At 45.0% G+C, this 288,358-nt stretch overlaps 1 protein-coding gene across 2 annotated transcripts; it reads right to left on the bottom strand.

Moving 5' to 3' along the window:
• Positions 1 to 20,417: 20,417 nt before the first annotated feature.
• Positions 20,418 to 236,274, bottom strand: PJA2 (praja ring finger ubiquitin ligase 2). 2 transcript variants are annotated; one of them, XM_069226383.1, is made up of 9 exons: positions 236,172 to 236,274; positions 170,221 to 170,421; positions 144,083 to 145,178; positions 127,140 to 127,319; positions 111,057 to 111,242; positions 110,498 to 110,609; positions 79,035 to 79,149; positions 39,870 to 39,991; positions 20,418 to 21,084 (listed from the first exon to the last, which is right to left on the bottom strand). In XM_069226383.1, exons 2-9 carry the CDS (start codon positions 170,417 to 170,419, stop codon positions 20,959 to 20,961), a joined length of 2,136 nt encoding a protein of 711 aa, XP_069082484.1. In that variant the 5' UTR covers positions 170,420 to 170,421; positions 236,172 to 236,274; the 3' UTR covers positions 20,418 to 20,958. The 2 variants fall into 2 exon arrangements, with proteins under 2 accessions (XP_069082484.1, XP_069082494.1); XM_069226393.1 differs by lacking the exon at positions 236,172 to 236,274 and adding an exon at positions 236,043 to 236,159.
• Between the last annotated feature and the right edge of the window lie 52,084 nt (positions 236,275 to 288,358).

Below are 288,358 nucleotides of genomic sequence, written 5' to 3' on the forward strand. Positions count from 1 at the left end.
TCTGCAAAAGGAATGCCTTTGCACTACTTTTCCTTCCTTTGTTCCCGGGAACCTGAAAAAGAACAGATTATCCACTCAATGATCTTTGGCACAATCTATGAAGAAGCTGAACGCTCTCTTGGGTTCCAAGTGATGCAGTCCATCCTCCTCTTTAGAGGGATGAGGTGCGGCAAAGATCATCAGAAGAATTATCACCCAACATGGAAAGCTGCTACAACCTTAGGCAGAAAGGTTGCCTTGGTCCTTACTACAGCTTGTCCAGAAGGAAAGTGGTGTGAGGTGGCTGAACAGACAAAGGTAGACGCTCACTCATGTGACAAGCTGGTGCTACCTGTGAGAAAGTGCCACTGTTGGCATGGTTACCCCCCCTACACTTTTTGCCTGATGTTGATGCCAACTTTAATTGAAAAGTGTGCTGGGATCCTGCTAACCAGGCCCTGCATCAGTGTTCTTTCCCAAAAACTGTACCTTTGTTTCTGCAATTGGCACACAGTTAAATCCCTTGTAAAAGGTACCCTTAGTACCAAGAGCCCTGTGGCCAGGGAAGGTCCCCAAGGGCTGCACCATGTATTATGCCACCCTGGGGGACTCCTTGCACAGGACATGTACACTGCCTTTGCAGCTTGTGTGTGCTGGTGGGGCGAAAAAAAGAAAAGTCCACATGACACCCTTCTCTGGGTGGCATGTCCATGAACCACTGCCTGTGGCATAGGTAAGTCACCCCTCTAGCAGGTCCTACAGCCCTAAGGCAGGGTGCACTATTCCGCAGGTGAGGGCATAGCTGCATGAGCAATATTGCCCCTACAAAGTTTAAGTCCATTCTTAGACATTTTAAGTGCAGTATACCCATATGGAGTATATGGTCTAGGAGTTTGTCATTACGAACTCCACAGCTCCATAACGGCTTCACTGAATACTGGGAAGTTTGGCATATCACTTCTCAGCACAATAAAACAACACTATTGCCAGTGTGGGATTCATTTAAAAATGCACCCAGAGGTCATCTTAGAGAAACCCTCTGTATGTTAGCCAAGCTGCTAGTGCAGGACTGACTGTTGTGTGCCAGCCTGCCACTTTGAGACAAGTTTCTGACCACATCAGGTGAGAGCCTTTGTGCACTCTGTGGTCAGAAACAAAACCTGTCCTGGGTGGAGGTGCTTCACACCTTCCCCCTGCAGAAACTGTAACACCTGGCGGTGAGACTCAAAGGCTCAAGCCTTGCATTACAGTGCCCCAGGGCACTCCAGCTAGTGGAGTTGCCCACCCCCCGGACAAAGCCCCACTTTTGGTGGCAAGTCTGGTGGGAAAATTAGGGAAAACAGGGAGGAGTGACCACCCCAGCTAAGACCCCCCCTAAGGTGTCCAGAGCTGAGGTGACCCCCTCCCTGCAGAATCCTCCATCTTAGTTCGGAGGACAGGGTCGAATAGGGGAAGGTTTGTTCCCTCCAGCCCTTCTGCCCCCCTCCCAACAGGGAGTGGACACACGAATGGAGTAGCCACCCTCAGTGACAGTAGCCATTGGCTACTGCCCTCTGACCCCTGAAACACCCCTAAAACTAGGATTTAAGGGCCTCCCTGAACCCAGCTCACCAGATTCCTGGCAACCTGACAAGAAAGCAGAAGGACTGCTTAGCTGAACTCCCAGCAGAGAAGAGGGAAGACGACAACTGACTTGGCCCCACTGGCCTGTCTCCTGCTTCAAAGAACCTGCACAAGAACAGCGACTCATCCCGCAGGACCAGCGACCTCTGCCAAGCTCCAGAGGACTGCCCTGCACCCAAAAGGACCAAGAAATCCAGTGGACAGCGTCCCTGTCCAAGAAGAAACAACACCCAAGGACTCTAGCACCACTCAAAATGCGTGAGTCCTGACCACTCTGCACCAGATGCCCATGGGCCGTGTCCAGGTGGGCCAACCAACTAGAGAAGATTCCCAGGGGATTGCGAGCAAGAGCCCACCCTGAGTTAACCTCTCCACCCTTCCACGACGCCACCTGCAGAGGGAATCTAAAAGATCCCCCGACTGTGAAAGCATCAGACGAAGACATCCAACGCCTAAAAGACCACTGCACCTGCAGCCCCCAGGCCTTGGAGAACTAGACCTCCAGTGCAGCTAGGTTCAGAAGGTGGCCCTCCTCCCTGTCCAGCCTGTGGTTTGCCTGAGTTGACCCCCTAGACCTCACCTGCAGCATATGAGTGAACCCTGGTGTCCCCTCATAGAGAATCATTAGAGACCTGATGCCTTTTTTTGCACCCTGCACCCGGCCACACCAGTGCCGCTAAGAGTATGTTTGGCGCCTAAGTGTGCCACCCCCCAGGTCCCTCCCCACCGAAGTTGCGGTTACTTACCTGCAGGCAAGCCTGATTCCGAGTGCCCCCAGTCTCCAAAGGAACCCATGTAAATTTTGCCTCATCCTTGACCTCTGCACCCAGCTGGCCCCTTGTTGTTGGTGGTGGGTGTTTGGGGTTAATTTGAACCCCAACCTGTGGACTTCCTAATCCCAGGAGATTGGAACAGTAAGTCAAGTACCTACCTGTAAATCATACTAACTCACTGACCCCCGCCCTCCCCACCCCCCGGAACTGTTTCTGAAAATTATACTGTTAACTTTTAAAACAGATAATTGCCATAAATTCAAAAACTGTATAACTTATCGATTTCAAACAAAGTACTATTGATATATGTGTGAAATACAAATCTTTTGAAGTACTTGCCTGCAACTTAAATCTTGTGGTACTAGAAATAAATTAAGAAAATATATTTTTGCTATATAAAAAATATTGGTCTGGAGTGAAGTCATTAAGTGCATGCTTCTTCTATTGTCTGTGCGTGTACAACAAATGCTTTGCACTACCCTCCGATAAGCCTAACTGCTCGACCACACTACCACAAAAGACAGCATTAGTATTATCTATTTTAGCTTATATTAAGCCCCTGGGGAACCCCTGGACTGTGTACACACCATATCTCAGTTTGATGTAGTACATACAGAGCCAGCTTCCTACATTGGTGGATCAGCTGCGGGGCCTACGACTTTGCATTTGCTGGACTACTCAGCCAATACCTGATCACATGACTCAATTCCAAAATTGCCTTTAGAAACACATTATTTTAAATTTCTAAAGTACTGCTAGGGCCTTGGATAGGTCCCCATATCATTTCTTTTTAGATTTAAAAGTTATTTTAAGTTAGGGGTTAGTTACTAGAAGTAGTTTAGTTTCTTAAAAAGTAATCCCAACTTTTGTAACATAATGAGCAGCTCAGAGGAAATGGTTGTGGAATTCAACCTCATCCCTTACCCCCATCTAGGGATGGCAGAGTTAAGGTCCCTTTAAGCTGAAAAAGATTTGAACAGGTTCCAACCCTATAAAGGTCAAGCTCCAGGAGCTCTTGGCAGAGTATACAAGAGACTACCCTGCTTAGGAGGAAGACCTCCACTCGGACAGGGAAGATGTTAGAGAAGAGGAGGATGACTTCCCACCCTACTCACCTAACAAGGGAGATCAGGGTCCTAAGACCCTCATCTCCAAGGATAGTATTCACAGGATCTGGATCTTCCACAGGAAAGTCCTGCTCCTCTGGGAACATTGAGGCCTGCCTCAATGAAGAGGACCTCCTTTTAGCAAGGATGGACAAAATATTAGTTTTGGAGCAACAACTCCTAGCTATAGAAAGGGAGAGAATAGAAACGGGCTTAGCACCCATTAATGGTGGCAGCAATATAAATAGGGTCAGAGAGAATACTGATAACCTAAGAATCCCCAAAGGGATTGTCTCAAAATATGAAGGTGATGATATCATAAAGTGGTTCACAGCTTTTGAGAGGGATTGTGCAACCAGAAAGTTAAACAGATTTCACTGGGGAACTGTTTACTGGTGTGAGGGATAGACTCCTCACACTTACTGGTGTAGTTGCTGACTCCTATGACCACATGAAGGCTACCCTGATTGAGGGCTTTGGATTCGCCACTGAAGTATTGAATTAGGTTGTGGGGGGCTCACAAAACCTCGAGCCAGTCCTGGGTTGATTTTGTAGACTACTCAGTGAAAACACTAGATGGTTGGATAACTGGCAGTGGAGTGCTTGACTATGATGGGCTTTATAACCTGTTTATGAAGGAACACCTGCTAAGTAACTGCTTCAATGACAAGTTGCATTAACATCGGGTAGACCTAGGTCCAATTTCTCCCCAAGAATTCAGAAAGAAGGCAGACCATTGGGTCAAGAAAAGGGTGACCAAGACTTCCACAGGGGGTGACCAAACGAAAGGGATCACAAAGCCTCCCCAAGGGAAGGATGGTTAAACACCTAAGGACAAAAACACAAGTGCCCCAAAAACCTGCACAGGAGGGTGGGCCTCGATCCTCTTCACAGTCCACAAGTGGCCACAAGGGAAAGAACTTTGATCCCAAGAAGGCCAGGTGTCACACCTGTAAACAGCATGGACACCAAACTGGAGATATGGCCTGTCCCAAACCTCATCCCCCTAGCACTACTCCAGTTAGTACAGGAATATCCAGCCTCTAGGTGGGATCAACAGTGTGCCCAGAGTAAATCAGGATTCACACTGAAGCTACTCTAGTCTCAGAGGGTGGGGTAGATATAGCCATACTGGCTGCCTGGCCGCCTAACATGCAAAAATACAGACAGCAGCTCTTAATTAATGTGACAACGGTAGAAGCCCCGAGGTATATTGGTGACAGTGCCATCATGGTGACAGACAAACTGGTATCCCCATGACAGCATGTGGCTGGACAAACCTATCCAGTTACCAATGCTCACAATGTGACTAAAGTCCATCCCATGGCTATGGTGACTTTGAAATGGGGAGGGTAGTGGTCTCTTCTGCATTCCCAGTGAAATGCTTGCTAGGGTATGATCTGGAGTCCTCAGCTTGAGCTGAGATAGAGCTCAAAACCCATGCAGCCATGCTGGGAATCCCTGAACTATTGTGTGTGAAAACTAGAGCACAAAGCAGAGTACAGGGTGAAAAAGATGTGCTGGACTGTGTGCTTGGCCTCCGCTCTAGGATGGCTGAGTACAAGGAAAAGACATCCAAAAACCTTGAAGCCAGCCAACAACTCCATAGGTTGTGGTATGACCAAAAGGCTGCTATGGTTGAGTTCCAACCAGGGCAGAAAGTCTGGGGTCTGGAGCCTGTGGTTCCCAGGGCACTTCAGGACAACTGGAGTGGCCCTTACCCAGTACTAGAAAAGAAGAGTCAGGTCACCTACGTGGTGGACCTGGGCACTAGCAGGACACCCAAGAGGGTGATCCATGTTAATCACCTAAACCTCTACAATGATAGGGCAGACATAACCATGCTGATGGTTACTGGTGAGTATCAGGAAGCAGAGAGTGAACCTCTCCCTGACCTCCTCTTAACTGACCCCAAGGGTGATTCAGTAGATGGAACTGTCTATTCACACACCCTCTCTGCCCAACAGCAAGTTGACTACAGGCAAGTCCTACAGCAGTATGCGGAGCTCTTCTCTTTGACCCCTGGTCAGATATACCTGTGTACCCATGATGTGGACACTGGAGACAGTTTACCTGTCAAAACCAACATTTATACACAGTCTGACCAAGTCAAAGAGAGCATCACAGTGGAAGTCTACAAGATGCTGGAGGTAGGGGTAATTGAGCACTTTGATAGTCCCTGGGCTAGCCCTGTGGTCTTAGGGCCAGATGTATCAAACAGTTTTACCCATTTTGTGTCTATGGGAAAATGTGTTCATACATATGGCCCTTAGTCCCCAAACCTCATACCAAAGACGGCAAGAGAGAAATTAGGACTATAGAGGTCTGAACTCTGTCAGTAAGACGGATGCACATCCTATACCCAGAGCAGATGAACTGATTGACAAGTTAAGCACAGCTTAACTCTTAAGTACCATTGACTTAAATGCAGGGTACTGGCAAATTAGGATGGCACCTGGAGCAAAAGAAAAGACAACATTCTCTACACCTGATGGGCATTCTCAGTTTACTGTTATGCCCTTTGGCTTAAAGAATGAGCCTGAACACCTTCCTAAGGTTGGTGAATCAAGTCCTTGCTGGCTTGGAGTCCTTCAGTGCTGCATATCTAGATGATATTGTCTTTAGCTCCACCTGGCAGGATAACCTGGGGAAGGTTTTACAGGCCTTGCAATTAGCAGGCCTCACTATTAAAGCATCAAGTGCCAAATAGGGCAGGGCACAGTTGTATATCTGGGCTACCTGGTAGGTGGAGGCCAAGTGCAACCCTTGCAGCCCAAGATCCAGACAATTCTGGACTGCGAAGCTCCAAAAACCCAGACTCAAGTCAGGGCATTCCTTGGCTTGACTGGTTACTACAGGACGTTTGTGAAGGGGGTATGGATCCAATGTGACTCCCCTCACAGAACTGACCTCCAAAAAGATGCCCAAAAAGGTCAACAGGACTCTTGACTGTCAAAAGGCCTTTGACACCCTTAAGGAGACAATGTGCTCAGCACCAGTTCTCAAAGCTCCAGATTATTATAGGCAGTTCAATGTGCAGACAAATGCCTCTGAACAAGGGATAGAAGTCCTGTCCCAAACCAATGATGATGGCCTTGACTAGCCTATTGCTTTCATTAGTAGGAGGTTACTCCCCAGGGAGCAGTGTTGGAGTGCCATTGAGAGGGAGGCCTTTGCTGTGGTTTGGTCCCTAAAAAATCTGAGCATACTTATTTGGTACTCTTTAGTGTTCAAACTGACCACAGAACTCTCAGATGGCTAATGCAATTGAAAGGTGAGAACCCTAAAATTTTAAGATGGTCTATATCCCTACAGGCAATGGACTTGTCAGTGAACACAGACCTGGGACTGCCCATGCCAATGCAGATGGCCTTTCCATGTTCTTCCACTTAGATAATGAAGACTCTCTTGGGAAAGGTTAGTCTCCTCCTCTTTGTTTTTTTTTTTGGGGGGGGAGGGGGTGTGTGCAGGAAAGTGCCACTGTTGGCAAGGTTACCCCCCCCCCCCCAGTTTTTGCCAGATGATGATGATGCCAACTTTGATTAAAAGTGTGCTGTGATCCTGCTAATCAGGCCCCAGCCCCAGTGTTCCTTCCCAAAATCTGTACCTGATTCTGCAATTGGCACATCCATGGCACACAGTTAAGTACCTTGTAAAAGGTACCCATGGTACCAAGGGCCAGGGAAGGTCTCCAAGGGCTGCAGCATGTATTATGCCACCCCGGGGAACCACTCACTCAGCACATGTACACTGCTTTTGCAGCTTGGGTGTGCTGGTGGGGAGAAAATGACCCCCTCAGAGTGCCATGCCCACAGCCCTCTGTCTGTGGCGTAGGTAAGTCACCCCTCAAGGAGGCCTTACAGCCCTATGGCAGGGTACGCTATACCACAGGTGAGGGCATAGCTGCATGAGCAAAACGCCCCTACAGTGTCTAAGTGTATTCTTAGACATTGTAAGTGCAGTGTAGCCATATTAAGTATATGGTCTAAGAGTTTGTCATTACGAACTCCACAGCTCCATAATAGCTTCACTGAATACTGGGAAGTTTCTTATCACACTTCTCAGCACAATAAACCCACACTGATGGCCCCTGGGTGTTAGCAAAACTGCTAGTGCAGGACTGACTGGTCTGTGCCAACCTGACAGTCAAGTTTCTGACCTCATGGGCTGAGAGCCTTTGTGCTCTCTGTGATCAGAAACCAAGCCTGTCCTGGGTGGAGGTGCTTCACACCTACCCCCTTCAGGAACTGTAAGACCTGGCGGTGAGCCTCAAAGTCTCAAGCCTCGGGTAACAGTCCTCTAGGGCACTCCAGCTAGTGGAGATGCCCACCCCCCAGACAAAGCCCCACTTTTGGTGGCAAGTCCAGTGGGAAAATTAAGGAAAATAGGGAGGAGTGACCACCCCAGTTAGGACCACCCCTAAGGTGTCCAGAGATGAGGTGAGCCCCTCCCTGCAGAATCCTCCATCTTGGTTTGGAGGGCAGGGACCAATAAGGTTAGGTTTGCCCCCCCCGAAGGGTGTGGACAAAAGAAGGGTGTAGCCCCCTTCAAGGACAGTAGCCATTGTCTACTGCCCTCTGACACACCCCTAAATCTAGGATTTAAGGGCCTCCCTGAACCCAGCTCACCAGATTCCTGGTGACCGGACAAGAAGGACTGCTTAGCTGAACCCCCAGCACAGAAGAATGAAGATAACTGACTTGGCCCCAGCCCCACCGGCCGGTCTCCTACTTCAAAAAACGTGCATAAGAACAGCGACGCATCAAGCGGGACCAGCAACCTCTGCCAAGCTCCAGAGGACTGCCCTGTACCCAAAAGAACTCCTGTGGACAGCAGCCTTGCCCAAGAAGAAACACACTGCTCCCAACACCCATGGCTCGTGTCCAAGTGGCCCAACCAACTAGAGAGGATCCCCAGGCGATTGTGAGCAAGTGCCCAACCTGGGTTGACCTCTCCACGACGTCGCCTGCAGAGGGAATCCCGAGGACCCCCTGACCGCAAAAGCTCCGAAGATATCCAACCCCTAAAAGACCACTGCACCTGCAGCCCCCAGGCCTTGGAGAACCAGACCTCCAGTGCAGCTACGTTCAAGCAGGCGTGCCTCCTCCCTTTCCAGCCTGTGGTTTACCAGAGTCGACCCCCTGGACCTCGCCTGCAGCATCGGAGTGACCCCGGGATCCCCTCATAGAGAATCGCCTTGTTTGCACCCTACATTCAGCCGCCCCAGTGCTGCTGAGGGTGTATGTTTGGTGCCTACGTGTGCCCTCCTCCCCCACCCCCCCCAGTGCTTCTCTAAACCTCCCAGGTCTGCCCTCCAAAGTTGCGGGTACTTACGTGCAGGCAGGCCTGATTACGAGTGCCTCCAGTCTCAATAGGAGCCCATGTTAATTTTGCCTCAAGTTTGACCTCTGCACCCAGCTGGCCCCGTGATGCTGGTGGTGGGTGTTTGGGGTTAACTTGATCCCAACCTGAGGACTTTCTAACCCCGGAGACTGGAACTGTAAGTCAAGTACTTACCTGTAAATCATACTAACTTTTCTTCCCCCAGGAAGTGTTTCTGAAAACTGCAGTGACAACTTTTAAAATAGATAATTGCCAATGTTTCAAAAACTGTATAACATCGATTTCAAAGTAGTATTGATATATGTGTGAAATATGAATCTATTGAAGTACTTACCTGCAACTTGAATCTTCTGGTTCTAGAAATAAATTAAGAAAATATAGTTTTGCTATATAAAAACCATTGGTCTGGAGTTCAGTCATTGAGTGTGTGCTGCTTCTATTGCCTGTGTGAGTACAACAAATGCTTTGTACTACCCTGTGATAAGCCTAACACCTCGACCACACTACCACAAAAGAGAGCATTAGTATTATCTACTTTAGCCTTTGTTAAACCTCTGGGGAACCCCTGGACTCTGTGCACACTATATCTCATTTTGTTAGTACACACAGAGCCAGCTCCCTACACTATTGTAACAAGAAAGACAATTTCAGGTACAGCAAGTGATGGAGACAACTGTGCATTGGCTCAAAAGGGGTGCACCTCAGAAAAGTAAGTACCAAGTAAAGGTCCCACTGTGGCAAAAGCTTTCAGGAAAAACAAGTGGATAAAACTTTTAAGGAAATGCATCACAACAGGTGATTTGAAGAGGAACGAATGGTCCTGGAAAAACAAGACAGCACACAGGGCTGCCAAATAACCTTTAATAGTACCCTTGGCAAGTCCTTGCTGGGTGAAAGACAAAACAAAAAGTAGCACATTCAACAGTTTGGCCTTGAATGAGTCTGTACGATGGTACCACACTAAGCCGCAAACTTGTCCCAAGATTCAGCATAAACAGATTTTGTGGAAGGACGCCTGGCTGCCAGCATAACATTCATTAAGGAGGAAGATGAAAAACAGTCAACTGTGGCTGAGGTGTAGCTTCAGCATGTCTTTAACCACTTACCAATATCCAAACTATAAGTCAAAGGTAATCTTACATTGTCACCTAAGAGCTTGTTTGATCTTTCAGCAAGTCTGTTTCCTTGAGAGGGATACAGACTTGTTGCTTTCTGTGTGTTACCAGGTTTGGTGAGAAACCTTTATAAACCAAAAAATTGCACACACGGTTCCAAAGAACGTTTTTTTTTCTTTACACCTACAGGTTCTGCATATCAAGGAAAACCAAAAGGTTCAAAGCACGAGCCCTCACTCACCTTCCGGTGACATGCTTCATCATAGGGCTGTGCTCCTCGTCAGGCCGGCGCTGCAATGCCTGACGGGCCCCACACGGGGGCTCTTTGCCGGAGATCTTTTCGAGAAAAATGCACACCGGTCGAAAGTAGGGATCGAGGATTGGTATAGAAAGGGTTAAAAATGTCTAGAGGTAAAAAACATCCATATCTTTAATTAGATGTTAATACCTCTGGCAAGATTAAAAAATAATACATAGGGATATAGTAAAATAATGTCTACACTCCCCATAAAAAAGAAGAATTTCTAATTACAGTCACTAACTCTCACACTGGGGAGTAGTAAGAATGAAAAAAAGGTAAACACAGGATCCCCTGCGTTACTCTACATCATAGGTCAACATGTTTCTCGCTGATTTCTAGTCAATAAATGATCTTATGCGATTCGTCAGGACCTCAAAGACGTACCTAATCCTTTAAACACTTGGGAATCCCATACTAGGGAGAGCAGAGCCCTCCAAATACTAAATGTAGGGCCTCATCGGGGAAAACATTGAGTTGAGAAAAATCTTCTGTGGTTTTTCTCTAGTTCTGAGAATGCCAGACGACCTACGCTCGTTGTAGTTCCCCAGATTTTGTGGAAGGACACCTGGCTGCCAGCATAACATCCATTAAGGAGGAAGATGAAAAACAGTCAACTGTGGCTGAGGTGTGGCTTCAGCATGTCTTTAACCATTTACCAATATCCAAACTATAAGTCAAAGGTAATCTTACATTGTCACCTAAGAGCTTGTTTGATCTTTCAGCAAGTCTGTTTCCTTGAGAGGGATACAGACTTGTTGCTTTCTGTGTGTTACCAGGTTTGGTGAGAAACCTACCATCGCAAGTGAAATAAAGGGCACCCAGTTATCTGTAATCAAAACCCTTTGCAGACCTTAACAGGCAAAAACCTGATTACCTCAATAGTATTTGGTTGTTTGTGCAATCAACCATAGCATTGCTACTTTCTTTCCATGGTTTTCAAAAGGATCCAGAAAATATAAAGCTGGTTTGTCCCAAACCACCCGTGGTAACTCCACTGGCACCTCTGGAGGAGATATGGTTACCAAATACTTAACACCCTTCTGACTGTTCGTAACTTCTAACTTTCAACTCTACATCCGTACCTATTCTGGGCCACCAATATGTGTCTTGTAATCTCCTTTTGTCAGTATCATACCTCAATTACCTGTATTCCCAAGATTGAGATGTTTGTTCGCGAGTGAGAACTGAGGAACACTATTTCCAACTCTGAAAAATATTCTATACTGTTTGACCTGCCATCCTTAGGGTGGTCTTACCCCAGACTTTTTGCCTTTCCCTCCTGATTTGTTGCTGTATCTTTTTGTTGACCCAAGGACTCAGCACTTCACCACTGCTAATTAGTGCCAAAGTAACATTGGTATACTCACAACTGGTCTATTTAATTTACCTGTAAATCCCTTGTAGAGTGGCAAGTCAAATCCCCAGGGCCTGTTAATTAGATGCTACTAGTGGGCCTGGAGTACTGATTGTGCCACCGACCTAAGTAGCCCTGTAAAACTGTCTCAGGCCTGCCACTGCAGAGCCTGAGACAGCTTGGCACTTAAAACCCCTTGACAAGTCTTACACTCCACTTTTCCTTACATCTAAGTCACACCTAGAATAGGACATAGGGAGCTATGGGGCAGGGTGCAATGTAAGTAGAAAGGCAGGACATGCATTTCACTGTTCCTGTGTCCTGGTAATGAAAAACCCCTCCTGTGCCTTTTCATCATTGTGAGACCTAACCCTCTCAAAGACCAGCATTAGGAATTGCTCATAAAAACCTCAAGTTGTTATTCCTGATCTGAGAGGAGTGGCTGGGTGCTGGACCAGGCCCTTTTTGCAGGGTCATCCCGTCTGTTTGTCTCCTTCCTCCTATTTGTTCTGACCAGCTATTGTTGGCTTTAGGACTCTGGGCACTTTACCACTGCTAAGCAGTGCTAAAGTGCATATGCTCTCTGTGTAAATTGTATTGTTGATTGGTTTATCCATGATTGGCATATTTGATTTACTAGTAAGTCCCTCGTAAAGTGCACTAGAGGAGCCCTGGGCCTGTAAATCAAATGCTGCTAGTGGGCCTGCAGCACTGGTTTTGCTATCCACATTAGTAGTCCTGTAAACATGGCTCAGACCCGCCACTGCAGTGTCTTTGTGTGCAGTCTTGTACTGCCAATTCGACCTTGCCAGGCCCTAATCTTCCCTTTTTATACATGTAAGGCACCCCTAAGGTAGGCCCATGGGCAGGGTGCAATGTATGTTAAAGGTGGGACACGTACTGATGTGTTTTACATGTCCCAACAGAGAAATACTGCCAAATTCGGTTTTCACTGTCAAGGCCTGTCTCTCATAGGTTAACATGGGGGCTGCCTTTAAATATTCTTAAAGTGCAGATTCCCCTTGACAGCAGATACAAAGTTGGAGTTTGGTGTCCCTGAACTCACAATTTAAAAATACATCTTTTGGTAAAGTTGGTTTTTAGATTGTCAGTCTGAAAATACCACTTTTAGAAATTGAGCATTTTCTTGCTTAAACCATTCTGCGTCTCAGTTTGGCTGTTTGTGAATCACTTCTAGACAGTGAGACAAATGGAGCTGGGGAGTAGCCTAAATATTTTGATTAGTCATCTGAACTAGAGTGGAGGAAGTAGTGGTCACTTACACTTGAATGGGCTGTGCCTGCCCTCTCACAATGCAGTCTCCAACCCCCAGGTGTGTGTCTGGGGCATGGCCTGGGCAAGGCAGGATCTAGTGAACAACAGAGACTTTCCATTGAAGTTTGCCTACTTCAAAGGCAGAAAGGGTTATAAATAGTGGACCCAACACCACAGACTTTAGATTTATTGAAGATCACTTCTGGAACCAAGAGGACCCTCTGCCAAAGAGAAGAGCTGAAAAGCTGAGGAGGAGTGCTGTCCCTGCCTGTGACTGTGCTTTGATGGGCTATCCAGCAGTTGGTGCTTCTGCCTGTGAAACTGGACAAAGACTGGACTTTGTGGTATATTCCTGCTTGTGAAGAATCTCCAAGGGCTTGATCTAAGCTTGCCGACATCCTTTGCCAGCACCTGGACACTCTGCTGAGACTCCTGCCCTGCCAAGAGGTACCCTATCCAGTCCCTGGGCTCTTTAAAGGTGAAGTTGGCAGAACAAGAACAGAAAGTCCACGCACAGAATGCCGTGCAGGGAAATTTTCGACACACCATCTGCAACGTGGCTGATAAACAATGCGCCACCCGCTTCGGCCGGATAAACGTCAACCAACACCTGCTTGCGGCAGCCGATAACTGTGCAAACCCCACACAGCATCATTTTCTAACACCGTACGACTGGATTTTCCACGCATCGTCCCTGTGCGTCAAAGTCAACCCAACTCTGCATGGATCCGAGGTGCCCAATCCAGAAATCGACGCATCGCTCTCTTGCGAGGGAGAAAAACACCACATCGCTGACCCGACCAGAGAAGAAACAACGCATGGCCTCCCTTGCGAGGAAGGAATCAACACAACTCTGCCTTTTCCGAAACACACTCGCCCGTGCGGCTTTATTTTTTACGCTTATCAGGTACTTTGTGCAAAATCATTTACATTGTTTTCTATGGAGTAAGACTCTTATTATTTTGAAAATTCATATCTTGACTTGTGCATGTTTGATTTTTGTCATTTTGGTCTTGTTTGATTTAGATAAATATTGCCTATTGTTCTGAACTGGTGTGGTGTCCTTTTTGTAGTGTTTACACTGTATTACTGTGTGTGTTGGTACAAATACTTTACACATTGCTTCTGAGTTAAGCCTGCCTGCTCGTGCCAAGCTACCAAAGGGGTGAACGGGGGTTAACTGATTATTATTCTCCTTTACCCTGACTAGAGTGAGGGTCCTTACTTGGACAGGGGGTAACCCGACTGTCAACTAAAGAACCCTTTTCTAACACTGGATCATGTTTACTACCATTAGAATGGTAGTAATAAATCTTTACTGGTAAGGTTGGATTTAATACTACTAGTCTAGAAATGTCACTTTTAGAAAGTGGACATTTCTCTGCACTCACTGCTCTGTGGGCCTACAGCCTCCCTTCAATACAGTCCGTCTTGGGTGCGGTGACAGTTCCACTTGTGCATTCCCTTCAGACACCTACAACACAGGACACTCAGACATATCTGCATACTAATGGGTCTTCCCGGGGATGAGGTGGGGAGGATCTCACTTTCAAAGGGTATGGGCTGGGATGCATGCAAGAGGGCTGATTACCCCCCCCCCCCACTGACTGCTGGAGCCGCGACTGACTTGAAATGGGGACCTGCACACTTCACAAGGTTTCTTTGTGGTTATCCCTCACATCAAAGGCATTTTTTGTGTAAATAGTGGGGCCCTTGACCCACTAGCCAGTACACATCTGGGCCACACAAGATCGCTCTGGAGCAAAGGCTGCTGTTTGCCAAGATCGCCACTCCGCCAGACCTGACTGTTCCCTGGAACTGCGGTCTCTGACCTGCTGCACTGCCCTGCTACCTGCTGATCTGTGCCCTGCACCCTAAAGAGGTTTCCCCAAGGCAACACAAGAGTGACTCCAGGGCTTGCTTGGTGCGCCCTGTCTTTCTCAAGGACTGGGGTCTGCGAGGTCTACACCAGCCCTGACTGATAGTCACCCAGAGCTGCCACTTCCGGATTGGCGTGCCCACCTCAATTCTAAATCACCATTCCACCTCAAAGCTAGAGCACCAAGCCTGCCGCCCAAAGACACCAGAAATCTTGAGACGAGCACCGCAGCTGCAACCAAAGCGGCTGCCGTGCCTTGAGCCTGCACCACCACATAGGAAGGCAGTGCCCAGAGGATGTGCTCATGCCCCAACTAGATCCCAGGGTGCACTTGGGCCACCCTTGTGCTGGAGGAAGGCAGCACCAGTCGGAAGGTGTAGTCATTGGGCTCTTGCCCCAACTGGACTGCAGGGGCGCACTTGGGCCGCCCTCATCGGAGAAGCGCTCCCCCCCACTTTTTGCCTCACTCTCCAGTCATCTGCCATTCACCAGGGACTATGCTCTGATCCTAGGAACTCCTCAACTGGTCCCTGCTGCCTCCCCTCTCACCTACAGCAGCTTCCCTGTCCACAGGGAGAGGCACCAGACCGAACCAGTGACACCATCCCTGGCCACCCCCGCCTGTTTAGATAGTGTTCAGAAAGATTACAGTAGTTATCGGAGGCAAGGAGCACTCACATTTCCTGTACTTTCGTGCCTCACCCCCTCCCACCTCATCCCCACAGAAAGGAATTGAACTGTGGCACTTCCAGATTGCACGGGATGCCCAATACCCCACCTTTGTGCCAGAGTAAAGCCTCACCGTGGTGCCCATCCTGGAAAACAGCTATTTAAACTCTTACAACTTTGCATTAGTTAAGGTACTGCCAAAGTGAATCAACTTGCATATTCTTAACTGGAATAGCATTGTTTTTGCATATACCTAATAAGATAAAGATGTGAATTATTTTTCCTATACACCGGTGTGAAATGCTTTTTTTTTGTGGTACGTACAGTGGGGGGCAACTGCACAAATACTTTACACGATGCCTTCTAAGTTTAGCCTGCCTGCTCTGCACCAAGCTACAAGAGGGTTTCCGAATTGTCCTTACTAGAGTGGAGGGATTCGGCTTGGCTGGGGTACATACCCAGCCAACCACAGACCTCATTTCTAACATCTCAAAAGATAATATAGGAGAAATGGTAGCAAAAATCTGTAAATCACTAGCAACATTTTTCTTCTTAGGTGACCCTTTCAAGACATAATGATGAAATTTTTGGAACCTTTTCAGCAACTGCTTCTTTCCACTCTTCCTCCACAACACGTCTGTTAACTGAAATCAGAGGCAATTATGCATTCTTCAATATTAACTAAACATCCATCTTAAATAGGAAATCCGGATTAAATAAATCAGCCCTTTTATTAGTGTAATACATTAACACTGAAATTGTACCCTAAGAATTTTGTCATGAGTCTTGTCAAGCTGGCTATGAGCTTTTAAGAATGTGTACCATGCATTATTAATAGGTACACTAAAGGTTTGTGATTAGTCTTAAAAAAGAAATTCTGTCCCACAAAAAAGTCCTACATTTACTGTCCACATGTGTTGATATTTCCTTCTCAATAATAGAGAATGATTTTTCAGAGTCTTAATATATGCGAGGAAAAGGTATTCACTTTCTTGAGCACTTTGTGTAACTGCACCACCTAAGCCTTTATCATTATCATCGACAGTGACAGGTTAATCTAAAATGTAAGCTTCCAAAAGAAGAGTAGGTACTAGATCTCCTTTAATTTGTGAAAATACCTACTCTTGTGGTTTACTTAATGGAAACTCCACTACTTATTTTTTTGTTCGTAAAATAACTGGGTTTGACACTAGTGGCAAAGTTAGGAAGGAAATTTGCATATAACTTGCATAATCCTATAAATGAAATGACCTGCTCCTTGTTGTTGGTTTGAAGGGTATCCTCTATGGCTTTAATCAAACCAGGCTCAGTACTTATTCCATCGGCACTGGCATATGTTCCATATACTCCAATGGATTCTACCTGAATAAACATTTATCATGTCTTAGTCTTAAACGATTGACTTTCTTTCTAATACTGTGCGCCTAATGTCAGATTGTGTTTCTTCTCATATCTCACCACAACCAGAACATCATCTTAAAAAGTTATCATGTCTTGGAAGTCACCATGCGCTATATTAATGACTCTGATAGAAAGAGGCTGACATCAAACCAAATGGCATTCTTTTCTACTGACAAAAAAAGTTGTAAGATACCATGAGAAAGGAGAGAGTGCAATTTGATAGGCTGAACACAGATCTAATCAACTCAAGAACTAAAGATGGAAGCACCATTTAGCTTGACCATAATTTCCTCAATTTTTGATAGAGGAAGAGCATCAATTCAGTTGTTGCTATTAAGGTCCTAAGGTCAACGCAAACCCTCAACTCTTTCTTTTTGGCCACTACAATGGGTGAAAACCATAAAGAACTATCTACAAGTTCCATTATTCCTTGCTTTTGTAACTCAAATATAGACTGGATAACTCTTTTGCATGCAGTGAAGAACACTCCTTAACTTGTGTTTAAAAGGAATTGCTTCCTTCAATTTGATTTCCAATTCAAAGTTCTTCAGCAGAACTAACATATCACTGAACAGCTCATGGTAACTTCACACTAAATACATATACATCAACAGACATTTGAGATACTATTTCCTTGCACTCTATGGAGCATACTGCAAGTGTCTAGTCTACACAGTATGCAGGATCTTTTTTTGTGCATGGATTGATAAAACTCATTAAAACTAATAACCTGTGCAGACTTTTCTGGTAGAAGGACACCATCAAGTAAGTGCTGATGCAGCCAACCCAAAATATATTTTTTCTTTAATTGTGGCACACTTGTCCAGATAGTGAACTGACGTAAAATTAAATGGATAGCGTTAGAAAACCAATAAGGTCAATTTTAGATCTGTGGAACAACTCTGTTTTTATATCCAGCTGAGATAGAATTTCGTAGTTTCAAAATTTTGTTCAGTTTCATTGACGGGAAATTTCCTTTTCATACATACTAAATCGCCCCCACAATTCCACACAAATCAAAATTTTTTGAAACTGGACAGAATTTGAAAGAAATCACATGACATGTAGAACCACAACAATAACATCCTTGAGGCTTGTTTGCATATAGAGCCAAATACACTGGGATGTTTACTTCCCAGAGAACCTTTGCTGAGTGCCAGATCATACTTAGCTTGGTAAACAGACTCCTCTGTTTTCTTCTTAATTCTCATCTCTTCTTGAGACGATTCTATGGTATTGACAGTCTTGAAAGAGTCAGCAAGAGTTAGTTTTATGAAAGACAGTAGTTTCTCTTGTATTATCTTGCTATGACATCCAACAACTTACTGATCTCCGATTGATTAATGAAGTTCTCAAACTCACATATTGCAACCAGGAGTACAAGAGCTTTAACATACATTTTAAATATTTCATCACAACGCTGTTCCCTAGAGAAGAATTTACATTTTTGCACAATACTACTCTTTTGTGTGCCGAAATGCATTCGCCAAGCTCTTCTCTTCTACAGGTGTGCAGATCTAATATGCATTGGCCTTCTCTCCCAAAACAATGTTCTAAAATATTTTTTCTATCAACTCTGTATTGTTGTGCCTCAATAGTACTCAAGTAAACATTGAAATATCTATACTAGTCCTTCCATTTAACAGGTGGATACCTTACACATCCAGAAAAACTATGGAGGAGGACTTACAGACTGCATGAGTCACAGAAACAGGAGCTATGGTTGTTAAGTGCAATTGATATACTTACATTTAATACAATCTTAGGGTGTAACAGGTTGCAGTGGAAAGACCAATGTAAAAACTGCACAGACAAAATATCCAATAAAATGAAATGCAGAAATAAAACACTCTAAAGCATGTAAGTGATAAAGTGATGTTTTAACAGTGAGAAAATACATAACCAACAGATAATATTCCCATGATAAAGAGGCATGAAAGTCACTGTGATTAAATTTCTGTGAAGAGATTTTAGGCGATAACTTTAATTGTGCTCATCACGGAGTACCATTCCAGAGCTCCAGACGCAGGCTCATCTTGATCAGTGTCACAGACGCTTTACGTATTATATGCTGCATTCATGGCTTTACTTGGTTTTAAACAAACCTTGCTTGCACCATGTGAAACTCGGGGATCTCCATCACATCTTAAGTAATTGACTGTGTGCAATGGGATAATCACAGAAGAGCAGTGAGGAAAACATTATCTTGACGTAATCAGGTCTAATAATAATTAAATATAAGTTGTGAGCATCACAGATTAGCAAAATGGCAGTAGGAATGTAAGAAAGTACCTGAAAAGTGAAAGTGTGAGTGAGTGTGTGTGTGTGTGAGAGAGAGAGAGAGAGAGAGAGAAAGAGAGAGAGAGAAAGAGAGAGAAAGAGAGAGAGAGAGAGAGAGAGAGAGAGAGAGAGAGAGAGAGAGAGAGAGAGTGCGCCAAGATGACATGCTTAATTATCAGCACTGTTGCGCTGAAAACAGAGTATTAAGGTCGGTTTAGTTTCAATTGTCCTTGTTGCAAAACTGTTGTTTTGTAGAAAACGGAGGTCAGTTTTATATTCAGTTACCCTTGTCTTAAGGAGAGCTATGCTTACCAGGAGGATCAGGGAGCCAAAATGCTCTAAAGCAAGGATCCACTCCCTGTAGTCTGGTGGTAATTGCCAATATGAAGACATAAGAGACAGCAGGTAAAAGGAACTGAGGTTCACACCTGAATGATGCAGACCACTGACTAAAGGAGCAAAACAAGACTGGGAATTCACATCTTGTTGATCTGTTTCCTCCATAGGACACTGCTGTGTCACGTCAGTGAGCGGGCTCGTGGGAGGGTGACCGATCTCGTGTGCTTGGGATGACAAACGCAGGGTTGCTTTTGTGGAACCACATGATACAACAGTTAGCCTGAAAACACACAGACTCCAGTCACATTTTATGGGAGCATTGCAGTTTTTTTGAGCTTTTTGCCTTAAACATATAAAATTCTGTATCTCCAGTTCAAATTTGTTTGAGAAAGATATTGTGTTGTGCTCTTAACTTTAATGATGTTTGCTACTGGTGGAAGTTAGCACATATTTCTCTGGGGAATTGTATTCTGCTTGTGTCATAGTTCCCAGGGTTTGCACAGATACTTATTGAACTCTGTTGTGACTTAACCAGATTGTGTTTACCAAGTTGGTAAGGCTTCTCATCTCACATTTTAATAACAATGTTTTTGTGACCAGGATGAAAAACAGGAAGGCGACACATGGAGGAGCTCAAATATGCAAAGAACACCTGCGAAATAACGGCTCTAAAGTTTTTAAAGGGGTCTTTATGTTCTTTTAGAGCCTACAAATATAATTTCCTACCAGTTATAAAGGAGAGAGAGGACAAGAGAATAAGCATATTGCAAAACATACTGTAATCATCCCGATGAAAGGATGCATAAACTATTCGCTGTGGAAGACCCTAAAACATAAGATTTTGTTTCTGAATGCAGTTTTCAGTCTTTACCAGGCCAGCACATGCTCCAACTGCGCTGAGCTTGTGAATGAATCAGACAACTGAGTATGTACACATTAAAACATAATGAATTTGTGGTCCTAGGAAACGACAAATGAAATTATTCATTCTTTATATGCTTTATTTCCGGTGAAACCATTTTTACTACTGCTGTGATCACAGAACATCTTCACATTTGATGCAAATATGAAAGATCAGTTACAAAGTCACTTAGTGGCATGTTGTTTGACAAACACGTTTCAGTTATAGTATGGATAAGAAGCATAACTTTTAAAGCTCGAACTGCACCGCAGTTGCAAGAACTTGAACACATATTGTGCCACAGAAAATTATAACAGAAACTGAACTAATAAAAAGCCTTAAATGCTTGACAGATTTTAGCAACACAACCTATGGCAGAAAACCAGTGCAGAATTTAGTTCACTTTCACTTTTAAAAGTTCAGCTTTGGGAACCTAAACTTTGTTTAGAAATTGTTGTGATATCGTCTTTCTAAGCTGTTATATACTACATATATATATAGAGCATTTTATATACATATATATTTATACATATATATGAATGCATAAAGTTGCTGCAATTTAGCTTTTAATCAGGATACACATTATATTACATTTTGAATCAGTAAACCACAACTTCGATTCATCGTGTTCCTGCAGCACTGTGAATTGAAGGAGGACTCTCGTGATCAGAGAGGAAGGAGGTGGCAGCAGCAGCTTCCGGAACCACAGGTGTGAGCACATGTCGGCACACGGGGCATGTTCCAGACTTCAACAAATAAAAACAAACAGCAGTAAATACAAGTCAAAAGAATTAATATCCATAAATGCATTTCACAAAACAACTTTTAACAGTTTTAAAGTAAGAGCTTTACTACACTTAAAATTAGTTTGTAATACCCCTGAAGATTCCTAGACCCCGAATAAAAGAATGACGGATTACTCTTTTCACTGTTAGGTCTTATGTTGGCTACTGTGTAAGAGGGCCATTCCTCCCATTGGAAACTCGAACCATAGGAATTACAGATACATTGAAAAGCAACAATGGTCTGATAGTCTGCATGAAAGGAGAAGCTGAACATGTAAACTGTTCGTTTAAGGAGCAGCTGCTTCGTGTTTCCCAGAATGCATTTTACTGCCAGTTGCTAGACAGGCTCAGTTCTAATTGCGAAGCATATGTAAATATAGCAAGAACTACAGATGTTCTTGGCTTTTAAAAGGGAGACATGAATGACAAGTATGTAATTAATATTTTCTTCTGTACCATAGGCTCTTCACTGATGGTTATAGATGGACATTAGACAAGAAACATCATTTGTTAAAAACAATTAATATTTAACTGATAAGAAAAACCTTTAACCAAAAAGATTCCTGAGGGCAGCCTAGCCAGGTACTATGTCCGCTCTAGGGATTGAATTTAGTTGGAGACTAGACAGTGATACTTAGCAAAAGGATGACAAAACTTCCATGTTTCTATTCACATATGTCGAACATTGGGATATTTTGCAAAAAATCAGTGGTTGTTACTCTAGTAGAATGTGCTGTAGGTTCACCAGGCAGAGGCTTATTCAATGGCTTATCAAATAATGAAATACAATGAACTATCCCATCTGTCGATGAGTTCTTAGACATAGTAACGCTGCATGCAGATGGCAGATCGTGGGTTCTCAATGTCTGAGTTGTCTAGATAGATCTTTAGGGCTTTTCTCAACTCTGAGGAATGTAGGGATCGCTGCAAAGAGACTGATTTATATGAAAATCGAATTACCTCAGTAAGAAAGAGGTGTCCTCATTACAGCTATTAGAAGTGAAGCCTTATACAGTCTTTCATTCTGAGAAAGCTTCAGGCATGCTTTCTCTGGGGGTCACTGTAACAGCTACTACAAAAGCAATCTTCCGTGAGAGATGCGGCTTTGACGCTTACATATACAGCCTCAAAAAGAGGAACCGTTAATTAAGGTAAAACCAGAGTCCTCCCTTGGAGGAGGCTACCACTGAGAAGCGCAATCTTTCTTTAACCCTTCTAAAAATTCTATACAAAACAAAACTCTTTACTTTCATTTATGTAAAAAAAAAGGCTTCAGGAAGGTCTCTTCCAGTAATCTTTAGTTGCTGAAAAATACATTTTGATAGAAAAGTAGTAGGTTTGATTGTTCAAGATGAAGATAGACGATGATTATGCCTTTCTAGCAGGAGAATGTTACGATTATGTAGAGGACACTAAGTAGAACGTTTTCCACTTAAGGGCATGATAAAATCTTCTAAAGGGTCGTTTTTTTACTCCTTTAAATATCCATAGTTGCTTGAGCTAGACTTAAATGTTTGAATTTGGCTGCAAGCCTAAAGAGAATTGTCAAAGATTTCACATTCGGATTGTACAGTTGGTATTCTGTCCTGGATAACAAATTTGGTTTGCATGGATGGGTGAAGAAAATTTGCAAACCACAATTGTATTGGGCAGTTACACACAAATAGAACCATTTTGTGGTATCACAGCTTCATTGCAACTGTAGGAGTGAAGGAGGCTGCATAGAGGAAATTCCCAGACCAATGTCTCAAAAGACCATTGTCCATTAAATCATATTTTCACATTTTAATGCTAAGGTTTAGGCTTATAGAGATGCTGCAAAACAAGTCTGTTAGGTTATGTTAAAAATGTTATGTGAAGCACTCACATGAACATAATCTATTGGCGCTAAGGATCAGGACTAGAGTAAAAAGGGACGAATAATATTGTCTTTCGAAAGAGGACAGTTTTAAGCTCTTTCCCAAAGGTGAAGTGTGATGCAATCCAATGGAGACAGACGATGAGTGTTCAACGTGGAGTGTGCCAATACAGGAAATGAGCATATCAGCTCTCGATTTTCAGTACAGATTTTACATGAACAGAGTTGGAAGAACACACGGCACTGTGGAGTAAGTATTTTTGAGATGAAGAGTGCAGTGGAACTGGCACATGCATGTCGTACTATGCAATAGTTTTAAATGAAATATTAGATTTGATAGGAGACTAAAGCAGCTTGTGAAGAAGGGGTGAGGCAGAAGCAAAGCAACTGGCACCAAGTCCAAAGCGAGCTGTCCAATTTTGGACCAACTGAAAACAAGAAAGCAACAAGGATTTATGCCCAGTTAAATTCTGCAGCAGAAATTAATGCATGAAACAAAGAGGTATGCACCAATGCAACAGTGACTGTCAAAAGAGAGGAAAAACATGATCAATCAGAGTTGGCGTAGATAAGTAAAAGGGCAGACAACCACTGAGACTTGGGAATCAATCAGGAAAGTGAAAACAAGTTTAATTCCAAGACTTTTGACCAGAGAGAAAAGTAGAGGTGACACGGCAAAGCAGGATGGTGTTGAGAACCAATTTGTGGTTTTCTGTTGAGAAAATCTGTTCAGGTGTTTTGAAGGCCCAGAAACTTAACTGTTTTTATGGAAGAATCATTTGAAGATTAATTTAGCGATTGAGCTTCCAGAGCTAGTCTTGCATTGATTACCACCCTGTCTGTTCAGATAGTGTATCGTGATCGGTTGGCCAATCTGGATTAGGATTGCACTGCTTTGAATAGTAACAGCTGTCCCAGTATGGGAATTTTATTTTGAATGATTTCTTCTTCTCTTCAAGACCCAAAAGAAAACTGACCCTTAATTGGCATGGTTCATTATCTTCAGCTGAGCATCAGATTTGAGTGTTTTTAGGTGCAGGCATGAAACCCTTTATATGGAGATGCTGTGACAGAACACTGTAGAATCAATTAAAATGCTCATGACTTTGGTAGATAGTAACGTACAAGTTACTTACCTTTGGTAATGAAATATCTGGTAGAGACATATTCTAGTTGCAGATTCCTTACCTTAGAATTTTCCCCCAGGCGTCAGACTGGATCCAGAGATTTTTCTTCGAGCAATACCCTTGTGCGTCGGTAGGTGGCATCGGTCAACTCCGCAGGTGTTGCGGTCACCATGATGACATCTGGAGTAGTACATAGACGCCGCCCTCGCGCAGTGACGTCAGTTTCTTTTAACGACTGTCCACGCCAGAGCGCAGAGCCGCTAACACTGAGATTGGTGCGCCAGAGCTAAGGACCTGAAAAAGGGAATTCCTGTCCCTAGAAATCAGTTTGCAAGCGGGGAAAATGGGTGGGCGGTAAGGAATCGGCAACTAGAATATGCCTCTACCAGATATTTCGTTACCGAAGGTAAGTAACTTGTACATCTGATAGAGACTTCTAGTTGCAGATTCCTTACCTTTAGAATAGATACCCAAGCAATGCCATCCTCGGTGGTGGGCTGCGAACCAAGATCATACTAGAAAGTCCTGCAGGACCGAATGACCAAAGTAGCCGTCTCGACGGACCTGACTATCCAGGCAGTAATGCTTAGCAAACGTGTGCAGGGATGCCCACGTAGCTGCCTGACAGATATCCAGGACAGGAACTCCGCGTGCTAACGCAGTGGATGCTGCAGTTGCTCTGGTAGAGTGAGCCCGCAAGCCTTCAGGAGGTTGCTTTTTAGCCAAAGCGTAGCACATTTTGATGCAAAGAAGCACCCATCGAGAGATGGTACGCTTTTGCAGCGCCTTCCCTTTCTTCGCACACACATAGCCAACAAGAAGTTGATCGTCCACCCGGAAATCTTTAGTACGATTGAAGTAGAACGCCAACGCTCTTTTTGGGTACAGACGGTGGAGTCTCTCCTCCTCATGGGAAGGATGTGGGGGTGTGTAGAAGGTAGGCAAAATGATGGACTGGCCTACATGAAATGGTGTAACCACATTAGGAAGGAAGGAAGCTCTAGTGCGTAACACCTCTTTGTCAGGGTGTACAGACATGTATGGAGGCTTTGAAGAAAGGGCCGGAAGCTCACTCACCCTGTGAGCAGAGGTGATAGTGATGAAAAAAAGACAGTTTTAAATGTGAGAAGCCGCAAGGGACAATTATGCATTGGCTCAAAGGGGGTACACATTAAGTAAGTAAGTACAAGATTAAGATCCCACGGAGGAGGAAATAAGTGGATGAGCCCTTTTAAGAACCTATTCACAATAGGAGATTTAAAGAGTGAGGGCTGATCAGGAAGCCTAAGAAAGGTGGAAATGGCAGACAAATACCCTTTAAGGGTGTCCATAACAGAGCCCTGCTGGGCTATAGAAAGAATGAACAGAAGAACCTCTGAAAGAGGGGCAGAAAGGGGGTCAACAGATTTGTTGGTACACCATGCCACAAACTTATTCCAACGACAGACATATACAGTTTTAGTCAATGGACGCCTGGCTGCCAAGATAACATTGCAGACTTCAGGTGGAAGGGCAAATGCCGTCAACTGTTGCCGCTCAATCTCCACGCATGAAGGCGGAGGTTGGACAGGTTCGGGTGGAGAACCGTCCCCTGCTGCTGCGACAGAAGATCCGCCCGAAGAGGCAGTCTGAGTGGAGGATTAATGGACATGCTCAATAGCTCTGGATACCACACTCTTCGAGCCCAATCCGAAGCCACTAAGATAACTTGGGCCCAGTTTTACTTGATTTTCTTGAGAACTCTGGGCAGAAGAGAGATAGACGGGAAGGCGTAAAGGAGGCCGGAGCTCCACTCAAGACGAAAAGCGTCTCCGAGCGAGTGCTGCCTTGGAGACACCAACGCGCAAAATAGCTGACATTGCCTGTTCTCTGCGGAGGCGAACAGATCTAACCAAGGCTCTCCCCACTTGAGAAAGAGACCTTGAACCACTTGCGGATGTAGACGCCATTCGTGATCGACTGTGCATCGGCGGCTGAGTTAGTCTGCTCTGGCGTTGAGAGAGCCCGCCAGATGTTGAACCATCAGGGTAATGCCCTTATGTTCCAGCCATGTCCAGAGGCGTAGCGTTCCTGACACGGGGTCCAGGACCCTACCCCGCCTTGTTTGTTGGAGTACCACATGGCGGTAGTGTTGTCCGTGAACACCTGCACCACTTTCCCTTTGAGAGAGGGAAGGAATGCTTTCAACGCAAGCCTGATCGTCCAGAGCTCCAGCATATTTATGTGGAGTCCTGACTCCGCCGGACACCAGAGGCCTCTGATCTCCGCCTCCCCCATGTGGCCGCCCCACCCCAGTAGTGAAGCATCTGTCACTATAGAGATATCTGGTTGGGGAAGGGAGAGGGATCTGCCGTTGACCCAATCGGGATTCAAAAGCCACCACTGCAGGTCTTTCACAGTCCCCTCCGAGATGTGGACCATGTCGGAGAGATTTCCCTGATGCTGCGCCCACTGGAACTTCAAGTCCCACTGCAGAGCCCGCATATGCCACCTGGCATGTGTTACTAGCAGGATGCAGGAGGCCATGAGGCCAGCAGCCTCAAAGTCAGTCTCACCGAAACCCAAGACCAAGGCTGAAAGATTGGAATCATAGCCTGAATGTCTTGGACTCGCTTTTCGGGAGGATAAGCCAGAGGCTGAACTGTGTCCAGAACAGCCCTGATGAAAGGGAGCTTCTGAGAGGGAGTCAGGTGTGACTTCGGCATGTTTATAGTGAACCCCAGCTGGTGCAGGAGGTTCGCTGTAGTCTGAAGGTGGGAGACAACTGTCGGGGGCGAAGGCGCCTTCAACAGCCAGTCGTCTAGGTAGGGGAAGACTGATAACCCTAACCTGCGCAGATGAGCTGCAACCACCACCATTACTTTTGTGTGGAAAGGGAGCACTGTAAACTGAAAGTGCGTGTGACCTACCACGAATCGTAGGTAACGTCTGTGGGCAGGCAGGCGTGGGGATGTGGAAATAAGCGTCCTGCACGTCCAACGCTACCATCCAGTCTCCTGGGTCCAAGGCAGACAGAACCTGAGCCATGGTGAGCATTTTGAATTTCTCATTCTTGAGGAAGTAGTTCAGGTCCCGAAGATCTAGGACAGGACGTAAGCCCTTGTCATTCTTTGGTATCAGAAAGTAGTGGGAATAACAACCACAAGCTACTTCTGGCATAGGGACCCTTTCTATAGCTCCCTTGGCCAAGAGAGCTGCGACTTCCTGGCGGAGAAGCACCAAATGATCCTCTGGAAGATGTTGGAAGGATGGTGGCATGTGTGGTGGTGCAGATTCGAAAGGGAGGGAGTAGCCCTCCCAAATGAACTGCAAAACCCACCCGTCTGTGGTGATATGTTCCCAGTGGGGCAGGTGATGGCGGATTCTGCCACCAACTGGGCGGGAGTGAGGGGACGGAGTAGGAGGGTTTGGAGGCTGCAGCGGGAGGCAGAGAAGGACTGGACAGACCTCTGGTTCCCTGTCGCACGGCCACGTGGGATTCTGTGTCCACGGCCACGCATAGGCTGTCCAGCGTGAATGGCACAGTAGCTGGGTAGAGGACGCGACAGGGCGCCCCTTCTGTGTCCACGAAAGGGACGAAAAGCGGACTGTGGTGGGCGTGTGGCGCAGGAAAGACCTTGAATCTATCCAAGGCCAAGTCCGCTTTGTCTCCGAAGAGACAAGTGCCATCAAAGGGCATGTCCATGAGTGACTGTTGGACATCTCCTGAGAAGCCAGAAGTACGTAACCAGGCGTGGCGCCGTAAGGCAACTGTCGTCGCAACCGATCTGCCCAGAGAGTCAGTTGTATCCAGCCCACAACGGATAGTGAACTTTGCCACGTCTCTCCCATCTTTCACTGCTTGGGAGACGATAGCACGGGTCTCCTCAGGTATCTGCGACAGGACTTGCGCAACTGTATCCCACAGTGAGTGGGAATGACGGCCCAAAAGACACGCGGTGTTCACAGACCGCAGTGCGAGGCTGGAGGAAGAAAACAACTTCTTACCAAACCAACCAAACAACATTTATAAAGCGCTCTAATCACCCGTGAGGGTCTCAAGGTGCTAGGGGGAGGGGGTTACTGCTGCTCGAAGAGCCAGGTCTTGAGCTGCCTCCGGAATGCAAGGTGTCCTGAGGTTGGTGGGGAGGGAATTCCATGTCTTGGCCGCCAGATAGGAGAAGGATTTCCCACCTGCCGTGGTGCGGTGGATGCGAGGGACGGCGGCGAGTGCGAGGTTGGCGGAGCGAAGTTGACGGGTGGGCCTGTAGAAACTGAGGCGACGGTTGAGGTATTCGGGTCCCTTGTTGTGGAGGGCTTTGCGTGGGTGAGGAGCCGGAAGGTGATCCTTTTGTTGACGGGAAGCCAGTGCAGGTGTCTCAGGTGGGCGGAGATGTGGCTGTTGCGGGGTATGTGGAGGACGAGGCGGGCGGAGGCGTTTTGTATTCGCTGCAGACGTTTCTGGAGTTTAGAGGTGGTTCCTGCGTATAGGGTGTTTCCGTAGTCCAGGCGGCTTGTGACAAGGGCGTGGGTCACAGTCTTCCTGGTGTCGGCGGGGATCCAGCGGAAGATCTTTCGGAGCATGCGGAGGGTGAGGAAGCAGGAAGATGATACGGCGTTGACTTGTTTGGTCATGGTGAGAAGCGGGTCCAGGATGAATCAGAGGTTGCGTGCGTGGTCTGAGGGGGTTGGTGCGGTGCCTAGGGCCGTGGGCCACCAAGAGTCGTCCCAGGCGGACGGAGTGTTTCCGAGGATGAGGACTTCCGTTTTTTCTGAGTTCAGTTTCAGACGACTGAGTTTCATCCATTCTGCGACGTCTTTCATTCCATCTTGTAGGTTGGTCTTGGCGCCAGTGGGGTCCTTGGTGAGGGAAAGTATTAGCTGAGTGTCGTCGGCGTAGGAGGTGATGTTGATGTTGTGTTTGCGTACGATGTCGGCGAGGGGGCTCATGTAGACATTGAAGAGAGTCGGGCTGAGCGAGGAGCCTTGTGGGACGCCGCAGATGATCTCGGTGGGGTCTGAGCGGAACGGAGGGAGGTAGACTCTTTGGGAGAGGTTAGAGAGGTAAGAGGAGATCCAGTCCAGGGCCAGTCCTTGGATACCGGTGGAGCGCAGGTGGGATTGTTAGGGTTCGGTGGCAGACGGTGTCGAAGGCAGCCGACAGGTCGAGGAGGATGAGGGCGACTGTTTCTCCGTTGTCCATCAGAGTTCTGATGTCGTCTGTGACTGAGATGAGGGCGGTTTCTGTGCTGTGATTGGCTCGGAATCCGGACTGAGAGGGGTCGAGTAGGTTGTTGTCATCAAGGAAGTTGGTAAGTTGCTTGTTGACGGTCTTCTCTATGACTTTGGCAGGGAAGGGGAGGAGCGAGATGGGGCGGAAGTTCTTCAGGTCGCTGGGGTCCGCCGTAGGTTTCTTCAGTAGGGCGTTGACTTCTGCGTGTTTCCAGCTCTCGGGGAAGGTGGCAGAAGCAAACGAGCTGTTGATGATGGTCTGGAGATGCGGGGCAATGATGTCGTCGGCTTTGTTGAAGATGAAGTGTGGGCAGGGGCCCGAGGGGGCACCGGAGTGGATGGAGTTCATGGTAGCTTTGGTCTCCTCCTTGATGTGATGCTGATGTGAGTCCAGGCGTTGAGGGTGATGGCTGGGGTTGTAGTTTCTGTGGTGGTTGGCTGGGTCTGGTGTCCGAAGCTGTCGTGTAGGTCGGTGATCTTACGAAGGAAGAAGGTGGCAAGGGAGTTGCAGAGGTCTTGTGAGGGCGTGATGGCGTTGGAGTTGGCGTTAGGATTGGAGAGCTCTTTGACAATGTTGAAGAGTTCTTTGCTGTTGTGAGTGTTCTTGTCCAGTCTGTCTGTGAAGGAAGTTCTTTTGGTGGCGCGGATCAGTTGGTGGTGTTCGCGGGTGGCGTTTTTGAGGGCAGGCATGTTTTCTGCGGTGTGGTCCTTGCGCCAGGCTTTCTCGAGGGTACGGCAGTTTTTTTTTTTTCCTTGAGGGTGTCTGTGAACCATTGAGGTTTCCTGGTGCTGGTCTGTCTTGGGAGGCGTCTGAGGGGTGCGAGGTTGTCCGCGCAGTTAGTGATCCAATGCGTGAGGCTGAGGGCTGCGTCATTGGGGTCGGTGGAGAAGGTGGGTTGGTTGTCGCTGAGAGTGGAGAGAAGCTGTTCCGTGGGGATTTTGTTCCAATGTCTGCGTGGGATGGGTTGTGTGCGGAGGTGGAGAGTCTCGCGTCTGAAGGTGAAGTGGACACATCTGTGGTCGGTCCAGTGTATTACGGAGGAGTGGCTGAAGGATACGTGGTTGCTAGTGGAGAAGATGGGGTCGAGCGTGTGTCCGGCGATGTGGGTGGGGGTGTTCACCAGTTGCTTGAGACCGAGGTTGTCGAGCAGGGCGGTGGGGTTGGGGTCGTTGTTCTGTTCCAGGTGGAAGTTGAGGTCACCGAGGAGGATGTAGTCCGGCGAGGCAAGGGCGTGCGGGGAGATGAAGTCAGCGATAGATTCGCTGAAGAGGGCGCGTGGTCCAGGGGGTCTGTAGATGAGAGTTCCTCTGAGGGTGGCCCTGGGGTCGGTGTGGATCTGGAAGTGCAAGTGTTCGGCGGCGAGGGGGTGTCTTCGGTGGAGGTGGGGACGTTGATGGAGTCCTTGAAGACGATGGCGATTCCTTCACCGACTTGGTTGGTGCAGTCTCTCCTGGTGATGCGGGCGGGGTGGAGTCGCGGTGGAAGGTGAGTTTGCAGGTGAGGCATGCAAAGGGTCCATGGGTGCATTTAGGGTTGGCTTGGAAGCAGGTTCTGGAGCGCCCCGGGTTGAGAGCGTGGAGGGAGTTGGGGTCGTAGCGGTGCTGTGGGGTTTGGGAGTGCTGGGGGCCAAGGGTCGTGGCGCTGGGCGCGGTCCAGGCGCGGATGGGCGCAGACGGGCTTGCCTTCGGAGCTCCAGCTGTCGCCATAAGAGGGAGCAGGGGTCAGCTGGGAGCGGGAGGCGGGGCGATGAATGGGAGCAGGGGGGGGCGGGGCCAAGCAGGAGGTGGCGGCGGGAAAGCGGAGGGTGGGGGGGGTCAGGTAGAGGGGAAGGGAGAAAAGATAGGGAAGGGGGATTACAGAGGAGGAGAGGAGTCAGGAAGAACAGAAGAGGAGGAGAGAGAAGAGAGAAGAAGAGGAGAGAAGAGTCAAGCAGAAGAGGAGAGAAGAGTCAAGCAGAAGAGGAGAGACCAGAGAAGCAGAGGAGGGAAGCGTCCAGAAGATGAGGAGAAGGCCACAGAGGAAGAAAAGGAACACGCAGAGAAGAGTACAGAAGAAGAAAAGAACACGCAGGACAGGGTGCAGAGGAGAAAAGAAGAACACAGATGAAGAGCAAAGCAGGAAGAGAACACGGTGAGGAAGAGGAGAAAAGAAGAAGAACACAGATGAAGAGCAAAGCAGGAAGAGAACGCGGTGAGGAAGAGGAGAAAAGAAGAACACAGATGAAGAGCAAAGCAGGAAGAGAACGCGGTGAGGAATAGGAGAAAAAAGAACACAGATGAAGAAAGAACACGCAGCCTTTTGGATTCCTTATCCGGGGGTGAGGATGGGAACGCACCAGAAGAAGAGGAAGCCTGGATTACAAGACTCTCAGGCACAGTATGCTGGGACAGGAACTTTGGGTCGTTTGGCGCAGGCCGATGGCGGCGAGCGATAGTCCTGTTCACAGGAGCCCCTGTGTTAGGTTTGGACCATGTACCCAAAAGGACATCAGTGAGGGCCTCATTGAATGGGAGAAGGGGTTTCAAAGTAGAAGCCCCAGGCTGAAGCACCTCCGTCAGGAGATTAGACCTGACTTTCACAGTAGGTAGCTCAAGGCCAAGGACCTCAGCCACCCTATTAACCACAATACTATAAGTAGCTCCCTCCGCTGTAGCCACAGTAGGAGGAGACAGCATGCCAGCATCAGGAGAAGTATCCAGACCACTGGCTTCGCCCAAGTCCTGTGCCCAGTCTACAGTAGGGTCATCCTGGTATTCATAAGGGTCCAGGGACCCCTCCAACCCATCCCTGTATTCGTACCCATAGGAAAATGGGTCTGAATCTGACCTCGGACAAATAGGGCTCACCGAAGCCGATGGTGGCATCGGCAGACGCCGCTCCGACTCCGAGTCGTCGGGGATAAGAATTGGGTCGACGTCGATAGTGGGCACTACAGACGCCGGGAGCATCGATAATCGACCCAGCGCTGGGGAAGGTCTCAATGGTGCGATCCACGCACGGATCCAGAGGCGACCTCGGTGGCCGAAGCCGTCGGCGCGGAACCCGAAGGCCCCTCAGCCGAAACCCTTGGGCCCGAAGGCACCATATTTGGGTCGGCCCGCCCAAAAATGAGGCGCCTGGCCTGGTAAAACTCTAAGTTGGGCGGGGGTCGCTCCGGCTCCGGGAAACTCAGGGAAGCACGGAGTCGACCCAGACGCAGGTTCTGAGGACAGAGGCCTAGTTTGTGGCCGCTTGTCCCGCGTCGCGTTGGCCGAGCGATGGGGTGAAGTCGGAGAGCGATGGGACTTCTTTGACTTCTTCTTCTTACCTTGACCCGAGGACTTCGAAGAAGCGTGGTAAAGACTCTGCAACCAATCTCGAGACCTTCCTCTCGAGCGAGACCGGGACCTACGTGGAGTCGAGTGCCGGGACGCCATTAGCTTTAGGGACCGCTCCCTCAAAGCTCTTCGGTGCATGGCCCGACACTCGGAGCACGACTTTGGGTTGTGGTCGCACTTGAGGCACCACAGACAAACGCGATAAGGATCCGTCACCGACATCGTCCGATGGCAGTCCTCACAAGGCTTGAACCCAGTCTTCAGGGACATCTCGACGCACCAAAGTCGTCCCAAATCCTTGACAGAACGGTCGAATTTGGCCAAAAAAATAGCCTAGGGTAGCTCTCTACGGATCAGCACGTGGCGCGGAAAGAAAAGAACTGATATCGAGGCGCGAGGGCGGCATCTATGTACTACTCCCGACGTCATCATGGCGACCACAACGCCTGCGGAGTCGACCGACGCATCTACCGACACGCAAGGGTATTGCTCGAAGAAAAATCTCTGGATCCAGTCTGACGCCTGAGGGTAAATTCTAATGTAAGGAATCTGTAACTAGAAGTCTCTATCAGATAAACTTGATAGTACATCTTCCAAGAAATCCTGCTTGAGTTCTTTTGGGAGGTCAGGTGCAAAACTCAGCAGTGATTTCCACAATGTCTTATAGCTCCCTAAAAAGGTTGTTGACCTAGCCATCTGAAAATGTGCACCTACAGAAGCAAACACATAATTTTTTGTAACAGCAGAGGCAATCAAACATTCTGGCTTTGGATCCTACCGTAAGTACGCCTGATCTTGCTATGGTGGTCACAACCTACTTGAAACCGAGCCTCTGAGTTGCAAATTCTTGTAGTAGCAGGAGAGCACAATTTGCCTTCACCAACGCTGCAACGCCTGACACAGAGGCAACAAAGGCCTGGGTGTAGATTGTGGTTGCACTGCCTAAATAATGACTGACAACAAAATCAGCAGGACTTCTATTGGGTTGTTTAATGAGTCTGTATTAGTATCTGTATATACACTGAAAACCTTGTATTCCGGTTCAGGGAGGACCTGGCTTGGCAGTCCAGGGTGGATTGTTCCAACTGGAGTGGGGTCAAGACTGACTTGCACATGGCTGGGTCCAAACTGACAAGTCATGGTGGGCAAACAACGATTGACTGGGATTCTCCTGAGCAATTGCCAGTGGCAAAGAATAATTTAAGCATTCCATCCATCACCTTGATGCTGTTGCAGTTGACGCCCTAAATGCGACCGATATGCCGAGATGTGGGTCCCATGTTCATTGTGCCACTGGAATCAAGCTATAACCGGATGAACAGCCCACAATAAGGGTGAAACTGGTCCAAGGTTGCTTGTATTCCGGTTCAGGGAGGAACTGGCTTGGCAGTTCGGGTGGACTGTTCCCAGTGGAGCGGGGTCAAGTCTGATTTGCATATGGCTGGGTCCAAACTGAGGTGGCATGGTAGATGAAAAACGATAGATTGGGATACGGACCGAGCGACTGCCAGTGGCTGAAATGAATTCAAGCATTCCATCTATCACCTTGTTGTTGTTGCAGTGTATGTAACTAAGTGGCAGTGGAATAGTGTCTGAACCAGGTGCACTCAGCAGAGGCTGTAACCCAATCAAGATCTGGACGTGGCCTCATTGGAAATGACGCCTGCTTGGAGTCAGACACCACAATGGGTTGCAGGTCTTCAGCCAGCACCTCAAGCACCAGTGCTTAAGTTGATGCTCAACAAACCAAAGTCTATTTTTGCAGCGGCCCCCACCTTGGCCAGAACCCAAAGCAGGTTCCAGCGGCCAATCGGTAATCCCACCGGGGGCAACCCAACTGAAAGTCCCTGAAGATCCTTGGTTTCCAAAAGTGTGCCAGAGGTAGCCAAAAGCGTGCCAATCATGAGCAGCGTGGTCTCTTAAAGGGCCACAACCTGTTGAGACGTTAAAAATGCAGCCGGAATCTCATGGCATATAAGGGCCAGAGATGGAATCGGTCCGTCAGTCAAATAGGAGCAAGACCTGGATACGCACTGATGTCCCTGTACCTTCTCTGGAAAAAGAGTATGGTATGGAAACTCGCTTGGACTTATGATTCATTTTTTACTTCCCCCAAGACTTTAACCACAAGGAAGATCTGTCTGAGGAATGGCTCCTTGCCTTTGTCCTGTAGGGGGACCGGTGCAGAGCCTTCTGGTGTTTAACCTTAGAGTTCATCTGGGTGCAGTTATTTTAACCTTGGAATTGTGTGAAGAACCTAAGCACCAGAGGTACACACCTCATGGGTATTTGTCACAGACATCTGTTTTCAACAGTACCTAAAAGGTTTGAATCCTGTTTTGTTTTTGAGGGGAGGTCATCCCTTGCACAATTAAGAGATAAAACCTTTCACAGAGTGAGGAGGGAGTGGCGCTCAGTATCCAAGACTGTAGGCACAGAAAGAAAACTAAAGTAAGCATGCATCAAGGTGTTTCACAACGACTGTCTCCATCTGACATCTGACATTTGATTCACCCGTGCAGATCACACAGTAGATTATTCAGAAACAAGCACCCCCCATCCCTCAACTGTCGTCCTGGTGTTCAGAAAGCTATGGGCACACATTTCATATAATAACACTCATCCTACACAATACGCAGCACACAAGCAGCCTGCACATACCTTCAACAACTGTCCTCAGCAAGCATCCCAGGCCCTCTAGACTCCTCCTCTGCCCCTTTACCATTTTGCTCTTCCGATATCACCCAAAACGTTTCACCCACCTTCTGACCTGCTCATGCAAGCGCAGGACAGCACTGCAACCTGAACAAGCCATTAGCAAACTAGTAGTTTCTAAGGGTGTTTGAACAAAATATTGAGTTGTAAATATCAGGAGAAAAAAAAAGTCAGAAAAAATATTGTGACAAAAATAGTGATGCAAAAGTATTATTGCCAAGAAAATCTTTTTAGTTAATAGCATTTTTAATACTTCAATAAGAGGTAGAAAATGTTTATTTTAATGGGTTTTGGTTCATAAATTAATTTTATGATTTCCTATAACTTGTGCAATTGCAATTTTTTTTTTAATACTATAGTTTATCATTTTAAGTGATTTACAATTTTTGATGTTATTGTTAATAGTAATTTACAGTGTTGTCGCGAGTTGTGGGGTTTTAGGTGGATAGGGTGGACATGAATTAAGCAAACAATTTTTTATTAATTATGTGATTGGTATTATTTATGTAAATAATGTAACACAGATTTATTTTGTTATATTTTAGGTGTGGGTTGCTCGGTTTGGAGGGGATATGGTGGAAACGTTAAGTAATTAATTTTATTAACCTTATCAGTTAAGCACATTGTGCTATAGTTTATTTGAGTTACATTTTAGTTGTGGGAAGCTGGCTTTGCAGGGGTCTATGGTGGGAAGTTAATGAAGTAATTAACAGTTATTAAATGTTTATTTAATAAATTTTAAAATGTAATTTATCGATTAATAATGTTTTTGTTACATTTTGGGTGTGGACTGCTAAGTTTGGAGGAGTTCAGGGTTGTAAGTTAATTAATAACTGGATGACAATTATTAATTGATAATTTTTGTATAGTAATTATGTAAATTGTTTTTTTAAATAAATATATTGATTTTTTTATTAGAAGAATATTATTTTTTTGCTCATATACGTGGTGTGTTTGAAGTGAAGTGTTTTTCGTACTCTTACTCAGACTGCAAATGAATGTCTTTGCAGATCAACACTTTCCCTACTGTTGGCTGTTTGGAATGGGAATAGTAAATGCCATCTCTCCGAAATCCAACGTGTTCCCTACTGTTGCACAGACTGGAGTCAGAATACTAAATGTTACCCCTCCAAACTCAAACTCTTTTCCTACTATTGGGCTGTTTGGAGTGGGAATAGCAAATTTAACCCCTCGAAAGTCAAACTATTACTCTACTGTTGTGTAGACTGGAGTGAGAATAGTAAATTTCACCTTTCTAAAATCCAACGCTTTTCCTACTGTTGTTGAGACTGGATTGGGAGTAGTATATTTCACCCCTCCAAAGTCCAATGCTTTTCCTACAGTTGCACTGACTGGAGTAAGAATAGAAAAAGGAACTCCCCTGAAGTCAAACTTGTTCCCTATTATGGTGGTGGGTGGAGCAGAAATAGTATGTGTAACCCCTATGTAGTCAAACACGTTCCCTACTGCTCATAAATTAGTGAGATTAGTATGTTTAACATAGACTCCAATACTTTTCATAATATTGGTTGAATAGATTTTATAGCATTATTTATTTTTTAGATTTTATATTTGTTTTAATGTGTAAATTTATCTAAATGTTTCGTTTTTTGTAAATGTGCTTTTTGGATTTTTTAACTTTAAATATTTGATTTATTGTTTACATTAATTGTTATATTCTTATTCAATTGTTTTTATTTTGCAGGGTTTTGTTGTGTATGTATGATAACTGTATATATATTATAGTAATAAAAATCTATTTTACATTACATATTTTAATTAATATTTTAAATGTACAACTACGAATATATAAGCACGTTTTCATATGAATACATCTAAATTACTAAACAATAATATAATGTAAAAGTCTGTTTTATTATTTATATTTGATACATTCATATTAATAGAATATAAATATAATATAAAATAAATGGTTTAAGTTACATTATATATACACAAACATATATACGTGTGTTTATATGAAATTGTCCATTTATAACGGTATTCAATGTTAGTGGAATAGATCTAATTTGCATTATATTACATTTATATATTAAAATATTCACAATTTACTACTTCCAACTATTACATCGATATTTGTGTATTTTTGTCAGTATAAGTGTCAATGATATTTTTTCTAATATATTTGTACTTACTATTATAATTATAGGAGCCCGATCCTATGGCAAACTATATTTTTGACAATATTTTTCAATATAGTTTACCTCAATATTGTGTTAGTGATCAGTTCTAGGCCATACAATAAAAAGGTTGTCAATCACCTTCACCTTCTGCACTCAGGGTTGAAATTTCTGAATTGAGTATCGAAGAAATACCAACAAAGGGTTAGATAGGCTGGGAGGAATCTGAATACTATTTTCATAGATACAGGCATTGTGGAAGTTTTTTTTTTAATATAATTACGGACAGCCTAGGAGTGTTTTGTAGCATTAAAGATTCTCAACTGCACCATATAATTCTACGGTATAATTACATTAGTTTATGAAAAGAACTAAGATCATGGAAGTAATACTCTAAATAACTTTGCTCTTGTCTCAGATAAAAATTATCGATCGGAGCCACAGTTTACTGTGCAACAGGACTCCAGCTCCATAGCACTGATTAAGTCCAACAAGACCAAGAGCAGGTCAGGTCTGTGTGGTCACAGGCAGAGAGAACATAGCCTGGCAGTTTGGGGTGAACTCTTCTTTACTTTCAGGTCAGAGCAAATCGTGATTTCCATATTGTTGGTCTTTCTTAGAAGAGGCACAACAAACCAAGCAACACTCCCCTTTCCTGCTTATGATAGTAAGATTCTGCACCAGTTATTAACAGTGGCTGTTGCTAATTTGGGCACGACATCTGCATCTTACTTTATTTTTCTACTATGGTAGGTTATTGATCTTTTCCATCTTGGGTATTTGAACCTCAGGGAAAAACACTTGCAAAACCACAGATAAGTTGAGATGAAAACAAGAACTATTTAACTGAGGCAGAAAGCAGCACATCGAGATGAAAGAACGGCCCAAAACTTGTAATTTTTAACACCTTCCAGACAGAAAACATGGGTAGCAGTAAACACGTGTCAGCAACTTTAATGGGCTCTCGTCAATGCTATTAATGTTTAAACTAAGTTCCAACATTATGTAAGGACAAGACGTGTGTCCCATAGTCACAGAAACCTGACTTCTGTTCTTGCATGTAATCATTATTATGTACACAGAAACAGTCTAGGAGATAAGTGTTGGGGAAACCGAAATTAGGCACAATTTAATTTGATGCTACGTTTCACTTTCCACTCTTTCATAAAAGGTTAATTACCAAGTTAATTTAAGAACATGCGTCATTCACTTGTTGCTTCTCACTCAGAAGTATCACTGTAGATGCTGCCAGTTTGACTTAAGCTTTGCTGATCTTAAGTTGAAAATCTGAACTTTTCATAGACGTGCAATGAACCAAGTGAAACCCTCATGTTTCTTTGCTAATTCTACTCCAATTATACATTGCATACCTTTAACGTTTATACCATAACTTAGAAACGGAGGAGCTTCTAAGTTTTATAATGTGTTTTAAATACAACGTACAGATTCTATGCAAACATTAAAAGGCAGGTGACCTGAGCAAATTTATGAACAAACATCTAATGACGTTCGGGACAATCTTTGACTAATGCGTACCAATGATTTACAGTTCACTTGTATACAGCAAAAGCATATTAGCATATACTACTAGTACTCTGTGAAACCTCTTAAAGTAGAATTGAACCATTCTAATATTTCTTGGACAAATGGCACACCCAGAGGTGCCTATGAATAAACTGTCACCGATTGTTGTAAGGTAGTAGATCTTTAGGAAGATGTTACAGTAAAGATATACTTGGTGGCTAGCTACTCTGTCAGTATGGACATATAAAGTATCATCTCTAATTCTTTCCAAGTATGACTTGACAGGAAGTTATTAGCTTGGGTTTGTTAACCCTTGTTGATTGGAAGCAGATCGTTTAGGAAGAATTGAAAAGACAAGACGTTCCAAGTAGTGCGCCTGTTTTGAGAGCATACCTTTTCAAAAACAAAACAATTTTTGTTTTTCCCCGTTGGAAGGAATACTCAGACCTATAAGATGACTGACAGATTTCCTGCAGCACTGATGAAATTTGCGGAATTTCAAATCTAGGATTTTACTTGATCAATATTAATCTTTTCACGTGATCAACTATTACTATTAAGCTATAGTGGTATCACTGGTTTATATATTTTTTTTTTTTTTACTTCAGTACAGCAACAGATTATGATTTTCATGTTTGCAATTTCTTCCGTTTACTGATGTTTGTGCACTTTTAATGTCCTTTTTCTGTTTACCTTTTAAATAGTGTTATGACGTTTGCTAAATAAAGTATTTAACTAGAAATGGGGCAGCTGAAAATACACTTGCACGAAAGCTTGAAACTTTCAGAATTAGCTCTTATTTCCGATGCCAAGATCCCCCCAAGCCCATAGGGAAACTGAACCAAAACGCACCTTCTGCAACCAAACTGTGACACAGGGCTTATGAAAGAAATGCCGACAGGGAAGCTCCGTTAGTACTTCTTCCTTAATATATTCACTGCAACAGATGGCACAGCACTGCTCTTGACCTACAGCTAACAAAAGAATAAGACAATATAAATCTTTGCAGTATTTCAGGAACAACTTGGGTTATGGTTTATAGTACACAATACAGAGTGCTTATCAAGACTGCGCGAATTCTAACATGAAATGAATATTTCTCATAATGTAGTACAGTTAATAAGGTATTAATGTCTGAGGTACGATGCAATAAAAAAGAACCGAAATTAACAACGTAAGAGTTGACGTTTCATGGAAAAAGTATTTTCTTAAAAAATGTTTTCACTGATTTTGAAAATAGTTTTGGCAGCATCAAATATGCATAGGACTATAAAAGCCAGCCTGCATACCTCATAGGAGAAAAACACTAAGTGCTAAAGCTTGACGGCCTCTCCTCTATCCAAAAAACAAAAGCACCTCTGACAATGCTCCCTCATTCCCCCACGGAATTTGTTATTCCTCTGTGCGACATTAATAATTCTTTAGATCGAAATGCTACTTATCTGTAATCCTTGTTCCACTATGTCACTGATTTTCTCTTGGGATTCATAAACAGTAGAATATCACCATGTACCATCCAAGATCCCCCGAATAGCGCTTTCTATATTTTCCTTGGTTTTAAGATTTTAGAAAAGCAAATCCAGTTACCCAAATTAACATCACAATACATTTCACTAAAAACACCGGGGTATAAAACTCTTTTTAACCTCCACCCCTCGCTAAATTAAAGGTAAAGTCTACCCTCTAGCAGGTTGAAGACAGAAGTTGCACCTTCAAGAAAAAACAGAACCGGACAGAATTTCCTGCTTTTCCCTCACGCAGAGACAGTTTGTTTTGAAGGAAATACAGTAGAAGGAACACAGCAGTTATCGCTTGTTCATCAAATCGCTTGGAAAATGGGGAGGCAGGAGGGTTGTTTATGGATTATAAGAGAATAGTCACGTCACAGAGCTAGAATTGAAGGTAAATAAATTTTCATTTTGCAATGTGATTATCTCCTATATCCATAAAGAGTAGAACAGAGTAGCAAGGACAATGAAATGCGTTTGGCGCTTTGCAAATATCTGGAATTGTAACATCCTGAATCAGGACAGCTCTAGATGCTTTGTCAAGTGTAGAATGAGTCTTACGCTTAACGAGCATCTTGTGAGCCAGCAATAAAACAGGAAATTATCCATCTAGCTCTGTTTTGTTCAGAAGAAGCCAGTCCCATGTGGACTGCTCTATATTTTACAAATAGCTATTAAGCATGTTTAATGGCCTTGATCTTATCCAGATAGTCATTTACAGCTCTCTTTAAGATATCAACGATCTAGAAGGGAAGTTGGAAGCAGGACTGTTTGATTAGAAATTTCAAAATTCTATTGGCAGAAAGTAAAGATTATAGCCTTATAGCCCCCCGCAGCAGGCTATACTATAGCCTTAGAACCCGCCGTAGTGGGCTCTACCGGCAATTAAAGGCCCGCTCCCGAGTTAAATGCCCGAGCCGAAGGCGAGGGCATTTAACAAGGGAAAGGGCCTTTAATAGCTGGTAGAGCCCGCTACGGCGGGTTCTAAGGCTATTAGAACATTCTGCCACTCAGGGCAGAATGTTCTCTTAAAAAAAACAAATTGCTCACGGAGCCCGAGGGGATTAGAATCCCCTCGGGGCTCCGTGAGGCTTTGTTCACAGCTGTTGCTGTGAACAAAGCCCATTGGAATGTTGGCGCTGCGGGCTTTTACCGGCCAGTAAAAGCCCGCAGCACTCCATTGTTTTCAATGGAGCCCCCAGCATTCCAATGTTCTAATAGCCATTAGAAGGCCGCTCCAGTGTTACTGAGCTGAAGGCATTGGACAAGGGAGTGGGACATTAACCCCTTAGCTGCTGGGCCTTCCCTCCACCCCTCAGTGCTGAGCACTTTTTGGGCTATTTGGGGTAGTTTGTGCTTAGGCTTTCATAACTTTTTGTCCTCGTAAGTTATCCACACCAAATTTGCATTCTTTTTTCCAACATCCTAGGGATTCCAAAGGTACCCAGAGTTTGTGTGTTTCCCCTGGAGGAGACAAGAAATTAGCCAAAATACAGCTAATATTTTGTTTTTTTTCAAAAAAATTGGAAAAAAGGGCTGCAGAAGAAAGCATTTGTTTTCCCCCCTGAAAATAGCATCAACAAAGGGTTTGCTGTGCTAAAATCACAATCTTCTCAGCTTTCAGGAGCAGGAGGACTTGAATCAAAAATCACATTTTTCAACACAATTTTGGCATTTTACCTGGACATACCCCACTTTTACTATTTTTTGTGCTTTTAGCCTCCTTCTAGTTAGTGACAGAAATGGGTGTGAAACTAATGCTGGATCCCGGACAGCTAAACATTCTGAAAAGTAGACAAAAAACTCTGAATTCAGCAAGGGGTCATTTGTGTGGATCCTACAAGGTTTTCCTACAGAAAAGAACAGCTGAAATAAAAAAATATTGAAAGTGAGGTGAAAAAAACAGCAATTTTTCTCCACGTTTTACTCTAACGTTTTCCTGCGATGTCATATTTTCAAAAGTAACATATTGTTACGTCTGCTCGACTCTTCGGGTTGCAGGGATATATAGGGCTTGTAGGTTCATCTAGAACCCTAGATACCCAGAGCCAGTAAAGGAGCTGCACCTTGCAATGGGTTTTCATTGTATACCGGGTGTATAGCAATTAATTTGGTGAAATATAAAGAGTGAAAAATAGGTATGAAGGAAACCTTTGTATTTTCAATATGGGCACAAGATAAGGTGTTGAGAAGCAGTGGTTATTTGCACATCTCTGAATTCCGGAGTGCCCATGCTAGCATGTGAATTACAGGCCATTTCTCAAATAGACATCTTTTTTTTACAAACCATCTTACATTTGGAATGAGAAAATGAAGAGAAAGGCCAGGGGCAATAATACTTAGGGGGTCATTCCGACTCCCGCCGGCGGCGGTAACTGCACGCCCGGCGGGAGCCGCCGAATGACCGCACCGCGGTTAAATGACCGCGGCGGCCATTCTGGCTTTCCCGCTGGGCTGGCGGGCGACCGCCAGAAGGCCGCCCGCCGGCCCAGCAGGAAAGCGCCTTCAACGAGGAAGCCGGCTCCGAATGGAGTCGGCGGAGTTGAAGGCGTGCGACGGGTGCAGTGGCACCCGTCTTGATTTTCAGTGTCTGCTTGGCAGACACTGACAATCAATGTGGGGCCCTGTTAGGGGGCCCCTGCAGTGCCCATGCCAATGGCATGGGCACTGCAGGGGCCCCCAGGGGCCCCATGACACCCGTTACCGCCATCCTGTTCCCGGCGGTGAAAACCGCCAGGAACAGGATGGCGGTAAGGGGGTCGGAATCCCCATGGCGGCGCTGCAAGCAGCGCCGCCGTGGAGGATTCCCTGGGGCAGCGGGAAACCGGCGGGACACCGCCGGTTTCCCGTTTCTGACCGCGGCTGTACCGCTGCGGTCAGAATGCCCATGGAAGCACCGCCAGCCTGTTGGCAGTGCTTCCGCGGTCGTTGGCCCTGGCGGTCGGTGACCGCCAGGGTCAGAATAACCCCCTTATTCTGCTATTCTGTGTTCTCCTAGGTCTCCGGTTAAAAATGGTACCTCACTTGCGTTGGTAGGCCTAATGCCCGCGACAGGAAACGCAACATGGACACATCACATTTTTACACTGAAATTTAACGTGTTTTTTGGAAAGTGCCTAGCTATGGATGTTGGTCTCTAGCTCAGGGAAACCTACCAAACTTGTGCCTTTTTGAAAACTAGACATCTAGGGGAATCCAGGATGGGGGTGAGGGGGAACTTGTGGGGCTCTCACCAGGTTCTGTTACCCAGAATCCTTTGCAAACCTCAATTTGGCACAAAAAAAAAAACACTTATCACTCAGATTTCGGTGCTGCAAAGTTCTGGAATCTGAGAGGAGCCACAAACTTCATTCCACCCAGCATTCCCCTCAAGTCTCCAGATTAAAATGGTACCTCACTTGTGTGGGTAGGCCTAGTGCGAGCGACAGGACTAGATCACTCAATGGTTAATGCTGGTCCTTACATGAGGGCAACTGTTGACCCTGGGATGATCCATTCCTGACGCAGGTACTAGGTACATGCACTCAAGTGGGGTAGCGTTTTTATCAGGACAGGTGAGAAACCACTGGGTGGTAGGAATTTTGTGGATCCAAGCATATTCCTGTAGTTTGTGTGACAAATGCAAGAAAAAATTTAGTTTTTATTCAACATTTCACCTTTGCAGGGTATTCTGGGTAAGAAAACTTTGGGGAATCCACACAAGTCACGCCTCTGTGGACTCTACGGATGTCTAGTTTCCAGAAATGTCTGGGTTTGGTAAGTTTCCCTATATGGCCGCCGAGCCCAGGACCAAAAACGCAGGTGCCTGCCATACAAAACCAGGTTGTTTTGTGATAGATAATTTTGATGTCTCCACAATACAATTTGGGCGGTGGAATTTGGGGCTGAACTTAATTGGGGAGCTCCCAAGAGATGTACAAGCTCTCTGGGTTGGGCTAACCCCCTATTGTCCCGCTGCACAGACTGTGCTTGTGAAGGGACAGCAGGACTTTCCTCATCACCTCCCTCATAATCAATGGAAGAGGAGTTATCGAATGGGATTCCAACTGAAAAATCACTCCCAGAGTCTGCGCCATTGTCCTATCCGTCGGATGCTGTCTTAGTATCTGCTGTCTCAGTCTCTGATCCTATGTCAGAGCTGTCTTCTATAACCAGAGTGAGGGGTTGAGCCGCAGTCATCCAACGAGATGCTATTTCTGCTACTGGCTAAACTGTCGCTCTAAAACACTAGCCTACGTAGACAGTCACAAAATTGCTGGTGGGTGTGTGTGTGTGTGATTCGTGCAACAGTAAAGGTCACCTTACCGTTGCTTCTTCCCTCAATCAGTACGTTCTTTCAAGACACACACAAAGACACACTATTAATTCACCTTGTCACATACCAATCGTCACAGTCTTTAGAGCCTCTATTGCCCAGTCCAACAATCATTATTGGTGCTCCCGCTCCTTTGAACACCTCCTCGGATTCTCTCACTACCACCCTGCAAAAGTGACTTTATTCTCTCCATAGCCCCCCCCCCCCGCACATACATTTAATTTTTATTATAGCGCAGGTAATGGCTGACTTTACTAATCTACTGAGCTATTTACATAAAAAACAGATTTGATCTTTGCAGTAGGCATATAAAACTTCTGTGCTACTTTATGGCATCAAAACTGCCACTAGACAAAAGTCAGATCCTTTTGCAGCAGAAACATAGTAACAAGACTTACTTGACTTTTTTATTGCTGCCTAAATGCTACAGTTGAAACGCGTCAGTTGAAGTATGTGAATTGCTCTGAAGACGCAAGCTGCAACTGCAAGAGAACTACAGATCACTTTTATATGTGGGTGTGGTTTTCCTGGGGGCCGATCGCAGCCCCCAGAGAAACCACACATGCGTTGACAAAAGTGATCGATATCTACATAGATATGTATATAATTATTTTAATAGCTGTATGGTTTTCTTGGGTACCATAGTGGCCCACAGGGAAAACATACATCTATTTTTTACAAAATATGGCCCCCCAAAGGTGGTATCCCTGCTTACGACCCCTGTCTATTTAAAAAAAAAAAAAAAAAAAAGCTATATTATATATTTTATTTTTTTATTTTTAAACCCCTGCAGGCGTGATCGGGTGCGATCGCGGCCCCCAGGGGCAAACATACCTTTCATTAAAAAAAAATATCCCCGCGGGGAGGGGAGCCCGTCTGCCGAGGGGGCAGACACCACACACCTGAAATCCCTTGTGTCTAGTGGGGTTTCCTGGCCCTCAATCACAGCTGCGCTGAGATCGAGGGCCAGGAAACCCGTTCAGGCAGGCCTCGTTTGAAAGGAGATAACCTCCCCTTTCAAACGATGCCTTCCTGAACGTCAGGAAGGCCCGTTTTGGCCTGTTTTCCTAACCGGAGCAGGAAGCAGCCTCATGGCCGCTTCCTGCTCTGATCAGGAAACCAGATAGTGACGTCAGCGCGCCTCACTGGCATCACGAAGGGGCGGTAGAGGGGAGGGGGGGAGAGACCGTTTTTTTATTTTTTATTTAAAATGCATCAAAGGATTTTTTATCCTCCTCCCTGGTGTCGACCACTGGGTCGCGACCCGTGCCAGGGAGGTAGTGCGGGCGTCAGCCAGTGGCCGACGCCCGGACTAAATCAGTTAATGATGGTATAGCCCTGCTACGGAGGGCTATAAGGCTATTAGAACAATCTGCCACTAAAGGGCAGAATGTTTTAATAATAAAAAAATAAAAAAATATAAAAAAGGGCCTGACGGAGCTCTAGGGGATTGAAATCTCCTTGGGCTCTGTGAGGCCGTTGTTCACAGCAACAGCCATGAACAAAAACATTGGCATGTTGGAACTCCGGGCTTTTACCTGCCAGAAGCCTAGAGCACTTCATTGTTTTCAATGAAGCTTCCAACATTCCGATTTTCTAACAGTTCTTAAGGACACTTTGGTGCAGTAAAACCCAGATACAGTTTCCCTCAACACAGTGTGAAGCTTGCTCACTCTTATGGTCGATGAAACAGCCAAAATAACTTTACAAGAAATGTGTTCTAGGTGTGCCTGGTGCATACGTTTGAAGTGGGTTCAATTCATCTTTCCTCAGACCCTTAGGAATAATCCTTAATAATGGACATGGTCAAGAAGGATGTCTGAGAAGGACTTTTCATGTAAGCAGTGATTAACCCATGTGAAGGACACATTTTACTAATTAAGGAGGATAAGATAAATACCCCCTCTTCTTGAAAAGTTCTTAAGTCTACCTGCCTCTGAAGGGATCATGCTTGGAACCTCTTCCACTTGAAAGCATATGAGCAGTGAGTGGAGGCTCTTTTTACCAGATGAACTGCCCTTAACTCAAACGTTTTGATATGAATAGTATTTCCATTGGTGACCTGCCCTGACCAGATAGATCTTCCATGTGGGATTACTAGTCTTCCAATGACAAAGCTACAACTGAGACAGGAGTGGGATGCTTCTGGAATGGGATTCTCAACATAATGTTCACTTTCTTGCACCACCACTGAGAGACTGAGGGCCTATGCTTCAGTATTATTGTCTCTTCCCAGTCTCCTGTCTTCTGAATCCGCTGGTCCTCAAAATATTCTTGTAGTGGGCTCTTATGCAGTCTGGCCTTGAAAATTACAAAAATGCATGCAGTTGTGCTGCCATGGAGGGATGCTGCTTATTTGACTGATGGGGCAGTCATTTTCAGGGAAACAAACTTCAGCTAAAAAGAAGACAGGTTTCCTCTCAAGGAGACACTTCATATTGCATTGTGTTCACTGTAGTTCACAATAATTGTATCCTCTCCACTGAGTGTACAATCACTTTTTTTATAATGGCTTATTTGTTTTAACACAAATAAAAACAACACAAACAGTGGTGACAGCGAGTCCAATTGTACCCAGTACATATAATTGAGAGCCCCCAGAAGCCCCCCCTTGTAATCGTCTCACATGGAGTATAGCAGGAGGCAGAGGGTATAGCCAAGCGATGGCAAGGGGAACGGAGTGAGGCCCTTAGTTATGATGTGTGTTGACTAATAGTACAGGAGGACCGGTGATTGGATGTGTGTGTGTAAATGGCTTAGACTCTACGGGAGAATAAGCAGAACTGGGAGAAGTAGGTGACCAAGGGTGGGAGGGCAGGAGGAGCAGGGAGAGGGATTTGGTTCCCTTGTAGCAAGTGGTCCATGGGCTCAACTTGGCCGGTGCTGGTCAGGGCTGCTCGCTGGCTGTGAGGACACAGAAAAGGCAAGGGTAGGGAGGGTGTCAGTCACTTTGGACAACATGTGTTCCCAGGCATGGGAACTCTTTCTGCAACATAGACCTCTTGCCTTCTCTTCTCCTGGCGGACGGCCACAGTCTCTGGCCCCACCCACTGAATAAGGGTGGATTCCAAGGCTGCAACAGTGTGGGATACCAGAAAATTTGACTTCATTGTGATGGATCGTTTCGCCAGGAGAGGGACCATGTCTAAAAAGAATGTTGTCACCTTACAAGTTTTACAGTGGGGGATGATGCCTTCCCAGGCACCGATTCCTCCTATGTCTGTGAATCCCACTCCACATACGGCCACCCCCCTAAAAGAAATGAAGGACCTTAGTGTACAATCTATTTAAGAAAGTTTATTTGTAGTCACATATCACAGAGAGACAGGTCTATCTCCATCTCTTGTTTAAGTTCAAATGCATTATTGGCTATTACAAACCAATTTTCTAGGTACAGTGAGGCAAATGCTTCCTTCTTCCACTGCTGTTTCCACTGCCACGCGTTTTAAAAATGCTCTTGGAGCTGACATTAGACTGAAAGGGAGGAAGTTATATTAATTATCAATATGTAGGTCTCAAAAGTAGAGAAACTTACAAGGAAATAATATTAATTATCAGTATGTATGTCTCAAAAGTAGAGAAACGTACAGTGTGTCCTACAGATGGAAAGATTCAAAACCCACTCATCCCTGATCCTGATCAGGCAAGAATGCCACACACACACACCCAGGAGTGTGGAATTCGGAACTGTACGACCTGTCAAGGGCTTCTCTCCCTAAAGCACCTTAAATGACTGTCTTCTTTCTGCTATGCTTTTTGATTTTGCAGAACAGACTGAGGCAGTATTGGCAGACTAGGATCTACAGGAGGCAATGCTGATGGTCCACACTGACCCCTTCTCTTCAAAGTAACTGTGAGTAATCCTCACCAATGACCCTGGCAGGTGCTCTTGCACAGAGGGTTGTGGTTCCGGGAAAGGAGGAGCACCAAGGATGCACGTCCATCCAGTTTATCACCGGAGACTGGCATTTGACCAAGGAAGGGCCACAAGACATTGAGGGGAAAACTAAAAAAAACCTAGACATTGAGTGCCTCAATGACATAACTCTCTATGACAAGCACCTGACTGACAACTAGAAAAGCATTGATGCAAGGAGTGGCCCTAGGATTCCAAAGTGGAGTAGGACCTAGTCACAAAAGAGGCTAAAGAAGTGGAAATTCTCACCCATCCACAAGGCTGAATATCCAACGTCAACTTGAGCAAACTGCTTCCCAGGCCATTAACTGCCTATGTTGCATCTCCAGATGGATTTTGCAAGTTGTAATGAAGTAGGAATTTAGAAGGCAGGCGACACAAACAATGCATTCGTTCTTAGAGGTGATAAGGGGTGACTGTGAAAAAGAGCTGCATGGTGCTCAATGGAAAAGGTGATAAAAGAAAACATCAAGGAAACAGAAAAGGCTGTCTAATGATGTTAAAAAGCTCTACAGATAATGTTTCAGCCAAAAACAGCCTGAGAAAGGCAATAGTGTTCGGGGGTTCCTATTCTGTCAGCCAGAACACAAAGTGCCTCCCTGACACTAAACTACATGAATGGAAGATTGGCCGCCTCAGGAATTCCTTGAAGGCGCAGTGTTAAATTAGCAGAAGGTTTGTGCAATCTATTAGATGATACATTTTTCCTTTAGTTTGTGGTTTTTCAAAAAGTGTCTAGTACAGTGCCGTTGTCAGTCAAATGTACCTTATGGTAACTTGACTAAATTCATTTGCTTCTTCTTGTAACCACAAGAATGTAGAAAATATTGCTGCCTCTATAAAAGTTTTCTTTGATTTAAAAAGAAAAAAAGTGTTCCAGGTATCAGCATTTGCTTGGAGATGGTATACTAAATCAGAGAAAATCCAACGACAGAGGAAAAAAAGTAATATTTGAAAACAATTTTAAAGCCCTTCCTGTTTCACTAAATTGAATGGCAAGAGAGAATGGCAGATGGAGAGAGAAATGTAATTGGTTAGGCTCTTGCAAAACATTATAGACAAAAAAAACTATGTTTGAAATAGAGGTAAACAGCAAACTCACATGACAACAGTCAAAAGAATCACCAATGTTGGAATGGAGAGAGTTTTTTCACATTCAAAGTGCCTTGTCAAAATACTGTCCATAAAATATAAGTGAACAGTCTGAAGATAGATGGTAGAGCACGGCTTCCAACCTGCATTAGTTTCTTCCAATCATGTAAAACAATGTTTCTGAGAAGTTATCACCTGTCAGCTAGCTTTAACTGTCAGTAGGTGACACAGTTCGGCTAAGCCAGGAGGCTGCGATCACATTTTTAAGTAAGCCCCATCAACAAAGGCTCCGAGTTTCAAATTTGTAGGACTGAGTCGACATAATACCACACAAGATACAGAGATAACTGCATGCCTAACACCAAACACTTTGCATGCCTAATCTTCAGTAGTATACATATTCGATTTTAAAATCGGGTTTGTGGTAGTGTAGTAGTCGGAAGAGTCAGTCCAGGAGACCGGCTAAAGACATATGAATCGGAATATTAATCAAGGCCTTAGCCACTGTGAAAGAGGAAGGCTGTCAGTAGATTCAAATACTGTGCACCTCGAATCCAATAGCCGTAAGGTTGGAGGTAATGAACGGTTCCAGCTGCACAACTGAATTATATGCCACTACTAATTTCTCAACAGAGAAGTAAGATGTCAAGGCTGGTTGCGGCTGAGGATGTGAATTAGTGGGGATGGGAGGGTTATACAGAATGAATGGCATCAATTTCGGATTTGATAAAATAAACATAGAGTGAACAGCCATATAGCTTCTAATGGTTTTGACAGATTTTAATTTTGTTTTGAAAGAAGGACGTGGAAAAAACAAAACACATCAAAGGATCAGCAGTGCATATTAAAGGTGGAGATGATACCATCAAGGGGGTGGTGTAGAAGGAAATAGGGAGAAGTCCCTGAAATTATCCGTAAAGCACACCAACTGCAGGGGATTTGGCGGTGAAAGCAAGCACCCCTAGGAGAAAGAGACGAGCCTTTAGTCGCACAGAAAAAACAAATTTCATACTCTGTACATGCAACATTGTGATGCAAGATTCATAAGCATTACTGGGTGTAACGGTATACTGAATATTGCGAAATGTACAACTCAATCAAAAGCCATTTAGTTCCGTTAAATATAGTTGGCAAGGCCAGACTAAGTATGTTACAGGAGAGTTAAAAGGTGAGCCAAGCACTCCAGAAGTTTGGAAAGGTCTCCACTATTTAGCTAGGAACCTCAATTATTTTGGGCTGCACGTCGAGAAACCTGCATCCAGTTCTTATCACATGTTGTAGAATTCGCATCTGAAGTTAAGCAAATGGAACCACATGGATACAAGAACGCCATTATTCTCTAGAGCCTGTGAAACTATCAGAATGAAGTCACAGGATGACTGAAAAACCGTTCTAACTACTAGACCTATAGAGGAGTCTTTGAAAGCTCTTAGAACGCGAGGCTACTACAATGAGAACAGAATAGACTTTAAAGGTTGATTTAAAAAAAAAACAGATCAAAGAGAATTCCAGATTAGACTACTGTCAAACAGTATCTTCCTTCTACCAAGGATTCATGCTGCATGATAATAAACAACACATCATGCATCTGGCAGGATTATTTGCTTGATTCTTTTGAGCATTCAATGGCTGCTGCAGAAGAGAAAAACACAAGATTTAAAATCAACCTTACGCTTTTTGTTGGACATTTATTTATTAGCAGTTGTTATGGATAGCTAAAAAGACCGTGAATGAAAACACGGTGGTCACCACTGCAGTAACTTCTATCAGTACTTGCTAGTACATAGGGGGTCAGTTAGCCTCAGCATTGGAAGACTGTGGTGGAGAGGTTGTAAACCATCTAAAAGTGGTGACCCAGTCTGCAAGCAAGGATGTCTACTGTGCACATGAAAGATCTAGGTTCCATCATAGGCCAGTATGAAGAAAATAAGATCATGTCTATTTTGCTCTGCCTGAATTGGCACATAAGCGTCGGAAATACAATGGTCAGAGGAAAAAAAAAAGGCTTTATAAGGCTAAAATACTGCTTGGGGATAGAGGCCCTGGGAACGGTGAGGCGTAGTGGAGGCATGCTGATTTTTTTGTTTTTAAGCAGCACACAGGATTGCACGAATATTGTCCACCTTTGTTCATGAAATTCTACAAGATGCTCTGTTATGAATATGTTTTGCCTGCTAGAAGCCAGTGGCAAAGAGAGGTTTCCTGGAGATTAACCTAGATTCTCACCGCCCTGCTTGTTTAGATAATGTATTGTGGGGGCTACTGGGAGGTGAACTGAATAAAGTTCGACTGCCAGAAGCATGGATTTCATGGTGAGGTGGCCCGTCTTCAGCACCAGCATAGTTATATGATAGCATTGATTGTTGGGACACCATTTGTCCTGTGATGTGCGGTCATCAATATGAGAACCCTAACAATACAATGATACATTTATGGTTGTTTATGGTGTGATTATTGGAAGGGAACGCCTTTCGGCAGGTTTCCAATTTGAGATAACCGTGACAGGAATTGCACTGCGGTCGATATTCAAATCTTTTTATTGTAGTCCTCAAACAACCAACGCCGCTAATCCATCCTCTAGATTAAAAAAAAATAATAATAAATAATGTATGCTACTAGGAAAAAATGTCGTCAAGCCTAGCAGAAGAGAGCTCTGTCTGACCCACTGGGTAAAACAATTTAGTAACTAAACACTTGTGCTGTACAGAAAACAGTCTGTGCTGAAAAGGAGGTACTTCTATTCTTTGATTCCAGCACCACTCAAGTTTTTAAACCTACTGTGTGAGAAAGAAAATGATTGGTCTGCAGTAACACGCAAATAAAATTCCGTAGGCTATTAGCAATTCTGTATCCTGAAGAAACCTTTAGGAAGAAAAGGCTTAAGGCGACAATCAGAGAGGTAGTGAAAGACAATATCATGTTGCAACCAAGCAAGCCACAAGTGTCATTCAATTTGAAACTGCTCATGGGTTGGTCCCTAGGGAAGCACTCTATATATTATCATCAATTCTAAATCTTAAACATCATCTGTGTTTTGTAAAGATCAGGCAGTTAAATGTGTTTTTGTGGAACTATTGACACATCCAATATCCTTGTAAATGAGGGATTGTTTGGTGAGGCATCTTCTTTTGGCCAAGTTGTTCGTGGATTTCAGGTCTATGGAGAAATCTTGTTTTGGGTCATTCACCTCAAACACATAATAGAGGGAGTTTTGGCAATTGACCCTTTGGTATTTCTAAACAGAAAACCATGTTTTCAATAGAATTTTCACCTCCTTAACCACCTAATGTAGACAAGCGAGGATCAACCACAGTGGCATTATCTTAGGGGGCGATCCCAAAAGTATGATGTACCCATTCTGTATAATTATCTAGCATCAATCTTTCACTTGTTAACTGATGCCATACTAGAGAGAAAGTTGGGTACACTCTCTCACACTAGCATAATTTAAGGTTAGATAAGAATGCCAGTTATTTAAAAGGGGCTAGTTTATGGTTTCCTCCATCGCTGCCTGGTGTCTGCTTTGGTAGGGCTGCTGTTAGTACTATTGCCGCTCTTGTAGCTGCATCTTGCTGCAAGGGATAAGAAGGTGCAGTTTTGACTGGTTGCTGGTTGACTTAATAGCAAGGAGACTCAACTAATGGTCACAAGTTTCCTGTGACAAACATCAACAGTGCCTCTGCCTGCGACGTGTGATGTTACACCCTCCTTCATAATTTCTTGAAAACTAGCTTCTCCCTTTGGCAAGAGGCCCTTGAATTAATCCATGCAGTCCAACAATACCCAATAGATCACTGAATATAGAAGGTCCCAAAAGGGTAGTTGATATTATGATTGGTTTCCTTCATAAAGTGTTCATCCTTATACTTTTTTTCTGGAAGAATGAAGGCGTTGGATGCCAGCGCAAAGTACCTTTTCTTGGCTTGTGAATCTATCACAAATTAATGAGATAAAATTTCCTTCAAAAATTTACAAACCAATTCAGCAGCTCTGCATTTGCTTTCAAGTGTCTTTTCACAGGGTCAAGATGAAAAAGTGTGAAAAGTATCCAAGACAGTGAGACATAGGATTGGTTGAAGTTGTGTGGCTTAATGTTGGTCACTATCTGGAACAGCAATGACGAGGAGTTTTTAAAGTTGTAGATTCATGCGGTGGATCCAATTTGTTCTTTCTGCACTGGAATCTGAAGGAATCACTCCGCAGCTTGTAGATTTCACCTATTTGGGCTATGATGCAAACTTCCTTCCACAAGTCCTTTAAAATGTGTGTTTCCTTCCTTCCTATCAAGATTAATTGCTTACTTCATGCATTTCATGCTCTGAGCACTTTCTCATGAGTGTTCTGTGTGATTTGTACAAGAGAAATACATCTTAAAACAGTTCAACATATAAACAATCAATTAGTTTACCTCCTGTCAAAGAAAGTAACTGGACTTAATGGTAAAACAAAATTAGTAATGATTGTTAGTCCTCTATTAACATGACCGATTGCAATCTATAGTTTTGTGTTGTGGTGTGAATAATGGGGAAGTTTTATTATACCTGATGCATGTTCTGTATCAGTCTATTACTATTCACTGTGGTTCTTGCAGGGCCTATAGGAAAGCCATACATATGTGTCTCTCATTTAGTCCTCTACGTGCCTATGTATAGGAGCTGAAGAGGACGCTTTTGTACAAACATTACCAGCTTTTGCACATTATCTACCCTCTTAGTTTAGTTGCTTGTCCAGTATGTGGATACATTAGCACCTCCGATTGCATCATACTGTCACACTGATTGCATTTCCTTTACATGAGCGTCTATTTATGTTTTACCCACAAATTACTGTCGCGAATCCTTCTTATCCAGGTTTGATAATGCCAATTTCTTTTAGGTTATTGTCTCTTTTTTGACAGAATTTGTCATGAAAGAATTTTTCTTTTGTAAGCAAACATTGGATAATTCATAAACAACTGTTGTATATCCCAGTCCATTCGTATTACCCTAAGCCCAATTAGCCCTGCAGTTCTCCCAGCCCTTGATTTACCTGTGCACGTGGAGTACGTGACCTTATGCTAAGACCGAAGAGTGTTGTCAGCTTGGTCCTTAAACGAATTTGAGAGTGGTGCATGCAGTTTGAAGTGAGGCCCTACAGAGTCAGGGAATGGTCTGAGGAAGAAAAGCATGACACTCAACAACATGAGAGATAAAGATGCAAACCTAGTGGTATATGTAATTTATATGTCTACTTAGGTATCAGATTCCAGGTCTCTGATGTGACTAGCGACCGCAATGAGTGAGTACTAGGTTTTATGGTCTTCACTGTATGCAGTAACTTGAAATTGCCACTTAAAAATGCAACTATTCTGAGGAATCTGAGGTTTCAGAAACAAGACTACTACACTTAGCTGTGGTCTCCAATCAATGTTTCTTACAACTTCTCTTCCACTTTACTAATCACAAGGTGCTTTAAACTTTGCTGCTGTATTCTGCACTGCAGGGCCTGCTGCAAACAGGAGGCGCGCTCTTCTACTCACCTGGGTTACATAAGCACTATAAAGTGCACTGGACCTAGACCAGCGGCAGAAACGTCGGGGATGTGCCAGGTCAAGATCGGACCCGGCCGTCAGCAAATAGAAGATGTTGGGCTTGGATGCTCCCTTCGGCCTAAGTTAAGAAAGGCAACAACCGAGTTTATACCCGTTCTTTCAATCTTAAATAGAGAGAACGCCAAGGCTTTGTCCTAACCCCATTGAAATGTATTCTTTACATTAAGAATCTTAATTAATGTGATCAGGAGGCGCAGAGATAGATTCTGGCATTATTATATCCTGATGACTCTGTCCTAATGGCCCGTCCACCTAGAAGCCTTGAAATCTTAGTTGTTGTGTTTGGCCTGCAGGTAAAGATCACCCATAAAAGTAACAATTTTGATAAATTGTATGTGAAGCATTGTGAAATCACGGCTATAGAAGGAGCAGCATCCGTGAAATTTACGAACTTTCATACATTGGAGGCATTTTGATTCTTCTTATCTAGGGCCACATTAGTGAAAGCAACTACACCATTGAAAAAGAGCAAAGGGCTAGATAAAATGCTGCAACTACAACAAGTGACAGGACTCTTTAAATGAAATAACTGTACAATCTGTCGTTTTACCGAGGAAACTAAAAAGCTTACATTGAATGGGATGATCTACCATTAGGCTCGTTTTTCACACTGTAACACAAGGAATGTGATTACTGTCTACAGTGTCCCTGCAAATTAGTTTATATAGGACAGACTACCCAACCAGTAAAAGGTAGGGGTCATCCAACATCGCTCAAGGGTCAAATGTGGGGTGAGTGGAGCTCTTTTAGTAGACCATTACAAAACATTTAACCATTCAATAGATGATATCGCTTGGTCAGTTCTTTTTGTAGCAACAAAAGAGGTTGGTCACTGGAAACACTTAATAGAACTGAAGTCAAACTGAGAAGTTCAGTACAGCATCTAAAGGCCTAAATGAAATAGATGAGGTATAGTCGCTCTTGTAATACAGCCTATGATTACACCAACTAGATACAACAAGACTAACTCTGATAAGCATGGGAAACTGAGGTTGCATCTGCTGTATGGCATGCTGACAGAATACATTTATTGATGAAGGGGATCTTGCATTAATCGGTTTAGTCTACAGGAATGTAGACACCCTCAAGCAATCTGAGGAATCACATATTCGTTTTGTCTAAATTATGATATGAACCATTAAATGAATAAGAGTCTGGCAGGATTTAAAGATTATCATACAAGATGTTGCAATAACACAGGTTGTCGGTGATGACATATCCCTGGATATCTATAAAACATTATACTATAGTTTGCAATGATTACTTTCTGTACAAGCATATCTAACCCTTGTATGGTGAACATGATACAAACATGTGAACTGAGATACTGTTCATTTAGGAATTGCGATCGAATTGAGGTTTCGTTTTTTGGTGTTTGGCACTGAGATAAGGCCTTATTTGATCAATCAATCAATCAATCAATCTGACCCTGTTCACCAGGCAGGTCGCTCCCCTCACCGCCACGCAGCCCCTGTGTGACCGCTGACCGCTGCTCCTTACCTGTGTCCTGTTGCCGCCTTTTCGCTTCCTCTCCTTCTTGGTCCTGTTCCTGGGTCCCTGCGCCCAGCGTCTCCCCCTGTTTCCCGCCACCGTTTCCCGCCGCCGCGACCCGTAGCTCCGCCCCCCTCGCTCCCCATTGGCCGCCCCGCTCCCACCTCCCAGCTGCTCCTCCCTCCCTCCCTCTCCCACTCTTATGGAGGCCGCGCAGCAGTAGAGAGAGCGACCTCTGACCCTGTTCACCAGGCAGGTCGCTCCCCTCACCGCCATGCAGCCCCTGTGTGACCGCTGCTCCTTACCTGTGTCCTGTTGCCGCCTTTTTGCTTCCTCTCCTTCTTGGTCCTGTTCCTGGGTCCCTGCGCCCAGCGTCTCCCCCTGTTTCCCGCCGCCGCGACCCGTAGCTCCGCCCCCCTCACTCCCCATTGGCCGCCCCGCTCCCACCTCCCAGCTGCTCCTCCCTCCCTCTCCCACTCTTATGGAGGCCGCGCAGCGGGCACGCGCAGCGGGCGCGCCTAAGGCAAGCCCGTCTGCACCCGTCCGCGCCTGGCCCGCGCCCAGCGCCAGACCCCCTGGCCCCCGCAGAGGCCAGCCCACCCGCAAGACCTACAGCGCCGTCACCCTCCTCGCACTCAACACCGGCCGGATCCCCGGGTGCTGCCGTGCCGCCCCAAGACGCACCCACGGACCCTTCACCTGCCAATCCTGCAAGTTCTCCTGCATCCAGACCTGCACCGCGCCCGCAAAACCAAGCACCAGCAGCAACCACCTGAAGTGCATCCTGCTCAACACCCGCTCCATCCACAGACACGCCGTGGAACTCTGGAACCTGCTCGACACCACATCTCCAGACGTCGCCTTCCTCACAGAAACCTGGATGAACGCCTCCTCAGCGCCCGACATCGCCATCGCCATCCCGGACGGATACAAGATCACCCGGAGGGACCGCGTCAACCAGACAGGAGGAGGCATCGCCATTGTCCACAAGAACACCATCCGCATCACGACAAACTCCGACGACACCCTCACAGCTGCCGAACATCTCCACTTCCAGATTCACACCGACCCCAAGACCACACTCAGAGGCACCCTCATCTATAGACCCCCAGGACCCCACACACAATTCAGCGAAGACATCGCAGACTTCATCAGCCCACACGCCCTCCCCTCCGCTGACTACATCCTCCTAGGGGACCTCAACTTCCACCTGGAGAACAACAACGACAACAACACCACCACCCTGCTGGACAACCTCGCCAACCTCGGACTCAAGCAACTGGTGAACACCCCCACCCACTACGCCGGACACACGCTTGACCCAGTCTTCTCCTCCAGCAAGTACATATCCTTCAGCCACTCCACCGGACTCCACTGGACAGACCACAGCTGCGTTCACTTCAGCTTCAGAAAAACCACCACTCACCACCACCCACAACAGGCTCCCCGCAGGAGCTGGAACAAGATCACCACCGACCAGCTCTCCACATCACTGAGCCAGAACCCTCCCGCCAGCTCAGCGGACCCCAACCAAGCAGCCAACAACCTTACACAGTGGATCACCAACTGCGCTGACAACCTCGCACCTCTGAAAACCCATCCCATCAGGCCCAACAGCAAGAAAGCCTCCTGGTTCAACAACGACCTCAAGAACTCCAAGAAGAACTGCCGCACCCTCGAAAAAGCCTGGCGAAAAAACCCGACTACAGACAACATGACCGCCCTCAAGTACGCGTCCCGTAAACACCACCAGCTGATCCACACCACCAAGAAGACAGCATTCAAAGAATGACTAGACAACAACGCACACAACAGCAAGGAACTCTTCAGCATCGTCAAAGAGCTCTCCAACCCCAGCGCCGGAAACAACGACATCACCCCCTCACAAGACCTCTGCGACTCAATCGCCTCGTTCTTTCACCGCAAGATCGCCGACATACACAACAGCTTCGGCGCACAGACCACGCACCCAACCACCAAACCGACGCCCCCCAACACCACCCTCTGCGCCTGGACCCCGGTCAGCACCGAAGACACCATCCATACGATGAACACCATCCATTCCGGATCACCAACCGACCCATGCTCCCACCACGTCTTCAACAAGGCCGACTCCGTCATCGCACCCCATCTCCGGGACATCATCAATTGCTCCTTCAACACCGCCACCTACCCGGAGAGCTGGAAGCATGCCGAACTCAGCGCCCTCCTGAAGAAACCATCAGCAGACCCCACCGACCTCAAGAACTACCGCCCCATCTGCTCCTCCCGTTTCCTGCCAAAGTCATCGAGAAGACCGTCAACAGACAGCTGGCCGCCTTCCTCGAGACAAATGGATCCCTCAACCACTCGCAGTCCGGCTTCCGAGCCAACCACAGCACCGAGACCGCCCTCATCGCAGCCACTGACGACATCCGAGCCCTGCTCGACAACGGGGAAACAGCGGCCCTCATCCTCCTGGACCTCTCCGCAGCGTTCGACACTGTCTGCCACCGCACTCTAGTGCAGCGCCTCAGCAACATTGGAATTCAAGAGAAGGCACTAGAGTGGATCATCTCGTTCCTCACCGGAAGAACCCAGAGAGTCCGCCTCCCCCCGTTCAGATCCGAGGCCACCGAAGTCATCTGCGGCGTACCACAAGGATCATCACTCAGCCCCACCCTCTTCAACGTCTACATGAGCCCCCTCGCAGCCATCGCACGCCATCACAACCTCAACATCATCTCCTACGCCGACGACACCCAGTTGATCCTCTCCCTCACCAACGACCCAGCCACCGCCAGAACCAACCTGCACGAAGGGATGAAAGACGTAGCCGAGTGGATGATGAACAGCCGCCTGAAACTGAACTCAGACAAGACGGAAGTCCTCATCCTTGGATCATCACCCTCTGCCTGGGACGACTCCTCGTGGCCCCCTGCCCTGGGCAGCGCACCCAAACCAACGGACCACGCACGCAACCTGGGCTTCATCCTGGACTCCTCCCTCTCGATGACCAGACAAGTCAACGCCGTCTCATCATCATGCTTCAACATCCTACGCATGCTCCGAAAGATCTTCCGATGGATCCCCACCGAAACCAGGAAGACGGTCACCCAGGCACTCGTCACCAGCCGACTGGACTACGGTAACACCCTCTACACCGGAACCACGGCCAAACTACAGAAAAGACTCCAACGCATCCAGAACGCCTCCGCACGCCTCATCCTTGACATCCCCCGACACAGCCACATCTCCGGACACCTGAGAGACTTGCACTGGCTCCCCGTCAGCAAGAGAATCACGTTCCGCCTCCTCACCCATGCACACAAGGCCCTCCACGACCTGGGCCCCAAGTACCTCAACAACCGCCTGACCTTCTACACTCCCACCCGCCAGCTACGATCGACCAGCCACGCCCTCGCCGCCGTGCCACGCATTAGAAAAGCCACCATGGGAGGAAGATCCTTCTCCTACCTGGCAGCCAAGACTTGGAACTCCCTCCCCATCCACCTCCGTCTGACCCAAGACCACCTCTCCTTCAGGAAGCAACTCAAGACCTGGCTGTTTGAGCAGTAGCGGTCCCCCTCCCCCAGCGCCTTGAGACCCTCCGGGTGAGTAGCGCGCTATACAAATTTCTTGATTGATTGATTGGTGGGTTACAGTTTTAAGAATGTTTGCCTTATGTAGCAGCGATATGTCACCTCTGACTGGGCCCACTTTTTCCTCGAAGGTATGTGGAATGATCCACATTCTAGAGACATTCCTATGTGCTGTCATAATTACTTTTGATGCACAGATAAATCGATATGTGAGAACAATTCTTATGTTCTCATAGGGCTAGTTTAGAGTGATAGTGTTTCGGTACAATGTTCTGTAGGCGGATCGTATTTCAACATGGCCACCCTGGTGCCGAGAGGAGCGGTTTGTTTCCTCGGAGCTCGGTCATGTCTTTTTTTGGCACCGCTCTGTATGTGCATTCCCCATGAGTGTGACAATCAATCACAAAATAAGCCGGAAAAAAACTACTAACACCATTAAGTCCTTTCTAACTTTAATGATTTCAGTCTGCCTGGGGCAGAGCGACCTCTCCACATAGAAGCTCTAACCACTTCAATATGGCTGCCACAGAGCTTGGCGCTCTCACATGACTTATGGGAAGACATTGCTCTCCCGGGAAGATGCAGCTGCATCACCGTGGCGAAATAGAGACTGCAGTGACCCCGACAAGGCATTTGGGAGATAATGCTTTGATTAATAGAAAGTGAGGGTTTGAAAATAGTTTTACACCGGATAGTCTATTTTAAAAGTTTTCAGGAGGCTTCTTTACATATGGCACGGCTTTCTCTTTGTGTCCCCCATTTTTAGACCTAAACCGGGTTGTCTAATCAACACAAGTAGGTGGGTGTTTTTTCCTCTTTGGGGCGCCGAGCGTGAGGTCCTCCGGCTCTCTTGGAACTAACTACATTAATGTGTTGCAGGGGACCATTTACATGGAAACTACCCTTTTAGAGCTTCACCAATAAAGCTTATTTGTGAGGATAGTTGGAGCTTGTAGTTCTAATTGTATCTTCTTTTAGGGACAACGTATGAGCAAATGGTTTGCATGTGGGTGGGGCACACATCATGGCAATACACAAAGTTTTGGAACCACTACCAGTATATTTATTTTCTGTACAAGTGGCACGCGGGAATTTTACATTCCTTTTTTGGCTGTGCACCAAGAATAAAGCTATCACCTGGTTGCTGACAACCAGATAAGGTTTGCATGGTTTTAATTGTGCATATTTGGTGTTTTGACTATTAAGTTACTTAATCTTTCCATTTTTTATATAATTTTATTCATCAGGTTTGCGGACAAACATAACACACATTAAAGAACAGTAGGAGCTAGTCCAAGGAGAAGTACAGCATATCACAGCGGTAGCATACATTGCTACACTGCCGCATTGGTCAGTCTTCAATGCTCAGCATGTTGATAGTGTGACACAACTTGATTTTATTAAACATATGGGTAGATAAGGTCATGGGCCAGCTCCAAGGAAAAGGAAGGAGTTAACAGACGGAAGGGAAGGGGAATAAGTAGCTGCTCCGGGCAATACGCAGCATCTTTTAAACAGTCCAACGTGTGCAGTACATGAGTCAGACCCCAACAAATCGCAATCCTACGCTTAGCAAGCAGCAGCAGCATGCATACTAGCTTTCTGACTTCAATCCTCATATTCTTAACATACCCCCAAGAGGGGGCAGCGCGGGAGCACCTGGTTCGTCGCATCCTCTGTAACATCGAACACCTCTCACCAGTACTCCCAGAGCTCCTGGCACTCTCAGGAGTGCAAAAAATCTGCCTGAACAGCATGGCAGTACGGGCAGCCCGGTTTGGCACGAAGCCTCATGCGGTGCAGATGCACCGGGGAATAGTAAATCTAGTGTAAGAACTTAAAGTAAATCAATCGCAGGCAGTAGTTGGGGAAAGAGGGCTTGCATGTGAGTGCAGCAGTATTTCCATTGATCGTCAGAGAGAGGTGTATTCAAATCCTGTTCCCACTGCTGTCTGGCAGCCTGGGAAGTGGCTCAAGCAGTGTTCTGCATGGTTAGATATAGACGGGTAACCAACCGGCGCGCTGATTGGGAAGAATAGAGTAAGTCTAAAGCCTGAAACACCGGCGCGGCCATAGGTAAACCGATATTGCAGGTGTGAGCCGCAGCGCAAACCTGAAAATGTGTGAGCCTATACACTGAGCTATCGTAGGGCGCTTGTAAGGCTAGCTCAGACGCAATGAATTGGCCCTCAGGGTGAAGAGAGCCCATAATGGTGAGCTGTGTTTTTTGTCGCCTGGTGTACGTCAGCTGTACATGTTATGGGCAATGTTGGTTGATCGAGCAGTGGCATCGACGGGGTATAAAGGGTGCATGTGCGACTACGACGATGTAGCTCATGCCATGCCAGAGTTGTGCAAGCCACGGTGTCTATGCCCAAGCGAGGGCGTCAGGAGGGAAGGTACAGTGCTCTAGACAACTTACCCAGCCATATCGAGTCTTGTTCCAGGGCAGTATGGGCAAATATTGGATGGGATGAATCCAAAAGTGGGCAAACAGTGCCTATGCACAGTAATAGTCCATTTCTGCCAGATCACCTAGCTCGAAGGGCTGAGTGAGTAGGTTCCATGTGATTCGGGGCTGCTTGCCCGCCCACACCAGAGAAATCATGAGAGCGCGAAGTTTGGTCTTGAAATGGCTCATGAGAGGTAAAGGAAGATCATTAAATCGATAAAGACACTATGGTAAATCTGCCAGTGATTGACAAAGGCAGACAGCACTAGCAAACCACTTTTTCCTCCAGACACTGCTTGGCCATAGTTTGCGGCCCATAGTCTGTCCTGGTTCCTACTATGCCAGATTCCCAAATTTTTAGCTGGTTCAGTGACCCAGTGTCGAGGGAATTCAGATTCATGTAGTAGCATCCATTAGTGGGAATTTAACAGACTTTGCCCAGTTTATATTAATGCCCAAAAGTTCTGCACAATTAAGGAACTCAGGTATAATAGGGTCTAGATAGGTGTCTGGGTCCTGAACGTAAAGTGTAATGCTGTCTGCATACACTGATACCAGAATAGGGCGTTGCCGAAGTGCGAGACTTCTATGATTAAGGTGTTGTGGAAGATGGGCCGCACGCGGTTCAATTGGCACCGCAAACAAGAGCGGCGTCAGAGACAGGGAAAGAGTCTGTGACGTATCCATTATTAGCTGTCAGTTTGGTGTAAAGTAACCTAATTAACAGCATGAACTCAGGGCTAAGACCCAGATGGGCTACTAATGTGAACAGGAAGGGCCATTCTATAGAGTTGAACGCTTTTGCGTCAAGGAAAACCACTGCAACACGACTTTCGGATGCTATTGATTGTACCACTGCAAAATAGGTTCACAAATTATATGAGGTAGACCTGCCAGGGACAAACCCAGATTGATCTGGCAATGGGAGCAGTCTGTTGGCGATCAATTTGGCTACGATTTTATTATCTGTGTTTATCAGAGAGCGGGCATCCGCCAAAATCAATATAGGACTTGATGCATAGGATTGCCACTCGAAGTCGGCAAGCTGGTTTTCCAAATCAGTTAGCTCATGACGCAGTGCCCGGAGAGTGCCATGCTGCTTAGCCAGACACCCCCCCTCCCAGATGACCACCTTAAATGCCTCCCATAATGTCCCCAAGGACTCCACAGAGCCACTATTAGATGCAAAGTAAGACTATAGCTACTCTCTGAAGACCGGGTCTCGCAGGGCTCCCGAGCGGAGTTGCCACGTGAACGCTCTCTGCAAAGAGCAGGGCACATGCATCTCCAACAGCACCGGGGAATGGTCTGATACTGTGTGCGGAAAGTGTGCTACCCCTGTGGTCCAATGGTCTACGTCTCTAGTACTGATCCACATGTCTATGCGGCACCAACTATTGTGGACAGTTTTAACGCATGTAGCTGCCCTACGCGTACCAGGTCTAGCACGCCATAAATTTACCAGGCCGTTCCCAGATAGGATGGAGCAAATACATTTTGCTGTAGGTGGGTGTGGAGGCCGTGAAGCACCACTGCAATCAAGGATGGGGTGTAGTGCCACACTGAAGCCCCCTCCCCCACAGCAGAGCACCAGGACCATACGCATACTTCAGTGAAGAACTCCGGACTGTCCACATTGGGGCCATACATTGACAGTAACCAGAAGGGACGATCAAACAGTACTCCGGACATCATTACATAACGACCCACGGGTCTCATATCACCTCCTTGGTGTACCATGGTAGCCCTTTACGGATGAGGATTGCTACTTCTCTGGCATAACAGGAGTAGTGAGGTATGTGGCACTCCTCGATACACCCCGCGTGCAGTTGGGTCTTAGAATCCCCAGTTTGGGGTACCTCCTGCAGCATGCAAATATCAATAGCGTGACGCCTCAGATTAGCAGACGACAGGCGCATCATTCAACCCACGGATGTTCCATGACAGACATTTCGAAGCGTTGCTGGCAGCTTGCGACAGTCTAGTAGCGGTCATGAAACGTATCTACTCGTGTCTGTAAGTTGAGGCCTCCGCCTAGCACGAATGCAGTGTGGGATACAAACAAGGGAAGATCACAAAAGCACATCAAGAACCAACAGTATGACAATGCAGAACATTCCTTCCACCACCCACGTCAACTCCCCACATGGTTCGAACAGCCAGGCCCCACCCAACTGGTAACCAATAGGGGGACAAGCAGGTAACCAAGGACTCAACCTAGGGGGCGAAAGAGGCCAGAGAATCTCATCCCAATAGGGGGACGAGAGGTCAGGAGATGGATCGCTGTAGAATATGGAAGGGCCAGCGGTCAGCTTTACATACAGCAAGCCCCAGGCCCCGCTCCACGCCATGCTAGCCATTGTCACTGAGGCGGTCCTGCTCCTCTGGCCCGGCGACGCGTCCGCAGATTTTTTCAGGACAGACTTCTCAAGTAGATTTTCCCATTATATTGGATTCTTAGTTTTGTCGGGTAGATCACCGAGTACTTGGCGTCCGTTAAAGTCAAGAATCTTTTTACCAGCAGAAAGCCTCTGCGTGCCGCCTGCACTGCCGAAGTATAATCTGGGAAGATGGTGAGCGAGCTGTTATGATAAACAATGGGCCACTGTTCCTGGGCCAGGTGCAGCACAGCATCAAGGTTCCTATAGTATAAAAGACGCGCTACAATGGGCCTCGCCGGGGCACCAAGTGCAGCCTAGGCCCCAGCGATGTATGTGCCCACTTTACCACCAGCACTGGTGATAACACTCCAGGAAACAGCGACCGCAGCATGTCTTCCACATAGTCTTCCATGCAACCCATCACTGTCGATTCAGGCTCCACCAAGATGCAGAGGTTATTCCTCCGAGAGCGAGCCTGGAGGTCCTCATTTTTGTTTCAGATGACCCCAAGCACTTTCTCCATTTGTAATACCCAAGTATAAGAGGAGTGGCAGCCATCATCCAGATCAGAGGTTCGGCCTTCCAGTTGGTCCAGCCTAGAGTTGTGATCATCCACTCGGTCTTTAAGTCTATCCATCCAGTCAGTAAGGTGGCCCAGTTTGGTGTTGATACCAGCAAGACTCTGTTTCAGATCAAGAAACAAGGCCATAATAGACACAGATTGGCCTGCCGTCTCCAGGCTGGAGTCCCTGGGCTCATCATCACATGGTTTATGGAGGACGCTCGACTTCTTGCAGGTGTCAAATGAGAGTTTTGCCTACTTGTTGTCTGCCTTCCCCATGCTGTCCGCGTTGGTAGGTGTCTTTAATGGGGGTCCGATCTTGGGGTGAGGACCCCACCTCGTCATGGAACCCTCAAGTCGATCTGTGGGGGATGAGTAGCCACAGCACAGGCCATGAGTTAGAGGCAGCACCACTTAGCCCGTGGGCGCCTCGCCAGGGGGAAAAGGCAGAGAGCCGCTAGTCCGCCGGGCCATTAAGCAGCAAGCCCAGGTGGGGGAGGGCGAGAGGGAGCGTCCACCAAGACATTCGAAAATGGCAGAGGCCAGCAGGAGAGGAGGTTTCGGAGGGTGAGGGGGGCCAGACTTAGATCCGGTTCCTCAGACAACCAAGGTCTTCTGACCCCCACCTTGCCAACCAGGGAGGCCAGTCCATGCCTACCACTTCCAGCACGCAGGACTGTGGCTACCTGACCTCAAACACCCCTATTCTACACAGAAGACATGCCCCGCAAACCAGTTATCAAGGCAGACATACAGTAGAGCGGCATAGGGGGACGCCACAATCAGGCAGGATCCACGTTTTGCACTCCTCTGCTTTTTATGCCCTCCTCTGCTTTTTATGCCCTCGTAATATGCGGCTCCATGCGGCCACTGCCATGCAAGTGTCTCATCATCTTGGCCTATGAGGTCAGTCATCAAACTCTGCTAAGTTGCCTGTGTGCCGACTACATGGGCCACAGCACAGCAGGCCTCCAAAGCAGTTGTCTCGTCCAGCTCAGGGCAATCATGTGCTTTAACCCCCGCCTCTCAGGCAGACCACTACTCACCACCTTCACGCCATGCAGGCCATCCGCAGCATGTTCTCGAGGGCCCCGCCACCAGTCTGGGGGACGGTCTCAGTCCTCTCCTCCACTCGGCAAGGCCTCCCCACTGGTCAAGAGTGGGAGGGGCCTCTTCACAGCCACACGCCCCTGGGACGCGTCTAGACCCCCACAGGCCCAAACACGCAACTATTTAGGCTGGGCCTTCCTGCAGCAGTGCCCACACTCTAGCTGCTGTACCACAGCATGTGGCCTTCCCCCAGCCCCCCCCCCTCTTTCCCGGGAAGGCAGCCGATAGTAGGACAGAACTGCCTCCAGTCGCAGGAGTATAAGGGAGCAAGCGGCCTGGGACAGATGCCCAGCAGCAACTCACGGAGTGCTGGACTGTTCTCTCCGCCTCCGATGGCACCCGATCTTCAGGGAAAATGAAGGATTAATTTTCCCCCCACCTGCACAGCTTCATTGAAAGGCGAACATCTTGCCTTTAGGCCAAGCCACACACCATTATTTCATCTTTCCTTAATGTCCCAGGGAGGCCCAAAAGAAGTAGGGGCCGAAACGCATCAACACTGATACTCTGGAAGAGTCATGAAAAGACCAAGATTCTTCAGACGGATACATTCAACGACAATTAGAGGTGCACCACCTCACTATACATTGCCATCTTAGGACTACCTCCTCATAATGGACTGGCAAATTAATTGGGAGAACAGCCATGAATGACTGAACTGAGGAAAGGATATATCATCAGATACCTTGTTGTATTGTAACATATGTTAATATATTATTTGGCCTTATGTTTATTTCATTTGTGAATGTGTCCATGAACTGATAAACCCAGGGACTGTGAGCAAACTAAGTACACCTCCCCCGATATTGCTTAATTCAATAAAAAATTGTTTTGGCATATATTGGGCTCTCTAGTGGTTAGTTCTGGTCTTTGCTATGCTGAACTAAGGCGGATAATCGTTTCCTGATAAGTCTTGCTATATTTTTGCTGCATTTACCCACGCCCAGACATGGTGGGGTGACTTGGGCATACTTGTAGATGGTTTACTAAGCAAGGAAAGATGAAAGTGAGTCGTGTTTACTGTCCCCTGTGCTCAAGTCAGCCAGCCCTGTGTTTTCCTACTTGCTTTATACTGTATCATACAAAAGCGAAGTACTGGGAAATCGACTGAGGTATATCGGCCGTTAAGCCTATTAATGGCTGTGCATGGATACTTACCTTCCATGGGCAACTACTTCACTAGCAAGCAGCTGCAGAAGTTTAGTTCCTGTATTTGAGGAAATCATGGTCTTCTTTAAAGCCTGCTCAACATCTTAATACGCTGTCAGAACGTGGTAGGTGTTTGACGATTGACAAATGCATTATAGTTCCTACACTGCACATAAAGGTGGACAGAACATATGCCATGTTGTCACGGAGTACCCTATTTGGCAAAATGTTAAAGGCTTGACGAGATTTTAAAGTGCTTTCTAGGAAACTTATGTATACTACAAAAGGACCACCCTGACTGCCCACAAGAACCAAAGTAAATGTAATAAGTCAAATAAATGTCCCAGGGGAGTTATTCACCAACATTTGTACTCGCTCTGAAAGTATGCAAACTCGATTAGTAACTTGTATCATAACCACTGTTATTTAAAAGGGGCATATGACACAATATCTTGTATGATGATTGTTTTCACATCTTTAGTATAAGTTGTGAAAAGAATCATCGTACAAGATATTGTGTCCTGTACCCTTGTTCAAGTTAGTAACTGAGTTTTCACACTTTCAAAGGAAAAGTAGAAGTGTTTGTGAATGAATCCCACAGGACATTTGTTTGGCTTATTACTTTAGGGGACTTAGGCAGTATTCCTCAGCATGTTTGCCTTTGTTTCAACAGTAGATATGCTCACTCAGTTCCAGGAATCAGGCCTCGGAAAGCCTACTCATACACCAAGAACTTGCATCCACAAACTGGAAGGAGTTTGATTAGCACAGTAAGTGCTCTGTTGGCACATAAAAGAGGTTTTCTTGAGCTTCTAGTAGGTTGGGATGGAAGACATTAGTATAGGTTCACCTGGCAAATATACAGGATTAGTAAGGACGCTGATGAGGACAGAGACATGAACGGGTAAGAAAAGCTTATGGTAAATGTGCTTTCACAGGGATATTGCATAAATATAAGGCAGATAGTAAAGGTAGTACAGCTAAACATGCCATGACTTCATCTTAGCCTAGGAATTCAAGCCCATTGGTGCCGTACTGGCCCCAATGCTGAATTATCTATGGTACGTATGGGTAAATGCTTGCATTGTTCATCCTCAATCAGAACTTGGATGTTCAGTTTGCTGTATTAGAAGAGCATTTAAGTCATAGCACTGCGCATTACGGTGGATGGGATGTATGATACATTCTCACAAACTACCCTTTGTTTAAAAAACGACAGTTCTTAATAGTGTGTGACCTTCTCTTCATAGAACTTCACCAGTATTCCCCAGCTTGTTTGCCCAGGTTTCAAAGGAAGATATGCTCACTCAGTTCGAGGAATGACGTCTCAGAGGCATACTTGGACACCCCCAAATTGCACCCACAAACTGGAAGGAGTTGGATTTACCACAGCGAGTACGCTAAAGACGCATGTTAGACATGTCTTCCTGAGCCTCATGTGACTGTCTTGGGAGCCATTAGTAAAGGTTCGCTAGGTATGTATTTGGTAATGCTCAGAAAGAAAGAGGCAGTTACTTGATAGATGGTAAACCGTAGTCAAACTGATTCCATCCTGCGGTGTATGAATGTGATGGGTCCTTGCATGGCAGCGGTATGTTGATGTGAGCGCACTGATCGGTTGGACTGGTGCCGCGGTCGTCAGAATAATTCCTGTGTGTGGACCATAAAGCAGTTGTCGCTTCCATATGGCTTTAAGGCTCACCTTCAGTAGTTTTGCTTTCAATATTCAGATATTTTGATAAGTATTTGTGTTTTGAAGCAATAATTTCTGGAGAAGCTAAAATCAACCAATGTAAGTGGTGGATTAACTTACAAAAATTAGTACCAGATATATATCTGTGGCGGTAAGATGGCTCTTACTAAGAACTTTTTTGCCCCTCATTATGGGTAGCTCTGGATTTTGGGCCCCAGCTCAGCCAGCACCCACGCAAACCTGCACATTTATTTTTTAAACCAGACAACCAGGGGAATAGCGGGGTGTATGACTTGCGTGGCTTTCACCAGGTAATATTACTCAGAACCCGATGCAAATGTCAAACTTTGTTAAGCAACCTATATTTTAATCACATTTCTGTGACGGAAGTACATAGAATCTGGGTGCAGCCACAGGTTAAATACTATCTTGAGTTCCCACGTGTCTTGTGTGGATGGCACAAGAGAAAAGGGTATAAAAGGCCCTAAATCGCTATGTTAAGAGATATGCAATAGGGGTAGGTGCGGTATTTGGGCCGTGCTGTGACGCCACCAATGCAAACCTACAAACCACAGGCATTTTTGAAGGCTAGATGACCAAGGGAATCCGGTGTGGTGTGCCATGGTTGGATCCGATGAGGTATGCTCTACATACCTCAGACTCTGACTGAAATCACACGTTCCGTTTCTGAGATGGAAAGTTCTGGAATCCGCAGGAATCCACAACATTCTTACCACTCTGTATTACCCTACTTGTGCTGATAAAAATGCTGCCCCACTTGTGTGGCCGGGCCTATGCGAGCTACAGGAACAGCTCAAACCAAGGCCAATGGGAGCCCTCGTCAGGGGACTCCCATTGACCCTGGTTTCATTTATTTCTGTCACGGGCACTAGCCTACCCATACAAGTGAGGTATCATTTTTATTTAGAGTCTTGGAGGAATACCAGGTGAAAGGAAGTTTGCGGCTCCCTGCAGATTCCAGGACTTTCCCTCAAATTAATGTGAGGAAAATGTGTTTTTTAGTCAAAGTTTGAAGTTTGCAAGGGATTCGGGGTAAAACACATGGTGAGAACCACAGAAGTCCACCCAGCCTGGATTTTCCTCTGTAGTTTAGTCTTTAAAAATGTACAGGTTGGCTAGGTTTTCCTAGGTGCTAGGAGCTAGGCTCCAAAATTTAGGAGAACACACAATGGAATAAAAGGCTCAGTTTTCGGTGGGAACTGATGCGTCCATGTTTTTGTTGTTGGGTGGTGACTGATGGATCTGCCCATTTGGTCCTTCCTGTGATACTGTATCTTCTCCTCTGGAAGCTCCAGCCTTTGTTCACCATCTTCAGATTCTTTTTTTCCTCTTTTCTCCCCATTTTGGTGGAGGTGGGTCACTTGTGATTCCACAAAATTCTTCAAGCTGCAAAACTACACCTACAGGTACGAAACTATTTGTTTTGCAGCATAAATCTTTTTTGGATTTACATGCTGTGCACAGATTATGTACCAGTATGTCAGATTTGCGGTGGTTAGGTTGAAGATGGACTAAGATTTGTAAACAGATGTTTTAGTACATTTTGACCAGCCTTAGCTTTTTTGCTCATTTGAATGTCTATGCAGTAGTTGTGTGTCTGAGTCTGTGTGTGGGTGTGTCTGTGTGTGGATGACCAAGTGACTGCCATATGTTTGCTAGAAAGCCAATGGTCGCTCCTTTAATCCTTGTTGAGTGTGCCCTTGGGTTTCAGCTCAATTTTTCCCCCGCACTTGTGTGGCATATTTGTATAGTTTCAGAAATCCATCAGGCTAATATACCCATAGTAACTAGTTTTACCATGCTGCTGCTAAGAAGACAAATAGCTGTTTTGTCTTCCTGCATGACTTTGTTCTTTCCATGTAGTACATTATTGCGTGCCTAACGTCCAAAGTATGGATAGCTCTCTGCGCTTGATCTTTTGGGTTTTGGAAAATACTTGGTATTTGAATAGTTTGGTTTATGTGAAATTGCAAAACTTTTTTTGGTAAAAACTGTGGCTCTGTTATCAAGATAATTCTGTTCTTGGGAATTTGCATATATATATTTCCTGAATTGTGAGAGCCTGCATTTCACGCACCCTATGGAACAATGTTATGCCCACTAGAAAAGCTGTTTTTAGTGTGAGCATTTTTTCGTGAGACCTTGTGAAAAGGCTGCCTTCATCAAGTTAACACCAGATTAAGGTTCCATACAGATGCACATACCTTCCTTGGTGGGGCAATCCTTTTGGCTCTCTCTAGGTATCAATTTTTTACTGGTGCTGTGAAAAAAACTTCTCCTCATGCGGCCCCTTGTGTAAGCCACTACTGCCACTAAATGTACCTTCAAGGAGGCATAGGTTAATGTGCAGTCTATCAGATGTGTTAAGTAATTTAGCTCTGTTAATTCCTTTGTATTTGTCCTTAATAACTTCCTTTTAAGGCACAATAAGGAGTAATGGAAAAGATGCACCTTCTTCTTGTTGGTTTTCTTGCCTCAATATGAATGGCCATTATCTTTTCTGATAGTTTCAAGTGTCCAAATTCTAATTCTTCAGCAGCCAGACTGCCCAGCTCAAAGCTTCTGGTTCAGGGTGAAGTACCTTTCCTTTCCCCATAGATAACAGGTCTTGTCGTATTGGTAGTTTTTTATTATTCCCCTTTGCCATCTGTATTAGGTCTGAGAACCTTGTCTGTCTTGCCCACTGGGGGGCAGTTAGTATGGAGGTCATTTTGCATTCTCTCACGTCTGTTGATCACCTTGTGCAACAACGGGATTTGGGGAAAAGCATAAACAAATGCCCCGGACCATGCTACCACCCAAAAACCCATGCCCACCTAAAACACTTAAAATATCTTACCACCCAAAAACCCATACCCACCCTAAATAAACACCATCCAAAAGCCCATACCGACCTTAAACCCTAAATAAACACCATCCAAAAACCCATACCCACCCAAAACCCTAAAAAGAGCACCACCTAAAAACCCACACCAACCCTAAACCCTGAAAACCCCCAAACCGAAAACCCCATATTCATCCTAAACGCACCTTACCACCCAAAAACCCATAACCCTAAAAAAAAAAAAAAACTTACCTCCCCAAAGCCCATATCCACCCTAAATAAACAACCCACAAACTCATAACCCACCCTAAACACTACCCAAAAACTGATACCCACCCTAAATCCTAAAAACACCTTACCACCCAAAAACCTATACCAACCCTAAAAGCACTTAGCTTGCAAAAACTCAGACCCACCCTAAAAATTACTTTCTCAAAGAATAAAAAAAATTATACAGACACGCACACACACACACACACATATTTATATATCTGTTTGTAGTACCTCGCACATGGGTAATATGAATATATGAAAATAAATTTATTTTGAAAAAAGCACGGTCTCCTGGATCTACCCGGCTGAATGTAATGTGGACTGGGGCAGGCATTTTCAGGAAGCAGGAATGAATTAATGACTGACTGAATGAATGAATGAATTAATCTATATATCGCAAAGGTTACAGAGACATAATGGAATTTTTAAAAACATTGAAATTTACTTAAAAACCAAGTGTATGTTTTAAATTTTTTTTTTTACTTGAAGTAATTTTTAATTAGTATACATTAATTCAACAACCACCGCGCGTTGCCTTAGGCTGTGGGCGGCGAGGGATGGCTGCAGGGCCTGTCTCTCTGAGTCTGAGAATAGGTGTGAAATGGTGTCTCTGGGTGTGAGAGTGGGTGTGACAGTGTCTGCCTGGGTGTAAGAGGGAGACTGGGTGTGAGCGTGTCTCTGAGTGGGTGTGGGAGTCTGAGTGGGCCTGTAAGTGGGTGCATGAGTGTCTAAGTTGGTCTGTGAGTGCATGAGTTTGAGTGGGTTTGTGAGTGAAAGCATGAGTCTCTGAGTGGGCGTTTAAGCCTGAGAGTGACTGTCACTAGCTGTGGGAGTGACTCTGCCACAAAGCAACCGTGCCTGCCCCTTTATCCAACAAGAGTCCACAGTTTTGCACAAAATGTCTACACAACTGAAGTACTTTCTACTGGTTAGTTAGCAAGTGCTACCTCATTGGGTAAGTGTCCAATGTGTATTCTACACTACAGCCCGGTAATGGATCACAAGGAAATGTCTCTAGGTGACCTTGTGTGCATTTAGTAATGTGATTGTTCCTGCTATTGAGAGGCCAACAAGAGTACAAAGATGTAAATCTCCACCAAACGAGGGTCCTCTTTTCTATTTGACGTAAGTGGTTCTTTGTTTTGTGGAGAGTCTTCACATTCCTCGGCATCAAGATCGCGCCACAAAAATCAGCAGGAAACACGCTGGGGGCTCCTCTTGGAAAGCTGTATATAATCCTGGTAAAAGGCAGGAAGACCTCTGCATACTACTAAGGTTGACAGTGCGGGGTCAAGTAGGCAGAGCTTTTCAAGTAATATGCACATTTGCATAACTGTAGCAATTTAAAGGCAGACCCATGGACTCTATGGGAGGGGGCAGGAGCCGGCCCTGGGGGTCGGCGGGTGTGGTGGTTCTCAGGACCAACCTTTAATTTAGCCCCAAGGAGGTGGAGGTCCCCAGGCCCAACTCTTAATTGCAACCAATTGACCCAGGGAGGGTGCAGTCCCCACCCATTTTAAATAAAGATTCTGCCAGGGTGTGGGGGTGGCCATGCGGCCCGCACATTTTGGCATAGTAGCCCCTGGGAGGTGGTGGTCCTGGGGCTAATAGGAGCCCTAGGAGGGGGGCCCTGTGCGCCCCCTACTTTTGAAATCCCCCCAATGCCCCACGGACATAGCCCACCCTGGGCCAAATAACAGAAAAGAGCAGGATTTCACTGTTTTGTTATTTGAAAAATCCAGAGGGAAAAAGTGCTTTTTAGCCCTCATGGGCTCCGTGAGGAATCCCTAAACTAAGGTTACGAGCTCAAGGTGAACCTAATGTGGCCCATTTTCTTTTTTTTTGTAATCATTTTTTTCCTGGCACTCGACTGAAACCGAATCGCAGGATGGCTGCCAACACTTCCTTTCTGAAGTGTTGAGAGCCAATCAGATCAGCTCAGGGACAGGTGGATCTGCGTCCCTCGATATCTATATATTTTAACTTCTAATTCCTCAAAAATTGCTCAAATTAATTAACACCAAATCACAAAAAGCACGCTTTCTCGACAAGAGCCAGCTTTCTGCCAAGTTTGGCTTATTTCCACCCAGCGGTTCAGGCTGTAGTCATGTTTAAAATCCCTATGGGAAAAATGTGTTTTGGGAACCCCCCTTTTTGTTTTCTTGGCCCCCGAAGTATACGTTTTGAAAGTTTTGTGAATCTGTGGCAGTTATTATAAAAAAAATTCAAAAAAATTGCTCTTCCTAGGGAAACTAGGTCCTAACTATAACCACCCACTGGCAATTGGGGAGGGGCATGGGGGGGGGGGGGGGGGAAGAGAGACAGAGAGAGAGAGAGAAAATGAGTGAGTGTGTGTGTGTGTGTGTGTATACACACACACAAAATATGCCTTTTCAATTCATGACTTTTACCTTTTACTTTCCTTCTCTAGAGGCGGCCCTACAGTTGATGAACGTTGGCCCTTTTTCTTGCAGTTGACACTGATGGAATCTGTAGGAACTGTGTCCTTTATGTAAGCAGGATCTTTTGATGAATGTTTGTACTTTTTCTCTGCCTACTGAGTCACAGCTTAGCAAGTGGCAGATTCTATAAAGACTTCTCCCTGGTCTAGGACACTAGGGAGCATGGGTACACATTGGTTCCTGGTTTGTGTCAGCATTAGAGTTTCCAGAAGGAAGCAAGATTGAGCTTCTGCTTCAGGTTGTTCCCCATACTTGTCTGCTGCATGTTTAATGACCTGGTTGTACATGCCTATGTCCTCTAGGGGGTAAGAGTGGGTGGAGGGGGTGGGGGAGGGATTTGAGGCGTGAAGGCCTTGAGGGCTAACTATCCACATTTTCAAGGGAGTTGGTGTCCAGATCCTGCCACTGCTCTATTTACTCCACCTCTGAGCCCTGATATGCCTCAGTCAACTGTTCCTCCTCTTCGCGATAGAAAAGGTTGTCTTACTCCTCTTGGGGGCTCTGGAGTAAGGGGAGTTTTGATTTCCTCGACCTCTTTCTCCATGTGTTCTTTCGGCATCGTAGTCTTTTGAGGTATGTGGAACCCCTTCAGATGTTCTCGAAGTCCCTCTTTTTCTGGATGAGGGCAGCCATCTCAGCCTCGAGGTGCCTCCTCATTTGTTTTATCTCTGCCTCCTTTTCTTTGCCGTTGATGCTTAGTATTCTTCTTTTTGGCGTCTAAGAGTCCTTAGAAGAAGTCTTGGTCAAGCTTGGTTGTTCTGCTCATGGTTTATCTGTTTTTGACACCAAAGCGTCTTTTCCTCAATTGTCTCTGAAGGACTTGGATTTATTGTGTCTTCCTGAGGGGGTCTCCTTTGAGGGATCCGAGGGGCTCTTTGTCTCATGGCATGCCTGTGGTCGGAGAAAGCTTAGACTTCGAGGCTCCCTTTGACACCCTTGCGTCAGATTTACGAGACTCAGTCTGAGTTTTAGCAAGGCCAATGACTCTCTTACGTCCTTATGCCCACCTGACCTTCAACATTGACTTTCTTAACTTGTACATCACAAGTCTCTCCCTCTGCAACATTCTCCTCTTCTTTGCTTGAGAGACCCAGGTCCTTTAGGGATGGTGTCTTCTGTTGGCCCTGCATGCTATGGTGTGCTTACCTGTCTCTCTCACCTTCAGTGTCATTTACGTGAAGACTGAGCAGGCGTTGCAGTCCTCACTTGGTTGGTCGACAGAAAGGCAGAGATTGCAGACCAGGTGTTTGTCCTTTTGTGAGAACTTGTGATGGCAGTTCTCACAAAACTGGAATGGTGTCTTCTTTATCAAGTCCCTTGGGAGCCCCCTGAATGGGCAGTCTCGCAAGTCCACAAATAAACTTTACCTTTTGCCTGAATACTCCTCCAGTACCTCTCAGTCGTGATGGTAAACTACTCCGGTGAACTTTGATGATTTTCTCAAATTTCTTCCCAAAACTTTTTTCTTGTGTTGGAGATCCTTCAGCAGACTTTCAGCAGCAGGAATAAGTCTTCTGAAGATGGCGAACAAAGGTGGGAGCTTCCGAAGGAGGACATAAAACGTGACAGGAAGCATCAAATGGGCAGATCAGTTGACGCCCAACAACGAAAACAAAAACAAAAAACAAAGAACCGACTAAAGAACATGGAAGAAAGTTGGAAAATTCCTGACCCAAAAAGTAGATGGTGGAATAATGCACAGCATGTGAATTCAGAAAAGTTTCACTCTGCAAAGACATAGGTGCCATCAGTATTCATTTTTCACTCTGCCTACTTTGCTATATGAATTGGTCTATACTCTCTACTCAATGAAATACCACTGTACAGTGGAGCTAAGCTGTTGGCTCTTGGGTTCTTGGAAAGCCTACAAACCCTATATCCCTGCAACCAGGGTCTAGTGGATGTAATGGCACATTGCTTTTGTAAATTGGCTATTGTTAAAAAAAAGTTACAGATGAAAATGTATGTACAAAATGTTTTGTTCCTACTCAATTTCAGAATTTCTTTATTTCAACAGTTATTTTTCTTGGGAAAACATTGAGGGATATACACATATGTGACCCTTTGCTGAATTCCGAATTTTGTCTGCTTTTCAGAAATCTATAGCTTTTCTGGAACACCCATGGGTTTCACCCTGGTTTCCACCACAAACGAAGTAGGTTGAGAGCACAGAAAAATAGGGAAAAAAGGCTACCTCTCAAAAAAAATTCAAAACTGTGATACAAAATTAGGTTTTCTGATTCAGCTCTGCATGTTATGGAAAGCTGGGAAGATGACGACTTTAGTACAGCAAACCGTTTGTGGATGTCATTTTCAGGAGAAAAAAACAGATACTTATCTGAAGCACTTTTCCCCCTATTTGTCTCACATAACTCTAAATGTTGCCTATTTTCTTGGTCCTATCCAGGTTTAGAACTGGTACCATATGCCACCTTCTAAGGTTTCCGGTAGAACAGTATAATAACGACTTAGTCATTTTAGATTTTTCAGCAAATAATCGGTATACAAACATGTTTTAATGTTTCTGTTAGTAGTTTAAATGTATTATTTCCACAAATAATTTCTTTTAAAAATACAAATATAAAAACATATTTTCTAGACACACAATTCTCAAATCAATAAAACTTAAAATCATCTAAACATAAAAAGGTAAAGTTAATCTTGTATCAATTGAAATATCCAGCAGTATTCATTTTCCATACAACACGGAATACAGTTAGCGTTTCGATCACATGTCAATACTCTGACCTGCAACTAATAAACGTCAAATTATCGTCTGGTAGAAAAATCTCAAACTATATTAAAACACCCTTCTTTGTATTTGCTGAGTATAACTTGCAATTGCATTATCAAATGACTAAGTTGCAAATATAGCGGCTAGGGCGTCATTGCGTGTTCTTCTTTCATACTTCCTAAGCATATAACGCAATATCTTTTTTCTTTCAAACAACAAAAAGAGTGCACGCTACGAAAAGACATGTTAAGGAACATTTCATGTGTAAATCACAAAAATAGTATCCTTCTGCTTACACAGCATAATTTTAGGAGATGCAGATCTGCGCTCAGTTACCTTCAGTTGTTACCTGATCATCATGTGTCTCGAGCAGTAGGACTTTAAAATCTATTGCGTGTAATCCTCAATCAACCCTTTTTAAAAATGATTATTGCTGTAACTGCTGTTTGTGAGACTTCTGTGATTATATTTGTAATACCTGAATAAAGTTTACTATGTCACTCAACAATCACCTATGATGATCAAATAATCCCGGGGAGAACAATCATTTTAGGGAACGAAATCATGTTGCTTTGCAATGGTAAGAATACTGATGTCCAAACCTAGTCAAATTGCCAGGTGAGAGACGCCTTATCACTAAAGCTCCACATTCAAGTCTCTAAATCGAAACAAAGTATTACTAGCATGGGCACAGGAGTAAGAAAGATGGCTGGGAAAAACTCTGTGGGTAAAAGGAAAATGTAGCTTTAATAGCGGCGTTTTATCCTATAATGTATTACTTCCATAACCCAGTAAATAAGAAAAATGAAAACACACAAGGACTGTATGCACATCTCTTCATTATAAACCTGTTTAGCTCTTACCATTGTGGTCCTCTGTGATAATGACCTGGGGGAGACAATCTATGCTTTCTTTACTGGCTGGCGGATGGGCTTGTTCAACATCAACTGAAAGGGATTCTAAATGGGCCAGAGCAGTCTGCAAAAAAAAAGTTGTGAAAAAAGATCAACACAAAATAACATATCATATCTGTGTTGCATTATTCAATACTGTTAAGGTCTCCAGCATTGTATCTTTTATAGATACACACATTTGAATTGTTCCCCCCCCCCCGTCAGGATGGGAAACCCTTGTGGTTTAAAATAGCAGCAATAAACATGGTAGTGTTTGTTTAGTAGTTCACTCACGTTATTTAAAAGCACAAAAACTTCAGCATGTCAGCTGAATGCACCAGCCCTTTCACTCACGCTAGAGGTGACCACACCTCCGATTTTCAAACCAAAGATCAGCAGAAACCAGTCGTCCTCTGATGGAGACAGGAATGTGGGTGGCATGTTAATCTATGAAGAATACCAAAGTTGGAGAATTATAGATACAAGTAAGTAACCTGTTTGTTCTCTAGCACTGGATCTTTCACAGATCCACATGCTTTAATTAAAATGGTTAACAGTCTACAGAACATTGGGACGCAGACTCAACGTAACTAAGCAGGATGCACAGACCTGCTTATCCCACAAAAGAATCTGCTGCTACATTTTGTGAATGTATGCATGTTATTCCAGGTTGCAGCTGGGCAGACGTTGTGCAGAGTCCTAGAAGGCGGTCATTGACAAATGTCTTGTTGAGTGTACCATCACTCTTCCTGTAAAAGATGCGTTTGTCTTTTTGCGACGGCCCCGATACAGTATTGAAAGCCATTTCTGTGGCCCTCGTTAAGAGAGGTGATGGCCTCTTCCAGGCTGGTTGGACACAAATATCTGGCCCTACTGTCTTAGATCTTTACTTTGACGAGAGTAAAATTTGAGGCACCTGCATACATCCAGAGAGTGCTGGGGCTTCTTGGCATTGGAAAGAGGGTTCATAAAGAAGAAGAAATGGTTTCTTACCTGTAACTCCAGTTCTCTCGTAGGGGTATTTCCATGATAGTCATAAGCACTGAATAGTTCCGCGCGCCTGCGGGGACCCCGGAGCACTGTTGTGTAGTATATTCTTAAGTGCAATCATCAGCTCCTTGACAAAAAGGTCTGTGAAAAACACTTAAGAATAACAATGTGCAGCCTATGTGAACAGCTACACAGGCCAAATTGTTAGAAGAAAAAAAACAGTTGTAGTGTAAATTTCACGTTTAAACCTCTATTTATTCTATAAATACATAAATAAATACATTCTCATATTTTATTTACACCTCTCATGAGAATAAAACAATGTAGGGCAGTGTAGCCCATAGGCTGCCATTATACAGAATGAAAATAGAGCTGTGCCTTTAAGAAAGTAAAGTCTTCCTGTTTCCCATCATGCACAGCAAAAGGCAGTTGCCTCAGTTCTTTTTTGGAGGCTATTAACCTGACATGAAGAAAAAACAAAACATTTGTTGGAGTACCAACCTCCATAATATTCATGTTCTATGTCAACTCCACCGGGGAGGAGGGAGGGTTGCTTATGACTATCATGGAAATACCCCTACGAGAGAACTGGAGTTACAGGTAAGAAACCATTTCTTCTCTCGTAGGGGATTTCCATGTATAGTCATAAGCACTGAATAGAGTAGCAAGCCCATCCCCATAACCGCGGTGGAGTAGATATAAGAATACTGAGAAAAACATGAATCATGCAAACAAATTCTTGAGCAAAGCCTGCCCAACCTGAGCATCTGCCCTAGCGTCTGTATCAAGGCAGTAATGCTTAGTAAAGGTATGGACCGACCTCCAAGTGGCAGCCTTGCATATTTCTGCCAAAGGGACATTTCTCATCAAGGCTACAGTAGCTGCTTTCCCTCTGGTAGAGTGGGCTTTTGGCCTACCACCAAGGGATTTGTTTGCTAACTGATAACATAACATTATACATGAAACAATCCACCTGGATAAAGATTGTTTAGATGTACCCAAACCTGTTCTGATTGGGCCATAGTTAATAAAAAGCTGTTGTGATTTTCGTAAGCTTTTTGTCCTGTCCAAGTAAAATTTCAATACTCTCTTTACATCCAGAGAGTGCAGAGTTCTCTCAGCAGGAGTAGCTGGATTCTGAAAGAAAGTCGGTAATGAAATTGTTTGGTTCACATGGAAGTCGGAGACTACCTTAGGTAAAAATTTTGGATGAGTTCTCATTACCACTTTTGCAGAATGAAAAACCGTGTAGGGTTCCTGAGCGCAAAGGGCCTGGATTTCGCTGACCCTACGCGCTGAAGTGATTGCCACCAGAAAAGCAGCTTTCCATGTGAGATGTTGCAGCGATGCCTTATGTATTGGCTCGAATGGCGGCAGCATCAGACGTGATAAGACAACGTTCAGTTCCCATGGAGGAGAAGGCTTTCTAATGGGGGGAAAAACCTTCTTTAAACCTTCTAGGAAATCCTTAATAATCGGAATCCGAAAAAAGGAAGTTTGTGAAGGACTCTTTCTGTATGCTGTGACAGCCGCCAAGTGAACTTTTATTGACGACAGTTGTAAGCCCGATTTTGCCAAACTTAACAAGTATGGCAGGATAGATTGTTCTCCACAGGAAACCGGGTCAATGTTGTTGTGTAAACACCAAATGCAGAATCTCTTCCACTTGCTTGCATAGGCTGATCGTGTGGAAGGGCGCTTTGCTTCCTTCAGAATTTCCATACAATCCTGAGGTAGGTTCAAGTGTCCATATTGCACTAGCTCAGGAGCCATGCTGCCAAACTCAACGATGAGGGGTTGGGATGAGATATCTGCCCTCTGAACTTCGTGAGAAGGTCCGGACGATATGGTAGCCTGATGTGTGGTTTGAGTGACCGGTGAAGAAGGTCTGGGAACCACCACTGGCGTGGCCACTCCGGAGCAATTAGGATCATTTTGGTCTGAACATTGGACAACTTCTGGAGGACCGCCGGAATCAGGGGAAGCGGTGGAAAGGCGTAAAGAAATGCTCCTGACCAGCTTATCCACAGGGCATTCCCCAGTGTCCCTGGATGGTAATATCTGGAGGCGAAGTTTTGGCATTTTTTGTTTTCTGGGGTTGCGAATAGGTCTGTAGAGGGGGTACCCCAGAGTGCGAAAATGGAATGAACGACGTCGTCGTGTAGTACCCATTCGTGGTTCTCGTCCATTACCCGACTGAGGGCATCCGCTTGAACATTCTGGATGCCGGGCAGGTGAGTTGCCACTAGTGACAGGTTCCTGGCTAGAAGCCAATGCCAGATTGTCTGAGCCTCTCTGGATAAAATTCTGGACCTGGTGCCTCCTTGTTTGTTCACGTAGTACATAGTGGCCACGTTGTCTGTCTGGAGAAGGAGAGTTTCCGTTCTCAGAGAGGGAAGGAAGGCTTTGAGCGCAAGGTGGACTGCGCGAAGTTCCAGCAGGTTGATGTGATAGAGACTCTCTCTCTGTGACCACTCGCCTTGGACTCGAAGATGTTCCATGTGCGCCCCCCATCCGATCAGTGACGCATCTGTTACGATGGTTTGAGATGGGGGCCGTTGTTGGAACGGAATCCCCACCAAGAGATTGCTGGGTAAACACCACCACTTGAGGGATTGTAGGGTGTGAGGAGAAAGAAGGACTTTGTTCTCCCAATCGTCCCTCAGTTGACACCACTGATCCTCCAGGTTTTCCTGCAATGGTCTCATATGGAGGCGAGCATTGGGAACCAGATGGATACAAGACGCCATCGAGCCCAGTAGAGAAGCTATTATTCTTGCAGTGGCTTGAGGTCTTTCCTGCAGTTGTTTGCACTTCTGGAGAATCGATAACCGTCGTTCCTCCGAAGGAAACACCTTTCCTAGCCTGGTATCTACAATGGCCCCTAAGTAATGCAACCTCTGAACAGGTGTTGCTGTAGATTTCAGGAGATTGACTTGAAGACCAAGTTTTTGCAGCAGTTGTAGAGTCCATTCGAAATGTTGCTGTGTCTCGAGACAACTGGAGGCCTTTATGAGCCAATCGTCTAGATAGGGGTAGACGAATATTCGCTGTTTCCTCAAGTGGGCGGCTACTACCGCCATGCATTTGGAAAAAGTTCTTGGCGCTGATTTTAGGCCGAAAGGTAGAACTGCAAATTGGTAATGGCGTTTTCCGACAGTGAACCTTAGGAATTTTCGATGTTTCTTGGTTACTGGGATGTGAAAGTAAGCGTCGCAAAGATCTATCGCACATAGCCAGTCGCCCTGACGTAGATGTGGATAAATTTGGTGTAAGGCTAACATCCTGAATTTTTCTTTGCGAATCCATTTGTTTGCTGTCCTCAGATCTAAGATGGGACGAAACTCTTGTTTGTCTTTTTTCGGTACAAGGAAATATCTCGAATAAATCCCCTTCCCTTGCTGGCTGATGGGAACGGGTTCTATGGCTCTTTTTTGCAATAGGATATTGACCTCTAACTGTAGAGCTTCGAGATGGCGGTTGGCTGTTTTGGGTGGAACAGATGGTGGAGGACTGGTGAATCTGAGAGCGTAACCATGTCTCACAATATTCAATACCCAGGCGTCTGTTGTGATGCGTAGCCACTCGTCCAGATGATTTGAGATACTTCCCCCTACCGGAGTGGATAACGGAGGAGGGGGAAGCAAAGATTCAGGGCTTAGACGTGGGAGCCTGTCGAGTTGCCTGAGTTTGAGGTGTTGAACGACCCCTTGTCGACCTTCGCTGAGTAGAGAAACCCCTTTGATACTGCTGTTGTTGCTGTTGCTGGGGGCGCGAAGACATCCAGTGTGGCGACTGATACCGGTGGGTGAAAAGTCGTCGTTGATATGGCCGGAAAACCTTTCTTTGTTCTTTCGGTCTTTCCATCCCTACCGCTTTCAAGGTATCTAGTTCAGCTTTCATTCTAGCCATCTCGTCATCGGCATGAGAACCGAACAAGGTGGAGCCCGAGAAAGGCAGGTTTTGTATTCTCTGCTGCGCTTCAGGTTTGAGTGATGTAAGTCTCAACCATGCATGCCTTCTGAGCGCTATCCCGTGTGCATAATTGTGTGCGGATAGCACCGAAGAGTCAGCTGCAGCACTTATAATTTGGTTAGACACCATGGATCCCTCACCCACGACCTCCAGGAAATCTTCCCTTTTATCCTTAGGAAGATGTTCCGCAAACTGTATTAAAGAGTCCCAGAGGGCACGATCGTACCGCCCTAATAACGCAGTAGCGCTGGCTGCCTTCATCGTGACGGCTGCAGTAGAGCATACTTTTCGTCCTGCAGCATCTATCTTTCTGCTCTCTTTATCTGGAGGTGAAGAAGAAGATGGTGAGGTTGAATGCAGTTTCTTTGCCGCTACTATGACCACCGAATCAGGAACTGGGTCCGACCTCAAGAATAGAGGATCTTGTTCTGGTGGACGATATTTTTTAATAAGTCTGGAAGGAGCAGACTTTGTTGCGGCCGGTGCAAGGAAAATATCCATTGCTGGTTCAAGGAGACCTGGAACCAGTGGAAGCAAAGGTCTGGAAGATGTCCTGTGATGCAAGGTCTCGAAGATCACTGACGTCGATGGGGCAGGTACCGCCAGCGGGATGTTCAGCTTGGTTGCCCCTCGTACTAAGACCTCCTGGAACGTATTCACATCATCTATGGGGGACACTCTCGGGGACGGTGAGTCCGATAGGGTTGGAGAGTAGTCCCGTGTAGACGAAGAAGAACGCCTGTGATGTGAATGCTGAGATCTCTGTGGGTCATGACGGTGTCGAGAGGAAGAAGAGCGTCTAGAGGAATGTCCCGAACGTCTTACAGACCGCGTTGGAGTCCTCAAAACAGACTCTACAGGCGGAGCCGGAAGAGGCGCCGTAGGTGTTACCGGCGTCTGTGGCAATGGTGATTGTCGAGGAGAGAGTTGTGGAGACGCTGGAAGGAGGATGATTGAAGCCGAGGATTCTGAGGTTGTATAAACCCTCCTAGGTCTTTTTGATTGTCTCGACGTCGACACACTCCTCGACGTCGAAGTACGGTGACGGCGAGTGTCCTTCGCCGTCGATTCTTCTCGCCGTTGAGAATCTCTCGACGACGACCCTCGACGTCGCCGTGATGACGGTGAACGTCTACGACGTCGAGCACCCCTCGACGTTGATCGATCTCGCCGTTTCGACGGCGAACCGGATTCAGATCTCCTCGACGTGGAACGTCCTCGCCGTGTCGACGGTGACCCAGATCTCGACGGCGAAAGTCCACGCCGTCTCGACGGCGAAATCGTCGTCGACGGCGAGCGATGTCTCTTTCTCGCCGGCGAACCACTCCTCGACGGCGAGCATGTTGGCGCCGTTCCTTGCCTCGACGTCGACGCCCTCGACGTCGTCGGAGACCTGTGCCGTTTTTGAGCCGGTCTGGTCGGAGTTATAGAGGAACCAGTGTGAGCCCTGGTAGAAGACTGACCTTCTCCTCGCTCTGTGGTAGAATGACCACTTTTCCTCCTGTCCTCTTTCGCCTGGAGTCGGATCTTCTCCCTGTCACGAAGGGTCCTTCTGGAGAAGGTTTTGCAGATGTCACACGACTCCGGTTTGTGGCTGGATGGAAGGCAAATTATGCAGACCCGATGTGGATCTGTTTTGGCCTTTTTTCTGCCACAAGAAGGACATTTGTCAAACAGTGAAGGCATTTCTGAAGTAGAAAAACCTCAAAATTCTGTCAGAATCTAACAGAAAAAAGCAGAAAATTATCACTCAATGTTAAAAACGTCGAGTGAAAATGAAATTCAAAAGATTTTAAATGAATTTCTGTCACAAAAGGATTTTGTGAGGTAGAGCTCAATGCTTCAGGGTCCTGTCAGAAAGGAGCCGGAAAAAAGAACTGAGGCAACTGCCTTTTGCTGTGCATGATGGGAAACAGGAAGACTTTACTTTCTTAAAGGCACAGCTCTATTTTCATTCTGTATAATGGCAGCCTATGGGCTACACTGCCCTACATTGTTTTATTCTCATGAGAGGTGTAAATAAAATATGAGAATGTATTTATTTATGTATTTATAGAATAAATAGAGGTTTAAACGTGAAATTTACACTACAACTGTTTTTTTTCTTCTAACAATTTGGCCTGTGTAGCTGTTCACATAGGCTGCACATTGTTATTCTTAAGTGTTTTTCACAGACCTTTTTGTCAAGGAGCTGATGATTGCACTTAAGAATATACTACACAACAGTGCTCCGGGGTCCCCGCAGGCGCGCGGAACTATTCAGTGCTTATGACTATACATGGAAATCCCCTACGAGAGAAACTAAGAACATCTGGCTCACTGAGTCTGCAGGTCCCTGGGCATTAATGGATTTGAACGCAAAACCACCTAATCTTTTGAGAGAAAAAAGGGGCGGTGAGAGGGGGTTCCTTGACAGTGCATGCATCTCACTCACCCTTCATAAACAGGCTGGTCATGGCAAGACACTATGCAGATTTGTAGGAGAGCAACTACAACTCTGCTATATGAAAAGGATCAAATTAGGCGCTATGATGCATCTGAGAACATTGTTGTAGTCCCACGGTTCCAGTGGCTGTCTCACTGGATGAAAGACTGGAAATAACTGTTTCATAATTTTTAAAAAAATCTATTAACAGAACAAAAACGGACCATTTGCAAATTGCAGCTATATGGACTTTGACAGAAGTGTGTTTGAGGTGTGATTTGGTGAGATGTAATAAAGATGGCAGCATATGATGAGGCTACACTGCCAGTGCATTTAAGCTATCAACTGCACACCACAAGCATAACATTATTCATTTTGACCTGCATGCTTGAATGTGGGGGGTGCCTAAAATACATCAAAATATCTCTAAAGTCCCTGGCCAGTTGACCAAACTCTGTCATTTCGGAGGCCAAGAGGTGCAAGGATTTCAGGTCGTGGTAGAGATTTTGTACCCTTTGCTTTCATAGGAGCTCGAGGTGGATCTTTAGCAAAATAGGAGAAGCATTTGAGAGATATAGAAGATCAGTATCCAATAAGATTTTGGCCAGCCAGTAGCAATCATTATCACTTTGCATGGATCCTTCTTGGCTTTGCTGAGAACACTAGACACCAGAATGGCAGAAAAACTTAAGTAAAGATGTTGAACCGGCTCATCAAAAAAGCTTCATCGTATGTTCCCTGCTGATAATGCCTGCCGGAGAAGAGATATTGCTTCTTATTTTTGGTCGTGAACAGTTCTGCTGATAAACTCAGCCTTTGAGCAGTTGCAACAACTGGTCAAAGAGCAGCTACCATTTGGGACGCTTTGAGAAAGACCTGCTGAAAGCCACTGGCTGACTGTTGAGCAGACCTGGTAAGTGTTCCATTTTCAGCCCACCAGTGTTGCTTATCGTCCAGCCCCACAGCTGCTGGGCCTTTTATGAAAGAAGCAAAGCATTCGTTCTGTCCTACTTCAATTTACAGTGCACTGAAGACGTGCTGTCTGTCCCAGTAAGAATCATGGTATTCAGAAGACAAGGAAGAAACACTTGAAGGATTAAACGAATGGCTCAAAGATGGGAGGACATTTATGTCAGACGTTTCTTTGACCACCTCCTATGTATCATCACTCCTGCATGTGCACGCCTCATCCTTTCATCAATGCACTACCATAACTATTAGGTGCTGCAGACTTTAAAAAAGCAGGCCTTTTATAAGACAGTCTGGCATTCTCCACCAAACCAGGGCTCATATTTAGCGATGAATATGACATCTTCTCTTCCTATGATCCTGTATTCTGCTGCCAGTGACTGCCTAACTCCTGCTGGGCAAGTCAGCACTGTGGTACTTATGAGACGAAGGCTGGCATTAGCTCCAGAAGACACATGTACTATTATTTTGGGACAACAGTGTGTTGAAATGGTTGTGGCGGAAGCCACCAGCTTGGTCATTTGATCTGGTGAGGGAAATGCTTTCCCTTCTGAAGTGCTGAGGTGTGCGCCAAGGCAAGTCAGGATACCTGCTGGTGACTAGGATGATTTGGTCTCGTTAACAGAGAGCCTTAGGCTATAGAATAATGGCAAACATGGGTAATGGCAAACAGTCATTGAGCCTTCTCTCTCTATTATTGACCCTGCCATAAGCAAGTCTTCTCAATATGGCTACACTTGGCGGCCCATCTTGTGTATTGTGTATGTGTGCTACAACCAGTACTAGGCAATTTGTGAAGAATTTTGAGGCCAGCATAAGGCTGAATGCAAGGGCTCTGACTTAAAGGTGCAGTCCGTACAGGCAGTAACTATTTTAGATACTACCTGTGTTTCTGATGAACTGGGATATGAATGTAAGCATTTTAGAGGTCTAAGGACATGAGGAATTCCTCTTCTTGCAAAAGAGAGGACCTTCTGAAGAGTGGGGTTCCTAAAGTACCGAGACTTAGCTTATCTTATTTAATTTCTCAAAATCTAAGTTGGGCCTTTTTTTGCGATTGCTTATAGTTTTGTCACTGACACTTGGAATACCAGCAGCCGTATAATCTACAATATTGGCAGTGTTGTGAGAAACCTCACCTGTACAAATGTGCTCTCCTGCGGTCTCAAAATCTAGAGAGTCTGTGAAACCCAAGTGTCAGTAGGAGACTGGACACTTTGAAGTGGATCACCTTGCTGTTTGCTAAAGAGAGTCTAGTATTCAAATGTCATATCCAGCACTTTTGCTTGCAGCTCCAGGTGAAATCAAGTGAGCTATAGCTATTTCTGAGAGAGAACTGCTGCTCCCACTATGCTGAAGGAAGGTCACATTGGGTACATCCATGACTGTATCAATAATAGTGGCTGAGGTATTTGCTCCATCCCTTATTACCACTCTGCGTCTGACTAGTCTTCTGCGTTGACAGCAATAGACCCAGGGAGTGTGGAAATGTCACTCCATCTTGGTCAGTTATAGCAGCTTAAGATGGGGTAAGGCATGGCCACCCTGGTAGTCACTGAAACCACAAAGCTAGCCCTTTTGCTCAAGATATCGATATGTTACTCCTTCATATCTGCAAGCGTGGAGGGATTTATGATAATGTTGTACAGTTTTTGCTGGGCAGGCGCTGCAATAAATTAATTTGGGCAAGGATGGCTTCTGCGGGGGGCTGGAGGAGTATCCTGCGAGTGATATTCTTTTTCCAAATGTAGGACCTACAGATGGAATGGCAGCTGGACTCTTAAGTTTTACCTCCTCTTGCCAAACAACATGAAAAACAGGAATTGTCTTTATGGACTTTTTTGGCTGTTCCTTGAAATCATAACATGATTGGTCTATTGCTGTCATGGGGAGAGCAAACGTCTTTACAGAAGTCCAAGAAACTCTGATAGGTCTTCAGTCGGGTCATTAGCCACAGCATGTGTTTCTTGTGGCCCAACTGCTAAAAGGACCTCCATCGTCCTTCATCAGTTTCTGGTTCCAAGGGATCATATGACTGTCCATCTTTCATACCCTGAGGTTCCTCTTCACTCTCACTCTTAGCGAGACCACCCATTCCCCTTGGAGTGAGAGGAACAAAGGCCCAGGGGGCTACAAGTGAATCCAGTGCATAGTCTGATATGGTAGTGGAGGCTGTGGAGATAGAAATGGATTCATGAATGGATGTTGAACTAGCCAATAAGTTTTGACAGGTGGCATAGACTGCATTTAGGGTGTAAATGGAATAGCCCAAACTTAAGGTATTGAGGGGTGAATGGTGCTATAGATAACAGAGAACCTGTTGATGAGGCAGAAACTGTGGTGGGCAATTGAACAATCTATTAAGGGACAGTCAACGAGATGACCATTGATGATGCAGTGACAGTCGAAGATAAGGTGGTCAATGGTGGCTTGACAGTGGACAGGATTCTGCTATTAAATGACTACCTTGGTTCAAAAGGAGGAACCCAGAACATGTCACTATTACAGACAGAGTGTTGTGTTCTACCGCAAGAGAGGTGGAATGATTTTTTGAAACAGGTGCTTCTCTAGGGAACACCGCAGGAGATTCCAAATATTTGCTTTTGTGGAAGATGTAGTCGGAGCACCTTTCAGAGAATTATCCCCTGAGGAAGGGGAATCTCCAGTATTTGGGATATCGCTCTTGTAATGTTAAAGGAACAAAGCAGGCATCTGTCTCTGTCACAAATGGTTATTAAAGAAAATGTTTTACAGGTAATGCACCTGGGGGCTTTTGTGCTGAACAGAGGCTGTAAATACATTTGATTCACAAATAGTTCAACAATCCACAAGTCAAATATGCCCTAAAGAGAGATTTCTTCTTCTGTGGACACCACAGCATTGCTACAACAGCCTTCCCTGCCCCAGATGCTAAACACACACCAACTGCATTGTAATATTCGAAGCTGTTTCTGGGAAAGGTAAAAACCTTTTTTTTATTAGGGTAAATGTAGCAAACAGGGTGAAGGACTTTTTCACACACTGTGTGGTAGAAAATCTGAGCTATGGTGGACTCTGGGGGAGTGAGACTTGGTGCATTCACTGGAGTGGCTTCAGTTTGTGAGCTTTTGAATTAGGTTTATCTCTTCAACACTGTTCTTAGGCATATGGTAATTTTAACTAAGTATATTGCTATTTTAAACTAACTAGGATGCTCAGCCTGACAATGGAGAATAATTTAGGCATGTGAATCTATAAAAGATCAAACACTGGAGAAGAAACAAGTAACTTACTTTTAAATATAGTTGTGAGGCTTCAACTTCTTATAGATCTACATGCAGTGCACTATTTTGCTATCTAACGGTTGGGTCTAGAAACCCTATTTCATTTTGGGCATAAACTAGAAAAGTCATCATAAGCTTAAAGAATTAGGTAGCGGTGATCCTTGATGTTAAGGGTGAATAATGTGTTTTCTTGGATTGGAACTTTCTCTCAGATCTTCCCCTATAAGAGTCTTGGACAGAACAGAAGGTTTATTGGTCTTCCTGTTGTATAGGCAGGCTCCTATCCTACAGTGTGTGTAGCTTGATTGCCTCCCTGTCCTTCAAGATGTGCCTGGACACCCTGACAATGCCAGATAAACATTTCTAACAGGAAGTACCAGAACTCAGTTAATCTAGGGTCATTCCGTCCCACAGGGAAAATTTTAATATCCGCCACTGACTTGCCTGGTAGTTGGAAACGCTTGAGCTGTCTCCTCTCCTATTCTTTTATAAATCTAACCAATGTACATGCTTCATCCCATCTGCCTAACCAGGCCATGAGCTGGCCTGCCTTATTACCAGTTTCTTATTGTCTCCTTTGAATGGCAATGTACTGCTTTTTCCTAGTCCTCACCTAGCCATGGTACTTCACACATTTCAATTTAAGTAGACCTATTTCACTTGCAGTTAGGAGTATCGTAACACTCTCTCCCTTTCTCTGACCTTTTCTTCTCTTCGTGTGATTGTTTATTCACACCTGCTTCTTGGTACCCACCACCGCCTCAGCCCTTCCTCTAAAAATTGTCTTGTAGGCTTCTCATAGGCACTACAGACGCCTGGACTGTTATCTCATTCTTAAGAAAGTATTGCTCCATGGCCTCCCTTAGCAACTAAGTCCCCCTCTGTCGCATACTTCCAAGGCATTCAACCTCCTGGTCAACTGATCCATCTCAAGGTCAAAAATAGTGAGGGTGGTCAGATAGGCCTCTGACTCAGTACTTCACCCTTTGTGTATGTGGGAGTTCCACGGCTGTTAAAATATAATCCAGTCTAAAAAATGACCTGTGGGCTCCAGAAGAGGAGGACTGTTGCTCACCATCAGGGTAGCAAGCACAACCAGCATTCAAGAGGTATATGGCATTGGCAAACAGTACAAACTTCATGGAGATTACTGCCCCTTTCTGGATCGGTGGTTCTGTCCACAGCAATAGGGATTAAGTTGTTAAAGTCTCCTCCTACATGTGGTATGTTTGCAGATCTTTCTAGTGGCAGTGAACTTTGTTTTCCTAGTGTAGCCCTTTGTACATTCAGTGGGACATATTCACTGAAAATTGTGCAGGTCTGGCCACTCCACATCCAAGACACTGCAAAGGGGACTGCTTTGTTTAACAGCATAGCAAATGCACTGGATCTCCTGATAGTCTGTGTGAGCTAGTGGCCTCTTCTGCTGCCACACCAGGAGGGCACATTTGGTTCCCACCAAGAGGGTTTCCTGAAGTAGAAAAAAAAATCAGGGCCAATCCTCAACCTGGCCAGATAGACTAGCATACATCTGAGGTCTGGGGTGCACAGCTTGGGCTCTATTGTTTCAAGTATCTTTTTGGAGTACCCGTCTTTAGGTTTAAGAAGATTCAAATCGTCTAACCTTCAAAACTTCTTTCTCAGACTTTTCTCACATGTTGCAGGATTGAGACACTGTGGCAGAAGAGAAACATCTTTAGGTCTGGCATTAGTCAAGACCTTTTGATTTGACTAAAATTACATGCACAACTTACTTACATAAAAGGCTTACAGTTGTCTCTTTTCATACATTGGTGTGTAGTTGTACAATTCAAATTTTGTTTCCGCCCACTACAGCTTGGCACTATGGGTCTGCCTACTTCAGCCATTGGTTAACTTCACTTTACATTACTGCATTTTGCTCTTTTACAATAAGCACATCTGCACACAAGGTAATTCCCTTCAGTGTCAGTATTTTTACTTCATAATTACTTTAGTGTTGCATTTGCGTTTAGAGCCAGAGGTGAAAGGAGGATGCTTTCTACCAAATGTTAGAACAGGCCACATTCTACGCTGCCAGTGCTGTTGTAAATTCCTTTTGGAGTGTCCCTTGTGAATCTAACTGCTGGTATTGTACAGCATAACAGATTGTGTTCATTTGAAACTTTTCTGTATTATGGTATCCTCCTTTTATTATGCATATAGTACACAAATTGAAAGCTTTGATATTATACATGGGAATTGCTAAGAGGACAATTCTTCAGAACACATTTACTCTCCACTCAATTTGACCAATAGTTCTTTTTATAATCTTCGCCGAAGAAGAAAACCAACATTCACAGTGTTTTATTTGCAGCACTTGCTACTTTTTTTTTTCCTTTCTGCCTCACTTTCTGACCACCTTCTTTCCTGCCTTCCTTTTTTACTGCCAGCCATACTTTCCTACTGCCTGTCATCTTTCGTTCTTCATGTCTGCTATTACGTCTTCCTACCTCTCTTTCTCCAATGCAAGAGGCTGGCAGCCAATGGCAGGACGATTTTTAGGTCTGTGTTAGCCAAGACCTTTTGATTTTAATACATTTATGTGTATCATCATTACTATAAGGATTTTTCAGCCACACTTTGTGCATTTGTCTATGGTTGTGAAATTCACATTTTCTCCGATCCACTCAAGCATGCATCAAATTGTAATGAGTCCGCCCACTTCAGGCTGACTTCACTGAGTTACAGCATGCTGTCCTTTCACTAGGAGCACATCCGCACAACAAAAGTAGCTCCCTTCAGTGCCAGGGAGCACTATGGCAATGTGTGTCCTTTTGACAAAAAACATATTGCCTTTTAGGCAGTTTGTTTTTAAACTGATGAATGCCAGGCAGCTTTCCAAACAATAACGTTTTGCAAAAACCATGACAAAACAAAACAAGAATTGCCAAAATTACATGACATAGGATAGGCCGCAACGGATAAAATGCACCACCCACTCATAAAGGGAGCTCTGGAAGTTACAGATTAAGGAATTAAATAAAACAAAATATATATGGACCTTTCCTCTCACCCAAACACTGTCTTCTGGAGACCCAAGTTCTATTGAAAGTGTATGGGGTGTGCTACTAAGTGGAAAAAGCTATTCTTTGATTTATTGTGGCTCTTAGATAGTGCTGGAATTGATACTGAAAAGAAATAGGTTGGCAGAATCTTAAGACGGCAAGCTCCACTGGACATCCCTTACTAGTTTCAGGTGAGTGCTGTCTACCAGAGATGCGGACAGATGGTCCTGAAAATCATTCGTAATGATGGAAGACACATATTGCCCATGGACTCTTTGTACTTTTTTTTAGAAATTAAGATAGATGTGGTGGGGGTTGTTCCCTTTAAAAGGGTTGGTGTGGACATTGTGGGTCCAACTGAGCCACCCACAGCCTCAGAGAACAAGTACATACTGGTACTAGTGGATCATGCTACCAGATACCCTGAAGCCATTCCCCTTAGGTCTACTATAGCTCCTACAGTAGCCAAGGCCCTGATTTGTATTGTTACCAGAGTGGGTTTTCCTAAGGAGGTGGTTTCTGACAGCGGTACAAAATTCATTTCAGCTTACCTGAAACACACGTGGAATGAGTGTGGGGTGACTTATGACTTCACTACACCATACCATCCACAAACCAATGGGCTTGTTGAAAGATTCAACAAGACATTGAAGGGCATGATCATGGGGCTCCCTGAAAAACTCAAAAGGAGATGGGATGTCCTCCCGCCATGCTTTCTTTTCACCTACAGAGAGGTGCCAGAGAAGGGAGTAGGGTTTTCCCCCTTTGAACTTCTGTTTGGCCATCCTGTAAGGGGACCACTGGCACTTGTTAAAGAAGGCTGGGCGAGACCTCTCCATTAGCCTAAACAAGATGTGGTGGCCTATGTGCTTGGCCTCTGCTCTAGGATGGCTGAGTACATGGAAAAGTCATCCAACAACCTTGAGACCAGCCAACAACTTCAGAAGTTGGGGTATAACTAAAAGGCTGCACTGGTAGAATTCCAACCAGGACAGAAAGTTTGGGTCTTGAAGCCTGTGACTCACAGGGCACTTCAGGACAGATGGAGTGGCCCTGACTCCAATACTAGAAAAGAAGAGTCAGGTCACCTACTTGGGCACTAGAAGAAGACCCAAGACAGTGATCCATGTTAACCGCCTGAAACACTACGATAGGGCAGACATAACCATGCTGATGGTTACTGATGACGATCAGGAAGCAGAGAGTGAACCTCTCTCTGACCTCCTCTCAACTGACCCTAAGGAAGGGGCAGTAGATGGAGTTGTCTATTTAGACACCCTCTCTGCCCAACAGCAAGCTGACTGCAGGCAAGTCCTACAGCAGTATGCTGAGCTCTTCTCTTTGACCCCTGGTCAGACACACTTGTGTACCCAGGATGTGAACAAAGAAGACAGTTTACCTGTCAAGACAAAAATATACAGACAATCTGACCAAGTCAAAGAGAGCATCAAAGTGGAAGTCCACAAGATGCTGGAGTTAGGGGTAATTGAGCACTTGACAGTCCCTGGGTTAGCCCAGTGGTCTTAGTCCCCAAACCTCATACCAAAGATGGCAAGAGAGAAATGAGGTTCTGTGTGGACTATAGAGGTCTAAACTCTGTCACTAAGACAGATGGACATCCTATACCAGAGCAGATGAATTGATTGACAAGTTAGGTGCAGCCAAATTCTTAAGTACCTTTGACTTAAATGAAGGGTACTGGCAAACTAGGATGGCACCTGGAGCAAAAGAAAATACAGCATTCTTTACACCTGATGGGCATTATCACTTTACTGTTTTGTCCTTTGGCTTGAAGAATGCCCCTGCCACCTTCCAAAGATTGGTGAATCAAGTCCTTCAATGCACCATATCTAGAAGATATTGCGGTCTCTAGCTCCACCTGGCAGGATCTCCTGATCCAACTGGGGAAGGTTTTGCAGGCCTTGCAATCAGCAGGCCCCACTATTAAAGCATCAAAGTGCCAAATAGGGCAGGGCACAGTTGTATACTTGGGCCACCTTGTAGGTGGAGGCCAAGTGCAACCCTTACAACCCAAGAATCAGACAGTTCTAGGCTGGGAAGCTCCAAAAACCCAGGCTCAAGTCAGAACATTCCTTTGCAAGACTGGTTACTACAGGAGGTCTGTGAAGGGGTATGGATCCATTGTGACACCCCTCACAGAACTGACCTCAAAGAAGATGCCCCAAAAAAGGTAAACTAGACGCTTGACTGTCAAAAGGCCTTTGACACCCTGAAAGAAGCAATATGCTTAGCATCAGTTCTTGAAGCTGCAGATTATTCTAGGCAGTTTCTGGTGCAGACGGATGCCTCTTAAAATGGGATAGGAGCAGTCCTGTCCCAAGTCAATGATGATGGCCTTGGAGTGCCATTGAGAAAGAGGTCTTTGTTGTGGTTTGGTCCCTGAAAAAGCTGAGATCATACTTGTTTGGTAGTCACTGTACTGTTCAAACGGACCACAAACCTCTCAGATGGCTAATGCAAATAAAAGGTGAGAAACCTAAACTTTTGAGGTGGTCCATATCTCTACAGGGAATGGACTTTTCAGTGGAACACAGACCTGGGACTGCCCATACCAATGCAGACTGTCTTTCAAGGTTCTCCACCTAGATAATGAAGACTCTCCTGGGACTCTCTTTGGAAAGGTTAGTATCATCCTCTTTCGTTTGGTGGGGGGGGGGGTGGGAGGGTGTGTGTAGGAAAGTGCTACTGTTGGTATGGTTAGCCCCCCACCCCCTTTTGCCTGATGTTGATGCCAATTTTGATTGAAAATGTGCTAGGATCCTGCCAATCAGGCCCCAGCACCAGTGTTTTTTCCCTAAATCTATATGTCTGTTTCTACAATTGGCACACCCCTGGCACACAGTTAAGTCCCTTGTAAAAAGGTACCCATCGTACCAAGGGCCCTGTGGCCAGGGAAGGTCCCTCAGGGCTGCAGCATGTATTATGCCACCCTTGAGGGACCCCTCACCAAGCATATGTACACTGCCCTTGCAGCTTGTGTGTGCTGCTGGGGAGAAAAAGGCAAAGTCGACATGGCAACAGTAGGAACATGGCTCCCTGTTGCAGTTACCCCCCACTTTTTGCCTGATATTGATGCAGACTTGACTGAGAAGTGTGCTGGGACCCTGCTAACCAGGCCCCAGCACCAGTGTTCTTTCACTTAAAAACGTACCATTGTTCCACAATTGGCACAACCCTGGCACACAGAAAAGTCCCTTGTAAAAGGTACCAGTGGTACCAAGGGCCCTGTGACCAAGGAAGGTCCCTAAGGGCTGCAGCACATGTTGTGCCACCTTAAGGGACCCTTCACCTAACACATGCACACTGCCATTTTAGATTCTGTGTGTTGGTGGGGAGAAAAAGGCAAAGTCGACATGGCATCCCCCTCAGGATGCCATGCACACAAAATGCTGCCTGTGGCATAGGTAAGTCACCCCTCTAGCAGGCCTTACAGCCCTAAGGCAGGGTGCACTATACCACAGGTGAGGGCACAGCTGCATGAGCAATATGCCCCTACAGTGTCTAAGCAAAACCTTAGGTAGCCGTAAGAGTATATGGTCTGGGAGTTTGTCAAACATGAACTCCACAGTTCAATAATGGCTACAAGGAAAACTGGGAAGTTTGGTATCAAACTTCTTAGAATAATAAACCCACACTGATGCCAGTGTTGGATTTATTACAAAATGCACACAGAGGGCATCTTAGAAAATGCCACCTGTATTTTACTCAGTTCTTCTGTGCAGGACTGACTGGTCTGTGCCAGCCTGCCACTAAGGCGAGTTTCTGCCCTCCTGTGGTGACAGCCTTTGTGCTCTCTGAGGACAGAAACAAAGCCTGCACTGGGTGGAGGTGCTTCTCACCTCCCCCTGCAGGAACGCAGCCTCAAGCTCATGCCTTTTGTTACAGCACTCCAGGGCATCCAAGCTAGTGAAGATGCCCGCCCCTCTGGCCACTGCTCCCACTTTTGGCGGCAAGGCAGGAGAGGATAGTGAGAAAAACAAGGAGGAGTCACCCACCAGTCAGGACAGCCCCTAAGGTGCCCTGAGGTGACCCCTGCCTTTAGAAATTCTCCATAGTGATGTGCCCATCTCCCCTCAGGAAGCAGGCACAAAGTGTGTAGCCACCCTCCAGGACAGTAGCCATTGGATACTGCCCTCCTGACCTAAACACACCCCTAAATTCAGTATTTAGGGGCGCCCCAGAGCCCAGGAAATCAGACTCCTGCAACCTACACACAGAAGGAGGACTGCTGACCTCAAAGCCCTGCAGAGACGACGGAGGCGACAACTGCTTTGGCCCCAGCCCTACCGGCCTGTCTCCAGACTCAAAGAACCTGCACAGCGACGCATCCGACAGGGACCAGCGACCTCTGAGGAGTCAGAGGACTGCCCTGAACCTGAAGGACCAAGAAACTCCTGAGAACAGCTGCACTGTTCAAAAACAGCAACAACTTTGCAACTTCCTGCTGGAAGAGTGAGACTTCACCCTCTGCACCTGACGCCCCCGGCTCGAGCTCCTGAGAACCAAAACTACAGGGAGGAGTTCCAAGCGACGGCGACCTCGTGAGTAGCTCGAGACGACCCCCCAGGACCTCCACAGCGACGCATGCTATTTCAAAGTAAGAAATAGTGTGCACAGAGTCCAAGGGTTCCCCTTAGAGGTAAGATAGTGGCAAAATTAGATAATTCGAATGCTCTATTTTGTGGAAGTGTGGTCGAGCGGTAGGCTTATCAGAGGGTAGTGTTAAGCATTTGTTGTACACAAACAGGCAATAAATAAGGAACACACACTCAAAGACTTAGTCCAGGCCAATAGGTTATTATATAGAAAAATATATTTTCTTAATTTATTTTTAGAACCACAAGTTCAAGATTTGAAGTAAATACATAAAATGCAAGGTACTCCACACAGGTAAGTTAGGAACTTTGAATCAGAGCAATAACATACAGTTTTTGTTAAAATGGCAATAAGCTATTTTAAAAGTGGACACAGTGGAAAAATCAACAGTTCCTGGGGGAGATAAGTAATAGTTAGATTGTGAGGTGAGTAAGACACTTACAAGTCTCAATTCCTGGGCATAGGCAGCCCACCGTTGGGGGTTCAAGGCAACCCCAAAGTTACCACACCAGTAGCTCAGGGCCGGTCAGGTGCAGAGGTCAAAGAGGTGCCCAAAACACATAGGTGCCTATGGAGAACAGGGGTGCTCCGGTTCCAGTCTGCCAGCAGGTAAGTACCCATGTCCTCGGGGGGCAGACCAGGGGGGTTTTGTAGAGCACTGGTGGGGGGGGGGGGACAAGTAGGCACACAAAAAACACCCTCAGTGGCACAGGGGCGGCCAGGTGCAGTGTCCAAAGCAGGTGTTGGGTTTTGTGTAGGTTTCAATGGAGGGACCCAGGGGTCACTCTAGCGCTGCAGGCAGGCATGGGGGGGGGCTTCTAGGGACAGTCACCACCCGGGCTAGGCAGAGGGTCGCCTGGGGGTCGCTCCTGCCCTGAGGTTCGGTTCCTTCAGGTCCTGGGGGCTGCGGGTGCAGTGCTTGGTACAGGCGCCGGGTCCCTTGTTACAGGCAGTCGTGGTCAGGGGAGCCTCTGGATTCTCTCTGCAGGCACAGCTGTGGGGATCCAGGGGGGTCGTCTCGGGCTACTCATGGGGTCGCAGTCGCCGGGGAGTCCTCCCTGTGGTGTTGGTTCTCTGGATCTCAAGCCGGGGGTGTCGGGTGCAGAGTATGAAGTCTCACGCTTCTGGCGGCAAGAGTGAGTTCTTTAGCAGTTGTAGAAAAGTTGCAAGTTTGTTGCAGGTTGTTGAGAAGAGCCGCTGCTCACGGGAGGTTCTTGGTCCTTTAGTCCAGGGCAGTCCTCTGAGGCTTCAGAGGTTGCTGGTCCCAGTCGGATGAGTCGCTCGTTGCAGGTTTTTGAGTCAGAAAACAGGCTGGTAAGGCTGAGGCAAAAGCAGTTGTTGTCTTCAGTCTTCTCTGCAGGGCTTGTAGGTCAGCAGTCCTCCTTTCTTCAGGTTGCAGGAATCTGATTTCCTGGGTTCTGGGGTGCCCCTAAATGCTAAATTTAGGGGTGTGTTTAGGTCTGAGAGGGCAGTAGCCAATGGCTACTATCCTGGAGGGTGGCTACACCCTCTTTGTGCCTCCTCCCTGTGGGGAGGGGGGCGCATCCCTAATCCTATTGTGGGAATCCTGCAAAACTAAGATGGAGTATTTCTAAAGGCAGAGGTCACCTCAGCTCAGGGCACCTTAGGGGCTGTCATGACTGGTGGGTGACTCCTCCTTGTTTTTCTAATTATCTCCCCCAGCCTTGCTGCCAAAAGTGGGGGCAGTGGCCGGAGGGGTGGGCATCTCCACTAGCCGGGATTCCCTGGGGCGCTGCAACAAAGGGGGTGAGCCTTTGAGGCTTACCACCAGGTGTTACAGTTCCTGCAGGGGGAGGTGTGAAACACCTCCACCCAGTGCAGGATTTGTTCCTGGTCACAGAGTGACAAAGGCACTCTCCCCATGTGGCCAGCAACTCGTCTGGTTGTGGCAGGCTGGCAGAAACTGGTCAGCCCCACACTAGAAGTCAGACTGGTATTCAGGGGGCATCTTCAAGATGCCCTCTGGGTGCATGTTACAATAAATTGCACACTGGCATCAGTGTGCATTTATTGTGCTGAGAAGTTTGATACCAAACTTCCCAGATTTCAGTGTAGCCATTATGGAGCTGTGGAGTTCGTGTTTGACAAACTCCCAGACCACATACTCTTATGGCTACCCTGCACTTACAATGTCTAAGGTTTTGCTTAGACACTGTAGGGACATAGTGCTCATGCACATATGCCTTCACCTGTGGTATAGTGCACCCTGCCTTAGGGCTGTATGGCCTGCTAGAGGGGTGACTTACCTATCCCACAGGCAGTGTGAGGTTGGCATGGCACTCTGAGGGGAGTGCCATGTCGACTTTGTCATTTCCTCCCCACCAGCACACACAAGCTGCAAGGCAGTGTGCATGTGCTGAGTGAGGGGTCCCCAGGGTGGCATCAGACATGCTGCAGCCCCTTAGAGACCTTCCTTGACACCAGGGCCCTTGGTACCAGGGGTACCAGTTACAAGGGACTTATCTGAGTGCCAGGGCTGTGCCAATTGTGGAAGCAAATGTACAGTTTAGGGAAAGAACACTGGTGCTGGGGCCTGGTTAGCAGCATCCCAGCACACTTTCAAAACTTAGCATCAGCAAAGGCAAAAAGTCAGGGGGTAACCATGCCAAGGAGGCATTTCCTTACACCCCCTGTATGTTAACCAAACTGATAGTGCAGGACTGACCACTCTGTTGCATCCTGCCACTTTCAGACAAGTTTCCGACGCCATGGGGTGAGAGCCTTTGTATTCTCTGTGATCAGAAACAAAGCCTGTCCTGGGTGGAGGTGCTTTACACCTCCCCCCTACAGGAACTGTTACACCTGGCAGTGAGCCTCAAAGGCTCAAGCCTCGGATTACAGTGCCCCAGGGCACTCCAGCTTTGGAGTTGCCCGCCTCCTGGACAAAGCCCCACTTTCGGTGGCAAGTCTGGCAGGAAAAGTAGGGAAGACAGGGAGGAGTGACCACCACAGCTAGGACCACCCCTAAGGTGTCCACAGCTGAGGTTACCCCCTCCCTGCAGAATCCGCCATCTTGGTTTGGAGGACAGGAACCAAACAGATTAGGTCTGTGCTCCCCTCCCCAAAGGGAGCGGGCAGAAGGAGGGTGTAGCCACTCTCAGGCCCTCTGACCTCCTACCCCTGAAATGCCCCTAAATCCAGAATTTAAGGGTCTCCCTGAACCCAGCTCACCAGATTCCTGGCGACCGTCAAGAAGAAAAGGATTGCATAGCTGAAACCCCAGCAGCAAAGAAGGAATACGACAACTGACTTGGCCCTAGCCCTAACGTTCTGTCTCCTGCCTCAAACAAACTGCACAAGAACAGCAACACATCCAGCGGGACCAGCAAACTCTGCCAAGCTCGGAATGCATGAGTACTGACCACTCTGCAGCTGACGCCATGGCCAATGTTCAGGTGTCCCAACTAGCAACAGAGGATCGCTAGGTGATTCTGAGAAAGGGTCCACCCTGGGTTGACCTCTCCACCCCTCCATGATGACGCCTGCAGAGGGAATCCCGAGGACCCACCCGAACGCGAAAGCTCCGGACAAAGATATCCAACACCTAAAGACACACTGCCCTTGCAGCCCCCAGGCCTTGGAGAACCCGACCTCCAGTGCAGCTACGTTCAGCAGGCGATCCTCCTCCCCGTCCAGCCTGTGGTTCACCAGAGTCAACCCCCCTGGACCTCACCTGCAGCATCTGAGTTACCCCCGGGGTCCACTCATAGAGGATCATTGGAAAACAGACGCCTTGCTTGCACCCCCCCCCCCCCCCCCCAGAGCCACTGGGGGCATATGTTTGGTGCTTACTTGTGGCCCTCCAGTGCACCTCGAAACCCTTCATGTCTGCCCTCTGAAGACGCTTGTACTTACCGGCCTGCAGAGCTGAAACAGAGTACCCCCAGTCTCCATAGCAGCCCATGTTATTTTTGCCTCAACTTTGATCTCTGCACTGGGCCGGCCCCGTGTTGCTGGTGGTGGGTGTTTGGGGTTAACTTGAACCCCACCTGTGGACTTCCTAACCCCTGGAAACTAGAACTATAAATCAAGTACTTACCTATAAATCGTGCTAACCTTTCTTTCCCCCAGGAACTGTTACTGAAAATTGCAGTGTCAACTTTTAAAGCAGGTAATTTCCAATATTTCAAAAACTGTATAGCTTATCTATTTCAAACAAAGTGCTATTGATATATGTGTGAAATATGAATCTATTTAAGTACTTACCTGCAACTTGAATCTCGTGGTTCTAGAAATAAAGAAAATATATTTTTTGCTATATAAAAACCATTGGTCTGGAGTGAAGTCATTGAGTGTGTGCTTCTTCTATTGTCTGTGTGTGTATAACAAATGCTTTGCACTACCCTCTGATCACCCTTACTGCTTGACTACACTACCAAAAAAGAGGGCATCAGTATTATCTACTTTAGCCTCTGTTGAGCCTTTGGGGGAACCCCTGGACTCTGTGCACACTATATCTCATTTTGATATAGTATATACAGAGCAAGCTTTCTACAGGTCACACGCAGGAGGACTCTGTCCGAAGATTCTACCCAATGGTGGAATATCTACAGGGGTGGCCTTAGGGGCAAGAAGTCCTCAGGGGCAGGTCATAGACCATGCTATGATCACCCTTAGTTGGGAAACAGACTCAGAGGGTGAGCTGGTGATCCCGAGGGTGGGAGTCGTCACGTCCACCAGGTGAGAGTGAATGGGGTCCCAGTCACTGCTCTGAGGGACACTGGGGCTAATCATAACATGATGGTGGAAAGACTAGTTTCCCCAGAGCAGCGCTCCAGACGGGCATGTAAGGTGACTCCAGCCCCTAGGCAGGACTTTTTCTGTCCTATGGTGCTGGTATCCCTGGAGTGGGTGGGAAGGTGACCCAGAGGAGGATCACAGTTAGTCCCCCAGAAGCCCATTGTAGGAAAGTACCCTCTTTTTGGCATGGTTACCCCCACTTTTTGTCTGTTGCCAGTATGTTTTGACTGTGTTCATTGGGATGCTGCAAACCTGGACCCCAGTGACTATGCTCTCTCCCTTTAAACTTGGTTGCTTGGACCACAAACTCCCCACATTTAGCATACTGGTGCCCCCTTTAAAGTCCCTTGTATATGGTACCTAGGGCATTGGGGCATCAGGGGTCCCCCATTGGGCCGCAGCATGTATTATGCCACCCATGGAAAGACCAAAGTGTATCTGCAGGCCTGCCACTGCAGCCTGCGTGAAAGGGTGCATGCACCTGGTCACCGTAAGTCACCCCTATGGTAGGCCCCCGTAGCCCAGAGAGCAGGGTACAGGTACCTGTGTTTAAGTGCACCCCTGCATGAGTAGAGGTGCTCCTACAAACTCCAGCTCCATTTTCCTGGACTTCGTGAGTACGGGGACACCATTTTATGCGTGTACTGGATATAGGGCACTATCTATGTCCAGCTACATAATGGTAACTCCGAACCTAGGCATGTCAGGGAAGTCTGTCAAGGTATTGATTAGCCTTCCCCGGCTTGACGCTGAAAGGGGGTTGTGCTGGACCAGGGCCTTTCTGCAGGGTCAGAAAAACAATTATGGCAACAATAACCCTACAATGGCCACACCTTCCTGTACTTTTTAGTGAGTATAATAATGGTGCTCATACACTACTAAACGTATCTGTTGCCAAATACGTATACTGGGATAGGAATAAACCAACACCAGTCAATATGACCACAAAAAAACAACTTGTGGAGCACACAGATATACAAGTACTTAGCTGTCTATTATGATGGATTCAAGGATCTACAATCAATAACAAAAATTACAATAAGATAATCAAATACAAAATGAAAGAAAAGATAAACAAATAGTACAACTAGTATGTGGCAAGTACAAATAAAACTTCTTTATTTAACATGATTATATACATTTCAAAATACATCCCATGTTAACCATATCTCAACAACGTTGAGATATGTTGGTATGAAAACCAACCTATTTGAACAAATGAGTCGACAATGGGTCCATTTAAATACCAATACACTTATATTTACAATATTCAGCCAATAGAACAATTAAATCAGAAGTAAGTCCATCCAAGAACAATCTTGTTTGTATTTGCAGGATTCAGCCTTTCCGCAGGGTCATTATCAAACATTTTGCTGGCCTCCTCCGCCTTTTCTTCTGACCTCATTTGTGCTGGCTTTAGGACTCCTGAGCATGTTACCACTGCTATCCAGTACCAAAGTGCACGTGCTCTCTCCTCTAAAAATGATGACATTGGTTCATTCCCAATTGGCATATTTAATTTACTTACAACGTCCTAGTAAAATGCACTGCATGTGCCCAGGGCCTGTAAATTAAATGCGACTAGTGGGCCTGTGCACAGCTTGTGTCACCCACTTAAGTAGCCCCTTAACCATGTATAATGCCTGCCACTGCAAAACCTGTGTATGCAGTTTTAAATTGCCATGTTGACCTGGCAAGTTAAACCTTTTGACATGCCTACAACTTTCCTTTTTATACATAAGCTACCCTAACGTAGGACCTGTATAACACATAAGGCAGGGTGCAATGCAGGATGCAAAGTATTTAAAAGGCAGGACATGTATTTCTAAGTTTTACATGCCCTGGTAGTCAAATTCATTTATTTTTCCCTACTGCAAGGCATATCTCTCCCACAGGATAAGATTGGGATTACCTTATTACGTCTTGTAAGTGTAATTTCCAATTGGGAAGAGATACATTTGTTAACGTTTGGCGTCCCTGGACTCACAATCAAAGCTACAACTTAAGGTTAACTTAGATTTTAAGTTGCTAGCCTAAAAATGCCAATTTTAGAAAGTGGGCATTTTCCTTACCTAAACCATTTGGTGCCTTCTACTGGTCTCCAATATACATCTGGGGTGGAGACAGGCCTCGAAAAATCATAAAAATGTTATTAAGCCTGCCGGTCGAGTAACTCGAATAATCTACTTAACCATAACTGCAATGTACTTGACCTATTAACGGGTCTCAAATTGTGTGATCCTAGTTAAATATTTTAGTTTACAGTCACTTTTTTCTTCATTGTCACATACGAGTGTACCTTCAAATATGTGATCTCAGCATTTCTGCTGTACAAAACTTTTCTTTGGACTTTTGACTAAATAGACTAAGCGTTTGCTCCATGTATACAATGGATCTAGTCCACATATAGGGAACACATGATCCATTACTTACCTCTCTGTTTACTAATAGCATTGCCACCAGGTCAGAAGTGTTTCTCAGTTTATTTTTAAACACTCACTTTTAACTAATAAATATTTACTAAACATTGATGTGATTGCACACTGTCATTTATAGACGAAACATTTCGAATAAATGTCCAAAAACCTTCCAACTAACTTGCAGCTTTACTGATAAAACTATATAATGGATTAACAATCTGTGAAAATGAGGTTTCAGAAAACATATTACCTTTGCACATAACCAAGTAATATGTTATGATTTGTTTGCATCCTAAGAAAATATTTTTTTCCCATCACACAGCAGTACAATGGGCTTTCACAAATCCTGATATATTTTTTGGAAATGTTAGGAAAAGCCAAACAAAATCCCGGCACTCTGCAATGAGAATTAATTGCAAGACAAACTGACTTTTGACCTCTGTCTCTGAACACAGAGCAAATGTGACAAGAAAAAGAGTTAAAGGAGTATTTATTGCTCCTCCACTTTCTCGCTGAACAGAACACCTGTTCTTCGTCAACTAGCCAGAAGGGGCGAGTAGGTCCTAAAAACAGCTCGACTCGCCATAGCGAGTGGACTAGTAGATTTTGTCAACACCTGGGGAGACAGCTGCACTGTGCATTCTCTTTAGCCAGCCACTCACACAGGAAGGTTAGGTGTGCCTAGGTACTCGTCCATTCTGATGGCTCATCCTGGGCAGCAAGGGAAGGAGGAGTGGACACTTACACCTGAATAGGCAGTGCCTGTCCCAACACAAAGGGCTGATTACCCCCCCTAGTGACAGTCTAGAGCCGGGGTTAGGAAGAAAGGATGTCTGTGCACTTCAAAGACACCAGAACTTCAGTACACTTCTGGACCTGCGAAGGCCTGTGCTGCTTAAATGACTGCCACTCTGCCAGATCTCTGCCTTGCTAGACTCTTAAATGCTGAGCTGTCCTGCTGCCTGCTGTTCCCCTGCCTGGGTGAGAAGGACTGGCCCTGTATCACTTGAACCCAGAGTGAATCCAAGGGATTGCCTCCAGTTTTCTGAAATCTCAGGGACAGAAAAGACTTGCAACAATCCTGCTACAGTTTGTGGACTCTGACAAATGTGAGTCCTGTCCTTCCAAGTGGTGCCAACCCAGTACTGGGCCCTTGGAAGTGGGTTCTTCCGGCTGCTCGTGCAAAGAAAACATGCATCAACCTCAATGTGCCAACTGAAACAGGCACATAGGGGGTTATTCTAACTTTGGAGGAGGTGTTAATCCGTCCCAAAAGTGACGGAAAAGTGACGGATTTACCACCAGCCGTATTACGAGTCCATTATATCCTATGGAACTCGTAATACGGCTGGTGGTATATCCGTCACTTTACCGTCACTTTTGGGACGGATTAACACTCCTCCAAAGTTAGAATAACCCCCATAGTCTTGACGCTTCACCACTGCAACGCCGCTGCTACGAAGATCCAGGACTCTGCATCACCGTCACCAGTGTGCTGCTGCGAGGATTGGAGCACAGAATTGTTGACTATGAAATGCATTGCCCCCTCTGCTTGGCCCAGAATCAATAACTTGCCTTCATCCTCCAGATCGACGCAGATGCATTGCTTCACTGCTTTCTTAAGCGCAGACCCGGAACGGAACAGACACATCTCAAGGACCAGGGTACTTTTGCTCAGCTGGCCCTGCAAACGTCTTGTAGCCGGCTTGCGCACCATCAGTCAGCCTGAACTTTTGACTTTGGCCCAGTCTATCACAACCAGATAGGCCTGGTATAGCATGAACAGAGTTCTGCTTCTACGAACTACAGTTTCATTTATTCTTTAAAAATCCATATCTCAACTTCTACTTACTGTTTTTTTGTCGTTTGGCGCTTGTTTTGTTCATTAAATTAAGCTCTGTTTCTCTAATCTAGTATGGATTATTTTTGTGTGGTGTTTACACTGTTTTACTGTTTGAAGTGTTGCACAGATATATTAAACATTGACTCTTAAATTAGCTATGTGCTAAGCTACTAGAGGGTGAGAATAGGTTAATTTAGGGTGTGTATCTGACTTACCCTGACTAGGATTGTTTTACCTGCTCGAACAGAGTATATAGCTCTGCCAATCGGGAACCAGATTTCAAAGGACGGGTGAAAGGAAGAATAGAAGGAAAGGTTAAAGGATAGAGTGAAAGAATCAAAAGTAAAAGCATGAATGGATTTAAGAAGTGACAGATGGGTGAAATGATGAGGAAGGAAGGGTGAAAGGATGGAAAGATGAATTGGTACACTGATAGGATGGACATACATATGAGGATCGACAGATGAAAACGGAGCTGACGAGTGATTAAACAAAAAGGTGAAGGGAAGATCAGATAAGTGAATGGATGAAAAAATGGAAGGGTGAAAGTATGGATGTGTAGATGCTGGGAAGGAAAAAAGTGTTAACAGACTATTCTAAGGAGAGTCAGGCTTGCTGGCTTTGAGCGCTTGGTGTGACTAGATGACTGGTTCAAACCGGGGCTACTTTGTATTTTCTGGCTACTCCCTTGGGATGGATAAAGCAGAGGCCTTACAGAGCCTCTCTCTAAGGAGCCCCAACAACCATCTCGACAGACCAGCCAGATAGAAAAATGTTCATTGTAAAGCTGCTGGTTTTGTACTCTTGTTTGAACCTGGGCACCGAAAGATTGAGTGAAGCCTAAAATTTGTGATCAACACCCAGCTTGTTGAATTTGTTGTATTTGTGTAAGATGTGGATTTTAATGTAGTGCAATACATGCTGCTTCACGGTTGCTATACAAGATGTTGTCGAAAAGGGGGTGTTGAAGAGGGAGGTGGAGGAGCCATCTTTCAAGTGATCAGCAGAGGGGCGAATGTTGAAAGAGGTGGGACTACAATTACTTTCTGAATGCTGACTTTTTTCCATCTTTTAAAGTGAGTCCGAGAGGGGAAGTGTAATGATCAAGTTACTTACCTTCGGTAACAATTTATCTGGTAGATACATATTCTAGTTGGAGATTCCTTGCCTGGGTGATGACTCCACGAATGGTCTCAAGACCTTCCTCTCGAGCGAGACTGGGATCGATGTGGAGTCAAGCGCTGGCCCGCCATGAGCTTTAGGGACCGCTCCCTCAAAGCCTTCAGACCGGGCTTCGGGTCATCCTTGATGCACCAAAAGACACCACAAAACTCAACAATAGTGTTGAATTTGGTAAAAAAAACAACCAGGGTAGCTCTCTCTGGACCAGTGCGTGGCACGGAAAGAAAAACACTGGCTTCACTATGCTGAAGCAGCACATATGTACGACCCCCGATGTCATCATGGCGACCGCGATGCTAATGACGGACGTGGAGTCGACTGACGCCACATAATGGCGCGCAAGGGTACTGCTCCAAGAAAAATCTCCGGATCCAGTCTAATGCCTGGGGAAATTCTAAGGTAAGGAATCAGCAGCTGGAAGTCTCTATCAGATACTATGATCAAGTACAGCCAGTCTTCTGCCACTCGCATTCAATTTGTTTCACAGTATTTGTTGCCAGGCGATTAACATAGCTGCACTTGCAAACAGACACTGTAACCACAGGAAGAATGACTAAAACCATGATCTTTCTTTCTCAGAATTACAGGAGAATTTACTGTGTGGTAAAAAAGTCTGTTTTATCACCCTCTCAATCCTTTGAAAATCATCCTTCAAGTCTCATCTATCTAATGCACACCGGCTCTTGCTGAAAGGTAAGAATACAATTCTACTTCAAAACCTACAAAGTAGTTTGCCTTCATTAAGAATCAGATCTGCGTGACAACTACGGCAAGATGTAAGAACACACAAAGTAAATCACAATCTCCGATGGACATAAGCAAGATTTTTTTTTTAAATGAGGCAGTGAGACATTACTCTTAGCCGCTAAGAATTTTTGCGTTGTATTAAGAGTCCTCCATAGATTCCTGCATACTCTTCGCCATGTAATCAAGTTACTTATAATCTCTAAATAACTCAACAGCAAAGTTCAGTAAAATAGACTATTATCTAGTTCAGTGGTTCCCAACCTGTGGTCCGTGGAACCGTGCGGGTCCGCGAAGACTCCTCAGGGGGTCCATGACTACTTAGAAAATTAAATGATAACAGATTAGGTCCCCAGCTTTCAGTAATGACTCAGTGGGGGGTTCCCTGATTCCAATAATGATTCAGTGGGGGTCCGTGGGATTCAGTAATGATACAGTGGGGGTCCGTGGGATTAGTAATGATACAGTGGGGGTCCACAGAAGTCAAAAGGTTGGGAACCACTGATCTAGTTCATTGGCCTCTCCACTACACCTTGCAAGATTGAAAATAACTTCCTGATTACTGTAAACTACTCCAATACAGCACAATTATATTAAACTAAATTAGCTACTGCGCCGGGGAATCAGGTTCCTCGCTCCGTAGCTCTTGACACTTTTTTGCCTAAATACCTCTGTGTTATATGGCCTTGGCATTAGGCAGCTATGCTCTGAGCAGCTGTCATATATGTGCCTGTTCATTGTGTTTCAATGACATTTACAGCACTGCAGTAGGGGTATGATGTTTGACACAATTAAAATGTGTATAGAAAAGAGGACAAATAATAAAATTCTAAAATAAAAAGGGCACTAAGAATGAACATAGTAATAGTATCATGTGAGCTTTTTGACGTCTAAAGTTGATAAGCCAATAAAAGGTGACCACAAAAGTATTCATGTATCTTCCCTGACTTAATTGTTAGTAATTGTTACTAAATAAAATGTTAGCACTAAATGGTTACTTGAGCTAATAGTGGTATAAGAAATGTAACCTACAGTCTGAATTTAACCTGCATTTAATAAAGGTTTTAAAGAATTGGAATCTACCTAAACGGAGATGCAGAATCATACTTTGGGCTACTACTTTAATTCTAATAAAACAATAATACTTATGGCACATTGTATTTAGAGATTAATGGTAATACTGCAAAACAATTTCATAAACATGCACAAATGTCATACCTCCATGGCTTGAGCCAACCGTTCTTCGAGAGCCATGTATGTCAGAAATTGTGGATCCACATAAGAGATGGCTTGAGCAACACCTATTCCGTCACCAAATTCATCTAGAAGCCTACAAAAAAAATGGCAGTGTTAGGGCATTTGCTAGGGCAATGATGTTTTCCAAACCACTTTAAAATCATACCACAGGGAAACTAAAACTTGGTTCCCTTCTTACGTTTTTTTAACACCCCCCCCCCATGTTTTTTACACTGATATCTGTAATCTTGAGGGACATCTAACAATCGTATGTCTGAAAGTGAGGAACTGTCCAAACATTTAAAATGAATGCAAAAATCGAACTCTATTTTTTTTCTTTTTTTTTTTAAAGCTGAACTATTTTATGGTGTTAAAGGCCATGTTGCAAACATAAACAAACGTCAAAAATTGTTGTAATGACAACTAACCTACCCCAAAATGTCTAATCTGCGTAATTTCATTAATTGCATGAAACAGAATAAAATATTGCCCTCCGTCCATCACGAGTCAAAAGTCTGTTCTTCTGCATAAAGATGCATACCTCCACTCTACATCTAAATCTTCACTCATGCTGGAGTCATCCTCAAGATTGTTGTTTCCATCCAACATAAAAAATCCTGGGTGGACAAACTGGCTCACAGGCTCATTCTCCTCATCACTGCTGCTTTCAATTTCTTCATGATACTGAAGCCATGGAATCTCCCCTTCTTCAAAGGATGGCTGCTCCCTGTGACAAAATTACATTTTAGCAAAAGTGTAACATACCAGACTTGTTAAGAGAACTGAAGCACCTTTCAGACGAGCTTTCAGCTACCAGATAAGTCAAAGTTACTTGGAAGATGATTCTGGCACAATTTACGGCCGGAGAAATAGAATTTTTAACACAATGGGAGAAAAGGCGATAGAAACAAAAGTCAGATAACACACTAATTTCAGAATTGGTGGAATAATGCTCAGCATGTAAATCTATAATGGACCACACTGCAAAACCATCATGTTCTATAGCCCCTAATGCACAATTAGTTCCCAGAACTAAATCCAGTCTGCAGGGCAGACTTGCTGACACTTTAAATATTCATCTGTATAACCAAAAGCAGTGGATTGGCTGAAAGACGACATTTGGCATTACATAAAACTGGAACTTAAACGACAGATCAAAGATGCAGATTAAAGATAATAGTTTGCTTGTCCCAAGGTTCCCCCGCCTCTTCCGCCGAGTCACAGACTGCAAGATAGCTGTCAGCATTGAATGCGTCAGAGTGTCAATGCTCTCTGCAATGAGTTGGCCACCTGTAATAGTTAATTTTCTCAAATGGGGATGATAGTCTACAGGTGGAGACTGCCCCCCAGAAAGCACAGAAAATATTAAAGATGATGTAGGCACATTGGGTAAGCCAGCCCAGGTGGTCAGAGGAGTGCATAAGGTACACCTTTGATGATTTGGGTGGCAGCATTCAGAATGTTCATCATTGGAAACACCAGGGCCAACAAGCAAGGCACTTCCACCAAGTGAGAATCAAGGCTTACATGGTGATCCTGAATTCTGTGAAAAAGTAAGGCTTTAGTTTGTGACAGAGGGGACAATGCTGTATGGGTTTATTTAGCTATGGGTGCTCTGCACTAGATGTTGCTATGGATGATGGAATCTAGGTATTTATCATTAGAGGTGATGTGAATCCTTCAAGGTTCACATAAATGAGCCATTCCTGGACTGGAGTTGTTTTGTAGGAACATTTGAAAAGAATAAAATTAAGGTAGGTCCAGTTTCAAATTTTCAATTTCATTGGTCGCTGTCTGGGTTCCTTACCCCAGCAAGGAATCTGCATAACCTTGACCTACATATCATGTACTGTAGTTAAGTGAAACTTCTGGCTCTAGAAGGTACGCATCTTAATGTCTAGGACATTATATTAGTGCTCATTTTAAAGGGAATCTCTGAATTGTTATATTTCACTGTCTTTATTTAATTAAAAATTTATTCACACATCTAGTCGATTACAAGAAAAGGAGTTCCCTTAAGTAAATTTTAAGAAAAAGACACAGAATGCTTCTTCATGTTTTACAGATGTGAGCACAAGTCACCATATGATTCCAACACCTGGTATATGAATGGAATAAATGTGCATTAGAAGAAGGCTTGCTCTGAATGTAGCAGAGACAGGTGTGGTTTACGTATATTACTTGTGCTTCATTAAAGGCTGGCATGCATTTGTTGTTATAAAGGATTTGGTTCTGAAAACCGCAGGACTTAGTGTGCAGCGGGAGTTGTATTGAGTGTGTGGTCACTTCATGCTTATAGAGGTCTTAAAGAGCTACTTCTGCAACGTGCGTCTTTGGCTCCACCTCTGCTAAATGTATTGGAGGACAGGCGCAACAGCCCGTCACCCCGCCCGTAGACACTACAGTGAGCGAGCGTGGCCTAAGCGTTAATGTGCTGGCGAGGTACCTCACTTAGGCCCTCATTACGAGTCTGGTGGTCGCATGACCTTCAGACTCACAGTGGCAGTGGGACTGCCACATTATGACCGTGGCAGAGCCACCGCGGTCAGAGCACCGACAACGCTAGGCTGCCTCAAGCCAGCAGCCTGGTAGTCCCAGTGGTTTTCATCCTCCAGGGCAGCGCTGCTTGCAGTGCCGCCCTGGGGATTAGGAGTCCCCATCCACCAGCCTTTTCACGGTGGTTTACACCGCCATGGAAAGGCTGGCGGAATGGGGGTGTCTGGGGCCCCTGCACTGCCCATGCACTTGGCACGGGCAGTGTAGGGGCCCCCATTCACAGACCTGTCACGCACTCCACTGCTCGAATTACAGGCAGTGGAATGCGCGACGGGTGCTGCTGTACCCGCCGCACCGCCACATTGGCTCTGCGTCAATGTTAAGGCACTGTTCACCGCAGGGCTGACGGGCGGAAACATTGATTCCACCCGTCAACCCTGCGGTGAGGTCCTATTAGGGCCGGCGGGGTTCAGGACTCTGCCGCCTGTCAAACTCTTAATGAGGGTCTTAGGGTCAGTGTGAGCAGGACAAACTAGGAATAGTAACTACTATCACCTGACTACAGCCGAGTTTTGTGGGAAGTGAAAGGCGGTGACCAACAACGTTGCAATACACTTGATTAATTATTGGTGATAAACAATGGTCCCTGCAAAAAGTGATGTGGTGCCTCGATCACTAAGCTAGGGGTGAAGAGAAAGAAGTGCAAAAGAGAGGGGAAAACATCAAGTAAAAAACAAGCATTGCCAAAGCAAATAAATCTCGCCTAAAGAGCTTTTGGCTTTGCCAATGTGTTTTATCCATTTTGTACACCAGCATGGCTGCTGTTCAGTATGACTAAAAGTTAGTGAAGGAGAGTGGTGTCAAGTGTCTTAGAGTGGAATGGCAAAGAGTGGAGTGAAATGGAATGGCGAAGAGTGGAGTGGAATGGCGAAGAGCGGAGTGGAATAGCGAAGAGTGGTGTGGAGTGTCGTAGAGTGGAAGGGCAAACATTGGCATGGAGTGGGGTAGTGGGTTGTAGAGTGGAGTGGCAGAGAATGTTGTGTATTGGAGGAGCAGAGAGTGTCGTGCATTGGAGTGGCAGAGTGGAGTAATGTAGATTGGCATGCACTGGAGTGGCACAGAATAAATTGGTCTGGTCTAGAATATTGCAGAGTATAGTGGCACTGGGTTCAGCGGCACTGAGTGCAGTGGTGTACAATTTGGTGGGATAGATTACAGTGGTGCATAGTAGGGTGCAGTGGTGCAGAGCAGTGTGGCAAAGAGCGGAGTGGTGTGGAGTAGAACAGAGTTGAGTGATGCAGTGGTAGAGGGCAGAGTAGAGTCAAGTGGTATAGAGTGCAATGGCGTAGAGTGGTGTAGAGTGTCACAGAGTTGTCTGGCATAACGTAGAGTGGAATACCGTGGGGTAGAGTTCAGTAGCAGAGAGTGAAGTGTTGCAGAGCAGAGTGTCAGAATGGAGTGGTGTACGTGGCACACAATACAGTGATGCAGAGTGGAGTGCAATGGTTAAGTGTAGAGTAGCAAGGGAGTGCACTGGCGCAGGGTGGAGTAGAGTGGCATAGTGTGCAGTGGCGTAGAGTAGATTGAGAGTAGAGTGAAGAGGAGTAGAGTGGTGCAGGGTAGAGCGCAGTTGAGCAGGGTGGCACAAAGTGTAATGGCATAAAGTTGTGTAGAGTGCAGTGATGCAGAGTAGATTAGAGTGGCATATAGTGGATTGGTGTAGAGTGCAGGGGCACACAGTTAAGTGTTACAGAGTAAAGTACATTGGTGTAGAGTGATTTGGCATGAAGTCCAGTGACGTAGAGTGCAGTGCTGCAGAGTGGCAAAGGTCACAGGGGTGTAAAGTGGAGTTGTGCAGATTAGATTGGTGTGGCCTAGACTGGAGTGGTATAGAGTGCAGTGGTGTAGAGTGGCTAACAGTGGATTGTCAGAGTAGAGTGGTAGAGTAGAGGGGAGTAGTGTGAAGTGGCGTGGAGCAGAGTGGAGCGGCGTAGGGTCGTGCAAAGTGGAGAGGTGCAGAGTAGGGTGCAGTGGTATGCGGCGGTGTGACAGTGTGGAGTATTCATGGTGTGGTAGCACACTGTTATTACAGACAACACATTTTCAATTGAAATATTCATTACATTGGCAAAAACATACAGTTTTACTAATAAAACTATAGAGTGTGTGGACAAAAATTATTAATGATTGACATAAATTCTCTTACTATGAGGTCAGAGAAAGAAAAGTAAAGAAGAGCCCTAGGAAGACATCGCTTAACATTTGACCACAGTCTTTGAATGGACAGCAAATGTGACTAGGTAAGAACAAGATTTACAGGCCTGTTTAGAGTAAGTGCCCCTCGGAAGGATATGGAAATAAGGTTTGGGCGAGGGAAGGTACAAACTCAAGCTGGGCAGCCTGAAACAAAGTTAACAAATGGAAAGCAAGAAAACGAGTTACAAACCTCAAAGGCAACGGCAATGCAAACACACAGAATGCATTCATAGGTCAGCTTCCTAAATGTCCCCAAGATGTCTTCAGCAGACCAGACAGATGCACTGTATAGTATGCTATGACCCACAAATGGCAGGGGACAGAGACAACACAGTACAGAGACCGACAAGAGAAAGAAAGGCAAGGAAAAGTACTCAGTGTGACAAAAGGGAGATAACTGATAGAACAGAGAGTCTGAGACAAGTCACGAAGCGACAGACAGAACAAAAAAACGAGCGGGAAAGAAAGAGGAAATTAGGTCATACAAAGACAGGTGCGCAAAAGAGTGGAGGGCAAGAGATGAGAGACAAGCTTTTATAAAACTGTTAAGCTGTGTGAAATACACAAGTGAAAGACATTACAAAAAAATGCAAGAGAGGTTGTAAAGAGCTAAGTGATTTATGGTGCAGGGCCTACTATCAGGTTCAATACACTCAATTAAACAGAGATGCCGGGCCTGACATGATGTGGGAACTGGGTTTGGGGCTCTGTGCTTATGGACAAAGCATGCATTACTTTGGGGTGGCCGTTTTTATATGCCTCGTTCACAAAAATGGGTTCAACTCTGCACCAGAAGCTTATTTACTCCTCCCAGTGTGACTCAGAATCGAGGACCAGACAGTACCTCCTTTTTCTCCTCCCATCATACTACTTGCATTGGACAGGGAGCCCACTGCGTGTCATTTCAGAAATTATGGAACAATGGAGTTATGGCGATAGTATTTAACATTTTATTTTTGTAGGGGTTATATATTATTGTAATATCAAGATCATGTATTACAGTTGTCAGTTATAATGGATATGTTAGTAGATTGTTGGGTGTTAGCGTTAAGTGGATTAAATCATGCTTATTCCAGTGACGTCAGACAAATAAACATGCTTGTGACATTGGTCCTATCCCTGTAGTCACAAGTCATGTAAAGTTAAACGTGTGGGGGGAATCAAGTATTCCAAACTGATTAAGTCAGTTTTGGGTAAAGTCTATGCAGCCTTGAGTGTGATTAGTAACCAAGAATTACTAAGATGTTTGAAGTGGTCAGTGATGATCAGAATCTCACGGTCTAAAATGGTGATACTTTCCCATCTTTATCAATAAAATACTGATTAACTAACCGTAAACGTTCTTTAGGGGGTTGGCACGGTGAGCTGACACGAAGCGTGACATGACATAGTGCAGATAGCAATGGTTAAAATGCACCACCCATTCATAATGGGCACTCTGGGAGTTACAGATTAATATTTAAATAAAAAAAATATAGACCACTCCCCCCACCCAAATACTGTATCTGGTTCACAATTTCTATTGAAAGCGTTTATGCCCAAACACAGTGTGGGGTGTGCTACATAGTGGAAACAGCCATTCCCCCAAATTTATAGTAGCTCCTAGATACTGCTGGAATCAATACATAAAGAGAAATAGGTTGGCAGTGCCTTAGGATGGCAGGCTTACCCTGTGGAAGTGGAAGAATGTGCCTGCAACGGTGCTAAGTGTCTGGCGAGCTGATGTAACAAGATGGTTTCTTACCTGTAGGAGTGGATTTGCAGCTTGAAGAATGTTCTGGGACTCATATGGTGTGCATTATTCCGCCATCTAGTAGTTGGGACTGGAATTCTCAAATATACCAGTAGTCCCTTCAACGGTTCCATCATCTGATGTTTTTCCAGCCTTCTTTGAGGTCAAATGCCTTCCCCGGAAGCTCCAAGTCATGAATGCCACCTTCAGATTCTTTTTTTTTTTTTGTCAACTTCTAGGGGAGGTGGGAGGGACGCCTGTGAATCCAGAAAACTCTTCAAGCTGCAAAAGTATTCCTACAGATAGGAAACCATTTAGTTTTGCAGCGTGAATCTTTCCTAGATTCACATGCTGTGACTCAATTTTGTAGCGGTTTTTAATCTTTAGGTGGTTGTTATGAAGATGAGTTTAAATTTGTGAATAAACCTTTTAACACTTTTTGTCTGACTTGAGATTCCTGGTTCATTTGAACATCAATGCTTGTCAACGTGTGCACGGATGACCAAGTAGCTGCCATGAAAATGTCCTGCAGCTGTATGTTTGCAAGAAAGGGTATTGTTGCTCCATTTTTGTATGTGGAGTCTGCTTTTGGTTTGGAATTTAATGGTACTCCTGCACTTAAATGATGCAATTGAATTGTTTGTAAGATCCATTTGGTGATTGTACCTTCTGTTACTGGTCTATCTTTGTTGTTGTCTGCAAAGGACACAAATACTTGTTTTATTTTTCTGCTTGATTTTGTGAAAGTGTGAGACAACCTTGGGTAGAAAGTCTGGATTTGTCCTCATGACTATTCTGTCCTTGTGGATTTGTATGCATGGCTCTTGAATAGTGAGTGCCTGTAGTTCACTCACTCTGCGAAGCGATGTCATTGCTACTAGAAAAGCTGTTGTTAGCCTTGTGAAGTGGTTTAAAAGGTTTCCACATTACCCGGTTTAGTATCAGTTTTAAGTTCCAAGTAGGAGCAGGCACCCTTCTGGGTGGTGCTATCATTTTTGCTTCCTCTAAGAAGCTTTTAATTACTGGTGTTGTAAAGAAACTTTTTTTTCTTTATGGCCTCTTGTGGAGGCCACAATAGCTGCTAAATGGACTTTTAAGAAAGCATGTGTTAATCTGCAGTCTAGAAGATGTGCAAGATATCCTTAGCATTTTGATGTAATAGGCCCATCCTTTTGAATCTTTCACACTTGGCCATGCAACATTTTCTTGCAGTTGGCATTCTTGCTCCTCGGAAAACCACCACTTTGTTTTCTGGAAAGTCTAGGTGACAAAATTCTAAGTCTTCAGGAGCCATGCTGCTAAACTGAAACTTTCTGGTTCTGGATGGCAAACTCTACCTCTTTCATTGACAACAGGTCCTGTTGTCTAGGCAATCTCTGGATGTGTCCTTGTGCCGTTTCTATTATTTCGGAGTACCATGTCAGTCTTGTCCACTGAGGGGCAATAAGAATTAGTGTCATTTTGTTATGTTTGCATGTTTATTACTCTGTGTAATAGTGGTATCGAGGGACAAAGTGTATGCAAATATCCCTGACCAGCTTTTTGACATCCAGCAATTGGTGGTGTGGATGTCTGGACGCACAGTGTTGGCATTTTGCATTTGCTTGCGTTGCAAAGATTTATATATGGTGTTCCCCAACATTTAAATATCTGTTTGAGTACTGCATGATTGAGTTCCCACTCGTGGGAAGATGATGCTTGCCTGCTTAGCTTGTCCGCTTCAATATTCTCTCTCTCTGGTAGATGAATTACTGATAGGTAAATTTGTTTCCGTTTTGCCCACTTCCAGACTTCTTGCGCTAGTTTTGGTACAACAACAGATTGGGTTCCACTCTGCTTGTTGATGTAAAATATCATTTTAGCATGGTCTGTATGGATTAATTGAGATACCCCTGCTCTTTCTGAAGTGCCTTTAAGGCTAGTAACACAGTCTTTAGTTCCAGGTCTTTAATATGCTGTACTACATCTTGTTCCATCCATACATCTCTGCTATTGAGAGAGCCCATATGGGCTCCACAAACCATGTGTGACGTGTCTGTGGTAATGGTCATCGTAGGAGTTGTGTAAATGGTCTTACAGCTGTTAAATGTGTCCTGCTCCATCACACCATTTCCTCTTGAATTTTCTGTGAGACAACCACTAGATCCTCCCAACTCCCTGTAGATTGTGACCATTGATTTTGTAGTCATTCCTGAACTGGTTTTATATACATGGATTGAGAAGAATGCAAAACACCATCTTCTCCAGAAATGTCCTCGCTGTCCGAGACTGACCCCTCTGTTAAAGGGCGAGTTTCTTGAAGTACTGACACTACCCTCTTTTTGCAGGGATACTTCTTTGCCTTTTTATTGAGTTGATTCTTGCCCCCAGAAAGACCTTTTCTTGCCCTGGTTTTGTTGATGATTTTTCTGTATTTATTGAAATTCATAGACTGAAGTGTTATTATAACCTTTTGAAGGTCTCTTTTCCATTTGATTACTGAGCTTGCTCTTACCAGCCAGTCGTCTAGGTAAGGGTAACTGTGTATCCCTTGCCTTCTTAAGTGTGCTACCACTGCTGCTAGGCATTTTGTAAATACTCGAGGTGCCAACTTTATTCTGAAGGCCAGGACTATGAATTGTTAATGACTCTTTTTGACTACAAATTTTAAGAACCTCTTGTGTTTCTGATTCATTGGGATGTGCAAGTAGGTGTGTTTTCAGTCTATGGTTACCATGTAATCCCGGTTTTGTACCTGCAGTATGGCCTCCAGCGGTACTGTCATTTTGAAATTTTGTGTTTTTACTAACTTGTTTATAAATCGTAGGTCCAGTATCAGACGTAGTGCTCTGTCTTGTTTTGGTATAAGGAAATATGTTGAGTAATTTCCCTGATTGATTTGCTTTCTGGGCACGTTTTCTATTGCTTTTTTTCCCAGCTACTCCTCTACTTCCTCGAATATACTGGATGTTTCTTCCTTTAATTGGACCGTTTTCTTTGGTCCTCTCGCTGGAGGAGTTCTCATCTGCTCTATGCAATATTCATACTTTATGATGTTTAAGACCCAATTGTCTGATGTTACCTTACTCCATTCCTGAAGGAAGTCTTTTATCCTGCCTCTTACTGCTGTTGTGTTAGAGGTCTTGACGGTGTGCTGATTTCACATTGGTTTAGCAGTTCTGTTGTCTTTCTTCAGCTGTTGTAATATTTCATCTGCTGTACTTCCCAACAGCTGTTCTCTGTTGAAATTAGTGTTGATGATGTTCACCTGAACCTCTGGTTAAAAACTAGAAACCCTCAGCCGTGCATGCCATCTAAGTGTTGTTCCCACCAACATCTTTTGGCTAGCTGTATCAGCTGCATCCAATGCTGATTTAAGGCATGTATTGGTGATAGTTCCCTCTTCAACTAGTGAAGCCGGTCTTTTGCAGTGCTGTTCAGCTAAGTGCTTCATAAGCTCTGCCACTTTATTCCATTGCTTGTATGCATACCTAATTAGTAGTGTGCTGGAGTTAGTGATTCTCCACTGATTTGCTGCTCCTCTTCCTAATTTTCTGCCAACTATGTGCATACTTCTACTTTCTTTTGTCTGGAGGTGAACCAGATGAAGTTGGGATGTCTGCCCCTTTTCTTGTTGTAGCTCCTATGACTGAGTCAGCAGAAACTGTTCTTCTTATGCATAGAGGATCTTTGGACGAATGTCTATATTTCTTCTTTGATCTTGGGGTCACAGCTCTGCATGTTTAAGGCTCCTTGAAAACCTTTCTTCCCTAGTCCAAAATGCTTGGCAGTATTGGCAGGAACTGTTTATTTGTCTGAGAAGGCAGCAATGTCTCTAGCAAGAAGCAGGAATGGGTTTTTTCCTCCTAATTGCACGACATATTTTTCTGCTGCTTTTTTAATATGATGGCCATACCTAGCAATATCATCTGCATGATGGTCTCGACGGGTAAGTATCAATTCCCTTTTTGGGGGAATCTGTTTCAATGTCTTGCCACTATATTTTGGTAAACTGATTCCTTTTTGGAACATTTCCATGGCCAAATTATCAGAATCCTCTCTCTGGTCCCTTCTACTGTGGCTCAGGTGTTCAAGTTCCTCAACGTCCCCCTCCCCACTCTCTTTAGGCATCAAAGTCTTCTGTGGTATTAGAAATTCCTGAAGGGAGTCGTCAAGATCCTTTTTTTTTGCAGAATTGCTGGCATTTCTGCCTTGAGCCACCTCTTTTATCCTTTCAATTTCCATAGCTCTCTCTTTGGCGTCAAGCACCAACATTCATTTTCTTTTCGATGTCGAGATTTCCTTTGATGAAGTATCTTTTGCCACCACCTTTGGCATTTCTCCCTTTCTTACCTTGACATCCAAGCTTCTCAATCAGTCTTCTGGCCCTCTAAACCTCAAAAATCTTTTGACGTCTTTTCAGGAGTTCTACTACCTGTGGTGTCTCTGCCCTGCAAACTGAGGCGTTCTTTAGCTCTTAGCTTGCCTTCAGTCGGTGATTTTTTCTACGCCGAGGCCGCTTTCTGTCCTTTGGAGTCTGATGTATTTGGCTCAACTCCTGAAATTTTATGGGGGGAATTACTTTAGTTTTTAATAGTTCCCTCTCGATGTCGACGATCCACAACTCTAGGTCCAAGCCTTCTCCTTCTGTTCGTTCGGCAAAGTTATCCTTGTTATCACTCGACAACCCTAAATCGTTAAGTGATGGAGGAGGCTTCTTGCCCTGCATGACACATTGTTTCGCTTCTGCTTGTCCTTCACTCTCAGTGTCTTTGGTTTAAAACCTGCACAGGTCTTGTAGTCTTCGCTGTTGCGGTCAAGTGACAGGCACAAATTACACTCCTGATGTTTGTCCTTCTGGGCGAATTTGATGTGGCACTTTGGGCAAAATTGGAACGGCATCTTTCCCGTATCACTAGGCTCAGGGAGCACCTTGTCCAGGCATTCTCAGATACTAGTTCAACACATTAGTTCGACAATCCTTCTCTGTTAACTTTCCATCTGTGGTTTCTTTGGTCTTCTTCAACAAAAAGCTTTTTACAAATTTTTTCTTTGAAGGTTGGAGAGCCCTCTGAAATGCTTCCAGTACCAATGGCGGAAAACAAGAATCTGAAGATAGTGGGAGCTTCCGGGGAGGGCGTATGATGTCAGAGGAGAATGGATAAGACACCAAATAGTGGAACAGTCAGCGCACACCAACAAACATCGAAGAAGTACTACTGGTATAATGGAGAATTTCGGCCCCAACTAGATGGCGGAATAATGCACAACAAGTGAATCAAGAAAACATTCATGCAGCAAAACCAAGTGGGCCACAGTTGAAAATACTTTCCTACAAATAGTAGCTGCTAGAACATTTAATCAAACTGTAGTATGGGAAGCAAAGAAAGACATCCTTGTGCAGAAGTCTGATGACATGCCCATCTCTGAACTATGTCTGACTTTGTGACAGGGTGCTGTCTGTGACGTTCAGATAGGTACAAGAAAAGATAAAAGGGGTCCACCTTTGTTACTTTCCATATGACACGGAATGCTATGGAACAAAACACTACAGGAAGGAATGGAAGGGAATGATGTAAGAAACCGTAGCCCCAGCTATAGGACTGCTATCTTTGAAGTAGAGTTTAGGATTTCCACTAATGGCACCTGTAAGGAAATGCCTCTGTGGCATGGTTAAACCCGAACTGTTTGCCTTTGCTGATGCTAAGTTATGATTTGAAAGTGTGCTGGGACCCTGCTAATCAGGCCCCAGCCCCAGTGTTCTTTCCCTAAACTGTACCTTTGTCTCCACAATTGTCACAGCCCTGGCACTCAGATAAGTCCCTTGTAACTGGTACCCCTGGTACCAAGGGCCCTGATGCCAGGGAAGGTCTCTAAGGGCTGCAGCGTGTCTTATGCCACCCTGGGGACCCCTCACTCAGCACATGCACACTGCCTCACAGCTTGTGTGTGCTAGTTGGGAGGAAATGACTAAGTCGGCATGGCACTCATCTCAAGAGTGCCATGCTAACCTCACACTGCCTGTGGCATAGGTAAGTCACCCCTCTAGCACGCCTTACAGTCTTAAGGCAGGGTGCACTATACCACAGGTGAGGGCATATGTGCATGAGCACTATGCCCCTACAGTGTCTAAGCAAAACCTTAGACATTGTAAGTGCAGGGCAGCCATAACAGTATATGGTCTGGGAGTTTGTCAAACACGAACTCCACAGTTCCATAATGGCTACACTGAAATCTGGGAAGTTTGGTATCAAACTTCTCAGCACAATAAATGCACACTGATGCCAGTGTGTAATTTATTGTAACATACACCCAAAGGGCATCTTAGAGATGCCCCCTGAATACTAATCTGACTTCTAGTGCAGGCTGACCAGTTTCTGCCAGCCTACCACACACCAGACATGTTGCTGGCCACATGGGGAGAGTGCCTTTGTCACTCTGTGGCCAGAAACAAAGCCTGTACTGGGTGGAGGTGCTTCTCACCTCCCCCTACAGGAACTGTAACACCTGGCGGTGAACCTCAAAGGCTCACCCCTTTTGTTACAGCGCCCCAGGGCATCCCAGCTAGTGGAGATGCCCACCCCTCCAGCCACTGCCCCCACTTTTGGCGGCAAGGCTGGATGAGATAATGAGAAAAACAAGGAGGAGTCACCCACCAGTCAGAACAGCCCCTAAGGTGTCCTGAGCTGAGGTGACCCCTGCCTTTAGAAATCCTCCATCTTGTGTTTGGAGGATTCCCCCAATAGGATTAGGGATGTGCCCCCCTCCCCACAGGGAGGAGGCACAAAGAGGGTGTAGCCACCCTCAAGGACAGTAGCCATTGGCTACTGCCCTCCCAGACATAAACACACCCCTAAATTCAGTATTTAGGGGCACCCCAGATCCCAGGAAATGAGATTCCTGCAACCTGAAGAAACCAGAAGGACTGCTGACCTACAAGCCTGCAGAGAAGGAGGAAGACGACAACTGCTTTGGTCCCAGCCCTACCAACCTGTCTCAAACTTTGAAAACCTGCATCAACAACGCATCCGACAGGGACCAGCGACCTCTGAAGCCTCAGAGGACTGCCCTGGACTAAAGGACCAAGAAACTCCCGTGAACAGCGGCCCTGTTCAAAACCAGCTACTTCTTTGCAACAAACAAGCAACTTTCAAAGACTGCACGTTTCCCGCCAGAAGCTTGAGACTACACACTCTGCACCCGACGCCCCCGGCTCGAGATCCAGAGAACGACCACCTCAGCGAGGACTCCACAGCAACTGCGAGCCCGAGAGTAACCAGAGACGACCCCCCTGAGCCTCCACAGCGACGCCTGCAGGGAGAATCCAGAGGCTCCCCCTGACCGCGACTGCCTGTAACAAGGGACCCAACGCCTGGAACCAACACTGCACCCGCAGCCCCCAGGACCTGAAGGAACCGAACCGAACCTCAGCGCAGGAGTGACCCCCAGGCGACCCTCTGCCTTGTCCAGGTGGTGGCTGTCCAGAGAAGCCCACCCCGTGCCTGCCTGCACCGCTAGAGTGACCTCCGGGTCCCTCCATTGCTTCCTATCTGAAACCAGACGCCTGCTTTGCACACTGCACCCAGCCGCCCCATTGCCGCTGAGGGTGTGTTTTGTGTGCCTACTTGTGTTCCCCCCCAGTGCTCTACAAAACCCCCCTGACCTCCCCCCGAGGACACAGGTACTTACCTGCTGGCAGACTGGAACCGGAGCACCCCTGTTCTCCACAGGCGCCTATGTGTTTTGGGCACTTCTATGACCTCTGCACCTGAACGGCCCTGAGCTGCTGTTGTTGTAACTTTGGGGTTTGCCTTGAACCCCCAACGGTGGGGCTGTCTATGCCCCAGGACTGAGACTTGTAAGTGTTTTACTTACCTCCTAATTTAACCTTTACTTTCCTCCCCCAGGAACTGTTGATTTTTGCACTGTGTCCACTTGGAAAATAGCTTATTGCCATTTTTACAAAGACTGTATATGATATTGCTTTTATTCAAAATTCCTAAAGTATCTAAGTGAAGTACCTTACATTTAAAGTGTTTACTGTAAATCTGGAACCTGTGGTTCTTAAAATAAATTAAGAAAATATATTTTTCAATATAAAAACCTATTGACCTGGAGTAAGTCTTTGAGTGCGTGTTCCTCATTTATTGCCTGTGTGTGTACAACAAATGCTTAACACTACCCTCTGATAAGCCTACTGCTCGACCACACTAACACAAAATAGAGCATTAGAATTATCTGATTTTGCCACTATCTTACCTCTAAGGGGAACCCTTGGACTCTGAGCACACTATTTTTTAATTTGAAATAGTATATACAGAGCCAACTTCCTACAGCACCCAACCAAATTAGGCTGCAGAATGGATCCACTTATTGTAAACATCATGCATACAATTTATACGGTATATTGATTTTGCCTTATTTTTTTTCCATACATTCTTCCTGTGCTTACTTCAAAGAATAATGTCCTCTACTTGAATAACTCTCCTCATCTAGATGTTTAAATATTAATTGTTTGGTATCATGCCAATAGAACGCTATTCAATCTTTGTATGTGAACTTCAACACTTTATATTAACTAATTCAATCAAGTGGTTTAAAAACAACAAGAAAGTAAGATGTTGTGGGGTTATGCCTGGTAAAACAGCTGGGGATATGGCCTGCTAAATGAAACTATGAAAGAGAGCATTCCCTCCCCCCCCCGCCACCTTTCGCCATGGATCATAAGGAATTCTACTGGAGACACAAGTTAGTCATGTTCCTGGTTTAAAATATAAACATATTTATTGCTCTTTGTAAAATTGTAAACAGGATATTGGGTATTTCTTAATATCTACTAAGATGACCAGAGATTGTTACCATTACATTTATCCAATGAAAAGAGAATGCATTCAAATTTCAAACACAATAAAATACAGTGTGATAGCCTTAACTCCTTCGCCATTAATCAAGAACAATAAGTGGGAACTTACTAAGCTGTAATGAAACTTCTTGAAACAAAAATGTTTAACAATGTGACTTAGGCAAGTGACACAAATAAATGTAGGTGAATAGATACAATGGGGAGCATCCCTTGCAGGTTGTTGTTTGAGCTAGGTAGGAAAATACACATGGAAGACAAGCCAGCTACCTCTCCTACCACTCTACGACTAGTGCTTGCCTTTGATCCTGTGGAGCTCTGTTGAGTCTCAGCTAAGTTTGTGCTATGTAAAAGTAACACATACAAAATGCAGGCTACCAAAAATGAACAGGGGTGTATCAGTGTAGACTGCTCTACCCGAAGGACAGTATAATACATAATAAAAATGAAACCTTGAGAGCAGCAAAGGACAATCATGATAAACTATCATACACATTGGACCCCCTTGCTATTGGGGATCCTGACTGGACCTCCTTCCTGTTTAAACTCCATCTACAGCAGCCCTCTAAAGAGTTCCAACAATTACTTGAAAGGGCCTCTGCTTATTGGGTCCACTCCCAATAATTATATTTTTTATTACTGGCCTACATCACATTGCTAAAAATCTTTCTAAGAAGTTGCATTATCACAACATAAGTTCACACCTTGTGCTTTTCTCTTGATTCACTTTTCTCTTGATCGACAGTGAAGGAGTGTGGATGTCACAGACTCACCTATTTTTGAAATCTGAATAAGTTAGTTCAGTTAGCTAAATGTCATTAAAACAATTGCGAGGAGTAACAAAAGATGGAATGAAACATACTTTGCCTTGTTCAAATTATCTCATAGATCAAAGATCATGTTGAAACTTTGAAACAAGGAACGTGTCTAACCTATGTCTCTTAACAAAACAATTCTTTATGAACAATGGCAAAAGGGGATACTCTACCTTAGGAGTTTAAAAAAAAAAGTGAGACACGATCAAGCTAAAGAACTGTAATCACCTACACAAGTACATACAAATAGTTTGGTTTGAAGTGAGAGCATACAGGCTTGGATTCTTGCACAATAACTGGCAAAAAAAATGGTTCCCTATCATGGTTTGCATTTTTTTTGTATATAATTAAACCGGGCAGATTTTTTTTTTTTTTTTTTAAACATGGTTACCCAAGACTGGTTTTTCTTTAGAGCATTCAGAATTTTGCAAAGACGTTCCTCAAGCATAAGGAAGTATTCTACAAAGAGAACTAAAGAATGCATACTCTTCTTGGAAACAGAAGTGGGACTGTTCTTCCTCCACGCCACTGCTGTTGCTCTGCAGCTCAGGTTCTTGATCTTTGCTGGGAAGAGTCTCCCAGCTGTCATCACTGGAGGAGTGGCTGTTTTCAGCAGTAAAGTAAGGAGGCAAACAGGTAGACCACTCTCCATCACTGCAGTAAGAGCTAAAAACACACAAAATGATAAGCATTTCTATCATAATTGTTTAATCAATGTTAACATTTAGCCCATATTTTTTAACTGTGAATACAGTAACCCTAAGTAAACTGCTGTCCATGGGCAAGACCATACTGGCTAGAGCACAACAATCATACAGAACTCTTTATCAATGCATTTTAATTGTGTGAACATATTACACCACCAAGCACAGTTTTACAAATAAGAATCTGGTAGGTAGGACCCCAGACCACAGTTAATTCCCAATAGATAAAGGCAGAGAAGAGCTGTATGTTAGAGCACGTCTGTTGTGAAGGACACATTAAGATTTTAATTGACCCTTTCAACCTAAGCAACTTATGTGTATGCCTCAAGAATTTCTCCTTGCCATCAGCCATCCTAGTTTTGCCATTAAGCTATTATCTGCCTTCCTGTCTTTGACTAGAGCACATTTACATCCTAATCCCAGCCTCTCAGAGGTTCACAGACATGGAAGGCAACAACCTCCACATGCTATCAGCCACTCTATGATGTGTGCCTTATAATGAATCTCAGACGAAAATAAAATAAACCTAATTGGGGCATCTTCTTATGTCATATGGACAGTTACATCTGTATTCTTCCTCACAAACCCAATCCACATAACTAGAGGGTGGGATCTCACTGTGGCAACCTCACCTTCAAAGCAAGTCACGGGGGGCCGGTACCCCTGGACCTTCTCAAAAGGTCAGCCACCATCATCAATACCTTTGTGAACACCTGAGGGGCACTGGTGAGGCCAAAAGGGAGAACGACAAACAAAGTGCTTGTGACCCACCCTGAACCGGAGGTAGCACCTGTGGGCCTGGAGGACAGAGGTATGAAAATAAGTCCAAAACGACCATCTAGTTTCTGTAATCAAAGGCAGAAACAACCAGGATCACAGAGCTTCCTAAATTTGTCTTTGTACCATTCTTACGCACACATAAGTAAAAGGAAAAGCAGCCAATCCCTCGTTCGATGTGGAAATCTCATGTTGGCTCCTTTAGCCAAGCGAGCCTGCACTACATAGAAAAAGATGGGCTAGTGATCTTCCTACAGGAGTTTCCCTGTAGGTGGGAGGTGTACTGGGCAGGACCCAACTGTCAGATGTGATGTTTATCCACCCCTGAAGGAAGCGGCATATCCTGCCCGCAACTGAATGGCTGCCTGCCGGTAAGGGCTAGAGATTTTGCGGTTGTTGCTGGAGGGGCAGAAGTTTGCAAGGAACACTGCCCCTGATAATCAAGTTGTTGTCAGCCAGTCCCACAGCATGACCTCAAAAGGGCTGGAAAGCTTATTGCGCGGGCAGCTGGGGTTGGTGTGTCAATATGCCAGACCCATGGCATGTTCTCTGAAAGGACGAAATTGTTGGAGATTGCCAAACTGAGGCTGAGACACCCAGAGAAAGTGCCATGGCTCGGCTTTCTTTAGAACATTCCTGGGCAGAGCCTGCCTTTTTGTCAAACATGAGGGAGCCGTCCAAAAGCATGTCCATCAAGTATGCCTGACATCCCCAGAGAAGCCTGTGGACCTCATCCATGTGTGGCGCCAAAGCACAACACATGTCCATCAAGTATGCCTGGACATCCCTAGAGAAGCCCGTGGACCTTATCCATGTGTGGTGCCAAAGTACAACACTAGTTACCATAGCCCTTCACAGGCAATCTGTAGTGTCCATACCAGAATGGATTAAGAATTTCACTGCATCTCAACCATTCTGGGTTTAACTTACTGCTCGATTCTTGTACCACCAAACTCACAGGTGTTTGATGCTGGGTCAAAAAAAATCTCAGTCTCCTGGAGCAGGCATATGGCGGAAGGAGACCTGGGGCTCAGGGCATGGCTTGGCCCAAGAGCCCAGCAACGCATCAGTAACCACTTCAATGAATGGTATAGGGTTTTGGTCAGCGAATGTCCAGGCTGTAAAATCTCTGCAAGGATGTTCATTTTAACCTCCATAGTGGGTAGGTAAAGGTTAAGGACTTCAGCAGCCTTTGGGATTACTGTGGCAAAGGAGGAACTCCGGAAGAACATGAACCCAGTGTCTGGTGAGGTGTCCATTCCATTAACCTCAGTATTTCTATGCATCAGTCGTCTGCATAAGGAAGGGCATGTTTTTCTTTGTCCCTTCCATTGTCATCTCCATTAGCCCGACTATGATCAGAGAAAAATGTATGTGTGCTGCCACGTGACAGTGGGATTGTGTTTTGGTCCCATAGTTTCAGTATAGGCTGTGGCATGGCAAGCTCTGGACGTGGCCATAGCCGGTTAAGACAGAAGTATAGGTTGCAGGTCCTCCTCCGGTGCCAGTGTTAGGATGTGCTACGAGCAAATAAACCAACGGTAACTTGCCAGGAGGGCCCAGCAAGACATTGGGTCCATAGCTTCGCCATGAAGAACCAGAAGAATGCCTAAAATGCACTGCATGGCTCCTTGAAAGGCTTAGGTGCTGCAGCATCGTTCGTGACCTCAGGAACTAAGGGTGCATTGGGACCAGAGATAAAATCTGCTCCTCTGCAAATCGGGAACAAGATCAAAAAGCACAGAAATGCCTTTGTGCTTTCTCCAAAGAGTGGAGGGAAGAGGCCAAAGTCCTGTCTGGACTTTTTGCATTTCTTCCTTGACTTACCAGAATTTGTTGGCTGCAAGTAAGATCAGCCTCAGGAAGAACTCCAGGAACAAAAGCATGATTGGGTCCCCACTCTAGACGTCAGTTTGGAGTGGGACTGAGCTGAGTCTTCTGGTGCTTCACTACTTAGAGCTTCGCCTTGGGATCTAAGATGGCTTTTCAGTGCTCCTGGGCACAGTAGTTGCAGGGCTTGGAGTCCTTTGAGGTGCCCAAGCACCAAAGACACACTGCCAGGAAACAGTCAAATACATCTGCTTGAGCAAGACTCTACAAGGCTTAAACCTTATAAGGTGACATCCCTTGCACATTGGAAAACATTTTTGGAAGGCAAAACATGCCCTTCAAAAGGGAAGGGAAAAATAAAAAGGAGTAGCTGAGCACTTGATCCACATCTGAATGAACAGAAAGAAAGGAACTAATGTCAGCATACATGAGTGGCACCCATACGTGGCTCTGGTCATCAGGTGTTATAAGCAAAGCTAACCATAACTTCACTTTAACCTTTGGTACGATCAGGGATTTTTTTTAATGTATTTATATAAAAATCGTACTCCACATGCAACTGTATGTTAGACCTCACCTTCACCTTATCGCTAACCCTTCCTGCACGCTGTATGCAAATGGTACTGGTCACAGGTCCTGCATCTGCATCTGCAGGACCTGTGCCCAACCCACGCATGGGGGCCAAACTCTGCCATGCATGCCTTTGCATAATGTGCAGTGGGGATCCTTGCAGGACCAGTGTCAAACCCATAGGGCCAACTAAACCCTGCAGCACACATGCAATGGTTGTGTACATCATGGGTTGGCTGCAGGGCCGGGCCTAAGGCCAGGCACTGCGCCTAACCTTAGCGAAACGATCAACCACCGCTGCCCAGAGACATGCTGTGCACAGCAGGGGTGGCCTGCAGCCTGGCTTTCAGTTAGGCCTTGCACTCAAACTGCTGTGAGCAGCCAATCACTGCTGTGCACAGCCGAAGTCCATGTACAGAGGGGGTTGGCCTAGTGAAGCTGCAGTGCAAAATAGTTTTTTTCAATTCGTTTGTACCTTTTGCAGGATTAGGGAATCCTGTTCCAGCTTAGGGAATCCTAGAGCCCTTGAAAAGTCAGCAGAGCCCTGGGAGGATCCGGATTCTCAAATCTTGCATTGGATTAGTGAATCCTGAGCTAAAAATCTTATTTTTATAATAACTTTAATATATGAGCCTGGGGGCCAAGTAATCTCGCCATGTGCCCTTTTGCCATTTTAATGTTAATGTTTGCCAACTCAGTGTTCGCTGCACCGTGCTCAGTAACCGCAGTCAACACAGAAATTTTTCTGTGACATCTAACCCATGAGACTGAAGCAAATTTGCCAATCACAGTCAGATGTCCAAATATGCAATTGACATATATAGCCAAACCAGCTTTAAAGTAAGCAGAATAGTGTTCTGCATATTCCCCACAGAGTAGAAAAATACTAACTGCCTGACCACCTGCTCTGCACTATGGAACAGCGCACTCTTCCAAGGGTCTTTATGGAGTTGGGGGAAATTTATTTTGTGTGTTGCTTTACATTATGGCACCATTTGGTGTTTTCAGTAAAGCACACTGTTTAACTTGTATTTTGGCTGATTGGAGACATTCTAACTGCTATATTATTAGAGTATCCCAAAGTGAAGAACACAGCAAGAAACACAGAAACATGCACATGCCTCCACCTACTGGTGATCATGGCATAACCCTGTATAACATAAAACACTAGAGGGGAGAACAGAGGGGTTTCTGTGCTACACTACCCTCTAAAATCAATAACTAAAAATCAACAGCAGCATTATCATACATTTAACACTAACTTTGTTAGTTTAAGATTTGAAACAAGCACATGCCAGTGCTAGCATGTTTAATCTATGTGTTACCGCCTCTTCCAGAGCAGACAAAGTTCATATGGAAGAGCTCCAATGTTTTCAGAGCTCTTCAAGGACTTAAAAAAATAGGCTTGAGTGATTATAACGAAGACCAGGAAGAGATAATTCAGGTCCATAATGAAGAGATACAATTGCTATAGAAACCCTAGCCTATTTTATTGCAAGTTTACTTGGCAAATTTTGAAATTTGATTTGAAATTTGAAAAACAAATTAAATGGAACTCAAGTCTAGTAGATTCATGGCATCAATTGGTCAATATGTTTCAGCCACCTCTTATAGCCCACAACAGGTCTGTGGCTTCCTTTAGGACTGAAAACTAATCTCCTGTCATTATCCCAGAAATGTCAATATCAACAGTATGTATGTATGAGGGAAATCATGCACTATGGGGTAATGGCTCATGAGGGATGGTGTTCATGATGCCCTCTATAGTCACACATTCTTCAAGGGTCGGTACCCAGCAATTGCCCCGACACCACTCTTGGGCCTTCAAAAGTTTTTTTTTCTTCTTTGAAAGCCCCTTCACAGAATAGTAGGGATAGTGACAGGGGATCTTCAACCCCGAAACTGACATTTTGTTCCCACAATATGGTGTAAAACCAGATCTGATCAATACCTCTACAACACTGAGTGGCAATACCACATTTCATTATGTCTTGTAGCAAGCAAATATTCCAAAAAAGGGTTTTTCAGGAAACCACAGCCTCTCACATTTGATATCACCACAAATGGTGTACTCAATGCTTACATTTTCATGGACAGCAAAAAATAAAGCCCATTTTCCCCCAACACCAAAATAGACAATACAAAATGTCTAGTTAGTCAGCAGTAGGTGAAGGGATCTCCGTTATTATTCAATGATCCACAGTAGTGGGCACTAGAGTTCTAAACCAACTGTGGAACAGTTGAGGACATGAAGAACAAAATCATCTATTAGTTATTTCCTTTCTCAACTGCAAATAGGAAGCAATCTAGAACACCCCTGAATAAAGTGACTTCATACAGTACATAAAAAGGCAGCACACTCCGTGGCAGGCCATGAAGATACGAAAGTGTATTGTATCCCACTACCTTTCATCTATTATAGCAGCAGAGCAGACCATGGTTACAGTATGTCAGCGTTCTGAATTCTTTACATTTGGATCACACCAGGAGCAAGCTGTTCCTCCCACCTCATCAGGTACAGGCATGTCAGTGGTAGCCAACTAAAAATTCAGCAACATTCCAATACCTCCGCTGTCCAGCTTCCCTCTGGACCCTACATTGGTAGAGCAGCCTCAGCTCTCCTCCCAGGGGTGGCGGCATTCTCAAGTCCAATTCAGGACAGCCCGAGTAAAACCTATGATGAAGTGTTCAAACATATTTTCGAAGGGAGGCTGGGGCACACTCACTTAGATGTCTGTAGGATAGCATTACAAACTTACTAGCTTAGCATTCCAGCTCCACTAGCTTATGAATCTTAGAAAGGTTTCAGTGAGGGAGGTGGGAGCTCAACAAAGAAAACAAAAAGACTTCTGTTTCAGAAATGCCTGAATCCCATTTGATGAACAACTCCATTCAGGGGCCTTGTGACAGTTCAGGAAAGCAATTTTATCAGAATATAAAAAGAAAAAATACCAATGCACAGCATGCTAACTTCTATGTTCATGAGTCATTTTTGTGTTTCATGGCAGTTCTGAAGTTGCTTATTGATAAGAATACTACTTAAGAGACATCTTGTTTGCATGAGACTGGTGTTTTGCTGCTTATTTTCAGACACGTCGGTACTTCCTACTTTCTGGTACCTTACGAAAGCACACTTATCCAGGATATTTGCCTTGCTTACTCTTGCCCCTCTCTGCATGCCCAGGATGGCAGGAAGGATGGTACCATTGACATTCCAAAGGGATCCAGCAGGTAATGTACAGGATCTGAAAATCTACGGTGGTGGCGAGTGGTGCAGGTGGGTATGAAAGAAGGTGGAAAGGGGAAATTAGAAGGGAGGCACCGATCATGAGTATTCACAATGTGACAAAAGCTCACGCATGGGTTTGTGGTGCTACACGATGGGCCCATAGCTAGGCCCCAAAGCACCAAGAGACTTACATGTTTGACCTTACCAGGCTCTCCAACTCATCCAGGAAGGCAGGAGATACAGCTGCAGGATTCCACGGGCGGCCTGTCAATACCCGGCCCCAATAACAGCTCCTAGGTTATCTCAAAGAACACTGCTTCAGTGCCTACGAAAACCCAATTCTAGGTTACGGCCAACACTAGTCGGTCAAGTATTTTTTAAACCAAAAACTATCATCCATCATCCTCGTTTTCTGGGAGACTGTCACCTACCCACTCGCCTACTCCAATCAATCAATCACTATTTCCATAGCGCGGCTTATCACTCCTGGGGTCTCAAGGTGCTGTTGCAGGAGTGCTGCTCAATAGAATAGCTAGGTCTCGAGGTCCTTACTGAACTGCTTCAGTGATGCGGACTGTCTGAGCAACCCTGACCTATCTCATTCATTTGAGCACTATGGTGTGAAGCAGAATGTCCATAGTGGGCCTATGTCACTCAAGGCTACACATTACAGGCCCTGCTCTCAGTGTGCAGTTGGAGTCACCCAATAAAGACTTGCAGTGGCAAACCTCCCAGCTGTTTTGGTCAGTTTCATCCTGGCCAGTAGTCACAGATTTGTGTTCCTCTTCACTTGTTTTAACAGCCAAATCCAGCAGAATCACCTATCTACCCTGGGTACAACTCTGGCAGTGCAGTGTTCCACCACTAACAGAGCGAGGAGTTAGAAGGGTTTCACTTAGATGCATGATGTAGCAGATACTCATCAAGCGACCTAAGGTCCTCCTCTCACCTCTATGAGAAGGTCTGACGATTCTGTCCACAGAGCAGAGTCTTTTTGACCCATGGACAACCCAAACTTGGGATAATAGGCAGGAATCAGCATTTGGGTGGCAGCTATCAGCATCTGGGTGGCAGCTGAGCAGGCATTTTCCTGCCGGTCACATAGACAACGTGTTTACCAGATTTAAGAAGAACTCCAGATTTAAGGTGCTCCCAAATAAACTGATCACTTGCAGGGGCTGGTTACAGAGGATAAAAACTTCGATGCAGAGCACTGCTTCCAGATGTAGATTTCTGGTGGGTTGGAATTGGGAGAAGTATGGAGTCAGCAACACACTGTGCCCATCCTGGCATCTGTGTCTTGATTAGAGGCACATTTCTCCTACTTCAATATCTTTTTGACAGCCTTTTCCAACAGTGAAGTCTTTTAATCTAGTATTGAAGCAGTACTAATTACAATGCATTTGCATAATAACACTGGAGCACTGCGGAATATCGGTGGCCTCCCAAGTCAACCACCAGACTATATTAACCCCTCCGCTGCCAGGTCTTTTCCCCTCCTGTGCCGAGCCTTTTTTTGGCTATTTGGCACAGTTCCTACTTAGGCCCTCATAACTTTTTGTCCCCATAAGCTACCTACGCCAAATTTGCGTCCTTTTTTTTTCCCCCAACATCCTAGGGATTCTAGAGGTACACCGACTTTGTGGGGTCCCCTGAAGGAGACCAAGAAAATAGCCAAAATACAGCAAAAAGTTTGTTTAAAGAAAAAAAAATAAAAAAAAAAGAAATAGGGAAAAAGGGCTGCAGAAGAAAGCTTGTGGTTTGCCCCTGAAAATGGCATCAACAAAGTGTTTGCGGTGCTAAAATCACCATCTTCCCAGCTTTCAGGAACATGTAGGCTTGAATCAGAAAACCCCATTTTCAACGCAATTTTGCCATTTTACTGGGAAATACCCGATTTTTTACTATTTTTTGTCCTTTCAGTCTCCTTCCAGTTAGTGGCAGAAATGGGTGTGAAACCAATGCTGGATCCCAGAAAGCTCAACATTTCTGAAAAGCAGACAACATTCTCAAAATTCTGAATTTAGCAAGGGGTTATTTGTGTAGATCCTACAAGGGTTTCCTACAGAAAATAACAGCTGAAATTAAAAAAATATTGAAATTGAGGTGAAAAACAGCCCTTTTTATCCACGTTTTACTCTGTAAATTTTTCCTGCGATGCCAGATTTTTGAAAGCAATATACCATTACGTCTGCTGGACTCTTCTGGTTGCGGGAATATATAGGGCTTGTGGGTTCATCCAGAACCCTAGGTACCCAGAGCAATAAATGAGCTGCACCTAGGAATGGGTTTTCATTGTATACCGGATATACAGCAATTAGTTTGCTGAAATATAAAGAGTGAAAGATAGGTATCAAGAAAACCTTTGTATTTCCAAAATGGGCACAAGATAAGGTGTTGAGAAGCAGTCGTTATTTTGCACATCTCTGAATTCCGGGATGCCCATACTAGCATGTGAATTACAGGGCATTTCTCAAATAGACGTCTTTTTTATACACAGTCTTGCATTTGGAATGAAAAAATGTAGAGAAAGACAAGGGGCAATAACACTTGTGTTGCTATTCTGTGTTCCCCTGAGTCTCCTGATGAAAATGGTACTTCCCTTGCGTGGGTAGGCCTAATGCTCGTGACAGAAAACTGACGATTTCGGCCTCTATCTCAGCCGGCACCTAGGGAAGCCTACCAAACATGCGCATTTTTTTAAAACTAGACACCTAGGGAAACCCAAGTTGGGGTGACTTGTGGGGCTCTCACCAGGTTCTGTTTACCCAGAATCCTTTGCAAACCTCAAAATCTGGCCAAAAAAAAAAACACTTTTTACTCACATTTCGGTGACAAAGTTCAGGAATCTGAGAGGAGCCACAAATTTCCTTCCACCCAGCGTTCCCCCAAGTCTCCCAATAAAAATGGTACCTCACTTGTAGGCCTAGCCTACTGGTAGGCCTAGCACCCGCGACAGGAAATGCCCCAAAACACAACATGGACACATCACGTTTTTCTAAAGCAAACAGAGCTGTTATTTGCAAAGTGCCTAGCTGTGGATTTTGGCATCTAGCTCAGCCGGCCCCTAGGGAAACCTACCAAACCTGCACATTTTGGAAAACTAGACACCTAGGGGAATCCAAGATAGGGTGACTTGTGGGGCTCTCAACAGGTTTCGTTATCCAGAATCCTTTGCAAACCTTAAAATTTGACAAAAAAAAAAAAAAAACTTTTTCCTCACATTTCGGTGACAGAAAGTTCTGGAATCTGAGAGAAGCTACAAATTTCTTTCTACCCAGCTTTCCCCCCCCAAGTCTCCCGATAAAAATGGTACCTCACTTGTGTGGGTAGGCCTAGTGCCTGCGACAGGAAATGCCTCCTAACACTATCTGGACACATTAAAATTATCCCCCCAAAAAATACCTGTTTTTGGGGGGGGGGGGGTGGAACACCTGTGTTTTTTGGTCCTGGGCTCAGCAGCCATCTAAGGAAACCTACCAAACCCGGACATTTCTGAAAATTATACACCCGAGGGAGTCCAGGGAGGTGTGACTTATGTGGATCCCCAAATGTTTTCGTACATTTGAATCCTCAGCAAACCTCAAATTTAGCTTTAAAAATAAATAAATAAATAACATTTTTCCCAGTTGCCCGGTAAAAATGATACCTCACTTGTGTAGGTGGGCCAAGTGCCTGTGACAGGGAAGAGTCAAAAATGTTGAAATTGATGGGGAACCAAAGCAGGTCCAAAAGGGCAGTTTAAGTAAAAAAAAAAAAAAAAAAAAAACATTTAGGCTGACAAGTGCAGCAGTGCAACAACGTTGGGTGGTAGGAATTCTGTGGATTCCTGCAGATTCTGGAAGGTTCCATCACAATGTGGGAAAAAAGTATGATTTAGAGCAAAGTTGGAGGTTTGCAGGGCATTGTGGGTAAGAAAATGTTGCGGGGTGCATGTGAAGCACACCACCCTGGAATTAACCAGATGTTTAGTTTTCAGATGTGTCTACGTCTTGTGGATTTTTCTACATGGCAGCGTCCCAAAGTCAAAAAAGTGCAGCCCTCACCATTTCAAGTAGGACGATTTTGAGAGTTACCAAGCTTTCATGGCCCAAACGTAAAATCAAAACCCGAAATAATCAAATGTCCTCTTGCTTGCCATGGGATAAGATGTTTTAGTGTGCGGGGGGAGAACTGAAAGACTGTTACCCCCCTTCAGTTGGGGTGGGTCATAGTCAGGCCAATACTCGTTGGTAGTCACCACTCCACTTTTTTTTTTTTTCCCCTGGCATCTACAGGGAGTGCAGAATTATTAGGCAAATGAGTATTTTGACCACATCATCCTCTTTATGCATGTTGTCTTACTCCAAGCTGTATAGGCTCGAAAGCCTACTACCAATTAAGCATATTAGGTGATGTGTATCTCTGTAATGAGAAGGCGTGTGGTCTAATGACATCAACACCCTATATCAGGTGTGCATAATTATTAGGCAACTTCCTTTCCTTTGGCAAAATGGGTCAAAAGAAGGACTTGACAGGCTCAGAAAAGTCAAAAATAGTGAGATATCTTGCAGAGGGATGCAGCACTCTTAAAATTGCAAAGCTTCTGAAGCGTGATCATCTAACAATCAAGCGTTTCATTCAAAATAGTCAACAGGGTCGCAAGAAGCGTGTGGAAAAACCAAGGCGCAAATTAACTGCCCATGAACTGAGAAAAGTCAAGCGTGCAGCTGCCACGATGCCACTTGCCACCAGTTTGGCCATATTTCAGAGCTGCAACATCACTGGAGTGCCCAAAAGCACAAGGTGTTCAATACTCAGAGACATGGCCAAGGTAAGAAAGGCTGAAAGACGACCACCACTGAACAAGACACACAAGCTGAAACGTCAAGACTGGGCCAAGAAATATCTCAAGACTGATTTTCCTAAGGTTTTATGGACTGATGAAATGAGAGTGAGTCTTGATGGGCCAGATGGATGGGCCCGTGGCTGGATTGGTAAAGGGCAGAGAGCTCCAGTCCGACTCAGACGCCAGCAAGGTGGAGGTGGAGTACTGGTTTGGGCTGGTATCATCAAAGATGAGCTTGTGGGGCCTTTTCGGGTTGAGGATGGAGTCAAGCTCAACTCCCAGTCCTACTGCCAGTTCCTGGAAGACACCTTCTTCAAGCAGTGGTACAGGAAGAAGTCTGCATCCTTCAAGAAAAACATGATTTTCATGCAGGACAATGCTCCATCACACGCGTCCAAGTACTCCACAGCGTGGCTGGCAAGAAAGGGTATAAAAGAAGGAAATCTAATGACATGGCCTCCTTGTTCACCTGATCTGAACCCCATTGAGAACATGTGGTCCATCATCAAATGTGAGATTTACAAGGAGGGAAAACAGTACACCTCTCTGAACAGTGTCTGGGAGGCTGTGGTTGCTGCTGCACGCAATGTTGATGGTGAACAGATCAAAACACTGACAGAATCCATGGATGGCAGGCTTTTGAGTGTCCTTGCAAAGAAAGGTGGCTATATTGGTCACTGATTTGTTTTTGTTTTGTTTTTGAATGTCAGAAATGTATATTTGTGAATGTTGAGATGTTATATTGGTTTCACTGGTAATAATAAATAATTGAAATGGGTATATATTTTTTTTTGTTAAGTTGCCTAATAATTATGCACAGTAATAGTCACCTGCACACACAGATATCCCCCTAACATAGCTAAAACTAAAAACAAACTAAAAACTACTTCCAAAAATTTCAGCTTTGATATTAATGAGTTTTTTGGGTTCATTGAGAACATGGTTGTTGTTCAATAATAAAATTAATCCTCAAAAATACAACTTGCCTAATAATTCTGCACTCCCTGTAGTATACTTTCTAGCCCGCCCTCCCCCCAGGGTGTGGATCGGGGGGTAACTGCCCCATCTGCCCACTGGTGGGCAGAACAACTTTGGCCCCATTTATTTGGGGTAGGGTTATGGCCATACCCCACCCTCTTATTTTGGGAAAAAGAAATCCCTGGTGGGCTTTCTGCCCCCCTTAGGCAGATGAGCCTTCCAAAAATAGGGCGATATGCCCAAGGGGAGCAGATATGGCCAACAGTAATGTGCCTCCATGGGGTGCGAACCTTGCCCAAGGGGCTGCCCCCCAAACACACACGCACACACACCCCCCCCCCAATCCCTGGTGTCTAGTGGTAAGAAAAATAGGCCGATATGCCCCCAAGGGAGGCAGAAATGGCCTAAATACAATTTGCCCCCCAGGGAAGGGACCCTTGCCTAAGGGGTCGCTCCCAATACATAAAAACAAAGTAAATAAAAAATATATATATATCCCTCGTATCTAGAAGTTTCTTCCCCCCTGGTGGCAGATCGGCCTAAAAATCCCCCCCCCCCCCCCCCCCCCCCGGGGAGCAGCTGCCAGCGCGATGGGAGGTGACCTCTGATGAGGTCAGCAGCAATTGCTGGCTGACATCAGACGTCACGGGGGGAGGGGAAGCAATTCTCCTTCCAGACCTGCTATAGAGAGGTGAGGGAGAGCCCGCGGAGGGAGCATTAGCACACCCTCTGAGCTCCAGTGCCAGGAAGTAATGGTTATGTCCTCGGCACAGGAGCACTGTGCCACGGGACATAACGATTACGTCCCCGGCACAGAACTGGTTAACGTCAGAATGCGTGCTATACAAAATGGCTACAACAAAACATGTTTCATGTATAGATCATAGTAATTGTGCTTGAACTTTATAAGGAGAAAGCAGTTAAGTAAAAGAAAGGCTGTTTCTACAGCTTGGTTGGTTTGAGGCATTTGCGAACAATTCTGGTCAGTAAGCACACCCAAGCTATTGGCTGCTGTGATTAAGGTCATAAAACTGGTCAGGCTGAATTATGGACAGCAGCTGACTACTTAACTATTGTATGGATCTTTGTTTTTTGAAGGATTTAATCTGATACACTAGGTTCACTAGTTTACTGTCAGAGGCATTAAAATAAACCCGGTATGAAGTACCATACGGGCCTCTGCGGAGATTGACTCGGATCATGCTCGCCAATTCTTATTAGACATTCCACTTCCTTAACTGCCCCCTACGGAGGGCAGCAATCTTGGATGACCCTCTAACGAGCGAGGAAGTTAATGAAGCAATCTCTTCACTGGGAGCGGGAAAGACTGTTGGACCCGACAGCTTTCCATCGGAATACTATAAAGTGTTGAGATGACCTAACACCGCACATTAAAGCCTTATTTGAGGAGGTAGACCGAACGGGCTCCTTTCCGGAAGGATTAGACGTGGCCACTATTGTGGTGCTTCCCAAAACACAGCCACCGTCACAGCTGTGTGCTGACTACAGACCAATATCCCTTATTAACAGCGAGGAGAAGATTTATGCCGCGATTCTTGCCTCACGACTTAAGAGGGTCCTGGAACTGCTGAGTCATTCGGATTAGTGTGTATTTATTGCTAACCGAAGCACACAACATTGTATACGTCATCTTCACGTGGCCTTAGCATTGCACCACCAGTTACCCCAGAACCTGGCACTTTTATTTGTTGATTTCAAGAAGGCCTTTTATACCGTTGACTGGGGGTTTCTTTTCCTAATATTGCAGTGCGCGGATTTGGGGCCTAGATTCTGTCAATTGGTCCGTGCCTTATACGGCAAGCCCATGGACAAGTGCAGGTCAATGGTATCCTATCCTCCACTTTCTCTATCTGCCAGGGAACGCACCATGGCTGTCCCCACTTCTTTTTGCCCTGGCCATTGAGCCTTTGGCACTGCTGTTTAGAACTGACCCATTTTATTGTGGTTGGAATTGGGGAAAGGCATCTGAAGATCGAGTGGCGCTCTATGCCGATGATGTTTTGCTATACATGACGGAACCCATTGAGTCTGGCCCGAGGAGCTTTCATCTTCTGCGTTGTTATGAGGAGGCATCAGCGCTCAAAATTAACCCTGCCAAGTCGGTGCTGGTGCCCCTGGCAGTGTCACAGGACTGCTACGATTGGCAGGGGGTAGTGCCCATTCGCAGACTGAGCTTCAAATACTTCGGTATATAGGTGACCCGTCCCCCGGAACTAACATGGTACCTGGAGCCGCAGCTGTGTCGAATCAAGGCGGACTTACAGAGATGGCCAGCGCTGCCATTAAACGTTCTAGGCCCTGTGGCCTTATATAAGATGAGGATACTGCCGCGTATTTTATATGTTTTCCAGAACTTCCCATTCCCTATTCCACGTTCCTGGTTCCATACATCAGATAGAATCAAAACTTCATTCCTATGGTATCGCTCGAGACACCAGACTGCGCTGCAGCACTGCCAGAGGGGGTATACGATGGGAGATGGGCATGGCTAACCTTTACTAGTATTACCTAGCGACGCAGCTCCTGGTAGCGCAGGACTGGTTTAGTGTGGGGTGGGCCGATCCGGCTTATCAGCTGGAATTAGCTACTCTTGGCTTTCCGCTTATTCTAGACCTCTTCTATGGATCATAACTTCCCTGTGGGATAGACCTAGTGACTAGAGCAGTTTTTCCTGGGATGGCGGGAGTCCCTGCAGCACACTCAATGGAACAATGTCATTACCCAACAGACCCCATTGTGGCAAATGGCTAAACAAATCGGCTACACTGAGTGGGTTTGAGAGATGGGATTTGGTGGGCATTTCACAGCTGGGCGATGTATGGAAAGGGGATGCCATGTGATCCTTTCAGGATTTGCAAACCAACTTTTAACTCTTCCCGCAGGCAGTTCTTTAGATACCTCCAACTCTGCCATGCCCTAAGCGTGCACTTATCCCGCACTGACACACTACCGGAATGTAGTCCACTGGAGGCCAAATTACTAATGGTAGTGCTGGGGAAGAAAGGGGTGTCCCAGATTTACAAGATGTTAATTAACCATGCCCTGGGCAACCTAAACCATATCAGAGATAAATGGGAGGGATGGCTGGGACCTACTGGAGGCGGCAGACTGGATGGATGCGCTATTGGCACCTAGACTACTAGCGGTGTCAGCAGGGTTGTGATTGGTGCAAATGTATTTTTTGTATGGGTCATGCCTTTCTCACGACCGGCTGCACCGGGTGGGCCTCTGCCCCTCTACTCTAGGTCATCGGTGCTCAGAAGAAGCGGCGGACTTCTTTCATATGGTATGGAAATGCCCACGCAGAGGTATACTGGGGTAAGATAAATCGTGAACTGAATGCAGTGATGGGAAGCAACAAATGTCCCCAAAACTGGTACTGTTGGGTGCAATGGAGGAGCTGGAGGGCCCAAGGGCAGACCGTACATTCATGGGAACTGCCCTTTTGCTGGCAAAAAGACATTGCAGCCCACTTGGAACTCAGCTACTGGTCCGTCCTTCCGGAAATGGAGGCATGGAGTTGATTGGTATGCAAGCCAAGTAAAGTCAGTCTATGAGGTGCGGGGATGCCTCCATAAACACATAAAGGTATGGGGGAATTGGCTGAGTTTTCTCCCATGAACGCTTACAGTTGTGAACGCTTACAAATGTGTGCTCTATGCCGAATAATGTTAATATGGAGATGCCATACTGTCAATTTATGCTGTCTTTATGAGGTTGATGTTATGCTGGCAGCACCAGGACCTACCTGTGCATTTCTGTCTGTCTCTCTTTTCCTTTTATCTCCCATTCTTTCCATAAAACCAATAAAAATAATTTAGATTGAAAAAATGAAAATAAACCTGGAGTCCTACTTTGCTACAGTTTTAATGTGCAGAATGGTCTTGGTGGCACCCGCAAAGTTAAAAACCAAATATGTACAACAACAGGACACAGACCTGTGAACTCCACAGTGTTTTTCCATCTCGGTAAAGAAGAGAAGGAAGAAATGGAGCATATGCTCTATAATAATTAAACTGCTAGGCAGACACAGACACACACACATGCTTCCCTTTATCGTTACGCTCCCATGAAAAAGAATTTGGCACAATTTTCAAAGTAAAAGTTTCCCAAGAAGAGAGAAAGAAGTCTTCAAAATGTACACCTTCCACACCAGGCAGAATTAAAATGCTATATTTTTCAGATACCAAATCGCAGAGCCACTGAGTAGCAAATGAGAGGTCTAGAATATAGGCTGAGGCCGTAAAAAAAATTTCCAATCTTAAAAGCTAAAAACATCCAAACCGAGCCCAAAATGGAATGGACTACATGCACAGGCCTTAACAGACCAGGTTTTATTCAAAACTCTAAACACACAACATCGAATTCTTGTTCTTCTATAACACAGTGCTTATATGATTGAACAAAACGAATGGGGCGAATAAAGTATTAATAGGAAAAAACAAGACAAAGAAATATGTGCAATGATGAACAACATGACGTGAACATTTACCTGTTGTCGTCCTTGCTTGAACTAGACACATTCCTGCTGTAAGATTCAAAATCCTCCCAAAATGTGGCTTCATCCATAGCACCATTTTTGTCCTTCTCTGCCCCCTTATCTTGCTTTTCCAAGTCATCAGTTGGCTGCTCCTGAGCACCTAAGTAGTCCCGTGGGTCAAAGAACATATCGTCCTGCATTTTTTCATTAGCTGTCCTCAAAGGAGCCTTGGACCTGCCAGGTGGGTCCTCTACACTGTCTTCCCACCTCCTAATCTTTTTTTTATGTTCTTCCCCTTTCTGCTCTTCCTCTGAAGTCCGCTGTTTTTTCTTATCTATCTGGCTCCCACTCGACTGTTTTCTAATTTTAGGCCTAACCACAAGTTCAGAGGAATCTGATGATGAGGATTTGTCAGTGGTATTTAGGTCATTATAAATTGACAAGGTGTTCCTTCCAGAGGAATCAGGTTTGTTGTTCTGCTGCACTTCACAGTTCAAAGTGATACTGTTCACACTTCTGGGAGAGACATCAGCTTCAGCTGTTGAGCGTCTTCTCTGTAGTGTCCTTTCATTATTCAGTGGTGTCAAATCCATACCAAGTGTGGACTGACTTAGGGGACTTGAGGTAAATGTCTCCAAGTCTTCCATTTGATCCCTATGATTTAAAGAAGGCAGGTATGACTGAAGACCACTCAAAGTCTCCACATCTTTCTCCAGCTCTAACAACATGTGATCAAGAGTTTTCCGTAATTTTCCTTCCTCCTCAGTTAAGGAAAAACAATCCTCTGTAAATTCTCCATCAAATTCTCCTTCACTGCTCTCTGGCTCATAGGAGTCAATATTTACCAAAGTAATCCCATTCGGTCTAGTAGTCTCTGACGTTTGTACATGATAGCCTTGTGAAACCTTTACTCGCTCGTAACTCCTGCTCAACGTCCGCTGGTCTGTTCCAGTCCGTCGGACTGCAGAATACACTGAATCGCTTCTTTTTGTTGGGCTTACCAGACCTCCACAGACAGACGCTTCAGGTTTGACAATTTGTAAACAAGGTCTATTTGTGAATGAGGGATATGGACCAGGAATCACGGGAGAAGAACTTTCAGAGGACCCTGAAAAAAAAGAACATAAGGATTAGCATTACTAAACAAAAGGTATAGTGTTTTTTAAAAGGACCAGAAGTATTGTGAACACTATTTCTGAGACAACGCAGAAACTTCTCCATGAAGTTACACACATTTGAAACAGTGGTGGTTTTCTTTTGCAAACTCACTGCTCTCCTTGAAGGGTTTCTCCATTTACAATAGGAGGTAAGTTAGTAATAAATAATTTAGCAAAAATATAGCCATACTTGACTTGTCCTACATCTAAATAAACATTTCCTGATGATTCATAATATTGAAGTAGTCTATGATGGTCAGCGAAAAACACCTGAAGAACAAGTTACTTACCTTCGGTAACGCCTTTTCTGGTAGATACATTAGCTACCTGTGGATTCCTCACCTAAAGAATTTTCCCCACGCGCCAGCATTCAACGGAAATTTTTCTTCTAGCTCTGCATGTCGACGATGACGTCACAATTGCCCGACTCCCACGCGATGCCGTATGACGTCATCCAGGCAATAAGAGGTCCTAGTCGACGTGCAGACGTCAGTGATCACCATTTTTTACGTGCCTTTGAGGTGAACAGGAGAACATTGACACTACAGATGTGATATGAACACATCAATCAAACTTATATACCAACATTTATTTCCACTAATATGAAACATAACCAATAGAAATAAACAATCCACTGCATACAATCCTACCATACGAAATATATGCATAAATATATATACATATATACGCGTCCTTTTTTTTTATTTTTTAAATATATATATACTTAAACAAATATATACACATATATAAATCATTGCATCAGTATATACATATGTACAACATACAGGTACTCACCCAAGGAAATCTTGTTAAGACCAGCCAGGCAACGGGGAGGCGGGTGGGCACGTGAGGAATCCACAGGTAGCTAATGTATCCACCAGAAAAGGCGTTACCGAAGGTAAGTAACTTGTTCTTCTGATGGCTACAACTACCTGTGGATTCCTCCCCTAAAGAATAGAGTCCCAAAGCAGTACCGCACTCGGTGGTGGGTGCCTGAATGGTCAAACCAAGAAATACTGCAGCACAGAGCGTGCAAAATGGCCATCCCTCCTAACTGCAGAGTCCAAACAATAATGCTTGGCAAAAGTGTGGAGGGATGCCCAAGTTGCCGCCTTGCAGATGTCAACCACAGGAACACCTTTAGCTAAGGCCGATGAAGCCGCCTTAGCCCTGGTGGAATGGGCTCGTAGCCCCACAGGAGGTTCCTTTCTTGCCAAAGAATAACACAATTTGATACAAAGAATGACCCACCTAGAAAGCGTTCTCTTGTGGACAGCTTTGCCTCTCCTCTTCCCCACGTAACCGACAAGGAGCTGATCGTCCTGTCTGAACTCCCTCATCCTGTCGACGAAGAAGCTCAACGCTCTTCTTGGGTCAAGTCGGTGAAGCTTCTCTTCCAAAGGAAGAAAGAGTGATGGACAGTCCTAAATGAAAGGGTGTAACAACCTTCGGTAAGAAAGCCGCCTTGGTCCTTAACACCACTTTGTCCCTGTAAAAGGAAGTATATGGGGGTTCCACACTAAGAGCCTGGAGCTCACTCACTCTTCTAGCAGATGTAATGGCAACCAGAAAACCGTTTTTAAAACCAAAAGCCTCAAGGGACAAGAATGCATCGGTTCAAACGGTGAACCCATAAGAAAGGTCAACACTAAGTTCAGATCCCACCGTGGCATAACGAATGGAGTGGGCGGAAACTTGTTAGTGAGACCCTTAATGAACCTCAAAACAATTGGGGACCTAAACAAGGAGGGTTGGTCTGAAAGGCACAGAAAGGCTGACAGCGCGGATAAATAACCCTTAATAGTGGCAAATGCACAACCCCTCTGTGCCAAGGATAACGCAAACGACAGTATGTCAGATAAGCGGGCACGCAAGGGATCAATTTGATTCTCTCCACACCAAATCACAAATTTAGCCCACCTGCTTGCATTGATAGATTTGGTGGAGTGTCACATGGCCGATAATATAACTTCCACCACCTCAGGTGGGAGAGAAAAAGTACTCAGATTGCAGGCTCTGGAGGTGGGGGTGTTGAACCTGCCCCTGGCGACTGCGAGAGGAGGTCTGCCCTGTAAGGGAGGCAGAGCGGAGGGCACAGAGAGAGTTGGAGGAGGTCCGAATACCACACCCTTCTTGGCCAATCCGGAGCTATTAAGATGACTTGGGCCCGGTCTTGGAGGATCTTACTCAGGACCAGAGGAATCAAGGGTATGGGGGGGAAACGCGTAAAGCAACTGACCCTTCCAGGACATCTGAAACGCGTCCCCCAAAGCTCCTTGCACCGGATACTGGAGGCTGCAGAATGACGGGCAGTGCGCGTTCTCCCGAGTGGCAAACAGATCTATCTGTGGATACCCCCCCACACCTGGAAGACGTAAAGGACCAGGTCTGGATGAAGACGCCACTCGTGATCGGTCGAGATGCGCCGACAGACTGTCCGCACACACGTTCAGAACTCCGGCCAAATGGTTTGCTATCAAGCAAATCCGATGGTCCTGAACCCAGGACCAGAGCCGTAGAGCTTCTCTGCAGAGAAGATACGACTCCACTCCTCCCTGCTTGTTTATATACCACATCGCAGTAGTGTTGTCTGTTAAGACTTGAACCAACCGACCGCGAAAGGAGGAAGGCCTTGAGAGCCAGACGGACCGCCCGCAATTCCAACAGATTGATGTGAAACATCTGTTCCACTGGAGACAAATGACCTTTGACCTCCAGGTCCCCTAGATGAGCATCCCTACCCTAGAGTGGAGGCATCCGTTATCACTGTGGCCACCGGAGGTGGCAGCGAGAACGGCTTTCCTTGGGAAAGGTTGCCGTCCGCAGCCCACCATTGAAGATCCGCTGCAGCATCTCTGGAGATTTTTATCGATTCCTCAAGATCTCTTCTGTGTTGAAACCACTGCCTGTGGATGCACCACTGAAGAGCCCTCATGTTCCAGCGTGCATGAGTGACCAGCAGAATGCAAGAAGCGAACAGATCGAGCAGACGAAGGACCTTGAGGACTGGAACGACCGCTCCATTCTGGAACATTGAAATCAACGCCTGAATGTCCTGAATCTGCTGCGGCGGAGGAAAGGCCCGATTCAATGTTGTGTCCAGTACTGCCCCTATGAACAGGAGGTGCTAAGAGGGCTCCAGGTGAGATTTGGGCACGTTCACCAAAAAGCCCAGATCGAACAACAACTGGGTTGTTGACTGCAGGTGACGCCGCAGGAGCTCCGGAGACTTGGCTTTGATCAACCAATCGTCCAGATAAGGGAATACTGGTATCCCCCTTCTTCTGAGCTCTGCTGCAACCACCGGCATCACCTTTGTGAAGACTCGAGGTGCCGAAGTAAGACCAAACGGAAGGACCGCGAACTGATAGTGTTGCGACCCCCCCACAAACCGGAGCTACTTCCTGTGCGACTTGAGGATCGGGATATGAAAGTAAGCATCCTGCAAGTCGACAGACACCATCCAATCTCCTTCGTTCAACGCCAAAAGAACCTGTGCTAGGGACAGCATTTTGAACTTCTCCTGCTGGAGGAACCAATTCAAAATCCTCACGTCCAGGACTGGCCTCAACTGACCATCCTTTTTGGGGATCAGGAAATATCTTGAATAACAGCCCTGACCCCTCTCCTGATCTGGAACCAGCTTTACTGCACCTTTCGACAAAAGGATTAGCACTTCCTGTTGTAGTAAAAGAAGATGGTCTTCTGAACAGAAGGATGGGCAGAGAGGGATGGGAGGGGGTAACTCCCGAAAGGGAAGAGTATAACCTTTCCCCACAATATCGGTGACCCAGGAGTCCGATGTTATTGACTCCCACATGTGAAGAAATTGAGACAGTCTCCCCCCTACAGGAGATGCATGTAAAGGGAGTGATGGAGGACTAAGGCTGCTTTCCCTGCTGCACCCCTCCGGGGGAAGAGGAAGAGGCAGAGTGCTGCTGGGTGGCCCCTCTAGTACGAACTCTACCCCTGCCCCTGAATGATCTAGAAGGGTGAGCTGTCGAAGGTTGCTGTCCTGCTGCCTGGAATCTCCCTCGAAAGAAGAGCCACGCCCAAATCCCCTAAACGATCTCAAGGAAGTGGAGGTGGATGCTTGCAGTCCCAAGGATCTTGCCGTGGCCCTACTCTCCTTGAACTGCTCCAAGGCAGAGTCAGATTTTGCCCCAAATAGTTAAATCCCCATCAAAGGGCAGGTCGAGTAGGGGTGTCTGCACAGCAGGAGAGAATCCTGAAGACCGTAGCCAGGCATGTCGTCTTGTTGTTATGGACATGCCCATAGCCATGGCCACAGAGTCCGATGTGTCAAGCCCACATTGGATAACCTGGGTCGCGGCCGCCCGAGCGTCCGCCAAAAGGTTAAGCACCTCCTGAGGCAATGCAGTGTGTGTCTTGGCTTCGTCCATGAGAGCATAAATGTACCTTCCCAGGATACAGGTAGCATTTGTTTTCTTGAGGGCCATGCTAGATGAAGAGAACGCCTTCTTAGCAGATTGGTCCATTCTCTTGTGCTCCCTGTCCGCGGGAACCCCTGGAAAAGATCCCAGAGCAGAGCGTGATGAGCATGAAGCCTGCACTACCAAACTCTCCGGAGTCGGGTGTCTGGACAAGAACGCTGGATCTCCAGGAGCCACCCGATACCTCCTCGCCACAGACCTGTTTACTGCTGTCGAAGTCACGGGCTTCTTCCACACCTCCATTATCGGGCCAAAAAGAGCCTCATTAAACGGAAGAAGGAGCCACAGCTGAAGAAGGATGCAAAACCTCAGTGAGAATGTTTGTCTTAACATCCGCAGCTGGAAGAGGAAGGTCAAGAAAATAAACTGCCTTCCTGACCACCGAATGGAAAGAGGCAGCCTCCTCAGTGTACTCCCCCGGAGAAGCCAAGTCCCACTCCAGGGAAGTGTCCAAACCACTAGCCGTTTCCAAGCCTTGCAGGTCTCCCAGTGGTTCCACAATCTCACCCTCCTCCAAGAGCTGCTTCTCATAATCGTGCTCCTCTAGCAGTCTCAGAGCCAACCTCCTGGAGCGGAGCCTGGATTCAATCCTCAGCATCGATAAGGCATCTGCTGACGCCAAAGACCTCGGACAGCGTCGACTATCGGATTCATCCGACGCCGGATCCATCGGTGCAGTAGGCTTCTTTAGAGTAGATGAAAGCTGCAGCGAACTCATCGGCGCCGGGGCAGTAGATGTCGTCAACGTTACAGGTCTTCTAGGTGACGCCACTGGTACCGGCGCCGATCCAGCACTTCCCGAAGGAAGGAAAGGCATGAAGGGCGTCGGTCTGTATGAAGCCGGAACACCCATGTCATAGGCCAATGGACATGAAGGTCCCGAATGACCACCTCCCGGAGCCAGGGTGGCAAAGATGCTGAACATCGCATCAAGAAATGTGGCAGGGTCTGTGCCTGGCACCAGGAACGCCGGATAACCTTGCGGAGCCGGTGCATGAGGCGAAGCCGGCGTCGGCTCGGGCACCTCCGTCTGCGCCGGAGAGACTGTCGGCTCCTGGTGAGGATCGACTTCGAAGACCGACGTCGGAGAAGTAAGAGTCGTCCGAGGCGAATGTGTCACACAGTCGGACTAACTTCCAAGTCGTTCGACGGAGAGCCTTCGGCGACCTCGAGCGGGAACGGTCCTTACTTGACTGGCGCCGTAAATCATGCCGGCGTCGGGAGTCTCGATGTCGCCTGTTAGATTTCGATGACTTGGAAGAAGACTCACGGCGATGATGTTTCTCCTTCTTCTTAGACCTTGCCAGGAACAATTTGGCCTCCCACTCCTTGAGAGCCTTCGGATTCATGCGGTGACATGAACCGCAAGCTTCGACCTCATGGTCAGAGCTCAGACACCACAAACAATTCTCGTGTGGGTCTGTGACCGACATTCGACCTCCGCACTCCCTACAGGGTTTAAAACCCGACTTCCTTGGCTGAGACATTGTTACACACGAAGTGAAATAGTAGCTCCCTGGTAGCCTCAAAGAAAAAAACCTTACTCGAAGGTACGGAAAAAAGGGAACTGACGTCTGCACGTCGACGAGGACCTCTTATTGCCTGGATGATGTCATACGGCGTCACGTGGGAGTCGGGCAATTGTGACGTCATCGTCGACGTGCAGAGCTAGAAGAAAAGTTTCCGTCAAATGCTGGCGCGTGGGGAAAATTATTTGGTGAGGAATCCACAGGTAGTTGTATCCATCAGAACAGTAATGCTAAGCAAGGACTTGGGTCAATGTTAGACTAATGAAGAAAGAGACAGGCCAAGGAACACTGTGAGCAACTGCAGGCACATTAAGCCTTGTTGCAAGCATGAAACATCATAAATTCCTATAATCCCTCACCAAGACTTGTAAATGTATCACATTTTGCCAGGGAGAAGTGTTAACCAGCTCAATGGTGTTACTAAAGTTTAGTGCCGTCAACAATACCAATTGACATTACCCATCTTCTAATTACACTTCATCTGATGATTAAATACCTATAAATCCTATTGTATTTTAGTGGCTGTGCAGTCATGCTTATTGTCACGATTAATGTAGTTGACAGGCTATAATTTTGGTATTTCTCCTTCTGTCAAAATAACGTTTCACACATGCATACCATATTTGATCTTGACATTTCTTTTAAGGGGCACTAGATAAAGCTTTCAGGATCATTTTCAAAGAACTAATAATGTTTTTATCATCCAGGCAGAATTTTTTAGCTGGAGTCCGGGCACTAAGAAGCTGCTTAAGTAAAGGTTCTGAGCCAACATTTCAAGTCTATGAGAGGCATAGCACAGAGTAATGTGTAGAAAATAAATTAAGATTACTCTACTAATTAGGGGCACAGAGCACAATTTTACCAAACATCTAACAGTAGCGATTTCATACTTTAAAAGGAAACATCACTGACAAATGTCCAACAAAATAATTCTGCATACAGGAATGTTTTTGAACTTTTAAAAGTCAGCTAAATATGTATACACATGTATTGTATCTGCACCAAAACCTGGTAAAAATGGGAAGACAAAATTGGTTTCAACAATTCTACAGAAATGAAAAAAAATCTCCGATAATGACACCTCTGCTACACCTGAAAATCCAAAAGCAACATAATTTATAAGTACCGGATGACCCACTTGGGGTGAGCAGTATGAAATTTTAGTGCATAAGAAAAGAAAGAAAAACACCACATGCGCCAGAAGACCAAGACGGGTAATGGGATGCCCTAGGGGTAGATGCTTGTTGCCTGGTTTGTGTTTGTATTGTGGCTGCTCTAATAATGCTAGAAGACTGTGCTATCCATCAACGCCAAAATAGTCTTATGAATTCTCATAACTAACAGACTAGCAAGATTAGAAAATATCAAGATCAATAAAATGATTCTGCTTCTCATACTATTAGATCTATCTGCTATATTTGATGTCCTCGAGCCATCAATCCTCTTAAACAAGTGGTAGTGATGTCAACATATGCAAAGCACTGATTCACATAAATACTTTGCACATTGTGTTACACTAAGCCTGTCTGCCTGTGTCATAGCTACAGGGGGGTGAGCTCAGGTTAATTTAGTGACTTGTGGGGTTCCCTCTGACAGGATAGTGTTATTTCTTGATGAAAGTGACCAGCCATCCTAAATAACGATCCACTTTCTTACAGCAAGATAGAAGGAAAGGATATAAATACTATGAAGGTGAGGGAGCTCAAACGTTTGAGGAATTTTAATATTGTGCAGCCTTAACCACCATCCAACTGCAAGGCACATTAAAGAGTATTAACAATGCATGAAAGCACTTAATGCTTGACAACTTACTTCAGGTTTTCTGGAGCTGAAAAAAAGATAATTTGAATGTAGATACACAAATGCAAAAATGAAAAAGATATTAATTGCAGCCCTATACGCAGAAGAGGTCAATAAGGTATCCGCTGGCACAAAAAGTGAAGAGACCCAAAAAGGGGTTAAAAAAAGAAACTTGCATAAAAGCTGAAAGTCTTGACAATGGAATTCAATGGGTTGACAGACAATTCCAGACGGACCTCATACTAATGGTAGCACGCAAGGATGAACTGAATGCCTGTTCACCCAAACAATAGACAATGTAGGTCAAATGCTGCTACCTGTAAGTGGCACAATGTGCATAGCTTAAAGTGAGTGTTCCAGCTTAAGCTGCAGGACCAATAAGAGAACCAAACAGCAAAAAGTTCCAAACGTGGGCCAAATGTTGCAAGATGGGGCTGTGCATCACCAGACTGTGAAGTACAAGGAAAGCAGGCCAAGATCCAGACTGTTCTGTAGAAAAAGAACTGGCAGGGGGAGCATACTTTCAAAGATTGAGGGCACAATCCTGAGGAAGACGCCTGCATGGTACCAGCATTAAAAGCAACGCTATAAACACAGTTTCCAGCCCTGACACCCAAGAGAGGATTACACACAAGTTGAGAAAGTGAAAGAACCTAGACATAACAATATTAAGGGACACAAAGTTGTAAATGAACGGTATCATGATGTACCCAGACTTAAGGATGGAATGACATCATTACCTACATAAGAGTCAGTGTCGCAACTTGGTCGGCTCAAAGTAATTACTAAAGGGAACATTAACTTGTTTACCCCAAAACACAAAGATAAGACCTTTTTGGAGAATGTAAACTCGGATAAAAAAGTTACGAGCTAATGGTACAGACTCACAAATAGTTTGTCAGACACAAGGAATGGCGATTACTCTTTCAACTAGCAGAAGACATTTCTATAGTAAGCATGGAATAGAAACATTATCGTGCAACATCCAGGGAAGTAAATAGCAAAACAATGAATGCGCTTGTCTTTCTTTCTCATTAAACACATTTAGAAACCATTTGATTTTGCTTGACATCATTGCAAATAAAAATCAAATTTTTCTTTTAGCTAGGGGCAATCATCATTGGCACTTTAAACAAGCACTCGCATAGCCAATAGGTATGGTGTTTTTTAAGCTATTAACTTTTCAAGTGAGATACATAATTGTGAAATTTTTTGATGCAAGCATTTGCTGCCAAAAAAGTCAATTAAAGAAAACTGTCGACACAATGTCTAGCATTGGTTTAGTGTTTCAAGATGGCCATGAAATTTAGAATCAACACGATGGCCTTCATTGAACAGTACTGTACATATTGTATCACTGTTTTGCTGTTCCCAAATCACCGCCATGTTGATTCTAAAAATGGCAGCTATTATGGAATGGTAAAAACAATGATAAATAATGTACAATACCATTCCACGACGGGTGTTTGGTTTAGAAGTAGTGAGTGCCCAGGCTGCAGCCCACTGCACAGAAAATGAGCAGCCTGACAACATTGGCCAGGGAGCTCCTGGGAACCCCCAAGAAAAAAAAAAAGGGGGCAAATTGGTTATCAGTAAAAAGGGTGTTCTCAAAATGAAATGGACATGGGAGCTGCTGAGCACTGGGAAAAGTAACTGAGTGGCCCACCAGACCTGTCACAGAGAATTCATTTTAAGGCAAATGCTCATGTGATGGGGCAAACATGCAGTCACGCACAGGGCAATATAGCCAATGGTTGAATTGGGATGACTCACTGCCCCATGTTGTATGCAGTCTTGTGGGTGGGGACAAAATATAAAGGATCAATCCAATAGCACCAAAGGGCTGTTCCAAAGCGTATGTATGTATGTGTAGGAGTATATATGTGGTGACCAAGCAAGATGGCCGGCTAGATGCACCAGAGCGCTACGCCCCCGTAAGTTATAATTATAGTGCTGAATCCTCTTAAGCGCACACACATCTGACCCTTCTCTGTGTGGGGGGCAGATGCTGTGACATGGCGACAACATGTGGATGCCCTAAAAAACAGTTTTGGGGCCAGGTAGCTGAATCCTGGGTCCTGTGCGCAGCCTAGGAGAGAGAAAGCCTGAGGGCCTTGAGAGGACACGACCGCTGGTGTGAATCCTGAACACCATACCAAGCGCTGGCATTTTTGTCGCTGGCGGTGCATACCTGGGGGGCCTCTGCCGTTCTGCATTATCTGCAATTGTCTCCCCACTCAATCCCGCTGAAGACCACGGGGGGGCATCTAAACTGCAACTGTCAGTCGAGTAAGGCTGATCTCAAGATGGTGGCCTACATGGTGCCGGGCTGTAGCTGTTGATTGCGGCTGTGTCGGGAAGGGCCACAGCAGGTGGCCCACACAGTCCTGCAGAGGAACACCGCCCCTCCCTCCACGGAGGATCAAAAGTGAGCAGAAGGGGATTTCATTACTCTCTCTCTTTCTCCTAAACTTTGCCTGTGAATAACTGGTGTTAACCGAAACTGGTGGAATTACACGTCTCATGTGGTGAACGTATACAAGGTCCCTCAACCACAGTGATGATATATGGGAAGGAATCATAGATCTTGGGTCCCAGGTTGTGCTGCATGCTCCAGTGAGGCATCTCTGATTACTCTAGGTAGTGAACCTGCAATAAATACACACACACATATATATATATATATATATATATATATATATATATATATATATATATATATATATATATATATATATATATATTTAAAAAAAAAAAAAAAAACTCTCCACCCTAACCTGCTAACTCATTGCTCCCGTCATTATCAATCATTATTCTTGGAGGGGGGGGGGGGGGGGGGGGGGGGGGGGGGGAGGAGAGAACCCAGCAGGGAAAATGGCTGGGAACCCCAAGATCTTCCATATGAAAACACAAATACCACAGGCGCCTACTTACTCAAATATTTCCATTGATTAAGGTCGTTCTGACAGGGCCTGAGCTGTTCCAACACTGCCACTGCTCATAGGCCCCTCTAACCTATGCAGGGGACACGTTTGCTTATGGACTTCTAAAAGTTGGAGAGCCTGCAAGAGATACCGCCTGCACCCCTTTCTTGTGCGGGGATTGTCTTCTACCCTTAACTGAGCCCTGGCAGGCCCACGATGGGTGCATCCTGGCTACACACCCTCCGGGTCTTTGTGACACTTTACTCTTGTGTGGAAAAAGATGGTGAAATATAAGGCACAAGGGGGGGGCAGGCAATCACACAGTCCCGGTCTCTCTCCCCTTCCCCCCCAAAGAGATGAGGCAAGACACTCTGATGGACCAGAATCTAGGAAACGCTACCCAGGGCACCACCAAAATCCAGACAACCATCCAGAACTCCTGTGTAGCCCTGGAGACTAAGATGAACTTGATGGCTATGGATATAAACCATCTACAACTAGACCTGATGATCTACAACTAGACCTGATGATCGGGTCACTACTAATGAGAACAAGATCAATATACTACAGCGCAACATCAAAGACCTACAGGCCACGATTGAAGACTTGAAATCTACTGCAAAACAAATGGTACATCATCTCAAAGATGCGATTTCACAGAAATAAACCTGAGCGAGAAGAGGGCCCTGTGGCCGACCTCGTCCCGGAAGATTGGATTACCAATGTGCTTCAACGTAAAAGGCTTTTGATACTTTTCTCTACTGAGCAGGCACATACAGCACTGATGCCACAGCCACAACATGGGCCCCCCTCACCCAACCCAAACCCCCCCCTACACCCTGGATGGAATCCCTATGCCTGGGCCGTGATGGATGCTCGGTGGCGTGGAGGGCCAGCAGCAACGAGGGCCACATCGATCAAGCCAACAGCACAAGGCTTCTGCCAGCCAGACTGGCAGAGGCTGGCGGCAAAGATGAACATCCTAGTCTACCTAGATGGCAGGCTGCAGGCTGAAAATAAACCTCGGGTCACACACAACTTCTTTTCACCCATATGTTTATTACAAGAGACCCAAGACAGTGAACCTTTGGTGGACTAAGCGGACTTTTACTGGCAGCTACGATTTCTTTTTCTATGCCACGGCTGATGGAGTGAGCTCTTGGGGTCAGCTTGGTGGCCATGTCGCTAACAACCCTGCCTGATTCTAGATGGAGATTGTAAGTTATTTGTGTTATATACACACTTTTGCATTGGGCGATATATACACACTGTGGCGGGAGTTACCTGGGGACTGGGCTGAGGTTGACTACTAAGCCCTTCCTTGGTAGGGACTCGTGATCTGTGCCAGTCCTAGTGCCCTGGACTGAAGTTACACTGATTGGTGTACTTGTTACTGTTCCGGTTGGTGTTTAAGGGGTTAGGGTGGGAGACTGGGTCGGATTTTGCTACGTCTTCACTGCTGGTTGTGCCGGAAGGGTCTAGCAGGAACTGTCTGTGGGTTGGACATGGGTTTAGGGATCTACAGTTTTTTTTTACTTGTTTTAGAGACTGCTTAACTGTGGCCATTGCTATTTTTCTATGGGACAAGTCAGCTTTCAGGCAATATAAATCCTGTAAACTATAGCATGTTCTATGCTGTGCGCTGAACTTTGATGGCCATTGTGCATATGATAACTTTTCCACTCCATGAGTACTCAATGTAAACTGCTGTCCTGGAATGTTCAAGGACTAAATAACCCCACAAAGTGGAGTAGGGTGTATGCGTACCGCAGTTGCTACGGGATAGCTGTGGTACGCCTACAAGAGACATGTATGGGGGGGGAGCCCTGCATTAAGTACCTAAGAAGGAGGTGGAGGGGCTCACCTATGCTACATCTTATTCTGGTTATACCCGCGGAGCGCTCTTCAGGGTGGCACCTGGGATCCCATTTAAATATACTTGTGCCACTCTGTCTAATAAATATATACGCACCAAATATAGATGATGGAGCCTTTCTTGTCAAGGCGCTAACCACTGCCCAAATATCCCCCACTGCGAAGGTCATAAAGGCTGGTGATTTTAATTGTGTGCTGGATGGACAAGTTCACCCTCCCCACCCCTTCCCGACCACTGCCGTTAAACACTCTCTTACTACCTTATCTATTATGGATATTTGCTGATATGACACTCGCATGCACTTACATAAGCTTGTTACACACCACCGACAACATTGTACAGATGCCTAGATTATTTCTTTGTGCACTCTAATGCCAATTATAGGGTAGTGAGCACACAATACTTGTGCCGATTTTCTTCCCATCATTCACCAGTACTACTTCCAAACTCCTTGGAGCGTCAGAGGCCCTAATACCTCTTTGGCGCCTTAATACTGACACACTAACTGACAAGGTCTTTAAACGCGTGATTACGGAGGTCCTATCCCATTATTTTACTAATAAATAGGGCAGTACACACAGCAGGGTGACAGAATGGGATTCTATGAAAGTAGTGATCCACTAGGTGTGTCTGACCATTACGGTCGCCATATACCGAACATTGGAGGAAGGCTTGACTCAGAAGTAAAAATAATTGAAGGCACTTGAGCAGGCGTTACTGACTTATCCGGACTGCTTGGGAGCCTGGGATAGTCAACGTCATAAAATATGTGAGGTGTGGTACCAGCTTGAGAAACACACAAGAAACGTGGGAAGATGACCCTGGTATATTGATATAGCATCTATCAAAAGATTCTTAGCCATGTTTTGGCGAAAATGCTACTCCCGTACCTCCCATGCCTCATTCACACCGAACAGGGATTTGATTTGGTTGCCTGGAAGTATGTCTGGCAAGTGCTGGCCAGACTGGGATAAGGGCAAAAATATATAGGCTGGGTACAATTGCTCTATGGGTACAATTGCTCTATAGGTCCTCGAGGGCTTGGGTATGAACAGGCCACTGTGTCAGGCACTACTGAACAACAGCAAGGAACCCGACAGGGATGCCCCAGTCTCTGATGATTTTCGCTACTGCAATGGAACCCCTTGCATGTTGATTGTGACAAGCCCTACATAGATGGCGTGTACAGATAGGCAACACCAAACAATCAATATCGCTGTAAGTGGAGGATGGGATGATTTATCTCCATCAACCTGATATCTCAGTTCCGCTGCTGCTTAATGTTATGCAAGAATTCTGGGAATATTCAGGGCTGAGACTTAATAGTACAAAATACATACTATTCCCACTAGGCCACTTATAGAGCATATCTCCCCAACGGCTTCCTATTGTGGACCTGCCGTGGGCAACGGACAACCTTAAATACCTTGAAATATATGTTGCACATACGGAGCAGCTGACGTTTGACCTGAACTTCGGCAGGGTAATAACTAACTTGTGTTCATCTATCATTTTCTGGAATACTCCAACTGTCCCATATGTGGAACACAACGATAATCAAAATGGTGATTTTGCCTAGTTGTCAGTATCCTCTGCAGGGAGTAAGGTACGAAATACCCCAAAGGGTGTTCCAAGACCTGGACTCTCTCTTGGTGATGTTTCTTTGCGTTGGCAGAAGATGCAAAATATGCCTCAACATACTAAAAAGAGAATGGGGCAAAGGGGGAATGAAATACCTGATCTATAATTGTATTACCTTGGGGCCTAACTGCAACATGCAGTTAACTGGCTAGATAGAGAGCCTAACTTGAAGAGATCACTATTTGAGGACACGCAAGATGGAGTAAAGCTAGGTAGATTGTTGATGCGGTGTTGTGAAATTCTGGATGCCGTCCCATTGGCAAATTATGGATCAGGGCAGTTCATAAGGTGACTGGGCATGTCCCATATGCCCTGATCTAGATGTCTGGACACTGCACCCATTTGCCCAAATTACAACTTATATGTTGGTCAATAAGTGGCAGGAGTGAGCGTGTCTAATGGTGTTGGACATTTACTTGGGGGGAAGTTTTATTACTATACAGGAGGCAATCGCTACATTTGGACAGGGGAATGGAAAATTCCTCCAATATGCAAAAAGAACGAGTTACTTACCTTTGGTAACGACTTTTCTGGTGGATACATTAGCTACCTGTGGATTCCTCACCTAATGAATACTCCCATGGCGCCAGCATTCGACGGAAATCTTCTTCCTAGTCTCTGCACGCCGACGAGGACGTCACTCTAGCCCACGCGACGCCGTCTGACGTCATACAGGCAATAAGAGGTCCTCGACGACGTGCAGACGTCAGTACCAACATTTTTTACGTGCATGAGAACAACAACCCAATGCAATGAAAGAGCAAGGCAACATCCCATAACATTGTAAAATACACAACATTGCAATAAAATGGCTGTAAATTTAATATAACTCTCTTTTTTTTTTTTTTTAAACAAATAAATGCAAATCATGTATATACACAAGATATATACATATAAATATACACAAGTATCCATATATACAACATCTATTGCAACCTTGAATACCAAGAGGAGCGCACTCAAGGATTACTTGGTAAGACCAGAAAGGCAACGGGGAGGCGGGTGGGACCGTGAGGAATCCACAGGTAGCTAATGTATCCACCAGAAAAGTCGTTACCGAAGGTAAGTAACTCGTTCTTCTGATGGATACAACTACCTGTGGATTCCTCACCTAATGAATAGAGTCCCAAAGCAGTACCACTCCCGGTGGAGGGTGCCTGTATGGTCAAACCAAGAAATCCTGCAGCACTGACCGTGCAAAATGGCCGTCCCTTCTGACCTCAGAGTCCAAACAGTATTGTTTCGCAAAAGTGTGAAGGGACGACCAAGTTGCGGCCTTGCAGATGTCGACCACAGGAACACCTCTGGCCAAGGCCGTAGTGGCCGACTTAGCTCTGGTGGAATGAGCTCTAATGCCATCAGGAGGATCCTTCTTTGCCAAAAAGTAACAGATTTTAATGCAAAGAACAACCCACCTGGAGAGTGTTCTCTTGTGGACTGCCTTTCCTCTCCTCTTGTCCACGTATCCGATGAACAGCTGATCCTCCAGCCTGCAATCCTTCGTTCTATCAATGAAGAAGCTCAACGCTCTCTTTGGGTCCAATCGATGTAGTCTCTCTTCCTCCTTTGAAGGATGAGGCGGAGGATAGAACGTGGACAAAGTAATTGTCTGGGCCAAATGGAAGGGTGAAACAACCTTCAGGAGGAAAGCAGCCTTGGTCCTCAACACCACCTTATCCCCATAAAAAGTTGTATAAGGGGGTTTTACCGATAAGGCCTGCAACTCACTCACTCTCCTTGCAGATGTTATAGCCACCAGGAAGACTGTTTTAATAACCAAATACCTTAATGGGCAAGAATGCATAGGCTCAAAAGGGGACCCCATAAGGAAAGTGAGGACCAAGGACAAATCCCATTGAGGCATCACGAATGGTTTTGGAGGATATTTATTTAGAAGACCTTTCAAGAATCTGAGAACAATAGGGGATTTAAATAACGATGGTTGATCTGGAAGACAAATGAAGGCTGACAGGGCAGACAAATAACCTTTAATGGTAGCCACTGCACAACCTTTCTGCGCTAGAGACAGAGCAAAAGACAAAACATCTGACAGATGAGCATGTAAGGGATCAATCTGTCTCTCTCCACACCAGATAACAAATTTAGACCACCTATTAGCGTAGATAGATTTAGTGGAGTGTCGCCTGGCCGCTAATATAACATCCACTACATCAGGCGGGAGAGAGAAGGAACTCAGGTTGCCCCGTTCAATCTCCAGGCATGTAGGTGTAGACTCTGGAGGTTGGGGTGTAAAACCTGCCCCTGCGACTGTGAGAGGAGGTCTGCCCTGAGAGGGAGACGGAGCGGAGGGCACAGCGAGAGTTGAAGAAGGTTGGAGTACCACACCCTCCTTGGCCAATCCGGAGCTATTAAGATGACTTGAGCCCGGTCTTGGCGAATCTTCCTCAACACTCGAGGAATCAAGGGTATGGGGGGAAACGCGTAAAGCAACTGGTCGCACCAGGTTATCAGAAACGCGTCCCTCAATGCTCCCTGCACCGGATACTGGAGGCTGCAGAATAATGGACAATGCGCGTTCTCCCGAGTGGCAAACAGATCTATCCGAGGAAACCCCCACATCTGGAAGATTAAACGGACTTGGTCTGGATGGAGACGCCACTCGTGGTCGGCCGAGAATTGGCGACTGAGACTGTCCGCACGTACATTCAAGACCCCGGCCAGATGATTTGCTACCAAGCAAATCTGATGGTCCTTTGCCCAGGACCATAGTCGAAGAGCTTCTCTGCAGAGAAGGTACGACCCTACTCCTCCCTGTTTGTTTATGTACCACATCGTGGTAGTATTGTCCGTCAGGACCTGTACCGACTGACCACGAAGGGAAGGGAGGAAGGCCTTGAGAGCCAGACGTACAGCCCATAACTCTAACAGACTGATATGAAACCTCTGTTCCTCTGGAGACCAAAGTCCTTTGATCTCCAGATCCCCCATCCCTTGTGAAAGATTGTTGCTCGCAATCCACCACTTCAAGTCCACAGCAGCATCTCTGGAGATCTTGACCACACCTTCTAGATCTCCCTTGTGTTGAGACCACTGCCTTCGGAGGCACCACTGAAGAGCCCTCATGTGCCAGCGAGCAAGCGTGACCAACAGTATGCAGGAGGCAAACAGACCGAGCAGACGAAGGACCTTGAGGACTGGAACTACCGCTCCATTTCGAAACATTGGAACCAATTCCTGAATATCTTGAACCCGCTGAGGCGGAGGAAAGGCTCGATTCAATGTTGTATCCAGTACTGCCCCTATGAACAGGAGGCGCTGAGAGGGCTCCAGGTGAGATTTGGGCACGTTCACCGAAAAGCCCAGGTCGAACAACAACTGGGTTGTGGACTGCAGATGATACGACACAAGCTCCGGGGACTTGGCTTTGATCAACCAGTCGTCCAAGTAAGGGAATACTGCTATCCCCTTCCTTCTGAGCTCTGCTGCAACCACTGACATCACCTTCGTGAAGACTCGAGGTGCTGAAGTAAGACCAAACGGGAGGACCGCAAACTGATAGTGCTGCGACCCTACCACAAACCGGAGATACTTCCTGTGCGACTTGAGTATCGGGATATGAAAATAAGCATCCTGCAAGTCGACAGACACCATCCAATCTTCTTTGTTCAACGCCAAAAGCACCTGTGCTAGGGTCAGCATCTTGAACTTTTCCTGATTGAGGAACCAATTCAAGATCCTCAGATCCAGGATCGGTCTCAACCGACCATCTTTCTTGGGAATCAGGAAGTACCTTGAGTAACAACCTTGACCCCTTTCCTGCTCTGGAACCAACTCCACTGCGCCCTTTGAAAGGAGGACTTGAACCTCCTGTTCTAGCAACAGGAGGTGTTCTTCTGAACAATAAGATGGGCGGGGCGGGAGGGGGGGCGGAAACTCCCGAAAGGGAAGGGTGTAGCCTTTCTCCACAATACTGATAACCCAAGTGTCCGTTGTAATAGTCTCCCACTTGTGGAGAAAATGCCGTAATCTTCCCCCCACAGGAGAGGAGTGAGTGGGAAATGGTGGAAGCCTAAGGCTGCTTTCCCTGCTGCAACCCTCGAGAGGACGAGGAAGAGGCAGAGTGCTGTTGAGGGGCTCCTCTGGTGCGGGCCCTACCTCTCCCTCTAAATGATCTATAGGGGTGGGACGAGGCGGTTGCTGGAACCTCCCCTGAAAGGAAGAGGAGGAAGAGCCACGCCCAAATCCACGAAACCTCCTGAAATATCTGGAAAAGGCAGAGGAAGAAGGAGCTTGCAGCCCTAACGATTTGGCTGTGGCCCTGCTCTCCTTAAATCGCTCCAAGGCCAAATCTGCCTTTGCTCCAAACAGTTTGTCTCCATCAAACGGGAGGTCTAATAGGGTCGACTGTACATCCGCAGAAAACCCTGAATTACGGAGCCAGGCCTGTCTCCTTGCCACCACAGCCGTGCCCATCGCCCTAGCCACCGAGTCGGTCGTGTCCAGTCCAGACTGGATAATCTGGGTTGCGGCAGCCTGGGCGTCTGAGACAAAATCCAAGAGTCCCTGGGGAAGCTCCGTAAAAGAAGATGAAATATCATCCATAAGAGCATGGACATATCTCCCCAGAATGCAAGTTGCGTTGGTGGCCTTCAACGCCAAACTGCAAAAAGAAAATATCTTCTTGGATTGCGCATCCAGTTTTTTGGAGTCCCTGTCTCCTGGCACCGTCGGGAAGGATCCAGGCGCTGATTTTGAAGCACAGGAGGCTTGTACCACCAAGCTCTCCGGCGTAGGGTGTCTTGAAAGAAAGCCAGGGTCAGATGGTGCAGTCCGATATCTCCTGGCCACAGCCCTATGAACTGCCGAGGAAGATACATGCTTCTTCCACACCTCCAACACCGGATCAAGCAAAGCCTCATTAAACGGCAAGAGAGGCTCCGCTGCAGCAGAGGCCGGATGCAGCACCTCCGTCAATAAATTTTGCTTCGCCTCTGCCACCGGCAAAGGCAGGCCCAGAAAATTAGCCACCTTCCTCACCACCGCGTGAAAGGAAGCAGCCTCCTCCGTATACTCCCCTGGAGATGAAAGGTCCCACTCAGGGGAAGTATCCAGCCCACTGGCCGTATCCAGACCATGCAGTCCATTACCGGAGTCCTCAACCTCTCCTTCCTCCAGGACTCGCTGGTACTCCTGCTCTTCCAACAGACGGAGAGCACGCCTCCTTGAATGTAGTCTCTGCTCAATGCGCGGAGTCGACATGGCCTCAGCCGAAGATCGGCGACGATCTCCAGAAGCATCCGACGCCGCAGACAGCTTCGGCGCCGATGAAGGAGCAGGACAAAGGGATCTTGGAGCCGATGGACCCACCGGAGTCACAGGACGAAATCCCGACGTCGACGGGATGGAAACATCCGGAGCCAATCCCTCTGAAGCCACCGGAGCGGCCACCGGAGCGGCCACCGGCGCCGAGCCCACATTCCCAAAAGGGAGAAAGGGCATAAAGGGTGCCGGCCGAAGAGGCGCAGGATCACCCAATGAAAAGGCCAAAGGCCCCGAAGGACCAGCCGGAGCACCTCCTGGAGCCATCTGCTGAAAGATGGTATACATCGCATTCAGAAATGCGGTACTATCGGCTCCAGGGGCTGGAAAAGCCGGATACTGGGGTGCCTGGATCGAAGGTGGCCTCGACGTCCACGACGCCGGAGACATCCCAAGAGGCTGCATCACCTCAACCACAGACGCTTGTCCAGGCGAAGTCGGTGACGCCGGAGAGGGCAACGGCATCGATGGATGCGGCGTGACCGTGGGACTGACCTCCCAAGTCCTCCGACGTCGAGCCGAAGGCGACCTCGAACGAGTCTCCTTGCTTGAATGACGCCGTGAATCTCTACGGCGACGGGAGTCTCGATGACGCCGATGAGACCTTGGCGAGGAAGACTTCCTGTGATGTTTTTCCTTTCTCTTCGACTTCGCCAGGAATAATTTAGCCTCACGTTCCTTGAGGGCCTTCGGATTCATGTGCTGACATGAATCGCAAGTCACAACGTCGTGATCGGAGCTCAAGCACCAGAGACAGTCGGAGTGAGGATCCGTAACGGACATCTTGCCCCCACACTCTCGACAGGGCTTGAAACCCGACTTTCTCTGAGACATTGTTACCGCAGAGAAGAACTACGCAGCAGAAAACACACTGTAACCACTAAAGTAACAGTAGCTCCCTCGAAGATAACCGTTTCGAATGCACAGAAAAAAGGGAACTGACGTCTGCACGTCGTCGAGGACCTCTTATTGCTTGTATGACGTCAGACGGCGTCGCGTGGGCTAGAGTGACGTCCTCGTCGACGTGCAGAGACTAGGAAGAAGATTTCCGTCGAATGCTGGCGCCATGGGAGTATTCATTAGGTGAGGAATCCACAGGTAGTTGTATCCATCAGAAACAGTGGCTACTGCTTGATGGTTGTGGCCATCGTTCCCGGACGCACCTGAATCCCTACGCACAATGACAACCCTACTAAACATAGTGGGTGGGCGTTGGCTAAAACACATCTGTACAGAGCTCTACGGGCAGACAAACGTAGAGTTCCACTACGACTGGAAGAGACTTGGCAACCTCTCTGCAACAAGCCCATCACCCCAAAAGATTGGTGCAAAATGCACACTGGGGTCTGTAAGGAGTTTACCTGTACGCGGTTCAAACAAATATAACATAACTGTGCCTATGGTTTACCTCTCCCCTTAAAGATTTCATACCATTTACCCAGAGAGGGACCCCTGCTGTGGCGCTGCCCAGATGAATTTTATACATGTGCTTTGGCACTGCATACTGATAGCCCCATTCTGGGAGGCCGTACTTTCTCACGTACGGCACGCCAACGGATGGGAAATACCAAGGCAGATTACCTGATGCCTGCTGGGTCTGCTACCTGACAATCCAAAGAGAGACTTGAGCAGACGATACGCCTTGCTGTGGCTCACAATGGCAGACAACGCTTTGCAGTACTACAATGGCTTAGCCCCCGACAATTGACGACTGGAAAAAAAAAAAAGATGTAATTGAGTGGGCTGGGGCGGGAGAGGCTCACATGAGGAGAACGTGTTGAGACAGAAGGGCAGCTGAAGCCTTGCTGGTCTGGGGTATAACTGCACAGGCCTTTCCCCCTATTTAGAAGTGGCCTCTTCTGGAACTGAGGGTGACAGGAAGTTCCCAGACCACACTCCCCTGGTGGACCAAGTAAATATATTTGGCCATGACTGACGCAGAACATACTCCTACTGTGAATGTTCCTGGGTGTTGTTGAAACGGACAACATGCTTGATGGTAGAGGGCACGCATAGAGAAGCGTACTGTATATAAGTATATATAGCGAAAACCTGTCACTTTGCATCTGTGACCATCAGGGATATCCTTGAACTGTTTTATCCCTTGCTCTGATATCTACTTACGAAGATGATCGTAACCAGTATGGGTAAACAAATATATGAAGTTCTTGTAATGTATTATGTTGCTTCATTCAAATGCTAAGAAAAATTATATTATATATATATATATATATATGTATATATTACTAATGATGAGCACATCTAAATATGGCATACAGCAAGATCTCCTTTAATATTCCTTATGCTTCAGTTGTTTCCGTCTTGCGCAAACAGTATAATAACTTGAAACTGCATTCTCTTATAGTATGTCAAGTGCAGACAGTCATCAAACTTAGAAGATTACAAGTGGAAAAGAGGGCATTCTGCTTTTTGCTCCTACTAAAGGCTTCAGATTTAATGTTGGAAGTCTCTTATTTTATACCAGTCGTCACGCTGGAGGAGGAGCAGAAGTCATTGAAGTTTGCAACTAAGTACCACAAGTTTAAAGAAAATCAAGACATGTGGATATAAAAACATTTCTAAGCACTAACTGTACTTATCAATAAAAGGCCACATCTAGGGGTAGGCTGATTTAACGACAGAGCGATACCATGCAGTTTTGATAAGGTAATTTTAAAACTCAAGGCTCTTTTTATTACCTCCCCTTCATGCCAGCAAATGTGTTTGATTGTAAGAATCCATCTTTTTTTTCCATTTGTCTGTTTCTCTATGTAAAGACTGTTGTGCCTTTTGATCTGTGTTTGCCTCTCTAGTACTTTTAAAAGCCTGTTTTCTTACTGCTTAATGATTGCAGACTTGTCTTGAATGGGTTCTCACGTTTGTTCATCTTTTGTAGGAAGGACCTTGTGCAATAACAGCTATCCAAGACACAGACCGAGGAAAAGCCATTAAGATATATTTCATATTTCTGAAGGGCTCTCCAAGTCCCATCTCAACTCTTATCCTATACAAACTTTACAGAGGTGTTCGAGATATTCTGATATAGAGGAGACCTATTAAAAAGCAGAGAAAACAATATACCCATGGCACAAACCAGGACTCAAGTAAAAATGGGCTGTCTAGCTAAATAAGATCAACCAAACAGTTATTCAAGCTGTAATGGTTACTGAAGTCACCAGGAATCAGCCCGTGCAGTCCACTTACAGGGATGTTAAAATGCGGCATCTGCTATTTTGAATTCTGCATAAAGGCAATGTCATTATATTATAGCCCGCCGTAGCGGACTACACCGGCCATTAAAGACCTGCTCCAGCGTCAAGGGAGAGGGACTTTAATGACGGTATAGCCCAGCTACAAATGGCTATAAGGCTATAGCAGTGAATTTATGCAGAATTGCTATTAAAAGTGCTAAAGATGTAAAAACAAAAATCACGTAATACGTTTTAAAACAGTTAGCTGTGAGCTGCAAATAGCTGAGAACATTTATTGGCCAAAACCCTGTACGAAAAACATAACCACTTACTTTCATTTTAACCTTCGGAAGAATACTTCCTGCACATTATCTGCATGCTGAATACAATGCGCATTTAGGCACAAAGCCTAGTAGGTAGGGTATAGTCTTCGTTGTGAAGCAATGAGAGAAAAAAATCCTTCTATTTAAAGGCCTGACCTCAAATACTCTGTCCGACACATTAGAGTACAATCAACATGGAAATGTTGTGAAAACAGGAAATAAAGAGCTGTTAGTCTGCCCTCGAATATCTGCACAGCACTGCGAAACACTATTTAGTTGGGAAATGCGGAAGCCATAAAACAGTCCCACAGCGAGTACTTAAATAAGGTATCCAGGGTTTCGCCACACTCCTGCACACCAAGGTGACAGCAACCGGAAACGTTTATGTCACAACTACTCTAAAAGTCTCCAAGACAGATGAGCAGGGAGGAAGGGATAACTGCTATAAGGGTAAATGATGTCAGAGTAAAGTGTAAATCTTGAAAAACTTTACCAGCAGGTTACTCCATGACCCCGAAAAATGTTAACTTTTGAAATCTGAAAATATTAAGCATTAGATTAGGTAAAAAAAGGCATTTGTCTCTATAATAAGCATTGGTTTGAATGTTAATTGTAAAATAACAGTTGGATGTTAGAAAAGGATAGTTAGAATAGAGTGATGCGCCTGTCTAATTACTTTGGTCTCTACACCAACAGGTGAAATCTATTTCAGAAGCCCATGGGCCAGATTAAATCAACTAATCAAATTGTCGATATTCACATCTGAATTGAAAACATTAGTGCTGCCACAACAAGTTAAGTAGCAACTACGAATCCAAGCTTTTACATGAGCAATATGCACGCTCATACCTCTCACACTACACCACAAGTTACGCAAAATGGGTTCATCAAGGACATGAAAAAGTCCATATTAACTTGTCTAATTTGTACACAGCCCTCAAAACAACTGCTTTGTAAATTTTACAACCAAACCTCTTCAAATGTTTTAATGTCTTCACTGCGAGGCAAATGCAATAAAGAAAGCCAAACGCTCCATAAACTGCATATAGTTTCTGAAACGGGAAGGCTGGTTGGGGGCGTAAGGAGAGTGAGAGAGAAAGAAGAGTCTCAGTCTCAGTCTCAGTCTCAGTCTCAGTCTCAGTCTCCCTCCCTCCCTCCCTCCCTCCCTCCCTCCCTCCCTCCCTCCCTCCCTCCCTCCCTCCCTCCCTCCCTCCCTCCCTCCCTCTCTCTCTCTCTCTCTCTCTCTCTCTCTCTCTCTCTCTCTCTCTCTCTCTCTCTCTCTCTCTCTCTCTCTCTCTCTCTCTCTCTCTCTCTCTCTCTCTCTCTCTCTCTCTCTCTCTCTCTCTCTCTCTCTCTCTCTCTCTCTCTCTCTCTCCTCTCTCTCTCTCTCTCCTCTCTCTCTCTCTCTCCTCTCTCTCTCTCTCTCTCTCTCTCTCTCTCTCTCCTCTCTCTCTCTCTCTCTCTCTCTCTCTCTCATGTCATGTCATGTCATGTGAGATGTTTCCAGACTGTAACGAATCACTCTGGTCATAAGATGTCCTCAGGCAAAAAGCAAAAGGTTAAACATAGGTGCTAAATAAATCCACAACATATGATGAACATCATATTTGTGGTATTTTATGATGCAACACAGCATCCAGATTTAATGTAAAAGGTTTAGCCAATTTCACTCCTCAAGTTAGTTCCAATCTTTATGCCAATCAACAGCAAGCATATAAGTAAACCTTGTAATCAATATCTGTCTGTGGGCAACTTGTCTTTATACTAAGTAGCAGTTGCTGGCATTTAGTTTTATTTCAAGACCACTGCCTCACTGCTGTTGCATTTCCCATGCCTCATCGATTATTATCACCAACTGAGCGTCAACTGTGAGTCTCCCAATCTGACGCTTCTCCTTTTAATTTTTTTTTTAACCAACTAGCGTGAAATTAAATTTGATAGATCACATTAAGGTACGTAATTATATGGCACACACATAGGGGGTTATCCTTTTGAACATCATCAAGTTCAAGTCCTTCACATTCTCTGCTCTGCGGGCTCGATGTCCTCTCTGAATTGGCCAAAGAAGGTCGAAAGCTGACATAGGCATGTCTTCTTCCATACCTGCGCCCAGTAATGGTCTGGTAACCTCCTGCTGGTTTGGGCCAGGCCGGCTTGCCCGCTTCCTGACCCATGGCTGAGGAGAGAGAGAGAGAAAAAAAAGGAGGATCAGATGAAAAATGTACAGTAATTCAAAAGAAACACGCATTAACAAATGAAATAGGTTTGACATTGCAAAGACTGATTTTTTTTTTTTTTTTATTGTATTTTTTTTTCTCCCACAAACATATGTAATAAGCCTCAAAGTGAAAAAAAAATTGGAAACTGCTGCTGGTTAAATGTGTCAGCAAGATGAGCAAAAGAACAATGGATTTAACCCAGACCTGTGATTTAGGGGGGGGGGGGGGGAGTGGGGGGGGGAGTGTTTGAAAAGTTTCAGCACCCCGTCCATCATCCTTTTGTGTTGCTAAAGTCACCATAAGTTGGCCAGGGAATGCCAGACATGGGTCCCCTGCTCGCTGTGCCACTGGATTCAAGCTAGCCTGGCTGATGAGGAGGGATACCCCGAAACCAGTCACAGCATACTTGTTTCTGGTCCAGAGAGGGCCTGGCCTTGCCGCGCTGGGCTATTTCCATGGGGAACAGGGCCAAGACTGATTTGCATAAGACAGGGTCCAAACTGGGGGCCTGGCAAGCAAAAGAATAATGGATTTAACCCAGATCTGTGAGTGGGGGGTAGAGAGTTTGAAAAGTTTCAGCACTTCATCTGTCATCCTTTTGTGTTGCTGAGGGTGGTGGAAGTCCCACTCAGGCAACAACCACAATCCTGGTCAGGGTAAACCACAAAAGGCACTAAATTAACCAGTCCTTAACGTTTTGGTAGCTTGGCTCAAATGTAGTCAACCTAAACTCAGAGACAATGCGGAGAGTACTTATGCAGTACACAAACAGTAATAATGAAGGGAAAAACACAAGAAAAATCCAACACCAATTTAGAAAATAAAGTAAAATTTAATTAACAACATACCAGAATGACAACAATCCAATCAGCTGAACCAGAGAAATTAATGTGTAAAGTTGTTAGTAAAAATAGTGCCTAAAAGCACAAAGTGCCACTCACAGTCATCTGTTCATGCTAGACTGGGCTGAAGTCACAAGTTCAGCCAACCACGATGTAGAATGAATCAGATACAGGGAACAGGTCAGTCCTAGTTAAAAGTTACCTTCTGCCCCCATTGTGTAGAGTTCTGTTCTCGCTGGAGGCCGCGAGGAGCAAGGAAGGTATTGTTGATGGACAGTCAGTGCTGGAGTGTCACGCCGGCAGTCACCATGGAAGGTCACTGCTGCAGCACAAAGTTTAACTCTTGCACTGCCGGTTGCCACAGACTGTAGTTCTCGGTGCGAAGAGCAGGCTTCACTGGAGCTTCATGTTGGCGGTCTTTGCAGGCCTTGGTGGTAACAGGACCATTTGCAGTCACAAGGAGCCCAAACATTTCTTTTAGGAGGAGTACACTTTCAGTGAGCCAAAGGTCTGAGCCCAGGTTAGGCACCTCTTAGGGATCAGGGATTCACTCAAGCAGAGGCCAGCTGGGATCATGCAGGTCCAGTTGCTGGTCCAGTTGTGGCAGGTAAGCTGGGCAGTTGCAGAAAGGACTGAGGCTTGTTGTGTCCTGTAGCTCAGGGTCAGAAACTTACCCTTGGAGTCACTTTGATTAGCCTGGGATGAAGGCAAGCAGGACCAGTCTTCCTTCTCAAACAGCAGAGCAGTCATTCAAGCAGCAGGGCAGTCCTTCTCCTCTAACTTCCAAAGGTCTAGGAGTGTTCTGATGACTGGCTCTTGAGCTCCAATTTTATACTTTGTGCCAGCTTATGAGTAGAGGTGTAGTGTGGTCATTTTTATGTATTCTTTGCGCGTTTGCTTCAGGCGTTAGGCCTTTGTGCACTTTGCCCGGGATGTATTTTATTCCTTTGCTTGCAGCATAGAGCTTCTGTGCACTTTGCTCTAAATGCATTTTATTCAGCTTTGTGCTGTTATTTTTCAAATAGCCAGTTCTACGGTCTTGTTTTATTTTTTATATCACACTGTTTAGCCTACTTCAGCACTGGAGTTCTCAATAATACATTCTTGCTCACTCTGGGCTCCAGTCAAGGATACAGTCTGGTACATTGCCGATAGATGTGGTAGGGGTTTAGTCTTTGGATACATTCTTGCGTAGGGACGTTTTGTGATCACACTGACATGTTAGTTATAAAAACACTTCCTTGTCCTAATACACGCAAGAGGGAGATTCCGACCAGGGAACCACAACTACAGGGAGTGCAGAATTATTAGGCAAGTTGTATTTTTGAGGATTAATTTTATTATTGAACAACAACCATGTTCTCAATGAACCCAAAAAACTCATTAATATCAAAGCTGAATATTTTTGGAAGTAGTTTTTAGTTTGTTTTTAGTTTTAGCTATGTTAGGGGGACATCTGTGTGTGCAGGTGACTATTACTGTGCATAATTATTAGGCAACTTAACAAAAAAAAAATATATACCCATTTCAATTATTTATTATTACCAGTGAAACCAATATAACATCTCAACATTCACAAATATACATTTCTGACATTCAAAAACAAAACAAAAAGAAATCAGTGACCAATATAGCCACCTTTCTTTGCAAGGACACTCAAAAGCCTGCCATCCATGGATTCTGTCAGTGTTTTGATCTGTTCACCATCAACATTGCGTGCAGCAGCAACCACAGCCTCCCAGACACTGTTCAGAGAGGTGTACTGTTTTCCCTCCTTGTAAATCTCACATTTGATGATGGACCACAGGTTCTCAATGGGGTTCAGATCAGGTGAACAAGGAGGCCATGTCATTAGATTTCCTTCTTTTATACCCTTTCTTGCCAGCCACGCTGTGGAGTACTTGGACACGTGTGATGGAGCATTGTCCTGCATGAAAATCATGTTTTTCTTGAAGGATGCAGACTTCTTCCTGTACCACTGCTTGAAGAAGGTGTCTTCCAGGAACTGGCAGTAGGACTGGGAGTTGAGCTTGACTCCATCCTCAACCCGAAAAGGCCCCACAAGCTCATCTTTGATGATACCAGCCCAAACCAGTACTCCACCTCCACCTTGCTGGCGTCTGAGTCGGACTGGAGCTCTCTGCCCTTTACCAATCCAGCCACGGGCCCATCCATCTGGCCCATCAAGACTCACTCTCATTTCATCAGTCCATAAAACCTTAGGAAAATCAGTCTTGAGATATGTATTGGCCCAGTCTTGACGTTTCAGCTTGTGTGTCTTGTTCAGTGGTGGTCGTCTTTCAGCCTTTCTTACCTTGGCCATGTCTCTGAGTATTGCACACCTTGTGCTTTTGGGCACTCCAGTGATGTTGCAGCTCTGAAATATGGCCAAACTGGTGGCAAGTGGCATCGTGGCAGCTGCACGCTTGACTTTTCTCAGTTCATGGGCAGTTATTTTGCGCCTTGGTTTTTCCACACGCTTCTTGCGACCCTGTTGACTATTTTGAATGAAACGCTTGATTGTTCGATGATCACGCTTCAGAAGCTTTGCAATTTTAAGAGTGCTGCATCCCTCTGCAAGATATCTCACTATTTTTGACTTTTCGGAGCCTGTCAAGTCCTTCTTTTGACCCATTTTGCCAAAGGAAAGGAAGTTGCCTAATAATTATGCACACCTGATATAGGGTGTTGATGTCATTAGACCACACCCCTTCTCATTACAGAGATGCACATCACCTAATATGCTTAATTGGTAGTAGGCTTTCGAGCCTATACAGCTTGGAGTAAGACAACATGCATAAAGAGGATGATGTGGTCAAAATACTCATTTGCCTAATAATTCTGCACTCCCTGTAGATGCTGACTGCCCTGTTGCAGATGCTGAACCAGATCACAGGCCTTTGCTCAGGTATGAGGGTTAATGGCTTCCCGGGGAATCTGAAAGGCAAGTTAGTAGCTTAACATGCTGTGTTAGAAATGTAACTTATTGAGAGAGAATAGAATCTATTAACACCATGATAGCTTTGTTTTTATGTTTCACTCTCATCGTGACTATTTCAATCCTACTGTGTTTTATGGTTCTGGTTATTGCGGCTCACGCCTTATCTAAACTGCAGTCGTTTTATTAAAAACTATCTATAAAACTTAAACTGCCTTTGTCATTTGTATATGAGATCATACTGTAAATGAGGGAGCTGGTTGGGACCTGAGTGACCACGACTTCCCTGAGCAGTTCTAAAGATGTCATGCGCTCGGCTGCCCAATCATCTCTCCCCCTTGGTAGAGATGAGGCACTGCTAGTTAGCCGGAGCAAAACCGGATTTAAGGTGACAGAGGTCCTTCCAAGTGGGTAAGACTCAGTCCCCCACACCAGGAACAACCCTGCTACCTAGAAATCCAGTAGTCTCATTTAGGATAATGAGAGCCCACGCAACATGGCGCCGCCAACGATTGGTCTGGCTCTAATTTTCGGGTCCGGTTGACTCTCTCGGTCTCATATATATATTGACTCCTCGGTTCTGTTAACGGAGACGTCCGTGGCGCTGAGGATTCCGCCACAACAATATAGGTAGATCCTATTATTTTGTGGTCGGTTGTTCAAGATTGAACTCTGAAAGGAGAACCCCGATATTGGTGTGCCTTCTCTGAACTGACGCTGTTTTCATAATGGCGAATCCCCACGTAATGAACATAGCAGTTAATATGCGACATCCGCTCACGGTACATTTGTTAGCACATGGTCTAACTAACCAGGGGGGTCCAGTCACGTTTGTGGTGGACGCCCATGCAGCCTATAGAACAGAACTTTTTTATTCCTGGGTCATATTTCCAGCAGTTGATGGGCATTCAAACACATTTCACGATTACACTCTAGCGAATGTCCCTGGACAATACAGGGCATATGCATATTTAGAGATACCCCTCTCTTATCAAGAACATAATAATTGGCTTAATGGCGCCCTACCCCACACCATAGCATCAGTTAGGCTAGGTCCACTAAGTAACGATGGTCCTACCTGGCCTTTATTGGCTACATATACACCACATCCAGCGGTTGCGAATTTGACAGTGGCTGAAGTTCGTGGTTTATATACAGAATTAACGGCTACATATAGACGTTTAGTACAATTTGTGATGCAAACACTCAACACAAACCCAGAGCGTGCTGCTCCGGCACAACCACATGCAGTGGTTCCGGGTATTAATCCGGCCACTGTACATTCAGTTATGGGTAAAGTGCCGGCTAAACAAGAGGAGACTCCATTTTGGCTGGGGCAAAAAATTAGTACGCTGGAAGCAGTATTTCCCCATACGGGACCTCAGGATAAACATAGAATATTGACAATGTGTTTACCGTTCGGTATGGTTCCTACAGTGGACCATTGTAATACTTGGGGCACGGTGTTTGCCGCGCTCTACACTACAGCACACGGTACACTGACATTGGCTAATTTACCGGAAGTGCTTAAACAAATTCAAGATGAATATGGGGATACCCCGGCCTTAGATTTAGGGATGCAGCTGATAGGCAATTTTGCCATGGTTTCTTCCATCATATTGAGTAATCTAAAAGTGGAGGCAGTGGCACTGGCGGTGCGTATGCGTCTGCGTCTTCGTGACGTCCCGCAACTCGATCAGGAGCGAGAGCTGCCGAGAATAATAGCGGAAACATATTCCAGTATTGTTCGTGATAACCTAGGGGCTAGACCACAGAAACCACAGTTTCAGGGTAAGAGTGGTAAAGATGCTACTAAACAACAGCAACCTGAGGGTACGAAAAAGCGCTGGGAGAAAAAACAACAAACACCTAAGAAAGAAAGGGGAAAATCTCCGCGACCGGAGACCCCGCAGACTAGGTAAAATCTCAGAAATAGGGATAATTTGAAGACGCCTGATAGATATCAATATACTGATACACGCCAATCTCGTTCCTTTCAGGACTCATCGGAAAAGAGAAATGAGAGAGGTGGGCGGTCAGAGCGAAGAACAGAGTACGTGAAACCGAGACAGGAATCACAACGCTCATCGGAGGTTTCTGTCAAAAAGGAAGAGAAACCGACCCAACAAAAACAGCAGTTTAAAAAGAAGAAGGTGGCAGCAGTCTCAGTTAGACATGCCACACAAGAAGAGAGTTCTCTTGAAGAACAAGACATGGGCATTAGCACTGTTAGACAGTGCGGCAGAGGTCACAATAGTTCGCCGGAATCTTCTAGAGCATCTGGAGGTGAAAGCAACTGATGACTTCATACAAGTCGAAACAGCAGATATGCGTGTCTCTGATCCCGATAGAGTTTATACAGTAACTTTGCAATTAGAAGGGGACATTGAGCGCACTATAAACGCCATCTTTTGGGATTGTGTAGTCAAACTGTATGACATTCTGCTGGCCGAGCAGGATTGGCCCCCAGACTTTGTTTGCGACTGTCCAGTTGGGGAGGAGGTTATTGCACCTTCCTTCTCACCACTTGCTCCGGGAGAACTCGCAGAGTCCTATGGTATTGAATGGGCTCTGGCACAGGCACCCGCATTATATAGAAATCATGCGGGATGGGATAGGGATCTACCTTACCATGTAATTCCGATTAAGGGCGAACCTCAGCCACAACCGCAATATCCTATAAAATTTGAAGCAAGGGCATCGGTAAGGAAAATACTTACACAATTGGAGTACCAGGGAGTAATTGAACCCTGTGTCTCGCCGATGAATAATCCCTTATTTCCTGTAGCTAAACCGGACCATTCTTATAGGATAGTGGTGGATTACAGACATTTAAATGGACATACACGCACATATGCAATACAAAATTCACACAGCGCAGCGCTCATGAATAATATTGTGCGTAAAAAATACAAAACAACTTTAGATATCTCGAATGGTTTCTTCTGCCAGAATATAGTGCCCGAAAGTAGGGATTTTACTAGCTTTAGTGCGTTTGGCTCTCAGAATTTTTTTTGTCGTTTGTCTCAGGGGTATAAGAATAGCCCAGGACTGTTTTCGGCTTGTGTGACTGAAATTTTGCACGAGTTGGACCCTGAAGCTTTGTCATATGTCGATGATATATATCTGACAGATGACGAGTTACTACAACATTTAAGGCGGGTAGCTTGCATTGTTGTGGGATTTGCCGAAATTGGCTACAAATTTAACTTTAAAAAATCAAAAATTGCCTTCCTCAGCGTCATTTTCCTGGTATATGAGCTGTCAAATGAGGGCAAGAACTTAGTGCCACACTTTCTGGAAAAATGTGCACAGTTGCAACCTCCTAATACGATTAAGAAACTCCAGTCGTTGTTGGGATTTCTAAATTTTGGCAGAACTTACATTACTGATTATGCTACACGTATAAAGCCATTATACAAATTGATTCGCCCAAATTTTTCGTGTAGATTTTTGACGATTGAGCATACACATATTCTTCGAGATTTGCAAACTGATCTCTTAGTTGTAAAGCATTTACACACACGGGACAATAAGACACATCTGGTCATCGGGGTTATAGCTGGGGCCGTTGGGTTCACGTATGTCACCTTCAATGAGGGTGAGACAGTCCCGATAGGATACAAGTCCCACTTGTATTCTGCTGCAGAACAACGTTTTGCACAAACGGAGAAAATTCTCACTGCTGTACAGATGGCTGTGATTAAAGAAAGACCTCTTTCCCAGGGCCAACGCATCATAGTCGTTTCCCCGATTCCAGCCTTAGAGGCTGTTACAAAAGCGAGTGTTCCTAATGCGAAAGCACTACACCCACAATGGATACAATGGGCTACGTCTTGGACAGCCACTGATGTAGATTACATTTTTGACCCAAAACTGCAGACTACGGAATTTCTTCAATATGAAATGGAGTACCCAGTTCCCGCTGGCACATTGCCTATTGATCAATATCAAGTGGTCATGTACACCGATGGCTCTGCGCAACCAGCGGTTGGGAACAAACAACAGTATTCTGCTGCATGTGCGGTGGTGAGAGGCTATATGGAGGGGAGAGAAGTTCTGCCCCCAACATACTTATAAACAGACCTTGGGAGACTGTACAGCACAGTTGGCTGAGCTGAAAGATCTGTTAGCCTTGGAACATGCGGATCCGGCACAATTCACACTGCTAGTTTGTGATTCCTATTACTGTGTTCAGTCTTTCAATGAATATTTGCATTACTGGAGGTTAAATGGGTTCAGAGATTCAAAGGGTAACACCATAAAACACAGGTTGCTGTGGGGGAAGGTTGCGGATCTGAAGGAGACGCTTCCTAAAGTCCATGTGGTGCATACACTTGGACACCAGCGCGTTGGAATACACGTTGCTGGAAACACTTTGGCTGATGAAGCCGCAAAGTCGGCAGTGGCAGTTGCCACTGTGGCCGCAGTAACTCGTTCGAGTTCCAAACCAGACACGGAGATTTTGGCTGCCATAAAGGCTACAGCTGATGGCACGCCTTATCCTAAAGGATTCCCTTTTAAATATCATTACTCCATGGGTGGTATGCTGAGCGCTGAAGTTAAAATACCAGGCGTTGGTGTACGTGAAATGCCCAATAAAATTGTGGGACCTCAATTGATAACTGCAGCTCATGAGGGGGCGGCATCTGCACATGCTGGCGTGGCTGCCACAATTTCACTCTTACAGGCCAGTTACTGGTGGCCTGGTCTCTATAAAGAGACAAAGCAGTATGTCCTTTGTTGTGACATCTGTCAACAAATTAAAGTTTCTACGGCTAGACGCCCGCAGCAGACGCCCCTTCGAATATCAAATAGACCATTACAGTGTGTGTACTTGGATCATTGTGGTCCGTGGACACCAGATAGTGCATACAAATATATATTGGTAGCTGTAGATTCGTGCTCCAGATTTGTGTGGGTCTGGCCACAGCGCTCAGCTGACGCTCGAACTGTTATTAAAGATTTGCGCATCTTTGTCGATACATATGCAGTTGCGGCTTTTCATTCGGACCAGGACCCTGCTTTTGCCTCTAAGGCATTCAGGGACACCATGGCTTCGTTGGGGGTCCAGCTCCAGTTCTCATCTCCATTTCATCCCAAGGGAAATTCTATCGTGGAGCGTTTAAATTGTGATTTAAAGCAATCCTTAACGGCCAGAGTTATAGGTACGGGTCGTAGTTGGCTAGCCCACCTGTATGGAGTACAGAGAGCACTGAATAACTTGCCTAGAAGGTCCCTGGGGGGGGGGGGGGGTGTACTTCATATGAGTGCCTGTTTAGAACACAAATGTATGTTCCTGATCTAGATGGTCATGGTGTGGAGGCGGCAGATACGCCTTTTGACATAAATGATCGTGTTACTGTTTTGCAGGATTTACAACAATTCAGTGAAGATAACTCTTCTGCCAGTGCTACCTCCACTGGAATTAAGGATGAACCAGTAACGCCTACTGGTTGGATTCCCAGAATTGGGGATCTTGTGCGTGAAAAGGTCACAGTGAAAAAAGAATTCGTATCGAGAGCCAGTCCCTGTACTAGGGATCCACGGCACAAGAACTGTGATTTTACCACCACTGCAAGGGGCCAAAGGAAATCGCTTTGTCTCAATCGACAATGTCAAGTTACAAGATGTGGCCGATTCTGCACAGCAGACCAAGAGGAATGCCCAGTAGTTCCTGAATCTCTCTCACTACTGGGGACGACGTTCTGCTGCATGTGATTTGCACCGACGCCGTTTCCTCTCCGAGCTTGGGCAGGGTGGAAGCTGATCTTACGATTGTTCCACTAACGACGAATAATTTGGAATCTTTTGATCAAGTTGCTGTGACTACTGATGTTGCTGAAGGTGTTATCTACAGCGTACCACGGCGAGAGACACAATCTGCTCCTTTGTTTACGGCTGCACCTTTTGCGAGAACTGCCTCCGGCTGCTTTAATAACAATGATAATACCGTGTCGGACTCTTCGCCCTCTTCAACACCAGCCCTGGGTCCACGTAAGCTGCTGTATCGGCTCAAACATACGTATTTTGTTGTTCCTTGGAACTATCTGTGGCTTTTCATGACTGTGATGGCTTTTTTCCTATGGCTGGGGTTTGCTGTTACCTTTTTTCTGGTGATACATGGTCATTTTCTTCCTGAACGATCTGAGATTGAGCAGGTGGAGAAGGTGTTGGAACCGCATTTTTCATCACATATGGTTCGAAGAGACTTGTCCTTTGTGAACATTTCTGCTGTACCAATTCCGGATGGGATTGTGTGGGATAGAGTAATGTTTGATATATATGGTCCCACTGAAATAATTCAAATACAGTATGTTCTCAAATTATCAATGAATGATATCGTTATACCAGGCATTGCATCTGATGATTGGGATGTGAAGACAGTTGATTCTATGTTGACAGAATTGCAATATTATACTGTCTATGAACATGAAGATGCTTACCAGTTCAGAGATAATTATGGTGACATGTTTTGTTACAATTATTATGGACACCACTTTATTCATAAAGCCAGTAGCCCTAAATCAATATTTGAGTATATGCGATGGGAACATTGCCCGACTCCTCCACAGGGGAGTTCTAAAACTTATTCTGAAAAATGTGCATATTTTTCTGGGCATCATCAACAGAGTGCTAAGTCTTACTATTTTAAGGTTACTCCGCATGCTAATAAGCAAATGTTGTTGACTGATACTAAATTACTGTATTCAAAATGTTAGTATCCAAACTATCAGCTGAGGGGTATGAATACTGGTCCAAAACTGTTGATTTGAAAAGTGTTTGGGGAATTAAAAATTGGCAAATACGGGGTAGGGACACATTGTTTAGGGCATGTATTATTCCTGTCCAAATGATTTTCTTAAATGACACTGTACAACAGACTAGATGTTTGGGCTTAGCAACAATTAGAGAATTGAATATGCCTGGCATACCTGTCCCTTCCAAAATGAAAAATTGGCAGCATTATATTAATGCCACGTTTAGTGAGCTTACAGACTGGGTCCAGAATGGTACGCTTAACACTTCATTGTCACGTCCAGGCGGGTGGTTATTGTGGCCCATAGACACTAATGGGTGTCATCAACGTTTTGTCACCTCTTCGGGGGGTTTCAGGACTAGTAGGGCAGACCCTTGCTACATATCACCAGAACATGCTGATATTGTTACTACATATAGTGTGGGGAAACTTTTTCAATAATGGTTAAAATCATCCACGCTAGATGCAGTTAAGACACATCTCACATTACTGTCTAATTATACTGACTTGCAAGATTTTTTGTCAGGTCCAAGAGTGCCCCGGACGAAAAGGTTTTTGTATGAGGTGTACAATGAGATATGGAAACTTTCACAACCAGAGGCAGCTGAGGCAGATAGATCAGGAGAATTTGAAACAAGCATTGTCTGTTGTGGATAATGGAATGCATACCCTGTCCGACCGTGTATATACGATTGACAACATTGTTTCCTCTGCTATAGACATTATTAGATCGGATATGTCTTCTTTATATCATGGGCAGAGTCAAACGCGGTCCATTATGCAGTTGGGTTGGACTCTACAAACACTGAAGGAGGGTCGCGTTCCGTGGCAGCACATCAGAGCCAGGGAGATATTTTTTTCCTTTAATTTGACACGTCAACAACAGCTGAGGGCTAAAAAGGAAGCAACATATGTTATGTTAAATATTGAAAAGTTGGTGAAGTTGCCTTTTACTGTGGCTGAGATTCCGTCAGCTGAGTGGTTGATACACGGGGTTATAAATTTGCCTATTTCCACATTACAGTTTACTTCTTGTTTGAAGCATATTCCGGTGGGCAGATATGAGAAATTGGGTGACAGTTACATACATGAGGTGTGGGAGCTTCCCTTTTTTTACAGATGTCTTAATGGTATGAGGGAGGTTTTTCATAGCGGCAGTGAATGTGAAACTTCTGTCAGCCACTCAATGGTTTGTAACCAGCTGTCCTTGCATTGGGCGTGTAATGCCTCGGTTGCAAATTTAGCTTGCTATCTAAAGGGAGTTCCAGTCCCCGTGATTAAAAACACATTCCAGGTGCTTTCAAACGGCAGCTACGTCCTTCTTAACAGTGAAGCCTGTTGTGGCATGCGTGCCGGAATAGTTTACGTGGTCGTTGTCACCAAGGTCGTTACGTGCTGCGGAAATGTATTGTTTCCCCCCACTCATTTTAGGGAGGTAGCAGACATCTGGCCTCACATTGCTACTTCCAAAGTGAATTTCAACAAGTTGAGTCGACTAAAGGCTCTATTGTTTCAAAAGCATGTGGCCCTTACATCTGCACGCAAGACCTACGCACTTCAGGTGGCGAGGTCATCAGCGGAAATACAGTCCCTTTTAAACACGAATTTTCCGAGCCACTTTGGTGAACTCGTGGGACGTATATTTAATGCATCCAGCACTGCTGGAATTGCACATTTTTTTAAAGCCGTTGGTGTTGGGTTTGCTCATGCCTTCTCTTCCATATTCGGTTTGATACCTTCGGCTATTCATTCTATTTTCGGAAGCATTTTTGGAGGATTTCCGATTACTTTGGCTTTATTGGCTGGTGTTTTGCTGTTGTTCTTCCGCAATGGCTGTCTCGCCGCAACAAGATCCAATATGGACGCTTCCATCGGCGCAGCTGTGTCGTGAGCGCATGATGCAGCATTTTGGAGCAACACTCCTGGGACATTTGGAGTGTGACTGGTCTCTAACATTCCGGCCAGTTTTGGATTGTGTGCAACCCGTGTTTCGCTGCCTCTGGTGCTCGTTTGAACATGCAATGGCTCTCTCTCTCACTGCAGGGCCCCCCAGTGGTTGATGCTAATCTGTTGATGTTCCCGATTAGGGCTCATTCCCAGACATGTGCACTGCGGTTGCGTTTGCTTCGTGAGGCAGTTTACGAGATTCCCTTCCTGGAGGAAGATGGGATTGTCTCGTTCATAGGCCCTGCACGGGATGCCGCCTTGGTTGGTTCTGGGGCTTTGGAACACACCTGCTCCATGATAATATTTGGCATGGATTTTCCGGTGTTGAAATCTGCCGAAGTGGAGGATATCCTGCTTTCCGTGACTTCCATTTGAAATTGGGGTTTCTTCTAAATTGACATTGTATTGATTTGGCCTTACCGTCACATGCTTCAAAATTTTAATTTGGTTCTGTCCTCTGTTGTCCTCTGGACTTGTCGAAATGTGTTTTGTATATTTTTATATCTGGGGCATATTAATATTATCTTTAGTTTTGATTAGAACCACTTACTACTGACAAGGGGAGGTTGGAGTGTGGTCATTTTTATGTATTCTTTGCGCGTTTGCTTCAGGCGTTAGGCCTCTGTGCACTTTGCCCGGGGTGTATTTTATTCCTTTGCTTGCAGCATAGAGCCTATGTGCACTTTGCTCTAAATGCATTTTATTCAGCTTTGTGCTGTTATTTTTCAAATAGCCAGTTCTACGGTCTTGTTTTATTTTTTATATCACACTGTTTAGCCTACTTCAGCACTGGAGTTCTCAATAAAACACATTCTTGCTCACTCTGGGCTCCAGTCAAGAATACAGTCTGGTACATTGCCGATAGATGTGGTAGGGGTTTAGTCTTTGGATACATTCTTGCGTAGGGACGTTTTGTGATCACACTGACATGTTAGTTATAAAAACACTTCCTTGTCCTAATACACGCAAGAGGGAGATTCCGACCAGGGAACCACAACTAGACGCCGACTGCCCTGTTGCAGATGCTGAACCAGATCACAGGCCTTTGCTCAGGTACGAGGGTTGATGGCTTCCCGGGGAATCTGAAAGGTAAGTTAGTAGCTTAACATGCTGTGCTCGAAATATAACTTATTGAGAGAGAATAGAATCTATTAACACCATGATAGCTTTGTTTTTATGTTTCACTCTCATCGCGACTATTTCAATCCTACTGTGTTGTATGGTACTGGTTATTGCGGCTCACACCTTATTATCTAAACTGCAGTCGTTTTATTAAAAACAATCTATAAAACTTAAACTGCCTTTGTCATTTGTATATGAGATCATACTGTAAATGAGAGAGCTGGTTGGGACCTGAGTGACCACGACTTCCCTGAGAAGTTCTAAAGATGTCATGCGCTCGGCTGCCCAATCATCTCTCCCCCTTGGTAGAGATGAGGCACTGCTAGTTAGCCAGAGGAAAACCGGATTTAAGGTGACAGAGGTCCTTCCGAGTGGGTAAGACTCAGTCCCCCACACCAGGAACAACCCTGCTACCTAGAAATCCAGTAGTCTCATTTAGGATAATGAGAGCCAACGCAACAGAGGCACTCTCTATCATAACCAAACATCTAGTTCTGGAACATTCCTTCCTTCCCCAGTCTAGGCTCCAAATTGTCTTGGGGTGATAAAAGGCAAACAGGCCTAGTGTCAGATTACTTTGAGTCCTGTGTGTGCGCAGGAGAAAAAGCCCTCTGGAGTGTACAGATCCTTCCCATCGACACCAAAGCCCCCTTTGTGTCAGTGTCTGGAAGGAATACAATACCCCAAAAGCAGAGCCATTTACAGGCATGTGAACCAAGACACTGGCAAAAAGCACAAACGGCTGGGACAAGAAAAGTCTAACTTCCTAAAAGTGACATTTTCAGAACTGGGACTTAACATCAGACTGTAATTTCATATTACAATTCACTTGAGCGTAAACAACACATCTCTATCTGCTCCCAATCCAAAGTTAGCACTTATTAAAGGTAATAGAGTAACCCAGTGTTCGTCAATGGGAGAGAAAGGCCTTAAAACAGAGAAAATCGACTTTAGGAGTTTTTCACTTACAGGACATGTAAAACAAACTCAAATGTCCAACGTTTTAAATATAATCCACCCAGGCCCATGAGCCTTTAAAGCCTACCTGAGGGGTATCAAAAAAGAAGGTTTAGGTCTGGCAAAACATTTACTTTGCTTAACATATGGCAGTTTGAATGTGCACTACAGGCTCCAGTGGCAGGCCAGACATGTCTTAAAAGGCTACTCTTATGGCTAACACAATGGGTGCTGCTGCCCACTAGTATCATATCATTACCAGACCTTGGGTACACTTGGTACTATTGTCTAGGGGGTTAAATTTAAATTGTAACTGACACTGAGCAGGTATATGCCAATTTTACCATGTTTGAGGAGATAGCTCAAGCGCTTTACCATTGCCTATGAGGGGAAAGGTGTACAGAGACCTAATGCCAACAAAAAAACAGTTCTGCAACAGAGGGCAAAAACCTGAGGGTGGCCCTGCAAAAAACAGTCAGGTTCAACACATGGCAACCATGGAAAACTCAAAATGCTATACACCCCATCATATTTAAAAAGGAAAGTGATCACTGGAGAAAGGTCGCGTTTGTTCAGGTCAGCACTGTATACCTTCAAACAAACAACATATACTCCTTACATATGATGCAGTGAAGATTGCGGTTCTCCAGGATTTAGAGACAACCTTTATTATCCCATTTGGCAGCACCACACCGACGAGCAAGAGATCTACCCCAAATGAATATTCTCAGTCACATGGCAATTTCATTCTGCAATATAATTACTTCCCCAACCAAGAACGAAGTGAAAAAATAATCATCATTATGAAGCTAGTGTTTGGCCTCGCTAGTGCTATACCAGGACCTGATGAACATGCTCAAATGTAAGAACAAATTAAGGTATTTTCACAACAAAGTTCCTGTATAGAAGAAATCTTTTTAGTGAAGCTGGAATTCAACATGTATAGAATTCCTGGATTTGAAAAATCTAGTCCAGAAAATGGACTGGCTTTCAGTCAGCTATGTATCTGGTTTTATCCAAACTTTCAAACAACTCTAGATGATCTGCTACACTGAAACATATCTTTTAGCCATAATGCTAGTAAAGAGACGCAGCATGGCTGACAATAAGCAAAATACAGGTCCTCTGCAATGTTGATGCTGTATACAACTGACAGTGAGCCAACATAAAATCAGGAGCAATGGTCACCTTCCTGAAAGAACTCATGGAGATAAAATCCTACATTGTTACAGTAGAACAATCCTCAACAGAATTGGATAAGGAGTTCAAATCCCTCAATATGGAAAGGAAAGCCTCTAGACAACAGCTAAAACGCTCACACTGCTGCCCGGAACACCTCAAAACTAAACAGCTTAATGCTCCGTACTGGGTAACAATCTCTGGAATCTTCATAAATAGCTTACAGAGCTGGAAGACATGCACCGATGTAACGATACTTGGCTACAAGGAGTACCAGGAAGAGAGGATGTCATGAAATGTTTCCTGTCTGATTTACTCCTCCACCTCTGCATCTAAATTACTCCTCTGCTAGAATTCCAGAGGGCCCATCATCTCCAAGGAGCCCATAAAGCAACAAAAGATTCACCTAGACCTATTATACTCTCCCTCCTCCAACATCAACAGGCCTGCTCAATCATCCAGGCGGTGAAACAGCATGCGCCTTTTGAACACACAAGGGCCATCATTTACTCTGACTGCAGCTTTCTCTTTTGAGATAAGCGTTGTTCGGACAAAATTCCTTGCCCTAGGGCTAAAACTGCAACATCATGACTTGAGATATGGCCTCCTCGAAACTGCTTTGATGCTAGTCACTATAAACAGAAAAAATAAGAACATTGTTTGAAGAATCTGAGCTCCTTCTTCATACTCTAAACCAAGGTCTCAATGAAAATGCACCGTTATCGAATAACTCATCTAGTCACCTCACCACTCGGCTACACCTCCACTTGGGTATCTCAGCCTATTCAAGTTGGAAACACAGATCACAGGGCAGAGATCATGGCCAGGCTGGAAACTCATCCAGGAGCAGAGACAAATCCAGGTCCCCTCCCTCAAACCTTGATCATATTCAATGTTACTTACATACACGCCCTACAGTTCTCATTTACCTGGCCCTAAGACCCTATATTCCACATAGTGCCCATGGCCTTCGCCCTGCCGTCTGATACAGTCAACCCACTTGTACAAAGTCTACTTTCAATAACAGAGTACTGGTATATCGGTTTGTATTCTCATTAGTTTTTGCACTCTCGCCACAAGGCGTGGTAGCTTTCCCACCAAAGATCCCAATCTTAGATCACAGCCACACTAATATTAACCCACACTTTATCCTCTTTCATGGCGTTATCCATATTGTCACTGAATGTTAAAGGCATGACAAACTACACCAACAAGAAAAAGTCCTAACCTACTTCACTTCCAACAAAAGCAGACACCACCCTTATTCAGGAGACCTATCTATCCCCCCAAAGGAATTTTACAAACTTAAACAGGATTGGGTCTGACATATTCTATTTGCTTCTACTTCCAACAAGTTATGCATACAATCTCATAAAACTCTAAACCATACAGGAAACAAGGAGTTACAATTCTTTTTCACAAAGTACTACGAAAGAAAAAAACGACTTGGTCAGATCCCCAAGGTAGATAAGCATTCACTAAGATACTGTTACAAGGTTGACATCTCATTCCTGGAATGATATACATTTCCAACAAGGCAAAATCCTCTTTTTCAAAACTCAGATTGTTGGTTGAGCATGCCGACATCAGATGGGAATAGGAATATTGGAATCCAGCACCTGACCAGCTGCTTAACCAATAGGGTCAACATAAACTTTGCATTATTTCTGACAGATACGTCCTGAAAAATCCGTTGCAAGACCACACTATATATGGGCCAACAACAACAAAAACCGCTAAGCAAACTAAAGAGTCTACAAAATGCCGCCGCCCTGCTGCCATTAGGCATTCCTAAATTTCAGTCAGCCTTACAGGCAACTGACGCTGGGCCACGGGTGAACAAGCAGGTCATTTTCGAGGCACTTTGTGTGGCCTATAAAGCTCTGCATGATGCTGTACCAGAGAACCTAAAGTTAAGGTTCTGCTGGTATGTTCCCAACAAAACACTACACTCTACTTTCTCCAAACACATAAGGGTTCCAAGGTTCAATAAAGCAATCAGGGGAGGGGCTGCCTCTTACTGTCGACTGGAAAAGCATGGAGCAAGCTTCCCATGCATTTAAAAACCCTGTCTAACCTGTTACTCTTTAGGAAAAGGTTAAACAACAGGCTTTTTTGTTAATTCACCAGTTTGCGTTTTTTTGCTTCTTAAAGTATGCTAGCACCAAGACACCTCTGGGCATTTGCATGCTTTATAAAATGAAACATACTCACTGGCATAACCATGAAGGCTTTTTCACCCCATAGATCATGAGTACACGGTTCTTGTCGTGCCCTCATAGCACAGAAACCAAGACTGACTATTTTCTCCACCACACTCCCTGCCATTCTCCATCATGCTCTCTGACATTCTTCAGTGCACTATCGAATCTGGTGGAAACTCTGATCAAGCACAGAATCTCTTCTAATTGGACCTCCACTTGGAAACTTTGAAAACAAAGACTTGGAAGATAAACACACTACACTGTAAGCTGCCTTGGACAAAAAACAATTGCTGTCCCACTTCTAAGACTTCATGGCCTTAAATAAACAGTCTCATCTTCTCACACATTATGGGCAGTGTGTAAAAGATATCTTTGAGGATCATGACAAGGGACGCACCTGGGAGAACAGGCATCTATAGAAACAAATATAACAGAAATACAATGCCACTACAGTGCCTCCACAAATAACTCTACCGTCCGACAACTACTCTCCAAGAAATTTGAGTTCAATAAACTCTTTACAACACAAGTAGAGAATGCCTTACACCATCTTCAAGTGAGACACTATTAACATAGGGAGACTGTGGGCAGAATCTTTGCCTTTCAACATAAACAGCATAAAGTCCACTCAGCCATGGCTGCAATACACAGCAGTTAGAAAGATCAGCTTACCTTCTGCTTTGGTATCGCACAGGAATTCACCTCATTCTACTCCTCCTTATGTACCCCGGAAGCACCACCAGATAATACCAGCAGGAATGCATTTATGGCAGCCATCTCTGTCCTCCCATGGGCTAGATTCCATATCAGTTGACCTTGACAGACTCATTACAGACAGCAAATATGTAGAAGCTCTCAACTCGATGCCCACCGGAAAGGCCACAGGAGAGGATGTATTTCCCTTCGACTTTTATAAGATAACAGCTTCTGTCTCTATTCAACTTCTCAAACCTAACCAGGGAGAGACCCCTTGAAAAGTGAGTGTTATAATCCTATATCATTGATCAAAAGCAATGTGAAAATCCTAGCTAAGTTTCTTGCCTCTCGCCTGAATAGTAATCCCTGCACTGATCCACAGAAATCAGATAGGCTGTGAACAAAACCACTCCTCCACATCCATCTGCGAACCCTACTGCCCATTATTTGGCAAAAGTGGAACGACAGCAACTAACAAGTGGACCTAGATGCTGAAAAGGCCTTTGATCAGGTCGAGTGGGGGGTACTTATTTTAGACCATTGGCAGAATGGGGTATTGGTTCCTATTTCATAAAGATGAGCCAATTACTATGCAGGGGCCCAAAGGCACGGATTTCATTGAACAGGTTGCTATCAGACTCAAACATCTGCAGGGGCACTCGGCAAGGATGCTCTCCTTCCCCACTACTATTTCTAGTGCAGTGCCATAAGATCAACACCCGAGATTAAAGGCATCAATACCTGCGCAGGCCAAATAAAATGGATGCTGTACACACAGGATATACCCATGACCTTGGCATCACCCAGAACATCACTACCAGCTCTCTCAGTCACTTCAGTTTCAGTAAGCTCATGTTACAAAAAGAATGAGAGTAAAGGTGAGGCACTCCCAATGTCTAAATGCACCACTTTGCATCACTGGCAAACCACCCCTCCCAGTGGACGTCCTCCAAACTGTTTCTTATACCCACGCATCAGCTTAATTATGTATGTGCATGGCATAACATTTAATAAAAAGATTTTAAATAACATGTCATTTGTTACTCTTAGTGTCTCCAGTTCTTTGTCAGTTTAGTTGCTCAAGGGAGGAATTAGGACTTGACCCACTCACAATTACCAAATACTATTCTGAACCAATTACCCAAAGGGTCATCTGAAGTGGCATCTGTTTACTAGCCCCATCACAGGGACAGCTGTTCTGCTCATGGGGACAGGACCTCGTCCTGGGAAACGCTACTAAGTGGTGCACTATTCCCAATACGAGTCTTGTCAGGACAAACTGATGCTGCGTATTAGTAACGCCTGATAGATATCCTTCTTTACTTGCCCTCAGGGACAAGAACATATGTATACCAACAGTAGATTTTGTCATTTCTGTAGTTTTCCTGCCATCCAGCCAGGAGAGTATCCTTAATGAATTTCTTTAGGAGTGTCAACACTTGCTCTGGGTCCAAGTTTATAGTTATATTAAACAGAGTTTTAAAAGAAGAATTAATATAGGCAAGCCAAGGAATACCTAAGGCATTTTCCAGTTTTAAACAGTCTAGGATAAGTTGTTTGGTAAAAATAGTTTTGTCCTTGGACCACATACTGCACCATAGGAGCAAAGGGCTCAGCTGCAACACATCCTCCAGGTATTCGAGACCCACCTCCTGATGTACAATCCAGTTAGATGCAAAGGTAGGTAGACATAACGGTCATTTTAAGAAACAATTTTCCTCTATTTGCAAAGAAGTACTTTTAACATGGCCCAACACTCCTGCTCCGTAAACTACCATAGATACAACTCTAGCCCTGTAAATATCCACCATGGGAATTATAGGGCCATTCCCTAATTTGCCAGCACATCTAAAAATAGCATAAGAATTCCTTCACAATTTATCCCTACCGGAGTAAAGATGCTGTTCCCATGATCCATTACTTGTAAATAGAACACCCAGAAAGCTGAAGGAACTAACAGCAGTAATCTGTGTATTCTGCAAATAAAAACTCCTACATTTCTGTGCCTTTTGCCCACATACTATAGCAAAGGTTTTGGAGTTATTGATCACCATACCCTTTAATGTCAAACTGCTCAAAGCCATTTATTAGTTTCTTAAGTCCCACTGGGGTCCTAGAGATCAAGACTGCATCATCTCCATAAAGTACCATAGGTACAGGGCGCCCTGCCAAGTAAGGTGGGTCTGCCTGCATGAAGTTATCCACCCCACTGATGAATAGCGAGAACAGTAAAAGGGCGAGGACACCGCCTTGGCGAATGCCTCTTCCAATCTTAAAAGGGGTTGTGCATTCTCCCATTGGCTCAAAACGGACTTTACATGTTACATTCTTGTATAGACGGGCCAGGAAGTCAATAATATACCTTGTGGCACCCATTTCTAATAGCGTAGGCCACAGGAGGGCATGCCCTACTAAATCAAAGGCACTACTGAGGTCAGTACAGATATATAGTGTCCCTACTTTAGCTTTCGTATATTTCCCTATCAGTAGGTCGAGATTGGCACATTGTTCAATGGTACCTAATCCTTTCCTGAACCCGAACTGGGCAGGAGAGAGGATATTATTATCCAAAGCCCAATCATTGAGTCTTGCCAGTAGAACCCTACATTGAACTTTCATAGATGAGTCCAGCAGTGATATTTGACTATAGTTTTTGGGTCTGATTTATCTCTTTTCTTATAGATAGGGACAATAATGGAGGTAGTCCTAGACATCGGGTTATCCCTGGTTATTACTATATTAAACACCCTCATCAAGATAGGTGTCCTATTAGATTTAAAAACATCCACCGGTATCCCATCCGGACCTGGGGCCCTGCTCCCAAAACTAGCTGAAAACAGCCAAAATAACCACATCCATAGTAATATTTAAAATGATTGGGGTACCCACACCCGACTTCTGTTGTCCTACTATAACTACTGACCCTCGTTTGCTTAAAAACCTCTGAAAAGTGGTCCACCCAAGCTACGCATGATATGCTAGATCCTAATTCAGGGGATGCCAGATCAGACAAAAAAGGGTCATTTACTATTTCCTAAAACAATTTATAATTATTTGTTTCCATAGTCAGGGCTAGTTTTGATCATGCTTCGTCCCTCAACTGTTTCTTCCATCGCTCCAAGACTTCCCTGTATTTTCCACGCAATGACCTAATTACCACCGGGTCTCTAGGTGATGTATGAAGAGCTATCTTAAGGTCCCCCAGCTTTAGTGCACACATGGTCAAACCACCCTCTTTTCCTCTCAGTCTGCCTGGCTTTTGTTTGGCATGTCAGAAGAACCTTAACATAAGAAATAACATTGTTAAAGTAACTGAGCAACCGTAAAGGTTCAATTTCATCTTGCAAACAATAGTTAAATTCAGGCAGACACCTCCCTCCCCTACAATATTCTGCAGTAGGCCGTCTGGGTCAATATCTTTCCATTTCAGTCTTACACCATTAATCCTGTGAGCCTTGACCTGGTTCATGGTGGTATGAGACATGCACTTTGGATCCCAGAATACAGTTGGAAGGATAATCAGGTCATGATCACTCAGTGATGATTGAACAATATAGGGAGTATCACATACATTATTGGTGAATGAAGACACTATGATTTGATCAATAACAGATGAGTTGGTACCTCTAAAAGATGGCATCTCCTCCCCATGATCTCCACGTTTACATCTCAATAACATCAAATCATATTTAGATAGGGTCGAGTTAAGGGCCTCACCATAGTCCTTATGGAAAAAAATGGTCGTAACCTACCCCCTCATGACTGGTAAACCCACAGATCCGGGATATTGGCAAGGTTGGATATTTAAATCTCTAGCACATAATATAATAAAATGTGAATGGATTGGACGTAAAAATTTGTGTAAACCCTGATCCAAAGCATGGACTACTCTGCAATGAGTGGAATCAAAAACATTGTTATAATAATAATTGATGAATACCACATCAACTATACTCTTATATTTTAACCACAACAGTTGGAAATTAGTAGTCTCCCAAGAGGTCTTTTTAACTACTACATGGAGATTGTTTGACATGAGAACCTGAAGTCCACCCTTAGCCCTCCCTCATTGGGAAGCAGTGGCATGCAAAAAGTGTGAGGTAAATCCTTGTATGTGGAGGGGAGAAACGCACCATGTTTCTTGGATGCAGATCAAATCAAGGTAATTGACAATGTTACACCACTCCTCTGTCCCGATCTCATTACGCAGACCTTGAACATTCCATGTGGCAATATTATGACTGTTACTCATGGTACATTCATTACCCCCAGGGGCTGCTTCCAGTAGGCTATTAATACTTAGGATTGTTCCAATTGTTGCCCCATCGGAGTTATTATTACATGTCACACTAACAGCCCCAGGTGGACCCTGAATCATTGAAGAGGCACAACTACAACTAGTAAGCATTGTTCCCCCAACAGTCGCCACCACAGTGGGCCCCCTTTTCTACCTATCCACATGGCCCCTATATGTTTGTCAATCATTGTCTGATAGTGAGCCCATGACCCGATATCTGTTACTTAAAACACTGGTAAAATATTGTTTAAGGTGATGGGTGACTCAAGACGAGGATGTGCCAGGTGACTGCAGGTTGCAGGTGCGAGTATTACAACATGATAGATGGAGAGCAACCCTAAATAGTACGTCCCTTACAAGCCTTGGATTCTGGAAATGAATGATTATGCAGTCACCCCCAGAGTTTTTCGCAAGTGTCCCATCCCAACTCACTCTTCTAGTTAGAAGAATCTGGTGAGCATTATCGAGTGAGAATAAATTATTTGGGTACCAAACCAATACATAACTTTATTCTTCAGGGCCTCTTGGGATCTGTCTGACCAGGCCGTAACAGGGAAACATTAACCATAATAATTACATAAAGGCAACACCAAGGTGGTAAATTAATAGTAGGAAGCTCCCCCACCAGGAACAAGGTGGCAGGCACAATATTCTGAGTATTACATAACGGAGGTGTGATGGTCTCCCTGGGGGTTATGGTAGGTCTTGACCCACCCAATGTCAGACCATGCAGCCTATTATTGGTGACTGCGTGCCACCCACACCACACCAAAATCATCCCTTGGCTGCCCTGTAACGGAATCCCTCTGTCTAAGGCTAAGCCCCTTGTAACTTTCAGCTACAGGATCTATGCCCTGTGGGGTATCTACAGGGCCTAGCTCATTTTGTGGGGCATTATGTAAAGCAGCTGTCGGAAGGTTAGGGGCCACCACAGCCAAAGAAAGCTTCTGGCACATGGCAGTTATTTTCACTACCTCCCCTTCGACTTATATTTAAGTGGCTTAAGCAAATCATTAGTAGCAGATATGAAATTGTTCCATGATATAGGATCAGGGTTGGCTGATATAAGAGGGCCCAGGTCACCCTCAACCCCCTTTCTGCACCGTTTCTTGCTTTTTACGGCAGGTGAGTGTGCAACTGGTATGGGGGTAACAGTGGCTGTGTCCATATTTTTTAAGTGTTCACCATTCCTCGTTATATCCAACTCTAAGCCGTGATGAATATCAGTTACTATATCCGTTGGGCTAGACAGCCCCCCTATTGCTTCATTCAATCTAACTGCCCCTAGAGACAGACGCCTTTCAGCCAGGTCTATTTCTTTGGTGATAATTCCCACCACCCATACTAAAAGGGAGTCAAAGGTGGAGCAACTTGGTTCAGTGACTGCCTTCTGGCTTCCAACTTTACGTTTGCCCATATATTATACTAAATATTAACACCCAATTCTATAAGTCAGCCTAACAACTATAATAATCTCTCAGGATAGGTTAGCAACGATAGCACAAATTGACATCCCAGTTACTTACTTGTCATTACTTATGCACACAGTAGCTGTGGAGTGAAATTTTTCCAGTCAAGCAAATCTGAAAGTTCGGGTTCTCCGACATGCTGGAAGAGGACAGCAGCAGCAAGCCAAAGCCTGAACATATACATATTTTACCTAGCAGAGGTTGCCACTACGTAGTTAAATTTTAGGGCTGCTTTGCCATAGAAAGAGCAATTTTTTAGTTTGATAATAACTTTGGAGTCTTTGACGAAAGAAGTTTAGCCATCTCCGAAAAAAAAGGCAGGTGTGGAGTGGGACGGTGTTGAAGGAGTCAAAAAAAGACAAATCCTCATGCATTTTCCATAGACTTCTTTAATACAGGCTGCATCAAAATCTCCTTAACGGAATTACACCAAATTCATCAGGAAGCTAGATTTTGGTCTGCAGATTATACTTTTTATGATTTAGTGTAAATCTTCTCAGCAGTTTCAGAAATAAAGGGTAAAAAAATATAGATAGTTAGATGACAGGGCTCACGAGAGTCGAGTGACTCTTGTAAGAGCACCAATTTCTAAATGGAATATTCTGTTTGGCCAAGGGAGCATTATTTCCCTTGGGCCATCTCACTCCCACAGGAGTCAGACTCCAGCGAGAGCAAGAACTCCAGTTAGCTGCGGCAACATAAGAAAAATGTTGCTGGCAGCCATCACAGGACTCTGGTAGTTAGTCCCATGCCTTTAAGATGTAATAAAAAATATTTTAAAAAAATACAGATAGGGATGCCCTGACCCCCTGAGGCAAAAAAAAAAATAAACAGCAAAAAAATGCTACAATCTCACTAGACTCTCTCTGGATAGGGGGAAAAATGTTTTTAAAAACTGAGGCTGGGCCTCATTTAAATACCCAATGCCCTGGGGAGACCTCCTCAGGGGCTGATTTCATATAGGGAAGTGGGGGTCTGTGGCCCTGACCCTCCTGAGCATTCGAAGGTCCTGGTGTGGCAGACCCTTGAGGCACACATTTGTTCATATGGGGGGGACCCAGGCCCCCCATCCTCAAGCCATCAGGGGCCCTGGAGAGACCAGCCCTGGGGCCAATATGCACGAAAATAGGGAGGGGGCCATGCAAACCCCCCCCTTTCCTGAGCTTCGAGAGGCCTCGGGGAGCCTACCCCTGGGCCCAACATTACTATTTATGGGGGGCTGCTCACGCCCCACGCCCCACGCCCCACCCCGAGCCTCAAGAGGCCACTGGGAGCCTACCACCAGGGCAGGCTGCTTTAAGGGAGGTGGGCCATGTGGCCATTAATGGCCACAGGTAACCCATCCTCCAGGTAACCCATCCTCATTAGCTATGTCTAGGGAAACCCACCCCTGTCATCAGTGATGCCATCTGAGGTCTCATCAGGTCATAAATGAGGTCATAGAACATGTCATGAGTGATGTCATATGTGAGGTAATAAGCAGTGCATGGCAGGGGCACAAGTTATAGTTATCACTGCTAACTATAAATGGTAAATTGTTGTTATTTTTTTTGTTCAAAACGTTGATGTTATCACTGATATAGTCACCTAACTATAATTTTACTTTAACATTTGCTTTTTTCAGTGAACACACACACACACTTTTCCTAAAAATCCAAAGGTTACAGAGACGCTATAGATAGGTTCATATTTTATAAGCACAAAACCATAGAAAGTCAGCTGTTAAGAGTTATTTCAAGTAACTATAACTCGACCCTAAGGTAACTATGCACAGTTTTCTCATCAATATTTTACTGCAAAGGTTACAGTGATATTACGAATGATGTCATAGAAGATGCACAAGTGATGTAATATCTGGGGTAATTAGCAGTGCTTATCCAAGGTGGAAGTTATAGTTACGTTAGGGTACAAATTAAAGTTACTTACAATAACTATAACGGCTGAATTTCTATGGTTTTGTGCATGTAAAACATGGACCCAACTAGAACGTCCCTAGAAGTGTTTTTTTCATTGATTTTTTAGTTTTTTTCATGTTAAATAAGATGCCCATCGCAATACACAGGGGGCAATGGATGCAGGGTCTGCCCTGTCAATGTGCTGCCGCTACCCCCTCCTTGCCGTTCACTGTCCAAGGTATGATCCCTCATTACAGCCGTGTGGCTGTTCTGCCACGTGACCAGTTAGCTTGCTACTCCACCCACCTCCTCCCTACCCTCTGTTCTACAAGTCCATGCACCAGCCCCCTCACTCCTGCTGTGCCCGGATCGATATGCTGCTACTGCACTCCGTTTAGCTTGATGTCCCTGCCTCTTGTAGCCAAATTCTATGCCCCATCATTGTCCTCCTCCTTGGCCTCCCTGCCTAGCTTGCTGCTCCTACCCTCCTTTGCTTGCTCTCTGATATATCTGTGTGCATGCCCCTGCTCCCTCCTTTTTGCCCATCGTGCTCCATGGACCTGCCACTGCTCCTCCTATATATGCTGGGTGTTCTGTTGAGCTGCCACCTGCCTATCAGGGTCAGATGGCTACCATCTGTCCCTGCCACCTCTACCTTATCTGTCCAAGTTCCATGCCCCCAGCCCCTCCCTCCTGTCCTCCATGGTCCATTTTGCTGCCACTCCCTTCTGCCCCCATGCTCGGTTGTGCTGCAACTGCTCCTCCAGCCAGTACTGCGTGGTCTGTTGAGAAGCCCCTTCCCCTGCCCTCTCTTGTATGTGTCTAGGCCCTATGCTCCCTTCTATCCTCAACAGACCTATGAGCATGCCTCTGTCTGCTCCCTCTTGCCCACCATGGCCGTTGTGCAGCCATTACCCTCTCCCTTGCCAAGCATGTTCTTCTGTGCTGCCACAGCGTCCCCTCCCACCCTCCCTCCATTGTCTACCATTTAGTCTCACCTTCAAAGTGTGTTGCGCTTCCAGTGCCCATCTCGCCTGCCCTCCATGGTCAGTTTGCTGCTCCTGCCCTCCGTTTTTCCATGTGCAGGCACCTATACCCTCCGTTCTGCCTTTTCTGGGCCATTATCATGTCCCTGCCCCGTACCTCCTGCACTTCATGGTCAGTTATGCTGCAACTGTCCCTCCTGTCTGTCCGGTATGGTCAGCTTGTTGCCCTTGCCTCTTTCCCCTCTGCTCTCTGTTGTCCATGTGCATGGCCCTGTCCCCTCCCTATTGCTTTCCATGGACTGTTGTGCTGCACTGCTGTCCCGCTTGTCCTAAGTGGTGCACTGTGCTGCTGCAACTCCTGACACCTGCCCTGTAAGGCCAGTTTGGGATCCCTGCCCATTTCCCTCCTGCCATCTGTTATCCAAGTCCATGTCCCTACACTATTTCTCCTGCCCTCCGAGATCCAATGTACCACATTTGCCAACATTTTGAACTTGGTGAGAGATTTTGAAATAGAAAATTGGGGAATTGATTTTCCCCACTGACTTAGATTGAAAGAGAGGATGTTTAGGCAGGAGGCAGATGAAATAAAGCTTTGGGCTTATAAGAAAGAAAAAAAAACATTTAGAGTCTCCTGCCTGAATTGGGTCTGCTGGCACGTATGGTTGTACCGCCACTGCTTCTTTCACCAATGGTCTGTTACAATGCCACAGCCTCTCCTTCCTACCCTGCATGGTACGTTTGTTGCCCCTGTCCCGCTTTGTCATTTCCTCCATGGTCCGTTGTAGTGCTACTGCGCCCCTCCCTTCTAACCACCCCTCTCATCGTGGTCAACTTGATGCCTCTGCACCCTCCTCCCTGCCCATGACCCTGAGCTCTGCTTCCCCACAGTATTCTAATGGACAACTAGACTGCCAATATTCTAGATTTATTATAAACGTGTGGCACGCTTGGCGTCATCTTGATGTAACCAAAATTGTAATACCCAAAGCATTTCCTTTAGAAATTATAAAAATGAAAGGGTCTTATTTCCATAAAAATCATGGTTAGTGCTCTAAAAATCTCATATTGTCCGAGTTTCCAGATAGTGAAAAAGCACTTTAAAATTATTTGATATCTTTGTTTTTTGATTCAGTTGATCACTTGATTATATGTCTCACTAAGGGGAGAGGATGTGGTGTTACGGCCAGAGCTGCAGACTTATAAACTGGGGAACCAGGTTCAGTTTCAGCGTCAGCTCGAATCACTTAATCTCCTCATGCCTGAAACCAAAATGAATGTGTCCTTGTGTAATGTAACTGTTATTCATGTAAAGCACTCCAGTGCCTTTGGGCCAAGTCTGTGCTATATAAAAGAAAAAAAAAGAAATCAAAGAAATTAAGGGGGTCATTCCGACCCCCGGCGGTCCGTCGGCGGGAGCACCGCCAACAGGCTGGCGGTGCTCCGCAGGGCATTTTGACCGCAGCGGTATGGCCGCGGTCAGAACAGGAAAACCGGCGGTGTCCCGCCGGTTTTCCGCTGCCCTGAGGAATCCCCCATGGCGGCGCAGCTTGCTGCGCCGCCATGGGGGATTCCGACCCCCTCACCGCCATCCTGTTCCTGGCGGTTCCGACCGCCAGGAACAGGATGGCGGTGAGGGGTGTCGTGGGGCCCCTGGGGGCCCCTGCAGTGCCCATGCCAATGGCATGGGCACTGCAGGGGCCCCCGTAAGAGGGCCCCACTTTGAATTTCAGTGTCTACTTAGCAGACACTGAAATTCGCGACGGGTGCTACTGCACCCGTCGCACCCTTCCCACTCCGCCGGCTCCATTCGGAGCCGGCTTCCTCGTGGGAAGGGGTTTCCCGCTGGGCTGGCGGGCGGCCTTCTGGCGGTCGTCCGCCAGCCCAGCGGGAAAGTCGGCCATATGGCGGTTCCCGCCAGGCGGGCGGTGACCGCCGGCCTCAGAATGAGGCCCTAAGTGTTTTGCACACTTCTGTCATTTGGCTGTACTGGGGCTACATTTGGGTAAGATTTGTGCTACATTTGGGCTCTTTTCTCTGGCAGCCATCTTGGGAAACATTTGTTATGAAGCTCCCTAATCTCCTCATTTACTGCAATAGTTTCAATAGAAAAAGCTTTCAGTTTTTGACTTTGATTTAATCAAGATGGCCTTCAGATGTGTCACAGTTTTGGCATAAATTTAGAATGTCAGCACTCTAGTCTCTCATAGGAACACTGAAGTAAAGCTGCTGATCACCAGGGAGTTAAACCGGCAGTCTGCTGTTGGTGTTGAGAGTACATGGTTAAGTCTGCATGTCAGAATGTTTTAATGAAATAGAAGAGAAAGCTATTTGAAAACTCACTTAAAACATATCCCAATTTTTCTTTCTAAAGCACCAGGGCCCTGCATTTGCCTCTAAGGCATTCAAGGACACCATGGGGACAATGGGTGTTGAACTCCATTACTCCTCACCATACCATCCTGAGGGAAATTCGGTCGTTGAGAGGTGGAACCGTGATCTGGGGGTGGGGGGGGGGGGGGGGGGGGGTGACACTCCTTATGAGGTTCTCTTTGGGATACCTATGTATGTCCCAGATTTTGATGGCCCTGGTTTGGTCGAGCAGAAACACCTTTTGACATAAATGAATGTCACACTGTCTTACAGGAGCTTCAGCAATTTTGTGATGATAAATCATCTGCCAATGCTGCCACTTAGGAATAAGGGATTTACCAACAACTTCCACTAGCTGGATTCCTAAAGTCAGGGGATCTGGTTTGGGAGAAAATCGCTGAGAAGAAGGAATTCGGTCCATCCTACAGCGCACCAGTCCCAGTCCTGAGAGTACAAGGTACCAGACCTGTCATCTTACAACCACCTCCTGGTTCCAGAGCAAACAGATTAATTTCCATTGATGACGTCAAAGTTCACCATTTGGCCGATCCTGCACAGTAGACCCAGAGGTCCCTTGAGTAGTTCCTGATCCCCTCTCACTACCCAACAGGACATACCTCTTCAAAGTAGAATTAACAACACTACTTCGGACTATGTAACAATGTCCAACGATGCTACAAATACCTCCTCGACCACGTGGATGGCGGAAAATGAGCGTTTACTGACTCCATTGACCACTCAAACAACAGTATCTGTCAGAGATTTGGCTGTTTTCTACACCAACACTACACAGACTGATGACACTGTCGCATAGGCTCTCATTATTCTAATGAGACCACTGGATTTTGAGCAGCAAGATCGTCCACGGTGTGGGAGACTGAGTCTGACCCACTGCGGGTGACACCTGTCGCTCTAAATCCAGGTTTTGCTCCGGCTAACTAGCAGTGCCTCGTTTCTCCCAAGAAGTAGAGATGATTGGGCAGCTGAGCGCATGACATATCATACTTCTCAGGGAAGTCGTGGTCACTAAGGTCGCATCCGGTTCTCTCATTCACAATTCGGTCTCATATATAAATGACAATAAGAAGCAGTATGAGTTTTAAAGACTGGTTTAATAAAACAACTGCATTTTAGATAGCAAAACGTGAGCTGCAATAACTAGGACGACACAACCTGACAATATTAAAATGGTGACATGGAGAGTGAAGCTTAAGAATAATGCTATCATATTGTCACTAGAATCTATGGACTATTTCCTATCGAGGTCATAATCTGAGCACAGCATGTTATGCTCTAATTCTACCTTTCAGGTTCCCCCGGGAGGACATCAACCCTCATACCTGAGCAAAGGTCTGTAGTCTGCGTTAGCATCTGCAGTGAAGCATTCAGCAATCAGCATACAGTCGTGGTTCCCTGGATGGAATCTCCCTCCTAACGTGTAATGGGACTAAGAAGTGTTTTTATAATAACACAGCTGATGTTCTAAGAAAATGTCCTGGGGCTAAGCAAAACGAGTTAGATAGATTAAATTTAAATGAGAGCGTAAAACTGGTTATTGTAAAAATAACAATGCAAAGCCGAATAAAATATATCTAGGTCAAAGTGCGCAGCGGCCTGGTGGGTTGAGCTAACGTGCATGGAGCTATAACTAAAATGGCTACACAACACCCTCCCCTTGTCGGTTGAAAGTGGTTCAAGCCAAAACTAAAATTTCATTTCTAAAAGCTCAACCTAAGATATATAAAAACCTAGTCTATTTTGACAAGTTAAAAGGACACACAAGCATACTACGTGACAATTTAAAACATGAGCATGTGACTTATAACCGAATACCAAGACATGTCAATTTAGAAAAGTTCCAAACTAAGTACGAGTCATGGAGAACAGGAGATCTTCCACTTCGGCAGGTGTCAGGACCAGAAAGTCCACGCCAAAAATTATCAAGGAGCAAGTGTGTTCCATAGCCCCAGTGTTAACCAAGGCGGCATCCCGTGGAGTGCCTATTGATGAGTTGTCAGCAACTTCCTCCAGGAAGAGTAACTCATAATTAGCTTCACGTAGCAAACGCAACCTCAGTGCGCATGTCTGGTAACGAACCCTCAACGAGAACAACAGATCAGCATCTATTGCTTGGGGACGCTGCTGTGAAAGACAAACTTCCAGTGCATGTTCGAAAGAGCACAAGAGGCACCGAACACGGGCTGCACACAATACAGAACCAGTCTGAATGACAAAGACCAGTCACATTCCAATTGCCCCAGGAGTGTTGCTCCAAAATGCTGCATCATACGTTCACGACACAGCTGCGCTGATGGGAGCGCAGTCATTTCTCCTCGTTGCGGCGGGACAGCCACTGCACATAAACAGCAGCAACAGCAGGATGCCAGCTAATAAAGCCAAAGTTATCGGAAATCCCCCCCAAAATACTACCGAAAATTGAGTGGATAGCTGAAGGTATCAAACCGAATATGGAGGAGGAGGTGTGAATGAAACCAGAACCAACAGCTTTGAAAAAATTTGCGATTCCAGTCGTGCTGGGCACATTAAATATTCATCCCACGAGTTCACCAAAGTGTCTCGGAAAGTGACTATTTCTGCCGATGACCTTGCCACTTGAAGTGAGTAGGTCTCACGCGCAGATGTAAGGGCCACATGCTTTTGAAACAGTAAAGCCTTGAGTCTACTCAACCTGTCAAAATTCACGTTTGAAGTAGCAATGTAAGGCCAAATATCAGCTACCTCCTTAAATTTAGTGGGGGGGGGGGGGGGGGGGGGGAACAGTACGTTCCCGCTGCATGTAACGCCCCATGCAAGGACAGCTGTTTACAAGTCATCGAATGGCTGACTGAAGTCTCGCATTCACTACCGCTAAGAAAGACCTCTTTCATGCTACTGAAGCATTTATACGAAAACGGAAGCTCCCACACCTCATGGATGGAACTATCTCCCAGCTTTTCATATCTGCCTACCGGAATGTGTTTTAAACAGGAGGTGAATTGTAGTGTGGAAATAGGCAGATTAATAACCCCATGTATTAACCACTCAGCTGATGGTATTTCGGTCACGGTAAAAGGCAGTTTTTCGAATTTCTCAATGTTAAGCATGACATACGTCGCTTCCTTCTTAGCCATTAGTAGTTGTTGTTGCATTAAATTAAAGGAAGAAAATATCTCCCTTGCACTGACGTGCTGCCATGGAACGCGACCCGCCTTCTATGTTTAAACTTCCAACCCAACTGCATAATGGACCTGATCTGACTCTGTCCATGGTGTAAGGAAGACATATCAGATTGTATAATGTCTATAGCAGAAGAGACAATGTTATTAATGGTATATATCCGGTCGACAAAGTATTAATCCCATTAGCCATAACAGTCAATGCCTTTTTTTAAATTTTCCTGGTCTGTTTGCTTTAACCGGGCAGCAGCATCTTGTTGGGAAAGTTTCCAAATCTAATTGTATACTGCATATAAAAAACGCTTCTTATGTGGTGTTCTAGGGCCTGACAAGAAATCTTGTAAGTCAGTGGAGTTAGACAGGAGATTGAGGTGTTCTCTAACCGCGTTCAGTGAGGATGATTTTAGCCACTGCTGGCATAATTTTCCCACACTATATGTTGTAATTATGTCTACATGCTCTGGAGATATATAGCGAGGGTCTGGCCTACTCGCTCTAAACCCCCCCCCGAGGAGTTAATAAAACATTGACGACACCCATTGGTATCTATTGGCCACAATAAACACCCGCCTGGACGTGTCAGTGAAGCACGAAACGTACCATTCTGGACCAACTCATCAAGCTCATCTTCAGTTGCATTCGGATATTTTTGCCATTTGTTAAATTTTGTGGGGGCAGGTATAATGGGCATGTTTAATTCCCTAATTGTTGCTAAGCCTAAACAACTCGTTTGTTGCACTGTTTCATTTAAAAAGATCATTTGAACAGGAATAAGACATGCTCTAAACAATGTTTCTTTTCCCTTAATTTGCCAATTTTGTGTTTCCCAGACACTTTTCAGATCAATAGATTTGGACCAATAACATGTGTATATTCTTAGTAGGTGGTACTTTAAAATAATATGACTCAGCATTCTTTTGACTGCGCCCAGAAAAATATGCAAACATTTCCGAATATTTTTGGAACTCCCTTGTGGTGGAGTTGGGCAATGTTCCCATTGCGTGTAATTAAATACAGTTTTGGGACTGCTCGCTCTATGTATGAAATGGTGCCCATAGTAATTATAGCAAAACATATCAGCATAATTTTCTTTAAATTGGTAAACATCTTCATTCTCAAAGACAATGTAATATTGCAATTCAGTCATCATAGAATCAACTGTTTTCACATCCCAATCATCAGAAACAATGCCTGGTATCACTATATAATTCATTGATAACCTGAACACATACAGTATTTGAAAAACTTCCGTGGGACCATATATATCAAACATTACTTTGTCCCAAACAATCCCATCAGGAATTGGCAAAGCGGAAATGTTCACAAAGGATAAGTCTCTGCGGACTTTGTGTGATGAAAAATGTGGTTTCAAAACCTCCTCCACCAGTTCAACTGTTGATCTTTCAGGAAGAAAATTACCATGCATTAATAAGAAAAAGGTAATGACAAAACCAATCCAAAGTAGAAAGGTGAGGACAGTCAAAGAGAGCCATAGATAGTTCCATGGAAAAATAAAATAAGTTTCTTTAAACCAGTTTGTTAGCTTACGTGCACTTGACAAATCAGCTGTCGAAGAGGCGAATGAGTCTGAGAAATCATCATTGAAGTCGGCAAAATAACCTCTTCCTGTGTGGCTTGTCGGAATGCGACTGCTGCCACATTTTTCTTTTTAAATTGTTGTTTTTGTTGGGCGGGATTCTCTTCCTTTTTAACAGAAACCTCCGAAGAGCATTGTGATTCCTGTCTCGGTTTCACGTACTCTGTTCTTCTGATCGCCCACCTCTCTCATTTCTTTTTTCCGATGAGTCCTGAAAGGAACGAGATTGACGTGTACCAGTATATTGATATCTATCAGGCGTTTTTATATTATCTCTGTTTCTGAGATTATACCTATTTTGTGGGGTCTCCATACGCAGAGATTCTCCCCTTTCTTTACTAGGATTTTGTTGTTTTTTATCCCAGCATTTCTTATTACCCCAAGGTGCTTGCTTGGGGGTATCTTTGTTTGATTTACCCCGAAATGGAGGTTTTTGTGGTCTGGCCCCTAGGCTATATCAACTGATAGTTGAATAGGTCTCTGCTATTATTTTAGGCAGCTTTCGCTCTTTATCTTGTTGTGGAACGTCACGAAGCTGCATGCGCACTGCAAGTGCCACTGCTTCCCCATTAAGATTACTTAAAATGATTGAGGACACTGTGGCAAAATTGCCCATCAACTGCATCCCCAAATCCAGGGCCGGGGCAGCCCTATATTCATCTTGAATTTGTTTCAGCACTTCCGGTAAATTGGCAAGTGTCGGTGTACCGTGCGCGGTTGTGTAGAGCGTGACAAATACCGCGCCCCAGGTATTACAGTTTTCTACTGTAGGGACAATCCCGAAGGGCAAGCACATAGTTAATATTCTATGTTTATCCTGAGGTCCCGTATGGGGAAATACTGCCTCCAGCGTATTTATCTTCTGTGCTAACCAAAACGGAGTTTCCTCTCGTTTGGCGGATACTTTACCCATAATGGAATGTACAGTCGCAGGATTTATACCTGGCGTTACTGCATGTGGATGAGCTGGAGCAGCACGAGCTGGGTTTGTATTTAGTGTTTGCATCACAAATTGTACTAATCGTCTTTATATTGCTATTAACTCAATGTATAAGCGACGAACCTCAGCTACTGCTAAATTTGCTACCGCAGGATGTGGTATATAGGTGGCCAATAAAGGCCAGGTAGGACAGTCATTACTTAGTGGACCTAACCTTACTGGTAATATTGTGTGGGGTAGGGCGCCATCAAGCCAATTATTATGTTCTTGATAAGATCGAGGTATCTCTAAATATGCGTATGCTCTGTATTGTCCAGGCGCATTCGCAGGTGTATATTGATGAAATGTATTTGTGTTCCCATCAACTGCTGGAAATGTGACCCAAGAGTAAAAGAGTTCTGGTCTATAGGCTGCATGGGCGTCCACCACGAATGTGACTGGACCTCCCTGGGCCGTTAGGCCATTTGCTAGTAAATGTGCTATTAGAGGTTGTCTCACATTAACAGCTATTTGTACCTCTTGGGGATTCGCCATGTTAGTAACACTATGAGTTCAGAGAAGGCACAACAAAATGTTTTTTTTCCTTTTAAAGTTCAAGCTTGAACAACCGCCAGTTGTAGTAGGCTTACCTACACAGCAGTGGTGGAAATCCTCAGCACCACAGACGTCTCCGCTTACGGCATTGAGGTGTCATTATATATAATGAGACAGAGATAATCCGGAGGACACGAAAATTAGAGCCTGACCAAACGTTGGGCGCCATGTCACGTAGGCTCGCATTATTCTAATGAGACTACTGGATTTTGAGCAGCAAGATCGTCGACGATGTGGGAAACTGAGTCTGATCCACTGTGGGTGACACCTGTCGCTCTAAATCCAGGTTTTGCTCCGGCTAACTAGCAGTGCCTCGTCTCTCCCAAGAGGTAGAGATGACTGGGCAGCCGAGCGCATGACACAGCTGATGTTCTAAGAAAATGTCCCTACGTAAGGATGTGTACTTTCTACGAATGTCGGAGACTAAACTTCTACTGCGTTCACCGGCAATGTACCAAACTGTAGCCTTGACTGAAGCACAAAGTGATCAAGAATGTCTTGTTTGAGAACACAGTGCTGGGCTAAGCAAAAACAGTTAGATAGATGAAATTAAAACAAGACCGTAAAACTGGTTATTGTAAAAATAATAATGCGAAGCCGAATAAAATATACCTTGGTCAAAGTGCGCAGCGGCCTAGTGTGTTAAGCTAACGTGCATGGAGCTATAACTAAAATGGCTACACAACAACACTGTCTACCATGATCCTCCACGGTATGTGGATCTATCTACCAGTAATGCACCTGCTCCCATATTTGCATAGACTGCCTCTAGTTATTTTATCGAATGTTGACTTTTCTTAAGACTCATCCACTCCGGTGATTGAAAATGTATCAAAGACGCATAAGCTATACAGATGGCTTAAAATTAACTATTTAATTCACCCATGAAACTATTTATGGTTCTGTTTGATATTTTTTGCTTTGTTCCTATGGATTGGGTTTGTAACTGTTTTCTTTTTGCTTATAAATGGTCATTACCTTCCTGAATGCTCCTCAGTTGAGCTTGTGGATGAAGTCTTAACTCCATATCATTCCTCACATAAGGTCCAAAGAGACTTGTCCATAGTGAACATTTCAGTTGTGCCAATTCCTGATGGTATTTTGTGGGACAACGTTCCATTATATATATATATATATATATACATACATACACACACACACACACACACACACACACACACACACACACACACACACACACACGGGCCTACTGAGGTATTAAAAATTTCTATGACAGATGTCATTACACCTGGTACCTGATAATTGGGATGTCCAGACAGTTGATTCTAGGTTAACTGAAATGAAGGACTATTCAGTGTTTGAAAGTGATGATGCATATAGACATACAATGAATTATGGGCAAATGATCTATAATAACTGGGGACATTACTACCTGCACCGTGCTACTAGACGCAGACCAGTACTTAATTACACACAGTGGGAACACTGTTCTACACCACCAGTGGGGAGCCCAAAACGCCATTTAGATAAGGTCACTTATTTAACCTGGCATGACACAAAAAAATTCAGCATCACTATTTCAAGTTACCTCTTTCAAAAAGTAGGAAAATTTTGCTAACCAACACAAAGCTGATTTATTCAGAGTCCTTTGTTTCCCGTCTCACAGTTGAAGGTTACGAATACCGGAAGAACACTGTTGATTTAAAGAGTGCATGGTGAACACAAGATTGGCAAAAACAGGGGAGGGAAACTTTATTTAGAGCATGCCTGATTCCTGTGCAAATGATCTTTTTAAATTATACTATTCAACAAAGGTCCTGTCTGGGGTTAGCGAAAATTAATGAAATCAAAACGCCCAGTATCCCCACACCTGTGAAGTTTAATGGGTGGCAATTCTTCCTGAATGTCACTGTGGAAAAGCTAGATGCAAAGTATCAGGCTAGTACTTATAATTCTTCACTTTCCAGTCCCGGCGAGCGGTTAATTTGGCCAGTAGACACCAATGGAAGTCAGGCACGTTTTTTGAATACCTCGAGGGGTTTCAAGATTAGCCGGCTAGACCCTTGCTTTGTCTCGAGTCAACACACAGGTATAGTTACAACATATAGTGTGGGTAAATTGTGCCAACAATGGGTACAGTCTAACACGTTTGCCGCAGTTAAAGAACATCTTAACACTATTTCTGAAGATGTAGACTTTCAGTACTTTTTGCTGGGTCCTAGAAAGCCACGCTCTAAAAGATTCATCTATGCCACATATAATGAGATCTGGAATAGAAACTGCTGTGCACTTAAGGCATATAGATAGAGAAAACTTAGAAAAGGCTTTAGCTGTTGACAATAACGCACACTTTTCAAACAGAATTTATTCACTGACAAACAATGTCATCTTCAATAGATATCAGACGGACATGTCCCGTTTATATCATGAACAGTCGGCTGTGTTCCATCATGCAGTTAGGTTGGACGTTACTGACATTGAAAAATGGCCGAATTCCATGGAAATACACTAGCGGTAGTGAAGTGTTCACTGCTTTTAATTTATCCAAGGAACAGCAGACAATGGCTAAAAGAGAAGAGAGTTTCCCCATCCTTCATATAGAGTAATTAGAAAAGCTGCCTTTCACAGTTGCAAGGAGTCCTTCAACAGTATGGCTCTTACATGGCATCATTAATCTGCCCATTTCCACTTTTCGTTTTTCAAAATAACGAAAACATCTTGAAGTGGGCAGGTACGAGCAACTGGGCGATCGCTATATTAAAGAAGAGTGGGAGTTGCCCTTTGATTATAAGTGTCTGAGCGGCAAAACAGAGGTCTTTCTTAGCAGAAGCAAATGTAAGACTATTGTTAGTCATTCAATGATTTGCAAGCAGGAGTCCCTTCACGGCCTTTGCAATGCAGGGGTCGCAACCTTGGCCTGTTTTCTGAAGAGTACTCCTGTCCCTTTGATTCAACCGGCATTTCATGTACTTTCAAATGGAAATTATGTGGTGCTGAGCGACCAAAGCTGTTGCAGTATGCAACCAGAAATTGCCTATGCAATTTCAGTCTCTAAGTCACGTGTTGTGGACCAGTTTTATTCCCCCCCACACAAGAGATAAAAGTATCAGACATGTGGCCTCATAATGATACTCTTAATGTAAATTATGACAAGCTGAGCAGACTAAAGGCTCTACTGTTTCAAAAACAAGTTGCATTGACATCAGCCAGAGAGACGTTTGTTCTGCAGATGGCAAGATCCTCAGCCGACATACAATCCCTATTAAATACCAACTTCCCCAAGCACTTTGGAGAATTGGTTTCCAGATTTCTCAACGCCTCAAGCACTGCTGGGATTGTCCATTTCTTTAAGGCTGCTGGGTCTGGATTTGTGTCCATCTTCCAGACGGTCTTCAGAGTCATTCCATCAGCCATCCATTCACTCTTTTCAAGTGTGTTTGGCGGCTTTCCTGCTATTTCTTCTGATTTGCAGTAGTTGTGTCTTTTCAGCTACACAAAGAAATTGAGCTGCTGCCACCAGCTCAGCTGTGCCGTGATCGCATGGTTCAGATCTTCGATGCTTCCTTGCTGGTGGAATTGGAGCGTGATTGGTCATTGTCATTCCAACCACTCCTATGGTGCGTGCAACCAGTCTTTCCCTGCTTATGGTGCCTCTTCAAACATTTGCCTACAGCGTCTTTTGCTGTTCCACCAGTGCCTCCTGTGGAGCAATAACTGCTGATGTCCCCGACGAGGGTTCATTCACGATCGTGCCCCTTGAGACTAAGGCTGATTCGCGAGGCCTCTTATGAGCATTCCTTGCCAACCGAGTTGGCTTGTTACACTATGGAGGATGGCTCTACTGCAGGTGGACCTGCACAAGAGACTACTAAGCACTACTGCTCCATGGGGACCCATCTGTCCGTCCTGTGATCGATCTACCATCTAACAATGTGGCCTCTTTCCATTCAATGACTCCGGAGATGCTCTTCAAGATCATGACTATTGTCAATAATTTGATGATTGGCCATTATATCTCTTGGTATGTTTTTAGCTATTGATTTTAACATATTTTAAAGAGGATTTTTTAAGCTAGTTTTTATGCTTTTAGTCCAGAGTATTTTTAGAATTTGGATTCATACATCTTTGGTGTCGTCAAGACATGGCATCATACTTATTACGGCAATGGGGAGGGTGTAGTGAATCCTAGTTTGTTTTAATGGGATACAGAAGTTAGCTTAGCCTGTGGCTTGCAGGCTTGTGCCCCCGTCACCCAGTGACTTTTAACCTACTTAGCTTGCTCTGTTTTAGCACATTTATTTAATTAAATCTTTTAAGATGGCTGCCTTGTTTTGAGTTAGGCCCATGTTGTAGTTTGTGTTATCAGTGTCACCGCACCAAGGCGTCAAGATCAAGCGACAAAGACAAACAAACTGTAGATGTTCACTTTAGGTACTTTTGTTTTTCATGCTTTTGAGGGAAATGTTTATATTAGTTACCGTCCCAAGCACGCCTTGTTATCTATTGTTTGGGAACAAACCTACGTTAGGGGTCCAAGTAGATCTGGAAATAGTCAGAGGGATTCCGACCAGATGCCATCGCTGCTATTGATGCTGCACCTCGCCTTGACGCTGACCCAGTCTTCATGTTCCTACGGAGTCTGAGCTAGAGACCTCATTCCAAGGTAACAACGGTTGGTGGCTCTTCTCACGGACATGGAATTGGTAGACTGAGGTTTAACATATCTAGCTCTCTTCTAGGTTAGAGGTTAGGATTATCATGTTAGGGTATTAGGACATTTCACACACTTCATGTTGTTTCATGATATTGCAAGATGGTGGGGGTCTTTGTATTAATTACTCTGGTCTTTACCATTCTTTTCCTTGCACTGTTCATTATCCTAATCATTGCAGCCCAAGCAACTTATCGCAGATTGGAGTTTTACTAAAATAAAACTTAATGAAACTTTACTGCATCTTATTCATTGCCTGTGTGATTGAGACATGTTGATAATGTGAGAAAGGGGTAATGTCCGTTTAACCAGGACGCTCCCTGAGAAGTCATACTCTTGAGTCCATGCGTAAAGGCTGCCACAAATCACCTTTTACTGTTTTGGAGTTTTTGGTGAGGTACTGCTTGTGAGCCGGAAGGATTGGGACGACAGCTGCGATTTTGACTGGCAGTCGCCTACGGACATAAGTACTGTCATCCTTAAACCAGCAGTCTTGCCTAGAGCAAGAGTCCAACTATGACACAGCACTGGGTCGCCATGCGCTTTATAATTCCACTCCCCCAGATGTGGGAGTTTTATTTTTTTTATCCCTGTAATTAACTGATTGGAAAGAGGAGTTCTTTAGAACTGATGATTTTTAACTGTGTATTACACTACACAATTAATGTAATATTTTCTTTTTTAGCATCAGCGCGTACGTGGAAATTTTGAAATGCTGTATTTAAACTAACCAAAGTCCACGGGCTTTCTGGTGTATCGGGCACACTGCAGGTGAATGAACTGGTATGTACTTATTTTTCTCCTGTTCATAAATGCTACTCCTGCATTAATATTTCCTTTGCTGCTCATATTTGTTTTTGTTTACCTAATGTGTGAAAGTTTGTTCAAAGACAACATCGACTTGTAATCCCCGTTACTGCGAAGGCTTGATGGTATAGCAAACACTAGGGTTAGAAGGTGAACTTCTGATCGAGCATTGCTTGCTGATAAAGCATACCAAAGGAATCCGACGCTCCTAATAAAGGAGTTCATCATTCTTAATATAAGAAGAATACCTATCAATACAGTATGGAAAACTCTAAAAGCTTATTTAAGTGGCATTACCAATAACGTGCGACATAAAGAAGGTTCAAACTATAAATTACAATGTAGAAAAAGCTGCTCTTCTGACACTAGAAGTAAAAAGGTAAATTACCTAAATCGATATCCAGCTTGACATGTGACCTTAACCCCTTTGCTGCCAGGCCTTTTCCCCCTCCTGTGCCAGGCCTTTTTTTGCCTATTTGGGGCAGTTCGCGCTTAGGCCCTCATAACTTTTTGTCCACATAAGCTAACCAAGCCAAATTTGCGTCCTTTTTTCCAACATCCTAGGGATTCTAGAGGTACCCAGACTTTGTGGGTTCCCCTGAAGGAGGCCAAGAAATTGGCCAAAATACAGAGAAAAATTCTTTTTTTTCAAATAAATTGGAAAAAGTGGTTGCAGAAGAAGGCTTGTGGTTTTTCCCCTGAAAATGGCATCAACAAAGGGTTTGCGGTGCTAAACTCAGCAGCTTCCCAGCTTTCAGGAACAGGCAGACTTGAATCAGAAAACCCAATTTTTCAACACAATTTTGGCATTTTACTGGGACATACCCCATTTTTGCAATTGTTTGTGCTTTCAGCCTCCTTCCAGTCAGTGACAGAAATAGGCATGAAACCAATGCTGGATCCCAGAAACCTAAACATTTCTGAAAAGTAGACAAAATTCTGAATTCAGCAAGGGGTCATTTGTGTAGATCCTACAAGGGTTTCCTACAGAAAATAACAACTGAAAAAGAAAAATATTGAAATTGAGGTGAAAAAAACATAAATGTTTCTCTACGTTTTACTCTGTAACTTTTCCCTGCAATGTCAGATTATCGAAAGCAATATACCGTTACGTCTGCTGGACTCCTCTGGTTGCGGGGATATATAGGGCTTGTAGGTTCATCAAGAACCCAAGGAACCCAGAGCCAATAAATGGGCTGCACCCTGCAGTGCGTTTTCATTCTATACCGGGTACACAGCAATTCATTTGCTGAAATATAAAGAGTAAAAAATTGCTATCAAGAAATTTGTATTTCCAAAAAGGGCACAAGATAAAGTGTTGAGGAGCAGTGGTTATTTGCACATCTCTGAATTCCGGAGTGACCATACTAGCATGTGAATTACAGGGCATTTCTCAAATAGATGTCTTTTTTACACACTCTCCTATATTTGGAAGGAAAAAATGTAGAGAAAGACAAGGGGCAATAACACTTGTTTTGCTAATCTATGTTCCCCCAAGTCTCTTTCTGAAAACTAGAGACCTAGGGGAATCTAAGGAGGGGTGACTTGCGGGGCCCGGACCAGGTTCTGTTACCCAGAATCCTTTGCAAACCTCAAAAATTGGCTAAAAAAAAAACACATGTTCTTCACATTTCTGTGGCAGAAAGTTCTGAAATCTGAGAGGAGCCACAAATTTCCTTCCACCCAGCGTTCCCCCAAGTCTCCCGATAAAAATGATACCTCACTTGTGTGGGTAGGCCTAGCGCCCGCGACAGGAAACACCCCAAAGCGCAACGTGGACACATCCAAATTTTTGAAAGAAAACAGAGGTGTTTTTTGCGAAGTGCCTACCTGTAGATTTTGGCCTCTAGCTCAGCCGGCACCTAGGGAAACCTACCAAACCTGTGCATTTCTGAAAACTAGAGACCTAGGGTAATCCAAGGAGGGGTGACTTGCGGGGCTCAGACCAGGTTCTGTTACCCAGAATCCTTTGCAAACCTCAAAATTTGGCTAAAAAAACACATGTTCCTCACATTTCTGTGGCAGAAAGTTCTGGAATCTGAGAGGAGCCACAAATTTCCTTCCACCCAGCGTTCCCCCAAGTCTCCCGATAAAAATTATACCTCACTTGTGTGGGTAGGCCTAGCGCCCTCAACAGGAAACGCCCCAAAGCGCAACGTGGACACATCCAAATTTTTGGAAGAACACAGAGGTGTTTTTTGCTAAGTGCCTACCTGTGGAGTTTGGCCTCTAGCTCAGCCGGCCCCGGGAGGGGGGGGGGGGGGGGGGGGGGGGCAGAAATGCCCTAAAATAAATTTGACCCCGTCCCCCCAAACCCCCCCTGCCCAGGAACGACCCTTGCCTACGGGGTCGCTGCCCCTGCGTGACATTGGCGCCAAAAAACAAATCCCGGTGCCTAGTGGTTTCTGCCCCCTTGGGGGCAGATTGAACTAAAATCGGCCAATCTGCCCCCAGGGGGGCAGAAATGGCCTAAATACAATTTGCCCCCCAGGGGAGCGACCCTTGCCTGATGGGGCGCTCCCCATCTCTAAAAAAAAAAAAAAAAAAAAAAAAAAAACACAAACAAAAAATTTCCCCTGGCACCTAGAGGTTTCTGCCCCCCCTGGGGGCAGATCGGCCTAATAATAGGCCGATCTGCCCCCAGGAGGGAAGGAATGGCCTAAAATAAATTTGGGGAGGTCCCTGTGACTAATCAGCACGCGCGCGCTGACGTCACAGGGGGGGGGGGGGGTCGGGGGTGGAAGGGGAAGGTCTTCCCCTTCCATCCCTGGCTTGGGGGGGGGGGAGGGGGGTGCACAGGGGGGGGGCGCTAGTGCTCCCCCAAGTTCCCCTGTGAAAGGCACAGGGGAACTGTAGCCTTGGACGAGATCATCTCATCCAAGGCACAGAACAGGTTAAAAAAAAAAAGCAATCATAGCTTCCTCCAGCTTTATTTGCATTTTGATTCTTAAATATAATTCTGTAACGTTTTGGCACAGCAGTTACGTTATGCAGTGAGGACCAGGGGAGTTTAAGACCCAGGTTTCAATTAACAGCACATTAAATAATTATGCATAATTAGCACTTCAACTTCAAGTGCATGTTTAGGCAGCTTGCATCCACGTAGGCACATATATGCTTAAATATGCAGTTTAGCGGCGGACATACCTGCGTTTCTTGAGACGCTTAACACTGAAACGGTATCACTTGTTTTTACATCTCTGTGTATGAATTTTGGCAAGAATCTGAGCACTACGATTTCCGCAGGTGAATATGTGAGAAACCCAGTGCAACAGTTGGCCTCTGGTCCCAGCGAGACGCAGACGGGCTCACCTTTGACATGCAGTATCTCATTTTATCCTGGTGATGAGAAACGTAAATGCCTGGAGCAGACCCTACCCGGTGACCGCTATCTATCAGATATTATCGTTAAAAAGCGCTAACGCTCACAGGCAACACATTCAATAAAGGCAACAAAAAAAAAGGCAACAATAAAACAATCTCAGAAATACTCTCACAGGAAATTAGCGTAAGGTGTTAGGCAGCAAAAGAGCCTTTCAAGGCAAATCAGCAAACTCAGACTCACTAGTTAGTAAAGATTCTAGCATAGCGTTTGCCCCAGGTTATTGAATAATTAGTGTGCCCACACAGCATTGTTGAAATCTGACAGAGATATCACCATACTTAACAGTGCTGTTTATTATATGATGCTGCCAATATTTTGCAGAGACAGGCCAATATGAACTTCCTCGAAACTGAGAAGGCATTTGTCCGATTCTCAGTGTTTTCTGCAAGAGGTCACAATCATGCGTCATGTACAGGCACTAAATACTAACCCCAGTGTTCGAATTACTGAGAAGTACTGGGAAGCAATGTTTTCTACAAATTCAAAAGAATACTATTATTGTCATAGGTTAGACAGCTGTTGTATTTTTCATAAGTCATGGCACCCGCTATCTCTCCACTGCTATTTGTGATTTATTTAGAACCCTATTTGCAACAGATGATACAGAAGAAGTATATCTATATATGACCAGTAGAGACAAATAGGAAACTTAAATTACTCCAAGAGTAGATAGCATTGTATTCCTTTGGGTCAGTAAAGCTATTACTTACAATGAGGATGAGGCTGTATGCTCCTAGAACGTTTCTGGTTAAGCACTTAATTCTATTAAAATCCAGGTAATCCCCCTCCTATGTTGGACAGATGGTTGGTTTAAATTCTGAAACGCTTCTGAAATAATGCACTACTCAAATGCAACACTGGTACAGAATACCCATCAGTCTTGTCAGATGCTGCAATATAATGAAAATAAATATTCCACCAGTTTCTCTCCATACTACTATAGCCTTAGAACCCGCCGTAGCGGGCTCTACCGGCTATTAAAGGCCCGCTCCCCGCGTTAAATGCCCGAGCCGAAGGCGAGGGCATTTAACAAGGGAGAGGGACTTTAATAGCCAGTAGAGCCTGCTATGGCGGGTTCTAAGGCTATTAGAACATTCTGCCACTCAGGGCAGAATGTTCTATTAAAAAAAAAAAAAATGTTCACGGAGCCCGAGGCGATTAAAATCCCCTCGGGCTCCGTGAGGCTTTGTTCAGAGCTGTTGCTGTGAACAAAGCGAACATTGGAATGTTGGCGCTGCGGGCTTTTACCGGCCAGTAAAAGCCTGCAGCACTCCATTGTTTTCAATGGAGCCCCCAGCATTCCAATGTTCTAATTCTTGTTCCAGACTCCTTTTTTGCCCCCTGGGGCCTATCACTCTCAGTTTTGTAAGAGGTAATGAGAGAGTGGTAAGATTCACAAGATTCATAAAGCTACCTTTGCATAAATTCACAGACCTCAATTACTACAAACAAGTGCGTTTTAAAGTGGTTAAAGCCATCAGTCAAATATGGCCCGAGTACTGCTCAGGTTGACACTTAACATCTAGACTAGAAATACTTCCCAAGACATTGATGTTAGAATTTAGAAGGAAGCCATCATTTTCGCATGTAAATAAGTCAAAAATAAGGCATAAGATCCCTTCTTGAATTCCTACTGTGTTCCTGGAAAAGTAGCAAACATGAAAAAGAAGCCTTAGAATCGTAGTAGGTTTAATGCCATGCATAAATATAATTGTTCTTTGAGGTGTTTGGAGGCCTGATTACATAGGTCAAGCCAATCCGGAACATCTTACTGAACAACGGTCATGCCAGACCCTACAAAGTAAATGAGACATACTCCCCATTAGTATTAGAGCCACTGGTTTTATGCTCAATTAAATATGGTCAATACAGGGAAGCGTCAGCCACCATACCTCCTCCCTACCTAAAGCTTACGTTCAGCTGTTGTCATCAAAATTCTGTCAAACGTGGAAGACGGTAAACTTATAAAAACAACAAACAATACTTTTGTTTTTCATAAACAGTAAGTTTAACAAACCTTGCTGACAGGTACACGGTAGCAACAGTGCAAGTTTCCTTCCCTCACAGAAGAGGTGCAACATGGGCATCTAAAAAGCAAAGCTTCCTTCCTCGCAGAAAATGTGCAATGCAAAAGTCTCATTCTAAAAGAATATGCATGCATCAGTGCAAGTTGTCCTTCCTCACAAAACGTTGCAACACAGACACGGGGAACAGTGTACAACGAGGCGAGTACTGGCAGGATACAGGCAGGAGGGCCAAAAAAGTTTATTCCGCAGGTGAGCTGCATAGGGGAGAGATCAAGAAGCAACAGGGGAACACACCCAAGGTGAGGCAAACTCTGACGGCCTGAACAAGAAGAGCAAATGAGAAACAGAGTGGGAGACGGGGGCCACAAGCGTTGTCAGCTTTACCTCACTCACATAAAAGCCACTTTCTCAAAGAGTAGGTACAGATTGCCCAGCAGTAGTTAAAGGTTTGCCTTCTTGCAGAACAGTAACAGCAGGGCAGCACCAGTCTAAATTCCCCTTTCTCACAAACTGGGTATAGACCAGACACAGGAAGCCCCGGAGGACTAGGGACTGAGTAACATGGGCCTGGTGCTGGTAAAGGGGCAGAGGAATGAGCTGCACAGGCAAACGGAACACAGAAAGGGATTAGCTATTATGGGGTGGTGGAAAATGTGTCACCGGGAGGGGCAGTATATATAACATTTGGGACGGATTGGAGGGTGAATGCAAAGAGGGAGTCGGGAGCAAAGATGGCAAGGACAAGTGGCAAGTATCAGTGTCCTGGGCTCTGGAGTAAGAAAGGAAAATGGTTTACTGCAATTTTGGTAGGAAAATACAGCAATAATTAGAGTTGAGCAAGGTCCATAGGTCTCTGGGCCCCGGTGCCACTGTACCTGTTGTTCCATTGATAACACCTCAGGAGAGAAAGCAGATGGGGCAGAAAAAGAGAAGCGAAAGGAATACAACAAACAAAAAGGAAAAAAAGAGAAGGGGTTGCAAATAAATAAAAGGAAACAAATGAACAAGAAAATGAAAACACAACTGAGAGAAGAAATACTGCAAATGTGTGAGGCAGAAGAAAAAAGGGAAGTAAGCTAGTGAACGAAAGATAAAGAGGAAAAAATAATGAGGAGTATGAAAACAAAGAGAAAAATGAACATCAGAGAAAAAAAAAAATGAGATGGTGAGAGAAACAAGCAGGGAAAGAACCGGGGCATGTTTGTACTGGCACATTTCCGACAGACAGAGAATGGGAAAACCACCTTGACACTTCAGGTCCCGAAAAAGTAACTTGCGGCTTCCACATGCAGACTGGAAAAAGAGGGATTTATAGTAAAAATTGTATTAACAGATAAATATAAGAAAAACACCAGAACAAGGAAGGAAGATCTATAAAAAAATAAAAATAAAAAAATAAAGTGAAGGGATGCATACAGAGTTAAATGAAAGAGCAAATAAAAAGACAGACAGAATAAAGGAAAGTGGAAAAAAGTGAAAGAATGAACACATAATGAAAAAAAGAGTAACGAAACAAGCAAAGAATTAGCCACGTTTTTGCGAGTTTAGAGGAGGAGGTAGCAAGAGGAAGAGGGAAATAAAAAAGGGAGAAGAGTAGAAATAAACAGTTGAAAGAAAGAGCAAAACTGTTAATGTGTAGATTTTAAGAGCTTGAAAGAGCGGGGGAGAAAGAAAAACATTGAGAGTAAAAAGAATAAAGAAAAGGACAGAGTGAGATAGGTGAAACAGACCCTCCCACATAAAGATGGCAGCCAAGAATATATTTGTCTCCCCCACGTCCTGAAACAGAAGTCAGAGTGAGGAACAGCAGAGGGCACTGCAGAACAGCAGGAGGTACATTAGCAGAGCTGTATGTGAACCCCAATACAGCAATATTGGGGGAAGGGCTCTTTCCCAGCCCAGTGTTAGAATAAAAAAAAAAGAATTAAAAAAAAAAAAAGGGCAGACGAGGAAGGGGAAAAGGAGGGCCGAGTAATTCATGGTATTGGAATAAGGGGGAGCTGCAGGTTGGTGTCAACATGCACAAACAGTAGTATGTGGGCTGCAGTACTGGAATAGTAAAGGGCACACAAGTTCAGAAGTGATTTTGTTAATGGAGCTATGCATGGAACCTACTATTGGCGTGCCAGTGTTGAGGTTCCCTGGTGAAGCTACGAGTGGGGCCCTGTATGGGAGTGGAATTGCCTCTAAACCACAGAAGTGAGGAGTCCTGCAGGGGGGAGGGCGAGGGAGGTGTGTGCGTGTGTGAGTGTTGGAGAGAGCCTTAGTGCCGAGAAGAAACATGCACTGAAAGTTAGAATTGAAGGATTCTGGCGGAGCTGTGGTGGTTCTCATCAACAGTAGAGTTGAATGTTACACTTGAGGAGCACTGGCTGAGCTCTGTTTTGCTCTCTTGGGTCCAGTATTGGCTTGGCAGTGAGACTGAAAATTACAACGGAGCTGCTGTAATGCAACTGTATGCAAGCAGGGTCCCAGTATTGGAAAGGAAGTGACTTCGCCAGGGTAGAACAGAGGTGCAGTGATGGAGCTGTGCCGAGGTCCTAGAACTGGAACAGCAGTGTGTACTAATTGTAAGAACTGAGGAGCTCTGGCAGACAGCATGTGTGGGGTTCTGGCATGGGCATGGCTGAGGGGCTTGGAGAGTGTGAAGTGAGGTGCACTGATGGAGCTGCATGAGGTCCCAGTACTGGATCAGCAGTGTGTACTGACTGTAAGAACTGAGGAGCTCTGGCAGACAGTGCATGGGGTTCTGGCACAGCTGAGGGCTTGGTGTGTATGAGCTGAAGTGCACTAATGGAGCTGCGAGTGGGTTCCCAGTATGGAGCAGAAGTGGGCAATGTCTCCAAGGATTGCAGAGCCCTCAAAGAGCTGGGTGAGGGGTCCCGGCACTGGAACAGCAGTGGGCATTGAGTGCTTTGAAGGAGGTGCTTTGGCTGAGCTGCATGTGGGTAGCAGAGCTGAAAGAGCAGGGACGCATTGCAAAAGTTTCCTAGGTGACATTAGGTTACATCTGGGGGCAGGGCCTCTGGATGGGGGAACGTTCCTGTATGCTTGGTGGGACAAAAGTGGAGGTAGCAGGTTAATTTAGAAGGCCACTGAATTACTTAATGAGGAAAGGTCAGGCACATCTGACTAAGAAAGCAGGAAATGTCAAGCAGTCACAGTTTATTCCAAAGTTCATGAAAAAATGTTGTGGTGTGCAGATAACACTGCTAATTTTGTTGCAGACCGTGATGTAAGAAACCTTGGGCGGCTAGACTGTAAGCAACGACAAGCCATCCTCCCTAGCTCTCAGCATCATGGATCACAGACAGGTAGACCAAATGTGACCAAGATAACAGTGTGATTCATGGCCTTGTTTACAGCTAAGCTCAGAGGACGAATGCTCTGTAAATGAAAAGGGAAGCTTCCCAGGACAGAAGTAGGAAACAAAGCAAAAATAAAAAAGTCCCCTACAGACCAGATAAACAAGACAAAGCGTAATCAAACAGTAGTTGGTCCCTGCTCCCACACAGATGTAGGAACAAAGAGGCATGACTGACCACTAGCAAGCAAGGATTTTTAAATGACACAAACTAACAAATGAAATACCTGGAAGCACACAGAAGTATACTTAAATGTATACAAGAGGTCGTACACTTGACCTAAGGAGTGAAACTCTGAGAAGAGCCTTATTTTAGTGATATAAAATACTATCTGAACTACAGCTGAGTGACATACAAATGGCTCTTGTTCAGGAAAAATTGGTAAAACGTAACATCAGCAACTCAGAATATTATTTTAGCCAGAAAACATTTGTTAGGAAATGGAGAGACTGTGGTTCAAAGCAGCATTTACAGAAGGAGGATCAGTAAGTCGCCATCAAACCAAACAGATGCTTCGTTGTTCTAGCAGAGCAAAGGAAGCAATCCTTTGTCAAAGCAAGAGCACGAGGCATCCATATTCTTATCACATAGTCCATTTCTTATAATGTAACATCCACAATGTGCCCAATTGGTGTGCAAACATAAAACAAGCAATGGCAAAGCCAACAGGCTTGAGTTGTATTTAGAATCCAAACTAAAGCATTTCAAAATACCTGCTGCTGTGAGAAAAAACATAAAAAACAATTGTTTCCAGTATACAATGCATGTATGATATAAAGATTTAAATGTTAAGATTCAGCGTACTTTTGAGATGTAAAACTGTCCCTGGTTCATTGCCAAAGGATGGAATAGTACACCAGACAGTCAATATGTAGCATGAGGTGAGTGCGAAATACTACTGTGGAAGATGCCAAAGCCCACTCTACGTACATCTTAAGGAGCTGCATAGTTAAGACAAGCCTAAAAAGGGGACAAACCCTTAAAAGTTGCTCAAAGTGGAATTTCAAACTACAAACTGAAATAAACTACTGTAAGATGCTGGCACACAGTACTCAACCGGTGATGTTAAACGTAAAAATCATGACCATGTAAGAATCATGACGTAAGCAGTCACCTAATACTGAAATTTAATTAAACATGATCAAGCTAACGGAAAGTACTGTTTTTGCGTAAATTTTATCACAAAACATTTTCTTCACTGTTTCATATAACACATAATTTATGTCTGAAAGGGGCAAGCACCCACCCCTTCACATTTGCAGATCAAAGGTAAACTTAAATGCCTACAAACAACTTGAACACTTGGAGTAACTTGAAACAACTGTTACATAAGAGTCAATGTCATTGCCCAAGGCCTATGAGCGATATAGCCTCTCCTGGGATGGCTTTAGAAGAAGGAAAGAAGACACTAGAGAAAATAGAGGGAGAAATAGAAACATATCATGAATATCTAATAAAAAGGAAGACAGACAAACTCAGGAAGGACTTAAGACTCTTCTCTCAAGATAGAGTTTACCCCGATTTGAGAGAAAACTTCTGTTCAGAAGAATCAATTAAAGGGCCTAATACCATTCATACCTCATGTAAACAAGCATTTGCAATGCAACGGGTCTCGCATTTCTCAGAGTTAGAGCTATTAGCAGTTGTAACCTCCCAACCGGAGTTTTCTTGCCACATTAAATGGAGAAAAAAAAAAGGAGCGCGCTCGCGCTGCTACAGTTCACTCATAGTGAAACCTATCGGAAAAAGTGCAATTATCTACGTAACCAGCAAAACTGCAATTAACTGTATAACAGGGTCAATGTCAAGCAAAGCACTCAACCTCTGCCAAGCGAGATCGCGCTGCGAAAAAAGATAAAAATTAGTCCACAAACCGGACTGAAAACAGCTAGCCTAGTATGTTTTCAGTACTTGGTCGCTGCGCTCGAGGGGGGCTATCCACCGGAAAAGGCATGACGTACGCATGCCTTCCACTAATGAAAGCAAGCAGATTTTAAAAGGCTAGCCCATGAACCAATGAAAGACACTGACGTGACATGGACGGGGCTTCAAGCTCTTTTCTAACTAGTAAAGCGTCTCGCAAGCGATACGCATGCGCAAGCACATGCTAGCTCAGACTCGACCCTAAAAACAAAGGGTCACATTTTCAGACACCTCTGAATCCGATGGTGAGGGTGGATCCAATAGACATGATCTTATACATGACAACACTACAAGGACTGATGCTCTTTTAGACAACCGAGGGAGGCGGACCAGCCCTCGAGGGCGACCACAGAACAGGAGAGGAAGATTCCATCACCAAATGGATCAATCCCATCAGTTTCTTCAAACAAGGAGACAGCAATATTGGAAAAACAAACTCTAGTGAAATTCTCCCTATTTTTAATCTGACTAATCTACACTTAGAGCAGACCACTTTAGACCTCTTGGGAAAAGGTATTTTGTTTGTTCCTAGCCAAAGAATAAATAAATTTGAACTTATGAAGGATATACAGGTTTTTTTCCGCAAAGTTAGTCTAAAAATTTTTTTCCAGAATAGGGAGACCATCACAGAACGGAATAACCTGCAGTTCAAACCTCCATCTACGTTCACTCCGTACCTAGATCAGGTAGGCCCTGAAGTATGTATCTTTGAGAAAATAGTCTCTAATAACATCAAGCGAGTACTAAGATATGTCCCAGCTCCTATTTCCAATCTCACTCATGAACAAACAGTCTTGAGAGACCTCCAACAAAATAAAGATATCACGAATAAACCATATGATAAAGACAGGGGAATAGTTCTATTGGATACTGGGATGTATAAACAAAAAAATAAAAAAATGGAGGCTACACTTTCTGTTCCAGAACACTACCAAAGGGTCAGAAGTAACCCCATTAAACTTATCTCCTCTAAAATTCAGACTATTTGTGAATGGGGCATACAGAGTGGCGCTATATCTAGATCAGAGTCTGATTTCCCTGTTATGTCAAAGACACAGGACAAATGATAGTAAAAGGTAGAGGGCCTGGGGTTCAACCCTAATCGGGAATTTTTAGTAACATTAGACATTGGGGCATTGTATACCAATATTCCCTAAGAGGAGGCATTTAATGCAGTACAACAATTGTTGATGGAAGAGTCCACCGATGTCCCGGTCACCTTCATCTTGAGATGCCTCAAAATAGTTCTAGAGGATAATTTCTTAGAATTTGATGGAGCGATATTTAAACAAATCAAAGGTGTTAGCATGGGAGCAGCCTGTGCACCGAGTATGGCAAATATCTATATGGGTCTCTTTGAAAGGAAGTATATACACAATGAAGTTGCTCCATTTTTTGAAAATGTTAAACATTGGGGGCGCTACACTGATGATATTTTTTTTCATATGGGAGGGTGATATAGACTACCTCCAAGAATTCACTCAGTGGCTAAAACTATGTGATGACTATCTAAGAGTCACTCCTAATTTCAACAATCCCCAAGTTGAATTTCTAGACATTTTCATATTCAAGGAACAGGGGCATTTACAAGTATACCTGTATACGAAACCTACAGCTAGAAACACGCTTCTACATTTTGAAAGTTTCCCTCTTCGATGCTGAGAGAGCATTCCGTTTAGTCAGTTTCTCAGAATACGGCCGAACTGTAGCAATATAACCGAATATTATAGGAATGCAAACACTTTGAAGGAGAAGTTCTTACAGAGAGGTTAGCCCTATATGGTAACTTGAGAAGCCTATAACAGAGCCAAATACTACAACTGTGACAGTCTTTTCTAAATATATCAAAAGAACGAACAATCTAGGATGGTGTGTGTAGTCAGACATTCAAACATCAATCACAAAGTTCAGAGAATCATCAATACACACTGGAATATACTCAACACCAATGAGGGATATGCGCCCCTTCCCATGTTTGCTTTTAGGAGGAACTTAAATTTATAAAGAAACTGGTTCAAGCCAAATTTAAGAGAGAAAATGAATCCATTCAGAAAAGCATAACAGGAACTAATCCCGTCCTAGGTAACAACCGCTGTGGAGGATGCCACTCCTGTGCTCAAGCTACAGTATCTCACGGGTGTTGCTCAGAACAGGCAGAAAGTTCATTTAAGTGAATATGTAAAAGGTAGAGCTGTCTCAGTAAGAAGGCTCAACCTGGCTAGACTTTAGGTGTGGAACGGAGGGGGGGAGGAGGAGGAAGGATTTCAGTTTGAGAAAAGGAGAATGACTGGTTGAGATGAGAGGTCTACACCCTTTGCAGTTTCTAGGTACCTTGTGAGGGAGGCAGGCATGGACAGATTGGGGGCAACAGTAGGTTCTCAATGGGCGTGTCTGCCTATGAAAGGGAATAGCTGTACACAATCCCAATCAAATCCCAGTATACAGAACAAATGGGCATTTTCACCAACTCCTAGGCACACTTTTACTAAGCTGTGAAGCAGAACACAGAATTTTTTGGGGGGGTTTAACATTCTTTCTTCTTTGAAAGACAAAGGCATCTGAAGTTCAAGGCTGGTCAATAAAATTTTGTTTTAAAAAAATGTTCTTTTGGGGTTTTTTGGAGAGTACTTGTGGCAACCCTTGGAATTTTCTCTTCGCTTCCTTGAGAGTTGAGCAGGGACACCTGCGGGAGATGTACACATTGAATGGGTAATAGCTGCTGCACAGAAAAAAAAAAACATATAGGAGTAACCTCAACAGCACCAGGCAGTAGCAGAGCAGACTAAAGAAACATTAATTACCAATACAGTACAGATGACGTAGTCTATTATAAAGTAAAGTGAGTTTCTGTAACATATGCATGACTACCTGCCGACAATCTTGTGGTTTCATGGCACTATAAACATTAGCCAGTAATAGTACCTAATGAGTAATGCAAGATTTACCAATCTCAGAAAAGTTAATGTCTGAACCTGTCCTGCTGCAATTAGGCAACTAAACTGCATGTTCCACAGAATTTCATGAAGCTAGCATATTATCCATCTGAGAGAGAAGGTCAAAGAGGGAAAGGAAAGGGGCACTTTTACTGTTAACACTGTGTGCTTCTCGAGCCATTGATCTCATTGAAAGTATTAAATATGAAACTTATCCCATACTTGCTATATGCTTCTCTAGTGTTAAATCAGAAGGTCATTGTCAATCTTGACAAAACTTTTATGCAAGGTGTTTGAAACCTCCTTCATCTTCATACAGCCACTCCTCACTGTCATCAGGCCAGAACTAAGTCTGAAATCTTTAACTGCACTCCATCACAGAAGCACCATGAACTACTTCTGTGATTGTGCTACAGCGGAACCTTCATCTCTGAAATTTCTAATCCATCAAGAAACAAAGGAAACTACATATAAAGATCTAGAGTTGCAAGCTGTACCCTCAATTGTGGGAAGAAATGGACTACCTGATGTACAGTCGCTGATACCGTTAAAACCCATGGCTCGGAAAAGTCTATTATGCAGAACTTTATTGCTAGCCAGAGGGACTCAGACTTAGCTCAGGTCAAACTATACAGACCTATTGACTTAGTTTTTTAAAATATTTTTCCTTGCCTTGTCAAGAGTATCTCGGTTCAAATTTTTAAAACTCAGTCTATTTTATATTCCAATGTATTAATTTGAGGGGAAATGGAACCCAGTATACAAAGATAACACTGCTTGTCGACTTTAAGGACACATAACAGAATCCTTCCTTCACGTTTTTGTTCATTTGCCCCAGACTTTACATTTGAGAAGAAAGTACTTGCGACCTATGTTCAATAAGGCAAATCTAAGAACAACCGTGGAGGCTGTTTGATACTGTTTTATTCCTAGGCGATATTATCTATAACAATTTTTTTTACATCAGGCTTCTAAAATACTATCTATCTATTTGATGCTGGCATCTGGTTTTATACTCTGTTGCAAATTTTCACTATCTATATTTAAGCACTCCATCATCATGTGATCATAGATTACAGGTGTCCGTACTTTTCATGACATTTCTAGACATGCTTATGAAAATGAGTTCTTATAGTTTCTTAAAATGCCAACTAGGAAGGAGCCAATTGAAGTAGTTGTTGGAAAAGGGGATACCGTCAGAAATAATAGTGCAACTATTGGATTGTTTATTCGATGTTGCAGTTCTGTTTGAAACACTATTACTGTAACAATGTTAAAGATGCTTTTAATTAGGTGTATAATGCACCAACATTATTATTTGTACTCTAAATGAATTTATTTTCGTTTAGATTCGGATTAAATTTACTTTCAGTGCAGATTTTAACTAGGTTATGGTCCTATGGTCCTTGATCTATACATTTATTACCTACCTACTAATCTCCATTTTGCTCTCCCACTTCTGCAGGCCAGTAATTAGCATCTGAATAGGTGTAAAATGCCTCTCAGAAGCAAGCAAAGGCAGACGTGAATGGGCAGATATGACCCCCTGAACCGGACAGAATATGCAAAGTGGGGCTGTGGGCATTTTTTTTTTTACATTAAAGGGTCATCTCATGCCTGAATGTCAAACCTTGCATGACAGGTCTGTAAGCAGACACCTGGGGTGGGGCACACTTCAAAGAGGCCTCATTTGTCACAGCCAAATGGTAGCTGACACTAGGGCAGGGCCCTCCCTTCCTTCCTTTGTCCCCACACCCCAGCAGGCTCCAACTACAGAAGGCCTCTTTTTGATTTTACAGTGTCAAAGTCTGATTAACAGGTCTACAGGGTTTACATACAAGACTTGAAAGAATGGAAACAGGATGCCAAACAAATTTTTGAATACCCACTTTCTGGTTTCAGAAAACCCTACTTTTTGTTAACACGACCACTGACTGCCACATTGTGCTTCTTGGTGCTATTTTTTTTAAAGATCTTTTTCTTAGAAACATAAGCAGTAAGCAGACAAGTAGGTGACATGGCCTAAAAATTACAAATTGTATAATGATGTCTCTCTCACTCCACTACCCCTCCGCTTCTCAGACTGTGACAACTGGATTGATTCAAGTAGATAAAAAAGCCCCAAGTACAGCCCCAGCATTGGAAACGATGAGACCCCGTCTGTGGTCATTCCATTCGCTCAAAACTTTTGCCCATTTCCGAGGACAACCACAGCTTAAGTATGTCACAACTTTCATATGTGACCTTCTCAGCCAACATTCACCAATCCATGTCTCTTCCAATCTTGCACTTGTGGTGCCTGTGTCACTCCCCATAACTGAGCCACCCCCCATACTCAAGCACAATTATGTTTGGCTACTGCCAGAGTCGTCCAGGTTTGCTCCATAAGGTTTAAGTCAGTTGTGTCCCAGACATTTAAGAGACACCTTTTAGCTGAAGTTGCCATATTGTTCCCACATAGGTCGTTCAAACATGCAACCACCAATTTCCAAAAGTGTTGTATCATGGGGCGTAATGCTATCTGTATTTAACCACTGGCTCTATCTTGATCACTGACTCCATTTTGTGCTTAGCTTAGCTTCAAATGCCATCACACAGGTGGCGCAGGTATTTTCCCTGCACAGCTTGTTAACCTGTTTTCACTCTCTTCACTAGGAAAGATAACATGGAGGAGCAAAGTAGATAAGACTGTACCAGGCTGAGAATGTTTATGGTTGAGCAAGGTACAGCTCAGTCTTGGAAAAACACTTAGATTTGGCCAGTCTGATGCATGTTTTCTAAACAATGACCTGGTACGGCCAAAGTGTGAATTTCACAAATTACTCAAAGGAAGGGGGTTTCTAGAACTTTCCTCTTAATTTTGTTTAAAGATTATAAGGTGTAGAAACTTGACAGCTGGAACAGTAGGTACTCATCTGGGAGTGGACATATTGCCCAGAAATTAAACCCATTGAGGGTGGTCTCCCTTTTGTTTTGGTTGTCCAGGGTTCCACAACCTGAAGTTGGCAGACAAGGGATGATGTCGGAGTCAAGCCCCATGGTGATGCATTTTTTAATTCTTATTTTGGGCTTTACGGAGTGCATTCAAGAACTGCACGGGTGTTGCTGCATTTGAAATAAAAGCTCACATTATTCTTTTTGTTTATGAAACTCTGGAGGTGCCTTATTAAATTAATTAGTCAGACTAAGAGTGCTGAATTCTTTCCATTCCATTCGTTTCATTCCCTCACGGTCTGAAGTAAAGCAGAACACAGGCAACTCCAAATAATGTGGAAAAGGTACCATTGTGCTCACACTGTCTACAGTAGCTTGTGTCAGCTGTCCTCCACATTCTTACCATGGTGGGACATGCTAAGTAAGGCCTATGAAAAATCTTTAGTTGTACAAGGTGGAACCCCGACCTAATGGCTGTCTCCCTTGGGGAGGCGAGGGCTTCAAGCCATCTGTCATCCTCAAGACCCTCCAAGTCCCGGTCCCAATGCTCCCAGAAGTGCTGGAGCACGTCCGATGAGTTATTAATCAGTTATTTGTATGCGAGGCAAGTCGCTTTGCAGGCTTGAGGTCATCTAGCAATCGATCTTCTAGAGGTGAGGACTCCGGGATGTTCTCTCCCTTGGGTAATGCAGCCTGTAGTGTGTGCCTCACCTGCAGGTGGTGAAAGGTCTTGGTTGTAGCTAATTGGTAGTCATGTTGTAGGTCAGTAAATGGGACAAATTCTCCCTTTGCAAAGCGATCACCCACCATGGAGAGTCTGTTTGGGTCCCACTTTGCAAATCTGGGTTGTATCCGAGTGGCCAAAGTGATCCAGCCTCTCCAGCCAAGCATGTGAAGGAAGTGACGTGTGCCAGATGTGGATCGTAAGTGAGGTTGTGGCTTTGAGGCTGGCATGGCGTGGGTCTGGGTATAGGGCTCCAAGGTATCTTCCGACTGGCCAAAGTGATCCAGCCTCTCCAGCCAAGCATGTGAAGGAAGTGCTGTGTGCCAGACTTGGATCTTAAGTGCAGTTGTGGCTTTGAGGCTGGCATGGAGTGAGTCTGGGTATAGGGCTCCAAGGTATCCCCCTGGATGCATGTTTTGTCTATCCGCTCAAAATGCAAGATTGTTAGCTATGTTATGCGCCCAGTGATTGATGGTGGCGAGTTGCACAACTCAGTAGTATTTCTGGATATCTGGGAGAGCAATTCTTCCATCATACTATACCCTTGTCAATTTAGTAATGGCTATTTGTGCCAGACCACCATCCCAAAGTATTATCCTAACTTTTCTCTCTGTTGCTTTAAATTAAGTTGCAAAGACTGGATAAGGTGTGTTGTGCATGGTATAGAGAAAGCGAGGTAAGGCCATAATTTTAAAAAGCACAGCTCTGCTCAGAAGAGACAATGGTAATATCGCTTTAATCAGGTCAGAGGTGGCAGCAAGTTTTTGTCACAGAACAGGTTTGGGTCGGTGGTGACGTGAATTCTGAGGTATTAGAACTCATCTTTGGCGAGTCTCTTGTGCTATTTTTAATTTTGTTTTCCAAATTCATATCTTTAGTTCCCATTACTGGATTATTGTACTTTTGGTGTCAATTTGTTTATTATATTTTCATTTATTTTTCTACTTAGTTTGGGGATTTTTATTGTTTCACATTTCAACTTTATTACTGTTTTAGAACTGAATAAATACTTAACGCATTGCCTTGAAGTTAAGCCAGTGCTATAGCTACCAGGGCGATGAGCTCAGGTTAAATGAGTGACTGAAGTGCTTTATCCAAAGCAAGGATTGTGGTTATTGCTTGAGATGGGTACCTACCCCCCTCAATTAATACCCCAGTTTCTTACATGTCATTAATCCTTTTTAGGTCTCACCTACTAGACAGCATATGCCCAGTCTGTTGCAAGACACCTGTTAGCTTACAGGGAGCTGTGAGCCCACCTATTGCTTACCACTGGTGGGCTTCACCGTCACTCTCATATGCTTACTTCTTATTTGTTAGCATGTTTGGGCTCTTTTGAGTCTGTCCCTCCGCTGGAGCATAGACTGTGTCTTTACACTGCTTGCTTTTTAGGCAATATTTGTTTTCTTTTTGTTTAAGCACTCAACGGCAGTGCATGTGTTTCGAGCTGTCTCCTTAGTGTACTCTTTTCGCTGCTCTTTTGCCTGTGTGCTTCTCTAGAACAACCATCCATGATGCGCTTGCCCTTGTGTGCTCCTCCAGACTATGGTGTTTTCTTACCAGTTTGCTTCTATCCCCTCCCAGCTCCAAATGCTCTCTCTTGCATTTGCTTTTCTCCCTTCGCTCTCTGCGCTACATGTTGCCCTATCCCTCACCCATTTGCTTCCCCCATTCCTTCCCCACACGTGTTGCTTCCAGATCTCCGTAATGCATCAGACCCCAGTGTTGCTTCCCAGTCTCCCACTCCTGCTATTTCCCATGATGCACTTTGTCCCCTGCCTGTGATGTTTCCCCCCTCACCCGCTTTACAGTGTTACATCTGTGCCCTGCAATTAATACTTTCCACACCCACTTTGGGGTGGTGATACTGCAATTCCTCCTATTACCGTTTGTGTGTGTGATGTAATGCCCTAAGTGACCATGGCTATGCCCAGATGTGGGTCCCTTGCTCACTCTGCCACTGGAACCAAGCTACAAAAGACTGAGGAGCCCCAATCGGGGCAAATTCGGACTTATATTGCTTGCATTCTGTTTCAGGTGGACCTGCCCTGGTAGTTCGGGATGTACTGTGCCTATTGGAGAAGGTTAAAGTCTGATTTGCATATGGCTAGTTCTAAACTGACGCGGCATATTGGGCAAAAGAATGATGGGTTGGAATAATCTCCTAAGAGACTGCCAGATATTATACAAATTGCTAGCACACCTCCCATCAACTTTTGTGTGTTTGATGTAAGTGGTGTTCTACTTAGGTTTACTGCATGACTCCATGCCATGTGGATACTACCATTTTCATTTCCCATAACAACACTTACTAGGATTAAGAGCCTGTTTTTTACTTCCGTTTAACTCACTGGGCTATCACACTTGAAAACAATGGTTTGCAAAACAAAAATTCAGGCCCAGAAACTGTGTGTTCTCATGAAAGAGTTACATGGTAACTCAGGGCCTGATTTAGAGTTTGGTGGTCATGGTATTCCTCCATTATCCACCAATCTCCTGGTCCGTCTCCACTATTAGAAGTCAGGAAGCCTGCCAGCTTTTTGTCACTGGCACCAACGACACAAACTTTACTCTGACAATCTGATGGAGAGCAGGTCATTGGAGTAATGGCATCTGGTGCGGCTAAACACTTCGGTTTGAGCAAATTCATCCATACATATGCACCAAAACACTTCAAACATGGGCTGCCAATGTATTCACATGCTCTTATGCACGTATAGGTATTTATGTAGCGCAAACCTAGCATTGAAAGCAATGGAACACTGTACATTACTTGGATGATTGGGAAACGATCCACAAGACCAAGTACAACAAAAAGGGATAACACAAATATAAATCGTACCTTACATTTCACGTTATTTAGGCACACGGAGATTACCCAGAATCACACAATGTGGAGTCAAGTGCTAAGGCCAGGATTCAAACCTGGGACCTCGGGTTCCAAACTTGGCAGCTTTGATCCATACATTAGGGAGGAAATGTGTCCCAGTGGCTAGAGCTGCCAACTTTGAAACTGGGGAACCAGGAGTCAATTTGGCCTCTGTACCATGGATCCGACATCTGAGTTGTATATCAATCACCACACCACATAATTTCCACCCCCTACAGATTTACCTAAAATAGAATTTTAAAAATAAAATTTTAAAAAAAACCTTTGTCACAGAAAATAAAGCGAAACATGTGGTACTCAGTGTAGTAAACACTGATCTCACAAGTTAGAACTTGTTCTGAAGTGAGGAACACTGAAGAGAAGGTAATCAGTCACCCTGAAAATACCCCAGGCCAACTGAGAGGTATTTAAGAAGATGCAAGAATTATCACCGAAATTTTGCACAACACAGAATCAGGGCCTTGTTCACCCAATCTTCATTTTATGAAGATATTCATACATGTACAGAGCTAATTATATAGGAGTCTCAGTTTGGCGTTAATAAGCACACCTTTTTTGTCATAAATTCATAGGTTCTAATAACCCACCACCCATGTCTCTGCGTTGATATTACTTGCACACACAGATGTGTGGATATGTATATATATGTATGCATGTAAAGAAAGTGATCTGGCTCATCTATTACACATTTTTCTGCCTTTTGTACTCCCCAGCTCTGTTTTTGTTCTTGCCCTAACCGTGTATAACAAAGAGAGGCATACCTACGTAACCAAGATCATAGAAAAAGGTCTTCTTGTCCCAGTATTCATGGCCATTTTTCACTTCTTAAATTCCAGCAGGTTTGACTTACTGAACGTTAACAGGGGGTATGTACTTTATTGCACCCCTTTACTACCATGAACCAATAAGAATTGCAATCCATGAACAAACAGGTGTTTGGGCAAGGATCACGATTTAATAGGGCACCAATAGACTGGTCTACAGTCTTAACCTATGTTTCTGCTCCTGGTGACTTGAAACTACCAGCCTGTGGTACATAGTGGAAGGGAAAAACACCCCAAAAATGTCATGATGAACAGTAAATACGGTTCTTTGGAAAATAGGACATGCTGGAGGTAACTTCAGGTTAACAATCTATAGATTTAAATATTTTGTCAACTCTGGGGAATTTACGTGACAGGGACGGACCGGACCCTTCAAACTCTAGTTCATCATCTTGAAGACTTTGTAGCTATTGCTATTTTGAAGGGTTTTTTTTAAAATGGGGACTCTTCCTCAGCCTCTCTTCTGGTGTGTGATTATATGTTGTAGTGTTCAACACAAGTGTTCCTCTGGATCTCTTTTCTGGTGTTGCCTAGTGTGCAAAGGATTTCAATGAATTCAACGGGAGCCCAAAGACACCTAAGATAGAGGACAATTTTACAATAAATTATGGACAGTGGCTGTTTTCTTTTTTGACAGAGCACTGTCAACTGAGGGACAGCTTAGGTGTCTGGGACCTGACCTCTGGGTAGACTGAGAGATAGCTCAAGTATGCAAGGCCTTAGCGTTTAACCATTGAGCAACCAGAGTGATGCCTCTGCCTCTATGATCAGTGCCTTACAGTGCAGCATAAAACAGATGTAAATTTTGCTCTAAGGTGTATCTTGCGTTTTTCACTAAAATTGTGCCTATGTAGGGGTAGCGCACCATACCACCACCACCATAACACCAGCAATCCCTTTGTGTAGCACAAGTAATGCATCAATGCATCCTGCCTTTTCAAATTACTGTAAAATGACAGCAAAACAAACTTTTAAAGCCTTAATATACTGTCAGAGGAAGCTTGGGTCACTCGATAGCTGCATTACTCTGATATTGTGATGAAGAACAATAGGTTATCAATGCAAAATATTTGCACAAGGAAATTAGCTACTTTGTGCACAAGTTACAATGACATAAATCCTTTTTTTCTAGACAGAGTACAGCTATTCACAAACAACCATTACAGAGAATATGTTTATTCTCCACAAAGCAGTTTGTGTAACCAAAACATATTTCTACAAGATTTAAAAACAACCTTTAATATTTTTAGGGAATTTAACACTTTCTGTTCCGTGGGTTTTACAAGACAATTTAAATCACGGTTGCTGTCATAATGGTTGTTGTTTAAAAGCATTATTTCTGTTGGAGCAACCTAGCCCACACATTGAACATTCTATGAGTTCTAGAGCTTCGAGGAATTACATTTGTATCCTTTGCATATTAGCAGGGCCACTTGGATTATGCAAATGTGCAGCCGCTGCATTTTTGCATAATTATAGATTTGAGACATTTTCCACATAATCTATCATCTGCCACATAAAGTGCTGATTTTGACAAAAAAAAAATACTTCTAGCTCAAACGGTTCAGAAAAACGCAGAAATTTGTGTTGCAGCGCAATGGTAGAACATTTGCAAAGGTTGACTGGTCAAATTTTTGTTGCTTATCGCTATATTTGGGTATTAAACTGGTACTACTGAGGTACAACCAATACCAGTGTTAACAAGCGTAAAAGTTAAACAATAATGTTATGCTATTATCACAAAATGTACCACATAAATTACTTAAGACTGCCGCATAATTTGGCCGTTCCCCTGGCGCATAACTCCAGTGGCCATGCACATTAGAATACCATGCATTGCAAAGTAATTGCAAGACAACTAATGTTTTGCCAGTTCATTAGGCCTGGTCTCTTCCTATATGGATTCCTCTCAAATATGCATTGTACTAGAGAGAGGCTCAATAAATGGTGCTAACAACAATTATTTTTTTTTCTATGTAATAAACTTGTTAGTCACGGCAAAGCATTTAACAAGCGGTAATAGTGTCAACAGACTGTCACTTAATCTCCGAAGAAAGTTGAAACAGTCGCATACATTAGGTGTACTAACACACTTAGCTCAAATTTTTCAACCCAGTACATGCGTACAGTGTGCAACATTCTAGTGAGCAGACTAAAACAAACCTGAGTGGATTTAGCTGAATTGTGTACTCCATATAAAAACGGATTAATACAATGCGCCAACAATAACTACTTTCTTTGTATTTAGCACTGCGAATAGTCATGGTATAGCAATTTACAAGCGGTAAGACTACCAAAAGAGTTGCACTCAATCTCAGGGGGAAGGAAAGACTACACAGAAATCAAACATACGGCTTGCCAATCGCAACATCTGGTGTTACCCACTCAGCTCATTTTTTTTTAAACCTGTACATACGTATGTGCTCAAACAGCCACAGGCAACGACACTCAAACAGCAGACTAAACACAGTTTTGGGTAATAAAAAGGTGCGGGTCATATAATTTTTTTCATGAGCACATAGTCCTTTCACAGAAGAAATTCCCTGAGAATTGGCAAAAAGGGTTGCTGTCCTTAAGTAACTTTGCGAAAAAGTATTTTAATGTGTAGCTGTTCTGCATTTCTTGGGTCTGACGGGGGAAGGGAGACGATGTGCTCAGACAAGCAGCTCTTAATAATGCAACGTTTTAGAACATGAAAGTGGGACTTTTTCAGGTAAAAAATGAAGACTGAACTATCACCGTTGACTTCTGATGGAGCAGGGGCAATTTCAGGCACGAGATCGCGAACACAGAGCCATTTCGGCTTAAAACTGGAGGTCCTCCTTTCTGAATCGGGCCTGCTGTCATGTGTGCATGTCTATGGGTGACAGGTGCATGCGTGCGGAAGTCCGAGTCAATAAGCAGCCTACCTGTACTTACTGATGGGGGTAGATACCTGTGGGTTGCCTTTTCCTGTGTGTGGAGAGGGCTGTGTAGTGGGACTGTATACAGTGCCCCGCTCGTCCGACCCTGGTGTAGTAGTTAGGGGTATGAGCAGGGCGGAAAAGGTGACATCCCCAGGGTTTCGAGGATCGGGCCGGTCTAGGCCTGCCCAGTGGCCTGAGGGGCGGAGCTTTACCGACCTGTCCAAAACTCTCCTTCCCTGCTGCCCCAGGTGCTGATCACCGACTACCCAAGGGCCACGAGCGCACGAGCACCCCTCGTCGGCTACCCAGGCCAGAATCCCTGTCTCCTTCCCCTCGAACACCTACCGCCACTCCGGCCTGCTGCTGCTGCTGCTGCTCACCACACTCGACGTCACCGAAGCGTCACCAGTGTTGCCAGGAGGGTTTAAAGAACAAGCACAATCGCTTGGAAAAACGCCCCCAAACAAGCCCAACCCAAATAACAAAGATCGCAGCAGGAAGTTTATGGTCGCACGAGAATCAATTTTACTGCTATTGAAGTTACTGGCCTAGAACATGTGTAAACTCCAGGTGTAGAAGAATAGAGCAGCCCAGGAGGCTTATTTACTATTTAACTCCAGTCTTCCATGTATGCCAATATTAGGGAGTGGTTTCGGCAGAAAAAATTGGGGAGGGGGGGGGGGTCATTTTCCCCATAGTTGCCCCAGGTCTATGCGTGATGTGTTAGTCCAGCTCTGTTTTTTTCCTTCGATTTCTGGGACTTGCAGTCCCATTTCATAATGGGATAAACAAAACTACAAGTTCAAAGAACGTCCTTGGAGTGGAACAGCACATCATGCATGGATCTGGGAAACTTGGCACGGCTGCCAGTCGTACATTAAGGCACAGGCAATTTCAGGCGGAGAGAAATTGGGCCTCAATTTTAAAACAAGTTTCAAATTCCCCAAGTATTTTAAGAAAGGGTTAAAAAGTTGTGATTGAAAAATTTCTTAGCAATCACGACCGAAACTTTCAGTTCTAGTAAGGACATTGGGCGAGGATTTCCCCACCAAAAGGGAGCATCTTTCCAGACCCGCTGCTCCTCCCCAGTATATTGGGGAAATGTTTTTATACTGCTTGATTAGGTTAATGTGCTATTGTATCTAATGGACTACTGTAGGTTTTCAAGTATTGCATATCATTGTTCAGCTTGTATTAGAAATTATTGATTTGTATCCTTTTTTGGACATACATTGGGTTAAGATCACTATTGGAACTAATTTAGTCCAGACTGAGGAATGTTCTATCTGTCTTTCAATGTAGGAAGAGAAGTAATAAGATATGCACACTAAGCAAAATTTGATACTCAGGATTAGTGACAGTTGTCACACGATTCTGCACCCCTTATCGTGAATGATAGTGCCATTAGCTCTCTTGACAAACATGAACTTGTAGCTCATAGGCATTAGAACTACTACTAGTAGACAGAGAGAGTGAAATGCTAAGTAAGGGTTTAGAGCAAATATGAGGAAAGAAGTGCATCTGTGCAATTTGGTTTACCACCGCTGCCACAAAGCATAAAAGGACACCCGTCTCAGGCGTTAGATTCCCAATCTTGTACTAGAAGAAATGCCAGCTTCTTCTTGATGTCCTATAGTTTTTGGACACTCTCAGCAGGCTGGCAGGGCTCTATGCACTCATATTGCCCTCCACTCCTCCAGCTGAAAGTGCATGCTTCAGATGAATTCTCCTCACCTCTGGAGACAGGCTGTTAGATAGACACCAGCCATGGTCTCACAGCAGTACCTTGACTGTTCTGAAGAACTACATACAAGCTTTCATCACTAGCAAATAAGAGAAACCAAGAAAAAAAGCACTAATGGATTGCATCCAAGGAGGTCCAACAGTTGCAAGGAGATCTTCTCATTCGTTAAGGCTTTCACCTCGCCATCAGACACTCTCACCAACATCACTACCTCCCAGCAACTCTGCAACAACCTATCCAACTTCTTCCACAGCAAAATTGCAAACATCTATAGCAAGTCTGCACACCAACTCTACCCCAGAGAACTCATTGCTAACCTACCCACCACCAAACAAGATGGCCACCTGACTAGGTGGACAACCCACACCAGAAACGACACAGCAGCAATCATGCAGACCTTCGACTCAGGGGCCCCAAATGACCTATGCGTCCACCACTTCTACAACCTAGGAACATCACCAATCAGCACCATCCTTACCCACAATATCAACACCTCTGTCATGTCTGTCACTTTCCTGGATGAATGGAAACTTGCAGAAATCAATGCCCTCAAGAAGCCCACAGCTGACCCGAATCAACTGAGCAACTTCCAACCTATCTCCCTGGTTTCCTATCAAAGTGATTGAGAAGGCCATCAGCAAGCAACTCACAACCCACCTCCAACTTCACCATATTCTAGACAACGCTCAATCAGGTTTGAGAAAGAACGGCAGCACCAAAACAGCACTCATCATGGCCACCGATGACATTCAAATCTTCCTGAACAGAGGAGAAACAGCAGCCGTCATCCTGCTCAACCTCTTTGCAGCCTTCAACACTGTCACCCATAACACCCTCATCTGAAAACTCCACAAGATTGGCATATAAGGATCCGCTCCCAAGTGGATCTGTTCCCTTCCTCTCAGGAAGAACCCAAAGGGTCAGGCTTCCACCCTTCACATCAGAGACCAAGAAATTGATATGCAGAGTCCCACAAGGATCGTCCCTCAACCCCACCCTTTTCAACATATACATGACACCGCTCGCCAACATCATCTGATCACAAGACATTACTGTAATCTCCTACATTAATGACACCCAACTCACCCTCTCTCTGACAGACAAAACAACCACACCAGAACCCACTTAACCAACTGCATGACCATGGTAGCAGACTTGTTGCCAACCAACTGCATGTAGCTGAACTCCAACATGACAGAAGCACTGACCTTCAACAACAAGACCTCCCCATGGGACTCTACCTGGTGGCCGTTGGAGCTGGGACCAATTCCCACATTCACAGACCGCACAAAATATCTAGGGATCATCCTAGATGACAAGCTCAGAATGAAGGCTCAAGTCAATGCAGCATGCACCTCCTGCTTCCACATCCTCTGCATGCTGTAAAAAATCTTCAAATGGTTGCCTTACAATACCAGACTGGCCATCACGCAAGCATTCATCACCAGCAGGATGGACAATGGCAACACCTTCTAAGCCAGAACACTCAAACAACTCCCACACAGACTGCAGACCATCCAGAACACTGCCGCTGTAAGACTCATACTCAACCTCCCATGCCCCACCCACATCACACTGCATCTCAGTAACCTTCACTGGCTCCCCATTCACAAGCGCAGCTAGTTCAAACTTCTCACGTACACATACAAAACCCTACATAACACAGTACCAGAATACCTGCCACCTGAACAACTGCATACACTTTCACCAACTCACCAGGCACCTATGCTTTGCCTCACGCTCACTTGCATACATTCCCTGCATCGGCAAAAGCAAAACTGGAGGTTGCTCATTCTCCTACGTCTCATCCAAGATATGGAAAGGCCTCACTAAACACATCAGAGCCACCTCCTTGCTTCTTGAGTTCCACAGGAATCTGAAAACCTAGCTCTTCGTATAAGCTCCTTAAGGACCACAAACCTACAAACCCGCCCAAGTGCCTGGATACCCTCTTGGTTGATTAGTGTACTATGCAAATGAATATAACATCATAACATAACACAACATTCACAACAGAGGCATTGAGAGAGCGTAGCTTATATAATCAATATTAACATGAAATGTTTATGAACTAACGTATAATAATGCAGCATAGAAAATGTATTAATGTTTGCTAAACGTGTGTTTGAAAATGTGCCCACTGGGAGTGGCCACCAATATATACGGGGACTAATGAAAATAACTAATATTGATGAATTATTATATTAAGACATAATTTTACACTAATCATTATAGGTTATGTTGCTAAAGTTTTGCTAATAAATCATTAGGCCTTAGTTAGCATGAGTCGAGGTCTAGCTGCCTGACTCTCATATTAAATGTGTTTTTCTAAACGTGCAGTGTGCTGACTTGCTGAAGGACATGAACTCTTGTTTTTTCAAAGCTAGAAGCTGAATGTAACTGTAGTAGATCCGTTCTCATGAAATTCGACTTGCTTGTAGAGACATTTTAGCTGAATGCAACACTGTAGACCACTAGCAGGTACAAGGTTGCCTGAACCGGTGCGGACAATGGAGCCACTGACCGAAGATGTGCAAAGGACCACGAGAGGATGAAATCATACCGGACATTCTACCCACTGAAGACGTCAATCATAAGGACCAATAAACTATGTGAGAACAGTATGGGGTGACAAATTTGATGAGATAATTTGAAGTTAATTGGATAGAGATAGTGGGGTGCAACCCTTCCACCAACCAGATTTTAGGGGAATGTACAACAAAAATGGGATAAAAACCTATGACGCAAGGAAGTAGTTTAGATCGAGGGAAGAGGAGACTAGGAGTTAGGGGAGATGCTGATGCGACTTGCTATGATCCAGACACTTTGTCACTTTGCCTAGTGACTTGCTGATTTTACTTAAACCATCCTTGCCCTTATATTCGCCCGTTTACACTTTACCTCCTTATGAGGGAAGTGCCCTTTTACCCGACTTGCTGAATTCCTGGCTGATGGCGAATCAACTGATGTCCTGAGGACGAAGACAGAACCTGAGTGCTGACCTAATACGGAGGGTAACTATATGACAATGAAATTGTAATTGTCTATTTGCTTTTCCTTTCTAGGTACCAACTGCTACTTTTGCCAGAGACCATAGATAGAGGTTTTCTAAATTGGTGTTGCTAAATTGTTTTGCATGAAGCCCAACATGCTAATGCTAATTCAAGGTTAGTTAAGGGGTTCACTAAACAGACGCAAATAGACAAATGACTGAATCTATATTTTGTTGAACAATGCGCTAACATTACTCTGCTTAGGTTGATCTATGCTGACGCCGTGTTATGTTCTAATATTCGTGATTCTTGCTTTGATGAAATCTTATCAGAGTTGCCACATGTGACTATGTTATTGTGTTTCTTGGTTTTGAGATTAATAAACTTACTAGTAGAATTGTAATCAATAGGGAATAAATGTCACTAAAATTTAACTAAACTGGTGTGGTTATTCATGACTGAAAGGTCATAGTGGTGTCCTGAGTCTTATTAAATGTCATTGACTAAAGTGAATTGCATTGTTATAATAAATATTGATGACGTTATTGACATATTGATTGACATGTTGATTAGCTATCTCGTCCTAAGGTGTCTTCAATCAGGGTCAAAAGATTCATTGGCCTAAAACGAGTCCCAAAGTGAATATATTGGTCATAAAGGGACGCGTTAACAGCATCATAAAGCATGAGATTTCTGTACCTGACAGTCGGCAGCCTCTCTGAAGCAGACATGAGAACTAGACCAAAGGGTAGGCCTAAGCGAGAAACTTCCTTTCCTAGCACAACAGAAACAGAAGATTCCACCCCTCACCATAACATCAACCAAATAACAGCACTCGGGAAGGACTAACTTTCAGCCTATTGCTAAGAAAAATCCTCATGGAATTTCTAAGAGTAGATCTGTCTTCATCCTCCTCACTTCAGTGACAGACCCTACATTATCCAGCCACAGGAAGGCAGGCAGAACACTTCCACTGTCTGGGGAAGCTGCCCTCATCCTCTATCTTCTTCTATACCAAGCCGGAGACATATAAAATATATCCCACTGGCTTCATTTCTCAGGCCCAAGTACATGACCCTACTACTGCACATGCTCAACACAGACACTGCACATGCACTTGTACTCAACATACACACAGGATTCCAGCGCAAGGTTCTGGGTATACACGACAGCGGAACCTTACATAGAGGGGCCTGTGGGCCACACTCTGAATGACATAGATAAAAAGCTAAAACTGTTTTATTTCACTTAGCCTCCTTTTTCTTCATTATCATATTGGACAGCACCTTCAAATATGTGAGTTCACATCAAGCGCCGTACACAAAACTCTCTTGTGTTTGATTTAATAGACTATATTACTCCAAATATAATAAAAATCTAGGCCACATATAGGGTGCACTTGAAAACTAAATTGCCTTTTATTTCACGAATGGCATTGTTGTCAGGCATAGTGAATGAATATTTCTAAGTTCATGTCATAACTGTCATATTTGTACCTGTTTTTTGCACAATTTAAATAGAAGACATTTTCATTGATTGGCCCATACACCTGCTTTTAGTGCCGAGCCATACCTTTGACTCTATTCTGGCACAGCTGTCCTTGGTAATTTTTTGGCCCTGCTGCCTTTATCCATTTCAGGCTTCAGTTTATGGAGTCATTTGAAGCAAAATGATGGCAAAGATGTATTCTTTTAGACAGGTAATGTAAGAGTGTTACTTGCTGAGTTCTGTAGTGCATCATTTTAATAGATACTTAAAAAAAAGTTTGCATTAGGTCACTTTGACTGCATGGTACTAAAAAATATATACTTTTAAAGGACTAGTTTTTCATAAGCACTAAAGTTTTTTACATATTTTGAGGAGTCTACCTTATGCTGTGTATGCTTTTAATCCAATTTTATAATAATGACTTACATATTCACAATGTTTTCTGTGTAGGCTGGCCCTCTAGCACTATAAATTAATGTCACTTCCCAACTGCGTGAATCAGGATCCAATTCTGTGGCTTATAAACACAGACCGCTTGAGAGATCACATTCACAAACTGAGCTTTCATAAGAGTGCATTTTTCACTTTGCGGTGTGTGGGTTATGGATAACTCCTTGTCAATGGAAGTACAGGCAAAAAAATTGACTTGTACATGCTGTATCTTGTTGAGAACATTGTGTAAAATTCTGACTTATTACCTAATCTTTCCAGATGAATTGTAGTCCAGGCACTTATTTTGTCGCACCTTGACTACGGGAACTCCTTGTATCTGGGATCACCCAAATCAGTCTTAAAGAGACTCCAACTAGTCCAAAATGCAGTGGCCAGAACAATCTTCAAGCTCCCCAAATTCTCATCAGCCAAAGATTCCTTGGCCTTCCTGCACTGGTTACCAGTGGAGAAAATAATAAAATTCAAGACATTTTGCATATTGTGGAATTCAATGCCTATCGGCTTGAGAATAAAGCCCCATGAACTCAAATTCAGGATGCTTGTTAAAACCTGGCTTTAAGCCAACTAATTCTTTTACACATTAATAGGCTAGAACAATGCTTACTCTCACAGCGCAAGAAACCTCAGGGTAGCTATGCACTTTACAAATCCACTTAAGATAAGATAAGATCAGTCACCAAAATCACCTCCACCTGTTGTTCTCTAGCTAATTTGCTACTTTAGCTATTACCACTAAAAGGGAAAGGTGTAGTTGAGACACCCACTCCAATCTTGCAGATATGTATCCACCTGAATCAGGCCCTGGTCTGGCCTCCAGTTGAAGTATTGTGGCAGTTGATCATTCAGCCTGTAAGTTAAAAAGTCCCTGATTGGAGAGCCCCACCTGAGGCCCAGTTGTTGAAAGACCTGTGGGTGAAGTAGCCAGTCACTGAATCTGTCTTGAACTGTGAATTTCAGTCAGCCACCTTGTTGGCCTGTCCTTCAGTTGAACTGCTCTGACACTGATTTCCATCAGCCAGGGCCCAGGAATATCACCTGAATCAAGGAGGATAGAAATCCTACTATCCTGTCATCAAGCGAAGTTACACAGTCGGAGTGAGTATTATGTTCCTGAGTCACCTCTTGATGTAGGAGATCTTGTTAGAGGATAGTTCTAATGATACACCCTTGGAATCTGTGGCAAAACCCAAGAATTCCATGCTTTGCTTGGGAGTTAGGTCAGTATTCTCTATGTTGATTAGGAACCCTAAGTCCTACAGCAGGCATACTGCCATTCAAGCCTGCCAAAGAAGCACTTGTGGTGTTTCTCCCATCAGGATGAGATTGTCTAGATAAATTACGAGTCTGCCACCTTGTGATCAAAGCCAAGCCACCACTGGCTTGAGAATATTGGAAGAACACCACTACACTGATAATAGGCAGAAGGGCAGGATCTTGAATCCCTAGACCTGATGTTTCCAAACGAACTGTAGAAAGAGCCTGGGTGGGTGGGGGGTAATATTGGGATTGTCTAATAAGTGTGATTCCAGTCCAAGCATATCATCCAGTCGTCCTTTCAGAGAATGTCCCTTAGAAGATGGATTCCTTCTGTCTTGAAATGCCTGTAGACCAGCCATCCATTAAATTCGATTTATAACTTGCCTCAGTACCTTGTTTTTTCTCATAGCTTAAAATAGGTTGTTTAGGAAGCCTCTTGGTTTTAAGATGGAGTCTTCTATTTCACCCTTGGTTCCACCTGTGCAGTCATTTTGCTGTCCTACACCTTATTCACATTAAGGAAGAATACCGAACCCTTACCTGCCACATTATGGGTTCTTCGATCTGAACTTCTTTGTGGACTTCCCATTCGGGAAGGGAAAAAGAGGGTGTATCCCTTCTGGTCCAGCTAGTCAGCTCGCTTTGGGCCCTGGGCTCCTCTGGGACTATAGGAGAGGAAGTGGTCAGACAAGGGTCCCCTGCTATGTCTGGCCCAAACAAAAACCCTAGGCATCAACGCTCTCTTCAGCGACGACTAGGCCTTGCCTAGTGCCATGAAGGCTTGAACAAACTTGGACAGGCTCTTGACAAAGGACCCCCAAACAACAAACCCTTAGTTTCAGGGCCCGCCTCTGTGGTCACCAGCTCCCCTAGCTTGGAATTTAGTTAGGTAGAGTGTCTACTTTCTGTTGATAGGGTGCAGTTTGCAATCCCTAACATGCAAACATCCCTCTGCCCCATCCTGCCAAAGTTTCAGGATCAATTGCATCACCTCGGCAAGTTCCATTATCTTCACCGTTGGACCTGCCAGGTCCAACAGCTTGTCCTGGCAAGCACACCAGGGACGGTTTATTCCGCGTTTGTGGTCTTTAACCAATTTGCCCAAAATATGGCCATTCTGGAGGTGTAGCTCCATTCCCCGCAAAAGACACTCTTAAACTTTCAGCCTGCAGTGGCTTCCTGAACTCTTTGTCCAGGGGTTGTTGGACTCCGTGTTTTAAGTAAAAAGCTACCTTAGGGGTGGGTTCCCTTACTGAGAACCGTGGGCATCAAATATCTTTGGGGGTCAAACAGATCGGGATGTTGATTCCAGTCTTTGGAGGGTTTGCCATGCTCTTTCTTGGGTCACTTTTAAACCCCCAAGAGGGATGCCAATCCCTCGATCTCTTGAACTTCCTGTCAGAGTTGTCCGAAGAGGGGACCCATAACTCCCCTTTCTTTTTCAGGGGAAATAGGCTTTTTTGGCAAGAGAGAAAAGACTACCAAAACCATATACCTCCTCTGGCTCCAGTTCCAACTGGGAGAGATAAATGAGTTTAAGTAGTTTAGAAAAGAGATCCACATCATCAGAAGGGCCTTCCAGTCCCGGCTCCCCATTGGGGGTCTTACCTGCACACTCGAGATGCATCTCTTCTCGACCACTATGCAAGCCATGAAGGGTCGTGGCAGGGGTGTCCAGCAGCTTCTGTAAGGTCTTTGTTCATGTTGAAGCAAAAGATATAGGGCCAGATGTATCAAGGTGCGCATGCCCGTTTGTGAATGCAAAAAGCCATTTCAGAATGTATGAAAGACATTCTGAATGCAATTTTAAGGAATCGCAAAAATAGCAAATCCTTAAAATTGCGACCCTGTTTAGAGAGCCGCAAATTGCGACTCTCTAAATTAGAAATCGCGAATAAGGATTCCTTATTTGCGATTCCTTAGCACATGTATGAAGCAATTCCTAAATGCGATTTGGGCATTTAGGAATCGCTAATTACCACCAAGTTGAACTTGGTGGTAACCATGTGCAAAATTAAAAAATGTATTTAAAATGCATTTTTAAAATGTAGATGTAAAGCACACATACCCTTTTGGTATGTGTGCACCTTACATGTCCCAAAAAAAACAAAATTGGGGTGCAGCAGAGGGGGCCTTTGGCCCCCAGCACCCTAGGGTTTTGCATTTCCAAAATTGCGATTTCTAGTTCAGATATCGCAATTTTGGAAATGCAAAAAATTTGCAGATATGGCCAACAGGCCCATGGGTGCGAATGGGGCCTTCATGATACATCTGCCCTTAGAGACTGCTTGGTTTATCATGTGTTTTAGTTCAGGATCTTTTTCATGGGACTCTGATCCTGGGTCCTGACGAATGTAGCTGCCATGACAGTGTGGTCTAATGGCCTGCTCTCTCTCTATTTCGCAGTGCTTATGAGGGAAAAGACCGTGGCTAAATATGTGGAATACCCAGTGAATGTCAGAGATCTAGTGTTAATGAATGAGACCTGTTCCTGGCACTAACAGAACTGAATTTGAAATAGCCTGTCATGTGGTAAAAAGGGGACGTCCTACTAAAAGGAGTGTGCTAGCCATGAAATGTACAAAATAGCCATTGCACTCTTATAACTGGGCGTGGGTGAGGTCAAGAGTGGAATGGGTTCACCTGTGAGGAGCACACTCCCTCGCACCACTGCACTCAAGTCCCATGCTATGGATAAACCCCAAGGCAATATGTCAACAATAATTCCACAATGACCAACTATAAGTAAGTAAAGGAGAATGTTACTTAGCTCAGCTGATGTGAGTAGCAAAGAAGGAGGAGGAAGGATTATGAGCAGAATGTCTGGTTACTGATGTTATGATTGGATAGTTTTGCATCATGTGTTTGTAGTTTTTTACACATGCCTGCTGGGTGCTGTAGTTTGCTATGAGAAAAACGGAAGTTTAGCATAATCTGAGCCTCCATTCCTGCCTTAGAATTTATTATGCCATAGCTGCCAAGTTTCCCAGGTCCATGCGGTATGTCCTGCTCCAGTCCAGGTATTTTCTTTGAATTCTGGGATGTCTTGTTTTATAATGGAATATACAAAATTACAAACCCGAAATTTCAAGGAAAAACCTGAACTGGAGCAGCATGTTAACCAATTAACCATGAACTTGGAAAACTTGACAGGGCTGCAGTGTCAGGAATCATGCTTGAACATTTTCTCGAAAGCTAATGGTGCACATCAATAAACAGAATACATTCTCACATGGTACCCCTGTTTGAACTCTGTTTGACACTTGGAGTTTGTTTTTCAGAATATAGTTATGCCTGGACTTGTTTGTTCCTAGTGTACCTGCTAGATCAGTTTCACAGCATGCTGATGACTCATGAAAGAAATATGTGCAGAACCAATTAAGCATGCACAATGAGCTCCCCCACAAGCATTCCAAAATGATTCATTATAATGAAGTAAACACAAACCATCTGTCACCACATCCTGAATGACTCATCAGTAAGGTGATAAAAACAATCAGCTGCATGATTCTAAATGACTCATCACCAGATGGTAAACATATTCAGTAATCATCACCGACCAAAGACATAAACTATTTAAACCCGCTCCACCCTCGAACCAATGGTTCGTGTTGAGAATCCAGGGTCTGGTCATGACTCCTCAGACCCTCAAAGAACCTAAATTCAGAGGATCTACTTACTACAATTAGCTTCTTCCACAGACTGGACCTTCTTCCTTGACTCCAGGACAGCTCAACACCTATAGGAATTAAGAAAAGACAAGATTAAAAGGTAAACGCTAACAGCAGGTATGCTCAGCATGCATTGATAAGAAACAGAAAGCAGCACAAGCATGCCCCTCTCTGTTGGATTGCACTAGTACCTGGGTGGCATCGGGTGCACTGAGACTTCCAGAAAGGAACCAATTTGAAAAGTAAACTTTTTTGTGGATAATACCTCACAACTAGATGTACTCAGCCACAATTTACTTCAAGCCAAAAGGTGAGATTCTTTTTATAGCGTACCAGAATGTTAGTAGTGGGAAAATGTTCTTGCATGCATAGTCGGTTTATTGAGACACTCATTAAATAATAAGTTCTTGTACTAAAACAGAATTCTGTGTCTGTCCCTAGTAACAACTAATCCTCACGACTACCAGCTCAACTCTTCCTATCACTCCCACAATACCCAGCAAGTTTCCATCACACCCCCTACAAGAAAATCGTCAGCTACAGGGCCAACTAAAGAACAAGGAGATAAGAGGTGGGTCCCTCTCGTCCCTGCAACCCAAAAGTAATGGCTCCTCTTCTGAGGTAAGAGCATTCCATTGATCCTGACATACAGTGAGGGCACATGAAAAGTGTGTACCTAGGCTTGCCACTTGATCATTGTTATTACAGGCTTCACCTGTATTTTCAAGGACAGTCCAGGAAAAATGTTGAAAAATTAATTGAAATGGAGTATTTGTCTCCTTTGTAACATAAACCTAAGACACCAAACACATCACTAAATCATTAAGAAAGTGTTTGAGAGCTGTGTAAAGTGTGTCAGAATGATTATTAGAGCAAACAGATGGATAATTACCATGCAGGAAAATAAAACTGACAATTGTATGTGTTCTTTTCAGTCAAATCTGTAAAAAATAATTTACTTCAGTATAAGTATGTAATCATAAAAGCTACAGAACATGTTTTGTCAAACCACCAAGGTTCCCTGGTATCACAACATACTAAAGGCTCCAGTAATAAAACTCTTTCTTATGTTACATGGCCCAACGACACCCAGCAGATCATCTCCCTCACGAAAGACCCCACAACAGCAAGAAACAACCTCCACAAGGGACTTCACGCCATCGCCAACTGGATGGAATCAAGCCGCCTCAAGCTAAACAAAGACAAAACAGAGGTCCTCATCCTCAGCAACAACCCCTCTGCCTGGAACGACTCCTGTTGGCCTACCTCCCTCGGAGCCGCCCCCACCCCAAACACCCAAGTACGGAACCTGGGCATCATACTCGACTCAGCACTCGACATGAATCAACAGGTTAGCGCAGTCTCCTCTCCCTGTTACAACACCCTCCGCATGCTCCGCAATATCTTCAAGTGGATTCCCGTCGAAACCAGAAAAACAGTCACCCACGCCCTAGTCAGCAGCCGACTGGACTTCGGCAACGCACTCTCTGCAGGAACCACGGGCAAACTACAAAAGAAAATGCAACGTATCCAAAACGCCTCCGCCCGACTCATCCTTGACGTCCCATGCCACAACCACATCTCTGCCCACCTAAGAGAACTACACTGGCTACCCGTATCGAAGAGGATTACCTTCAAACTACTCGCCCACGCACACAAAGCCCTCCACAACACAGGTCCTGCCTACCTCAATGACAGACTCACCTTCCACACCCCCATCCACCAGCTCCGCTCCGCCAGCCTCGCCCTCGCCTCCGTCCCCCGCATTCACTGCACCACCTCCGGAGGAAGATCCTTCTTTCACCTCGCCGCCAAGACCTGGAACTCCCTACCGCTCCAACTACGCCAGACCCAAGACCTCCTGATCTTCAGAAAATGCCTCAAGACATGGCTATTCGACCAGTAGCTCCCTCGCCACCCCCCCCCCAGCGCCTTGAGACCCTGACAGGTGAGTAGTGCGCTTTATAAATTGACTGATTGATTGATTGATTGATTGAACAAAAGAGTTAGTAACAATTGATGGACAGTTTAAACATAGATTTGTTTCCAAGTTAACTGTGAAAATACTGGATAGAGCAGATTTCCACACTCGTCTTAGGCAGCTGTTCCTAATTGAGAGGCCAACATTGTCCATGGAGGACACTCTGACTAAAGGAAGAGATACTGAAAATATAGTCTCTAAAAATGGAAACCCCAATATCTTTGTAAAATAGCTACCATAACAGAAGCTAATTGGCCATGGTCCGTGAAGAACATAGATCAATGACTGAATTGCACCCGACCAAAAAATGTGTGAACGTCTTTACCTGTACAAACCTCAGACTCAAGGGCGATTACTAGTTCACTTTGAATTATATATATTGAAAGAAATCACCCCTAGAGTTAGGCAATGACTCAAAAATGTGTCTACATCTAAATTATCAATTGGAAAAGTGCTTCAGCGTAATTTAGATTTAGAATAGGAATCACCATAAAATAACAAACTGAAAGCAGTTAATTCAAATTTATCTGGTGTGCGCAGGGCATCAATTTAAGTAAAGAAATAGTTAAAATTGCAGCCGTTGATCTGTTTAAGAACACTATCATAAAATAAATTATATAAAAACGAAGAGAGTTATATTTTACAAAAACAACTGAATATCACTATGATGAACATCAATTTGACAAAAATGGCGAAGTAGTGATAATCTAAACCAGGCTGAGAACCCTCACTTTGCAGCTGCCTGAATTTAATGGACTGGCAAGTTTAGAGTAACAAGTGAACCCATTGAAAAGAATCTCCGTAACAGCCCACGTTTCCTGAAAAGCTAAAATATCAAATTGGTAATAAAATCTAACCAGTCATCTAAACTTACTTTCAATATAATGGCAGCAATTTTCCAACTTCACATCAATGAGTTTACCCGGCATTTCATTTATAAATGGATAGAACAATCTATCGCTGAGTACAATTTAGTCATTGTCATGCAGTATAGTAACATTTTGCAGACAGTGTCAATCAGCTTTAGGACATACAAAGTGTCAATTTGTCTGCTTAGAATTGTACAAAACCTGTTATCAGCTGTGCAATGGTAGATGAAGCCACGGGACTTGAATTCTTTTCACCGGCCGTCTCTTGGCTACTCCATAATACCAAAACGTAACCAAGTGGCCAGTATTTTTTTCTAAGAAAGGTGTCGTCACTACACCCAGAAGCAATATTACATAAATTAGCAATACCAATTGATTTTATTTGTATGTAAAGATAAGAAATGGTTTGGTGATTTAGTTGTGGCAAAAGCCACGGGTCAAGCCACGTGCACCAATTAATCCCAAATACATCCGTCTTGGAGACGGACCCATAGCTCACTACTGTATGACTAAACCTCTTCTAACATTTACAAACAAATGAGACCGATTGGCATTACGAATGCTTGTTTAATTAGGAGCCAAGTATGTCACTTATGGATATGTTCTTTTGATGCGAGTCTAAACTAATATACATCTAGTTCTGAAAAACAAGAGGGTGAATGTAAAGGTGTGATGAATGTATTAAGCCGCTAGGAATAACAACATCTGGAAAGTGCAGTGCATTGTTAATTTATGCTGATGTTTCCCACCAATCTTGTGCTATTACCTCAATTTGTTATTATCTAGGGTAGCCAAACATTCACAATTTTGCAGGTTTGTCCTCCAATCATGCCTCCTGTACCACTGCCTCGCACAGAGGCACTGCAAAATGCCCATTGTCCTGCATTTGAGTTCCTAGTCACTTTTAGCCTCACAAGACAAGCAATTTTCACTCGTTAAAACCTTTAGGAGCTGTAAAAGAGGTGCTTGACAGAGGCTGGAAGTGTGGAGCTGCCCACAGGAGAGGAGCTGCACAAGGCAGCACTAGGAGCACATTCAGCTACAGAGATGAAAAAACACCCACCTGCCATCAACAGCCCAGTATGTGTGAATGAAAAACATGCTAGGGATCTGTCCTTGGAGTATGCCTTTGTTGTATATTGTTGTATATATTCCATGAATTCACTTTTAAAGGGCTTACATATTGTCACTTCAGTGGACAGAGGCATGTGGAGAGTAAAATTTGCCCAGAATCAAACTGTTTGCTAAAGCAGTAGATCCAAGGCTGCAGCACACTGCTATTTCCTGAAAAAGCTGTACATTGACAACCATAATACATTTGTTGACTACATCATGAGAATGGACACTACTCCACTCTTCCGCCATTTAGCATCTTCCCCAGCAAGGGTAACCGCCAATATCTATGCCACACATGGAGATGGGTGTTCCATGTCTTTATTCCTCTGTGTGCAACTGCAAACTCAACATTCTAAACCTGCATTCAATTCACTACGGTCTAACACTCGGGTCACAGTTCTATGGAGCCCTTCTGGAGCCAAAAGGGCTTTGTCCTTTATAACTTACACAACATTACATCTCCTCCTCTGATAAATGAAAAATGAAAATCATTTGCAAATTTAAACACAATCATAGCACTTTGATGTGCCTTCGTGGCACTCTGATTAGTCGTCCTGATCATTTCTTCGGAAACTGGGAACCGGCAATAGGAGTGCCCATGATCTGCATTGGCGATGCAGAAGTTACCACAGCCTGGGGTTTTTCATCTGTCCTTTCCAAACAAGACCCTATATTGACATCAGTGTCTGACAAGCTTCGAGCCACATGTCTGAAATGTGAGGAATCTTGCGTAATGGATTTCTCAGGAGGTTGGGCAGTCACCATATGTCTTTGTATCAAATGGAGCATCAAATTTATGTTTTCTTAGCTGACGAACAAGCACTCAATCTCCTTTCGTGAAAACAATGTCTTTATCACATCATCGATTGTCTGCATAGGCCTTTATTTTCTTTTTTTACAATCCAGGTCTTTGGTATCTGTTTCTTGCTCAGTATTTGATCTTGTATTGGTCCACTGAGGTAAGTTGGTCATCATTGCTATTCCATACATCAAAGTTTCTGGGCTTTCACCTGTGGTCAAGTAAGGAGTTGAACGATAAGCTCGTAGGGTTGAATTCAAGGCAGTTTTGAGGTCGAGCTTTTCCAATCCAGCACACTGAACAGATTTCTTTAATGGAGTCATGATATGTTAAACAAAGCTATTGGCCTGTGGTAAAAAAGATGTGATCTTCTGATGCTTCACATTAAGATGACGGAGAAAGTCTCTGAATTCTCAACTGTTGAAAGGTGGACCATTATCAGATTTTAAGATTGCAGGAATGTCCCATGTCACAAAGATGCTGTCTAATGTCTTGATGAGTCGCTCTTGAGTGATAGATGTGAGATCGTCTACCAATGGAAAACGAGAGTATTCATCAACAATCACCTCACCATCAGGTGATGTCCATTGTCAAAAGGACCAAAAAAGTAAACAGCAATTCTTTCCCATGCATGCTTTGGCAACTCTGACATGGTTAAGGGGTGTTGAGTGGTTTTCCATGACAGGCAGTTGCATAGATGACAAGCCTTCAACTCTCTTTCAAATCTTTCATCGAGATAAGGAAACCAAATTCAGTCTTGCAGAGCTCTCTGTGTTCCAGCTATTCCACATTGTCCTTCATGTGCCACTTCTGTTATCTATTGTTTCAGGCTCTTTGGAATAACAGTTCTCAAATCTCTCAGGATAAACCTTTCTTCATCTTTGACATTCTTGAACTTCTGGTGTTCGCTGTCACTGTTAAGAGGTTGAGTGTGCTGGTTTCAAGACTGATGTGTAATAACGTCTTTCAGTTTTAACATGTCACTATCTTGTCTCATGGCAGTGATAATTTGCTTAAATGATATGGCAGCTGGTGTATGTTGATTTCATAATGAAGTTTATGTAGTATTCAGCTGCCTTGGAAGGAGTACCTTGACACTGTATAGGCACTCTGGAGGAGTAGTCGCAGGGTTTTGATCTTTCTCCGGACGATGCACAATTGTGTAGTTGTACTCTTGTAATCATAGACCCCAGCGTTCAATGTAAGGTAGCATCTTGACTTTTCAATTGCCGAAGTTGGTCAACAATGCTTGATAAAAAGTCACAAGCGTAAAAGGCTTTCTGTATCAGACCACATGGAAATGTTCACAAGCCCACACCCCTGGTAAACTTTCTTTTTCAGGTTGTGAATAAACACGTTCAGTTTAGGACAAACCTTTGCTTGCAAATGCCACAGTATGTTTTCAAGCATTTGTGTGCCTGATGTGCAAGGCTTGCGCCTAACCCGACTGGGTTAGCATCAACAACAACTTCTGTATGGAGCTCTGGATCAAAATATGCAATTTAAGTAGCGTTCTCGATAGGTTGTTTGATTCTCTTAAAGCTTTGCTCGCAATAATGTGACCAATGAAATGAAACATTCTTCTAAGTCAAGGTTTTCAATTGAGCACTCACAGTGGCAAAACCTCATATCAATCTGGAAGAGTAACTGGCCATGCTAAGGAACGAGCGTAAAATGGAAACATCTTGTGGGGGTCTTGCAGTTAACAACGGTTGCATGTTAGCGGGATAAGGTTTCATGCCCCCCTCAGAAAAGATGTGGGCAAAGAACTTTAGCTTTGTTTTATTGAATTAACATTTCTCAGAATTCAAAGTTAAACCTGTATCAACCAGTAAATGACACACTTGCTTGAGGGCTTTATCGTGCTTGTAAGGAAATGCCTCCTTGGCATGGTTACCCCATGACTTTTTTCATTTGCTGATGCCAAGTTATGATTTGAAAGTGTGCTGAGGCCTGCTAACCAGGCCCCAGCGTTCTTTCCCTAAAACTGTACCTTTGTTTCCACAATTGGCACACCCTGGCATCCAGGTAAGTCCCTTGTAACTGGTACCCCTGGTACCAAGGGCCCTGATGCCAGGGAAGGTCTCTAAGGGCTGCAGCATGTCTTATGCCACCCTGGGGACCCCTCACTCAGCACAGACACACTGCTTGCCAGCTTGTGTGTGCAGGTGGGGAGAAAATGACTAAGTCGACATGGCACTCCCCTCAGGGTGCCATGCCAACCTCACACTGCCTATGGCATAGATAAGTCACCCCTCTAGCAGGCCTTACAGCCCTAAGGCAGGGTGCACTATACCATAGGTGAGGGCATAGGTGCGTGAGCACTATGTCCCTACAGTGTCTAAGCAAAACCTTAGACATTGTAAGTGCAGGGTAGCCATAAGCGTATATGGTCTGGGAGTCTGTCAAACACGAACTCCACAGCACCATAATGGCTACAATGAAAACTGGGAAGTTTGGTATCAAACTTCTCAGCACAATAAATGCACACTGATGCCAATAGGATTAGGGATGTGCCCCCTTCCCCTCAGGGAGGAGGCACAAAGAGGGTGTAGCCACCCTCAGGGCTAGTAGCCATTGGCTACTAACCCCACAGACCTAAACACACCCCTAAATTGAGTATTTAGGGGCTCCCAGAACCTAGCAAGATGGTTTCCTGCAACCTGAAGACGAAGAAGGACTGCTGACCTGAAAGCCCTGCAGAGAAGACGGAGATACCAACTGCTTTGGCCCCAGCCCTACCGGCCTGTCTCCCCACTTCAAGAAAAACTGCAACAGCGACGCGTCCCCAAGGGTCCAGTGACCTCTGAAGCCTCAGAGGACTACCCTGCATCTAAAAGGACCAAGAACTCCCGAGGACAGCGGCCCTGTTCCACAAAGACTGCAATTTGCAACAAAGAAGCAACTTTTAAAGACCACACGTTTCCCGCCGGAAGCCTGAGACTTTCCACTCTGCACCCGACTCCCCCGGCTCGACCTGCGGAGAAACAACACTACAGGGAGGACTCCCCGGCGACCCGCGACGCCTGCAGAGGGAATCCAGAGGCTCCCCCTGACCGTAACTGCCTGCTTCTAAGAACCCGACGCCTGGTAAAGACACTGCACCCGCAGCCCCCAGGACCTGAAGGATCCGACCTCCAGTGCAGAAGCGACCCCCAGGTGGCCCTCTCCCTTGCCCAGGTGGTGGCTACCCCGAGGAACCCCCCCCCCTTGCCTGCCTGCTTCGCTGAAGAGACCCCTGAGTCTCCCATTGAACTCCATTGCAAACCTGACGCCTGTTTGTACTCTGCTCCCGGCCGCCCCTGTGCTGCTGAGGGTGTACTTTTTGTGCTGACTTGTGTCCCCCCCGGTGCCCTACAAACCCCCCCTGGTCTGCCCTCTGAAGACGCGGGTACCTACCTGCTGGCAGACTGGAACCGGGCCACCCCCTTCTCCATTGAAGCCTCTGTGTTTTGGGCACCACTTTGTCCTCCGCACCTGACCGGCCCTGAGCTGCTGGTGTGGTAACTTTGGGGTTGCCCTGAACCCCCAGCAGTGGGCTACCTTGGACCCAACTTTGAACTCTGTAGGTGGTTTACTTACCTGCAAAACTGACAAACACTTACCTCCCCCAGGAACTGCTGACATTTGCACTGTCCAGTTTTAAAATAGCTTATTGCCATTTTTGCCAAAACTGTACATGCTATTTTGCTGATTCAAAGTTCCTATGACACCTAAGTGAAGTACCTTTCATTTGAAGCATTGATTGTAAATCTTGAACCTGTGGTTCTTAAAATAAACTAAGAAAAGATAACTTTCTATACAAAAACCTATTGGCCTGGAATTGTCTTTGAGTGTGTGTTCCTCATTTATTGCCTGTGTGTTTACAACAAATGCTTAACACTACCCTCTGATAAGCCTACTGCTCGACCACACTACCACAAAATAGAGCATTAGAATTATCTCTTTTTGCCACTATCTTACCTCTAAGGGGAACCCTTGGACTCTGTGCATGCTATTTCTTACTTTGAAATAGTACATACAGAGCCATCTTCCTCCAGTGCTGCTTCTATGTAGCTCCGAAAACAAATATGTCATCACTATAGTTAAAAGCATTCATTACAGGCTGTATGATACGTCGAATGACATTTTGAAAAATCTCAGTAGCTGATGACATACCAAATCTGAGTCTTTTATATCAAAATAAACCAATATGTTTAGAAAAGGTTGTAATGTGCCTGCAATTCTACTAGATTTCCAACTGATAATATCCTTTATTTAAATCAAGGCGAGAGAAGACTTTCACACCATTCAATTGTGTTATCACATCAGCAATGTGTGAACCTTCTCTTTCAGTTACCTTTTTTACATGACACATATCCACACAGATGTGTACATCTCCTTTACTGTACTTTTTGGGTAGTGCCACTATGTGAGAAACCCATGGCGTTGGACCAGTAGAACACTCAATGATATCATGTTAAAGTAATGATTTGACTTCCTTTTCGACAGCTTCTTGTAAATGAAATGCAATCCTTCTGTGTCTTTGTACAACAGGACAGACATCCTGATTAATATGCAATTGTGCTTTCATGTCTTAAGTTTTCCTAACCCATGAAACAAAGAAGGGAACTGACTTAGTATTCCATGATGAACATTCATGTTGTAGTTCACTGAGATCAGTCCCTTATCAGCAGCTGTGCCGAAACTGAGTAAACAGGACCTTGACACCGTACCTTGGAGCACATGAATGTGCGGTTGCACCTTTGTCTTCTTCTGTTTCATCGTCGCTACAAATGAACCTTGACTTTTCAATGGCATTCATGCAACCCATGTGTATATTTTAGTTTTCGATGGTGTCAGCCTCGGTAATGGGGATACTTCATTATATTTCTCTTCAGGCATAATGTTTATTGACACACCTCTGTCCTTAATAAAAGGTATTGAACAGCTGGTGTTGTCGCTTGGCCTTGTGGGCGTGTGTCGAATGTCGCTTCTGGAACATCCAGGGGCCATTTTGTCTTCTCACTGTGACACACTTACTTTTTCCTTTGCCTTGCAAATTATTACACAATGGTTCTCCTTCCCACAGCCTTTGCAGATCTGTGCAATGACAGGACATTTACCTTTGTGTGGAAATGACAATCCACACCTAAAACACAACTTTTTCTGTGGAGACATCACCTTGTGTCCTTCAGCTTTGTGTTTCTACTTGCTTTTCACATTCATGACTGACTCACTTTGGGCACCATGTCAGCAGCTTGTCAATCAGCATAATCTTCCGCTCTGACAACCATGATAACTTGTTCCAGACTAGGGGTTTTTCACAGCATTCATCGCCTGAACAAATATGATAGGTATCCATCAATAACTAGGAGCTGTATTGCTTCCTCACCATTAAATTAATTAAACCTACAGTATTTGATGAGTGTATCCAGTCCCTCAAGAAATTTGTCTGTGGTTTCACAAACTCTCTGTCGTTCTTGACCGAAAAATGTACTTTTCGTTTTTTACCTTGGGTATCGAAGATTCAAGGCTTCATTAATTTGACAGAACTTCACTTCACCATCTCGCTACATTTTCTTTATGATTTCTTTTACACCTTCACCAGTAAGATTCTTGAGGTATTTGATAATCTTCCCGTTATCTGTTTCTTCTAACGCATCAATGAAATCATCAAATGTCTTTATCCAAGCAGTCCATCTATCACCAATAGTCTGCTAGTGGCTTAAGGAAGACAGCAGGGTTATAACTGTTTAGGTGATTAGCCAACAGTGAGGATGGAATTCTCTCTGACTCTGCTTGGCAGTCTTGGTAAACCTGTTCCTGCACACCATCTGTGAAGCCTTTCAATGTGATGGCCTCTGGGCCATCTTTGATAACTGTGGGAAACGTGGTCTCTCTCTTGGTCTCTGCTGGAAGAAAAGCCTTTGACTCTTACAATCACTTCTTTGGGTATTGATGGCTCCATAAGCACAACCCTAGGGACTTCTGCTTAGGTCGTTTCCCAGTGCTGTGGTATGATGGCTCTCTTTATTCGGTTCTGGTAAACAGATGACCTTTTATTGTATCTGAATTGCAGTGTTTCCAGTTGTCTGTTTATGCTTTTTGACACCTGATTGTTCTCACCTCAAAGTGCTTCTGATCGTAGCATTATCTTGAAATTTGCTGTCTCTATTTGCTGCATTTTCAAAACCTGGTTGTATCCACCTTCAGCGTTATCACTCCGTATGGTATATATGTTGCTTAGTAGCACGGTACCTCTCTTTACAGAATTGCTAGCAGATTCTTGGCCACTGATGTTTAGACTTTGGAGGCCATGTTTAGATAACACAATCATGGTGGTGCTCTATAAGCAGCGGGCCCATGATGGCGGGAGTCCATTGCAGAACCTGTAAGCATTGTATCCTGACTGTGGCTATTGATTGGATGCTAGCAGACCACACCTGATGTTTATTAGACAATTGTGAACAGCTTCAAAATACACTATAAAACACACTCCATTTCAGACCATAAACCTTTGCCATTCCACTGCAGAACACAACGTTCAAGCAGAAATTGCCACACAGGAGTCAGATTTTCTTTCTCTTTTCATCTCCCTTTGTGCATTTTCTTACTATTACTTTTTTTGATTTTCCTTAAACTTTGAGGGGAAGTAGATCATTTTTCACTCATTCACTATGGCAGGGAGGAGAAGTCCACGTTTCACAGAGGGAGAATTGTCAGTCATGGTAGATGAAATTATTAGAGGAGAGCCACAATTGTTTGGAGCAAAAGTACAAAATATAACAATTTGTCAGAAAAGGCAAATGTGAGACAGAATAGTCAACAGAGTGAATGCTGTAGCTAACAATCTACACACACAGGAAGAAATTAGAAAGAGGTGGAATGACCTGGGGGGGAGTCCGTTCCCTGGCCTCCAAGCATCACCTGGAGGCCCAGAGGACTGATGGTGGTTTTCCCAACCCCCCATTAAGTATCTTTCCCCGAGAAGAGAGATCTTGCAGATCCTACATCATGAAGGCTTGACAGGAATCCCCGGTGGAGTGGAAACTGGTAAGTTACACCCATGCATGTCTCACTAATCACAAATGGAGTTCTTGTCCTTAATTTAACTGTTGAGAATGATTCTAGACACCTATCAAAACATAGATTTTTAAAATTCAGTTTCAAAAACATCTTGTGTTATCCAAATTAGTAGCATCATGGTTGTTACAAGCTACTCAACAATGACCAATCTGTATTGTCTGACTGTGTGTTCTCCTCCATGGATCACCCCTTGCATTTGCCTTGCCCTTTGCTGTATCACTATGTAGGGTGCCTACTTCAAAAATAGGTTCCAAACACCATCCATGTACACATGAAGGTATAACGCTTGTAAGTGGTATCTTAACCTAATTACTTTATACACATATGTGTGTACAAATTGCAATTGTGTGTTTCATTTTCACTGTATTAATTCATATACTGTAGGTATGAGTTATCCACTGTTTTCACAAGTATTAGCAATAGTGTTTACAAATGACTACAACTACCATGATACTCTTCTTTTGTCTCTGCAAAATAATAGTGCAATGTGATGTAGCTCAACCTTACTTTCCTTCCAGATATGGCCAAAAGTGAAAGCTTTAGTAGCTGACATTCACCATTTCATGGTATGTATTGAAATCATCTGCTGTGTAGATCCAATATGTTGTCACCTTCTTGTCACTATATTGAATTGATCTACTTGCTTGCCGAAACCATAGTTTGTGGGCTCAAAGGTTTCCATCCATGTTCTATGGCATGTTGATTATAAGTAGTATATAGTATTTGTGCACAAATTACTTTCAGCATTCATATGATGACCAATGCCATTAAATGCAATAAGTTGTCACAATGTTTGTTTTTGAGGCTCCTAGGCACTGAAATGGCACAGCTCTCAAACCTCCTCTCTACCGTGTTGAGTTGCATATCTGGTACATGGAATGTATAATGTCTATTTTACATTTTACATTTCAGGACATCTCTCCACCATTTTTACTGAAGTGTGCCTCTGTGGACATTAACCTGCATGAGTAAAAAATGAAAAATCACACAAAGTCCTCAATATCCCATTTATCATTACTTTTCTTATCTTTAGGTTGCATCATCTGGAGCTGAAGTCAGAATTGAAGTACAATTCAGACCTTAAATGTACTTTTATTTTGTCATTTATATTGGCACCAACATCAGGGCCTGTGGACCACCATCTGCAAATGAAGACACCTCCATTCCAGGCTAGGATCAAGCCCTCAGTGATACACCACTCCTGCAAGTGCGGATGATGATGGGATGCCTTGTCCATCTGGTCTGTCTAGGCAGACAGCCCGGGTGAGTCTCACTCTGCCCACACCTACACCTCCGACCCCAACTGCTACAACAACTACGCATATGGATATCTCTACTTCTTGTGTCCACAACTCCCATTTTGTCCCCCCAAACCAGTCCTGGCTACTGTTGAGCAACCACCATCCCCAGTTGTGCCAGGTTTCAGTGGGATGGGCCACACTGCCTCAAGGGCACAGGGTATTGGGGATAGGCGTCATGGGAGGGAATCAGTGGGCCAGGAAAGTGAGGCCTCTGGCATCATTGTCACCCACACCACCATTGACTGATTCTTGGGAGCAATACAACAGTCCCAAGATGTAATGGGCCAAGTCCTAACAGAGATTCGAGGCCTTAAGCAGATTCAGAGGCAGCACATTCAGGAGCTACAGAATCTCAACTCAGATTTGCGCACCTTGACTGGAATGATGTTTGACATTTACCATCACATGTGCAGGGCTTTTCCTGTACCATTTACCCCTGTCTGCAGTCCTTCTACATCAGGACACAATACACCTTCTGCAGCCACAGACAGGGACGCCCTTCCACAGGAGGAAACAGATCCACCCACCCAAGTCCCTGCACCAGTTTCCCTCAGCCCCGAAGGGGACGCTCATCCGAAGAGGATGGCAATACCCCCTGTGTATGGTGGCACCAAGGCAATATGTGTGCCATTGATTGTTCCAACCACCCGTTAGGCCACCCAAATCATACATTTCTTCCTTCACATTGCCCAAATCCTGAGCTCTTGGAAACTGGATAAAGCATGTGTCTCATCATTGAAACAGCGACTTCTTGTAGCACACCACTGAAAGGTGGCTGTGCCATGCCTCCAGATACTGCCAGAGTGTATTGAAAAGAGCCAGTGACCAGAAAATGAAGCACTGCCATGATTTTCACTATTGCTGTTGTGTTTCTGTTCTGAGGCATGAAATCAGGCTCCAGTTTCTGACCCGAATCCAGTATAGTTTGCCTATTTAACCTAAACCTTTTGATTATATCCCTTTCCTCCATGGTGGCAAGGTCTGGAAGTAGTCTAAAGATTTAAATATGCCCTCTTCTACCCATCCCTCGGTTCATATGTCTGCATGTAAGGAAAACAAGCTATCAATTGCACACATCTCATATCTAGGTTAGATTAGTGATCTTATTGGGTTGTATATGTTACCATAATTTTCAAACATCTTTCTTACTGCAAATCAATATTATTTTACATGTCTGACTTTTTTATACAAATAATGTGTGAATAATACATTTCAAATGTATTATTTGAATCTTTTTTTGATAGATTTTTTTTTAATTTTCACCAACTGAAGTATTATATGCACTGTGGCACTATTGATGTAAAACACAGTAACGGTTCACTGTTTTATGTGCCAGATCTTGCCAAAAACAGTGTTGTACAATTTGAGATATGTATAAAAACTAGCCACCATTTTGAGTGCTGGTGATGTACGAACAATTTAAAAATGCACAGCTACACATCCTAAAATGGTGACTGCCTGATCTTGCTGACAGGACATTGGCTATCCGGCAGCCGTCCGTAGAAGTTGACTGCATAGTGGTGGGAACATGGAACACTCCACAAAAGACACTGCCACAGGCTAACATGTGTGACTACTACACATGAAAGCCAGTGGCTGTGTCTGTCTCTGGCACGAAGCATGTACACCGTGTACTTGTATGCGTCATATTGAAAAAATGCTCACTTGCCTCCTAACACTGCAGCAAACAACACCTCCTCATTTATTTGCTGCTATTACCGACCTCTGGGATCTAGGATGCAGGGCAAAGCACTTGACATGGCCACTGCCTTCTCCCCTGAGGATCTGGAGCACCTCACCAGGGAAGTCCTGTCCCTGTACAGCCAGCTGTATGGGACTGGAGGAAGAGGTACATGTTTGAATGGGAAATGTTTGTCACAGTAACTTGTTCCCTCTTTGTACATAGGCCATTTGGTCCCTTTTTGTGCATGAGCGAAGTGTTGGTATTGGAGTGAGGTGAACTGAACGATTTAGCTAGGCACAGGGTGTTGTTTGCGGATGTTAGGAATGTCTGTGCATTAAAATGAAAAGTCACCTTAAAGAATTAGCTGAATTTTCAGTGCATGATACTCACACTTCCAGCTCAGATTAGCCAAACTCCAGGCACCTTACGACCAGTGGCTAGTAGGCACTATACTACTAGTTTAAGTGGCCCAGGTTGAAGAGGGAAAAATGTAAAGTCTCTAAAGTTATCAAGTTGTCGGATGCTGTTCAGTCAAGTGGATATACAGCCTACATTTTGGAATAGGAATTTCTTCATGTTTTTAACATATTGGTGCCACATATGCTGCCAGTAAAATGACTAGGCTCTCAATCAGCCATCCAAGCATATCCCATTACAAAACACACATGTTCATACATCACATAAACCCATACTCTCACTGACACATGGCAGCCCTGCCCTTTGTCACTATATATGGTGCAAAACATAGTATCTGACTTTTTAGAAGATTAGGCATGAAGAACATGTAGCTGTGCATGTGGTTATGTGCAAAGAATAAACAGATAGTTTAGCCTTTAGTAGCTCACAATGAGCTGGATTAATCTGGAGTGGGTCTCACCACATGTAAAGTTTCCTATCCCTGGCTTAGAGGATGTTTATGTCTTGGATTGATAACATGAGGAGAAATAAAGTGTAGGTGCTACTCTACAGGTCATTGCAACTAGTGCGTTTTAGGAACTTTGAAATGTTAGTAAATATTCTGTACTAACTGTTCTAGGAATGCATGTGAGAGATACAACAAAATTGTATCACTGCACTACAGACAAGCAAAATCACTCAAAACATTTTTTTGTTGTATTTCTTTCTCATCCATACAGGACAACACCCATCAGAAGCAGGAGGTATGGAAGGCTATTGCAAAGAAGATGCGGATCCTGGGGGTCTTTAAGCAGCACAACCTGCATTGCAGGAAGAGGTGGAAGGACCTCTGATGCTGGACAAGGAAGTCAACAGAAGTCTGGCTCGGCCAGGCCTCCCAAGGAGGCAAGAACGTGCACCACAGCCTGACCCCACCCTAATGGCCCTATCCTTTCGGTTGTGTACCCGGAGCTTGATGGGCAGTTGAGGGCATAACAGCTGCATTAAGGGGGTGAGTCATTGTATGTAGCTAATTTTGTTGTTTAACCTTTTTTATTTACAGCAATGTTGTTTGTCATCAAAATGATGATTGACACACCTGCAACACAGACAAGGATTTCTAGATGTGTAAGGTTTTCATATGGTGTCTGATGCTGTGTTTGGTGTATTGTTTTGTGCTAAAGGTTGTCACTAGATTCATCATCACAAACCATATACTATTTTGAACAGCTGCATGCCAAATAAGGAGTACCTGTATTTTTTCCATGGTATAAGGGACATCTGTACCAAACATGCCCCATTTGAGGAGTGGGTCAGGTGTGATGCTCCATCACAAATGGTAGTAGGTAACGTAGTCCCTATTGCTGCTGACATGGCATAGTAGCACCTATGAGACAACTTATGTTTCAGACTTTACATTGGTAAGTTGGTACAATGAAAATACCATGAGCATCTTCAACAAAAGGACTGGAGACATGTGTGCAATGGAATCATTCCTTATCAAAAATATGTTAGAAAAATGTTTCAATAGCAAATTTCTGTTTATTTAATGTGGACAGTAGCAGGTTGTCATGAAGTCTCAGTACTTCTTAAATGTGCACGTAAGCCAGTCAGTGTCAACCAACATGGATTTTCATGCCAGAATGTATTGATTGAAACAAACAGACATGTGTCCACATTGATGACAGAGTTACATGTATCCCAAATGACATTTAGGTGTCCTTAGTTATGTCCAGATGAGCAAGCTATGATGGTGATGACAGTGATACTTAAAAGGAAAATTGCAAATGGAAGGTTTCATCACACAGATGTTGGAGTATCTCATCTTGATGAGTCAATATCAGGCCCAAAATAATGTCTCTTTTGGATATGTGGAAATGTTATTGCTCTGTACTGAAGTGGTTTAAGACGGTATTCAGGCCTATGTATTTACTAATGCTGTCAAAGAGATTTGTCATGCAGAGAAATAAAAGTGGATAAAAGACAAAAGGCATACATGATATGGGAGCTAGCATTCCGATTTTCTAGACTGTGAGCAAATAGTTTGTGTAATTCTTCAGTACAGCAATGAGATACAGATGACTGAGAAGCCAAAGTCTGAGTACCTTAAAGCTAGTTTAGTATGTAGACTTTGCAAATGTTTTGTGAGCAAAGTTCATGTTCAAATATATTTGCCTAGATACCCTCAAACTGTTGTATCTGTCTTTATAATATCAGCAAGGCAAGGCGAAGGGGACAGTATCCATGTCGGTGGGGAAGAAGCTGGGCACTGTGGTCCTGGTGCAGACACCACCTACACCGAGGGACCCAGCGATCTGTCTTTTGCATCATCATCAGAGCAAAGTGAAGGTGACAGGAGCCACGTTGGTGGGGAAAATGCTGGGCATTGTGGTCCTGGTGCAGACACCACTGACACCGAAAGACCCAGTGACACAGAGGGTGAAACAGACTGGCGCGTCAGAAGCCTCCACAGATGACAGGTCCGTAGTGGTGGCAGACTCTAGTCTGACTATTCCACCTGTATCGTTGTCCGCCACCAACATTTCCATCTCCACCATCTCTCTTGCTCCCCCTCCCAGTTGGCTGTAGCCGCTCCCTTTAAAAGGGGTGATGTCACTTTTGCTGCAGGCACCTCCCCCTGCCACTGTCTCCCAGGCTGCGCTTAATGAGGAGGCTATTGATCTATTGCAGACTGTCACTGTAGGCCAGACCGCACTACTGAATGCCATCCATGGACTTAGTGGTCAGATGACCCAGATGCTAGCTTACCTGGATGGCATTCATGGCACCATGTCCGGCCTACAGTGGTCATTCCAGGGTCTGGCCTCCTCATTGACCACAGACTCCGACCCACTCCAACCTCATTACCCAACCCCCGCCCCTTCCCTATCCTAATCCATCTTCCAAACACTATTCAGAGCACACGTACACCTTTACATGCACCCACCCAAAAACAGAGCACATCCTCACATAAACACAAACATGGTAAGAAACACAGACACACACACACACAAAGACACGATAAACATACCCATAGACACCTCACCAACCCGAACATAGACATCAACACTCACCATTAGCACACCCGCAGACACCAAACCTACCACAACACATACATCCACACTCACCACCAGCACACCTGCAGACACCACACCCACCACAACACAAACACCCACACCCACCACCACACCCACCATGGCACACACCTGCACCAGCAAAGGCACCACAACACACACAGCACCTCCACAGCAGACACATCCACACACACACACACACACACACATACTGTACACAAACACCCACACAACAGACACCCAGTAAAAAAACAAACATACACCACATACACCCGATCCTCAGGCACCCACACCATCAATACACATATGCACAACAGACAATGACAGTTGCAAGCTAATGAATGAAATGCCACATCTTATTCTCCTATTAACCTAGAAAATATTCTTTAAGGGATCAGTGTCTTTAAATTTCCATGTCCCCAGAGAAAGTAATCTACAAATGTATTTTCTATGACCTTATAGGTCTTCCTTCAAGGATACATGACCACAAACGTCCATAATTTTAGTCTGCACCTGAATCACTGTTACCATAATTGTGAATGTTGCAAGGGATGCTACCACCACACACCCATTTCTTAAAGGCTTTTATGCCTTTACATTAATTTGAAGTTGAGCATATTGCCTTAAAGGCCTCTAACATCCTGAGAAATCGGCATATTTTAACTAATTGAACCTGATTAACAACAAACATCACAAGTAGTGGAGAAAAATGTGCCTCTCACATATGCTCAATTCAAAAGGCAATCTCCTTAGTTAGTTTAAAGAAAACAGTCAATTCCTCAAGAGAAACTAGGAAGACTCTGGTGAAATAAAAAATAGGACTGAATAACTTTAGCCATGAAAGGTAAATATAGGCATAGGACGCAAAAGTTTTGTAAATGTTGAGCATTCTTTAGCCCACAACTCAAATATAGTTTTTCCCTGCCTCAAATTTTGATAATTATGGAGTGGGGCTAGCCTGCCGGCAAGATGGCTGTCACAGTGTGAGGCTCTGCCGGACTTAGGGCTATTATTCATTATTTCCCCTGACACAGCGATGTAGGAAGCGCTCCCCCGGCCGGAGGATTTCCTGGTTGGACTGGGCTTCCCACAGTCTGTGAATTTGGTGTCTTGCTGCTCTGTGAGCCGGCGGGGCGGCGGGAGGCCCCGCTGGTGCCTGGCCTGCAGGAGGGCGGAGTGCTCGGCCGGGCGGGCCGCCGCAGGCTGCTGTGGAGGCTGGGGAGGGGTTCCCCTTTGCCCATGCCGAAGCGAGGTGAGAGGAGGTGCTGCTTGAGGGGCCTTCGGCGGTCTCATTGGGCTGCGGCCCCCCCGGGAAGTTGAAGGCCCGACCGGGGCCTGGGCCCATTGCAGCGCGGCTGCCTCGCGGGGCGTGGCGGCCTGGAGGTGCGCACCGCGGGGTGAGGCTTTCCCGCCCTAGCGGTGGCAGGCCTGGCGGTGCTGCTGGGCCGGCCTGGAGGTGGCTGGTGGGGGCCCTCAGGGCAGTGTCACCCTTGCAGTGAGGGGGTCCCCGTAAGTCGGGGCCGGGAGACCCTTCTGTGCGGCTGGAGACCTAGCTTTTAGGCCTTGTGGAGGGATGTTTTCGCCCTGGGCCTCCTGGTGGGGACCTCTGCTGGGGGAGCCTGCAGTTAATTGTCGCCGGCCGGATCGGGCCGGGGAGGAGCCTTACTGGGCCAGCAGGAGGCAGTGTTGCCGGCCGGGTCGGGCTTGGGGGCTTTGTTGGGCCTGCAGGAGGCAGCGGTGTTTTGAACTGCTGCTGTCCATTGTTGTCTTTTTGGAGGCAGCGGAGATTTATTTCTCCTTTTTGACAGTTGTGGAGGACTGGGGGAGCACTCTGCTTGCTGCCTGTGCCTTTGGGGTGACGACTACCGGCGCTACTGCTGTCGAGTACTTACTTCTGGTGGAGTGCGGCTGTCGGCTGGTGTGCTTCGACTGGTGGCTGGTGATCCCTCCGGGGGCCGCCGGTTGATATCTTCCTTGCTGTGGGTCTGTCTGCCTCTGGGCGCCTGGTGGAATGTTTGAGGCTGGGCTTCACGCGGCAGACGCGATGGGAAAGGCGGAGCAGTGACAGGCCAAGCTTTCCTTTGAAGGCGGTAAGCGGAAGGGGAGCATCTCTGCGTTGAAGTCTGGCGAGGTGCAGACGGAAGATGGGCCTTCTGGAGACTCTATTAAATCCATGTTTATGGATCTTAAGAGTAGATTGTCTGGAATAGATGCCAAGTTGGGCCATTTGATGGAGCAGATGGACCGCATTAGGGCTCGGGTAGATGAGCATGACGCTCGGTTTGAGCAGTTAGAGTCGCGCACCTCGGAGATGGAGGATCAACAGCATGGGGAGCGAGAGTGCTTGCTGCAGATGGAGCGAGTGCTGGAGGTCATAAGGAACAAGAATGAAGACTTGGAGGCGCGGTCCCGGCGCAACAATGTTCGGTTGATTGGCCTTCCTGAGTCCACGGACATGGGGAGGATGGAAGATTTTGTGGAGAAAATGCTTGCTGATTTGTTTCCAGGTGAGCTTTCTCGAATGCTGGTGGTGGAGAGAGCCCATAGGTCTTTGGGCCCTCGGACTCCTCCTGGGACCCCGCTGCGACCTATTATTTTTCGCCTCTTGAATTACTGCGATGGAGTGCTGCGTCTGGCTCGTGATCGGCGTCCGGTGATGTACAGAAACACTGAGTTGCAATTTTTTCCAGACTACACTCCGAGTGTGCAAGCAGCACGTAATCGTTCTTTGAGTCTGACTGCAGCTCATTTTTCACTTATCTACCCGGCCAAGCTTCAGATACAGCATGGCGGAACATTGCATTTCTTTACGGATCCGAAGCTGGCGGCTAAGTTCGTCAAGACGCTCCCTCGGCGCTCCTCAGCTGATCAATCTGGAGCTTTGGGCTTGGAGCGGGCGCCCCTAAGTGACACTGATTGACTGCCTTGAAGTTGTGTTGATGGTTGGCACAGAGTCCTGTTTGGGTACTGCTCTGGTAGTGCCTCTGACTTCCTACTTTAGCGCTGCTGTATTGGTTTATTTGCCTTTTCTAGCCCTTTGTCCTTTCTAGCCTGTCTGCTCGCAGATGGGCTAGATGGCTAGGCTTACGGCCCCTGGATGAGTCCCATTATTATGTTGTGGGGATCAGATCTCTTCTGTTGGGGGATAGGGAGGGGGTTTCTTGCTCTGACCCGTTTGGGGGGTCCGCATGGGTCAGGGTGGGTTTGGGGTTTGGTTTGTTGTTTTTGTGGTGTTTGGTCTTTTTACTACCATCTTGTTGTGCTGGATGTGGCTAGTAGGAGGCGGCGGGCGGCTCTGTGGCGGGGCGAATGGAAGTGCTGTTGGGATGAGGCTGGGGGCAATGATGATAGTTAGTTGCCTCACCTGGAATGTGCATGGCCTAAATGATCAGCGTAAGGTGCGGCCTATGTCTGCTTACATTCAACTACATGTGTCTGCTTTAGGAGACTCATCTGGAGAAGCACACGCTGAAACGGCTGAGGGAGGGATAGATTGGAGAGTGTCATGGAGCGGTGTTCTCGCAGTACACTAGAGGAGTGGCGATTTTGTTGCGCAAGGGGTTGCAATGGCGCATGCATTGTGTGATAGTGGACCCGAATGGACGATATGTGCTGTTGGGGGGGACATTGCTGGACAGGCCCTGCCAGTTGGTGTCAGTTTACGGCCCTAATGTAGATGACCCTGGATTCTTTTGTGAGGTGTGGTGCTTGGTTGAATCATTGGGGAGTGGGGCTGTGATTTGGGGGGGGGGACTTTAATGTGGTTCTGGATCCGGAGAGGGATCGGGAGAGCTCGACTAGGCCTCGACATTCTGCTGCTGCTGCTGCTCTGAAGACTGTAATGAGTGATGGCGCTTTGGTTGATTTATGGAGAGCTAAGCATGGGGATCAGAGGGAGGGTACGTGCGTCAACTATGTTCATAATAGCTGGTCTTGCTTAGACCGATGGCTGGAAACTAGGGACGTGGAGATGTGGACGCAATCAGTAGAGCATCTGGCCCGGACTCTCTCGGACCATTCTCCGTTTAAGCTACGGCTGTCGATACCTGGGACTCCGGGGGCTGCGTTTGCTTGCCGGTTGCCGCAGGGGGCTTTGCAGGATGTGGTGTTTCGGGAGGAGATCCAGGAAGCCATCTTACATTTCTTTGCTGAGAATCAGTGGGTTCGGCCGGAACGCTCTTGGAGGCCTTCAAGGTGGTTATTCGAGGGGTGTGCCTCTCTAAGCAGCACGGCGTGCTTTGTGCCTTGCGTCGTGAATTAGCAGAGCTGGAATCTCAGATAGTGGAGTTGGAGGCGAAGTTGGTGACGGTCTGGGCTGGTGAGACAGTGGCGACTTTGCGGGATGCGGTCTCCCGATATGAAGAGGCCTCCAATCGCGAGGTTTGTTTCCTGTGGAAACATGCCAGGGCTTTGCGTTATGGGGAGGGGGACAGGGCGCACCGTACGCTGGCAAATATGCTGCGCAAGCCTTGGGCAAGTGGGTATGTCACTGATAGCGACGGGCAGGGGGGCCGGCGGGTGGCTGGAACGGCGGGTATCATGCAGGTCTTTACGAGATATTTTGAAGATCTATACAGTACTCGGCCCCAGCGGAACTGAATCTCGATATGGCGCAGGCTTACTTCTCTGAGATCAGTCTGCTCTGGTTTGATGACAAGCGTTGAGCTTACTTTGATGAACCCTTCTCGGTGGAGGAGGTCAAGGCAGTAATTAGTGGACTGCCTGGTGACAAGGCTCCGGGCCTGGATGGCCTGACTCCTGCCTTTTATAAGGAGTACTCCGATATTCTGGCTCCCTACCTGTTGGAGATCTATGCTGAGGCGTTGGACGCAGGCACTCTCCCCCCCCTCCTTGAGTGAAGCGCTGATCGTTACAAGCCAGGCACGGATCCTTGTAGCTGCGATTCGTACCGCCCGCTCTCCATGATTAATGTTGACATAAAATTTTTGCTAAGTTGATTGCGCTCCGGTTGCAGCTGTTGATGTCGCGTTTGGTGCTTCCGGATCAGTCTGGTTTTGTGCTGGGGCGCTCGACGGCGCACAATTTGCACACGTTCTTTGCGGTGCTGGGTGGTCTCACGGCGGAGGATGAGGCTGCTGCAGTGTTTTTGGATGCGACAAAGGCGTTTGATTCCCTGTCCTGGCCCTACCTGTTTGCGCGGCTGGGCAGGGTTGGTATGAGTGCATGATTTATAAGGTTGATTCGTTTGCTGTATACGGATCCGGTAGGGAGGCTCAGGCTGAACGGATGCATATGGGACCACTTTCCGGTGGCGTGGGGAACTCGTCAGGGATGCCCTTTATCCCCGCTCCTTGTAGCTGTCGCGATGGAGCGGCTCGCGGCCTATTTGCCGCAGCATCACAATCACAGGGGGCTGTAGTTTAGGCAGCGTCCCATCTTGGTTTCAATGTACGCAGATGATATTGCGCTATATCTGCGGGAGCCGAGGGGGAATCTAGATATTCTGCTTACTGAGGTTGTCCGCTCCGGGACCTTCTCCGGTATTGCAATGAATTGTTCTAAGTCGGTGGTGCTCCCTCTTACTGGCAGTACCGCACGTTTTTCATCACGCTATCCTGTTGAATGGGCGGAGGGCCCAGTCCGCTACCTGGGTGTTTGGCTCAGTTGTGATGTCGAGACCCTTTGGCTGGCTAATTATGGTAGGCTGGTGGCCTGGTTGGAGGACAGGCTGAAGGTGTGACGCTCCCTGCCGCTTTCCCGGATTGGGCGCATTGGCATTGCCAAGATGGTTGTCTTACCCAAATTTTTGTATCTTTTTGTTAACCTTCCGCTGGTGCTGTCCCTGAGCTTCTTACGGAGGTTGGCTCTGGTGCGGCTGGTGTGGGCCAGTGGGCAGCCCAGGATTGAGTGGGAGAAGTTGACCCTGTTGTTCGAGTTGGGGGGGCTGGCTGCCCCCGATTTGGAGCTGTACTATTACTGTGCTCAGGCTCACTTTGCATACTATTGGATCCGTCCAGTGCGGTACCTGCCTCATCTTGCGGCCGAGAGTGATGCGGTGTGGCCGGACCGGCTGCCGAGGGTGCTTGGATGTATGTCCCGGACTCGTCCCAGAGGGATGGCCACCGTTGCATGCACTTCTGGGGCTTGGCCCGCTCTGATGCGTAGGTCGGATGGATGTGAGCCCTTTGCACCCGCGATGCCTGTGCTGGAGGTTGCAGATGAGAGGATGTCCAGCGATACACGACTGCGTGATTTTCTTTCTGCTTCCGGGCTGTCTATGTTGGGGGACTGGTTTGTGAATTAGCGTTTGCGGTCGCCGGAGGAGGCGCTAAGTGATGGAGCTGATAATGTGCTGCATAGGCTATATTTGTTGTGGGTATACGCGATGCTCCGGGCGCGCTTTACTAGTCTTCCGCCTATGCCGCAGACGTTTCAGGCACTTGAGCTACTGTGACGCGTGCAGTCCCCGCGTCAGCTTGTTACTAAATTATACAGGTACATGCAGGAGCAGCGGAGGGCGGTAGTGGAGGCTGCTAGGGCTAAATGGGAGGGTGATGTTGGGGAGGAGATTACTGATGCTATGTGGAGAAGCTGTTGCGCGCACATGAGAGCACTGTTGCCCAATTATAGACTGCGGCTCATACACTTTCATTTTTACATCGCTTATATTACACCCCCGCGGTCTACGGGCTATGGGGTTGCGTGATGATGCGCAATGTGAACGCTGCCATGCTCTGGATGCTGATTTTCTGCACTTGGCGTGGACTTGTGGAGAGGTGCGCGCCTTTTGGGGTGAAGTGATGCATGTGATAGCTGGCATGACTGGCTTGAATCTGTCTTTTTCCCCGGTGATGGCGTTGCTGGGCCTGCTGGATGAGGTGCCGGTGGAGTGGAGACGCCTCGTGGGCATGTTGCTTTTGCTGGCAAAGAGAAGAGTGGGCGGGGCAGGGCTCCGCGGAGATCTGATTGGCTGCGGGATGCCACATTCTGTCAGGAGCAGCTGTCAATCTTTTGGGAGATGGCTCCGGCGTGCTCTCGCCCTAGAGACATTTGGGTGCCTTTCCGTTCCTTTTTGGAATCAACGGGCTAAATTGAGAGAGTCTCTGCGGCGTGCGCGAGGCCATGCATATGACTGTCTAGATTGGGGATTGCTCCCGCATGTGTTGTAAATGCTGTTTGGTGGACGATCCTGCTGCGTGAGTCTGCTACGCCGCCTCCGTCCTTCTGCTGTTGTGGTTGTTGGTGGTTTATACCCCAAGAGCTCCTGCATTTAGACTCCACCTGGGGGTGTGCTCTATGTCGTTGGTATTGGTATGTGTATGGGATGATACTTGGACTTATGTCTCTGGCCCCACTGGGACACTTGTTCATTGGACTTTGCTTTTGGTTATCCCTGGTATTCTTGTGGGCACACTTATGGGCTCCTTGTGCTATGTTCATAGCTCCTGGGGTTGTTATTGTTGATATATGCAAATTTGTATAAATAAATAAAAAAAATAAAAAAAATACATTTTGATAATTATTTTATATTTATAATACAATGTTTTTAAATGTAAAATATTCTGTTTCATGAATCTTTAATATATATGTGCTGCTTCATCAACCAACAACACCTCTTTTGACCAGCATTCAGTAATTGGCAATGTATTTCATTAACAATCAATCATAGCATAAAACATAGACAGAGTAAGAAATTAGGTTACAAGTTGAGCGGGTGAAACCCTTCTCATGCAGCAAACCCCAAATTAACCTGGGCTCAACCCTCTGATAGCTTGGTACACAGCAATCAGGTGTAACTTAGAGGCAATATAAAAAGTGTTTGTGCAACAATTCAAACATGACCCCACACCAGATTTGAAAAATAGATTACATTTTAATAAATCAATCAAAATCAAAACAACAAAAATCCAATCAGTGGAACCGGAGATATGCAATGTTAATTATTTAGGTGAAAATAGCTTTGAAGAGCTTGAAGCACGGCTATCTAGTCGTGCAATACCTGGAGAAATTCACAAATTCAGACCGACTGCGAATAGAGGTCAGATACAGGAACATTAGTCCAGCTGAAAAAGTTACCTTTTAAGTCCATCGCAAACAGTCCTGTTCGCAGTGGAGGGAACTGCAAGGAGCAGGGAAGCATTGCAGACAGTTGTTGATGTAGTGTGACAAGCAGGCCTGGTGTCACAAATGGTTGCCACTGTAGCATGAAGATCCTGTCATCGTCACAAGTGGTTGGGGCAGAGCTTCACGCATCGGCTCGGTGTGAGTGGTTGATACTGTAGCATGAAGGGTCAGGTTGAAGGAACCTGGCATTGGTGGGGAGTGAAAGCGGTAAGGTTTTGACACCAATGGGCCTGTTTGCAGTCAAGAAGATCCCAAAAACGTAAAGACAGCTCCACTGAAACCACACTGAGGGTCAGGAACCGACTGAGGGATAACGCTTGGTGGTCAGAGGCTAGCTTCAGCTGGATCTAGGTGCTGGTTCAGGTGGTTGTGAGCCTGTTATGTCCCTGTGGCTCTGAACAAGAGGTCAGCAGATTAGCCCTTGGAGTCAGGTTCAAGTCCAATCCCTCTGACTCAGGCAAGAGGGAAGCAGGGCAGTAAACCAGCAAGGCAGTAGTTCAACGGCGTAGCAGTACAGCAGAGTGGCAGTCCTTTCAGCAGCACAGAAGTCCTTCTTCTTGGCAGAGTCTCCACAGGTCCAGAAGTGTACTGAGTTGGTGGTGTCAGAGGTCCTGTACTTAATCAATCAATCATAGTATTTGTAGAGTGTGCTACTCACCCATGAGGGTCTCAAGGCTCTTTTGAGGGGGTGTGGGGAGCTGCTACTGCTCGAACAGCCAGGTCTTGAGGAGTCTCCTGAAGGTCAGTAGGTCCTTGGTCTGCTGTAGGTGGATGGGGAGGGAGTTCCAGGTCTTGGCCGCGAGGTAAGAGAAGGATCTGCCGCCGGATGCTCTCCTGTGGATGCAAGGGACCGAGGCGAGGGCGTGATCGGCGGAGCTGACGGTTCGGGGTGTAGAAGGTGAGACGATTGTTGAGGAATGCTGGTCCGGTGTTGTGGAGTGCTTTGTGGGCGTGGGTTAGGAGTTTGAATGTCGGGAAGCCAGTGTGGGTTTCTCAGGTGGGCTGTGATGTGGCTATGGCAGAGATGTTGAGGATGAGGCGTGCGGAGGCGTTCTGTATCTGTTGCAGTCTTTTCTGGAGAGCTGCTGTGGTTCCCGCGTAAAGGGCGTTGCCGTAGTCCAGTCTGCTGCTGACAACGGCCTGGGTAACCGTCCTTCTGGTTTTGGTGGGGATCCACCTGTAGATTTTGTGGAGCATGCGAAGGGTGTAGAAGCAGGAGGACGAGACGGCGTTAATTTGCTAGGTCATGGAGAGCGATGAGTCAAGGATGAAACCCAGGTTGCGGGCATGGTTGGTGGGCATTGGTGTGGCTCCCAATGAGGGCGGCCACCAGTAGGTGTCCCAAGCGGAGGAGGTGGGACCGAAGATGAGGACCTCTGTCTTATCTGAGTGAAGGTTTAGTCGACTGTTCTTCATCCAGTTGGCTGCAGCCTTTATTCCCTTGTGGAAGTTAGTTTTAACTGTGGCGGGGGAGATGATCAGCTGGGTGTCGTCGGCGTAAGAGATGATGTTGAGTTTGTGAGATCGGACGTCTTTTCCTGGTGCCACTTCCTCTCGAGTTTGCGGCAGACCTGTTTGGAGGTCCAAAGTTCAGTGGTGAACCAGGTGGCCTTACTGATGGTGTGGTTGTGAGTGGGTTTTTTGAACAGGGTGAGAGTGTTGACACAGTCTTCAATCCATTGGCTGAGGTTGTGGGCGGCTGAGTCGGCGTCGGTGGAGGCAGCTGGTGGGGCTCGGGTGAGGGCGGAGATTAGACGGTTGTTGGTGATCTTGTTCCAGCTGCGGCGGGGGGTCGGTTGCTGGAGGTAGTGGGTGGTGGGTTTATTGAAGGTGAAGTGGACGCAGCGGTGGTTGGACCAGTGGAGTTCGGTGGTGTGGCTGAATGTGACGTGTCTGCTGGCAGAGAAGATGGGGTCAAGTGTGGGTCCGGCGGAATGGGTGGGGGATGTGAAGTTGATTGAGTCTGAGGTTGTTGAGCAGGGAGATCGAGTTGTTGTTGTTGGTGTTTTCGAGGTGGAAGTTCAGGGCCCTGAGGAGAATTTAATCTGTGGAAGCTAGGCCTTGAGTGCTGGCGATGTCGACGATGGAGTCACTGAACTGAGGTCAGGGTCTGAGGGGAATGTAGTTGAGGGTGCCCTTGAGGGTGGTCTTGGGGTCGATGTGGATTTGTAAGTGCATGTGTTCGGCGCTGCTCAGGGTGTCTTCGGTGTTGGTTGAGATTCTGATGGTGTTCCTGTGGGCGATCCCTCCTCCCGGTCTGTTGGTGTGGTCTCTGCGGGTGATCTTGTAGCCGTCAGGGATTGGTATAGCGATGTCGGGGGCTGAGGATGGGATCAGCCAGGTCTCTGACAGGAAAGCGACTTCTGGGGAGGAGGAAACGAGAAGATCCCCGAGCTCGATGGCTTGCTTGTGGATGGAGCGGGTGTTGAGAAGGATGCACCTGAGGTGGTTGCGTCCGTTTTTTGCGGGTAAGGTGGTATTTATACCCAGTTGGGCCTTTGAAGTGGTGGAGACTTCAAAGACAGGCCTTTGAAGTGCACAAAGGTCCTGCTCTTTATGTCCTGGGTCCAGACTTGCTACAGGGTTATATGCAGACCTTTGTGTGGGGACAGTACACAGTCTATTCAGATATAAGTGAGGCTGTGCCCAGCTCTTCCCTCCCATCCTCCCAGGATGGCCCATCAAGTCACACCAAGATCCCATTGTGTTTGGCTGTCTAAGGGGAATACACAAAGGCCAGGTGTCACATACCCCAGACAAGTGATCTGAGACAGGCAGCAGGCACCAAATGGCTAAAGGAAGAAAATGCCAACTTTCTAAAAGTGAAATTTTCAGAATTGCTATTTATAATTTGACTTCATCATAAGTGTTGATTTTGAATTGTGATACCAGAGCCATCAAACTTGAAAGGTTAATCTGTTCCCGATTGCAAATTACAGCAAATGTTATAAGGTAATCCTTTGTTGACTTTTGGTGTCTGAGATTCAGTATTTACACCAGGTGCCTCCTTTGAAGTGGGAGGAGCTTCTCAATGTTTTCATTAGAAGTGCACAGGTTTCCTGCCTTCCCTGCCCTGGCTCCAGACTAACTACAGGGGGTATGCAGCCCTTTGTGTGAAGGTAGGACACAGGCTATTCCGGTGTAAGGAGGGAAGTGCCCAGCCGGCCTATGATGGCCCATCCTACACACCTAAGCTTTGTATTGTGTGTGGTTGTCTAGGAGGAATACACAAAACCCAATTCTCAGCTACACCCAGTCATGTGACCCAGAGACAGGCTTCAGGCACTAAATGGCTAAACCAGGAGAATGCCAACTTTCTAAAAGTGGGATTTTCAAAATTGTAATTTAAAATCTGACTTTGCCATGAGTGAAGATTTGTAATTATAATTCCAAAGATATGAAACATGGACTGCCTTCCAGTTCCTGTTTGGCAGTTACAGCTTATTAAATGTATTTAACTAACTCCAATGTTATCCTATGAGAGAGGTAGGCCTTGCAGTAATGAAAAATTAATTTAATTGATTTTCACTACTGTCGTAGTTGGACTCTTGCTGTAGGCAAGACTGCTGGTTTGGGGATGACAGCACTTTTGTTTATAGGTGACTAGGCCAATCCTACAACAAGTTGCAGCTGTCAGTCCAACCTTCCCGACTCACAAGCAGTACCTCACCAAAAACCCAAGCAGTAAAAGGTGATTTCTGGCAGCTTTTACACATGGACTGTAGAGTGCGACATCTCTGGGGAGTCGTGGTTAAACAGAGATTACTCTTTTCTTACATGAGCAATAAGTCTCTGTAGGAAAATGCCACTGTTGGCATGGTTACCCCCTAACTTTTTGCCTTTTGTTGATGCTAGTTATGATTGAAAGTGTGCTGGGACCCTGCTAACCAGGTCCGAGCACCAGTGTTCTTTCCCTAAACTGTACCTTTGTCTCCACAATTGGCACAGCCCTGGTACTGTAGTGAATCCTAGTTTGTTTTAATGGGATAACGGAATTTGGCTTAGCCTTTGGCTTGTAGACTCATGCCACCATCACCTAGTGACTTTTAACCTATTAGCTTGCTCTGTCTTAGACCATTTATTTAATTAAATCTTCTACGATGGCTGCCAGGTTTATAGTTAGGCCGTTTTGTTTAGAGTTATGTTAATAGTGTCACCACGCTAAGGCGTCAACTCATACACCAAAGACATACAAACTGTAGGTGCCCATATTAGAAATTACAGTCCCAAGCATGCAGCGTTATCTATTGTTTTGAACAACCTGCGTCACGGGTCCAAGTAGATCTGTATATATACGTCACACTTTAGACAGATAATCAGAGGGATTCCGACCAGATACCATCGCTGCTATTGATGCTGCACGTCGCCTTGATGCTGACCCGGACTTCTTGTTCTTCTGAAGTCTGAGCTCGAGACCTGACTCAAGCTAACCAGGGTTGGGGGCTCCTTCCAGGGATATGGCATTTTCCAGATTAGGTTTAACATACCCAGCTCTCCTCTAGGTAGAAGGTTAAGCCTATTATGATAGGGTACACAGACATATGATACACTTTATGTCTTTCTATGCTAATACAAGATGGTGGGGGTCTTCTTAGTCATGACCCTCGTCTTTACAATTCTATCTCTTGTACTGTTTATTATCATAATCATTGCAGCCAATACGATTTACCACATTGTATTAAATAAAAACTATTGAAACATTACTGCATCTTCGTTATTGCCTGTGTTTGGTTGAGATATAATATAGCTGTGAGAAAGGGGTAATCTCCGTTTAACCACGACACTCCCTGAGATGTCATACTTCTGAGTCCATGCGTAAAGGCTGCCACAAATCACCTTTAACTGTTTGGGTTGTTGGTGGGGTACTGCTAGTGAGCCGGAAGGGTTGCGACTACAGTTGCAACTTGTTGTAGGATAGGCATAGTCACCTACAAACATAAGTACTGTCATGCTTGAACCACCAGTCTTGCCCAGAGCAAGAGTCCAAAGTACAACATGGTGCCACCAACGATGGTGTTTAGGCACTAATTTACGGGTACCCCGATTATCACTATCGCACCAAACGACAGGTACCCTAAATACCATTATACGAAGACGTCTGTGGTCTTCGGGAAAATCCTCCTCAGCTGAACAGGGAACACCTAATTAGGCTGTAGGTTGTTCTAGCTCGAACTCTTAAAAAGGACTTTACTCCCCACTTGGTGTTACATCTCTTCACCCATTTTTCAATATGGCTAATGCCATAGACATTCCTGAAAATGCTAGACAAGCATTAACATTACATCGAGTAGTGAATGGCTTAAGAGAAGAGGGCGGGGAAGTCACTTTCATAGTAGAAGCTAATGAAGCTTACCAAACAGAAACGTTCAATGCCTGGGTCACCTTTCCTGAGGAAGACACCAGGTCAGCCACTTTTCACACATATAGAATTGTTAATGTACCTCAACGGTACCAAGCATACCAGTATCACGAAATACCGCTCACCTATCAAGAGCCTCAGAACTGGTTTGAAGGCGCCCTACCACGTTATGCAGCGAGTGAGATTAGGTCCTTTAAGTAATGACCGACCAGCATGGCCGATGTTTGCCACATACACACCTCACCCAGATATACAGAATATGCCAGTAGCAGATCTGCGGAACTTATATAATGAAATTGTAACATTATATAGAAGGCTTGCTCAGTTCGTAATGCGGACCTTGAACACAAGCGCGTACAGCACCACCAGCACCTGCTGGATATCAATTGACTACTGGGATTAATCCACAAACAGTACATACTATTATGGGTAAAGTACCTACAGAACGGGAGAAAATACCTTATTGGATAGCCCAGAAAACAAATCAGCTGTAAACTGTGTTTCCCCATACGGGACTACAGAAGAAACATATAATTCTAACAATGTGCTTTCCCTTTGGGATGGTTCCCTTGGTGGATGACTGTGCCACATGGGGTACGGTCTTCGCTGCAATATATACTACCACACATGGTGCCCCGACACTTGCCAATTTACCGGGAGTGTTAAAAAAAAATCAGAATGAGCATGGGGCAGCTCCTGCCAGCATCTCCGGGAAACTCCACATCTGGAACAAGAGAGACAGCTACCAAAAATGATTTCCGATACCTATATTAGTATTGGACAGGATAGTTTGGGAGCCAAGCCAAAGAAATTGGAAGGAAGGTACTAAACAGACACAAGAGAGTTCAAAAAAGTGCTGGGTGAAGCCAAAACAATTTAAAGAAAGACAGAAGCAGAGAGCAGATTCTCCACATCCAGAGAACTCCGAAAGGAGATATACTCTCAGAAATAGGGAGAATATTAGAACTCCTGATAGATATACTGATTCACATCCCTCTCGTTCCTTTCAGGACGCTCTGGATAGGTGTAGCGAGAAAGGGGGCCGTCCTGACCGACATCCTGAATACGTGAAACAAAAGAAAGACTCACCACAGTCTACATTCAAGAAAGAAGAGAGGACTTCACAACAAAAGCCACAGTTTAAAAAGAAAAAGGTGGCAGCACTATTGCTTAAAGATGCCAATACACTTGAGAACTTTGCTGAAGAACAAGACATGGGCAATGACACTGCTAGACAGTGCAGCAGAGGTCACGATATGTTGCCAGAGTCTGAGAGAACATCTGGATGCAAAAGCAACTAGCAATTTTGTTGCGGTTATAACGGCGGATGGGCGTGTACTCCCACCAGATAGACTTTATGATCTAAAGATCCAAATTGAGGGAGACATGGAACGCACTATTGGTGTGATCTTTTGGGACGAACTTAATTGTGACATCCTATTGGCCGAAAGAGATTGGCCGCCCGAACACGTCCGTAAGCTCCCACATGGGTAAAATGTCATTTTACCTTGTTTCTCCAATCTTGTTCCAGCGGCTAAAAAGGAAGCTTACGCTGTCAGTTGGGCTCTAGTACAGGCACCTGCATTATATCGCAATCATGTAGGTTGGGACAGGGAGTCTCTGTGTAATATAATACCTATCAGGTCTACACCCCAGCCTCAGCCACAATATCCAGTTAAACATGAGGCGAAAGCTCCAGTGAGGGAGATCCTTACTCAGCCGGAATATCAAGGGGTAGTTGAGCCCTGTGCCTCTGCAATGATCAACCCGTTATTCCCGGTTGCGGAGCCAGACCATTCCTATAGAATAGTCTTAGATTACAGACATTTAAACAGCCATACCCGTACATATGCTTTACAAAATTCACATAGCACGGCACTAATGAATAACATAGAGCGCAAAAAATATAAAACGACATTGGATTTATCCAACGGGTTCTTCTGCCAGAATTTAGCAGAAAAAAGTAGGGACCTGAGTGCATTCTCATTTGGCTCACAAAAACGCTTTTGCCGTCTACCCCAGGGCTATCACAACAGCCCAGGGCTGTTCTCAGCCCGAGTAACGTCAATATTACATGATATTGATCCTGAGGCGTTATCCTGTGTGTATGACATTTATCTCACAGACGACGACCTGAACATTCATCTTGTCAGAGTCGATCGCATAATTTTGGGGTTTGCAGAAGTTGGATATAAATTAAACTTTAAGAAAAGTAAGATCGCCTTTCTCAGTGTACTGTTCCTGGGATATGGGCTATCAAAAAAAGGAAAGAGTCTGGCCCCACACTTCCTAGAAAAATTTTCACAACTATACCCACCAAATACGCTAAGGAAACTACAGTCATTGCTCGGTTTCTTTAATTTTGGCAGAACATGCATTCCTGACTATGCACAACGCATTAAGCCATTATATGACTTAATACGTCCAAACTTTTTTTGCGGACACTGGATGATTGAACATACACGCATCCTTAGGGATTTGCAGCAGGACATGCTAGAAGCCAAACACTTATACACCAGTGACAACAAGAAAAATGTGGTCATCAGAATAATTGCTGGTGCCCTTGGGTTCACGTATGTCACCTTCAATGAGGATGATATGGTGCCCATAGCATATAAATCTCATCTATACTCAAATGGAATGCGCCCATAGAAAAAATTCTAACTGCAGTTCAGATGGCTGTCATAAAAGAGAGACTACTTGCCCTGGGGAAACGCATCATTGTCGTTACCCCGGTGCCAGCACTAGAGGCCGTCACCAAAGCGAGTGCTCCTAACGCTAAAGCACTACACCCACGCTGGATTCAGTGGGCAACTTCTCTGACAGCTACTGATGTAGATTATATTTTTGATCCGAAACTTCAGACACAAGAATTTCTCCAATATGAACAAGAGAGCCCCACTCCACTACATCTTTTACCTTTAGACAGCTATAACACTGTCATTTATACTGATAGGTCAGCCGAACCAGCTGTAGGTACCAAACATCAATACTCACCTGCTTGCGCAGCCGTGAGTGGAGTGATGAAAGAAGGAATTTTCCACCCTCACAATACCTACACGCAGACCTTCAGGGACTGCACAGATCAGTTGGCTGAACTTGAAGCCCTTATTTTAGCGCTAGAAAAAACAGAGACAGGAAGACTGACTTTGATAGTCTGTGATTCATATTACTGCGTTCAGTCTTACAATGATTATCTCAATCATTGGAAACTGAACGGGTTCAGAGATTCTAAAGGGAACACCCTAACACACAAGACATTGTGGGGGAGGGGGGCTGATCTTAAGGATAAGCTGTCCATGTAGTACATACATTGGGCAACCAACGTGTAGGAGTACACGTTATCAGTAATACTTTGGCTGACGAAGCAGCCAAATCCACAGTAGCTACGGCTTCTGTGGCTGCAGTGACTCGTTCCCATACAAGATTGGAAAATGAAATAATGACTGCTGTGAAAGCTTCGGCTGAAGGCAAGTCTCTCCCAAAAGGATACCCTACAAAATATTCGTACCACATCAGTGCAAAGAATGTTGCTTATGCAACACTTCCTGGGGTTGGAGATTGAGCAATCCCCAACGAAGACCAGAGATTACATCTAGTGAAAGCAGCGCATGAGGGCGTCGCTTCTGCTCATGCTGGTATTTCGGCCACTGTAACACTCTTACAGAAAAGATTCTGGTGGCCAGGTCTATATAAACAGACAAAGCAATATGTCCTTTGTTGTGACATCTGCCAGCAAATAAAGGGCTCCAATATGAAACGCCCACCGCAGACATCACTCGTAGTGTCTAGTAGGCCATTACAATGTGTGTACCTGGACCACTGCGGTCCACTCCAACCAGATGGTGCATATATATACATTTTAGTCGCTGTAGATTCTTGTTCTAGATTCCTGTGGGTATGGCTGCAGCGGTCGGCTGACGCTCGAACTGTCATCAAAGATTTGCTGATCTTTATCAGTACATATGCGGTTGCAGCATTCCACTCAGACCAGGGCCCTGCATTTGCCTCTAAGTCATTCAGGGACACCATGGGGACAATGGATGTTGAACTCCATTACTCCTCACCATACCATTGTTAACGCATCTTTTTATGTCAATTTATACCCATTAGGACTCGTTTTAGGCCAATGAATCTTTTGACCCAGTGGTGAGACACCGTAGGACGAGATAACTGATCAATATGTCAAGCAGTATATCAATGATGTCACCAATATTTATCACCAGAATACACTTTACTTTGGATAAAGACATTGATCAAACTGTTGACGCAACCATGACCTTTTCAGCCATGAATAACCACACCTTTTGATAGAATTTTATGAATTTTATTTCCTATTGATTACAATCTACTAGCAGAAGTGTCAATCTCAAAACCACGAAGCATGAGAGCATTGTCACAACATGGCAACTGTGATAAGATTTCATTAATGCAAGAATCACAAACATAAGAACATAACACAGTGTAAACATAGATCAGAATACAAAGAATATTACGTAAGTCTTAGTTCAGCATAGCGCAACGTAAGTCTTTGTCTATTTGTGTCAGACAGGGTGATCACCTAGCCTAACCACTAATTAGCATCAGCATGTTGGATTTCATGCAAAATAATTTAGAACACCAATTTAGAAAATATCTAACTATGGCCTCTATTAAAAAATAGAGCAGTTGGTACCTAGAAAGGAAAAGCAAACAGACAAATTACAATAGCATTGTCATAATTACCCTCCAAGGATTAAGTCAGCACACAGGATCAGTCTTCGTCTTCAGGACATCAGTTGAATCGCCATCAGTCTAACTTCGTCTAGAGGAGAAGGGACACTTCCCTCATAAGGAGGAGAAGCATAAAAGGGCAGTCTATGGTTGAGGATAGTTTATTAAGTCTCAAAGTCACCAAACAGAGTGACAAAGTTTCTGGATAAAATTGACAGCATTCCCTACCTAGTTCTACCGTCCCTTTGTGACATGAGTTTTTATCCCTTTTCGTAATACCTTCCCCCAAAATTCTATTGGATAATCACTATACCCCATTATCTTTAACCTATCAAATTATACATTAGGTAATCCCAATTGTCACCCCACGATAATTTATAACACTTTGATTGGTCTTCATAATTGACGTCTTCGTAGGTGGCACATCCGGGGTTACTTCACCGTCTTGACACGTTTCTCGGGTCATGAGTTTCTTTTGTCCATGGTCAAATGTCCTTGTACATTCTTTCATCTACTTTTGTTTCAAAATCTGTATAAAACTTATACTAAGGCAGCTTGCATGAGGATGGGAACAAGATGGAATTAGATACATAAAACGAAGGAAAAGAATAATTGCAGGGTCATGGCCCTTTACGGGTCAGCACACTGGAAAACAGAAAATATGCTTTAATATGAGAGCTACACAGCTAAATCTTCAACTTATGCTAACTTAAGGCCTAGGAGATTTTTCTATATTATACAATAACATAAATGTTAATATAAACCATAGCATGATCAGGTTTATTTATCATTGTTAGCTTCACGTATATAATTGTGACCACACACGTTATAGTCGAATTTTCAGATGCATATTTAAGCATTACTCTAATTATTATCGTTTTCTATGCAGCATTATTGATCATTGATATAAGCATTTCACGTTTAACATATGTAATATTTAAACTACGCTCTCTCAGTCCCTCCTCTGATGACGCTCGTCATCACATAAACCTTTCCCTTGGTCCTTTCACTTTTAATTTTTCACCTTGCGCATAATACGCATTTCAACATCTTGCCCTTTATGTGAACTTTCCCAGATTTCATTGAACATTTTCTCTCTTTCACTTTCTTCGTTCTCCTGGTTCTTTTAGTCCAATTTCTCTTTATTTTGTCATTAATTTTGCATGCCCCCCATAATCCTAATAGACAGACCAAAACAATTAATAGACCCATCAATATTTTTGCAAGTACCCCATTCCAAATGCTGGTAAACCAACTCCCGACTCTGGCAATTACCTTCCCAAATTTCTCCCAAACACCGAGTTCTTTCAAATCCTTTAAATCTGTACTATCTCTAGTAAGGTTAGTAAGCATACTTCTAATATTTTTACTGTTATCCGGAATGAATGAGCAACAATGACGCTCATTGAGCATCTTGCAGACCCCTCCGCTCTTAGCTGAAAGAATGTCTAAAGGAAGTCGATTTTGAAGAGTCATAGCTCTTTCTGCAGCAAGTTCAGTATCCATCAGGAGTATAGCCCCTGTGAAATTTGTCAGCATGTTATCCACTATAGTAGACAACTTTTGAATCTTCATAGAATTCAAGATAACCCCTACTGAAGGAATTATAGCTCTGAATATATAACCAATGACAGCCGCCACTGATTCTCGTTTTTGTCTAGGATGTTGTAATTCAGACGTTTTAGGTATCTGTTTTAAGTCATCAATCTGGTAAATCTTTGGAAATACTATTCCCAAATAACATGTCCCATACCATCCCTTAGGGAGACGGTAATAAGCATTAAGCCACAGATGTAATAGATCCCAGGGATCGCTGGATCCTGTCCATTCAGCATAAAGGTCCATTTACTCTGAAACAAAAAAAACATGCCTGCACTCACTCGTTCCCACAAACAGGTTGTCCTGCTCAGATTTTGGCCTATATATACAAAGTCTACCTACATGTAATGCATCTATAGCTAATTTTCCTTGTGTCTTGAATGCAGTGTAAGCATAATCATTTGCGTATGTGCATTTTTCTAACCCTTTTTCTAATCTTTCTTTCAATGCTTTGCGTCTATCATCAGTGTGATCTAAAAAACTTTTCTCAACAGGTGATAATAAGCAAGTAAAATTATTGCGATGTTGTTAGAAATGGGGTTTTTGGTTGGCAGTCAGGTTACCCCCTGTCCAAGCAAAAGCCCTCACTCTAGTCAGGGTAAGTCACACACAATCCAAGATTATCCTGTGCCCACCCTCTGGTAGCTTGGCACGAGCAGTCAGGCTTAACTTAGAAGGCAATGTGTAAAGTATTTGTGCAATAAATCATACAATACCACCATATAGCACTACAAAAATACACCACACAGTGTTTAGAAAAATATATAATATTTATCAGGATAATTGTAGGTCAAAAGAATAAAGTTGCAATGGAAAATTGTAGAGATATCACTGAAAAGTGATATAAAGGCCCTCATTCTGACCCTGGCGGTCGGTGATAATGCGGCGGCCAAGCCGCCAACAGGCCGGCGGTCCAAAATATGCAATTCTGACCCTGGCGGGAACCGCCAACACAGCCCGCCGCATTAACACTCCGCCCGCCACGGCGGAACAAACAAACATCGCGGCGGTCCCCGCCAACAGCCAGGCGGCAGACAATGTACCGCCCACCCTATCACGACCCACCAATCCGCCACCTTTTCCGGGGCGGGAGCACCGCCGATAAAAACACGGCGGAAACAGACTACGAACGGGAAAACGCTCACCTCTACGCACTCCACGCGAGATTCCGGCAGTATGGAACCCGAGTTGCAGGTCATCCCCGCACTCCTATACCTGCTCCTGTACCAGGAGCACGCCCGGCGGCGCGGAAGACATCGGTGAGTACTGCACCTACGACACAGGGGAGGGAAAAGATTACCGGCACACACCCACCCACCCACACCCACTACAACACACACATCAATGCATTCCCACAGATCACTGTCACAACCCACAAACCCCCCCCTCCGAAATAATGCAAAGACCAAAAGAAGAGATCATAAACGGGCAGATATATTGAAATATGGACACCAGTAATCCCAATAAATAAATAAACTATGTACAAAATATATACAGCTACTAAATGTAGTCCAACCACTGTCCGTGGACCACAGGGGTCCTGTGCAAAGGGGCAAGGCCCAGTCCCACGACAAGAACTCCACGGAGAGAACACTGCAGGGGCATCAGAAAGAAAATAGGACAGGCACCTCAGGGGGAAGGGAAGGGGGGGCACCTCAGCCACTTGAGTACACAACGCCAGATCCACGAGGGGACTCCATGACCACTGGCCCATCCTGGGGAGAGCAAAGCCACAGTCCATACAGTCCATACAGTGGGTGGCCTGCCCACTGGGCCATCCTGGGGAGAGCAAAGCCACAGGCCATACAGTCCATACAGTGGGTGGCCTGCCCACTGGGCCATCCTGGGGAGTGCAAAGCCACAGTCCATACAGTCCATACAGTGGGTGGCCTGCCCACTGGGCCATCCTGGGGAGAGCAAAGCCACAGTCCATACAGTCCATACAGTGGGTGGCCTGCCCACTGGGCCATCCTGGGGAGAGCAAAGCCACAGGCCATACAGTCCATACAGTGGGTGGCCTGCCCACTGGGCCATCCTGGGGAGTGCAAAGCCACAGTCCATACAGTCCATACAGTGGGTGGCCTGCCCACTGGGCCATCCTGGGGAGAGCAAAGCCACAGTCCATACAGTCCATACAGTGGGTGGCCTGCCCACTGGGCCATCCTGGGGAGTGCAAAGCCACAGTCCATACAGTCCATACAGTGGGTGGCCTGCCCACTGGGCCATCCTGGGGAGAGCAAAGCCACAGTCCAAACAGTCCATAACAGACTCCACTGCCACTGGAGGAGGCATGTTGGCCAGAGGACATCCTGCAGCCCTGCCCGAGACAGATCCTGCCCTGCCACGTCTGCCAAAGGGCCAGCGGTTCTTGCCTGGAAGGGCCCAGTTCAGCGCTTCTTGCCTTGAAGGGCCCAGTTCAGCGCTTCTTGCCTTGAAGGGCCCAGTTCAGCGGGTCTTGCCTTGAAGGGCCCAGTTCAGCGGTTCTTGAGACGGCGGTCCCCTGCGGAGCGGTGCTGGAGACGGCGGGCCCAGTTCAGCGGTTCTTGAGACGGCGGTCCCCTGCGGAGCGGTGCTGGAGACGGCGGGGCCCAGTTCAGCGGTTCTTGAGACGGCGGTCCCCAGCGGAGCGGTGCTGGAGACGGCGGGGCCCAGTTCAGCGGTTCTTGAGACGGCGGGGCCCAGTTCAGCAGTTCTTGAGAAGGCGGGGCCCAGTTCAGCGGTTCTTGAGACGGCGGGGCCCAGTTCAGCGGTTCTTGAGACGGCGGGGCCCAGTTCAGCGGTTCTTGAGACGGCGGGGCCCAGTTCAGCGGTTCTTGAGACGGCGGGGCCCAGTTCAGCGGTTCTGGAGACGGCGGGGCCCAGTTCAGCGGTTCTTGAGACGG

The sequence above is a fragment of the Pleurodeles waltl genome, chromosome 1_1 (assembly GCF_031143425.1).
Source record: "Pleurodeles waltl isolate 20211129_DDA chromosome 1_1, aPleWal1.hap1.20221129, whole genome shotgun sequence".
Lineage (NCBI taxonomy): Eukaryota > Metazoa > Chordata > Amphibia > Caudata > Salamandridae > Pleurodeles > Pleurodeles waltl.

What these genes read in the sequence shown, in the direction of transcription:
- PJA2 (XM_069226383.1), bottom strand. Translation starts at nt 170,419, where the DNA reads ATGGGTCAGGAAGCGGGCAAGCCGGCCTGGCCCAAACCAGCAGGAGGT. An exon ending in TATCACAGAGGACCACAATG is followed by an intron (nt 39,992 to 79,034) that starts GTAAGAGCTAAA and finishes TTCTTTTGTTAG; the next exon opens with CTGTAGGTCAAGAGCAGTGC. An exon ending in TCACAGTTTGGTTGCAGAAG is followed by an intron (nt 21,085 to 39,869) that starts GTGCGTTTTGGT and finishes TATTTGTTGAAG; the next exon opens with TCTGGAACATGCCCCGTGTG.